This window comes from Bactrocera oleae, chromosome 2 (assembly GCF_042242935.1).
Source record: "Bactrocera oleae isolate idBacOlea1 chromosome 2, idBacOlea1, whole genome shotgun sequence".
NCBI classification, from domain to species: domain Eukaryota; kingdom Metazoa; phylum Arthropoda; class Insecta; order Diptera; family Tephritidae; genus Bactrocera; species Bactrocera oleae.
In genome coordinates this window covers 94,329,738-94,601,659 of record NC_091536.1, presented here as the reverse complement: position 1 = coordinate 94,601,659, position 271,922 = coordinate 94,329,738, and the positions used below count along the sequence as shown (strand labels likewise).

At 34.0% G+C, this 271,922-nt stretch overlaps 7 protein-coding genes and 1 long non-coding RNA gene across 15 annotated transcripts; 4 read left to right on the top strand and 4 right to left on the bottom strand.

The window, feature by feature from the left end:
• The first annotated feature begins 68,788 nt into the window (after window positions 1-68,788).
• wdn (wings down) lies at window positions 68,789-72,542 on the top strand. Its single transcript, XM_014237837.3, has 4 exons — window positions 68,789-70,221; window positions 70,292-70,456; window positions 70,523-71,694; window positions 71,759-72,542. Exons 1-4 carry the CDS (start codon window positions 69,047-69,049, stop codon window positions 72,343-72,345), a joined length of 3,099 nt encoding a protein of 1,032 aa, XP_014093312.2. The 5' UTR covers window positions 68,789-69,046; the 3' UTR covers window positions 72,346-72,542.
• IntS11 (integrator complex subunit 11) lies at window positions 72,527-75,166 on the bottom strand. Its single transcript, XM_070106047.1, has 3 exons — window positions 74,330-75,166; window positions 73,298-74,272; window positions 72,527-73,227 (listed from the first exon to the last, which is right to left on the bottom strand). The coding sequence occupies exons 1-3, from the start codon at window positions 74,541-74,543 to the stop codon at window positions 72,623-72,625; spliced, it is 1,794 nt and encodes a 597-aa protein (XP_069962148.1). The 5' UTR covers window positions 74,544-75,166; the 3' UTR covers window positions 72,527-72,622.
• Window positions 75,167-75,261: 95 nt separating this feature from the next.
• On the top strand, window positions 75,262-86,884 carry alph (protein phosphatase alphabet). 8 transcript variants are annotated; one of them, XM_014237831.3, is made up of 6 exons: window positions 75,262-75,377; window positions 77,568-78,586; window positions 78,676-78,793; window positions 83,121-83,223; window positions 83,291-83,345; window positions 83,646-83,968. In XM_014237831.3, exons 2-6 carry the CDS (start codon window positions 77,774-77,776, stop codon window positions 83,670-83,672), a joined length of 1,116 nt encoding a protein of 371 aa, XP_014093306.1. In that variant the 5' UTR covers window positions 75,262-75,377; window positions 77,568-77,773; the 3' UTR covers window positions 83,673-83,968. The 8 variants fall into 8 exon arrangements, with proteins under 8 accessions (XP_014093306.1, XP_014093305.1, XP_014093304.1 ...); XM_014237830.3 differs by having other exon boundaries at window positions 75,285-75,398; XM_014237829.3 differs by having other exon boundaries at window positions 75,307-75,444.
• A 1,864-nt stretch (window positions 86,885-88,748) lies between these two features.
• LOC106619633 (dynein assembly factor with WD repeat domains 1) lies at window positions 88,749-90,738 on the bottom strand. Its single transcript, XM_070109646.1, has 6 exons — window positions 90,547-90,738; window positions 90,417-90,492; window positions 89,861-90,358; window positions 89,509-89,826; window positions 89,138-89,438; window positions 88,749-89,066 (listed from the first exon to the last, which is right to left on the bottom strand). The coding sequence occupies exons 1-6, from the start codon at window positions 90,584-90,586 to the stop codon at window positions 88,869-88,871; spliced, it is 1,431 nt and encodes a 476-aa protein (XP_069965747.1). The 5' UTR covers window positions 90,587-90,738; the 3' UTR covers window positions 88,749-88,868.
• Window positions 90,739-116,730: 25,992 nt separating this feature from the next.
• LOC138855861 (uncharacterized) lies at window positions 116,731-246,199 on the top strand. Its single transcript, XR_011394986.1, has 3 exons — window positions 116,731-118,480; window positions 204,818-204,856; window positions 245,937-246,199. It is a non-coding gene; the product is annotated as an uncharacterized lncRNA (long non-coding RNA).
• Window positions 138,534-140,017, bottom strand: LOC106619641 (uncharacterized). The gene is made up of 2 exons (XM_070106043.1): window positions 139,924-140,017; window positions 138,534-139,840 (listed from the first exon to the last, which is right to left on the bottom strand). The coding sequence occupies exon 2, from the start codon at window positions 139,828-139,830 to the stop codon at window positions 138,805-138,807; it is 1,026 nt and encodes a 341-aa protein (XP_069962144.1). The 5' UTR covers window positions 139,831-139,840; window positions 139,924-140,017; the 3' UTR covers window positions 138,534-138,804.
• Window positions 142,416-144,385, top strand: LOC106619636 (mitochondrial 2-oxoglutarate/malate carrier protein). Its single transcript, XM_014237823.3, has one exon. It carries the CDS (start codon window positions 142,761-142,763, stop codon window positions 143,733-143,735), a length of 975 nt encoding a protein of 324 aa, XP_014093298.2. The 5' UTR covers window positions 142,416-142,760; the 3' UTR covers window positions 143,736-144,385.
• Window positions 177,879-270,836, bottom strand: Dop1R2 (dopamine receptor 2). The gene is made up of 4 exons (XM_036357073.2): window positions 269,881-270,836; window positions 199,191-201,153; window positions 196,919-197,000; window positions 177,879-182,415 (listed from the first exon to the last, which is right to left on the bottom strand). Exons 2-4 carry the CDS (start codon window positions 200,948-200,950, stop codon window positions 182,326-182,328), a joined length of 1,932 nt encoding a protein of 643 aa, XP_036212966.2. The 5' UTR covers window positions 200,951-201,153; window positions 269,881-270,836; the 3' UTR covers window positions 177,879-182,325.
• Window positions 270,837-271,922: the final 1,086 nt, after the last annotated feature.

Genomic DNA, 271,922 nt, shown 5'->3' with positions numbered 1-271,922 from the left:
AAATATATGTGCATCCGATATTTAAGCAAAAATATAGTATATAATATATTTTTAGAAATTTAGTGCTTTATACCACTGAACTGTGTGTGTTATGTTGTCAGTAACACTATGCGGATTTACGAATTTTTTACGAGAAATTAGGTCATAAGTGAAAAAGCGATTTCTCATTTTTCCGAAATTAGCTTCGAAGTTCGAAATTGAGCGCATTTCAAGCATAAATATTAATTATTGTATGTAATTTACTAAAAAATTAAAAATACGCAGATTATATGTTATACATAATTTTTCGATCAAGCTTATATAACAGACGCCATAAGGGGTCAAAATCGATTCTTTGCGAACTTCGAATACATTATTTCGAATTTGAAGGCTAATTTCGAAAAAAGGGTGTTGTAGCTTATGACATAATTTTTCAAAAAGCCGAGTGTTATACAATGTATTAATAGATTTTATTAGATAAACACATTTTTTATATTTTTTACTTCAGAGACCAACTTCAAGACAAAACACGATAAGAACTTCACTTCCGGTCAGCTTTTGCAGGATGTTGAGTGAAGTTCTTGCAACTCGTCCGATTGAAAACACTTCGTAACGGCAACTACATAAACCCACATCTTTTGTAATCACATTATCCATGTAAGTAATCAAGCTGGTGTTTGCTGGTTATAATTTCTGTGTTCACTACAAAACTGTCTTAAGTAATAAATTCAACGCGCAAACGATGACGGCGAGCATAATCAGGCAAAATGAAAGCAGCTATGGATGACACTAACAACATTTGGAAGTACGAGTTTCGGTTTCCGCAAAATAAGTTGTCCATATTACTGTGCAACAAATGTACAAATGTATATACATATATCTATGTATATATAATATGTGTGTATGCGCTCGTAGGAATCGGTGTACTGGTATGTCGTTAGACGTTTATTGGTTTGTAAAATATTCCAGATTGGTAATAAATAACGCAAAGTTACGTGGACAACTTCAAAATGTAACGAACCGATTGAGGCAATGGGTTGAGTGGATCAAAGTTTTCGGATTATTAAATGAGTAGGAACAAATCGTAGGTAGGTGCACCAGCGAGCGCTTATAGCTGAGGCTTATGGGCACATATTGTACACACACACATGCACACACGTATGCCACAAGGGAAGTGCAATGAGGCGGCACCGGCAACAGCAAATATTACAACAACAACAACAACAGCAAAAATGTTGGCATACACTTTAGCGTCCAACAATTGCAACAAAGTGCAGACGAGAACAACAAAAACAATACCAAACAGTGCAAACAATAAATGCAACAACGAAATCCATCGTTGCAAGCAGATGCCGCATCGTTCGTCCAGTTGCCGTTGCTGCAGCCGGTGCAACCCGTTCACCAACAAACAACAAGTTGTTGATGTCTCAATTTCTTTGAACAGCGCCAACTCGGCCGAGACGACGACGGCGACTATTTCACCAATTGTGGGTATTTTGTTAGTCAGAATGAGGATGTGGTCTTGTCTGCATGTATGTATATGTGTAAGTGTGTTGTGGAGCGATTGAGTGCACAGCAATGAATGAACAAAGAGATGAATGCTTTGTGTGGCGGCAGTTCTCAAGGATGGACGAGGTTATGTCAGCGCGGCGATGTGTGGGTACGTCAAACTCGTGTTAAATCTGTAAAATCGAAGCAATGAGACGTTTTAAGAAAAGTTGTACGATAAATTACGTACACAACAGCGCCAGCAGCAAGGATATTGCGATTTCCCAGTGGGAAAAGCTCGTCATGCCGCAATTTTTCTGCGAATTTCAACTGCTGATTTACTCGAATGGTTTATTGTCGTTTTTTTTGGAGTGATTAATTGCGACTGGAAATTGTCTAAAAAATTTATTGTAAATTTTTTAATGATTATAAAAGATTTCCCTTAGTAAAGCGTAGTTATGGTTAGATATTACATTTTTAAATCCCAAAAGGTCATAATATATATGTATACACCTCTTTGAAATAGCGGACATCAAAATTTATTATATTGGCACCTCTCCGAAAAGTTCCAAAAGCCTGAACAACTTCCTTAAAGTTTAAATTTGATATTTTTATCTTGCGTCTCCTCTCGGGGTATAGGACGATTGAGAAGTTGTACGAAGTTTCCTTGTTAGTATTGCGCTTACATTTAGCAAAAGTTAGGTTAGGAAATGAAAAAAAACTTTATACAGAAGAAAAACTATTTTATCAAATAATATCGTAACTCGACTTATCCAATATTGATCGAGCTAGTACAGTTCAAGTGGGGGATTGATTAAAATTGATTTTTATAAAAATTAAAACTGAACAGCCGTTTAAAATGCAATATAGATTTCGAAAATTCCCACATTTATAACTTTGACACCATTTTTTCTGTATCGCCGAAGAATATTGAGTTAACTTAAAGAAGATATCGTTAAGATAATATAAAATATCTGGGAAATAATAAATAACCTAATATCTTCATACATCTGAACATTATGCCCGTACTGACGAAAAAAACTAAGTTTTCACGTAGTTCAATTCAAATATACATTATCGCCTTCAAAATAGGCTCCTCAGCCAGACCATAACAATGTCCTCAGCTGGTATGGCCTTCAGTGCCTTCAGCGAATTTTGCTTTTTACGGTTCTGGCTTATTTTTGAGCGCCATTCGCTAGATTTTTGGATAGTTTTGACGTCATATTCATAAACCCACGTCTCGTCACCAGTAATGATGCAATTGTTGAACGAAGATTCCTAACTACGTTGTCACGCTGTCTACTCGACTCCGATCTCATTTGAGTCGATCCATATGATATGTTGAGATCCTCTGCTATCTCTCTGATGGCAACACGACGATTTTCAAGCACTATTTCTGCACCTCTTTTAATGACTTTTTTAACACTAAATTTTCGAAAGCAAAAAAAAAGAGAATTTCTTACACTCTGTGACTCAGTAATTATATAAATTATGATGAAAAAAATGATTTGCTGAATCCTCGCTGGATTAGCAACAATTTCACGTTTTCACAAATTATGCTCTCTATTTCCAACTGGCTGCCACAGACAACCCACTCCCCTACTAGGATTAGTATAGACTCATGTATTTGTCTATGCACACTGGTGGATGCATCATGAGAACCAACTATCAACTAGAGTGCTGCAAAAATAATTGTTGCAACAAATATTTGATGGCTGCAACATCATCAGCAATTCAATGCTAACAAAGCCGATATTATGAATAATTCAGCGGATAGCGAAATGAGATGAGAGCCACCACCAGCAAGTGCTGCAACTGGAGCTAAGTCGTAAAGTGATGCAACAAACTAAGCGCCAAGCCAGTAATGAGCAACATTCTAGCTGTTGTTTTAGTCATGATAGCAACAACAACAACAAATATGGAATAATATAAAATAAAACAAGTAAGGAAGTGCTAAGTTCGGATGTAACCGAACATTTTATACTCTCGCAAAGTCAAATAGTATACTCGTTTGAGATTTCTTTGTGGATTGACTGATATTTTCGGTAGAAGGTCAACTATAGGCACTGGGGTCCACATATTTAGTACTTAGGGGTTTGAACAGTTTTGGTTCGATTTAGACAATTTTTGGCCGCAAGGTGGCATACTTTAATTGCATTATTCACGCAAAGTTTTACCCCGATATAATCATTGTTACCTGATTTGCATAGTGGAAAGTGAAAGAATCAGATGGAATTGAAAATGGTGTTACATGGGAAGTAGGCGTGGTTGTGGTCCGATTTCGCCCATTTTCGCACTATAACATAGAAACATGAAAAGAACGTTATGCACAGAATTTGGTTGAAATCGGTTGAGCAGATCTCAAGATATGGGTTTTCACCTAAAAGTGGGCTGTGCCACGCCCACTGACTAATTTTGAACGCGGTTCCTAAAAAGCCAATTTATACCATCTCAGAGATAAAATTTAATGTCTCTGGCGTGTTTAGTGCTTGATTTATCGCGCTTTTAGTAGTTTTTAACAGTACCGTTATATGGGGAGTGGGCGGAGTTGCCACCCGATTTCAACTATTTTCACACCGTCAATAGAAGTGCTAAAAACATTTGCTTCTAGTGAAGTTTGTTATTATAGCATTAGCGGTTTAGGAGATATGTACATTAAACCTATTAGAGGCGGGACCACGCTCACTTTTTAAAAAAAAGTTTTAACTGCAGATGCCCCTCCCTAATGTGATCCTGTGTACCAAATAACAGTCTTGTATCTTATTGCGGAGCTTAGTTATGGCAAGTTATTTGTTTTTGATTAATGGCGTTTTGTGGGCGTGGCAGTGGTCCGATTACGCCCATCTGCAATACCAACCGTCTCACGGTACCAAGAAACATGTCTACCAAGTTTCATAAAGATATCTCAATTTTTACTCAAGTTAGAGCTTGCACGGACGGACGGACGGACGGACGGACAGACAGTCACCCGGATTTCAACTCGTCTCTTCATCCTGATCATTTATATATATATAACCCTATATCTAACTCGATTAGTTTTAGGTGATACAAACAACCGTTAGGTGAACAAAACTATTATACTCTGTAGCAACAGGTTGCGAGAGTATAAAAACTGTATTTGATAGTGGTGCTGCGCATGGCATTATAAATGCAAATATGCGCATATAAGTATATGTATCAGCTGTTGCATGCATAAATATAAGTGAGTTGGAATGTGTGTGCGCGTGTGTGTTTGTGATTGCGCTCATTGTAATCAAATGATATATGCAAAATGCTAACACAAATATTTCAATTTGAATAAACAAATTGTACTTGCGCACGATCCAACAACAAAAACAATAACAACAATATTAAAAAAACAAAACCACACATATATAGCTTTGCACAACAACAATGACATTCCATGCTCACACTGACGCAGGCGAATGCAATTAAATTGTGCTCATCCAACTACCACAATAAAACAGCGGTGGTGCAGCTGCTGCGACAGCGCGCGGCGCCTTGTCAATCTTATCAAAATACAATTAAATTTTAATTAATAAAATGCTGCAAATTGCATATTTCAAAGTAAGTGCATTCAATTGCGCTTGTAAACACAAATGCAAATTCGTCTGTGTGTGCGTGTACGTATGTGTTTCTTTTCTATTCACCATATTATTTAAATATATATGTATGTATGCAAATAATTGCTATGCGACTATAATGAGCTAGTCAACAATAAAATCATTCGAACGATTATCGCATGAATAAATAATTGTTCATTTTTCATTTTGCACAGTTTAATTGCACAAAAATCAATAATAACAGTAGTAAATAAATTAAATAAGCGATTAATGTGATTATTTCACTACAAGCTCCACCTGCCTCGCTTCTGCGTACATTCTAGAAAACTGTTGTCAAGCGTCATAAAGCAACTATATATTTATTTATATACATATATGATAGCTATGTATATATTTCGAAGATTCTTACGCTAATTTGGACAATAATCTGTGCTGAATCTCGCTAAGATATTTTGTCAAGTAAAAAAGTTTTTCACACAGGACTTGGTTTGGATCGTTCAGTTTGTATGACAGCTATATGCTAAAGTGTTTCGATATCGGCGGATTCGACAAATGAGCAGCTTCTTGGGGAGAAAAGAACATGTGCAATATTTAAGACACAAGATAGATATCTCAAAAACTGACAAACAGACAGACGAACATGGCTCGTCATTTTGATCATTTACAATATATTATAAATAAATTTAATAGTATCTCCTTCTTAGTGTTACAAACTGCGTGGTCAACTTAATATACCCTGTTTAGGGTATACAAATATATGAATACATACATACATATATATAACAATCATATATACACACATATAACTATTTGTCCAAGTAATACAATTCCGTTGAACGGATTACGTGATCAGGGACAGTTTATCAGCGAGAAATAGTGAAAAATAAAATTAAAATTTATTTATATAAAATATATTTAAATTTAAATTGAGTAACAAATGCAATAACAATCTACAACAACCGCTATGTTCATTTATAGCATATTTTTTTATTATTTATTTCTTATAATTTGAGCTATTTGTACAATGTCACTGGAGTTCAATAAGCAATCTTTATAATCACAATTGCCATTTTTTTAACACAAACAGAAAAGTCTGGCTGGCCATTCGTTTGTTCTATGCTGCGGCGTTGTTGCTCGGTGCTCGGCTCAAAATGCTCGTCTCGTTTATTCGTAATCCGCCCGTCAGTGATCTTTGGCTCGGCAAATGGGTAGCTAAATCAGAGTAGATCACTTGAAAGGCACTGTTGGTCTTATCAGTTGAATTAAATCACAATTAATTTAATTACTAATGGCAATCACGCTAACGGCGACTGTTGTAACACCATCACGATCGCGCTCTATCACCTAACACGCGCCGCAACTAATGTTGTATTATGATCTTTATTCAGATGGCATATGCTCAACTATGCTACACGCATACATATGGACTTATACTTAAGTATACTTTTGCCGACATTGGAAAATGAGAACTATTTGGTATACATTCATAATATACTCGTTTATGCATATGTGTATATGGTATATATTAGGAATTGTTCAAATTATTTTAGGAAAATCACAGAGTCAGAGAGACAAATTTTATATTAAAATCCCATTGATATCGCTAAACCTGATTCCTACAAGGGGTTAGGGGTAGTCAGAATTTTCATAAAATTAATTGTTTGTTGTTGCATTTTCGTTAAGTGTAAATATTCTGTGAGAATTTCAAGTTGATCCGATAATTACTTTGAGCTATTCGACAAATAACAAAAAGCGCTCGGGAGCAGATAGCTAGCGGCAGCTGCAATAAACTTTAAATGCGTTTTTTTAAAAATTTCGATTTTTTCCCAAAAATCTAGAAAAAAATGTCCTAAGGTCGCCATTTTGTTAATTTTTGAAAAAAAAAGTGTTTTAAATCTGACCCAGGATTATCTATTTATAAAATTAATTTTTTTTATCCGATTAATTTTAGATGAATCTCCAAGGACTTTTGATTGTCACCGCACGGACCTTTTTTTTGGAACTATGTCAACACGGACAGCTATAAATTTTTTTTTAAAATTTTCGTGACTTCACGTCAGAATATTGTATAATAATGCCATATTACTACTTTTGTAAAATAACATGATTTAGTAGCACAAAAAAAAAAAAAAAAAAAAAAAAAAAAAATACCGAAAATTCTCAGTTTTTCGTGCCTCTGACTACCCGTAACCCCATAAGGGAACTAAGAACGGAACTTGAAGGGCAGTGCGCTTTTTTAATGATCTTTAAAATCTTTGGTGTGTTATATGGAGCAATTGAAAGGCCACCATATTGAGAATGGCCTTGACTTCCATGAAAATTTACATAAACTAATTCCAAAGAAAAAACTCTCGTTACAAATTTTAGAACCTGTTATAATTTCTATAAAAATTTATTTAATTTTATCATTTTAATTAGCGATTTTATATTTAACCCAACTATAACTATTTAGATTATCTCTGCAGCCTGGATCCGTGGTCACTAGTAGGTGGTTATGATGAAGCGTTTAGAGAAGTGAATATCGTGATAGACCTAAAAGCATTAGTCGGAAAGTTAAGTATTCGCATTCAGATGAAGCAAAACGCTGGTAAAAGTAATTTATAGTTTAAAACGTTTATACTGGAAGCCTAATTCCAGGATTAAGTACAACTAGATTTTTTCATAAATGTATAAGAAAATTTTAAATAAAGTTCGCTAATTGACTCAATTTAGCACATTTTTAGAGCAAATAAGGAGCATTTAGAAATAATGAAAATAATTAATATTTTTGGAATTATGTTTAGTATGTAAATACATATTTATAATAAGCCCATAGTCAGTTTCTGCAGAAAAAATTGTTTCAGGCCGGTCAATTATATTAAAATCCGATTTCGTTACTCAAACCAGCAGAAGCGACTTATTGATAAGCACAATAAATCAATAATACGTTACTTATATATAACTGCATACATACATACATACATATATATAAATATATATAAAGATGTTTATTGCTGATTTAAAAAATTAATTTAATCTTATTGACTGTAAATCGGTTGAAGTAAACAAATTAACTGCGTCGATTGATATGCCACTTGTGTATATACAAGTGTCGGTGTGTATGTGGCACTCATGGATTTTGTAACGAATATGATTTTTATAGCCGTTGTCGAGGAATTAGCACTTTCAAGTATGTTCATTGCAGTGCTTTTGCATTATTGACGTGCAGATAACCGGCTAAATTTATAAATTAAAATTGAACTCATTACTCAATAAAACATATAAAATTTGCAATTAATTGCGTGCTGCTGATAAGAATGCGCCGGCGAGCTGCAAAACAATGAGCAATTACTCTTAGTTAAATCCTTTTGGTGATGCGTAGGTGGCCATGTCACTCTTCAAAGGGCAAATATGGAATTTTACACAATCAATTTACAAGCACATACATATCTACTTATATATATGCGTATATATATAAGCGGTTAACAATACTTAGAAGTTGGTCAATGAACGGATGACAATAAAATGTCGACGGTTATTTCTTTGAGGGGGATATTCTAGTTTGGTCGCTGCAATTTTTCATATTTTAGATAATTTGGATATTCAAAACTATCTCCCTAAAAGGATTTTACAAAATTCAAATTATTTTCAAATGATATTGTCGTTTTAGTGTCGTGACAACTAGACCGATTTGAACGGACGTAAGACTTTACAAGTACATAAATGTGTTTTGTTCGAAACAATTGTTTTCGATGCGGTTGTCAAGATATCCCTATTTCTAATTAGTCGATTTACTGAAACTAGAAATTAATATTCATTAAATAGCTCTAAATCGTGTACATTTATAAATTTTTAATTTGTAATATTTTTAAAATCCGAGAAAGTAAAAAAATTAGTGAAAACATCGAGCTTCATATGGTAACGACATTTGTCCTAATCAAGGATTCATCATTGTTTTATTTTTCAAATGACCAAAATGAGATAATCGTACCGACGGGTACATTCCCTTTTTGCCTATCAATTTCAAAATCGTATAACTTTATGAAAAAAATTAAATTAATTTTTTGAAAATTAATTTGTGTACTCTTGAAATATAATATAAAAAAATAACAAATTATATCAAAAATTAATTAACGAAATATCATTTGCTTTTATATCACTTTGCAAAGCACGCTCGAAATTCGAGACTGCAGACTAGAATACCTCCTTCAGCAACTGCATTCTACTTATACACACAACTTGCTAGGAGGCGCTATATCCAGATAATATCCTGTTTGTGCCATAGTTGTGCGATTAAATGAACTATCTGAAAGGCACAGTCTTTCAAAAGTTTCAACGTGAAGTTTATTCTGAGCGTGCAATTTTAAACTATTCTTTTGAATATTGAAACAATTTTGAAGTGAAAAAGAGAAGTGATATTCCAACAGAACACTCAACTGTCCAACATTCTGAATCTATCAAGAGGTTAGTGGGTAATCCTTCTTTGCTTAATAATTCTTCATACGTAGCTCATTCTGTTCCTGGTTATTGTTTTCGAATCGTAAACAAAGCTAGGTACTCGTGCTATCTGAAGCAAAATAAAGGTTAGTTTTTTATAAAATATAACGTATGCAAAATTTCATATTGATATTTCCAAAACTGAGGAGCTAGTTCGCGTATAAACAGACGAACATGGCTAGAACGACTTAGCTCGTCCCACTGATCTTTTATACATACACGTTATAGGATCTTCGTGGTTGGCCTTTCGTTCCGAGTGTTAGAAGCTTCGTGACAAATTTGATATATTCTATTCAGAGAGATTCTGGGATAGTCCTCGGGTACCATCGTCGTTCGACGCGTAAAATGTTCGTCACTTTGCTGGATTGGACCGGGGATTTTTTTTATTTTCATAATTATGGAACTCAATAGTGTTTCTCCGACCCTAAAGGGTACTTAAGCACAAACAAAATAAATAAATAAATAAATGTAGCTTTTTGGCATATAACTCTTAGTGCTGAATATGAACCCATGACCCACGATCTTTTTATAAAGAATAAAAACGAAGGATCTCATTTGCTCCCAAAACTAACCCATTTCACCGATTGTAACCTCATTAAGAAAATTTAATAAATTATTAATATAGATTCAGATAATTTATTAATATAGATTGTTCAGAAACCAGCTCCGTCCGTTATTAAATAGCGCTCCTCTGCCGAAAGCGCGACAGCCGAGCAGCAAGCACAGTTGTCAACTTGTCGCCATTGTCTTCAATGAAAATCATTGCTTCGTAAGCGAATTCAACAAGCTCAACGCATTTAAAACTTTGTAGTTGCTCTATGGCAATTGAAAATTAATAACAAAGTAGAAATTAATTGTGCGACATCAGTGGGCGCCTAAATCAACATGAGGCGTATAATCACCGGCAATTAGTTGATGATGCCCCCTGCGCCGCGTGCGCATTTACATTTCGATTTTATTTCCTTTGTTTTTATGTTTAATGAGTTGATTTTGAAATGCGTTCGGCGGACGACCGTCTTGTCGACTGCGTACGATTTCTCCAAATGTCACACTGATTGCTGGGCTTATTAATAATAAAAAGCGTAAAATTATGCAGTAACACAGACACGCACACACACACACACACGAGGTGGCCGAGTAGGTGACTTGCCTTCATTTGCCGAAGGCGGTGTGGGATGCTCGAAAAGCTACCGGCAAAGCTGTCGATTATTAATTGGATTGAATATTTTAGACAACAACACGAAGCCGAACGGCAGGTGGCGCATAGTGTTGCAGCGGCGTTGCAGTTGTTGTTGGTGCTTTTTTACTTTATTTCTGGGCTGCTGCTGGCTTAGCGCCAATGTGCGCAAGCCCACTGTCCACCTTACACGGCTGTCGGTGCTATTATGAAATAATATCCTGGCGCTAATAAACAATAAAAACAAAAACAACTCCATACTAAAAGTAACCAAGTTTTTTATTAATAAAAGCGAAAAACTCAAGCCTTACAACAAGCGCCAACAGCTGAAACCTCAAAATCGAACATGGCAAAAGCAAGTGGAACTCACACACACACATGCGTACAGGCGTACAAGCTCCCCGCCGAGCTTTCGGAAAGCAATTAAGCGTTTGTTCTTCTTAATGGACGCAGCGCCGCCTTTGCTGATTGAGCGCATTTGTTTTCACTCTTCCGCCGTGGGGCTGACGTTGAGTTCACCGCGTTGTGTAAATGTTTACATTCATGCCCTGATATCCGCGTGTACAACACACACACGCACACATGTGTAATATATGTATTTACGCTGCTCATTGAAAGGCCGTTAACTGCCCAATCAAATATAGAGTCATCTGAGGCGCGATGGGGCGTCAACGCCCCCAACTGTGAACGCGGTACATTTCATTTACAACAAACAACTTCGCATTGACGATATGCCAACTCGTGCGCGGTGAAGGCGGGCGGTTCGGTGACGGCGCGGTACGCGTTTGCTTTATGTAATGTGCGCCCTGTTCGGTTGGCGATTGGGCGCTGCAAGTGCATGACTGCGTGGTTTATGAGCCATGCTAGTTGAGCTGCGCAATAATCGGGTGCGCGCGTGTAGTGATGACGCGTTGACAGGCGAAATGGGGTAAAAGCAGAAAAGCAGATATACCATATATTTTAGTGTACGTTGCACCGCCACTTCCGTCAAAATAGCACAAATCTCAATGCAAACTCACCAACAAAGAGTTGTATTTAGTTACTGTGACTTCCTGCTAATAAACTCATGACATTATGACTCTACAGATATTTGACTTCTGCTTGCTCATATCAGCTGTTCGTCGTACAACAACCACGACGCTCAAGTGGCGTCTAGGAGACTTTCTCTGTCGATGGAAAACATTTTAGAGAACAATTAAAATGTACACAACCGATTCAAGTCGACAATAACAAGACGATCAGGGCTTTAAAATTAATGCGCGGGACGGAGGCAAGTCTTTTTGAACACCAATTGGAGGACAGACAATAAAAATTGTTAAAAAACTTAAATAATTTCTGAGGAACAATTACTCATTGCAACGTTGTTTACGAAGCTCAAAGGACGAACTTTATTAGCCAAATGAGAATTCACACTTTTTAAGAATTATAAACACTTTAAATTAGATATACTAATAATAAAATTTGTATATCGAATTTGATTACCATATATAAGGTGTAGTAAAAAGAAAACCCTATGTTTTCCAATAGATATCGTTATTTATCTTGTGTATCAAAATTGATTGCTATATATTATATATATACCCTGGCAACTTTTATCACAAAGCTAAAGCTTGTAAAGCTGCTAAAGTGACCGCTAACTTTGAGAAAAAAATAATTTCTGCCGACGATTGACGATAGCTGATAGTGCGGATCTCGAAATTATGGTTTTGTTGTTTCGAAAACAAAGTCACATGAAAAATTTCTCTAAGGGTATGTATATATCGCGAGACAAATCAAACGTTATGAACTTATTCAGGTCTTGTGAAGAGAGTCGATTGACACACTTCATACCTAAAACATTAACCAAAATGCTTGAGTCGATCCAAAAGAGATGTTGAGCTCCTTTGATATATCTCTGATGCCAATACGATGATTTACGATTTTCAATCACTGTTTCTTTAACTTTTTCGATGTTATCGTCATTATCAGAGGTGTATGGACGACTCACATGAGGTAAGTTTTCGATTAATTCACGATCTTCAAAACAGCTGCCAAACACACACTAATTGACATATGAATATCACACTACCATTTACCAATAGACCAGTACGGATCAAATTTGATCGCATGGTATATACTAATTACAAAGAAGTACCCTGATCGACATTCTGTATGCAAGATTTGAGGTTGTAAAAATCTCTCGTTTAAGTTGTGAAAATATCATGTAAATAACTTATTTTCGGCTGCACGTTATAGCCTAATATATTAACATAGTAGGTCTAACGGGTAGATTAACTAAGGTTTCTCCATGATAACCGCATATATAAATATATATAGTTTAACGGGTGGCTCAACTCTGACTTCCCGCTTTCCAATATCCCTAGTATCATTTCAATTATGTTTTTCCTTTTTTTTGTTGTTGCTACACCAGGGAGTTAATTTATTTCTGGATTATTTATTTCTATTACAAATTCATTATGTTACTTTTTGAAACAATTATGTATGCAATAATTTTTTTAAACAAAGCAAATTTTGGAAAAACACACAGTTTTCCATAGAAGTAAAATATTGTTGCGCCACATCGCTTGCATTCTAAGGAGAAAAGACCTTCGACATGTCCAGCCAACTTGGCTGCGAATGCATTAGCATTAATGAGCGCCACAAATACTTACATAAAATTCATATTTACATTTATAGACTAACGGTCTGCCATATTCGTATGTACTTAAATAAGCGCTGCTGCTACACAAGTGTCGTTTTATGCCACACTTGCCTGCATTTTTTCTTCGTTTCTTCTCTCGTTTCTCATATAATTATGACTTTTAATGTGTTTATTAATTTTTCCACGAATTTTCAAATGGAAATTGTTATAATGACAATGAATGAAATTAAGTAAAAATTTTTCCATTTAACTTTCAACTACTTTTTATGGCTTTTACGCATTAGTTGGCATACGTTTATATACATGTGTGTGTGTGTATGTGTGACTTCATTTGTTTGTGGTTTTAGCTGCATTTAATTGCCATATTTGCCACACTCACTACCAGCCATTTCCACCTTTCTCTCCAACTCATTAAAATGTCTAAATAGGACAATTACACAGAATATTTTTTTCATTTCAAATTTTTATCATATACCCTTAACGACATATACATAGCATGTATAAGTTTGTCACCAAGTTTGTAACACCCAGAAGGAAACGTCGGAGATACCATAAAAGGTGCATATGTACCATACTATATATTGTAAATGATCAGCGTAACGAACTGAGTCGACTCAGCCATGTCTCTCTGTCTGTATATACGCGAACTTGTAACTCAAGTTTTTTGATATCGATCTGAAATTTTGCACACATCCTCTCCTCCTCAAGAAGCAGCTTCGGTACTGCCGATATCGAACGGCTATAGCATACAGCTGCCGTACAAACTGAACGATCAATATCAAGGCCTTGTATGGAAAACTTTTTTATTTGCCAAGATATCTTCACGACAGTTTGCAAAGATTAGTCCTCAAGGCAATGCAACAATCTTGGAATATATTGTTATGATCGGTCTACTTTGGCGTATAGCTGCCTTACAAGTACAAATTGACTAATCGAAGTCAAGTTGTTTTATAAAAACTTTTTTTATTTGTGAAGGGTATTATAGCTTTTCTTGCTTTTACTAAATTTTCCTTCATTTTCGCTGATTATGGTGGCAATTATTACAATATATGTACATACTTATGCCACATATACTTACACACATACATTACGCACATTTATATTTCATTGCGATAATTTCGTTTAATCTCATTATGGGAAGATATGCCGATGGAAAATAAATGAAGCCATTATGTGAATTTATATATATACATAAGTACATATGCATACATTTTTATACATCTGCTTAGGTGTGTCTGCTATACACCATGGTGCGCCGCACGCTGAAAACTTCAAACGAAAAATGTAAATAATTTAATTGACTTGAAAATTCCATGGAAAATTAATCATTTGCATAAAGTTTTCGGGACTGATTGCGGTAACAGCTAATGCCGGCCATCAACCGCCAGTTTTTGTACGCCACTGCTGCCGCTACTCACCTGCACGGCGCTGCAAATATCTACATAAGTCATAATCATAATCACTCGACTACGACTGGCAAACCTGTGCCACGGAGTCTGTGGTGCGAGCTGCCCGGCTGTCTGGACGGGTAATATTTGCTACAATGCTCGCATATATATGTTTACATACATACACACACATATCTATGCAAGCGCGTTTTACGATTGGTCAGCCAAAAACCGTTTGCTCTGCTGTTAATGTGTAAACGCTCACACACATACACATAGTTCATGAATTACGAGGTGAAAATATTACACTATTTTTACAACCTAATTACCTCAATTTATTCTCGGTAATGCTCGTTGTTTGCATTTAATTAATAATTTCTAAACAGTGCTCGGCGGCAAGCAGATTAGTGGGCGAAAAATTCCATTGAAGTCCGCACACCAACACAAACACATACACAGCTCTATATTCAAGCACTTACATTCCCCTCGGAGCGTTTTTTTACGATTTCATGGCTTTTTGCGCTTTTAACCGTAAATCGGCAGTTTTTGTTTGTGAATGAAGTCACACACCAAAACCACCGTCCGAAAGCGTTGGAAAACTGTGCACCACCGGCGGCTAAGCGGCTGGGTTGAGCGATTGTTGCGTGAACGCACTGAAAATACAACAACAACGGGACTGGCAAGCATTACTCACCTGTGTTGCGCCAGCGAAAGTTGCCAATCGGCCGCTATGCCACCTGATCAATATTGCGAGCAAATATCGCGGAAATGTGTTGGCCTCCTTTTTCGTGCAAGTACAACGTACATTATTTGATCTGGAAAATGAATGAGTTCGATTTCGAATTACAGTGAAATCCACTGGTACATTGTGGCCTAATGGGAAATTTGAGGAAATTTGTTAAATTCCAAGTATTGATTGTACTCCATTTATACAACACTAGTGTGTAGATATGCATGTATGTATATAAGTACTATGTATGCAAGTATATAGCAGGACACCTGTTAGGAAATGAGCACAGAGAGTGGTTCTAAGAAGAGTTTGATGGATTTGAACTGGAAAAAATCCAAATTTGTAAAAGCTGTTTGAAAGCATATGCATTTGTGTCATAGTAAATATATCAAAACATTTATTGAATATACACTTTGATCATATACGAGTATAACCCGTGATCGCAAATTTCTTCACTAGAATCCCTGAAAGTTAGTTACGGTCATTTGTTTAAGTTTCAAAAATAGGTCTGCAGATTTTTACTAGAGAATCTCTAACAAAAACTCAAATATCTGCTTTGGCGTTTGCGACAAATTTCAATTGAGAGCATAGAAAGCAGTTCGCTGTGATAATTAAAAGCCATACCAGAAAAGCCCTATAACTCTTCCGACACAAAGAAGACTTCGAAGTTGGGAAGGGATAATAAATATTTGAATAAAAAATTGACAAATAATTGTTAAATTTCATAAAATGGTATTGAGCTAATCTACATACTAAAAATATATAGTTTTAGAATAATCATGGTAATGAAATGTATACCTTTGTTTGTTCTTTAGTTTTGAACAGTGAACCTTTAACTACTACGAAATATTTTATTTAAAACTTTTAAAGTTTAAAGAAAATCATAACAGTTATTTTTTGTACATAAGTGAAAAAATAACCAATTAAAAATAGTTTTAAGAAGAAGATCAATGTGAAAAAAGTTCTAGGGGGTATTTTAGTTTTGGTCAATACTAATATTATATATCTTATATTGGTAAAGATTTTTTAGTAAAGTGGTGCTATAGCGAATTAAAAATTCTCATGAATTCTATTCTCCTGACTTTGAGGTCACCGAGTGGCAAATTTCGTTGGTTAATTATTACTGTTTCCCAAAAAACCAGAAAGAAGAAAAATTTTATTGAAAATAATTATATCAAAAATTTAGAAATGCGAAAATTGTAAGGGCACTACGCTTATCACTTAATTTGAAGCAGTTGCTTTCATTTTCTTAAACACCCTTTTAAATATTAATCGAATTTCAAATACTTTTTTAAAACTGCTACAAAAAATATTACCATAGTATTTTTTCAATACAAAAATCAACTCAACTGAAAACTTTATTGGCAACATCACAAGCATTTGTACAGGTATTCTATATGCTAGGTAATGTTCCTTTTAGTTAAACTATATCACGTAAGTGTTTTTTCTATTAAACGAAGTGTTACCAAAATTCTAGCAAAATCACAACCGGAATTACGTCACTTAATCTAATATATTTTTTTTTACATATGACAACCATCTGGTGTATTCAGGTTAAGTTTGTTTTCGGCAGCAAAAAAAATATAATAGTTTCTTTTCACCAATCTTTATTCTAATCTGCTAAGGGATACTATCAGTTTCAGATCTACATACATGTAGTTTAGTTATTATTACAGTTCAAAGGGTATCTAAATACCGCTATACATTAACACAGACCAGCTTGGCCAATTATAAAAGATTTCGCTTTAGTATAAATATAAAGTTTGCCATTATGTTTTAAAAATGATTTCGGACAAGTGATCGTGCCATCTGGCTTGAATAAATTTCAGCTGAGAGCCCGAGTTTTCAATCACTTTTTGCATCAACAATTACGCACGGAAAATTCTCTTTCAAAGCGTTGATCGTCTCGGGCTTATCTACGTAGACAAGCGAGTTCTCATAACCACCCAAAACACAGTACAGCGTTGTTAATGCGCACGATCTTAGAGGCTACGCCACAGCGAGATATTGCGTTCACCAAAAGTTTCCCTCAATAAATTGATGGCTTCGTTGGTTGTAAGGCATGGTTATACTTGTAGTGCATGCAACATTACAGGAAATCGGTCACTTAAATGCTCCTCATTTAATTGAGGATAACTGAGGAATTATGGAGAAATAATGAAATAATTTTTTTCGTGGAATGACCGAAGCGAAAGCATCGAACTTTTCTAAAAAGTTTAGTCAACAGTTTCTTTTGGGTTAAGCGACCACTTGAGAGTATTGTACAATGCTATTGAGTTGCTTAAATAAGTACCTGAAAAGTTGCAATTGTTCAAAGAACAAAACATATTTCCCATATAAGTTAACCGATGTATTCTGCTTCAGCACATTCTCAATATTTTCTTATCAGTTATTCACTTTCTGGTTAGTGATTTAAAATTTGGTACAAATAGGAACAAAAAATATTTAGAAAATTGGTGCACCAATTCTTTTTACTAAATTGAAAACTTTATACCAATTAAGAAAAAATATGTTTTATCAAAATTCAAAACTAAAATAAGTGTTTTAAAAAATTCTAAAATTTCTATGAAATATTGTGAGTACATTTGGCAAACATTTTTAATTGTTAAAATAAACTAAACTTTGCTGCTAATACATTCAGATAGTCCACTTTGAACTTTCATATACGATATACGCGAAACTCAAACTGTAGTTATTGGTTATATGACCGAAATTTCCTTCAGGGCTGCTCTTGTCAAATATTCATTTTTTCTAACTTTGAATTTTCACAGCCGGGTTTACTTGAAGTATTTATGTTACAATAAAAATTCTAAATACCCGTATATATGTATGTATGTATATGTTTCTGTATGTCTGCTGCGGATATTTCTGAAATGGCTTACAGGGATTTCTTGGAATTCGCACAAACAGTGCTAAAATTAAACACTAAATTAAAATGTAATGAAAATGTCGCACGAACAGCTCGTGAGGCAAAATAGGCACACGCATACATGCTGACATACAAACCATATAGATATATGTATATGTAAGCATGTTTATGTATTTTTAAATGCTGATGTGCGTTTGGTTGCCGCTCTATAAAATGAAGTGAAAATTGATTGTAATGGAGTATGAAAGAACGTTTAAATGCGCTACATATGTATATGTGCGTAAATTTGTTATGAGCGCTGCACATATGTATACTTATACCGTTGCATGTAGAGTTTTGGTGTGAGTAAGTGGTGGTATAGTGTATATGGAAGCTGGCATAGAGGAGTTCTATGCCAGCAAGGTGGGCTACGATCATGGCAACAAAATTGCCGACGCACAACTTAAGCATTGCAAAAGCAACACCAACTGCTGAATGCCACCTGCCCGTCTGCCAAGCAACCCACCGCCGGCGCTCCACCGCTCACTGGCTGCGCTGAGCAATTTCAAGGAATTGAGCATATCAAGCGCGTCGGCACGCTCCGTTTCAATTCACAATTAATTTCGCCAGATGAGAACACCAGCGCAACAACAGCAACAAAGGCAACAGCTTTCTTAATGCCACAAATAAATTTGAGGAAAAATGTTTCAAAAGCAGCAAACGAAAGGGCTGCACGCTGTTTGTGGCATACAACGCGCAGAGCGAGCAAATAAGAAAAATCGCAAATATTTTATTCATGCAACGCAACGGTAGTGAAGAAGTGTTGCCGCAGCTGACAAGAACAAAAAAACGCCAACATATTTATCTCTGCTCTGATATCATTTGTGGCAGCGGCGCGACGCAGGGCCAGTCGACCTCATTCACAGACGCTTTACCGCTGTTTTGTGGCGGGCGCGATTGGCGCGGAGGCTGCGCGCGGCGACGGCGTTGGCGACGGCTGTCGCTCAATGACTGCAAGTGGTTACAAGACAATTCACTTTACTTTCTGTGCAGGCAAGCAAATTATTTGTGCTGTTGTTTTTTATTGTTTTTGGTAATATGACTGCGAACGCTTGCAAACGCGCGAAAATTAAGTGGCATCCACACGCATCCACAATGCAACGAATAACTAATTACATTCGCAATTATTTCATGTTTTGGCCAATTTAGTGGGACAAATTTATCTGAGCGGTGTCATCTATTTAGAATTGTTGTTGACGGTGGGTCGTCGTCGTCGCGCAGACGACGGACGTGCAGGCGCGACAAAACTGGCAAGCGAAGCACAGGGCCAAAATACATCAGACGAAACGTCACAATGAAAGACGGCGATTGTTGAGTAAAACAGTGAAATCATTTTAGTCAGCAACAACAACAAAATATAGCAACAGCAACAACAAAGACTGCAAGCAGCAATCACTTTGGATATATACGTATTTGCATGTATAGCAAATATACAAATATTATATATTTATGTACATATCTACATATGTATATATGTATGTATGTTGGGTGCCAGGCTGCCTGGGTCGGCCAGCAATCGGCCACCGGCCGCCAGCCGCCGCCATTCACTTCAGCGATTAAGATTTTCTAATTAGATGCGAGCGCAAAGGCGAACGCGCCAACAACGAAATTACATGAAAAATACACAAACTGCATCTGATATGCTAAGCTCAAAGGAAAATTATTAAAAATGCATTCAACAGCAAAATAAATTGCAAAATGGTTTGGACAATTTTTCGCTTGCAGCTAATAGTTACACAACTATATAACATAGGGGGTCATACTAGTGCATTTGCTAAAGTTATGTATTTAACAAAATAGATATATGTATAAAGGACAAAATAGATTATATAAAATAAAATATATAGATATTTGGTTTATATAAAATATTATTTCATCTGTATCAAAAAACACCTATTAGTTGAATTTTACTTTCATTCAGAATAAATAACAAGAAACACAAAAAAAAATATATATATATTGATTTTTTTGCACCTTCACAAGTAAAAAGGGTTGCATACAAGAACTTGCTTTTTTCGGTCAATTTTTATGGCAGCTATATCCTTTAATGGTCGGATATCGACGGTTCTGACCAATGAGTAGTTGCGCTTGGGAAGACATGTGCCACATTTCAGATCGATATCTCACAAACCGAGAAAACTAGTCTCCTATATACAGACGGACATCGACTCAGCTTGTCATGCTGATCATTTAAATGTATATTTTTAAGGGTCTCCGACTTTTATTTCTGGCTCCAGTCTATGGGTATATAACCGAAAGCGTTGATACGTGCACTATCCACTATATGAGCCGAAATATCCGTGAGCTAACTTTGATTTCAACGTCCAATCGATTCAATAACTTTTATTGATTAGTTTTCCATGTTCGAGGTAGTCGTGGAAAATAATTCCATATGAATTCCAAATATACTATCCATATCCACAAAAAAATTTCAGCGGGCAACAACCAAGCAGCGGTTTATCAGATGGACTCAGGTGTGTAATTATAAAATATATTTCAACCATTGCCTGAAATCATTACAGAAGTTCATGCTTCTTGCATTTGATGAGTATCAGATAATACTATAAAAATCGAACATTTTTGTTTTCGTATTCAATATTCGAAAAACGCGACAAACATGCCGCTTAAAGCATTTTCAGTTGTAAAAATTCGTGAATGATATGACCAACCCATTGGAGATGCTAATGATGTTAACTAACTCACTCAATTCTAGCGATGCGAATATCATAATTTTTGCTGCTAGTTTTACAAGTCGAAATTTAGAAAACCAGCACTTGACCGTAGACTATGATGGGGCAGATTGGGCGTATCACTTTTCAAGTCGCTGCTTTGCTTCAAAAATAGAAGAGGTAACGTCACTATGAGACGAATGACTTGAAACGGATTGGATGAAATGTCATAAAATTTTGACAGCCTCTCGTTCGAGCTAAAAGCGTTTCAGCTCATGTAGTCCATAACTGAAAGTATTCCATAAACTTTTAAACCAGTCGAATATTTGTAATTTATGCCGAAAAATCTCTTTATGTGTCCCAACATGTGGCGTGTAAGACATCCTTCTGGCAAGCACTCAAGAGTTTTTTAACTAATACACATTTTCTTATAGAGTTGATACCGATCTTCTTCGATTAAAATTTATTAAATATTTCAAAATTTGTCTGAATATAAAGAGTTTGTAAAAATTTCATCAGAGAGTTTTTTAATTTAGCCATAATTGGGAGTAAAGTTAGCATATGTTAAAAAATAAAAGGCGAAAAAAATGGCTCCAAATATAACAAAAAAGAATTCTAGAAAATCCATAAATACATAAAACAGAAAAATTGTGGTAAGTGTTCCCGCCCATCGGAAAAAAAATTGCAAAATATGAGCCAGGTATAACGAGTTTAAGAAAACACTCGAAAAGTACATATTTGAGCAGTCTTCAATTCAGATATGTTTTGACATTTATAATAATATTTATTATTTATTTATTTTCTTTGTGTGATTTGGTATATATTGCAATTTGTAGAATATAGGCTGAATATGATATTTTCGTTTTAATAAGGTATCCAACTAGCTGCATACTTAAGATTAATAACCTAAAATATTATTTTATTAGTTAATGCTCATAACTTTTTTTTAATCCGTTTTAATAAGTTAATAAAATTGAAATTAAAATTTTTAGCAAAATATTTTGAAAAAATGATTAAAATTTAAATTCGCACCCGATCTTAGTGGATCTAAAGTAATGTAAAAAACTTTCGGATGACCGCTGAATGTTTTTTTTTTTTTTTAAATCAGAGCACACTTAGTGGCTACTGATTTTGGGCTTTGGATAAATAAGGGGTTCAAAATGGTATCAAACTTTGTCAACCACTCACCTCACTCAATCAATTCATGTAGAACTTCGCCTACACCATAAAGTACACATTAAACTTATTATACTTTATCCATTTTATAAATTAATCGCTTCTTCTTCCTAATTACTTCTGCCTAACTAATTGACTGCTACCAATAGTTAGTACACTGGTAGTACAACAAATAGTTTTAAATCTGAATAATTTACATCCTTACAGCAATTGTATAATTTTTCAAAGCACTTAGGACGTACATTTAGTAGTTTTAATAAAACTCCGAACAATTTCAATGAATTATACTTCATCATTTACACACTGTTTTGCAAGCTTCTTCGCTATATTGAATAAATCATAAGTAATTTTCGAAGATCTATAAACTGTTAAAATTAAATTTCACACCTTTATAATTCAAGAAATATCTTTATGTATACGAAAAAATGCTTCCATTGTGCGCAAACTGAAAAATCAATAAATGACATTTCCCTCCACCCACAATCGTTTGCTTTTGCTCCATTTTCTCTATCCTTACACATTTGTATATGTATGTGTGTCGGCAGAGTTGGAGCAGCATCAGCGCCAGACGCCATCCTTAGCACCTTTTTCTTTTTCTTTCTTTTGAACCCTACAACCATAACGAACGAACGATGGAAGCTTCGAAGGTAAAAAAAAAACAACGACATTAGTTCACACTGACATACATATACCTAAATACATACATATATGTATATGTGTATACTTATGCACAAAAAGGATACAAATAAGTGCTTGACTGCACACATTCTAACATTTGAGTAAAGACTGGAACGGGACGCGCAGTTTCACAGACCAACAATTTGGTGCGGTAGTACACGCCTGCACGACGGCCCCTTTTAATCGGTTCAAGTACTTTTTAATTGGGCTACCTGTCCACCACTTTGGTCATAATGGCTGCCATTTTGAACTTCGAACAAAAATACACGCACACCTACACACACACAAGTATTCTGTGGGGAAGGCAATAATTTTTTTTAGAAAAACCTTATTCGAGCATAAAAAATTGCTTCGAAACGAATTTGTGGTTGCAGATGTGCAAATGTAGATAGATGTTGGCTGTACACTTTTTTTTAAGGATACTAGAATTTTTAGGAGTTGCCACCTTAATCAATAAAATATCGAGAGAAGGGAGAGATTCAATTACAGAAATTTTAATGTCAAGTACTATGTATTTTATGTATCGATTGCTCGCCGACTTTTTTTAAAATGCTCTTGTATCAGAAATAAATTGGCTTTAATAACAATTTATATAATAATATTCTAGTTATAATTGAAAAACAAAATGTAAGCCCTGTGTTAGACATTCGTAAGTATAGCTATAGTCTTAGATGAAGTAGTCATTATCAATTAATTTGTGAACAATTTAAAACAAATATAAAATTGTTGTTAAACACCGCTTTTAGGTCCATTACAACTTTCGGCTGGCTTTGGAGGACTTGAGGAAGTTATTTCAATTCAACCAAATTCTATTTGAACTCACCGCCAATAATAATATGGCTTTGTATATCATACAAATTACCAAGGTAACACCACCAGTAAAAATGCATGGTTTCAGAAAACTTAAAATACAGTGATAGCTGGGTTCTGATACATTTTTAACCATTTTCAAATGGATATGAATGGATTGAAAGTTTCTTTCAGAACGGTCCATTAGTTGGTGAGATATAAAGTTTCATAACATAACCTGACGCTTTAGCTGAATCAGATGATTAGGCTTACAGTAGTTTTGATTAATACTTTTATATGGGAAATGAAATTGGTCATAACCAAATTTTGTCAAAGAGCACCATGAGGTGGTGTGATGAAATATTGTATAAGTATTGTTACGATAGTTTGAGCAGTTGCTGATATATGCACCTCTAAATTAATCTCACTTTCCAAAATTTTCTTTATGACCACATATGCTACTCTGTGGGATTTTCTGTGCTGAAATATACTATTTTAGCTTATTTGGACACTGTCAGAGTACCAGTAAGAGTATTTTTTTTAATCATTCTATAGATTTTTTTAATTGAACTCCATTTGAGGGAGAGAAAATTATGAAAACGTACTCAAAGGTTCAAAACTGTCGTAATATTTATCTACTTCTAAAATGCTTGGAAATTCTACTTTACCCATTGGATGTGCAAATGCTAGGTTAAATTTTTTTAGGTTTTTTATTTTAAGTAAGGTTTTGGTCATACATAATACAAGTCAATATAGTACTTATGCCGGTATATTCGTAAATATTTTTGCTAGATTTTCTATCGACCTTCTCTCTTTTATTATTATGTCTTAATTTGCAAGGAGCTTTTTGGAGATTCTCTTGAATGGTAAGCCCGAGATGTGACCGACGTTATGAAATAAACCTTTTCACGATTTGAACACGGCGACCTGCGACTGTTGCTCACGCACTTAACCAACATGGCTATAATGATATAAATATAAGTACACATATAAATTTATTACTGCTGAAATGGCAACTCTTTATTTATTGCCCACTTTTGACCTCACTGCTAGCACATATATAACATACACACATGTGTCTACATAAATATTCCACAAGCAAGTGTGATATGGGTGATTTGTATAGCAAACGCCAGCAAAGCGACGAACAATTCACAGTTGAGGAAAAAAGTGTGCGCAAAGTGCAACAACAGCAAAAGCAATTACTACAACTGAAAATGGCACCGAAAGCGCCAACAATAACAACAACTATAACAGCTGTAGCTGCAGCACCAGCCAACAATAAGTCCGAAAGAAAAGTTACTGCTGACGTTAACGGCTATTTTAAGTGAGTGGAAATTTGCTACATTATAATTATTTTCCACAATTGGACATATTGGTATGGTTTGCAACGCTATTATGTGCCGCTAAGCGCGCACACACAAACACACATACACAGCCAAACAAATGAATGCGCCAACACACCGTCTAAGCGCCCCACTGGCACTCGGCGAGTAGCATTATTAATGGCGTCGCATTGAGACAGCGGCCAAGGCAGCAAGTGCAGCGACGACAACAGCGGTGGCGGCGGCGTAGGAAGTGAAGGTGGCGATGGCGACGCCATTTTTATTTACTTACTTGCCTTTCGTTTTCCCCAATGAGGGGTGCATGCACAAACGTGCTTGTGGGTTTGCAACGCTGCCTTTATCTTTGCCATTATTTTTGCGTTTTTTCGTGCTCTCTGCACTAAGTGTCCGGCCAACAGTTCTATGGTCCCAATCTACATATGTAGTATTGTTATCCTTTTTACACTAACGTGCAACAGGACATAATTGGCAAAATATATGTTTATCTTTATACGTGTATGTATGTATGTGCGGCGAACGCATGCGCTTGCGAGGCATCAGAAGGTAGAAGACTATATTTATATTTCCCCCTTTGACAGTTTGTCAGTAGATTGTCAATTACGTTGAGTAGACTGCCCCTCTTACTCATCTCTCTCCATATGCGTTGCTCCTCTGTGAGCTTCGACTCTTTAAGGGTAGTTTTATCGATCGCCCTCAGCTTTTCTTTCATTTTAGCCGATTACACTGGAATTCTTGGAAGTGTTTTGTTGTAGACACCTGCATGTGCGTGTCTATGTGTGTCTTGCTGTCGTGGTGAGAAACAAACTTTCAGTATTTTCCAGCTTAGGGACAGACACGACTGCTCTCACTGCGCATTCGAGCGCAACTTCAGAGCTATAACACATACTGTGTCGGCGTGTCTACAGGGTGTACTCGTACCCATTCTACGAAAAAGTAATATGTTCGCTAACCCCTCGCCTGCCCAACGCTACCTGTCTCGTTTGCTCTAAATGCGTACACACTTGTTATTTACTAAATTGGGGGAAAATTTGTGCGTCCATTCTACAGCATGGCGTAACGGGTATCTATATATAAATTACATTCTGTTATTTTTGTGGGTGTGTGTATTTGTGCTGCTTTTCGCTGTTGAATGGGCGAAGGAAATACTGCAATTAGAGCCATATTAACCGTAATTAAATTTAATTGTTTAATTAAGCGTAAGGAATAAGACAATATTACGACTGCGACGCAATGCGCCATCTCCATTGCCATAGCTACACACACACACATTCACATACAATCGCAGTTACCGAAGCGCTTTGTATCATTAGAAGTATTGCAGTGCGTAAATATATTTATGTTTATGTAAGAAATTATTATAGTACCTGCAAGTATATATGTTTATTGCTTTCAAAAGTTCATTCAAGTTATTTTTGGAGTTTAGTTACTTGTCTGCAAACGGAATTTAATGTTTGCAATAGAGAGTTTGAGGTGCAAAGACATTTTTCACCAAATTTGTTACCGACGGTAAATATGAAGTAGAAATATGTATGTATAAGTAGGTAGAGATATATAGTGCCGCTGATTCTTAGATGCATTGCAAAGAGTTCGAATAAGTTATGTTAAAGTAAAATCCAAGTATCAACTAGTTTGGACCATGTAGGGTCCGGTAAAATTTGCATGAGTAAGTTTAACCAGCTAAGATATTAAGAAGTCAATTATCCGAAAGTTGCGCAAGTTTCTCGATGTAATTCTGATACTTACTCTGCAATTGGTGGTGTTTGACCAGTTGTCGAATGTTCGAGTTGACTTTGTTCATACGGACATAGCTGTAAACAACCTGACTTAAAGTGTCTTATAAAGACGATGCCTGCCTTTACTGTTTCAGTTGCTGTATTAAACCCATTATTCAAGTCGAAATGACAGATTATCAAATACACATGGGCTTTTATATATTGTATATATACATATATGGCAATAAACACAGGATTCACTTATCATGCTGATGGCAGTAGAAAAGGAGATTGATTGTCTCAAGTACCCCTCATCTACTTAAAGAAATGAATAAAGATTTAATAGCGACTCCAGATGTAGTTCTGTCTTAAATAGATAAGACTAATGCAACAATGTTTAAGTTTAATAATTTGACTCCATAAAGACTGCAATTATACAAACTATTAATAAGCTTTGGATGTACTCCAAAGGTTATCTATCAAATCAAATATAACCTTACAAATGTTTGAACAAATTTAAAGTGTTATCTACTAGAGCTGTTACTTAAGCTTTGCTTCTTTAGGTGCTTTCAGATATCCTTGTCATTCGAAAACTTGATATTGTTTAACGAGAAGATATACCTACATACTTCTTTGTCTAAAATTTAGATTTTAGTTGGGTTCAAAACTCACTAACCAAATTCACACTACTCATCTATAGCGGTTGTCATCCAATCGCGAGCACACTTAGTGCCGCCATTTTCATTGGCTTTAAAATGCAGAATAATTTAGTGAAGAAGTTAAGTCGAAACCTTATAAAGTGCTATAACTAAGTTCCAAATTATGACACAACACTTCAATTTGGTGCTGGACATCGCAGTGGAGAGAGGCGTCTGTGGACTGAAAGTTAATAAAAATTAATTGCCTAAATGTACATACATATCTCGCATACTACTAAAAGTATGTCGAACAAATTTATTTAGAAAAATTATTTACGGCGCCTCCTTGGATAGTATGAAAACGTAGAATGGGTGAAGTCGGATAATAACTCCGCCCCACTCTCCATATACCGTTTATGTTGAAAACTAAAGTGCGATAACTCACTAAATAAATACGTTAGAAACGATCATTTTCAATTTGATATGATTTTATTTTATATGAACAAAAGTGCTTTATAAAACCGTTGTCAAAATTGGAGAATGGGCTTTACTCCCACCTTTAGGTGAAAGCCTATATATCGGTAGCTACTTTCCCCGACATTCTAATGTCATATTGTAGGCCACGAATACTTTCCAAATATCTCAATTTAAAATACAATATTATTCTTTTATTGTTCAGTATATTACATATCAATCAAGCACCAAATGCAGTCAACATATTTTTGCAAGCCCCCAGATATCGAATATTTAGACCTCAGTGCTTATGTCAGATTTTATAACAAAAATACCGACCAATCTTTGAGATATATTAATGAAATTCAGAGAGCAACTATTTCTGATAATAGTGAGTATTCGTGTCAAAACTGGTTGGAATCGGCGCAATAGTTTACCTCAATATTTCGAATTTATACAGGTCAATATGTGAGTTATCGTAATAAATTTAAAAATTGAGAGTCCTTCTTTTTACGAGAATTGTCGGTCCTTTTGAAATAAATTGTCATAATCAAGTAAGTACTGAGCTGGGGTACACAATATATCTAAAATAGTGCTTTTCGACCATCCAGTAAACTATAATTTATTTATTTTAGTCAATATCGGCGATATTTTGATGCAATTAGTTGCTTTTTTAACTACTAGCTCAATATGAATGAAATCGCTTTAAACACCAATCACTAATATAAAGATATCCGCGCCACCAATTATTTTTCACTCATAAACCCAAGATTTGAAATTTTTTCCCTTGGTTTGAGTTTATATCTCATATATCTCAATTGAACTTAGCGATAAAATATTGTAGGATAATATTAGCATTATGTAATTCGGTAAAAAAAATTATGAATATCGGTGTGTACCTTCCCCAGCACGAAAGTAATGAATAACGGACTAAGTGTGACTAAGTGAAAATTTCGAGATTAAAAAATCTTCCATTACACCCGAACTTAGCTTATCTTACTTGTTATATATGGCTTCAAAACGGCTTAATTTTTAATTCTCTCGTTGAGTGTGATAAGCAGAAGCATTTCAATACTAGCAGAGAAGCAAATAGCAAAAAATATGGTAAAATATTGTAATAACAACATACAATTTTTTTTTTTTTGTTTTCAATGGAAATGAAATTTCGAAAATTGGAAACTATCATTTATTCCAAAAAAAGCACTGCCTTGCTTCTAATTGCATCAAAATATCGCCGATAAATAATAAATTGTACAATGGTCGAAATATAGTTCCATCGCTATTAGCTGCACTTAGGAGTACCGGCTATAAAAACTTGTATTACAAGGTAAATTTTAATATGATCTTCTGTTCACTGTACAAATCGCGACCATACGCTAATTCAGATCACTCAATCCCATTGTTTTATTGCTGCGAATATCATGCGCGGTCGGCACAGACGGATCTGCAAGATACTTGTGTAGAGTGATTTCGAGGGATTTGTGTTTGTTAAAATTTCAGAAATTTTAATTTAAGATTCTTGACTTAATGCTAAATTGTCTGTTGTTTGTTTGTTATTGCTGATGGCTCATATGAATGTTGCTATTATTGCCATCGATCCATTGACTGTTGTCACTACATGAACAGGACGTTGCCACTGACGCGCTTATTGTTGTCATACAAAATGTTATTGCCAATACTTTTATGCCAGTCGGGCAACAACAACAACAACAATGGAAGGCTGCAGCACGCGGCAACAAAGCCAAACAAGCCAACCAAAGCGAATGTGAGAAGGGCAACAACAACAAGCACTAAGTGACTGCCTACGAGTTGAGCTGAGCCTGTGAGCCAATGTGAACTACCCAGCCAGTTGGACGATTGTCGATCGTGTCGCTCGTTTGTTTCTGTGGAAATTTTCAAAATTCGCGCAATTTCATGTTCGTTAAATTTTGATGTTGCATATAAATTGAATTGTTAAACGTGCAACTGCATAGAATGTCCATGCGGCGCGCGATTACCGACTGCCTCCTCACTGCCAGGCAGCCTCAACGGCTTGCCAGCCGACCATTTGACTTGTTGGTTCATTCTGTTTTGCTGCAGATTTGTTTGCCGTTGGTCTGACTGTTTGTGTATGTATGTGTTTGTTCATGCGCCTGTCCCTCTGGCGTCTGGCGGCAGCGGCAGCGGTATCGCATATTTAAACAAATGATCCGCGCCCAGACACACTTACACACAGATTATGCCGCGTTAAATCCACAATTGTGGCCAACTTGCCGCTCATAGTCGCAGCGCTGCGACCCACAGCCTCCAAAGCGCACATGGCTTTCGATTGTCTGCTGCGGCCCTGTGCGACGTCGCTGTTGCAAACAAAAGACAATGAATCTTTCGCGCTTTCATCGTGGCTCAAGTCTGTAGTCAATGAAGCCAGGCCGCGGCCTCAAGCGAGCGCCTCACTCCTTTGCCACGTACCTTACCTTAGGCGCGACCGTCCCTTTTTGGTTGTTGTTTCCCTACATTCGTTGCCACAGTCTCTATGTGCAAATCTTGCCTCATTTTGTGGCATGCTCATAAGTTCAACTGCTGCCGGATTTCAACTGTTGCCAATCAGATCAATTACCATAAACTAGACTCGGTTGCCTGTGCTGTGGCAAGCGTTAGGACTTATTAGGGCGACCAGTTAATTTTTTACACCTTAAATGACAAGATTAAATTGCCCCAACTAGTATGCAACTAACTACAAAATGTGCTCAGATAATTGGTAAAAAGAAAGAATTCATTTAACATTCAATTAGAGTGATTTGCACAATTTAGTAAAGCAAAAACAAAAGAAAAATTATAAAAAGAAATGAAAAAAAATGCAAACTGCAACAAATCGTTGCAAAGAATTGCTAGTATTTGTTGAACGTTTTTTGTTTATTTTTGTTTTTCTAATGCAAAGCAACGCAGATAGCCCATTATGTTCCCACAAGTATTTTAATGCCTTCAATTCCCTTCACTCAGAATAAATTGCCTGCCTCGCCTTCTCAGTGTCACCATTGCCATGTCAAAGTTGTCAGTCAAAATGCTCGATCAGTCAGTCAATCGGTCGGTCGGTCGGTCGGTCGTATGATTGGGTTAGTTTACATTGTTAGACAGTCAGCACTGAACGTTCGATTGGCTGTATATGCATATACTCTGACCGTGTACAGTATGTATCCATGAGTCGAATACAACAACAACGAAAATATGGTTTACTCATTGTAAATTTGATGGTTGTTCTTTCTAGCTACTCCTTTGATATTATTTATCCATTTAATTAGCAATATATTTTTTACATACATATACAAAATATATTTATGTATGTATATAGGGCGACCTCTAATAGAAATAATTAATTATAATTTTAAAATTATTACTATCATGATTTAAAGTCTCAACACGTCGAGTGATTTTCACTGAGCTCTCTCCTAATTCGGATTGATTTGAAATTTCAATCCGACAATTCAAAACGCTCTTCGAAAATGTTCAAAAAATGCCTAGAGCTTCAACATATTCATTTCATAACCAAATTGGTTATATTTGCTAAATATGTTACATACTTTTACAAATGTCAGCTTAAATTGCAATATAACTTCAGACACATAGCTGTTAAAAGCTCAACCAAAATCCCTTTAAAATTTACAAAACTGAAGAGCCATTCTTTTCTGGGACACAAAGTAGATAAAGCTTATATAAGTATTTATAATTGAGTCCTGCTACATCAATCGAGTTTGTGCAATCATTTTACCGGAAATACCCCGCTTGATGATAGAGTGACGGACGTTTGAGAGATTTCCAAAGGGATTTCCGCTATTGGACCAAGCAGTTTAAATTTAAATTATGAGATAAAAGTCAGTGAAGTTTTTGATGAAATGTGATACAAATTTTTTCTAGATTCGTATAGCCTTTTTTTTATTTTTGGAATGGATGGAATCATGGCTACGAAAACGTTGAAAATGGTGCAGAAATGTTTTGCAAGTCTATTATAGCACGAGCCTAAATACTTGAATGTCGCAAAGCGTTCAGTGAAGTCTTCGCTTCATGCGAGTTGTCCATTCCCCTTTGTTACTGACGACAACATCGAAAAAGGTAAAGAAACATTCCTTGTAAATCGTCGTCTTGCTATCAGGGAGATAGAAGAGGATCTTAAGATTTCTTATGGATCGACTTAACACATTTTGGTTAAAGTATTGGGTATGAAGCATGTCTGTACTAGACTCGTACCAAAAACCCTGCAACTTTTGCAAAAACGGCGTCGAGTAGAGGTCGCAAAAGGACCACTTGACGACGTAGCTAAGTACTCTTCATCCATTAAACGCATCATTACTGATAATGCGACGTGAATTAATGCATATGACGTCGAAACTGTCTAACAACCTAGCGAATAGCGAAAACTAAATAAAAGCCCGAGGTTTATAACAAGTGTTTGGAAAATTGGATTAAGCATTGGCATACTTGCATTGACTCACGAGTCCGGGTTAAACTTGATCAGATCTATACATATAGGATAATATGGAGAAAGTTTTTCGAAAGTAAACACAATCCAAAATCATCGTAATATACACACAATGGATATAAAAAGTCCATGTTAGTAAATTCGGGGACCTCGAAGTAACGAGTGTACGATATCTGTATTTTCATAAAATTAGCTCGATGTTTACGAGTGGGCTTTTCTAACTCGTTGTTCTTTGGAATAAACTCAAAACTTGTAGCGTGTGCAGCACAAAACACTTTACCTGAAAAAATATTGCGCAGACAGAGAACATAGATTTTTCAAAATATAAATTTTCCAACACCCTGAAAAATATAGAAAAAGATATAATTTCTAATATCAGTGCTGAAAACAGTTACTTTATACTTACACTTATCGTGGTTAACTAACAAAATTTATGTGCTCCTCGATTTATTATGATCTTTTTCTATCACAGATATGACACACAACTTCAGCGTATTTTACCAGCATCCGAAAAATACAGGTTGCTAACCGAAATAACCGCAATGTCAATGCGATGCGCCAGCACCAATCAATCTCCTACGCCTTCGCCAGCACCCTCCACAAAAAACCATAGTTCCCAAGCATTTAGTATACTCAAATGTGTATGTGTGAGTTCAATCCAACATGCTTCCCCATCCACACACTGTTTGCGTTCAACAAAATCCCTGTTTCACTGCTAATTGTGTCTTCTGGCTCCCTAGCTGCCCGTTTGCTGTCCGTCTGTTTGTCAGCATTCGTTTTGCTCTTGGTTTTTTTCGTCAATTTGGTTCCTCATCTGTGGCAGTGTCTCATTTTTGTTTTCTGATAAGTGTTTTCTATTATTTCAAGCATAATTCATCATTGTTATGTTGTCACCAGCATATTTGACATTAATTTCATGCATTCCAAACAGCTAACCAAGCAGCAGACCACTCACTCATTTAGCCAACCAATCATCCAGCAATCTGCTCGCTCTCCCAACAATATAATAAGCGAATATAAATACAGACATACATGTGTATTCGAGTTTATATAGTTTTAAATGACATTATTAAATTTTAATTGATTAGTATTTTAAGGGTTTGACAGCTGGCATACACCTGCCAGTGCACACATACTACATGCATATGTACCATATATGTGTATATATATACATACATACTCGTAAATTAGCGCGTATGCCTCGTGTGTTCTATGTATTGTTTTAATTGTTTTCACATTTTGAGAATTCACGAAAATCATGAACGATAATAAATATTAAATTGGCTTTTCTGAGAATTCAGCACGGTGAGAAACTATATTTGTATGTGTTATATGTGTATTTACATGCACATGTGCAATACATAGTATTTATACACACAATAGGTTTGTAGCATCAGTAAATTAGATCTTTTGCATTTAAAATTTATATGTGTTTATACGATGCATATACCCAAAATTTAATATCCCTCGAATTTCGTATAAAATAATCTTTATAACATAAAAAAAAAACATTCGTTTTTATTTCAGCAGTTTATTAAAATGAAAACTGCATCAAACGAATTCATTATTCTCGTCATGAAAATCTAAGAAAATATTATATGAGACCACATTTTATTACATTTTATACCAAAATTTTTAAGCCTATCATCACTTAGACCAGACCAGTCGCATTTTAAAGAACACCCTTCGTATTTATACCCTGAACAGGGTATATTAAGTTTGCCACGAAGTTTGTAACACCCAACTAGAAATGTCGAAGACCCTATAAAATATATACATATATGATCAGCATTATGAGCTGAGTTGATTTAGCCATGTCCGTCTGTCTGTCCGTCTGTCTGTATATTTGCAAACTAGTGCCTCAGTGTTAAAGCTATGGACCTGAAATTTTGCGCCTGTCCTTTTCTCACTAAGAACCTGCTTATTTGTCGGATCGGTCGATATTGGACTACTATAGCATATAGCTGCTATATAAACTGAAAAATCGGAATCAAGTGCTTGTATGGGAAACTTTTTTATTTGACGAGGTATCTTTACGAAATTTAGCACGGATTATTATTTAAGGCAATAATCTAATCGCCAAAGAAATTATTCAGATCAGATCACTATAGCATATAGTTGCCAAAGAACGATCGGAATCAAGTTCTTGTAACGAACCTTTCCATTTGTGAAGGGTATTATAGCTTCGGTGAAAACGAAGTTAACGTTTTTGTTGTTTTTTGAAAAGTTTTATTTTATTGTTCAACACAGTTGCCATCGAAGGCAATACCCCGCTTATAGCGAAATTGAACCTTTCGAAAACATTTTGCATGCGATTTTATTGCTTTTGCTTTTATTTTCACTGATTTTTTTAAGCTAGTATTCTCTTCGTGTCTGTCAGCTCATATTTTTTATAGTTGGATCCAACTACAAAACATATGGATAGAGTTTTAGTGGCGCTGTCTGATAAACACGATTCTGCCTGGTAACAACCTTCATCCCGCACCATCTAAAAGTACAACTTCTGGTATCCATTTATGAAAATTATAAATGAAAATAAATATAGCTGTCTTTGATTGGACATTTCTTTGCTCGTTATTTATGTGGGCTGTTCTCTTTCAAAAACATTTATGTGTAAAAGCACCGTTAAAGTTATCGAGTTCAATTGATACAAAAAGCATTAAATTGGTATAACTGCTATCTTCAATGCTACCAAATTTTGTTTCACACATTTTAGACCAGTTTTACCACTATGACTCATAGACAAAATTAGTCTTAACATTTCATATACAAAAAAAAATTTTTTTTTGCAAAACTTAAGAGTTTAAATAAATTCGGGTTCTTTATAGAAAGCTTAAAGTTTGCTAAAATGTTTTTTTGTCGCGGAAAAAAGAATTTCTGTAGGAATGAGAGGAGTGCAACACAATCGCGCAAAGGCCAAAGATCATGTTACTGCGAAGTTTACAAGGTAAGTACAGCCAGTTTGTTGAACAACTGGTTTAGTTTGTTCTATTCAAAGCTCTCCAACGCTTGGCGAATCGAACACAGCTTTATGCCCTTGAAGCAAAGCAGTGTTGCAAGCAAAGCAATGTTGGAATGTTCATGTTTTTAAACAGTTCTCGAAAACTTTAATTTCATTAAAAATTTTCAAAGGTCTTCCTCTTGAAGGCGATTCTTCGTATTTTTTCAACACCCATCTTCTGCTATAACCAGAATCACAATGCCCACTGTAGATATAATAAAATATTATTTTTGAAGTGCCTAATTTGCGCACTTTGTATAACTCCTCTTCTGTACTGTCTAGTCAGACAGTATCATATGTAGTAAGTGCAGCTGTTAGCTCTGATAGATATTGAGATTGGATTTGATATCGCCTGACTTCGGTCGGTACCAACGTACTCACTATATGCCCCTATGAAATTAGTAAATAAGTACATTGGGACTGGGAATGCTCCCAATAGATAGACTGTGTAGTCCCAAAGATGAATTGTAACTTTAGTCAACTGACGTTTAGAGATGCTGGTCTAATGATGGCACAGACCGGAATTTCACTTTAATTAGTAACTTCTTTATGAAAGCACTATACCTTCTGCAGCTAATTTCAGTCAATATTGAATTTTGTGGAATTTTGAAATATTTGGGGGGTGTGTTGTTCGTCGACAAAAGAAGAGGGAGATTATTACATTCACCCCAAGTTTCCGCAAAACATTCCTGGTTAATCAAACAATATTTCGAACATTTTCTACATTTAATCCATTTATCGAGTCCTAGTTTCTGAAGGTTCAAACGGGTTCTCAATTGCACCAGCATTTTCTTTACTAAATAGAAAGAGTAACGATACCGTTCATTTCGCTGTAAGATATATCCTCTTATATGCAACATGCGATCGGTACGAGAAAATTACATAAGTTGAGCCGCGTGCCGAACACAGGAAAAGTTCTCATAATTAATAAAATCTTTGTCTCGCAAACAAATAATAGCTACTTGCATGCCTTGCTACTTGCCCCATGGCCAAAAGTCTCACTAGTCACACACACTTCCCAGAAGGATCAAAAACAAGCAATTACAAAAAGTCCTTTTCCAAACAAACTATAATCCGCTTTTGACTCGTCGTTCCCAATACATATCGGTTGCTACCCACTTTACCCCGCCGCTTTCGGCGCATACCTTTAACTGTTAGAAGAAACATTTTCTAATCGGATTAGCTTTGTACAACTATTGACTTTTGCTTGTGAGCTGATTGCTAGCCGTGCTCACCGAACACACCGAGCTCACAGGCTCTATCGACATTACTTCGGCAGCGTGTGCTAGCGCGTTATCTTGCGTTAGGGGTTGCTCTTAAAAAACATTTATAGGTGAGTATATTTGCTTTTGTTGTTATTGTTGTTGCTGCTGTTTGTTTATCTGCATCATCATTGACATCAATGTCAGATCATATTTGAAAGAGAGAAACGCTCGACTATGATTTTCGGCCGTATATTGTGTTGTTGGTCTGTTTGTTTTTGTTATCCCATTGTTTTGTTTGATTTGATGATTTGACGTAGAAATTATGTTATTAGCGCATTATGCAGAAATTAGGTAGGACGGTTGCTTGGTTGGCTGCTGCTGATGATGACGGTGCAGAGGGCAAAGTCATTGTGCATGTAAAAAAAAAATAATTGCTGGATGCCGATTCGAAAACAGAAGCAGTGTTGCATGAGAAAGGTAAACAAAACACTCACACGCCCTCTGCACATATCTCTCGGCAATTGTATAACTGTGAGAACAGTGCTTAAGGGCGTATTTACAAGAGCCTAATAAATAATGCCCAATACAATAACTGTAATCAGTGGGCGATGATGATGATTAGTTTGCTCTGGTTTTTTATATATTAAATCGCTGTCGGCTTGGTGGGTTGGTCCAATGGCGTGTGTCTGTCGCATTATTAATTGTTGGTATACATTTCTCAAATCTTATTATATGCATACTGTCATATAATAGTTTTGACAGACTTAGTAAAATTCTTTAAGGTGTGAGAAATGCAGTATTAAGACTTTCGAAGCATTAGGTGATACCACCGCAAAATAAAGAGCATTTTTGTTAACCAAGTGAAGGAGACATTAGTTGCCTTTGAGCCGGTAATTCTTAAAAAGAAGATTAGACCACTTTGATCTAACTTAACTGGAAACGATATTACTTTGAATATAACACAATGGCCCCAAATAATAACGCAAATATCGATTGTTTTCTATATCGGACCACAAATTGATAAGCCACATATTTTCCCGTCATACATTTTTTTCAGTGGTAGTAATTACTATGGTAAACTGCCTCGGAATCTATATCTTCATGGTGCGTTTTCACCGTTCAGTACAGACCCAATTTAAAAGTTTGGCTATAGGGAAGGAGCTCATGGTAGATGATTTCATGCCATTTCAACCACACATACTGGTACATACAGTAAACAGTTCTCATAACCATCCGCTTCAGAAATGAATCGATTTTCTTGTGATTTGACAGCGATGCGCAAATGGAAATTCGATCCATGAGGTTTTTTTTTTTGCATTAACATGTAGCAAATGATTTTTTGTGTCATGATTGGCTCCTGAGCAACAGTCCTTACGTCATGGTTCTATTTAGTGGTTAGATCATAGCTTTGCAGAGCATGGTGCGTCTTTGACATCAAAGTTACCGAAAGAGAATCGACGAAATGAAAATTACGGCTGATTGACTGTTACAGTCTTTGTTTCCTCGCATCAAGGAAAAACTACAGGTTGAACGTTTTTCGATTTTAGAGGCATCGACTGTTAAATTTTTGTTTCACGGTTATATGAATGGAACTCGAATGAAAATGTGTATTAATCAATATGCGAAATGTTATTAAATGCAAAAAAAAACAATATTGCTAAATACTACTAAGGCAAAAAGTTATTCAACATCCGAAGGAACATCTCGTCTATATCTTGTCGATAAGTAGCCAATTTCAGACCATCACAAGCCTTTGTGTTGGCAATTATCTGAATTTGATTAGGTCGCCCCTAACCGCATTACGTACATTTTGGTATTTAACCCATGCTAATTAGTTGAAATTTGCACAAAAAGCAAGTCATTAAAACAATCACGTCACATATTTATCCCTCTGCCCTGCTCATTTTCCACAAGAACAAAATGCAAACAGGTTAATTGCCAGCGACTTAGTGAAAATTAATATTTTCTGCTTACAACTAAAAGCTCATTAGTGAACGAGTGAGCCCCCCAAGTGTTGCTGCTGGTGGTGCGTTGGTGGGAGTGCATAAATTATGCGTATCACAAACACACACACGGCCGCCCGTTACATGGGACACACACTCCTGCTTTTATGAATAATTGACAACGGCGGTTAGTGATGATGCCAACGGTCGACAGACAATTTGATTTAATTAAAAAAATCATAGGATTACATACTTGGACGCAATATATATGCAAATTAAAAGCCATAAAATCAACAGCATCAACATAACATATCACATACATACTTGCTTGCGCACTACCACACAGACATTGTACCGAACGCTGGCGAACGATTGCCACTGAATCCTTGTGTAAATAATAAGCGATAAAAACCCGACGTATCCCTCACTCACCAAACGACTGACACTTGCCGCTAAATGCTGCTAAGTTTGGGTTGAAGCGCTAGCCGACTGGTTGGCCGGTCCACTGAGCGAAGTGAGGGGAACAATGTGAAAGTGTGGCGAGTAAATAAATTTTGCCACTGTCACCGGGCTTAGCTGACTATAACAATCGACTACATACATACAGCAACAACACAAAGCTATGGTATTCCCACAACTAAGCTTGCCATCAAACAACCCCACGAGCTTCAACTGGTTGCGGCAGAGAGTATACGTACGAGTATATCACCGCAGGGACTCATCAAAAATTCATAACGTGCCTCATAATAAAAATTATTCAAATTTAAAAAGCGTAAAGGATCTCTCATATAACGCAAGTGAGTATATATATATATATATGTATTATATATATATATATATGTGTGTATGTAAGTGGCTGTAGATGTGTGTGTGGTGTCGCAGGATGTAAGCGCTTTTGCGGTGATGTCGAATAATATGTGCCACACAGGAAACTGCTGAGAATTGGCACAGAGTATGAAATCGGAAAAGTGTACAAATCACATCGCAAGCAACAAGGCAACCACCCCCACATATAGGCAGCCGCCCAAAAACCCAAACTTAGCGACCCAACAGCCCAACAACACATACAAGCAACCTTCCGTCGTTGACAGTGACGAAGGCAATTGTAGCGTCATTTTCGATATGGTTTGTTGGTTGTTATATGTAGTCGGTGCTCACTTACCGGAAATTGAATGATTTTGCGCAACAGCAACGGAAGTTGCTGCTTTATTGTCATTTAGTGGTTGGCTGGTTTACGGGCGCTGTGTCGGCTGCTTGATGTTGGGTGGATCGCTCTAGTTGCTAAGCCCAAATACGTATTTATATGGTATTATTTTTTGTTGTTGTTTGTTGGTATTATTATTATTATTATTAATATTTTGCTTTGTTGTTGTTTCTGTTGTTGTTGCAATGCATCATCGTTATCAAATAAATAAACGCCCGCAATATGTTTCAAATCTTCTTTTATTTATCCCCTTTGTTAAGCAATAAATGCCGACAAATACCACTTGCGCGCGTCGGCTGTGCGTTCGGGTGCCGAGTGAAATATGATATGGCATGCGAATGTGTTGGAGAACTTTTAACGCCTTTAGAAGTGGATTAGCTTATGGAAAATTACAGTTTTTATTGCTTTGTCGATGCAGCACTACACGTATTCGTATATACATAATGCATTAGGGTGATCTTTTAATTTAAGAATTAGCTGCTTTATATCTGAATCTCTGAAATTAAACACTTATATCGTTACAAGTAACACTCTAGAAGGGACATAAAGAAACACTTTTATTTGATTGCTTTAGGGACCAACTCAATGTACAAAATGAGGAGTCAAAACTGCTCGGAACATAAAAGTACCTAATAAGACATTCTTATATAACAACTTAAAGATAGAAAGCTATAGTTAAAAGTTAAAAAAATATGGAAGAAATATAGGTTTTTATTGCAACAATTTGTTCCACGATTATAGCGTGTCAAAGAAAAAAGTTATCCATTCAAGGACTTGATTTTGATCGATTAGCTTATATGACATCTGTAGTGGTGCTTAATCGGCGATTCCAGCAAATGAGCAACTTCTTGGTGAATAAATCGACTCAGCTCGCAAATGTGATCATTTGATCATTTTTGTATATAAAAGTTATTAAAATTCTGAAGTTAGTTTAAAATCTAAACTATCCACCATAAACCTCATGTCTTTCTACGACATTTTCGCACCCTTTCATCGCAACCCGTCAAAGCTTACAAATGTGACTTCCACAAAGCTTCCGCGCATATACACAATAGACCCCAGGTCGCGGATCATACCTCATTCCTATTCTCATATACACATGTTCAACTACTATTAAAACATTAAATATATGTGCATAAATGTAAAATACGAGTATGTATCCTGTTTGCCCACCAAAAGTACGAGTATAATGGGCGAACGTGTGCCGATAAGCGACACGAATTTGACGCGACAAAATCCGCAACCCTCGACGGCAGCCATTCACTTCCGTACCCTTTTTCGCTGCTACACTCTTATGATACTCATGCAACATTAACATCAACGTCAACAGCAGCCGCATCATCCGCGTTAGGGGCAAGTGTTGGCGGCGGGAAATCACCGGAAGTGTAATTCGATACTTGCACGTTTGTTCGTTCGTTAGATGGAATGGAAATGAAGTTATGTCGAAATTTTTAAAGTTTACAAACCAATTACAACAACAACAACAAGTACAACATCTGCTGTGGGTATGTACATTTGGCGAAAACCACAGTTTACTGGTGTTGCCAACGATGTTAATGCCAATTTTCATGCTGTCACGCTTGCTGCTGGTATTACGCTGCACTTATGCAGTTGTTGTTGTTGTGCGTAGATATGGCTATTGACACTGATGCCGATATTGATGCTGATCGCTGATGTGAATGATGAACCTCTTTTTTGGCTTTATTGCCGACTTGATGACAGCGAGCATGAAATGTGCTAACAGCGACGAAGTGGGAAAAAACATAAAACTTAAGGGAATTGAAAATGCCAATGGAAAATAAGAAGAACTCACGATTGATACCCTTTACCGTGGTAAACGTTTTTTGATAAAAAAAATATATATACAATAGATTTCCATATATTCGAATTTTGTACGAATAACTCTTATATAATATATTCTTTCAATAATTAAAAAAAATTAATTGAGGTTAGAATATTGGGCTGATCCTTGCGCCCATGATCACAAAGGAATCCACTTGGATAATTGAATAAAGTTTTCAAAGCTCGGGAGTAGGTTTATGATTTAATGTTACGATTTACATTGATTTTTCCATTTTAATATGGTCAATTTCTGTCCGGTCGCGAATTCGGGTTAATCTGCGTGTGCCGAGCTGTAGGCAACCGGACGAGTCACAGGTTGCGGATAATAAAAGGCCTTAAAATAAAAGGATTAGCTGCGAGAGACCAATAAGCAGTCCCGCGCAGCGTTCACGGAGGGAGAGCCTCAGAGAGGTTTTCGATTGTTTTGAATTCCTCATAAATGCTGAGTGCCTAAGTGTGATCTTGGTAGAGGGATGGCGGGTGCTTTTTTTTCAAAAAACACTCATCCTAACATTCTCTGCTTTGTTGCATAACCAACCCCCACATGAGTCGGTAGGGACATGTCGTTGGTACGCTAGCGGAGAAGTGCCTAAGGAGCTATGCATTTAATCATCCAAGGACGGTAGTTCCTAATTTGTGCTTATAACTATCGCGAAAAATCTACCGCTTCGAATATGAATTAATTTCAACAAGGATCAAAACATCAACATTAGTCTCAGAGGGCTAACCGCATATCGAGAAATTCTCCTACTTCGTTGCTAGCTACTAAATGGCCGGATACAAGTTCAAGTCCATTCCGGTTAGGTAGGCGGTGGAAACGGTCAGTCATTACATGGAATTCTTGAAATGGATACAGTTGAAGACTCGGTTCTGCAGTCTTCTAACATTAGCTCGAGAAAATAAGTTGTAAATATCTTTTACTGGAAGAAAAAGTAGGCTTAAATTCCAAGTTTCTCTTTGATTTTCCAGAAATTGATCAACATTTTTAAACATTCGTCCAGGTATAATTTCCATAAGTTTAAATCTATTGGTCTCCGAACTATTTTCACGATTTTCCCAAAGCTAAAGGGTATAGACACGCAATTAAGCATTTCGCAAAATCCACTTCAAACCCGCATCATAACACCATGTATATATTATATTATATATTGTGGACCCAGCGCTGTAGTAGTTGACAAAACTAACGAGTTCTTTATTCAATGCTCGAGACCAAAACTAAACTTGGTTGAAGTCGAAGCTGTCGCTTTTGAATTGCGAATTTAAATTCAATTTCCTGCGTTCGAACGCCGACATGCAACATTTGCTGCAACAATGCAAGACAACAACAGCAAACAACCGATTCAACCAAGCCAACAAGCGCATACGAACACATGGATGAGACGACGACGAGCGACAATTGTGCGAACTGTCACAAATGACGTGAGGCGTATAAATTTAACATTTAACGAAACGTAATCGAATTGGGCGCTGCGTCATGTCCGTATTTGGTGTCGAAACGGGCGCAGCGGCCGCATCACCAGCATTACCCACCATCAGCATCAGCAGCACCATCAGCAGTGGCGAAAGCGCCATCCAACCAGCCGTGCAATCAGCATAACCATCGTCGTTATAAAGACATCACGTTCTTGCAGACACCCCATCGCACCGCGGCCCGCTGCAGCCATCAACTACACACCACCACCAGCACCAACAACAACAACTACTGTTGGAGCATGGTAACCAATTGTTGGCGGGTTTCATGTGTGACATTTGCGTTTTGGGAAATGCAAAATGGCCAATGTGACCAACAAGCGAATCGGGTGCTGCTACCCCAGGCAGCAGCGCACTCCAACCAGATTCGAATGCAAATTCGCTGTCATTCGGCGATGTTGTTGATGACGCGCTCCGTTTTGCTGTCGCTGCTGCGTTCACTTATGCATTCCATGTGCGTGCAGCAACATTTTCAGGTAACCAAATGATTGGTAATTTACATACATTCGAGCACATAAATAGGCACACAAGTGCATATACTCATATACTTATGCTCTTGGAGTAAGCCATTCGGCTTATAATCGCACAAGCTGGCGTTGATAAGTTGGCGAGAGGGACGGCGGGCGGCCGGCTTTGGTGAAGTGTTCGTTTTCGATTGAACGCAAATGAGTTGACGGAGTGAAATGATTAATTCCCCATTCAATCAGGCGATGCAAATACAGGTATGTTACTGAAAATAACATTTTGATTGAAAATCTATTAACGGCGTTGAAGAGCTGGCGCCTCTGCGTGCTTGCGCAGATAGGACGAAATGTGACTATTTATGACCTCTACGGATATATGTACTTATGGATGAGTATGTTTTTGATTTAATATAATTAAATAACATATAATTCAATTAAATAAGAAAGTCCTATCTAAAAGCCGAGAACCAAATAAAATAAGGTTTTTTTTCACATACTTCCCGAAATAACTGCACCGATCATTTTCATAAAATTATAGATCCGTTTTATTTTGATCATGCTCTCAAAATAGCCAAATAGTCTTCTTGAAATACTTAGTACGACATCTCTTTTTTATTTGCAATATTAATATCAGACCCGGTTGATTTTCCTGAAGATACCTACAAGATTTAAGCCATATTTTTAAAACGGATTTACCCATAACCATATTTTATCGTCGAGATGATCGACTCCTGGTCCGTTCCGCAATAGAAATTGAGTTTTTTAATCTCACAAGCCAGTTATAAGTCATATAAATCTGGCGGAATAGTATTCATACCCGCAACATCAAGCAAACTGGATATCCGTTATAGGAATTTCGACTATTTGAGATACCTTTAATACTAACTGATATATTTATACTTTTGCAACATGTTGCTATGAAGTATAATAGTTTTGTTCACCTAACGGTTGTTTAAATCACCATGACGAGACGAGTTGAAAGCTGGGCATGGCACCGCCCCCTTAGGTGAAATCACATATTTCGGGACATGCTCGGCCGATTTCAACCAAATTTAGTACACCCAGTGCGATCAGTGCAAAAATTAAAGAAATTGGGTTACAACTACGCTTACTTCCCATGTAACAAAATTTTAAATTCCATTTGATTCTTTCACATTCCAGTCAACAAATAAAACACCAATTAATATATCGGGGTAAAACTTTGCACGAATAGTGCCTCAAATGTGTGCCACCTGATCTGATCAAATTTGATTAACCTATATAAATTGCGCGCGCAAACCGAATCGAAACATTTTGCTTCGAGTTTGCTTACGAGCGAAATGTTTGTCTGGCGAGTTTTACCATGGAAAAAAATTAACAACGAGTTTGCTTAAAATTGGGTGTTAACAATCGAAATCGTTAAAAATGTTGCAAATATGTTTTGGTTAGTCTACTTTAACACGATAACATCGAAAAAGTTAAATAAACAGCGTTTGAAATTCGTCGTGTTGACGTCAGAGAGATAGCAGAGGATATCAACATACAAGTAAAACGCGTCCATGCTGAACTCGTACCAAAAGACCCGATTCCTTTGCAAAAACGACATCGAGTAGAGTTCGCAAAAGCGATGCTTGAAAACGTAGCTTAGGACCCTACATTCATCAAACAATAAAGCAATATTACTGGTGACGATGGATGGGTTTATAAATACCCACATCAAAAATGTTCAACAATCGCTGAAGGCACTGAAGACCATCACAGCCAAGGCTTATAACAAGTATGTGTAAAATTGAATTAAGCGTTGGCATGCTTGTATTGGCTCAAAAAGGATAATATTGTATCGAAATACGTAAAAGTGTAGTTTCTTTTATCAGTCCCGATTAAATTCGATTACTTTTCAAAGTTGTATAAAATAATAGCGAACTTTCATTTACAAAACTATGGAATGTAGAGAATTTAACACATAACTATCAAAATCAAATACAGATTGAAAAAAGAAAGATTATAACACAAATTCAAAAGAAGTTTCGACTTACACTTTGATATTAAATTAAGCTGAGTAATTTTGTTCGTTATTTCTTTGACATATTATATATAGAAGTATGTTTGCCTCAAACATAGCAAGCAAAAAAGGGGTAAGCAACTAGTAGTTATTTCAACTTCTACACTAAATTACTCACTAATACTCATAGAACATTCAAACACCATATACAAGTATCAAAAATGAAACTTATGCAAATTTAATTTGGATCGAACGAGCAATTTAACGTTGTCACGTAAAACTAAAGTAAACAAAATTCAAAACTTTAACATCAAGTATTTACATTTTCACACCCAATCTCTGCATAAATAAAACACTCAAACAGAATTACCATACATTGAAAATCGTTTTCAAATCATCCCAAAGGACACATTCAGAAGAGCAAAGTTTTCAAATCTAAATTATCGTGAAGTGTGGTGGCAGCAACAATTACCCAGAGCGGGGTCGATGGGTTGAGGCGATAAAGGAACGCCATTTGAAAGACATAAAGTAAGCGCCGACTGCGCTATTCTCTCTCCTGTGCCAGGCATTCAGCTTGGCAATTTGAGAACGCATAAAAGAAAGTATTCATATTAGAAAACTGTCGAGCTTATTGCGAAAATCACGGCAGGCAATTGCAAATTTCATTTGCATGTGAATAAAAAATGTCATTGTATTTGTATATGCTACGAGTAAGTGGGGTTGCTGTGCTCAAAATGAAATTGATTTAACTTGATTGGATCTGTACGATGTCGTTTTATTTACTTAATGCACATGAAATTGACTGATATTAGATTGACTAATCAAATGTGAGAATAAAAGCGATAAAGAAGAGAAGAAAATTGTTTAATTTTAAAATGAGAAGTTTTCGTTATTAAAAAATCTGCTTTAGTTCTCCTTGTTCTCAGAGAAAGTGTATTTTTTTTCGAATAAATAAGGCTCAGGCAGTAGTGCGTGTATATCCAAGTCACGCTGATGATTTTTGGAGCCTCCGACGCTTTCTTCTTAGTCTTACAATCTTTGTGGCAAACTTAATATACTCTGTTCAGGGTATAAAATGTCATTATCAATTATTAAAATAAAATTTCCAACTGATTATTAATTACAAGGCGTATTGAACTGCTTTCTACACACGAACCTAATAAGAGACATAACTACATAAGCGCCGTCATTAAAAGGTGGCCTGTAACCGGAGATGCCATTAATTCGAAGTGAAAATAAATATTTCTAAACAAACAAATAAAGTCACAAATATTTACGTTTGCATTTAAATTGTTTTTTCTTCTTCTTCCTCCTCTTTAAATCCACTGCTTTGTTTGAATTGCCAGCATTTTCGAAAATTAATAGCAAATTAACAGCTGCCGCTGCTGCCCCCGCCAGATTTGTACTCGACTCCGTAAAAATCAGTAATCGTGATTATTCGGCGGCTGGCAAATATTTGCGTAGGTGCTTGCTTAATTAGTTAAATACCTTAAATGCTCATATTTTGTACACAAAGGTAACTCTCTTATGTTTCCGCCGACAATAATGCAAAGAACACACAAAAAACAAATAAAATCTGGTATTTGTTGTGCACTCGTATTAATAGCAGGATATGCCGCGATCACTTATTGTCATCGGAACAATCAAATATAATATTGATTATGTCCAATTGAATTTGTCGATTTATCTTCCTTAAATAGGACTTTCGGTATTCTCATCTTTATTAAATCCATAAACGGATTGGCGCTTTATAACGAGTCTAAAATGGGGTGTCAGTAATTTCTGTGTTTTTGTCGCTAATTCAAAATACGATATGTAATCGGCTTCAGTTTTTTCTGCGCTTAATATCTCTCTTTTTTAACTTCCTTTTAATTTTCCCAATTCTAAGTTTCCATGTTTTGCTATTAAAACTTATTTTACATATACCCCACCAAGTTTTCCAAGATTTTGCGGTACATGCTGCACGTGTTACCTCCAGACATCTCGAACACTAGATATTTTTTAAAAAATTTTCATACCAAGCTTTCACATCTCTTCCTCCAACTCATCAATCCATCGTGATCTTGATCTTCCCCTCGCTTTAGTGTTGAACACTTTTGCCTCAACAATTTTCTTCTGCGCTCTCTTAATGTTCGTTCTTTTTACATCGCCTAAACATCATAGTCGCTATGCTTTAATAGGAAAAAAGTGATCCCCGTTACCATCGAAGCTTCAAATTCCAACTAAAAAATCTTACGTCCATAAAAAGCCTGCTTCTAAAATTAATCAATCATTTTTCCGAACTAAACGTCTAACCCATCGATGATCGTTTTATAACTTATAAGCAAATAATTTGGAAAGCTTCTGAATCCCAAAGGTGTTATCACGTCGTAGTCTTTCAAAAAATCGTTGCTCTTTAGTAGCTGGCAATCGTCAGCTTTCATAGTTAAGTATCTCAAATACTTTTTAAAAGTCGTCTGTCCAAGGGAAGGAGCTCTGGGTATACGAGTATATTTATAACTCGAGTAAAACAATTATGCAAGGATTTCGTGACGAAATTTATATAAAATATTTTATCTAACGGCATTCCCATTTATGTGGAATTGGCTGGCTCTAGAATTTTATTTTAAAAAGTTCTTCTACAAAAAAATCATTATGAACTTAAAATTGTTAAAAAATAAAACAATTCACATTGCTGTACAATATTTTCATAACATCTGTGGGGCCACGGCAGCTACTCACGAACTTTCTCGAGTTTGAATATAAAAAGCTTATGGTATCTATCAAACTTTCGAATATGACTTTAAGACGCTTATATAGTCATAGTTTTTCGAAGATAATCTCATAATTATTCTTTTTTTTTCATAGGAAGCACCAATGAGAGAAAAGTCTCGCTCAAAAACAACCCTTCCGATTTTATGATCCACCCACTGAAGCGTTAATAAAGTTCTCAATTCATTTAGATAAGATTTTTAATCGGATTTGATTTTTGCACACCAAATTAACACCATCGCGATTACGATTAATCCCTTTCGACATACCAACACCGCATAACCATAACCACCCAATCATCGGATATTACATACATGCATATGTACATATGTTTGTAGTTAAAAAATAGTAAAATTTCGCCACAGTACGAGCATAACCCGTGTGATACGAATAAACGAGCAAACGCGAAATTCGTTAGCCTCTACAAAAGCCTAGTAATCGGATGTGGCAATCACGGGCGTCATGTCGGGCGTTCGTCATTTGTGTGTGCCACGTGGCGCTATCACAGACCCGGTCGCGTTGTTGGGACGTTTTGTATTAGCTCGATCATTCATCAAGATAAATGTCAGTGCGACATTGTAACCGATGCTGACGATGTTGCCAGCGCCTTACGTTTGCTCTGTTCGTATGCGTGTGAGAATTCTCTGTTTTGCGAAGAAGGTGCGTGCGCTTAAATTTCCTCTTTGCTCTTTTTTGTCGTTGCTAAACATATCAATGTCACTCAAATGAACGAATTCTCAAATTGAATGCAAAGAATTAAATACTGATTACCAAAATGAAAAGGATATTTACTCACTTGACATTGTTGCCGCTGCTGATGTTGGTTGTTGGAAGAAAGAGAGCAATGGAGGAGAATGATATCATATTTGATTTATTCGAAATTTCATTGTGATTCGTCTGGTAGGGGTGTTAAACACGTGCAGGTTTTGATTTTTACACGTGAGAATTATTTGTAGACGGAATGAAAGTATCGCGAAATGATGATGTGAGTTCTTAAAGAAATAAACTAATCAAAAATTAGTGCATTAATTTGTCTAACGCTTCTATATTTGCAGGTATTTAGGTTTTGCTTTGAGGACGGAACTTTTCCTGCCATCAGTTTCTTAAAGATTGGAAATTCTTCTGGAATTTGTGTAAACAGCCCTCTGGAGTCCTCTATGACTACATCCATACTTTTTGCAGTTAATATACCTCATTTACGTATTCATCTTTCATTCATCACCAATTAAGAGCGAAGCTTGAGAATTAAGTTATGTATAAAGGATACCGTTCAAAATCTTTGTGGTGGAGATAGAAAAGTTAAAAGTTGTTCTGTAACCAGTATACCTTATATTCCATAGAATTCAAGTAATCACAACTGCTTTTTCGATATCATCATTCATTCACTAAGCGAACAACTTTTTGAACTTTACTCAACTGTAGTTTCATCTAAAATTCTATGTGAAAAAAGTTAAATTATTATAGAGCAATATGCCATTAGATCAAATTTGATCCGAACTCGTCCATTTTCGATAAATCGATAAATATTTTTCCCTCTTGTTATGTTTTTGTGAAGTTTCATCTTCATATATCAAGTAGTATATGTTTGACAGCTGTTTGTTTACGACGCGAAAAGTTTTGCGGTTTTTACCATGGAAAAAAATTTAAAAACGAGTTTGCTTGAAATTTTGTATATTTCCAATGGAATCACGAATACGAAATCGTTGAAAATGTTGCGACAATGTTTTGAGGAGTCTACTTTACCGCGACCACAAGTATTTGAGTGGCACCGAGCCATCAATGAAGGTCGTTAAGTCATAGAAAAGTTTCCTCCTGCAAGCCATCCATCTACCTCTGTTATTGACGATTACATTGAAAAAGTTAAAGAAACAGTGCTTAAAAATTATCGTGTTGGCATCAGAGAAATAGCAGAGAATCGCAACATCTTGTGGATCGACACAACAAATTTGAGTAGACCAAAACTGGTGATGAGACGTGGGTTTATGATTATGATTCGAAACTATCCAACAATCTAGCGAAAGACACAAAATTCACCACCCCAGCCGAGGCTTATAACAAATATCGAAAATTGGATTAAGCGTTGACATGATAGTATCAGGCGCCTGTTTGGAATGCTATAATACAGATTTGTATTAAAATACGCGAAAATGTATTTATTTACCAGTTCGGGTCATCTTTAATCAAATGATATTCTATTCAAAATCCTCTATGCAATCAAATGCTAGGTATTTTTCTGCTCGGATCTTTATTCTAAAACAAAAGAAAACTGTTCTTGAACTTGCTAGACTAAAGTAAATAAGCATACGAGTACATCATGAATATAATTTTAAAGCGAAAATTTAATTTTACGAATCACTTTGATATGATCACTATATTTGCATATACACATTTGGAGTACAAACTTCCACCGATAATCGACATTTAGTTGACAAGACGAAAAACTTTTATCGCTACAAATTATTGTGCAATAACTTTGCGCAGCTTCATATTTACATATACCGTACCTGGCATTTGTGTTTGTATTTATTGTCCAGACATTTGTTGTTGCTGTCGCCTGTTATTGTTGCATTATTTGTTTATTGACGTGTCTTCTGCATGTTCAATACTCATGGGATATGAATAGAGGCAGAGCAGCAAAGCGGAAATGTCGACATTTTACCTGCAAGAAAAGTTTTCAACAACTTTGTCAATAAATGCATAAATATTTTAGTTGTACAACAAAATATGCAGTTCATAAAAGACATATATCTGTATGTATTATTTTATATATGATATGTAAATTAGTGAGTATTACATGGCCATAATTTTTGTAATAGAGTATGAAATCACGAGTTTACAATTTATGACAATAAAATCGTTTCAAATAACAGATAACTTTTCCAGTTTTCAAAAATAAATTGACTTTTTCTTTCTGATTACTAAATTTTGATTACCTGTTGTCGGCTTTTGGAATTGATCTATATGAGACTTGATATTTCCAAGTTTGCTCTTCCGTGAGACCACTTTACAGCAGTGTTTGACGCTGTTTAAGCGAAATTCGAAGGAGTTTCTGTGTCGCTTCATGACTGTCGACCGACGAAATATCTAATAGATTCATATTAGGCACACCAGAGATCAAGAAACAGTCCAAATACTGGATTTCACCCGACGAACCAGCCTTGCAGAAATTGAGAACTTTCCATTCGGGCAGAAAGGTGATGGACCCGCCGTCTCTCCAGAGTTGGTCTCGAACGACTTCTTTTCAAAACTCACAAAGTCACGTAGGCCTACTCTGTAGACCGACTTCGAGAAAACATATTTTTTAAACGATTTGAATTAGTTGAAGTATCGCTAGACCAATTCCATCAAGCCGAATGTATGCTAGTTGAGTTTATGAGAATTGTCGCTATTTTTCCAAAATTTTCGTTTTTCTTGTGTAGCGCAAATATTTATTTCACATACGAGTACGGGAAGACGCCTCTAATTTTATTGTAGTTCAATACGAGAATTCGTTTTTTTACATACATACATATTTATAATTAAATATAATTCATTAGAATATTGGCATTTTAAAATTAACACCATTTGAATTTTTTTTTTCTCAATGCCCCCCTTAATATTGTGCTCGAATGAAAAGCCTTGAAAAAATATTCAAATAAATTTATATTGATGACTTAATTATGTTATAATAATGTTACTCAAAGTTAACCAAGTCCATATTGTATGCATATAAACAAGCGTATATCCTGTGAGTTTTCCCTTTCAGGTTCTTGTTGTACACGCTTTTTCGTGGCTTGTAAAAAACGTCAGCGCAGCATATGCTATCACTCCTGCTCTAGTCCTTACGTGTCACTTTGCAACCACTTTGGCAGCGTTGCCACCCGGGCTGCATGGTGGTGGGCGTGTGCGTCGTGTGGCGCGTCATGCGGTGATTTACATTAATTTGCAATTATTCATGCTGAGTTTTATTGGTGGAAAAGAATTTACTTTTGAGATTTATGTAACGTTTTTTTTGCTGTTCTTTTAGCGGCGCGTCAAGTTGCCGCTAAGTAATAATAAAAAGCGAGAAATTTTATTTTATGCAAATTATTATGGCAAGGATTTAGATATTGCCTTAAGAAAATAAAAAATTATGATGGATATAAATGTGGTTGAAAGCAAATAAATATGTAAATGCAATATATGAAAGTCTGTAAAGACTAGCTGTGTCTTTTGGGTAAGCAATATATTTTTTTAAATATTTTTGACGAAGGCATTCGAGATTATAAATTGAGACATCGTAATTCGCCACACTTCAAAGTGACTTAAAAGTATTAGAATATATTTATTTTCTTTAAATAATGTACTCTCACAGCGCGTAAGCCGAAATTTGCATTTTGCACACACACCCACACCTTCGAATAAATTTTTCTTGGGCTTTTTCTAATGTTTTCATAACTGTCACAAAAAGATTTGGGTATTTCCAACTGAACTATGAATTATTTTTTTCGAAAAAAACTCAAATTATGCAAGACAACAAAATCCTCAAATAAAGCATTCGAAATGCAATAAGAAAATGAAGAATTAAGTGAAGAATTGTGGCTAAAATATCACAGCATCACATCGCACCACGAATTTTCTGCTCTTTGTTATTGTTATTGTTTTTGCGAAGTGATTTGCATTGGAAGATGATGATGGGTACAGTACAGTACTAAAATATTCAAACATGCTGAAATATAAATATTTGAAAGCTACACATACATATGTATATACGTTTATGTGCATGTACATACCATGTATATATATAAATATATTTGTTTGTATATATTTACTTGTATATATGCAAATACATTTCGATTCCATCGATTCACCACTTTTTGGCTACAAAAATGTCAATTTGACCAAAAACTGCATTCAATGCAAAGTAGCATATGAACAACAGCAACAACAAGAAGAAGCCCACAGGCAAGACAACACGTTTGCACACACTTTTCTCACTACACTTGCCCATATATGCACCTATGTATGTATGTATGCTTGTAGGGAAGGTCTCACATTGACATTTCAATTTGATCATCCGCTGCGACAGCTGAGCATGCAAATGTGAAGGATTTCAACGCCAAAGGCGATATTTGTATTTGCTCTTCGGCTGTTCGATTTCTTGCAGCTGCTTTGTCTTTTTAATAACAGCCAACTTTGCATCCGCTGTTTTTAGCTGCTCTTTATATTTTTTGAAGTAGAGTCTAATTCACCAAAGAGATTTTGAATCGAGGTGTTATATAGAATTTATCTCCATCGATAATGTAGAATTCTTGGTGAAAAACGCACGTATGTTTCAAATCAAAAAAAACTGAGGAACTAGTTCGCGTATATACAGACAGGCACAGGAAGAGACGGGTATGGCTAAATCGACTCGACTCGTCACGCTGCTCATTTATGTATACATGTCAATAGTCAGTTCGCGGTGCAGGAAGAAATAGTAAAAGATTATGATCTGTGATATAATTGGCTTGGTTATCTCTTGTTGAATATATAAACATTTTATTTAGGTTGTTTTTTGTAGTCTATCTAAATAGTTGCAAAAATTGTTTAGCACTGGTAAATACCATATATAACCAAAATCATATGCTTATTTCTCTTACCTCTTTATTCATTCATCCTCGCCGAGTGAAATCAATTCCAAGCGATTAAGTGATTATGTGCGCTCGGAGCGTGCGCGCATCATAATTGGATTACCCTAATGCCAATATGAGACGTATACCAGCCATAATATAGTACTATGTACACATATAATCGTAAATACATATATATGTACAGAATTTGACAAGTAGAAAGCTAACTGCCTATCAAACTATTAACTATTCCCCCACTAACTTGCTAACTTCGTTTTTCACCACTGTCAGTGCAGCCAAAATTATTACTAATCGCATTTAATTTTCATCACACATACTTTACCCGCACGCACACACAGCCAACCACCCACATTGCAAACGAAAACAAAATGAAAACAAAAACAAAAATAACTTAATCATATCAAAAAGTTAAACATTTTCGTCTCGCTTATCAACGCCACTAAAACTTAATCACGCGTTGCCTTATGAATGATTAAGAAGCAAAAACATCGCAATTGCAGACCCACACCAACACACAGTCACACACACATACACAGCGCAGCCATAAGGAGTGAGGGTGGTTAGGGTGTCCAAAGCAGTCAGGACGTGGGTTAATCGCTTTGACTGTTGCTCTGGTCATTCGCCTTTTATTCTGTCGAACTGGTCGCTCGTTTGCCAATGTGTTTGTATGTATGTGTATTTGTTTGTTTGTGTGTGTCGAGAAGGTGTTCGCCTGTCATAAGCCAATTAAGCAACAAAAGCCATATTCTTGTCAAATTTCCTTGGCACATTTTGGCACTTTGCAACAGTTTGGCATTAGTAGTATTTGCTTTTGCCACCATTGTTGTTGTTGTTTTAGCATGATAGGGGTGTTGCCCATAACGACTATGTGGTGGATGTAGCAATTTTCATGGTGATCATGGCTTCACTTAGTGTGTGTGTATGTGTGTAAGCTTGTGCTTTGTGGAACACGCAATGATTTTTTGATGATTGCAACCCAGTGGTAAGTAAGGGATCGTCCATTAGTTTTTAGTATCAGAATGTGTGTTTCAATTGCACTGTGATCATAATAAAGACATAATAGATTTTCAAAGGATAAAAAAATATTAAGTCATGTCAAGTTAATCGAACTTAGTGTAATCTGCGCCCAAAATTATAAACGCGTTTTTCTTGAAACGCTGCTTCCAGCGTCGTTAAGCAAAATATCTCCAAAACAACTGGCCGGATCGACTTGAAATTATCACGCGACTTATTTTGAATATTTGTCAGGTAATTATCGTAGGAATAAGAATTTGACAATAATTAAGATTTTTTAAGCCATTCTGAAGTGTGACTGTTTTCTTTTTTGCACTTTTTTGGGAAGCCGTCATTTTGTCAAAAATCAAAACTTTGCTAGTATTCCTTCGATCATTATCTGAATTTATCTATAATAATAAGACTTTTTTGAATCCTGGATTTGTAATAATTTTAAGCAAAAACATTTTTCCCACCGCCAGACCCCTTTTTTCGGAGGTCCTCCTGAAGATTGACTACGCGAACAAAAGAATCCAAAGTTATTTAAGATTAATCACCCATTATTAAAGTAAATGAAATTCTATAAAAACACATATTTATTTATTAAATACAATGCCTTTTTAAAAATAAATTCACAAAAATCATTTTTTCCTATCTGCTTATCTCCTTTATCTTTAAGCGCTGCTTTCTCGCAGCTTGAAATCTCTCTCTGTGAAATCAACAATTAACTTATCATTCGATATGGAAAAGTATAAGGAAACCCAATCCAAATGATGAAATGGTTTTCTTCATTGCCGCTAAATTTTATTTCACTGATTTCAAACAAGTCTTACCAGGGTGAAGGGTTCAAAAACAACAGAGACGCACTTTTCTCTCGCAAATCTTCCAGTAAAAGCAAATTTATTAGAATAATCTAGAAATAACTTTAAAGTGAACCTAAGTTGATCTTTTAGGAACTATTATTTATTTCATCATCGAGTGTCCATTATACAAAATTCACAAGATAAATAGAAAATAAATTGAAAGTAATAACGACAATATATGTATTACAGAATTCATCAATAGGCTATTGAATAGATCAACCGCGTTTCCAAGCTAAAAAAAATTTGGAATCAAAGTTTAACGAAATATTCTCTATTTATCTAAACATCTACAATTCAAGTTTATACAGTATACTGAACCCGAGGTTTTATAACAGAAATATTTAAAGTTTCAGTTGAAATACTTTTAATGCTAATAGTAACAAAACTAAGCAACCCCGAATATAGACTGTCTAACCACTGGGTTTATATAGTCTGAACACTACGAATACTAAAAGGCAAGGGTTGATTTTGTGTGCGTAATTAGGCAATAAATGTTTTGCAGTATTTGTGTATATGTATGTACATACTATACCTACATCGATTCTTTATAACTGTAAAAAGTTCATGAATTTCTGATGCGTGAGTAAGCACTGCATTTTACCGTCTCTAATAGGGCAGTTCACACGTTAAACGACAGCTGAATATTATTTCTCGATTTATTACGACGCGAACGTATGTAGCTGCCACGAGCTATTACGAAAATTTGAGGTTGGTAGTGTTAAATGACACAATGAGATTATAATGTAAAGCTATTAATAAAAAAAAAAGTTTTTAAAGCTTCAAAAAGGTCTTTGTTAATCTCTTTGTATGGCAGCTTTATTCTATAGTAGTCCCATATCGGCGGTACCGACAAAGGAGCAGCTTCTTGGACAGAATAGGACGCTTGCAATATTTCATATTGATATCTCAAAAGCTGAAAGGCTAGTTCGCGTATTAAGAAACGGACATGGCTAAATCGACTCAGATCATCATTCTGGTCATTCATATATGTACAAATCTACTTTAAAGAGTCCTTTCTGCAGAAAGACGCATTTACAGTTTTATGCGCTGAAGCTAACTGGTCCGTAAACTTGAACTCTTCAGCGGATTGAACAAGGAAGACCCTAAAGTATACTTTAAGTCAAAATATACGATTTTTTTAAAATGTTGGTCTGGCCAATAGCTTAATTAGTCAAGCATGAATGGTTGTTGTTGTTTTTGTATTTATATACACTTTTTTCACACACTTCCTTTCTATTTGGCTCAAACCGCCAATTTTAATCTGCAATTTGCGTCACTTTATTTATTTATATAATTGCATATATGTATATATGTAACTATGTATATATGAATATATACATATGTATATTAGGGCAGGTCGAAAAAAATTTTATATTTTTTTATTCGCTTGGTACTCGGAAAAATTGGTTGATAGAAGAAAGGCTCTCCAAGTATGAGCTTTTAATTGTAACGGGACTAGCGGTTTTCTATTTCTTTTTTTCTTATTATCAGACAGAAAAATTCATATCTCGCTTCCAACTACTTAAAAAAATATCTCATTTCATAGATTTTGTAGGAAATTGAATGCTCTACAAAATGGTCTCTTACGGTTTTTCGTAAACCTAAACGTTTAAAGGATATTAACGGTGGAAATATGTATAACTATTTTAAGGCAAATTTGTTTTTTTTTTCTTTTGAATTTTATAGCTCAATGAAAAAGAATAATTTTAATTTGAAAAGATCATAAATTTTGTACGAAATTTGTTGCTTAACGAAAATGGTCTATATAAAGTTTCGATTAAGCGTTTACGATATTGATCGTCAACACCCTGTCATCAAAGGAAAACCCAAAAAACAATAAAAAAAAAAAACAAAAAAGGAAAGAAAAAGATACCATTTGTGGTATAGCAGTAAATTGCGTACAAACAAAAAACATTCCTTTTTTTTGACCCACCCTAATGTATTTATATATACATACTTATATATAGGTACATATATATATCTGTCTGTCAGTGTGATAACTCGTTCGCAACGGCCACCAAACGGCAGCCGTATTTTATTGTTCAAATCAATTATTAACCAACTTAAAGTCAACAGCGTCGTGTTGGCTTAGCTTTGCCGAACAACTCCTTCCACCGACTATAGGATTTACCTAGTGTGTTGGAGAACATCTAAACGCACTTAAAAACGTTCAGGTATGTGATTTTGACTCCCAATTAAAGAAAGCAAACAAATCGTCCGACTGACTGCGCCAATACAAATAGGCCGCGGCTGCCGGGTTGACGTCTTCACTTCGTCAGCGCGCAGACCGAGTAGACTTAAGACGGCGAGTTAGCGATAAGCGCCGTCCAAGCCGCTTGGGTCACACCACATACATAACATTCATAAATACATACATATGCGCATGTGTGTAGCGTACACTATCACACAAATTTGTCAGTTGAGTTCGACGCGCAAATAAATGTTGCCAAGTGCCGCCAAGCGTTGCTGCGCTGCATTGACCATTCATAAGTGTACGAATATGTGCAGCGTGGCATATGTATGCTGGCGGCGCGCTTGAAAGTGTTGCTGTGACGCGGCCATTAGGTAACAATCAGCACTTCGGCGCATTTGGCAGTGCAAAATTTACAAAAATAACATTCTCGCCGTTGGCTACAATAAAAGATATGCCGCGCGTATCGATCAAGCAGCCAATTGAGCTGTGTGTACCTTAAGTGTTCACTTATTTACTTGTATTGCGGCTGTTGTGTTTGTCTGTTTGCTCAACTGTTTGTTCGCGCCAGCGGTATGATTGTTCCGCCAACTACACGCAGCCGTGCGGCAGCCGCTTTACTTGGTGGCCGAGTGTACAACAGAAGCTGCAGCAACTTGTCCACTTGCCTGCCTATCCGTGTTGTCCGGTCGAAACGCTCGAGCTCGAGCACACACACTGAACCAGCTAGTGCGGTGGCGGCATTGTACCAACTAGGCTCGGAGGTTCGGTGCGGTGCTTCTACTATTAGTGCACAGCGACTTATTTGCACTTGTCGGCGTGTTCAAAGTTAGCCAAAAATAAACTTACACATACATATGTATGTGTATGCGCTATGTGTTGCTTAGCGTATTTGAAGATGTCTTCAGTTGTGGAGTTTATGCAGCGTTCGCCGCCTATGCTAACAGATTTATGATTTGTTTGATTTCCACCTGAGATGTTTTTAGTTAATTTTAAATTGACACGAATGAGCGAGCCAAAAACACATTTAAATGCATTTAAGACCACCGGTATTGGCGCACAGAAAGCGGGTTTTTATCTGCCTACAGGCTTGTGCCTCTTTGTACATACGATATAGACATACATACGAGTATATATTGATCAATTGCGTAAATATCTATAAATGCATACATACATACACCTCAATAATGTCACGCAGATTTGTTGCATATTTCACCATTTTTGTTCAAAGACCGATCTACATCATGGAAATCATAATAAACGCCGTATGTACCTCGGATAACAATATGCAGCTCCCAAGCCAGAACAACGTCTCAACTGACATACAAACTTTATTAAAAAAAAAAATAATTATTTTTTTCTGTTAAGGCACTAATCTAGAAAGATTAATATCACCGATTTTAAAACCATTGACACAGCGAAATCAAAAATCAAAGTTGTGGAGCGTAAGTTAGCTATCATAGGAACTACTAAATCCACAGAAGCCTTATTTATCGCTTCAACGATAAACAACTTAATGGGGTGCAAATCATCTCACAATTATGCATAATCTTATCTGATTGATCGTTGGTTTAAACTCTTTGTATACAGATTTGAGTTTAGGGACATTCTGCTTAATTATGCGAAACTAGAATAAAAACCAGAAGATTAGATTTAGTTAGATTTATTAGATTTAGATTTTCAACTGAAATTGCAACCAATGGTATTGGTTTTCATTTCCACATTTTAGCTAAAAAGTTACAGTGTGCTCAGTTGGTAGTAATTGTAATAACAATTTTTAGCATAAAAAACGGTTTATATCGATTTTTGGCAAAGCTTCGTGTCCTATGGAAGAAACGTTATATGGCAAAGTTATAGGTAATGAACAAGTCTACAGCTTTTACAATTACACCTTCTCAGAATAACCTCAAAATTTATGTGAAAAATTCAAAAAACTAAGTTTTTGGTTTTTTATTTTTATATATAACAAAAAATCTTTATCTTCTAGGAAATTGAAGGTAAACGAACATTTTTATGTTCCAAACATGCTGGAATTTTTTTGATTAAAAGTATTTATATTATCTCCTTATTTTGACTTAATACCAAAAAACCCGAATTTTTCTTCCAAAATTCTCACGTGAAGATAAGAGTTTTTTTTTATTTTTAAATACTACAAATTAAAACAATAAAAAACGTTAGCAAGAATATTCATGTCAAATTTCAGTAAATCGTCTGATTAGAACTTGACGAACGCATTGAAAAAATTATATTCGAGAAAAATGCGTTTAAATTTTTACGTCCGTTCATACTGGTCGTGTTGCCACGTCAATAAAATGGCTATAACTTTGAAAATAATTTCCCTTTTGAAAAGTCCTTTAGTAAAATAATATAAAAATATCTAACCATCGAAATTTAAAACAATTTTTTTTAAATTTTTTTTAGACTAAATTACCTCTTTAATCAGCTTTAATAACGCCTAACCATTTATGTTGTATTGAAGATATGAGTCCCTCCACCACGCTCTTCTTCCTTTATATGTAGATATATTGTCATGATCGTAAAAACAGAAATATTCAAAAAAATCTAAATCAAATCTAATCAACAACAGTTAACTACATAACTCAACAACTCATCTTTTTCGGCAACAAGTCTCTCATCTTAACTCTGCTCATCAGCATTTCAATCAGCCGTTGCCAAATTTGTTAACACCTTCTATGTGATATTGCCGACCAATCGCGGTGCCTTCTTTTTGAAGTGACCATAAGCATATGTTTAAATACATACATACATTCATACATACATATATATGTATGTGTATGTGCACAGGTACTTTCTGGCTACTTGTTTCCACATTCACACAGCGCTAACAATATCGCATAACTACAAATTAAACAATCATTACCACTTGGGCGGGAAGTACGCGCTCGTTACGCTCATTTAAACATTGCTCACCCTTTGTCTAATTGCCGGCGTCACTTTGATGTCCGCCTACTGCTTACCGGGCTTTTAACAACAAATCACACATACACACACACACACTTGTACTCGCATTTAATTTAATTGTTGTTGTTGGCATGGAAAAGTTTCCAGTGAAACTGTTTTGAAAGTGAGACATTATTTGTGTCAGTTTTGTGTGAAAATTTGGAAAGCTGTGCACTTTTTCCCATGCAAAATAGAAAGTCATGTGTTAATTAGCTGATTATTAATTAAATTATCCTTGAAAAGTTAGAGGAAGCGGTGACTTGAATTTTCTATATGCACATGTATACGTACATACATATACCACATATATGTACTCGTACATTAGTGAAAAGTAACAAGAATTATTTGTGTATGTAGATATGTATGTACATAGTTATATTCATATTTTTCGTTAACGATAACTGTAGCATAACTGTTTCAAAATTAAATTAAAGAAAATTAAAATTAAAGACAAAGCGTTAACTTCGCCTGCACCGAAGCTATAATACCCTTCACAAATACAAAAAGTTCCTTCGAAAAACTTGATTCCAATCGATCAGCTTGTATGACAGCAATATGCTATAAGAGTCTGATCTGAACAATTTCTTTGCAGATTACATTATTGTCTTAGGAAATAACTCATGCTAAATTTCGTGAAGATACCTCGTCAAATGAAAATGTTTTCCATACAAGAACTTGATTCCGATTGCTCAGTTTGTATGGCAGCTATACCATCACTATAGCAGTCCGATATCGGCCATACCGACAAACGCTTGTCAGTCATATCCTAAATTTATGATCGATATCTCAAAAACTGAGAGACTAGTTCGCGTATATACAGACAGACAGACGGACAGCCGGACATGACTAAATCAACTCAGCTCATCATGCTGTTCATTTATGCATATATTTTATAAGGTCTTCGACGTTTCCTGCTGGGTGTTACAAACTGTGTGTCGTGTGGCTCCGGAATTAAATTTTTTGGTCATCCCTGCACTAGGCTACGAACTGCTGACTTATTTTGGTTTGAAAAACTACCAGATCTTCAAAAACATTTATTTTTTAGACAGGTCAAAAAAGTTGGAACATTGCTAGACTGTAATGAAGCTTACTTGACTATATGAGCGGAAAACCGAATTTCTGTGAACAAAATTGGTTATCTAAACTAACTTAAGCAAAAAATATGCTACTTCATGCAGACGCTTCCGATTAAGTTATTATTTAATTTATATTAAATTCAATTTATTGGGAATAAATATCTAATCTCAATATAATTTTATTAATAAAAAGAACTAAATATAATTTGAAGAATCGCTAAACCATTGGCGCCACACTAAAATAAATGCCATTTCTTAAAACCACTCGCTAAAACCAGTTTGAGGTTGTACGATTGTTGGATCAACTTCGCCTCCACCCATTTACAATATTTAATATAGGCCGCATGATTGCGTAAACGTAAACGTTATGCTACTTTATGTCAATTTAATTAAAACGTCACAAAAGGGAGCAGACGACAAGCAACGCCCTTACAAACCGTATAGCTCGAGGGTTTTTAAATTAAAATTAATTACATTTATTAAATATATTTTCGAAGCTAAAAGGTTAAGGTCATTTTTTACCGCACAAGTGTACGCTAAGAGCCCGCTGGACCCACCGATAAGCCATCGTAATACAATTTCGTATAAGCAAAACTAATGTTGGAAACATGGCAAGTAGGAATTCCTGGAATAAAGGACAAATTATTGCTAACACATACGAAAGATCGCTGCGTGTGTGTGTGTGTGTGTGTGTATGACTAGAAAAGATCAAAGTATTTGCCTGATGAGATGTACACAAACGATAAACATGACATCCACCCATAAGACGCGTAAAGAAAACGCATAAAGTAATGAGGAATGCGGCGCTGATCGGTGCAACAAACGCCGGCCAGTAGCCAGACGTCGCAACGCCCCGCACAACATTCCAGGCGAGCGTTTCGAGCTCCTGTATTAAATTAATTAGTGTTGTGGCACGGCATGCCGCAGACGGAGGGAGGGAAAATTTTCCAACAATTTTCCGTAAGAAGCATTTGCTGTGAGTTTAAATATGTATGTATTTGTGTGTGTGTGTGTGTGTGTATGCAAGTGGCTATGTATACAGGTAGTTGCAACATTATCAAATCAATAAAAATGTCATCAGTTAGGCGCATGAAATCGAATCGGGGGCAGTGAAGTGTTGTTGTTATCCTGCAAATACCTTTTATACGTATGTATGTATATACTCAACATATACATATGTATGTATGTAGTGTAGTAAACATGATTCTTCTTTATGTCACATAAATGTGAAATGACAAGAATTATTTGTGTCTACATGTATGGTATATGGGTATATATACATATATATGCATGTGTGTACTTATATATGTGTGCGTTTTTCAGTTGCCTGCATTTAAGTGTCTTGTAGACAGGTCCTTGTTTTTGCTACAAGTCTTTTTTATGCCGAATGAAGACATTTGCTCATTTGTTTAACAGAAATGTACAAATACACACTTACATATGTATGTATGTATGTTTGAGTTAAGAGTATGTGTGCATGTGTTTGTCACTTGTTTGTGCTCAACCAACTCGGACACGTAAAATTGACATTTAACTAATGACAAACATCTTTTCACTTGACTGCATAAATTCTTTGTTTGTGGCATCAATCATGTTGCAACACTTCGGCTGTTAGATCCTTAATAATAAAGCTGTTTAACAAAATGTTTCGCGTACAAGCTGATAAATATCTAATTACACACACTTTATGTACAATATAACTCATTTAACATACTTACACATACACACATGCGTATAATTGGAATTTTATATGCATTAATATGTATGTATATGCATTAATATGTATATTGTGTCGTATTTGTTGGGAGATCAGTGAGATGGATTTCTTAAAAATTTCCAACAAATATACCACAAGTATTAGGGTTAGTTATGTAACCTGTAAATTGTTTGATAAAATTTTCAAAAAAAAAAAAAAGAAAACAACAAGAAAAAACGTTAACTTCGACTACAACGAATCCATAATACCCTTGACAGCTACATTTCCGCTAGCATAACAGGGTATAAAAGCACTTTGTCTTGATTTTGATCGTTCAGTTTGTATGGCAGCTATATCCCTTAGTAGTCCGACATCGGCGGTTCCGACAAATGAGTAGTTCTTTGGGTAGCAAAGTACGTGTGCAAAATTTCAGCTCAGTATCTCAAAAACTGAAAGTTTTGTGCGCGTATATAAAGGCGGACAGACAGATGGGACATGGACATGGCTATATATATACAATATAATATCATAAGGTCACCGACGTTTTTTTTCTTCTTGTTAAAAACTTTGTGTCGAACTCAATATACCCTGTTCAGGTTATAATTATCAACGAAACTTTACAGAAAAGGTATACAGCTTCGGGTCATCATAGACAAAATCGGCAGGATGCCAAACGCCAAGACTTGGAAGGTTATTCGCAAGCAGTAGAAACTCATATCAAGGTTTCTGTATAAACGAAACCCTTAACAAAATTATTATTAGTGAGAAAGGTCTTCTGTCTGTCAGCTGTCTCCTTTGAAATCAGAAAAAACGATTCACACAAAGCTTCAAACTTCCACTTTGGTTAGCTAACAATCGTAAATACTCCGAAATTCAGAGTAAGCTAAATATTATAGAAATAAGTAAAGTTAGGCTGAAACATATGAAAACGAAGACGCAACGAATTTTGTTACTGATGGTTCCAAAGGAGATGATGATGTCGCGGGAGTGGTATACGACATAGAGCATGGAGAGCCACTGCACATCTGATCGTTAGCAGTGAGGGTATTTGAGTCGAGGTCGAGGAAAATGCAAATATAATGCCACCTCTACCTACAAAGAGATTCGCTGAGATACGTTGACACTTAGCGCTATATTTCGTAAGCTCACCAAAAACAATCTCAGAATTTGATGAATTCAAAATTAAATAGCTCTCAGTGGTTATTATAAATAGTCTAAATTTTTGAATAATACAATGTTCGAAGAAACGAGAACGTTGACGTTTTTTCTTTGAGAGACCAATGCTCTAACTTTTCCTTTGTAACTGATACTTTGTAATGGAAAACCTTGCCGAAACTTGTTACGAGTACTTTTGAAAAACCTTCTGGAATCAAATATTTTCTCTAAGCGCTTAACATTAACTCACAGAAGGTTAATATGTATGTATGTATGTATGGAGATCACTTTCTCATATAAAAATTTTGGGCAATATTTACGAGTTAGTCTATTTTGAAGCATATCAAACAGCGCTTGTTGGCCAGTCACGAACAAAGCAAGAAGATCTGCACTGATAAGCCGAGATAAATTACGATATTTCACTTATGCAAACAAACATATGTACATACATATGCACATACATAATATAAACATATACATACATATGTATATCAATTGTTTATTATTTAAGGCAGCGATGCGAAATTTCGCCGCAAAAGTAGCGAAAACTTATATAATCTAAAGTGCCGACGTGGAGAAGGCATGCAAGCACTAAACGCTTGCAAATTTATGATCTCAATAATTTTGAATATCGCACGATATTTTTTTGTTTTTATTCTTTACTTTTTGCCCGATGCTGTATTAAAGCCAACAAAAAGCCACTTTAATATATTTAAAAATGCCGAACTGCCGCTGCAACACCGCTGATGAAGATCCTTTTTGGCGAACGGTGCGCCCTTCAACCTTTTAGACTCACACACACACACACACACAAATACCACTGAACAAATATTGATCTCAGATTTGGGGTCTTTTGTAGCCATTTGGCTTTGTAGCTTTGGCGCACAAAGTACGTATTTGTTATATTTTGACAGCTTCTGCCTAAGCGATGCTTATCTAAGACGTCGGGCACGCCATGCTTTTGATCGTGGAGTTGCTGCAATTTTTTGCTTTTTGTGTGCTTCCTTTGTTATTGCTGTTGTTGGCTTAGAGGCGCATACAAATGTTCACAACAAATTGTTCGCTCGATAAAAATGTATTTATGAACACACATACATACAAACATTTCTTTGCAAATATAACGTAATATATTCGTCGTAGCAGCTTCCCCCACTGTGTGTGCTGCCTAACGAGCCTCGTTGACATCGTTTTGTTTCGGTGTAGGAATGAACATCATTTCACTATTGTCTTCAGTTGCCAAAATTAATCACTTTGCATAATTTTTTAAACCCTTTTTGACCGTTTCTTTACAGTTATTTTAATTGCAAATATTTAAATTGCCGACGTAAACAAAATTATGCGCGGAAATTGGTGCGCCTTAATTCCAAGGAATCGTAAAAAGCTAACAATGTAGTAATGGAGTGATAGTTAAAACTCTGCAAAACCCCGTTCTGCTCTATAATTGGGACGCAAAGAATAGCCACAGTAAATATCCAGCTGCCATAAATAACAACCCAAAGTTGCCTCTTTCTCTTAGATATCTCAGAAGCAGAAAACTTAGCTACCGTCTCTTTCCATGCTACTAAACCATTCAGTAATCGTGTTCGATTCGCCACTACGCTATTCGCTTTGCTACAATACTTGGAAAATTTTCAAATGTGAATACAACAAGAAAGTCAACAAGTTGAAAGCAATAACAGAGATTATTTAGAAACCACATCAATATAACCGTATCGTGTATTTATATCAGGTGATTACTAGATTCGGCACTCTCCAATAACTCGCTCAAATAACAATAGATATTTTTGTTCAGAAATAAGGCATTAAAATTCATAATCTAAAGAACAACATACTTTTTAATTATTTATTGTATTCTGTGGCTCCGCGTGCAGCAAGTGGCCACTATGAGACTCTTACACTTATTACGATCGTCTGCTAGCCTCTTGATTCGACTCCAACTTTTTTAGACCTTAGATATTTCGATATTCAAATTTCTTCTCCAGTTTGACGGTTTGGCTATTCCGTCGGCTGCTTTGCGGATTGCAGTCGATAGCATTCCGAGTGATTGTGTCTGCATCTCGTCTAAGAACATGTGGCACGGACAGCAGCATTATCTTTTGAGAGTTTCGATCCACAGACGTGTTTGGTTTGGCTTCTTAATTATCATTCCTTAACCTTACCTTCATTTTTAAACTAACGGTTATATTAACTTCGGGGAGCTTAACGAGTTGACGACAAAAAATACTCCCAAGTGCCGGTGTATCAGTTTAGAGTAAACAGTTTACAGTTCAATATAAACAATAGGTGTTGCACCGCAGACGAATATTGTTCACAATAAGCATAAATAATATGAAGGACCGCTAGTCTAAGGGGTTTTCTTGTATGACTATTTAATACGGCCCACGATGTTTTGGAGGTCATCGAAATAAGAAACCTCAGGCGCTCAACGATAAATCCATTATGGAGATCGCATTTAACAACCATTGAACAAACCTATATTCCTGATTTCTTTCTAAACCGAGTAGCTTGTGTGGTAAAGACTTCATCGCGTGGTCTCGCAACGTAAACTATTGGAAACTTCGATTTGATGGACAATCCAATAAGACGTTCATCGTACGATTGGAACATATACATACACATACACATACATATAAAGTCACCTTTCACTGACATTTTCATTATAGAATATTTAGGAACACGCCTCTCGGGTTACCCATGAACTCTCTTGTACTCCCCCTTATATGTTCTTTACAACCAAATCGGTGTGCAATGGCGTCAACCTTTGATGTTGATTCACCGCACATTGCCAAAACGGACGGACGTGTGTTTTGTATGTACATTTGGACGGACAGACAGCAAATGGTCAAAGCGGTGTGCAATGAAGGAAAAATCTCAGTTAAACGAGATGAACAAACAAGGCCGGAGCAACCCACGCATAAGCGGCAACAACAATAAACACGCACACATATGCATTTATACAAATGCAAGCACTTGCGCGCATACGACTACATATGTATATATATAGGCAAACTGAGTTCTTAATTTTCAAATACCCAGTAGGAAAAATAATATTTACAAGCAATAAAACCCGAAGATAAACTTGAGAATTTTCACATGTTGAGATCGTGTTCGATCATCTTAATACTAATTTCGGCTTTTGGCTACACACACATCATAATTGGTTGTACACTGCACTATTGACTTAACTTCTTACAGCATTTCCTACAGGGCATGCAAGTATAATGTATGGGCACATAATGACTGCATGCTTGCTCATATGCATATCCAATGGGTCAATTGTTGTTAAGGTGCATTGCATTGAACTGTGTTTGTAGCCAAACAAGTTGTTTGTTGTTTAATCTGATTTTACATTATTGTTGTTGACGTATTATGCTGTTATTGTGCCATTCACGTTGTACTCGTATGTAAGGCTTGTAAATTTTATTTGCAATTTGAACAACTTCATTAATATCGCTGGCTAAATAGTGTGCGCAAAAATCACGTACATACATACATACATACAAACAGACATTATTATTCACATACAATATATATTATATTTTATATATATTTATGTACATTTGTATGTAGTATTTGTAGAAGTACAAATATGCGATTTAGGCAATTATACCTTAAAGTAGATATGTATTAAAGATAATATGAGTAAAATATTCATTTAAACAAAAAAACAATTAATTTATAGAAATTGGTGATATACAGGAATATTATATTTGAAGGATATTTTCTGCTGCTACAACAATAATAACAACAAATGTGACAATGGCTAATGCAAAAAATTTAATTTCTTTTTCAATAAATACTTAAAATATTGCAATGTATGTGCACGAATGCAGCATATGAAGTAACCATATAGCTCAGCACAACATACTTTCAGGCATAAGTAGTCTTAATTTCCTAATCCATTAATTTAACTGCGGTTATAAAATTTAATAATAATAATGAACACGGTTAATTAATATATAATATGATTTCCTTTATTAAAGCCATGATTTTTATTGTTAATTACATCAAATGAATAGTTTTATTAGGCACTTTTATTTCTAATCACGCTATACTATTACGTCCAATTGCCGAACGCATTGCTGTGCCACAACCAACATAACTTGGCAGCACTCGTCAAAATGGCGTTTGCATGCAAACACTTTCCAAACATTTCCATATGTGTGCAAAATAAACAAGGCGTCATTCTGTAATTTATCTTAATTTTTGTGAAATTCTTTTATAAACGACGCTTAATTGTTGTGATTATATAGGCAACGCCTTGTGCTATGAACGTACTGCTTAAGTGAATTGTGTGTGTTTTATGTTTGTTAACTAATTAGTACACGGCGAGGTGTAAAAAACCGCATAACCTCTTGACCAACAACAACAGAGGAGCGCACCGTCTAAACGAGAATGACAGAAGAAGCGCCAAGCAGCAAAAAAATGCCGCGAAAACCACGATCAGTGCCAACAAATCTAGCACCGAACACACCTACCAAATTGGGAGCTAACGATGAAATATTTAGTTCACTTTTACGTCTAAATAATTTCGATTCAAATATTAAGGATGAATCGTTGGACATCGATTTATCCGCCTGCGTCACCATTAGCGGCGACTCGGCCGCTATGCTAGCTACCACTAATAGTCTATCAAGTACGGATTTTTGGCGAGTATTAGATGAAAGCGCGCAAAATGCACACCTTGAATTGACAAATACTAGTGATGATGTTCAACACCAATTGGTATGTGCCAGTTTAAGTGATGATGGGCTCGATGACAGTTCCATTGCTGAAGATTTGCCAAATGCTAGTTACGAGTGCAAAACAAAAAATTTGGAAAAAAATTATATGTATAGCGGTGGTGTAGATGCCAAAATTGTGGGCGGTGTAATAATAAAAGAGGAGCGACCGCAGCATAGTTTCAGCGGCACATTTTTACGACCAGAAGCACCGCCACCGACACCCTCACCATTAAAACGATTATTGATAAAACCACATCAGGCGGATTCCCAACGACAAGCTGAAAGGTGCTCGTCAAAAGGAAAAATTAAACGCGATTTAAAAAATGAAATGCTCACAATTGATCAAGCATACCAATTGAATGCAACACATATAGATGACGCGGCCGTGGATAATATCCAAACTATTGAAAATAAAACAAACGACATCAAAAATGCACCCACCAATCATGTTGTAGTCAGTAGCAACCAATCGATCTCATCATCTAGTTTCAATATTTTTACAATCTCAGAAGACAATACACCAAGTGGTAGTAGTAATAGTAATAATTTAGCACCAACATCAAAGGTTGAAACTGTTGGTATAGGTAAAAAAGAGCCTAGTACCCAGGAAACTGGTACAAATACTGCCGAACCGGTATTTAAGTGCCTGGACTGCGATGGTCTCATACTTCAGGGACGAGGCGAATTTGCCACGCACGAGGCTGTTGGACATCGCGTGCACTACCGATGTTCGGTGTGTGATAGCGATTTCGAACAGGAAGCGGCTTTAAAGAAACATGTTAAAACGCATCGCTCAACAGATCCACGAAAAGATGCTTGGAAAAAATGCCCCGAATGTGGAAAATGGTAAGTATCTCTATACACGCTTAATATGCTTCTAGTAATTTACAAATATCTTCCTTCGTCTTCATATTAGCCTTAAATTGGGCAGCATGTGGATGCATCGAAAAATCCATAGTGATAACAAGAAGTACGGCTGTGATATATGTGGCCAAAAATTTGTACAAAAGATCAATTTGACTCATCACTCTCGTATCCATACTGCTGAAAAGCCTTACGAATGTCCGGAATGTCAAAAGAGGTAAATATCAATTTAAAATTGATTTGAAGAAAACCCCTTCGAATTACGATACAATTTCCTTTTAAGGTTCCAAGAACGTTCACATCTACAAAGACACCAAAAATATCATGCACAAACACGCTCGTACCGTTGTGAGAAATGTGGCAAAATGTACAAAACAGAACGTTGTCTTAAGGTGCATAACCTGGTTCATCTTGAGCAAAGACCTTTCGCTTGCAACGTCTGCGATAAGTCTTTTATAAGTAATTCGAAGCTGAAACAACACTCGAATATACATACTGGCGAAAGACCATTCAAATGCAACTATTGCCCAAGAGACTTCACCAACTTTCCGAACTGGTTGAAACACACACGTCGCCGTCACAAAGTGGACCATAAAACCGGTGAGCATTTGGAAAACATTCCCTCCTATTGTTCCAAAAAGTCCACCAAAGCGACTAAAGCAAAGGCCGCCGAGGCTAACACAGAACCAGGGTCAGCTACGCAGACAACGAAACCTATTACAAACGATACCAACAAAGTATCATCTGCGCAAAATCTAAAGCCAAGTGATTCCAACGCGGCAACGCCAAAATCTCAAGCATCTAAACGCAAGAAAAAATCAGAGCAAACAACAACAGCGCAGGCTGCACCCGCGCCGCAACCGCCGCCACTAGTAGCGATTAGAGATGATCATCCTTTGCCAACAATTGCGGTATCTACATTAACGGCGAACATCAAAACCGAAGTGACGCGCGCGAGTAATATTATGACTTCGATACCGATGTCAATGTCACAACACCTAAAACCAACAACAGCAGTTGGCGCATTAAACAACACATTAAGTAAAATTGGCACAAGCAAAACGGCGAAACCAAAGCGTGAGCGAAAGCAACTTTCACCTAAACAAGTGCAAAAAGCTATTCCTACAACATCGGCTTTGTTGTCTTCAATAAAACGTGAAAAGACCGAAGCTGATGCGATCTTCAATTCACAAGCGAGCATCTCGTTACTAACAGATACCCGATGTGCAATCAGCGGTTTCCCCGACCTGAGTATCACTTCGGCCGAAGAGCTCATTATGGAGCAAGCGCTTGAAATGGAAGAATGTGGCTTGTATGTGGGGCAGCCGTCCGTTACAATAGATACCGATAATGCGATTTCCTCATCGGAGGCTACAGCGGCGCTACATTTTAAAATAAAAAGTGAATTCGATCCCGTGGATTTGTCGTCGACACGCATTAAAGAAGAGGATCATGGTAGGATTTTTTTTTGCGATTTCTATTTTTGCAAGTTTTACTTCAATTTGTATTTCTCTTTCAGGTACATTGAAAGACATGAATCAGCGGCTATTATGTTCATCTTTAGAATCTTCGCCATATTCTTCACCAGCATCGATTGAACTGTCCACAACGCCGTCTGTCTTGCCTATGATGCAGTCAGTGCACATAAATAATATTAACAATATGCAACCGACATCGGATGGAGCAAATAGCTTTGGTCTAGATACATTTACGCTAAACAGTCAATGTCCAAAAGTAGTAACTAGTCTGAATAATTCATTAACACACCAAACTGCCGCCGATTTACAACGCATGTTGCCTCAATCCACAACGCAAATAGTGGCGGCGAATACGAATACCTTGCCAACAACTACGCAAGCGATTATCAACCATTTCTATTTACATCCGATGACCACAATGCCGTTGCTGGCGCAGTCTACAACAAACCAAAAATTACCCTCCGTGAACACTTTGCTATTTTCAACAGCTGGAAATTCAGCAATTGTTAGTTCCACCGCCGCCAACACCGCTCTAAACGACACACGATATTTCCATGGCAAGAGCATAACGGCGCACGTAGTTGCTTCACCGTCAGCAGCACCAGTGGGGCGATCGAAACTCACTTAAACCGACAACAATATAAATATATATTGTCTACTTGACTAGTCAACGGTTTTACTTTTCGTAGAAAATTCACAGATGAGTTTTCCAGTGCGACTTGACTTTTTTTTAAACAAACTTTAATATATTACTACAAATTAACTAGTTTTTTCTACAATTTTCGTACAACAATAAAAATACCTACATATATATTTTATTATAAATTTTGTATTTTCTCCAAAATACCTAGGTGCGTATATAAAGACAAATTAATAGCTATAGAAATTCACAAATTTATTTTGAATCAACACATATTTTGTAGCAAATTCAATATATAAGCGCCGATATCTTCATCTTGATTAGTCCATGTTATAAGTATGGTTTTATGTTTCGGGTCCTTTTCATCTTCCTCAATCTTTATCTCAACTGTTTCCACACATATCGTGCAACTTTCCTGCATGCTAACAGTCCAGCCGACCAGTTTTTCTTGTAGCAGCGCGAAAAGTTTCTCACCCGTACGCAAACGTGGGCCGGGATCGTCCATTTTAACCTTGGATGTAAAGCGCATTACATGGCGATTAATACCGAATTCTTTCAGTGTGTCAGTTAGATTCTGCAACATAATACGATTATCCTTCATGACAAGTACACCGTGTATGAGACGTCGTCGTTTTGGATCAGGCGGTTGAGCATTGTATACGCGGGCTTCTGCTTTGAGCAAAGATACCGATGCATCGACAGAAATTTTTACAGGTGTTGAAATAACTGAAGTCTCGCCATTTGCAGGCATATAGGTTTCAATGTTAAACTCCTCCATTATTTTGGTGCGTAAAAATTGCATTTTTTCAGCCTCACCATGCACCAACATGACATTTTTTGGTTCACAATTTTGTATTAGTTGCATAATACCTGAAATTAATGATGTTATTTACTATATTTTAAGAATTATACCGTAAAATAAATATTAAATATGCATCACCTTTTGCGTCAGCATGTGCGGAGAAACTTAAATATTCCACAGACATTTTCACTTCAACCACCTGTCTATTTTCGAATTCGACTTTTTTTGCACCTCCAAGAATTTTATTACCTACTGTGCCCTGAACACAATATCCAGGCATGATAACCATATTATTTTCATTTGGTGCCCATTTTTTAAAAATCTGCAATGACAAACCAGCATGCAACATACCTGGCGTAGCAAATACGACCATAGCTCCAGGATTATCAATATAAGCCTTATCAAATGGTTTAATATGCTTAAAGTCAAACATATTTCGTTGCACAAACGTTTTACGTATCTTCTGGTTGGTCCAGGTGATAAACATTTTATAATAGGTATTCGCTTTCTCTGTCAAACCCACCGCAAAATATATGGGGAATTTCAAATTCATACGTTCCCAATATGTTTCCAATAAAATACAAAGCTCTTGTGCGCGACCCAACGCAAACACAGGTATTAAAACTTTTCCTCCCTTAGCTACACATTCATGCACTTTCTTAAGGAAGTCACGCTCGCGACAACGTTTTGAATCACGTGTAGTTGTTGCATATGTGCTCTCAGAAATTAATAAGTCCGGCCTGCATTTGTCTATCCATGCAGCGCCTAAATGACGATCAGGTGTCATATTGTAATCGCCCGTATACACAACCGATTGTGAGCCGACGCGTAACCAAAACATTGCAGCGCCCAACACGTGGCCGGCATAGTATGCTTTAATCTCCAACTCGTTGTCCACCATAACGCTTTGATGCAATGTGACAGCGGTAACCTTTTTCATACAATCTTTTATCATTTGTGTAGTGAAGAAATTTGACTCGCCTTTTCGCTCTACAGCCACCTTTCGCATATCCTCTAATAATATGGGGGCAATAGCTTTGGTTGGATGCGTCATGTAAATAGGACCCGAATAGCCTACCATCTCGGACATATATGGCAAAGCTCCGCAGTGATCTGCAAACCGTAAAGTTTACAGAGGTTTTGCTTCATCTTATATTTCTTTTTACTTACCCAAATGAAAATGAGAAATTATCACACAATCAATGTGACTTGTTATTGGACCTTCTGGGACGATATATGAAAAATCAGGGAAACGACGTTCATCATTGTACCCCATGTGCATACCACAGTCAAGCATGATGTTTTTGCCACCCATTGATAATAGTAGGCAACTGCGTCCAACATCCTGACCAGCACCTAATGGTGTTACTTTAATAGTTGGCATTATTCCCACTCAAAACAATTCTTTTGAAATTATTCGTTGAACTGACAAATGTAATTAATGTATCCTTGCTGGTAGAAATTGACATACATATGCATTTAAAACACTTAAATACAAAACACCTGATAAAGTTGTAGTTTTAAGGCCAATGGAAATAATAAAAACAATGCAATGAAATAAAAACTTTCCGCTATTAAGTTCACGCATATGTACTCGTATATTTTAGCCGTAATTTAAACAAAACAAAATTAAGGGTGCTTACACACTATGCTTACAAAAGAAATGATTCATATTGTGAAATACAGTATCTATTATATCTCTCCATAATAAGCAAAAATTTCAACGTTCTGATGACCAAGGGAAAGGTCCACACTTTTAAAATATAGCAAAACCAGAGAATGTAGATTATTTACATTCTCTGGCAAAACTATCAGAAATGAGATACAAAGAATGTCAAATCAATGCTAAAATTTGAGTAAGTTTTTACTTAGAAATGGTTAACCGACAAGCAAAATAAATTGCTCAATATTTCCAAGATTCCTCAGAAGTATTAATCAGGTTACCTCCTTAGGACCGATTATCGAAAAGTTGTTTTAGTTAAGGTTCTATTGTGGTGATAATCCATTATATGATGCATAACAATTGTCATTTAAATGTTGTAAACTCATTTCCTATTGACTTCCAAACTTTGTTTTCAGCAGTGGCAACTATGCCGCCATCACCGTTTTTCGCATTCGCTATTTATTCTTATTCACTCGTTCGTCAAATCTTCGCTGTCTTTGCCGTGGTCGTGTTTTTGCGTGCAGTTTATGTTTCATAAAAAATTGTTGGCAAAAGGTCACTAAAAACAGCAAATAAGTAATGAAATAAAATAATACGATTTAAGTGTTTAAATGTAATTATTGTAAGTGCATTATGTATTGAAAACATTTAACAATAGAAATACGTTCTCGTTGATCGTTAACGAATTCATATTGGTGCGGTTTGCTGGCAAGGTGAGCGTTTTGGAGGCGTCATAGAAGTTATAGAATGAATCCCATTTTCCCCTTATAAAAATTAGAATTTCTTTTGTATATAGCATGTGTTGGCAAATAATTTACAAATGTTAATATGACTAAAAAAGCGCATGGCATTGGTAAGGGAAATGGCCGAAAACTCGACAGCCATAACCAAAGATTTTTTTCGCTTTCTGCACTCATGTTAAATATAACATTTTAAAGTGTACTTAATATAAGATGAAAATAACGTGTTTATTGAGTGTTTAGATTAGAAGTAAATAATATAAATTTGAAAAAAAAATAGTATATTATAAAATAGTTTTGGTTGAAACCACATTATTCGCGCAAAAAAAAATGCCACAGTTTGATTCGCCGTAACACTCGTTTACTATTGGTCGGTGATGTTGTCATATTGTTTTCTAATTTTAGAAGAGGAGCATTCGAGAGAACTTTTACGTGTGTCTAAAAAGAGTGTTTGGGTCCCAAAGTGTGGGAGCGTGTGTGTATATAATGAGAAGGGGCCGTTTGTGCATCATTATGGCTATTTCCCACCTCCTTTTCCCGAAGATAGCTATCAACTGAAACCAACCAACATTGCCTTCGATATGAAGTGTGTTGACAACAAACTGATTGTGTTGAGTTTAAATTCAAAAAAGCTCTATCAAGTGGTTGTTATTTGTGTTGTTTCCAAATAAAATTGTTAATTCTTTAAGGCAGCAGGACAACGTTATTCTAACGGTATTATTACTAATTTAGATGAGTGGATTCAGTTTTTTACCAAGCAAACCGTTGTTATAATAGGCTCCTTGCCAAAAATTTTTTTCATCATTAAAAACGCACACCTTTAATATAAAAATGTTATCAAATATAGATGGGGAAATTTAAAAATTTATTGCCGGTAGCTGGTAACCGGCAAAGTCTGCTAAAGAATATTTTTCGATTTGTACAATTTTTGAATGTGAATATATGTTTAAATTGCGTTGTTAAAAAGAAACTTCCTTGAATTATCAGGAAAAAATATGCACAATGTCTTTAAATTTTTAAATATATTCATGTTCATTTTCTTTTGCTCTCTATTTCCCATCTCACTAAGTCATTTGTGAACGTTTACTAACAAATGAAGGTGCCTCTTTGGCACCTTTAAACAAATTTTTGCTTCGCTTCTTACTAAATCACAATGTGCAAAGAGAAGCACGACAATCGGGTTTTCTATTCACATTCGAACACTAACGCGCTCGCTATGTTTTCTTTTTTATACACAAAAATTTTCTTTTATTTTGCTAAACCGTAAAAGAAAATTATTTGAACATTCAAAAAACCAATATAAACACAACAAAAAAAAAAACAGGTAGAGTGTGGAAATAAAAAACTTGAAATGTGCGTGTAGTTTCTTACTTACTTTTGTCTATTCTTAATTAGATATATTTATATAAGTGATATAATTTGGATGAGTAGCGGTACCAATTTGTAAAGTAGAAAATAAGCACTTTTCTGAAGATAACTATTTACAGAACATCTGCGCCAGTGATTATTTATACTTATGTATGTATGTAGACATATATAAGTACAATGTAAATACTAAGCGAGCGCAAGTCTGCAAGTTTCCCTGATGACAAGTGTATGTTCAGTTTGTTTGCGATTCCAATGATCACGCTACATGAACGTTTGTACATCAATTTACTGTACAAATAGGGCTTTTATTATTGGGAATATATCGCCTGAGTTTTATGCAAAATGCGCTCGTCTTTGCAAATTGTGTAATCATTGATTTTTCAAAGTGACGTTTCATCTCAGCTGCACCAGTTAATATACATATATGTGTTTATGGCTCAGAGCAAGTGGATTTCTAGTGAAAATATATCAAAATAAGTATGTATGTAAATGCGTGTGCATATAAGTACATAATACTTAGTGTGAATGAATTTGACATTATTTTCTCATTTCTGCACTTACTAAAACATGCTTTGTCAATTGCTTTGAGTATATCTTGCACACGTGTGTTGATAGTTTCCTTTCGTACACATTTCAGGCAGTTGCGAAACAAACGATTCCGTAAGCAGTGACTCTAAAGCGACTGTAAACAATTAACTCAACAGCAACAAATATAATTTGAAATTAAAAGAGAACATATAAGCGTAATCAAAATTATCACACCATCAACCGAGCGATCGAACCACCGAACGCCTCAGTAACTTTGCTACCCGCGTACAATTAAACACAGCATGCACAAAAGCAATGGGCGGTTTCCTGGATAAGCCGAAAACTACAAAACATAACGACTATGGGGAAGGAAATAAACTTCTATTCGGCGTCAGCTCCATGCAGGGATGGCGTTCTGAAATGGAGGACGCTTACTATGCATGCGCCGGTCTTGGCAGCGGACTGGAAGATTGGAGTTATTTTGCCGTTTTCGACGGACACGCTGGTTGCAAAGTATCGAAACATTGCGCCTCACATTTGCTTGGCTATATCATTAACACAGATGAATTTATGAATGGTGACCACGTGAAGGGCATACGTACTGGTTTCCTGCGCATCGATGAAGTAATGCGAATGTTGCCCGAATTAACTCAAAACGCAGCAAAATGTGGTGGCACAACTGCGGTGTGTGCGTTTATATCGCCCACACAAGTTTACATTGCGAATTGCGGTGATTCGCGTGCCGTTCTCTGCCGTCAGGGTGTACCGGTATTTGCAACACAAGATCACAAACCGATTTTGCCTGAAGAAAAAGAGCGTATACACAATGCGGGCGGCAGTGTTATGATAAAACGTGTTAACGGTACGCTGGCTGTGTCGCGAGCGCTGGGCGATTATGATTTCAAAAACGTTAAGGAAAAGGGTCAATGCGAACAATTAGTGTCGCCAGAACCGGAGATATTTTGCCAAAGTCGCCAGGATACAGATGAATTTTTAGTTTTAGCTTGTGATGGTATATGGGATGTTATGACCAATGAGGATCTATGCAGTTTTGTCCACTCGAGGCTGAGGGTAACGAACGATTTAGTAAATATAGCAAACCAAGTCGTCGATACCTGCTTGCACAAGGTGCGCAAAATCTCTACAAAACTAATAAATTATCATATTTTATACATATATTTAATTTACAATAACATTTTTGCCATTTTCAATTGCAGGGCAGCCGAGATAACATGAGCATAATAATAATCGCTTTCCCGGGTGCACCACAACCAACTGAAGAAGCCATAGAAGCGGACAAACGGTTGGAGAAGCAAATCGAGAAACTAACAAGAGGTTGTCTTAGTCGACTTTTTTGTTTTTAATTATAATAATAAGTGTACTAGTCGAATTGTCAGTTCATGTACTTAGTACAGAATTTATGTGGCGTGTGCGTACGACGCGCATAAGGCATATATAGGCAATAACTGAATTGATATATATATATAGTTCGATGTGTGGTATGTGCTAGCGTAAATGCACATACATATGACGTCATTTATCGTTTTACCTGAATTACGAAAAATCCCGAAAGTGTTTATAACTACACCCCTTGTAACTAATATGTGGCATAAAAGCCAAATCGATCAACTAGTCATAAGCCTGTATAACGAACTATCTGTAATTATTTCTTTTCTTCGTTAATATTTGTTCCTTATCCGTGTAACATCGGCAAAAAGTAGTTTTTTCTAGTCAAATAATGCATATACTAAAAATTCTAGTCATTTCCTCTAATTTGGGTTACTAAACTCAATGTACTCTGTTTGCTACAGTGACTGCCAAGGATTACTCCTATAATTATAATGTTTATTTTATTACCATTCATTCTACATAGTACCTACATATATGTACGTGTATTGTTCATTGTCCTACGAAAAAACTGGTGTATATCCGGGTTGCGAATTTTTTAATTCCGATTTTGGGATTAAAACATCTTGGATTAAAAATTTATATTTAAGATTAAAAATTAAAAATTTAGATTTAAATTTTAAAATTTTAATTCTGATTTTGTAATGCTTTAACACCAATATTTAAAATTTTGTTTTTAGTTTAATTGTAAAAATTAAAATTTTAATTTTTGAATGTGTAAGTTTGCTGACCACTGTTCTAGAGTTTTGAAGATGAGGGCTCTGTGCCAGCTCTAGTTCAAAATGGTAAAACACGAAGTACGCAAATTTAATTTTAATCAATTATTTCGGGATTACAAAATATTTTTTTTCTTATTCAAATGTTAATTCGATTATTATATTAATGCATTATTTGCAACCTTAGAGTTCATACAACCAGAATATATGGTAAATTTAGTTGTAACTAACGGTGTTTAAAGAAGATTATTTTGAGATTTGCATGACGCTTTTAAAGCAAACATAGAATGCCAAAGAATTTAACAATAACGATAATTAATATTAGATAAATCGAATGTGTCAAGTTGTCGTAGTACAATTGAGAGCAAAGGCGGGCCGATGGTGCCGAGGTAATATAATATAAAAAAAAAAACTAATGTAAATACTAATATAAAAATTTGCAGAAAATGTATAGAACTCAACAATAATTTTAAAATTTAATGAATATTGGAAAAATTGAGAAAAAACGTGATTATTAAGCCACCGAATTGAAGTGAATTGAAATTATGTTTTGTTATATACATACGTTTGAGAGTTTAAATGCACTAACTGTGTTTACCAAATAACAGTATTACACTTAAAGCTCATTACAGTAAATAATAATACAAAATGCTGTAAATGCATAATTTACGGAAAAGTGAATTCAAATTCAGTACAATTTCTTTATATACCATATGTACCTCTGCAATACCTTTGCTTTACAAAAATATAATAAAAACAAAAACCATTGTAGAAATAGCGAATAACAGTAATTTGAGAGATTAATCTAATTTTTAAGCATTTGATGCGTGTCATACTTCCATTCATACACAATCTCGCTTACCTATACTAACAACTACAACATTGTTTTGTCAACCGCTAGCTAAGATTAGCGTCCTTATGCTCACGTAAACATTGCAATATTTGCTTAGTACTTTTTAAAAATTAATTTACGTATTGTAGTACACATAAATAAGGCAAACGCAACAATCAAAGCGAAATCATTTTGGTGCGTTCTGTGAATTCGTATGGAATTTATACAACTCTGTATTACATATATTTCTAAGTCATAGCAAATAGTGGAGGAGCGAAACCTCTAAGTATCTGTACAGTCTTAGCAGTTATTTAGGTGTATTGTAATGTACGATTATATAAACGGAATTTAGTATTAATTGCAAACTAGTATTATATAATAAACCAAATAGCAAAAACAACAAAAAACATAAAACATAAAACGTAAATATATCATATGCCAAATACTTACGAATAGTAATGGTGTTTTGAAAAATGTAAAAATGAATTTTGATGCGTGTCCAGACTCATATTTGCAAGTTGAGAGATAATAAATTCCTATTTTAAACTCAAAAGAAATTTAACTGAGCCGAGTTGTACTTTTGTCTACTTACACTCATACATATATAAACGCGTAATCCCTTTTGTAAGGGCAACACAATCTCAAACATTTAACCCACATTGCTTTCGAGTTATAAAGTTCATGACTTTTGCTTTGCGCGAGTTTAACTATCATTTAGTTTTATGTTACAAATTCACACATACTTTTTTGTTTCTGTTTAATTTCTTTTGCTTGCTTTTGATTTGCAAATCTCGCATACTATCATTCGTAAAGAAATTTGTCGAAACACTCGTTAAGTGTTCTGATGATGAAAGCAAATTGTTTAAATAAGAATTAATGAACGTTTCAACCTATCGTAGACTTGCGTGTTTTTTGATAGAAACAACGCGTTTAGAAAGAGCGTGAGCATAAGGTACGTTAAATCAAAATTCGTTTTTATTTTGTTTGCTAAACTAAGATTATTATTGTTATACTCACTCAATTAACCTTATTCATTAGATAAAAAACAATAGTTAACTAATGCAAGTATTAAAATAATTGTTATTTTTTCTAAACGTTCATAATTAAAGTAAAATGCATGCCAGAATGCTAAGTATTTAGTGACTTCAAATATTTGTTTAGTCGAAAAAAAAAATTAGTTAATAACAATTAAAATGACAAAAATCAAAATGATTAAATTTCAGTTTTTACAGTTGCAATTATATAACTTAAATTAATTTTTCGAATTTTTTTGTTTCCTAAAATTGGAATTAAATGCAGAACAACTTAAAAAACTTAAAATATTTCATATTCTTTATTTTTTATCTAATAATTTTGTTTGATTCTGTTATTTCTATTTAATTTAAATTTTCCTTTTTGTTTATATACATATATGTATATTGGTTTTATTAACTGTTTTTACTTAATCCTTCGTTTTGCTTTTCGTTTTTATTAACCTTTTTTTTTGTTCCTTTTTAATATTTTTGTTAATTTTGTTTGGTTGTTTTGTTATATTTTTAGTTTTTTGTTTATTTTTTTTTTTAATCTTTGTTAATTTTTTAAATTTATTGTTTAATTTTTTTTAATCTCTGTTAATTTTTTTTAAATTTATTGTTTAATTTTTTTCAAATTTATTGTTTAATTTTTATGTTTTAATTTTTTGTTAATTTTTTTTTTTAAATATTTTATTTTTTTCTTTAATTATTTTCTATTTTTTGTTTAGTTTTTTTTTATTTTGTTAAATTTTTGTTTAGTTTTTTTTTATTTTGTTTAGTTTTTTATTTTATTTTGTTTAGTTTTTTATTTTATTTTGTTTAATTTTTTTATTTTTTGTTGAAGTTTTTTTAAATTTATTGTTTAATATTTCTTTAAATGTTTTTTTTAATCTTTCCTTTTTTTGTTTAATTTATTTAATAGTAGTAGTAAATAGTTTTGACTTGTTATTATTTCTAATATACATATTTAAATTTATTATTTTTAGTTTTTTTTTATTGGGATCTTATTCAGTTTTTTTTGTTTATTAAATATTAACAAAAATAAATTAAATTTTAGTTTTTATAATTGAAATTAAACAAAGAAAATTATAATTTTCGAAAATAGGCATATTGAACATTTATTGATAAATATTATTGCGCATCTTGCAAATATTGTATTAAAAGGGAGAGAGAAAAGAGGTTCAAGTATAAATATTTTACTACAAAAACATATATTTATAAAAATGTTTGCATGTAGCTGTTTTTGAATTTTTTGAGTACAAAAATTATTATATTATTTATTGTTGAAAAATTTGAAGTTATCAGTTACATAGTAACTAATGATATTATTAATAATTATTATGTTTCATATGTTTTTTTCATGTACATAAATGTTTTTTTAAACAAATATACAGAGTCGGGAAGTCAGACTGTATATTCAAAAAATTTTCTAGGAATAGGAATACAACCAACAATTGCATTACAAAAACAAAAAAAAAAAACAATTTATGAACGTTTTTTGAAATAGCTAGTATTTGGCACATCACCTAATAGTTATTTTAACACCAAATAGAATTTTTTCTTAAGTAAATTTATATTTTTATCCAATTTACTAGTAACACCTAGCTTTAATATAAATGCAATTTTTAAAAACTCAACATATGAAAAAATTTTTGCAATATTTTTTAACCACTTTTTCTTTATTTTGTTTTCAGAAGAGATAGAATGTAATGAAATCACACAGTACTTTGATTTATTGCAAGCACTGCAGAATAAGGATATTGAAGATCTTCCTCCTGGTGGCGGCTTACAGTCAAAGTAAGTATTGCTTTGCTCTTGTACTTATACCGTTATAATCAATTATGTATTTTCCTCCTTGAAACAGATATGCAGTCATCGAGCGAACGTTCAAAGAGTTGTATCCGGATCAGGACTGCGAAGTACGAAACTTACTCAATTTCTAATACATTTTGCTTTGCTTCATATTGCTATTCACTTTTAATTCTTTATCTTTATCTATTTATTCACATATAGTTCATTAATTTAATTAATATTTAATGCTCCGCTTAAATGCTCTATTTCAGTTATAACGCATTTATATTAAGTTTACTAATATTTACATACAAACCACTAACGCTATTGTATTCTATATAAGCATAGCACATTTTTCATATATTTTATCTGCTCACTTGCTTTGCACTCACTTTTAACATGAACATATATTTCCTTTTTTCTTCTAGTGTAATGAATATTATCAACCGGTTTAAATTATGCCATAAAAACTTGTTTTAAAAAATATTGCGCAAATTTTCAATTTCAACCAAAATAAAAAAAATAAGTTGCAGTTTTCATTTATGTATGATGCGTTGTTATGTATGAGGCAAATGAAATTCTTTCTTACAACAATACGCATGCGAAAAGCAAACCTGAATGAGTGCATGTCCATATGAATGAGCCAATAAAATGTTTTGTTTTACACGTATTTCTATTTTTATTTCAATGTACTACAAAGATATTTGCAAAATATACGTATGATTAAATGTTTATAATCCTTCTACGGCAATTCATAATTTTGTTTGGTTGATAAACTTATATTTTATTTTATTAAAATTAGCCGAGATCCTGCCTTCTTTGAGTATATATGAGACCAATTAAATATTTATTACTTTAATTTTGTTATTTCTTTTTAATTTCTATTAATTTTCTTGTTTTTTTTCCCTAATTTTTGTAATTTTTTAATTTTTAATTTTTTTTTTAATGTATAATTTTTTTTTAATATATAATTTTATTTATATTTCTTTAATTTTTATGTTAAAATTTGGCTTTTTGGCTAACTTTTGAACTTGTTTTTTTTTTTAAATTAAATTAAATTGTGCATTTGTTTTTGGTTTCATTAAACATTTCTTTTGATTTTCTTAATTTTTCTATTACATATTTTTTTTTATTAAATCTGGGTTTTTTTTAATTTAAACATTACTTGTGACTTTTCTTATTTAAATTTTTTCTACTTTATATTAAAATTTTAATATTTTAAGCCTTCCTTTTTTATTTTTTAGTTGTCCTTGCTTTTTTATGTTATTTTTTATTTTTTTTATCTGTAAAATTTATTGTTTTTAATTTTTTTTTGATGTTTGTTTTTAAATTATTTTTGACTTTTTTTGTTTCATTAAAACTTGTTTTGACTTTATTATTTTTTTTAATCTCTTCTTTTAATTAAAAATTTGTTTTGAGTTTTATAGTGTTGTTATTCCATTTTTATACCCTGAACAGGGTAAATTAAGTTTGCCACGCAGTTGTAACACCCAAAAGGAAATGTCGGAGACGACCATGACAAGCTTCCATTCAAACTAAACGATCAAAATCATGTCTTTGTATGGAAGGCATTTTTATTTGACATGATGTCTTCACGGAATTCGTCTCGAATAATTGTTTAAGGCAACAATACAATTTCTGAAGAAATTATTCAGATCAGACTAATATAGCATATAAATACTCGGTATGTAGCTCTCATTAGGGTTGCGCAGTTTTGAAATAAAAAAAATTAGGATACAAAATTAAATTTTGGGTATTAGATTTTTAGTTTCTAATATAAGACGGTTGGGATTAAAAATTTAAAATTGAAAAGTACGCAAACGCAAAAAAGTGCTAATTCCCAAAAAAAAAAAATATTCTATTGCGCTTGGAATAAATTTTTTTTTAAACCAGTATCTGGGATCAACATTTTTGTATTTATTTTTGTGTTTTTATTCTTTTTTAATTTAATTCTATTTTTTTTTGCTAATCTTTGCGTTTTGAGTTTTTATTCACCATTTTTTATTCACCTTTATTTTAACTTTTTATTTAAATTTTTCGTTTTTTCATATATATATATTTATTATTTGTTTTATAAAACCTTTTTTCTAATTAGTTAGTAAGTTTTTGTTATTTATTTTTAAATATTCAATATAAAAAAAAAATTTTTTTACAATTTTTTTAAATATTTTTTGTTTAAAATTTTATATTTCAAGGTTTTTTTTTAAATTTCCTGTGACTGTTTTATTTTTTGTTTTTAATTTTTATATGATATATATATATATTCTTTAAATATTTTATGTTTCTTTTATTCTATTTTTTAATTTTGTGCACATTATTTTTTTTATTACAATAATATCTTCATCATCATCCTTTTATTTATCCGGCTTATATTCTTGCAAGCCTCATCAATCAATTGCTTCAATATTTTAAAATTCCAATATGTGTTCTTTCTATTATCTTCTCTTCTCAATATGTGTACTTACAGAGCCCTTCTCATTGAACCACCTCAAAAGCAAAGTAATAACAAAAACAAAATAATTAAAACACAAAAACAAATCGGTTATAACTTTGATAAAGTGCAAATTTAACTGAAGTAACCAAATAGAAGAAATAATTTAAATACAAAAAACAGGAATACAACAAATAACAAATAGAAAGAAAAAATGGAAAATTACTGAAGCAAAAAGCTAGCAACACACGTAAACATAAGAAAAGAAAAACCAAGCTTAGGGTTAAGAAGTTATACACACATATTCACAAGCTTGTTGTGATGCTAAAACGTCTGGGCTGGCTTGGTGAGAGTGGCCTAAACTTGTGAGACCTATAGGCTCTCATACAGGTACCACGCACACAGACACAAACATTTTGCGGCGATTCACAAAAGCAAACGCAGTCAAATGGCACCACGCAACAAAACTAAGTTTTTCCGATGCATTGGAGATAAAGCTGGAACATAGCAACAACCATACAGACGAACGGTAACAATAGTGCGCATACCAAATACACATATACACACACTTATGGTGAACCAATTCTACTGAAGCGTTTTTCTGATTGTTTATGTGCGATAGAGTGTGTAGCCAAATTCAACTATAAAACGTAACACATTGCCACTTCCGTCTAAACACCTGCCTACAACACCAACGTTGTGTCTACACACATACGCATACGAATCTACTCAAATGTTATGTCCTACAAATATAAGAAGTCATTCGATGAACACCTAAGTTCTAGTGACATTTTGTGTACAAAAACCTATACCGTAAATAAGTAACTGTTGTATGTTTGTTTGTATGTTAACATGAAATAAGTAAATCAGCTTTGGAGGGGTGCTTATAGTTTCTTGCAGTAGCTGGCTGTATGTGCAGATACTTGGCAGAAAATTTGTAAAAAAGGTGTTTTAGTTTTGTTATTACACGCCCGTACAACGCACAACTACACAACTCCACCGACAACGCCGCACCGAGCGGAGCGCTGCAGACTGGTAAGAGAGCTTGACCGTGCTTGTGCGTCTATACTTATTTTCAACAGCAAACCGAGGGAGCCAACTATTTTCATATAATTGTATTGGCCGATCTTTTTTCTTTCGGTTGCCGTGAGCTGGCCACCATTTTGTAACGAATGCAAAATTTCCAAACTGTTTTAAAAGCACATTTACATTACTTTTACTTTTTAATTCATTTTATTTTTATACTGTATACGACCTAAACAAGAAAATAACGGTTTACAAGTAACTGAATTTTTGGCGATAAAACACAAATCCTACAAAAAAATGCAACAAACTAAGTTAAAGAAAGAAGAAGAAAAAAACACAAATAAGATTTTACAATTTTCCACATACTGTCAACAACTACTTACATACATACACACTCATATTTTGTGTACGTATTTGTAATCTGAGTATAAAAAGTATAAAATTAGTTGAGAAGCTTAATTAAAGAAAGTATAATAAAAAAAAAGTAAAAACATGGTAATAAGTTGTAAGTGAGTAAAACAAAAACAAAAACAAAAAAAAAAAAAAAATAAACAAAAACAACAAAAGAAATGGTAATAAGAAGATATACACACGTGTTTGTAGTGAATGTTAATAAATGAATGATAACTAAAATACAAAGATTATATGTAAAACAAAAAAACTTTGCTATTTAATTCCACCTTAGCAACGTGTGGGGTAAAACACTGAGTAATAGCTGTCATTGCAAAATATAACTTTTGCTGTTTTCACATGTATTTATTTCTTTTACAAGAGCGCTGGCTGAAACTGAGCGAGCAGAGGTGCGGCGAATTGAAGATATATTTCTTCTAGAATGTCTAGTAGACTTATTGTGAGTATACTACAAACTCAGATCTCTATGTGCTTTACGCCGCCTGCAAATATCTGATCGCAGATATCGATTTCATGTTAGAACCTTATTAGTAGGTATGATACTCGTTTGTGCTTAAGAAAAAACAGCATTTCTTGGACATTGATAAACAATAGGCAACGCTTTTTTCCAAGTATAGTGTAGCATCGAGTTACTTTGTTATCCTACTTGTTTACGTGCGGGAGCACAGCGGACTCGCTGGAAACTGCAAAGCTTATGAGCTTGCTATGGAGTGGACCCTTACTCAAATTTCATCAGATAGGCAAAGTGTCGGTCAGCAGTCTCTTGCGCTCTGGCGTTGAATCTATTGACCTAACGTTAGCTAAACTTAGACTAAAACTTACCGATCCAAGCGGGGTTAGATCGCCGAAATAACAGCCTTTGGCCAGATAAAATCCGGGTCAATTCCGGTAACGTAAAACCGGCTGTTGTGGGAATTGAGTCTCTGCATGACACTAACCACCTCTTTGCGTGCCCTACAAACCCCACTCATCCCTATAGTCCCACCCCGTGGTCCTGGGCTTCCCGTTAGATGACCTTGACAACAACTAAACTGAAACTTACCACCCAAGCGGGGATTATATAACCGTTACAACAACAACAAAGACAACCACCCGTTAGCTTAGTGGACTAAGGTGAAGCACAAGAAGTCCTCTGAACTACTTGTTCTTAGCATGATTAATCTCGCCGTCATGGTAGATGTTCTGACTGAGCAATGTCCAACAGGCTCACAAGTGATGAAGTTACATATCTTGTCGAACGCAAATTGCCAAAGCTGTATGAAAGAAGGCGAGAAAGAATCATCTAGATACTTTCTTCTCAACTGACCATATTTGGCCATATTGAGTTTTTAATATCTCAGTAGTCACACTCTCGGCGAACCTGGCGAAGTAATTAAAATTGATATCAGCCACCTTAACAAATTTGTGGTGAGCTCAAAGCATGTCCTCGATCTATAAGTGTCTGTGGACTCATACCTTGGATTTTTGCGAATCACAAAGGACCAGCGTTTATAGCTGTCCTAGTAGCAACTTGCATTACCTTCCATAAGAAGCTTTATAGGTATACTATTTTACGATCAATATAGTCTCAAAGCTCTTGTAGACACGATCAAAATATATTATACAAGTAGCTATTAATATTATTTCTTTTGTTTTATCTATTATTTAACGATCTAAATTCGTGGTGCAAAGAAACCTTATCTATATTGCATATTTAGTTTCTTCGAGTTACTATGATTTTTTGTTAATAATAAATTACAACGCTTCAATCCACATCTTTAAACGCCACCGTATACCAGTCGTATCATCTCCACAAGCGACAGGTGTTGTCTTTCGAAGCCGTGACTATGATATCACCTGCATAGCTAAATGCGCACGAAAACACTTCCGAATCGTGGCCGCTCAAAACCTGTGAACACTGACCGGACTCCGTAAACCACAAGCGCGCAGTGTTATCGGCAGAGGCAGTCATGAGTAGAGCACCTGGTGGACTGAAGCAAACCTGCAAGCAAACAGCTTGCGTGTAAAAAAACAAAAACAACTACAAAAAAAAAACAAGAAATAATGTGGTACCTTTGACACCTCATCTTTATGACCCTCCATAACGGATAGCTGCAACAAATCGCCACGTATATCCCATACTCGTGCCGTGCAGTCACTGCTGCATGTGGCCAACTGACAACCGGTTGAGTTAAAACAAACGTCTAGCACCTCCTCGCGATGCCCAGTTATATTGTGGAAGGGCACATCCAGGCGACGCACATCCCACAGCTGGGCGGTGCTGTCCAGCGAAGCCGTGGCAATACGATCACAGGAGAAATTCCACACACAGTTGCTCAGTTCGGCAGTGTGGCCGCGCAGTTGTGCGATGAGGCTGCATGGTAAATATTTAAACAGACATAAATGGGAACTTTGTGAAATGCACCATGAAATTTATAAACTACCAGCCGCTACGTATGTCCCAAATGGCAGCGGTGCTGTCAAAGGATGCCGTTAGCAGCATATTGCCACAGCAACTGAAGCGACTCGCAATTACTTCGGCGCCGTGCTGGCGTAACTGCTGTAGCTCGAAGGCCGTTTCGATATCAAACAAACGTGCGCTGCCATCCATGGAAGCGGTGGCCAGAACATTTGATTGTATGGGATCGAATTCGGCCATCACCAGCTCGGCTTTATGGCCGTAGAGCGTGCACAACGATTGGCCATTCGAAGCTTGCCACACACGCGCGGTGCCATCGAACGAACCGGTGACCACTTTGTCGCTGTCGAGATGCAAGTAACGTTAAGTTAATTAACCAAAGGACACACATAACTTGTAAGTAATACCATTTTGGCTGATTAAAGGCAACGGAGAAGACAACATTATCATGTCCCTTCAGTAGCTGCTGTTCTACGGCGTCGTGCGTATTGATAATGCGACAAATGCGGTCATAACTGCCGGTCAAACAGCGCGTACCGCTTCTATCGAAACAGATGTTGGTCAGTGGCAACAGGTGTGCCACACGACGTTGCAAATAGAATTTCTTCTGTGTGGGCTCCAACAGCTTGCGTTGCAATTTCGCAATGGCCTGTCGTAGTGGATCCGTGTAGTTGTCGATGATTTGTTGTAGAAAGAGCGTATCAATTTTGGTGTTTTTCTTGTCAGCTTGTAGTGAGTTCAATGTTTTTTTTTGTTGCTTATCACTAACGTCAGCCGCACAGTCGGCTGCTATAGTGCTACAAATACGCTCACCTTCTTCTTCTAAGTTTTGTAAATCGCTTGTAATGGTTTTGATTACTCTCTCTACACGTGTGCTGTGCATTAAAAGATTTTGGCTATATTTATATATTTTTAATTATTTAAGTCACACACTTCGCTTTTAGGTCCAACAGATCTATGTGATGCAGCATTTCCTTGCCATCGGCGGTGCGACAATTGAGTGCCAAGCCTACAAATCGAAGATTTCTTTTAATGAAATTAAGCCGTTCGGTTCTAAACTCACCTGGTGGGTAATAACGGAGGTAGATTTTAGTTAAGCTCATTTCTGCTGTTGTAATTTGCACGGTTCAAACAGAAGTTTTTAAAATACTTTTTTACTGAGAATTAGTGATCAAAGAAATAAAAAGTAGACCAGCAACAAACCCGTCATCTATTGTACTAAAATGCCGACTTTCATTTGTGTTTTCCCGCTGGATCAATATAATTCGTAGGACACCTTATGTGTAGGAGCGTTGCTAAGTACATTTTTAGCAGCATTTGTGTTTTCGTGAAGCCATGGCGTATGAGTAACAAACAAGCAGCCCATAGTAATGTGCTGCAAAAATTGTTGATTTGAATATTAGCTTCTAGTTTATTTGTATATTTTTTTCTAATTACGTCTTGTATTGCATGTTTACAGTTAATTTACATTCTTACAACCATTTTAGCGCACACTGCGCATCATAACTCTTCGGTTTAATTGCAATAATCTCAAAAGAATCAGAGTAAAAGTTATTCTTTAATTGAACGCATATTCACCTAGAGTTAAGGTTTTATTAGATTTTCGAACTTATTGCTTGCGATATGTACCTTAAAAAGAATCGAAACGACGCTAATTAGAAAAATAATACAACAAATAAATATAGGATCGTTTTAAGCTTTCTTGAAATAAAATTGATGTGATTCAAATCGCATTTTTAGTGCGCTATATAAGTATATAAAATAAATAATATTTATCTCTTATGTTACAAGAATGGACTTAAGCTTAGTTATAAGAAAATAGATTTATCTTGTGAATATGATAATTTCAATAATTATGATTCAGTATTTGCACAAAGGCTTTCGAAAGGCTTTTTTCAGGTTGATGCTCATATTTTTTGTCGATTCATATCGAACTTGTAAAATATTTATTAACCAAACCAGCAATTTAAAATTACGCTCCGAAAATTTCAGTTTTTATAGAATAAGTAAAAAGTCATTTCGAACAAACTTAAAATGGAGAAAAGAAAATTTGCATACAACGGAGAACAGAGGGTATTGTCCGCTCTCAATAACGGTGACAATTGTATTGGTTTGTGTTTAAGGGGCACATCTAGTGTCACAGCTTAAAAAAGGCGTCTTTTGGGAATTTAAAAAATTGCTGTTGTAAAATTTTAAAGTAAATTATTTGAAGTGAAATAGTAAACACGCCGGCGGTAAAATGAAAAATTGACAATTGACAATTGGCGGTTTTAAAAAGCCTATTTAAATGTAAACCAAAATTTTGGTAATTTTTCATTGAAGAACTGTTATTGTATGGAGAACTACTTGTGTATACAGACGATGCAAAAAAAAATTAATAGTTATATTGGATAACCAAAGAGTGGAATATATGTGTTGGCATAATTTATAAAATACTTACGCGAATGAATCAATTTATTAAAGAACACGACGTGCTTTTACTTTAATGGTTTAGTCAAGAGTAACTCGAATTCATATTTAATTCTATATGTACATAAATATATATTTTATTCATATGATATAGTTGTCTTATTCATAATATCTACATTTCGAAGAAAGCCCGTCTAGGAAATATTTTTACTTGTACTTTTACTTTATAATGTCAACAATAAGAAAAACAAATAACGTTTGAATGAGACAAAACAATGTATTAAAAAATAATAATGTAAGTTTTAGTATTTATTCCTTGCTTAAATGGTTGGTTTTATTTTGTTTCCAATTTTTCATAACATTTACATTTTTGAAAAAATTGCGCTGCCAGGCAGCTAACCACGTTATGTGAAGAAAACTTATATGCTCTTGTGCAACATGTTGCCAACATAAATACATACATATTCGGTATAGACAAGTGTATCAATATTTTTAAAATTTCTCGCAATTCTGCATCTCTGCCTGTCGCAAAGAACTAACTGTGTCATAAAAATAAAATAAAACCAAACATAAAATAATCTATATAAATAAAAATTTCCTTTCATTTCAACATCATTTTTGACATTCCTAAACCACTGTATTTTAGGGAGCTTTTAGTACAAAAAGCTTTCAATTGCAAATAGGGGGAAATTTTTGTAGTTTATTCTGTTGGAAGTGAATTGAAAATTGTAAATATTTATTGCTTAAATAACGGCGTAAGAATTATGAATTTGCTTACTACCATTGAAGTGATTGAGTGAGGAAACAATATAGACAAAGAAGTTATTAACTATTGACTAAGCAACTAAGAACAACTATTTTAACTAAGATTGTAACAACATATGCTTGATATAACTTTTATTGAAAATAATTTTTTAACGAATTTTTTTGAATTAGAAAAATAATAAATAAATTTCAAAAGCATTCTTCTAAGCTTTTATACCTATAACAAATTAGTAAGGTTCGTTAAACAAAAATAACTGAAATATCTTAAAATTGAAGCAGATCTAATGTTAAACGAGAACGAGTTTTAAGAATGCAATGAAACAAAAATTAAAAATTTTGAAATATTTTTCCTGATTTTACTATCTTTTTACCTAGTTATCTCTTTCTTTTGCAACATCGGCTCTGGAACAAAACAAAGAAAATACCTTGCGATTTTTTATATCACTTCTTGCAAAAATTGTTGACATTTAAATAGGGCTTTCTGACTAAAAATTTGCAAAATTCGCTATCTTTGAACAAGAGTGTCTGGCACTTCCACTTTTTTAAGGTTAAAGGTATAAACCGAAGTTCTAAATAAAATACGTTATTTCTTTTAAATAAATTAAAATTAAACTCCTCAATTTCTTATATATGATCCGTACTAGTTACAAACTAGTCCGATTGATGTAAATAGTTCTTAAATTTTTATAATAAATCATTTTTTTTTTTATTATTACATACAATCACAATTCAGCTTTGCATCAGAAGCAATAACATGAACGAAAGGCCACAATATTCATGTAAAACTATTAAAGTAGATATGTATGTATTTGTTCACTTTCATATAAATACTTACATTTGTTTATATAAACTTACTTTGACAACATTTGTTGATTCATCAAAATAGTGCCAATCTAACATGTATATTTTATCAAGATATATACATATGCTTACACGCATATTTGATTCACATGAACTGCAGCGCATTATGCTCGATCAACGGGGCGTATAAGTGATTATTTTCAATGGCCAGCAGACTGACCACTAAGCCCACCTGCATTATTGTACACAGAAATTAGTTTAGTCTGTAGGTTATTGCAAGCTTAAAAATATATATCCCTACATACTATACTATACACGCAAATATAAATAAAAATGAACTTTTCGTCTGCGGCCAGAGAAAAAGTGCCGTTATTATGTCGTTAACAAAGTGTCTGTGGCAACATGCCGAAATACTTAGAGGAATATAAATACATACATACATATGTACATACACCGGTAGTTATCGAACACAAACAACGCTAAGTCTATTGAAGCGCTTGTGTACGCACCAAAGGGCCATAGTGGCAGCCACGAAAAACAAGAAGAAAAATGAACAGTTTTAATAAACGCAGAAAGGCGACCTTGCACACCTCATACTGACATACAGACAAGGACGCATACACACAAACTCGTGCGGGAAGCTAGAAAGCTTACGAACAATATAATGTGCTTACAAACGCTCCTACAATGCCATCAACACTGATAGCTATAGTCTACAAGCAGTTTGAAAAGTGGTGCCACAACGGCTCTTGTGGCGCAACACCAAAGATAAAGGCAGTAGCATAAAGCGATAGTTGAAGCATAAATGAAGAAACTGGTGGAGGATATAGCTTTAAAGTAGCTGCTGTCTGAATGACTATCGCCTAAATGAAGAGAGCGTGTTGTATGAACTATCAGCAGTTGATGGCGATATTACGGTGCAGAAAGGATAGATTTGAATGAATGGACTTTGTTTGGCGGCTTGGTGGCTTGGTGGCTTGCTTGGTCGCACTGTCATTGGCTGTGGCAGACGTTGACGTTGAAAAGACGAATGCGGTGGGAAGCCAGAGTTGAAGAACATTAGCACAAAAATGGCAAAGTGGCTTTGTTGTATTACCGCAACTAATACTTGCCATTCAACTATTGTATATTGATATTGTTGCCTTTGTTGTTGTTGTTGTTGTTGCCTGGCTTTTTATGGCAACTTTTTTGCTGTTACTTTGTGCAGCTGTAATCATTTGCACTTACATTTCAGCTTTCTTCGCCTTTGTTATCGACGCCTTATTTATGACAATGTCGGAAATCTCAGAAATTTTCGAGCAACCTTACCCACAAGCAGGCGAAAGTGTGCACCAGACACCTGCATATACTTGGTTATACAATATATACATACTCACATATATGTATACAAGTACATACGAGAACTGTACGGGCAACTTGAGAACCTGTCTAACTGCAAAACTCTATATTTCTTCCTCTGCTTGCGACAATATTCCTTTCACAGCGGACGCAAACAACTACTCGCGTATAGTTGTTGTTGTTTTGTTATTAATATCGTTGTTGTTAGTGAATTTTGTCACTGGCAGGGATTACATTATAGTAGTTTTGGTAAATCTATAACCAACTTGGCTCGCAGCATCGTGTTTTTATGGCTGCTATTGTGCTCTTTGTCTGCCCCTCCGACTTCGCCTTCGCCTCCATCTCCATCTACCATATTCGCCTGCAACTTCGCCTTTGTTGCTTTTATTGCTTTCATTATTCCTTGTCAGGTTTTTAAGCTTTTCGTGTGATTTTTTTCCTGTCAGCGAAGTTTCTTTTATTTGCGTCCAAACAGCTGTCTGCAATGTGTATCTCCTGTTGGCCTTGTAGCCGGGAAGGGTGGCACACTATCTCAATACTATAGTGGTGAAATTAATTTGGTTTGTAATCATTGTTGCTGGTGACTTTGTTAAAGAATTGAAACAAAGTGTTGATAGGTTAAGAACTTTGCGAAATAGTAAATTGTATATCTTTTGTAATGATTCTTCAGGTTTGTAAAAGTAGCGAGAGATTGACTTATAGATCTGAGAAGCCATGGAATTTCCTCAACCATGATAAAGTTAGGTTAATCATTATATCAGCTGCAATAAATGTGGAACCATCAATGGAATAAGCTTGAGCATTTTGACCAATACCAGAATGCTTTAAGGTGTCATTAATATATCTTCTTGTTGTCTTCGTAGACCCTAAATGGTTATTGCCTTCATAACGTTTAAGAGGTAGTACTTGTGCGAAAAAACTGGGCTCAAGTAGCGCACATAGCTCCATTTCTGTATCTTTCCGTTACGTATTTTTGAAGAACCGTTGTTCACAAATACCGGCTGGAAGTATGACTTGCCCACCATACTATGGGTTTTGGTTTATCATACTAAAGGTGGACTTTGTGATCTTAAAATTTTGAAATTATCTCACCATTATTGAATGGCTTACATGGGTTTCGTTGAGTAAGAAACAGCTTATTTTGAATAATTTGTTTTTCATATAACAAATGAAATATTTTATTTAAACTTATTATTATTTTCAAGATACATATTTTACAAAGATTTTATGAAATTTTCAATGTAAAACTACTCAACCAATACTCAACCAATACGACGTCATTTCCGACAGTCGCTCGTAAAAAAGATGTCTCCGGGTTGACAGCAGAACTTCATACAGTACATTAAAAGCTAGGTATTGAACGAAGAAAAATCAAAATCAAAATGAAAATTTTATTGTTGGCAGATGTTTTTACAAAAAAAAAAAAATTTGGTGAAAATTTCTCGACGTATTTTTGTTTTATTTGAAATAGTTGTAATTGAACACAAAAAATGCTTTGTTCAAGACAATTATATCTAGAAGACGTGTGTAAAATTTCATTAAGATCGATTGAGTACAAAACTATTACTCGGATCAACTTGAGAATTTGGGACAATATTCTAGAGGTTAGTTCGACTTTTAGCTGCGTCGTATGCTATTAATCAAGATTATTTCAAAGATAGTTATCGAAAATACGAATGTTGTGTGTGTTGGTTTTCATTTTTCGCTACACGTTCAGTCTTGCAAAGATTGCCTGATTAAAGATAGTCAGCCTCTAATGTTAGGTATTGATACATATTCAGCTTAATTGTATTTTTAAGTAATGATCCGATATTTTAGGAGTGCTATTTATGTTCAATGCTCACTATTACGAGTTTACCTTTGCGCTTATTAATCAAATCAGGTCAACATTTCACTTCTAAATTTTCTTTTATATTTATATCCAATTATTTTTAATTTCCGCTTTAGTACCCATATATTACCTATTCAAACTGTTAATGCCTAATTAAGTGCTTTTCTAGAATTTTATATCTCTGCTTACAAACATATTTATGACGTCCATTAAACGAACTGCCGAAAATATACAAGTAATGTGTTCCGTAGCTATGAGCAAGAGCATGTGGGGTAGTTAGTGCAATGGACGAGTTTGGCGTTTTATAGCGCTGAATAGATGATTTTAAAAATGTGAAATGTGATACTACTGCAGCCACACACACACATACATAACATTGAATATGCTTGCAGGATGAACGATTCCCTCTAGAGTTGCGAGCTCGCCGCCATGGCGTGATAATGATTCAATTTAGAAGCACATAAAATGCTTTCGTAAACAATAAAAATCTTTCAAGTGGATTTAAATTTACGCCCAATAAATTTGGATACGTTTGTAAGCAAACATGAATACCTACGAAGCGCCATATACATATATACGAGCTTATGGAGCTGAGCGCATACTAGCTTTGTCCTAAAAAAGTTTGAAAGCGGAGATTTACAAACATTTGTGTTCCTTATAATAGTAGCGCTTTTACAAAAGGCTTTTATGCAATCGCCAAAGAATGTGAGCTGAAAACCACAGTAATTTTTTTTAAAAAAGGTTTTACAACGAGCTATTTTGGACAATGGAATGCAAAAAACAGCCGTCATTTCCGGCACATGAGATTTGCCCAATTTATTTTTTATTTCACTAATTAATTTTTAATTAAAGCAAAAAAATATAAAAAAAAAATAAGTTGTTTCAAAACTCTGCTCTGCACCAGTCCTTGTATGCTCCACTCCGAGGTTCGACGTAGTCGCTTTCTTGGCAAGAGATTTTTGCTTCATAATCGTGAAATCAAAAATGTTGGTTTTTCCTAATATTTTATTCAGACACATGCTTTTCTGAATATTTAAATATCTGACAAAATGGCTGCTTTTTAAAAAAAGTGGATTTTATGGTATACCATGTTTTTCCAAAAAATCGAAATTTTTTTTCGAAAAAGCATAGCGACATATTTTGCAAATCAGTAACACTTTACAGATTGATTTCGAATATATTTTACAGTTTGGCCGGAAGTGCTAAGACCTAAAAGAAACACGGAGAAAACGCGTCTAGAGCTAACTGAGCGACGTGAATAGCGAGAGCGGTGCCAGATCAAATCTTTGAAAAGGCATATTTCTAGTTATGTATTACAATTGAAACATGCAAAAAAATCGACTTTTCCTAAACGCAAAATCTATTTTCGTCCTTACCCCCTTAAGTTGTCCGACGTTGACAAAAATGTAAAATCGCGTAATATATTTATGACGTATAAAGCTTTTCAGCCTACGGCTACGACTCAAATATCATATACTACCAACGACGAAGAAGGAGAGAAGAATAACTCTCCATTTACTGAAAGTAGCCAAAAGATTCATCTCGACTTTGCAAGAACATATCTCAATCAACGTATTGAATTCTGGAATGAAGCTAACGGGTGAGTTTCGATTACTACTTTATCTTTTTCATATCAGTTTGATAACTCTAGTACGATTTGTCTCTTGATTCATATTTGACCTCATTCTCTAATATTACTTTTTTACTATCGCTAAATTTGTTCCAGCGAACACTTTCTTACCGTTTGAGAAAATAAAAAGACAGTGTGGTTCAATCCAGGGACTACTGTGTATACGGAAGCAATTCGAAGCCAAATTAATGCAATTTTGCCATCGTCGCTATCATGAACTAAACCTCTGTAAATCGGTAAATTGTGAACAATTAAATTTTTTGTAACATCCTCTTTTGGACGCCCTCTGAATTCATCGTCTTTGATTTTAGCGTACCACTGGCGAATGGTTGCATCAAGCATCTTATCAATATAACGTTTTCATCGAAAATAATGTTTTATTAAAACGCGAAACTTTATTCTCTTTACTCTTTATTCACTTTAAAAAAATATCGAAACTTGCACTACTCAAACTGCTTTATCTCACGAATTAATTGTCTGAAAGCTGTGAAATTTATATAATTATCTTTTGTTGCTTAGGTCTGGTAGAAACTATAAGAACTTTTCAGAAAGTCTGATATTTGGGGTAAATTTTAGTTTTACCAATTAATAAAGTTCCCGACTTAATTCCAAAATGGCGCTTGTTTACTATCGGCATTGACTTTCCACATTTAAAATGAAGAAGGGAAAGTTTTCATTGGTTGTAGTTTCACTCAACACACTACTATTATCTTGCACACTACCGTAACTGATGCTGATGCTCATTGAAGCGGGTCGTGTGCCGCACGACACCTGTATGAGCGCCTGGGCGGCAATTGTGGCAACATGACAATCATAAAGGCTGCGACGTGTACGCCATGCCGGCATTAATTTATAAATTATTCAAAAAATTAACCGTTATGAAATTATTATTACTTTTTATGTTTATTTTGGGATCAACGCGGTAGCTTGTGTAAACGGATTTGGCCTGCGAAGGTGTGAGTAAGTGTGTGTGTGTGTGTATATATGGAAGCACATATGTAAATGCAGCTCGTTATAAGGGTCAGCAACGTCAGCCTACGCTTATATGTAAATGTCTATATATGGATATGTAAGTTTGTATGCGTGTGTGTATTTCAATCAAGCGGTGTGTAAATTGATAATGCGACGCCCGAAACGAATCTGGCAACTTCATCAACACATTTATTTATCTCATAAAATAATGTAAGTGACACGTTTCATAACCGTAAGGACGGACATAACGCTCCGGTTGACGTAAGTTCGTGATATGCAAACAGGTTTATTTTTAAATTGCACACAAAGTCCAGTAAAACATGAATTAACGAAGCTTTAAATTATTATCTCCTTCTTTTACGACTATAGTACTTGTGGTAGTTGTTACGCGCTCGCTCTTTTGAAGATCTCGTAAATTTTCATTGCAATGGAAAATTGCCATCAACGCGTTGCGGATTTTCAGAACGGCTAATCCGAATTACCACAAGGATATCCATGCCAACATTTGGCACTGACAGTTCAGTCTACACACTGTGTTTGGAACTTACGAGCAAGGAATTCAACTAGTTATAAACTATATAACAACTAGTGCGAATAATAAGCAAAACTAGTCAGCCGACTGTATTCATACAAACAATGAGATGTCAAAAAATTTCAAAATATGTCAGATTTCGGTCAAAATTATTCCAGCTTCACGCTGGTTCAAAATAGATGCATACTTGTGTAGTTAAAGTATTGGCTTTCTGAACCAAATTACCTAAAATAAGTACAGGATTGATAACATTTGAATTAGTTTGATTTTAGTCCCAATATTTGAGCTGTAAATCAGTGATTTTCGTGACGAGTTTGATGCTTCACTGTTGGGTTTTTGTCACTAAGTTTATGTACTTGTATTGTGCTAGTGTTTGTACATACAAGTATCATATGCAGTATACATTTTAAGTAGCGTAAAACTTTTGGAAATAACTCAAAGCATTATTCGCACATTCGCACATTTTGGAGCTCGATTTACGATTTGGCACATTTGCGCCAATGCAAATAGTCTCATCACTTAGTGTGTCAGTTTTAGCTCACTTTGGTATAAGTTGAGTGCTTTAGGATTAACACACGATTTAAGCATGTTGAAAAGACACCGAAGGCCAATGAAAGCATTGATTACTTAAGTAAGTTTGGAATTCATAAAAAGTTATACTCTACATTAATATATAATATACATATTTATGTTATAAACAGTTGAGAAATATAGAGAGTTTATGAAATTTTTCTGAACAAATTGAGATGCCTTCTAAATAAAAATAAAAAAGAGTAATAAAACATTAAATAGTATTCTCAATGGACTGCATATACACCCGGTTTAATATTTAACAAAAAAACAAAAATATGTATATCCTGTAAAAGTCAAAAACACAGCTTTGTATTTATTATTACTTCACCATATAATTCATAAATAATTGCTTTAAAATTATCACGTTTCGTTTCCCACAAAGTGGAAAGGAAAATAAATACTCCAATGTCCTTGAAATATGCTCGTTGAAAATCCTTCACGAATAGTATCAAACGTGAGCCAATAGTTAAGCTAAAGCTATTGTTTGTAAACAGACACAAACTTCCTTCGTAGTCAATCTTTTCACTACAAAATGACACAATCTGAAAGCGACATTTGAGCCACTACGACAAATTCAAAGTGGGCAAAGTAACCAGTGGCCACATTTAATATAAATAAGACAAGGCACACAGTGCAGCAGTGATCGAATCAGCAAATAAGCACAGCCTAAAAAAAGGCGAGTTTTGCGAATTAAAAAACAAAAAATTTATCAATTATTTCAAAATTTTAAGGGTACACATATTTTATGAATACGCAGTAAATTTTTTGACCAAAAATTGATATTTTTTTGGGCGCAAAAAATAAACAAATTAACTGATAGGTTTTTGTTTGGAGGAGAACTATATGTATATAGAACATTTGATAGGGACCGGATTTTTTGTCTTCGAATAATCACGGCAGCGAATAGATAGGGTTGATTGAACTGAGAAGTCTGTAGCTCAAAAAATATTTGAAATATTCACTAAAGCTTTAGTATGATATTTTTACAGACATAGACTAACGAAGTATGCAAAAATATAATTATAATTGTTCAGAATTTTCACAAAAGTTGAAATTTATCCATTCGTATACACATGTTATGTTTGATTTTTCCGATTTTCTCTAAACTCGCAACGTTACTCGGTTCCCCGCTGCAATATGTGTTTAGCCTTACGAGTCAATAACCCGTGGAGAACTCTTTTTCACACATGCTCAATGGCAGACTATTTCAAAAATTGAACGCTTAACCTTTTTTCATTCATTTGTTGTTTTATCGGCAGTGACATAAAGAATTATTGTACAGTACAGAAAATATATAAAAAACAGAACACAAACAACAAAAACTTGAGCATGTGTATAAAAAAACTAGTAAAGAAGCGCTTAATTCGGGTGTGACCGAACATTTTATACTCTCGCAATTTGAAGAGATCAAAGCCAGGGAAGTACTTTCAGGTGTTTCTAAAACTTTAAAACTAAAGTTGGGCGATGCCACGCTCATTGGCAATTTTTAAGCCTTCAGTAGTTTTCAACATTACCGTTATAAGATGAGTGGGCGTGGACTTCCTCTCAGCAAATTTGTTTAATTTGTCTTAAGCGGTTGCGAGAGTATAAAAATGACATGTTCACTTTTTTAGCACACTGTTCGGAAGTAGCAACGAAACAGCAATCAACGTATCGTTCAACGAACTAGGCGCAACGATTGATATGAGAATGGAAGTGTCAACATTGGCAGTGACACAATAATAAAATCAAGCCATGACGCCAAAAGAACAGTTACAGCAAACAATATGCACTCAAGTGTATAAATAAACAAACAAGTATGAGTATTCTGCCGCTATGGATAAATGAATTGAGATCCACATATAAACACTCGAGTAAATATGAAGGGTTAAGCACATTCCATTTGTGTGTACCTAAATACTACCCACATGTTGTTTTGTGAGTAATATCATTGCAGTCAATTTGACGCCAACAGATTTTGATATAATATGCTCTTGTTAACTGAATACTAAAAGTAAACACAGAGAATAGTTGAAAAGATAATATTTTATTATAAATATACATATGTATATTTACATGGGAACAGTTTCAAAAGCTATCCAGAACTCCAGAATAATGGGCTGAAAGAGAGAGCGATAGGAATGAATTACTGTGCTCGTACCCCAAGGTGTGAGCTCAGGGGAAGATTTTCTTGCTTAACATTATCTCAAATCGAAGCACAAAAAAAAATTATTACAATACATGAATACAAGTAATGATCGAATTTGGTAAAAATTTTGATATTTCACAAAATGGCGGCTTTTCGAAATAAGTCGTGTTTTGAAAAAAAAAAGAATGGATTTGCAAAAAGCATCTTCGCGCATCTAGGGATTTTCGAACAAGTTGTAAAAGTTCGATCCTTACAGCAGTAATATAACCCAAACCATCGAAGTGTGCTATAATACTACTCGAATATTCCAGAAGGCGTCATGTCTCCCAATCTCATCCAATAGTGTTTGTTTGTGAACTACTTACTTTTTATACGTCAAATTTGACAATTCGAACTTACTTGACGTTTCACAAGTTCAACAATGTCGAGTGAAATATGTGAGGGGATTTAGTGGAGAGGGATTTAAGGAGAGAGGGGGCAACATCAGGTACAATTCACCCCTGGCTCGGAGTTCACAGGTAGGCTCAGTGCTATACAACATTGATTTGCAGATTTTTGTCTCCAAAAATTCATTACAATCATCTACCGGCACCGGTTTTCTCTAGACAGCACTGAGTATCATCATAATATTACTGAGTGGGTTAAAGCGTAGTTACGCCTACAGCGGCTCCACTAAGTTTCCTCATATCCAAACTACCTTAAAAGACAAAGAGAAATAACAACCGTTATTATGTACTTATTTGCCGCATATTTACTCGAAAGTGATATTTAATATTGAGCGGAGATACAAAATTATGCGAGCTTAAAAACTTCAGCGTTATGCGAGGAATTCATTAATTAAAATAAAGTTAATGGTGCTCTGGTAGACAGTCTAGCTAATTTTCAAAAGGACAAACTATTTCCATTGCATTTCGTGTTAAATGGTGGTAATTGTTGTTGTTGTGCAATTAAATGATAACCGACGCGTATTCGAAAACTTTCAGATTGCTGCCAATTAGCGCACATAACGGGAATGCCTGAATGCTTGACGCTATTCTACTTATATACATATATTTATCTGCGTAAGGGTGTATGTTTGTGTGTGCATCACAAATTTCTGATGCAAATCTCTCCTTAACAATTTCATAATTGTTAGATCTACAGCATTTTATTTAATATAATAGGCCACTGAGTCTGGGATCGCATCAATTGTGAATGGCACAACAAGCAGCCAGCTGAACAGCGATGCAGGAAACCCAACGAGCATATCGAATGAAGCCCGGGTGTTGTTGGCTGTTAGGCGGGTGGTGGCAGCGGCTGCTGGTTGGCCAACAATTGCATGAATGAATTGGCGATGAATGAGCGAGTTTATGCGGTAACGCTGCCACATATACACATACACACATACTTGCAAACATAATCGTTTGCTAAAACGCTTTAAATGCAGTAAAATGAACATAATTGTGCTGTGGCTTTGCTAGAGAACGCACGAACGGGCCGACGGAGAGGAGGGTAGCCTACATAGAAAGAGGTTTTCGACTGCTGAGTGGGCGTGGTAATTTGTGTATATCTCAATTGAATGTGAAACTGTGGAGAGCATTTGATTGTGTCATTCAGATTGTTGCTGCGACTGTGTGTGTTTTTGTTGGAGCGCTTGGTTGTGCGGTTTGAGCTTGTTTCGTATGAAACAATACTAACTGTTATCCGCTTGCAGCTTGTTGGGGCATGCAAGTTAATATATTTTGGCAATTTGCATGGAGTTTTTAGTTAAGTTTAGCCATTGGTGATGAGAATTTATAATTTATGTAGATTTTGCTTTTAATTAATCAGTGACGGATATTTTAAACTTTTGATTTGCGGTTTGTAGTTGTGAATCGAAATTATTACCTTATAGTATATCTTTTATGAAGGCGAAAATGTCGCCTGAAAATATAAATAATTATTATGATACCAACAATGTAACAACCTATCAAGCGCAATTTTAGTTTTGTCGATTCCGTTCCGGTAATTTTTATATCAAAGATACACCATATTCTGGAAAGCCACTTGTCAAAAATATCGATAAAATTATGGCAATCGTTGAGTCCGACTATCATGTAAGCATAAAAAACCGTTTTGAACCATTTAATTAGAGCTGGAGACAGAAAGTAGCTCAACCTATGGATTTCACACGAGTTAACGTAGAAAAACTTCATGGATGGTTCCTAGTGATGAAAAGTTACGTCATTTACGAAAATTAAGCGAAAATTGTCGTGTTCGAATCGACAGGAGCCGGAGCAAACAGTGGTCAAGCCAGGATTTCCGTTCAGGAAGGTTTTGCTATGTGTTTAGTTGGATAGGCAGGGAATCTTATAGTCATTCGGACCTGTACTGTCAACATGACTGTCCGTTGTTAGCAATTTTCGAAAAGTGGACCCTTTTGGCCAATAGGAGAGAAATAGTATGCAATCAGGGCAACGCCAGGCCACACACATCAACAGTGGCTCGCGAGAAGCTCTGGAAGATTGGTTGTGACGTTCCTATTTATCCACCTTATAGTCCGGGCCTGGACCAAGTAATTACTATATGCTCCTGTCTATGGCGAATAATTCAGCTAGTTAAGAATTCGCCTTGTGAGAATGAGCAAATTTACCATAGTATAATAGTAATGTATATATTTTTTATATCATCAGAAATTGGAGACATCAACAAAGATAAAACCTTTAGACTTCTTAAAAAAATCTTAAATTTTGACTTGACAATTTTTGATAAAAGTCGAAGTAAGGTAAAAAGTAACAGTATGTTTGGGACATAAGAAGGTAACAAATTTTTTGTATTGTACAAGATAAAAATAAAAAAACTCAAAAACTTGGTTATTTGAATTTTTCACATCAATTTTGAGGTTATGTAAAAAAGTTTTTAAACAAAAGTTATAGATCTTTTCATTACCTACAACATTGCCGTATAACATTTTTCTATAGATTCGTAGTTTTTCCAAAAATCGATACAACCCGTTTTTAGCCCTTAATTCAACCACGCCCTCCCCTCTCTTTTTTTCCAGATCACCCGTAAATTATATTTGCTTTAATGCTTGTAAATTTATCTTTTGTTTCCAATGGGTTTCATCCTACTATGATTTTTTTGTTTACAAAAACTATTTACCCTGGTCTATTATGCGACAACATCCCAAACAAATTTTAAAAACTTCAGATCATTTAAATGAATAAAACAGTATCACAAATATATAATATATAAAAATATATTTATAGCTAAAATATTTGTGCATCATCATTCTCATTTTGAATGCAACGCATTGGCATGTAATTTGGCTTCCCTTTAATTATATCAGAAATTGAAATGAATGACAGCAAACAAAGTATTGACGGAAAGCTTTCAAAGCTTTTCCTTTTTTAATCGATTAGTCCTTATTAAAATGCTTGTGGGCTGTATCGTGTAAGAGTGTATAAATAAACTGAAGTATTTGCCATTCAATAACTTTCATCGCCTCTCATTTCCACCTTTGCGCAGATAAAGTACACATACATCAACACACTCACACTATTTTATATGTATATATGTATATTTTCTGGGAATTTCACTTTTGCTAGTGCGGTGGAATAAAGCATTTCAAGTGACGCAGATACTTGCCACAACTCCCAAAGCTCATTTTCTCTAAACATACGGCATACGCTCTTGCTAATATATATATATATATATATGTCTATATGTATGCGTGTGCTTGCAGTTAGAATTCTCAATTTTCCGTTTGCGGCTGAGTCATGTCATCAGGTGGTAAGCACGCACCTTTGATCGATTAAATGATATGTAACGCCAGTTAAATTGCAAGGGATGCAGAAGCTCAATCGATTTACGAGTTACGTGTCGGCATTTATATTTAACTTAACTGCAGCGATCGAAATGCAGAGAGATGGACTCAAGTATTTGCTGTTGTCATGCGATGAGTTGGTCATAAATATTTGGTAAACTTGAAGAGATGCGATGAAAAAACGTGATGAGAGTGAAGTTTCTTTTGATATGCAATATTTCTACAAGATATTTATAAGAAGGATATATAAAAATGGTTTGTTCTGATTTACTGAGGTGTGAATTCTTCACACAATGTACTGCTGTTGTATAATGCTAAATATGTATACAATATTTCTAAAAAGTTTTTTTTTTTTAAGGGATATGTTATACCTATTTATATTTCCAAACATTGAAACTATATTTTTCAAATCGCGTGACAATGATACTCGAAGACTCGAAGCTTGTGAAAATTTAAAAATTGCATTATTATCGGGTAAACTACTAACGATTAGTTGGTATTAATTGCAATTTTGTATGTAAAGCCAGCAACGTATGTACTTCACTAGCTAGTCTCTCAGTCGCGAATTTAACTTTGTTTCAAATAGCACAAGATCAGAGGGGATTCGGACAGATTTTGCATCAAAAGATTAAGGCGACACCTTTTCTATATTTCGATAGGGTACAGTTTTAAAAATAATACTTTTGATTTCGATATCTGAAATAGTTTTTGAATTACAGCCTTTTAAAATGTAGTCGCCAATAGTCAATGTGGGCAATTAGTTTATCTTTTAAAGTTACTTATTCAGGCAAATGATCTGATCACTGTCTAGTTCTTTCAGCATGGTTCTCCGTATAATGACATATCCGCTTTTAGATCTAATCAAAAATTTAATTTTGGTATTTCAAAAACCATACAAATCTCGGGTAAAATCAACCCTTTTAAATTTTATATTTTGTCAACTTTTGAATTTTTTTCGCAAACAGTAATTTTTTTGTTGAATCTCAAAAATCACTCTAGGCCTTAATTTAAACATTTATACCCTGAAGTTTTATACCCTATTAAGTTTGCCACCAAGTTTGTAACACCCATAAATGATCAACATAATGAGCTGAGTTGATTTAGCATTGTCCGTCTGACTGCCCGTCTGCCCGTCTGTTTGTATATATACAAACTAGTCCCTCAGTTTTTTTTAAGAAATCGGTCTGAAATTTTGCACCTGCCCTTTTTCACTAAGAAGTTGCTCATTTGTCGGAGTGGCCGATATCGGTCCCTTAACGCATATTGCTGCGAAGCAAGTCTTTGTTTGCAACCTTTTTTTTTGATGTAATATCCTCACGAAATTTGGGATGAGTTATTTTCTAAGGCAATAGTGCAATCTTCGAAGAAATCGTATTAATCGGATAACTATAGCATATAGCTGTCATATTAACTGAACAATCGGAATAAAGTGCTTCCATGGAAAACATTTTTAATTGAAGAGGTATCTTCAAGAAACTAAATCGGAATCAAGTTATTGTATTTGTGAAGGGTATTATAGCTTCGGTGCAACCGAAGTTAACGTTTTTTCTTGTTGATACTATTTTCAAAAACGTGTTAAATAAAGCCTTAAAATAAAGGTTATTTTATTTTTTCTTTCTTTGAGAGTATTTAGTCAAAGTTGTAGCAGATTTTATTTTATTTAAACTCACAATTTTCAATTTGGAATTTCACATCTAACCAAAGTACTTCACATTACTTTCAGAGCATATTTAGAACAATTGTATTTGAAATTAATTTCGTTTACACATTCACACGTATACATAAGTATGCCCGTTTGAAAATAGGAATTAATTTGCCACATTTTTCGTGTCGCTTCTGTGGCATGAGATATGAGCGCAATTAATGTTAATTGCCGAGCATGAATTTCACCTGTGTCCACCGAAAATTGGCGAACTTATGCAATTAATTGGCCATTTTCACCATTAATTGCAAGCAATAAACAAAAACTAAAAGAAATAACACCAAATATTTGCTAACGTTTAGGCTAATCGTGCGCATACATTTGCAGTATATGTGAATTTCTACACACATACATATGTATATATTAAATTTCTATATACTTGTATTATATATGTATGTATTAATTACAGTCATAACCCTGACCATATACATATTTTATTTTAATATTCTTGAAACAAAATTAAAAGTATTATCGTATCGTAAAGTTGAAACTCGGACAGCATTTTAGCAGATATAATTACAATTTGATTGCTTTCATTGCATCATATTCAATACGCATATTTAGATAGTTAAAGCTACTCTCTGTGAATCCTAAACAATATTTAGATTTGTAATTAAGGCTCAACTGAAATGAGCATCAACATACATACATATATCGTTTACTTACTGCAAGACTATCATAACTCAAAATTTGCCATCTCGAAAGAAAACGCTTTTGAGTTTCAAGTTTCGCTCACTTTCTACTGAATAATAACGGCATATACATTCGTCGTTTAGAAACTATTAGGCATAAAAACATAAAACTTTGACACCGTACAAAGCTCTAGTTAATGTTCATTCCTGTTTAATTAATTGAAAAATCGCATTTTCAAGTTATGACGTTCTTGCAGTAAGCAAGTGATATATAGCTCATATAATTATTTGCTTCATATTAAGTTTGGCCAAACTTCTGCAGGTATTCAGTACACGTTCGAAATTGTTTATTCAATGACCATAAAATAAAATAATATCACATGAGTTTATCGTAATCTAAGTTTGATTATGTTGGTACAGTTATTTAATTACATAGTTGATTACCTACGTGAGACAGATTTGTTTAATTCATTAAAGCTACATATGAGTTTGAAAATATGGGTGAGGATAGATGGTGTGACAATGGTAATTAAAATGTTGGTAATTAGTATAAGTTGTATTCAAAATATAACGGGAATTTTCGTTTTTTTGAAAAGAAGTATTTCTTCATTTGTCTACATTAACGTTGTCGCCTTCAAAATAGTCCACATTCGATATTATGCACTCATGCCAGCGCTTCTTCTAATCGTCGAAACACGTCCATCTTAGAAGGTCTAGCGAGACCTTTAGGAGGTTATATCCATTTGTGAATTAAAACAAATCGCATTTTTGCATATACTATACCGTATGCACATAAATTTGGGAATATACCCCGAAAATTTGAAGTTGATTCGGTTTTACAGAATATAGTTTTACAGATAGGAGTGTGTTTGTAAGAATTTTTTAACTAAGTGTAAACAGCTTTAAACGGTGTTTTCGTCGGTATCCTCCGAAACGGCTGAACCGATGGGTTTGAAATTTTTACACGACCTTCTTAAAAACTTTTGTCAGGTTGATTGAAGAAATACTTTTAACAATAACTGAGATTTTTTAAGTCACTCTGAAGTTTACATTTTTTCACAATAAACAACTTTTTGAGAAGCCGTCATTTTGTGAAAAATCAAAATTTTTAACAGTGCTTCGAGCATTACCCGCATTCATCTATAATAAAAATAAGTTTTGGCTTATGGATACGAAAATTTTAAGCAGAAAAATGCTCATCCCCCGTCAGACACCTTATTATTTGGAGGTACTCCTAGAGATCGGCGACGGGAAAAATGGAACTAAAAATGTTTCAGATTGAATTGCCGATTATTAAAGTACATCAAATTGTGTAATTGTAAATTTTTTTATTTACTTATTTAAAAAAATTGCCTCTTCGAAAAAAATTCTCAAAAAGCGTGGTTTTTACCTTAAACAAATGCAGCTGGCCTGATAATTAAAAAATAAAATGTGTAAGTATTTAAATTTTATTTTCATAAAAATTAATCTTGCAAGTTGGAAACCTGTGGGGGGACCTATAGCAAACACCTGGCTATCCCAAAAATTGCTATGAGAACACCGCACATTATCTTGTCGAGATTCGCTCGGCTGCAAGTGAAAAATGATGTAGTACATGGAGCTGATAAACTCAAAGCTAAACATATATATCACCCCTCATACATAAATACATGCATCTGTTTTCTCAGCTCTCTGCATAAGAATAACTTTCAACGCTTCTGTAAAAAAAATTAGGTTTGCTACCCTCGTGAGTGATTTATTCACACAAGGAGGGATGAATGTTAAGAAATGCTGTTAACCTGTTGATATTTTTCGATATCCTGTCGAAAAAGATGCCTTTTTCATGAAACCAGATAGTTGTTGGTATATAATTATTTATTTCCTCGACTTACAAAACGTCTTTTTGGAAACAATTCTTTTAAGTGCAAGTAAAGTTAGCGTAAAAACTTACAATGCTTACAATAACAATTTACAAGCACTACATCTTGCGCTTAATAATTAATTTCCGCGGTCACGATCAGCTGATAATTCTATCCACACAACTTTCAAGTAATAATTTAGCTCGCCAACAACTTTAAACGTTCGCAAATTAGTGATAATAGCCAGTTGGGCGAGCGGAATGTACCAACAAGTGCATACCTGAGCGCTTTACAAACTGCATTAAAACCGTTACGTGCGAAAACTTTGCGTCGTGTTAGAGCACAAGTCATGCTTATCACGTTGACTCTTGGGAGCTATTTAAGCGTGATGGCTTTGTGTAGGAGGAAGTGGTTTTGCATTTTTTTTATTTTTGCTTTTTCCTGCAAACAACGCGGTGATTTGAAAGCAAATTTTTATTTTTATCCATATTCTACTTGGTCCATAAGTGGCTTAGTGTATGTGGGTGGGTGTGTTTCTGCAATAATATTTATAAAGAGGCACTTACGCTGTGGTTTTTGGTTACAGCGTTGGTTGGCGACTACAACAATAGACTGGTGCTTGGGGCGCACACTAATACTCACATATTTTCATACCTCTGCTTTACTTTCTACATACACACAAACATACATACGTAATTACTACAGTTTGATAAGTGTTTTATGCTGTGTTATGCCCCAACCCCAGCAAAAAGGTGTTTGTGCGCTTGCCACGGCAATTTACACCATGTTATCCTTATTTAAATTGTTACAGTTTTAAACATTACCTTCGCTACTTGATATCTGTACTAGCTTGCAAGAAAATATAATATGTCGATTTTTTTTTTGTCTAGTGAACATTTACAATTTAAGCTACTCAAAATTGCTTATAGACCATACTTACTTATCCTTCTCTGCTAAGTGCTATGCTCTTGAATTCGGCGTTTAAGCAGCAACCAGCGACGATTCGCATAAATTTACATAATCACAACGTAAAGTTGTCTGCCATGTTTGTATGTATGTATGTATTGCGAGACTTCAAGTTGTTCACCTCAACTGATTTGCATGACGGGGTTCTTCTCTCGGTGGTTCATTTACCTTAGGTACACATATCAGTTTCAAAGAGCATGTAAGGGATATTTTTCGTCATTTGCGCCTCAACCCAGCATATGTATTTATATTCGAATGTGTATAAACACATGCAAATTTTTCATTTAATGTGTGTGGTAATATGTGCAAATATAAATTAGTAAGCGATAATAACAGAAATAATGTAAATATGCTTGTACATTTATAAGTAACTGTCGCTGTCACAAGTCTGAACAGTCTATTGAGGTTTAATTTTAATTTTAGAAAAATATGCTATATGAGTCGTTTTAAGACTTATAGTCATAGCCTAGTCCCTCAGTTTTTTTGAGATATCGATATAAAGTTTTAGACATCCTTTTCCTTCCATGAAACTGCGCTTTAGTCGGCACCGTCGATATCGGTCGGAACGCATCTTTTTGTATTTGTGAAGCGTATTATAGCTGCAGTGCAATCAAAGTTAATGTTTTTTCTTGTTTTACTTTAATTTTTTTCGAACTTTTTTGTTATACATTTTTCATATTCGAAAGAAATAAATGTACCACTTTAAAAATAATATTCCAATATAAAATATTGCGCTCTAAAAAAATGTTTCAATAATTTTTTCCATAGAAACATTGCTTTAAAAGTTAAACGCAGTTAAAAATATGCATCAAATGTACTGAGCATTCAAAGAAGTGTCATATAAAAATTCTACGTAGCTCATACGTCGTGGTGTGCTGTATAAATGCTCAGTACATTTCATGTAACAAAAACATAATGAACTTGGGAAATAACGCTAATGTTCATATACAGCTTACTCTAATAATAGTAATCAATATCACATTTTCAATGGAAATAATCGTAAGTATATAACCTACTCAGCATATTCCAGTATACGTAATTCCCGAAAAGTTACAGCTGGAAATTAAACCTACTATTCCTGTCTAGAAATTAAAATAAAAAATTATTTTTTTTCATATTTCGTTAGTTTGGAAATTAAAATATATTTAAGGAAAATTCTAATTATTTTCAAATTATAACCGTTTTAGTGTCGTGGCAACTAGACACTTTTTAGCGGATGACTTAAACTTTTACCGATGAGGTCATAACGATCAATTTCCTTGAAACTTCGGGTAAATATTATTTAAATATCTCTATCGTATGAAACTTTCTTAAAAAAATTAATAAAGTTAAAAATTAATGAAAAACCGTCGTACAAACACAAAAAGCTGTATTCAAAATTTTTTCTTGCTTTTCCTTTCTGCTATGCAAGTCAAGCGCAATCTATTAACACGATTTCCATTCTCAACAATGAACTCAATTAAAAAGTTGTATGAAAATACTCTTAAATAAATCTGTATTCATTCTTGCCTGAATGAATTCACTTGCACTTACTTTTTGAGTTGAATTTTCCCAAGTGACAGCTGCACACAAATTGAGTTTATAGCGTATCAAGTTAGAAAATTAAATAAATTAAATTGAGAACATGATAGAGAGATGACAAGAATAACAAATACGAAATTGTGTGCACTTTCTATGACCTGCTTGAATGTGGGTGTGTGTGTCTGTGAATGTTATTGTCTGTGATGGTATTTGGATTGTGCATTCAACTGCAATATACCGCTATTGATGCGTGACTTCGAGCGCGTGGAGTATGAGTATGTGTAGATGCTCGTGTGTGTTCACACATACTGACTGCTGACAATTCAAACTGTTGCCCTGCCACATAGTCCTTGGCTGTGCGCCGCTTGCGAACCACGCTGGCTGCCATGTCTGTGCCATTAATGTCTTTTGTTGTTGCATTGCCGTTGTTGTTGCGGTGTTTATTTCAGCCAAAGCTGTTGCTCATGCAGGCGCTCAAAGGTTTGCCGGTTGCATAGCTGGTGAGCGCGAATTAAGCGCCAATTAAAATGTCACTACAGATTTGAAATCAATCCTGATACGAGGCAGCGGCAGTGGCAACAGCAACGACGACGATGGCGGTGGCGGTGGCGATGACAACAAGTGCGCATATACGAAGCAAGCAAGCAGCAATAAAAAGGCAGACAACTAGCTCGATAACTTTCCGTCTGAACAGCGCTGGCAGCAGCGAGTGGTAGTCGTGCCTCCAGTTCCATTTTATTTGCTGTCAAGAGCACTCAATCAGCCATATACTTGTGTGAGCTAGCATGCAATATGCATGAAATTACTTACACACCCACACACACATGCGAGTAGTCAATGGTGTGCCTTTATTTGTTTCAAGCTGCAAACAAAAATAACAACGACAGCGATGCATTCACTAAATTGACTCAAATACAAGCACTTATAAGCATATGCCAATACAAACACCTCTGTAAGTGAGTATGCATGCGTGAGCATTACAACACAAAACTGCAAAATTCGATGAAGAATTTGGTTTGAAAATTTAGCAGAAAATGCGCAGTCAATCTGTTTATCGAGTACTGTTAAACTTGATTGTTTTTGTTGTTTTTGACTGGTTTCCTTGAAATGTTGCTGAGTATGAACAGCAATTTCTCTAAAATCTGCTAATGTGAGAAGTGGATGAAATCAACAGGTTACTATTTTTAGATCGTTTTTCAATGAATAACTGTTTGCGGAGGCGAATTTAAAAGTTTGCGCATGCAAATTCATGCAAAAGTGTAAAGTATTATATATTTTTATTGGGAAATAGACTTGCAAAACATTGTACTATAATCTAAGAATACACCTAACAATATTTAAATACTTAAATCTGTAATATTAGCTGAGAAATTTTTGAAATTATATACGAGTTTATTACTATCATTTGGATAGCTGAGTTAGCACTATCAACTTTTAAGAAATTTTTAATTTTACTTTACTGAACAAGAATTTATAAAACTTTAAACAATAAATTTTTAAACAAACTTTTGGAAACAAATAATCAAAATATAAATTTTAAATATGTTTTCATAACATTAGATATTCTTTAAAAAATAAATAATTTATATAAAAAAAATTTATATTCAAAAAATAAATTTTAAAAAGTTTTCATAAGATATTTCCTTAAAAAAATTACCAAACGTGATATATTGGTTAATATTGACCGAATAAGACTCACGACCACAAGTTATAGGTTTTTGAATTTCTATTTTCAACCAATAGAGTCTAGTGCTAAATTCAGTTTCATAATAAATAAACTCAATTTGAGAGTTTTCGAGTTGCTAGCCACTGAAAATTGTTAGTAGAGTTAACACATCCAATTAAAAATATTTAAAAAGTGAGTTAGACAGATTATTTACTCCATTAAAAAATCTTTCACGTTTTTTAGAATTTTTTAAAAAGGTATTTTATTTGAAACGTAAATAAAAAAATTTGTATTTATAGAATTTTATTTACTATAATAATCGGCGTTTAATTTTGCCATATATTTCAAAGAAGATCGTGTAAAAATTTCAAGTCGATCGGTCTAGCTGTTTCGGAAAAATTTTCCGCACCGACTCTCGATTACACTAAGAATACTTACAAATACGCTCTTATCTCTGAAACTATTTGCCAAAAAAAATGTTGTGTCATATCATATTTTTATCTAAAATTGGCACTCTCCACATAATCACTTAAAATTCATATAAATGTAAAAATCTGCACTTACCTACTGTACAAATACATAAATATTTCTCTAATCACGGTTTTTACATGTGAAGTTCTAAAAATCACTGACAGTAACTACTAATGTGCATACATACATATGCATCTATGTACATGTGCGAGTATGTATATACACAAGACAGATCTAGCGTCCATTTGCATTTGTATGCGCATCGCGCTTTTTTCAAGTTCTTGGTGACCATTGAATTGAAATTCGGCATTGAAATTGATTTACAAAAAATCAAACTTTTCACATTAACCACGCAAGCGACATGCAATCAACCCAGCCAAGTAGGCAGCACACCAAACCGCCACCCTACCTACATACATACAACCAACTATGAAAACCAGGTCTGACCGAATTTTCAATCTTTCTTTCATCAAGCAGCGTTGTGCCTGTGTGTGTGTGTGTGAAATGCGGTAAGGGCATTTGCATTCAATTTTCACCACATTGCTTTTGTGCAATTTTTTGTCGTTGGAACTTTTGCTATTGTTGTTGCTATGCTCGCAGTATTGAAGTGGCATATTCGTGGCATACTTTTTCGGGCGTTCGCACTTGACGCTACTTCAATTAAATTGAAATCGCTATAAGAGTTATTCGACTACCATTGGCGAAGTTGGTGACATTTTCGATGTGGGTATGTTTGTAGGTATGTTTGTAGATGTCAGCGTATATTTGACGCTAGTGCAGATTTGCAGATTTGGTCATTTGAGCGTTCGCTTATACATTCAAACATCTGCATGCAGTTACAAATGCACGGTTATAAAAATGGCTGGCATTATGCCAATTTTCAAATTGATTTCGTAATGACTTTCGTTGATTTACGATAGTTGGCGCTTAAATCGTTAGTAATTGAATTTGGTGTTTTGCTTCTAAATTTTTAATACAGAATCTTAAATTTATGCCGTTAAACGACACATTTAGTGAGAGTTGGCTAATTCAAAATTCCATGGCAGTAATTCTTGTCGACAATTATTAAAGGCTATTAAGTCTTACTACGGAAATTTAAAGTCAGCGATTCGCCATCTACTCGCTAAAAGCAAAACTAGGTGAGTTTTTGAAGTAAAATAAAAATTTCGTTTAAATCTGTTATTCGTTCTTCTTGTTTTTATTTTTAGTAAAGTAAAATGCTTTCAATTTGTTTAAGGGAAACACCTAGATACATTTAAAATAATATATTCAAAAACAATATACGAAAATTTTAAATTGATATCTCAAATAGCTTTTGAGTTACAGCCTTCTAAAATGTAGCCGCTCAGTTTTATTTTTTGATTATTATCAGTATTATCGGCAGTATTTTGGCAGAAAAGGACGCGTTGGAAATTTCAGTTCGATATTTCCTTAAAAACTGACGTACTTGTTCGCGTATATACAGACAGATGGACGACTGTGATCGTCACGCTGCCCATTTATGTACGTTGTATACAATTTATATGATCTCCGACGTTTCCTTCTGAAGATAAATATCCGCTTTATGATGCATACCGATCAAAAGGAGTGTAACTTACAGAGCGCCATCTGTTGATCACACTTTAGCGTTCTTCGAAATGAGTCAGCTGTTATCAATACCGCCAAACGGTTATTTGCTTTCAGTAAATTCGCGACAAGTTGTAAATAGTATCACAAATAGTTGTCGAGAGTAATTTAAACGCTAAAAATGTATTTATGTAATGAAATTAAGTGAATATTATAAAAATACTTTTTATATAGTGCCTTATTTGTTTATTATGCTTGAGGCTAATATTTTTTGAGTATTATGTCAAATGTGTTAAAAACATCGGAAAAGTGCGTTGCGCTGCAATGGACTGCACAATTTCATGGCATATTTCTAGAACTCGTGTGTTGGGAGTAAAAAGTATTTAAACAGAAGAGTTTTATGAAAGTTTCTTAAGCATATATTCTTAGATGCGTTAAGTGTTTCATTTGCCAACTCGACGCAGACATCAGCAAGTGGAACTTTATACAAGGTTAATCTCCGTTGTTATCTTTGTAATGTATTTAAAATATCTTACATGAGAATAAACGTATGTGATGAGTTTGATGTCGTGATAAGCTATCATATTAAATTTGCATAAACGATTTACAAAGTGCATGCAAGTATCATCAAGATTGTACGAGAGCTTACATGCGGCTATAATTTCAATGAATTTGCATATTTGTGGCACGACAAGTGTAGAATAAAAATTCAATTAAAAAATATTATAATAAATTGTGTTTAAAAATGTTTTGCAGTAAAGTTATTCGAAATGAAATATTGAACTTAACAGATTTTTAAAACTACTAATTATATACTGATATCACCAAAAGCGATGTTATTGTATTGATAAACTGTGCTATATTTGTTTAAAAATTTTCAAAATTAAAAAAAAAAATAGTTAAAAAAATCATAAAATAAGAAAAAACGTTAACTTCGGTTGCACCGAAGCTATAATAACCTTCACAAATGCAAAGGTTACTTACAAGAACTTGATTCCGATCGTTCAATTTGTATGGCAGCTACATATATGACATAGTGATCTGATCTGAACAATTTCTTCAAAGATTACATTGTCTCAGACGGACATGGCTAAATCACTCAGCTTATTATGCTTCGTTTCCTTTTAGGTGTTACAAAGTTCGTGACAAAATTAATATATCCAGTTTAGGGCATATATAGCGTACATATCTACATAACTTCATATAAGTTCATAGCGATCACAACAAGTCCTACTTGATATTGTGCCACCTAGTGGTGATACTTACACTTCGTTGTAGTTCGAATCAGCTGTCGTACAGCGTGCTTAGTAATTTCACGATAATTTGCATAGAATTGCAAGAGCGGAAGTCGGTTAAAGTTTTGTAATAATCAAATAGTTTAAAAATGTAAAAGTGCGATATAAATGTCGTTAAAGCATTGGGCTTGGTGTTTATTATGTTTGTGGTGTGCAATTTTGTCGTGTGAAAAGTGAATTCGAGCGAATTGGCTAATAAGCAATCTTGGTCCTTTGCGGTGGAACTTTGTATGAGCATTTTCAGTTAAAAGTGGTAAATTTAATTTATTGAATAGTAGTAAAATGCATAGTGAGAGGGTTTTAATCCATTAAGGGCTTCAGTGGCTTGTTTAATCGTTGCAGAGGCACAGCAGTTTGGTTCATGTTTAATAACTTTTTTTGTGTCTGTCATATTTGTGTATATGAAATGTTCATGTAATAAAAAAGCTGTATTGTATTAAAAATTTGTGAAAAAAAGTGTAGTGAAAGTGTATCGCGAGAAGTTATCTCAGTTAAGTCAAAGTTGTGGAGTTCGTCAGTACATACGAGATGCTGTATCATGTGCTGTGGAATCGTTGGAGTATCTGTTTTTGGATGGGTAAGCAATGATTACAGATTACTTACATAAAGAATTAACGAAGCAACTAATTTTCTTAAATTTATATATAAATATAACCTAGATTTATTTTCTAAGCATTTCAAAATGAAAGAGTACAAAAGTCACATAAACGCGTCTTATAGCAAATTTCTTTCTTAAGGGGGTCGTCTACGCGTTTAAATATCGAGCCAATATTTGACGATGGATTGCAAACAAATTTCACATATTTGCACGATATTTTTTGTTTCAATAATTATCTATTAAAGTTAGATATAGAAAAAAGAACATTTGTTTCAAAAATCTGCCCTCAATGTTCTTGAATGTACCACAAATGATTTCAGCTTTACAAACATGCCAATACTTGAAAAAACTCTACTTTTGGGCGCGTAGCAAAATAGCAATTTTGTAATTCTTTTTTTAAATCTTCTCATAGATTATTCGTAGCTATGAGGGTATTAAAGGTTTGGTAATGCAATGAAAAAAATGTGTGAATTATTTGTCGGTAATTTGTGAAATCAACGTACTTTATTTTTTGGTGCATTACTCATAAATCGCTTGGGGCAAAAACGACATTTAATAGCGGGTCAGACTTGTGACAGAAACGAAGGGTCTAGCCAAAAAAAATATCTAAAAGCCATTTGTCAATAACGATAAGAAGCCAAGTACATATAAATAAAAAAACAAGGAATTTGCTAAGTTTTCTTATTCACACAAAGCGGCGTTAAAATAGCAATTCATTTGCTTGAAAAAGAATATTGACAAAATTTTAATGGCCCAACTGGATATTTTCCGGTTTTCTTTTATCTGTTTGTTTTACATTTCGCATTATATGGTGAATTCTGGATATGCTAATCTTTAGAGTATGCTCAAGTCATCTTTTAGGAACTCATTTTACACTGTATATTTCTACATATTTCTAAAAGCGTAGCTAGCGTATAAGATATTCGCACTTTCCTGAGCCTTCAGCCTTCAGGCTACTACAAGTGGTACGTAATCTAGGCAAATGCGATTAAGAGCGAATAAGCATTTGCATTAGTGTTTATGGCGAATAATATAAATTGAAATGATTTCGAAGGATTACACAGCGCAAGCTCAATTTAAACGCGAACTCAAGCAACAAACAAACAAATCGTTGCGACCAAGAAAACAGCAAAGCACTCCAGAATCCAAACAGATTGCAATCAAAATTATCCCCCCTTTTGCCTAACCCCACAATAAAATTCTTAACTTTCACTTTATCCACGCCAAGCATTCGTAATTTGCAGCGAAACAAGAAAGTTGCAGCTCGGAGCATTACAATCGCGTCGCACGAAGTGTTTTTGAGAAATAAATGACTCAAAGCATGTATTCAAATGGCGCGCAGACCGTGCACGTTGCGTTGGAAAGATAAAAATCCGTTATTTTATAATATTGTTGCTCATTCTATTTTCGCATGCTTTAACTTTACGCATTGCTGATTTGGAATTGGCATTATCATTACGGACGGTAGGACTTTCGGGGCGCTAACTTCTTTACCTTCATCTCCAAATCATTTTGCGTTTAATCTTTACCCTAATCATGTTATTTTGGATTTCTTCGCTTATCATTTTTCTTGTTGCTTCGTTAACGTGAATTTTCTTTGTTTTCATTTTTTGTTTCCAAATATATTTGACGCCTTTAGTAAGACTAGTGTAAATACCAGCACTTATACTGCACTCAATTTGTTGTGGGCGTATAAACTTACATTATATGTATGTATGGGTGTTGTTGATGTTGGTGTGTATTTTTAAGAACTACCTAATACGCCGTTTTGCACAATTTCACAGTTCATTAGGCAGCTAGGCGTGTAACCAGAGTGTTGAGTGTGCGTGTGTTCACCTGCTCAGAATCGGCTCCATCCACGCATTATTAGCGACATAGACCTTGGCTTTGATGTTGTGCTTAAAATAAGCCCTATCGGTCAATAACTATGCTTATTCAGATGCTTGTTTATTACTTATGAACCATTAAAGTAAATATGGATTGCAAATGCAGCCATACTTTGGCTTGCTAAAGTATGTACTTCAATTTAAAGGCTTCGTAAGGCCAAACTGCTATTAACCATGCAAACATGAGATTTTCAAGCATCGAAAGAACTGCATTCAAGAACAAGAAAAAACGATAAATTTGATTGCACCGAAGCTATAAGAACCTTCACAGGTGCATTTTTATAGCAGATTTTTATCTTGATTTTGTCCGATCAGTTTTAAAGACAACTATATGCAATTTGTTCGGAGATTGTAGCGCTGCCTTGGATGGAAAACTGAGCCGTGTTTCATGAATATATCTTGTCAAGGGTATGAAAAAAAGATCAGTTTGTATATATATATTGTTCCCATATCGACGGTTTCGAGAAATGAGTAGCTACTTGAAGGAAAAGGACGTTTGCAAAATTATCAAGTTAGTCTTCAAAATTATTTAAGGAAACACAGCGCCAATCAACAATTTGAAAATACTTAAAGCGCAACCTTTGTACAAACTCGCAATGCTCTTAAATAAATGCGAGTAAATCTGTTGATTTAACAGTAAAAACATTTTCTATTCCACATTTACCAAACTTTCTCAAAGTTCCTACGCACATATGTATTTACAAAGTGGAGATAAGAAAATATTATCAGAAGGCAAAAGCAAACGAAATAATTTCATGAAATTCTCAAGTTTCCAGACTTTCAAGCGTTGTCGGTTGTTGAAGTGCAACGATTCAGTGAACAGTAAAATCTTGAGCAACTTATTGCTTTATTTTCTATTGCAATTGAAATATGAATAATCAGTGTTTGCTGGTTGATGCCACATTGCCGCAGTGCTTTAGGATATTTGCTTGGTAATTTTAATTCGTGCTGCTTCAATTTCTCGTGAAATTGCAAGAAAGCATCTCGTTATGCAACTGTTTTGGTTGAAATGCATGCAATTCATTCAAAGAATTTAGTAATATCAGTTAAGAAAACATATAATTCACAGTAATTATGTAGTAATCGAGTATGTTGTTAATAAAATCTAAACAACTTGAATGATAACTATGTTGAATTGCTGGAAAAAATATTAAATAAACTACAAGTAGGAGTTTAGCAAAATTGGTTTGTGTAACCACCTTAATGATGCCAGGGTTAATTACAGTTGAGAAATGCAACGCTTAAATTTAAAATTTAGAAATTTTTAATTTTTCTAACTGAGTTTTATAAATGAAAGCGGGTGCCTAGCATACCTATTTTTCTAATTTTCTATCAACTACGATTTTTCTAAGAAATATTTGCCATATTGTGCCACTCTCCCTCAGTCTATCGTATATAGCCACGGAAATCTTGAAAGTTGTGAAACTGGAAAACATGAGAGATTTTGTAACAGATAAGTCTTGTATGCTGCTCTGTCATTATTCCCGGGCTTTATATAAAAACATTTTGTTGTATGTCAGTAACGGGGTTTTTTTTCATAATGTCGCTCATTTATGGCAGCATACAAACAAAAAAAAAAAAAGTAACTCGGAAGTAGTCAAGCAACAGCACTGATACGGATTTTACAATTACTATATTTGGACCAGAAAACGTCGTTTGTAGTAAGGGCTCTAAGGCATGACGTAGGTAATCTGAGTCCTTATTCTCAATTTTTTATCACAAAAACTCGTTGATCATATATCTTCTATAGCTCTTAATTGGCTTCTATAGTTATTACCTTGACCAAAATGCCATTTATAGTAACATATACGAAGAAATACGTATGACGGGTCTCCCTACTCCGAACTTGCAACGCACTTAGACATTGATTTTCCTATTCTAGATTGTGTTGTAACCCAAGGTGTAAAAAAAATGTTGCAAATAATTCTTATATCGTGTGCGCCGCCAATACTATTGAATATATAACAAAATAATGTATTGTACTACGACTCTCAAGACTAGTTCAATACATTTATTTTGAGCTTTTCGGTTTGGAAAAATGTCACGAGTTTTAAAATGTATTAGTTAATTAGTATTAGAACAAAGTTGCGTGAACCCACTCAGTTAGGTTGTAACATAATATGCGATGTAGTCATCATTGAGGCACGGGAGGGGAGTCAATGTCAAGAGATAAAGTGCAGCGCGGCTCACCCGCGTAATTTTTTGTCTTTTAACAAATTCATTAGTGATAACATTTCTACAATTAACTCTGACAACGGTCGTTCAGACGCTCATTGTATATTAAAACCAGTTAGCGGATTTCATTTCTATACAGTTAATAAGAAACAATTCATTTAGCTGTCAGTCAGGATGCAGCTGGCGCTTCAACAACACCAGCACAGATATAAACAGCAGCTTAGCTGCAACAGCGCCCATTCGCAGCTTTTAATTACAATACTACATAGTTAAATAAGTTACCCGCCATGCAACACTCGTTCACAGCGTTGGTGAAAACATTTATCACTCATACGCACTGGTGCTTGCTCGACGCGAACTTTTAATTGCTAGCAAAAATAAGCACATTATTAAAAGTCATAATTCCATACTTGCGAATTCGTTGGTTTCATAAACTCCCCTCGGTGGGTTCTTCGGCTTTTTTTTGGTACTGAAGGTGAATGTGCGTTAATTTGTTTGTTTTCAGAATCTAATTTATTGTTTTTAAGTTGGGAAATTCGATATCGCATGCATTTGTAAGCGAAGCTGAATTATTTTCTAAGTGGAAAAGTTGACTATATTCATTCTTATTTACAACTTGTTTTTCTTGCGTTAACTTCAACATGGAGCATATCAATTACTAATGCCTGTGCCTGTGAAGTGGATTTGGATAATATACAATAATAAGTGAGGATTTTTTAAGTACCAACATCTTAATATTAGCGGAGAATTTTGCTTTATGTTTAATTCTCAGGAATTTGGTAGTTGGGTTAGGATTTAAGAATACTTCATATTTTTTCGTTAAAATCCCTACCAATCATCTTATACCAATAATAACTATTTTATATAAATAAAAATTATACTTCAAAAACTTGCAAATTTTCCACTCCTCTCTAAATCTTTGTAAATAAATGTACAAATATTAAGGTTGCCAGTTTTCTCTCATGACTTGTTGTAACAGTTTTCAGTGTTCTCACTTTTATTTTGTATTCTTAAATTTAGCGGAAGAATTTGCTTTTAAGCACTAGTCAAATTTACATTTTATTACAACTTTGAAATATTGTATGCACTCACCGAAATAATACTAGAAAATCGCTAGGCATAAGTGTGTTTGTATGTCTGAACAGATATGAATTGCCGTTATTATTGCTTGCCTACAAAGCATCAGCGCTTTTGTAAAGCTCAGCATGCTCCTTTCCGTTTAACTGGAATAACATTGATTAAAAGTTTTCTCAATCTCTTTCAATTTGGCGCTTAGCACGCTTTCACTTACTTAAACGCTTGCACGTAACTGCGAAGCGTCTTCATGCATTTTGCTTCAATGCTGTTTTTATTGATTTACAGGCATAAAGTTCGACTTTTTTAGTACTCTACCTCAGACTACCTCGAAGGATGCTTTTGAAAGCATATAGGAGATTAGTAGTTGGTATGGACCGAAAAACGATCGCCCCGGTTTCAAAGTTAAGTAACTATAAACTTTTTGACAGAAACTTATGGGAAAAGTCACACATATAAACATACACAAATTAAAGGTAGCCTATGTTACGGCTCTTATCTATAGGGGTCAAACATAATGCTTGAAAAATTATATGAGAGATATTATGAGCAAACATTTCAACAGTGGGCAAACTTGTTGGTCAAAATTTAAGTGCTTTCGGAACAAAAACAACACTACTAAGGTCGACTTTTTGTTCAAGTGCATGAATAACACATTTTTAATACTTTGCTTGTAGTAGAAGGACCAAAGACACACAATATAAACAGGCTTCAGCAATAACAAATGCAATTAAATTAACAAATACAATCACATAAAACAGTCAAATGTCGTAACAGTTGCAAATAATAAAAACTATTGAAAAAGTTGTGGTTAGAATTACCGCAATTGCAGTGTTGATTTGACATATACCACAAACAGGTGAATAACCACGAATCATTATGGTTGCAAAAATTTTACATTGCTGTAAATGAGACCAAAAATATATGAACTTAAGCGAAATCCAAAATTTGTATGTTGATATATGCATATTAAATAAACGTAACGAGTTGAGTTACAGTGATCGCTGATAAAACTAAAATTAGCGACAGCTGTAGTTCACAAGCTAAAGCATACGCACAGGCGCACGATTAAATGTACATATTATATATACGAGTAAACGATACCTCATGCAAGAACAACTACTAAGGAAATAATAGTTGTTACAAGCAAATAATAACCGTAACAATAACCACAACTACAATGTAATCGACCAACACATAAACATACAACATACCAATACATATACATACTCACTGTGCACCACAAACTTCTATAGCAAATCATGTGAACATGTACTATACCTTCCACAACTTGTTTTTGTAGTAGCAACAACTACTAAAAACATTACAGCTACAGTACACACAAGAAGAGCAGCAAAAACAAGCATAACCGGAAGGCATCAAAATAGAAGGATAATTAGAAAAAAAAGGAACTATAGTATATTGAAGAAATCGGTAAATGAACAAGATGCAACAAAATGAAATTTAAAACAAAAAAGAAAATAGAATAAAATAATGAACACCAGTAGTGTAGCGGATGCGTTTAGAGCGGTTTCATAAATGGTGAGGGAGAAAGATAGAAATTCAATGCTTAAAAGAAAGAAGGAGGAGAGCTGTAAGGCACACATGATATAATTTAAAAAAATTTTTCTCTTATGCTTTTCCAAAAATAATATTCTATATATTATAGTCAAATTCTCCGTTTAATAAACAACTTTAATTACGTTTTTCGTTTTTCTAAAATATTTTTTGTTTTTATTTAACAAAAACTTCTATTATATAAATTAATATTGTTTTGAAACCAGCTACAATATTACCAATTAAAATGATTTACACAGTAAAATATTAAATATTACTCAAAATGTTCGTTATTGGAAAATACTCAGATTTGTATACACAGCATCGTTTACATAATTATTTGTTATTAGGAATTTAATTGTTGCAAGTACAACTACTGTAATTAAAATTATTCCCAAAATGGTCTATATGTTATTGTCTTTTTCTAAATATTCTTCGAATTAGGTTTATGCATGGTTACTATTTAGATAATTTATTTGAATCACCCGCAAACCATTTTGTTAATATTTCTATTTAAATTTAAATAATTTTTTTTATTACATTGCTGTTTGTGCTTTAAATTGTATTATTTGGTGTGTGAATTTCAGTATTTCGCAAAAATTTAGGCAGTGTTTTTTTCTCAAAATTCCAAATGAATAATTGTTTTGAATTTGTTCCCAGCTTTTCTGCTATTAGCAATCTAGCAATATATTTCTGTTACTGTAGACCTATATATAGGCCCAATACTCAGCTAAGTGGAGGATTACTCTTTTTTCTAATTTTAAATGAAGAACGATCCATCGCAGAACTTCATTATAAAACGGGTTATCTCAGCAAATGCTCCAAGGTTGTTCTTCAAATACAATAGATTCTTATAAATATCATTTAAATCATCATACAATGTTGTGCTTAGATAGATCGGCTGAGATATAAGACACGTTTTACATACGATATAATATAAAAAGTAATGAATATGAGTTATGAACAATAGTAGACCACAAACCGATTTTTTTTTGTATAAACTCGACTCTGACGCCCCCTAGTGTTCTTAAACTTTAAGTTTAAATAAAACTAGTTCCTATATTTTGAAGTATATAAGACCCACGCAAATATGGTCATACGATACTACTATTTATAAGTATATACAATACTTATTCCTTATATCAAACTGTCCGCTGTATTCTACCTTATTTCCGACTATGAACTATAAAAATTTCATTTATTAATATAATATAATAAACTGTACAAAACATACTTCTTTATCACCTTGTTATCTCACCAGTATCCTTCTAATATCCGCTTCATTGTGCTGCTGTTCACAGGATGGCTTCAATGTCATTTGCGGTTACTTGTGCAACAGTAAATTGTGTCACCCAGAGTTTTCTGGTCACGGTGCATTTCCTTCACGCACACATTTATATATATACACACATATATACGTATAGGTATATATGTTATTATATGATTTTGGTTTTTTTTTTATCACCTATTGCTTTATCACTATAACCAACACTCCGCTCACTTTTATCACTGATTGGATGGAATTTGTGGTCAACATCAATTGCAGACGCACAAACCACTGACGTAATGCGATATTGCTAGTTTGCTTTATATATGAACATATATATAAATTGTATCTGCATTTTTTTATATTGGTAGACATATTTATATTATATATCAATAGATATTTGTATACGAATATATACATACTTCTATGCAGACTTGTATACAAAATTGTTGGTTTCCGCAACCGGTTTAACGCATTTGCTTATGTGCTTGTGTTTGTATTTATTTAGTGCAGCAAAGCTTATAAATGGTACACGACTGAAACTGCAGGGAAATTTGTAATTTTCTTAATACGGAAATTTAAAATCGTATTTATGAGCAGTAAGAGTATTTTGTATTTTTGACCAAACTGTCGACAAAAAAATTCATAAACTTGTATTTACTTTGAGAAATATGATTTTCTATTCTCAAAATTATAATATATGATTTTACCTTAATTAAAATGGATTTTAACAAGTGTATTGATTGAATTTGGAATAATTTAAATTTCTAAGAACAATAAACAGCCGAAAATTGTCTTCATTTTCATAAAAGTATAGAATTATATTTCTTTAAATCCAATTTATTACATGAGAAATGTAGTCTACAAGTACATTTAGGGAGGCTTTAAGTCGATGAACATTAAAAGTTGGTAAAAGAAAATCGCCTCTAATGATCATACCCCTGGTATTTTTCAAGCATAAAAACGCATATTGTTATATATATATATTATTTATACACATATTTAACGATCATCTCTTATTATTTATTTATATGAGCTTTCAAGATGAGCCATAACTCTACTGCATAACTTAGCTGCTAAGCTTCACTATACTACTGATTGGATCATTACTTTCCAACGCATATAGTTTTTATGTGCAGTTTACGAACCACTAAATTCTGAGATTTGTTAGGTGGCATTAAACAAATCGATGCTTATGTGTTTACATAACATATAGTACATATGTATTTGAGATACTTATGGCAGTTGATAAACGAGCTGAAGTGCTCGTTTATGCACATTGTTCGAATACTCGAATCTTTTCAAGCACATTGATTGTCTTTTTATGTTCGCTCTTAATGTCAATAATTTTAAAGAATTTTATGGCTAATACTCTGCGGTTAATAACAATGCCGAACCATTGAAAGAGCATTTCTATTAAATCCACTAAATAAGCATTGGTTTTGAGAAGTTATAAGACGTTCATAAAGTCAATTGCAGTAAACACTGTACATATGTAAATGTTAAAAAAATAATAATAGAGACGAAACAAATTACTTAAATATTACCAATATAAAAGCCGTTAATCTCAGAAGAAATATTATTTCTATCTACAAGTACTCGTATAACACTCGATTGCAGTGAAATATTTAAATTTACTAAAATATAAAAATGATATAAACAATATAATAAAAATAAACGAGTAAGGTGGGGTTAAATTCGAGTGTAACCAACCATATTATACTCTCGCAATTTGCAAAGCTCAAAGGAAAAGGGAAATACCTTCAGGTGGTGCAAAACTTTATTGTATAATAAACAAGAGAAAACGCTAACTTTGGTTGCACCGAAGCTATAATACCCTTTACAAATGCAAAAGATTCCTTACAAGAACTTGATTCCGATCGTTCATTTTTTTTGTCGAACTTGATGAAGATCGTTCATAGTGGTCCAATATCGGTTACGATAAATGAGCAGCTTTTTGGGGAGAAATAAACGTCTGCAAAATTTTATATCGATATCTCAAAAACTGAAGGACTAGTTCGCGTATATACAGACGAACGGATGGACAGACGGGCATCGCTAAATCGACTCAGCTGGTCAAGCTGATCATTTATGGTAGATATATATTTAATAGGACCTTCGACGTTTCCTTCTGGGTGTTACAAACATCATGGTAATCTTAATATATTCTGTTCAGAGTATAAAAAGGGTTGCGTTAAAATTCAACAGGCATTATCCGAAGAAATCGAATGGATTACGTGGAGGACCAAAGGGCCACTTCGAGACTTTTACCTTTGTTTTGATCTTGTGTTAGTTTCTTGATTTCACTTGAATTTTTTTAGACTTAAGATATTATATTATAGAAAGCTGGCCTTAACATTGGAGTTAAATACTTTTATTTTGGTACGCGAAGAGCTCCTGTCCGCATTGAGGTCGTCGAAAGCTTGCTTGACCTTCTTTATGCGGTTGGAGTTGTCTTCCTTTGATCCTCTGTTTGCAGATTTAATACTGCCAAAGTAACAAAAGTATTTCACATTTTAGGATAAACCATCGATTTGGAAGTTCTGCGTATATCTAGGTTGTGTTAACAAATAAATGAAATTAAAACAAAAAAAATTAAGAAAAATATGTTTGGAAGGGAAGTTAAAAGCTAAATTTAGTTAATTAAAAAGAAAATTATTTATCTATTCACAGTCTTCCTTCGTTACAAAAATCATTAACAAAACTTATCAGATCTTGTAAACAACTTCAATTGTTTCACTTCTTAACTGCATTAATCACCACTAACCGATTCAACTGCTAGTATCAACTGCGTTGCGATATTCTAGATATATTAGTGAAATTGCATATTTACTCATACATATTCAAATAAATTCAACTAAAATTGTTTGTATGTGCATTCATATATTCAATTGCATTCATAAACGCTGCGTTAACAGTAAATGACAACATCACCTTGGTCACAAATATATGATATAATTGTGATGTCCATCGTAGGACATACATATGTACATACATAGGACGAGTATATATGTATTTAAATATAAATATATGCCCTCTTTTTTACTTGCTCTTCTTCTTGTCTCTTCAATTTCTTTTATACAAGATATTTTATTCATTTCTTATTTCCTTTATTTCGCTTTTATTTCCTTTCGCGATGCTGAAAACTGTAAAACTCATACTCCGACTTGGATTCGGAATCATTACAGTTATTGCATTGTCGACTTGCGGAGATCCGCTCAGTGCGTTAGTCCCTTTTCAGCTTGTTTTGTGTGCTTGCTACAATTTCAAACGTCAAGTTGTTGCGTTTGCCACACGCCTCTAATGAGTTTCTGCATTTGATTGCATATTATTTGTGGCACCGGCAGGAAGACAGGCGGAAAGAAAATCGCATTTCTCTACATTTTTATTGCAGCCACTTGGAAGGTTATTGGTGACTGTGTGTTTGTGCATGTAATACAATAAGAAGTCATAGAGATAAGCATATTTACGACATTTATATCCATTTATTTATTATAACCACTTAGAAGCAGTGATGCTTAATAAAAATTCTAAATTGTTTCTAATTTATTTAAATGTTGAAAATTTAAACTTAATTTATTTCATAATTATTGTTTAGAAAAATCATATAATTTTAAAAATTTAAAAAAGTCCAACTATATATATAATTAATTTAGTTGAAGAATACAGTTATTTTTAACAAGAGTTATAACTTATAATACTTATTTGAAATAGTAGATATATATTATCGCCACTATGTTACACAATCCCACATACTATTTCATAATATTTTAAAGCATCACACCTAGCATACAAGACTTTTCACTCAACATCACTCATCGCTTCATTGCATTACTTATAAATTGTTGCTGTGCTTATTATAATCTGATACATATTCTGTGGCCATCAATATTTTCACATCCGACCAAATACTGTGCGTGCTTACTTTTCACAAAATACTTTTATTTTTATATAGGTACGCTTTTGTCGCTTTTGCGTTCTCGTTTTCGCTCATTGTCTTCATATCCTTTGATACTCATCATAACTTTTTCCGCTCTCGACATTCCAGACGACCTTTGTGTGATGCACAGTGTGCACAAAGTGTTAAAATGTTACATATACATTTTTTATAATTTTTTTTACTAATCGAAGTGTACCAAATATGTAAAGCATATATTTTGAATAGGTTTTTTGTTAATATATGATAAATTCATCCTTTGGACTTAGAAGTTCTCATATGCGTCTCTGTTTCTCTACAGTTTTTGGAAAGCAGCACTCACATCAAAATATGTACTGTATTGACTAAATGAAAAGTTGTTAGCGAAACCTCTACTATCTCCTTTCTTTGATAGAGATCACATGCTTAGCCAAGTCGCACAGAGGCCAGCGATGTCTGGTATTTTCTAATTGAACAAATTGAACTGTTAATCAGAGTCAGTTTTTTTTCTAACTAAACTGCGATCTACTAGCAACGTCGTTAACAAGTTTGCTTTTCAGAATAATAATAAATAATAATTATACTTCCTCAGACAAATTCACTTAATATTGATACATACAATGAATACGCAAATACATTTGACTAAACGATTTTGACCCAAAATATAACTATATATAAATAGGTTCCGAAAGGCTTAAGAAGTTGCCGGATTTCTCCACATAATCTATCTGGGTACTAAACTAAACTTTGAGATATAGCTGAGTTGCGGTTCGAAGGTTCCGGAAGGTTCCTTTTCGTTTCAAACGGTAAAGGAAGAGTTGAAACTAATATAAGTGCGTTTGGAATATGGCAGGCCTAGCCGTTTGTTAAGTACATCAAGATGCACACCACAAACGGCAGGATTTTGTTCAAAGAGGTGAAAGCCCGAATTATATGTCGTCAAACAAACAGCTTTCGGCCACGAACAATGCATGGCATTTTCAAACTGGCTCTCAGCGAATAAGAGTCATCAGAACTACTTTGACTAGTATTCTTTAAAACGATGGGAGAGCGTGGATGAAAGCTTTAACTTTCGTTTTACGATAAAAAACTATGTTGCAAACAGATTTTAAGGTTAAAGAAATTTTCAAAATTATCTACTTCTTTCAACCTAGTTCACACATAAAACTAATTTGATAAGCTTACTTTCTTTACTTGGCCAATAAATTGTCCCCGAAACACTATGCGACTTTGTGCGACACTTTGACACGAAGTTTGTAACACCCGAAATGAAACGTCGGAGAACCTATAAAATATATACATATATGATCAGCATGATGAGCTGAGTTGATTTAGCCATGTCCGTCTTTCATTTGACGAGGTATCTTCACAAAATGAGGCATGAATTATTGTCGAAGGCAACAATGTAATCTTTAAAGAGATTGTTCAGATCAGATCGATATACTAGCTGCCATACAAACTGAACGATCGGAATTAGTGCTTGTAAGTAATCTTTATATTTGTGAAGGGTATTATAGCTTCGGCGCAACGAGTTAACGTTTTTTCTTGTTCCACTGTACTTTATTATATCATGGAATATATAAACATATTACATAAAACTATGCGCGACTGTGTGTGAAATGGTAAGTATTAAGTGTGACAAATGTGCAGCTGCTGCCGGAGAAGAGCTCAGAGCTTTGCTTCCTTTATGCAACTACACACATACATACATAGTACATAGTGTGGCATCTGTATGCAAGCGAAGAGTGCACACCGAATAAAACTATTGGAAAAATGTCGGTGAACGAACGAGCCACAGCAACATCTGGTACGGTGTGTGGAGACATACTCTGGTTGGGCATGCCACTGCAAGCAGGAAGACGGGCACACAATCAACCAAAGCCGGTGCGTGTGAAAGAAAACAATTTTAATTTAATAAATATTTTAAAAAGTAAAATAATAAAACTATGGATTTATGTATTTACAAGGGTGGAGCGTAAAAAAAATTTTTTTTGCTAGCCTGAGGGTAAAATTTGTTGATTATAAAAAAAAAATTTTTGGGGATTTTTTTTTTTATAATCAACAAATCTAGATCCCCACTCACTTTTAAAGTAAATTTCGAGTTCCTTTTTCGCTCCACCCTATTATGTACGTGGGCAGTTGCGTAAAACAACAAAAGGATGAAAATAACGGCGTGATGTGAAATCAATGTATTAATACTAAGTGCGTATGTAACTACTGGTAGTGGTATAGAAATATTATTTACTAAAAATTGTGTATTAAAAGACTCACATTTTAATTTGGGAACGTTGAACGCACACGTAACGTTCAAATGTTAGAAGTGGGTTGCTGAAATTTGCAAAAAATTGCAAATTAAATTTGTATACCCTGTACTGGGTATATTAACTTTGTAACAACTGAAGGAAATATCGGAGACCCTATAAAGTGTATATATAAATGATTAGCTGCTGAGTAGATTAGGCATGTCCGTTTGTCTGTCTGTCTGTCCATCTGCCTTTATCTACGCGAACTTTTTATTTAACAGGATATCTTCACGATATTCGGCATAGATAATTTTCTAGTATTTCGCTATAGCATATATCTTCTGTTCAAACTGAACGAACAAAATCAAGATAAAAGATCTTTTTTCCTTATTAAATAACCTTAATTCGACGTAAAAATTGTTTTTATCCAACAACGTGGCTATAAAGAAGTATCAATAGGCTTTGCGTTGGATACAAACTGTCGGCCGGTTACGTGTTCCGATTTAGTTTTACATATAGTTGCTATAAGAAATGAATCTGTAAAGGGTATTATAACTTCGAGCAACCGAAATTAGCATTTTTTTGTTTTAGATTTACAAAATACCCAACTTTTGTAAAAAAACTTTTTCCTTTCTATTTATTGGAAACATTAAAGTTTTTCTTTAATATATATGTAGTTTTTATGTTAAGGTCTTGGTCAGACCGCCCTTCATATGGGATGATATGTTGGATAATTGAAGACTCCCGATTTTCCAACATCACAGACAATATTCCCTGGTCAACTTTATGACTAATGTTCGCAACATCCAAGTTTTAATACGAAACTAACTAAAAAATGTGTTTTCTAGGAAGAAACTTTATGATAAGCGCGTTTGTTTGCCATTAATAATCCTGACATCTTGTAAACGCTTTTTTGTAAACTCTCCGAAAAATTCAAATACATGTTTTAAAATGATCCTGGTAAATAAATACTATAACTTGATGATGCGTTAAACAAGCATTGTTTACAAAGAACAACCAAAATATCACAAACCCATGATTAATTAATTTCTACACTATACCAATTTTTCAGAAATATTAAGTATCGCTTTCAATAAGAAAAACAATTGTAATGTCCCATTTTTTTTTTAATATATAGTAAGAGAACTCTTTTGTTGCATCTTGAACCTTCGTACGATTAAAAGAAGATCTTAAGTGTACAAAGCAATAATACCCTTTTGCTGTAAATTACTTTCGGGTACAATTGTTCTTTATGTCAGTGATCACTTGAAAACACTATCTGTTCATTACTCTTTGGACCCGTAATCAAGTGTACGCTGATACAGTTGCTCAGTCCTTTGTTTTTTAAGAAAGTAGAATTTGCTTGTGCTAAAACTCAGCGAGATGAGGGTACGGTTAAAAGTAATATACACCCTGTCTTCATTGTGACTTCTGTTTTCTCATGTAGCAGTTTTTTGAATTGAGTAAAAAGTAATCTCAATAACGTTCTTCGAAACATAAAGATACCTGTGTGCTGAACAGGTCGGTAAAATGAAGAGAATTACTTAAAATCTTTGGTTGGACCATATGAAGATTTTTCCTCAGGAGAAAAAACAATGTTTCGCAAAAAAAAGAGGTTATCTATTTCACAGCACTATCAGCTAGGGTTTTAGTTGTACATTGATAGGTTTTGGAATTCACTAGACACAACTAACGACTGTACATCCGCAAGGACAGTGAATAAAATGAGATCAGTTTTGGTTGTATTTTAGCCCCAGTTGAAACCGAATACCGTTGAAAAAATATGCTTGCACTCTTGAAATTATTCTATAAATCACAAAATTTTGGTATTTTCAAAAAAATTCAATTATGGATCACAATTAAGCACGCATCCTATGATCAAATCGAGTGCGTCTTCAACTGATGTTGCTGATTGAAATAGCATTGTCATTTTGATTTTATTGCATTTTGTCAAAGTAAAAAACAAAAGAAAAAGCAACCAACCTCATTTGTTTGTATATTATTTCATATGCTTGTACATTCATTTCGTCTGTTGAAGGTTAGTCGGGGTCGATACGTTTAACGCTTATCAATATTGTGCCGATGGCGCGTGGCGCCACTCGCAACACCCTCGACAACACTTGAGTTAGCTTCGGATGCTCCAGCAATAAATTATTATGCAATACTCAATTTCAGCTTGATCTCGTTTTATTTTTGTAATAAATAATAACGTAACTGGGTGTGTTTGCATGTATTGCGATAGGAAATGAATTCGCATATTCAAAATTAACATTTTATATGCTATCATCTAATAGCGTGCTTGACACACCTCTGTTTTTTATGTGGTTCATTTGTTAGAACTGTTATTTAAAAACCAAATTATTTTGATTTCGTTATCTTGGTGGCGTGAGTTGGGTTTGCGATAGTTAAATATAGCAGTATATTGCTTTGAAAAAATTGTTTTGAAGATTATTGTTTTTGTGTTGATGAACAGATTAGTTAAAAATTTTCAAAATAATTGGAAGATAGTAAATAGACGCTACTAAAATACTAATTTTGCATCTATGTACGTGATACAAAGGAAACAAAAACTGAGGGACTAGTTTTCGCATATACAGACAGACGAAATGGCTAACACGATTCAGCTCGTCGTGCTGATCATTTGTGTATATATTTTATAGAGTCTCCGATGCTACCTACTGGGTGTTACAAACTTCATAGCAAACTTAATATACCCCGTTTAGGGTATAAATATAGTGTCTCATTAGCATACGAAATTTTATTATCCAGTTTTTTGTTAATACCAAAACTCCAAATGCTTTATCTCTGAAGTCTGTAGTTGTAGAATTTATATATGTACGTCTTGTTTAAAGGTTAGATTAGGTAACACTGGCTGACTTTTACGCCATACATAGACCTACAGATCCTTTATAACGCCAGAAAGCATTAAGTTCCACTACAAAATATATATATGCTTTCAATACTAATTTAAAAGCCTGCCGGGTATGCGAATGTATGGATCGATTCGTGAAAAATCTCGAAAAATAAAGAATTATTCCATTGTAAAGAAAGCCACTTTGTAAATAGTTTCATGGAAACTTATTTGGATCTCTAAAATGGAATTAAGTTTATTTAATGTTCTATCAATTAGTATCGCAGTTAATAATATTCAGTTAAAAATTCATTTAGGATTTATTATAATATCTCTAACCTTATTTTTGTATGAACTCCCTAAACTCTTTATACTCTCTAAATTAATTGGTTTTTATGGTTCAGAAAATAATATTTTTAGCATAATTCTTTTATGGAAGTAGGGTTTCCTAGACATTTCTAATGACTTACTTTGCAACCTATAGCCAATTTGAGAACTAAAAGCAGTACGGTTATTATTTGCGACATTTGTAGAGGGATTTGTTTTAAACTAGTATCATAAAAATATCAACTTCTGGGGAAGTATTTTTTCTGTTATCATTAATATGGTCAAATTGCTTAAATTCGTATTGGAATGCCTGGCTGCACTGTAAAAATGTCACTTAACATTTTTATCACTTCGCTAGTATGACGTCACATACTTATATACAAACATTCGTGAGGTATCCGTAGTTAAAGTTATCTGATATGAGAGGAAAGTAAAGCCGCGCTGAATTTATTTACGTGCATTCTTAAATTTAATTTCACGGCTCTTTTGGCTAAACTAAAAATAGAAATTCATTACGACATGTGTCAAATTTTGTTTAAAATCCTTAAATGCAAATCCATAAGCAACACGAAAGTTATTGAAGTTAACAGAAATCTTCTACCTCTCTAGTTATGCTCTAACCCTACCGATTGCTTAATTCCTGAAATAGCTTTCCAACGTATCGTGAGCGCATTAAGCAAACGCATTGAAGACAGGTGATTTGTGGGCCCTGCGGTTGAAGGCTTGTGTGCGTGCAGCGCGCAACCTTCAAGTGTCAACTACTCTCTTATATACATTTATTATTAGCCAGCTTTGAAAATCCTAAGCATATGTACAGGTGAATGTGTCGTCCGTCCATGTAAAGGACACGCGATGAGTGCACAAAGGTAACAACAACAAGTACCTAAGAATAATATATATACACAAAATTGTGTGCACCTATACTCACTCGCACATCCTTCAAAGCTGTCGAATCTGAGGAAGCAAGCGGACATACTACATGTGTAGCCATGGCTCAGGCGATTCATTCAACTTTACACTAATGCCAAAATGCTTTTGATTAGCACAGCGTGAAAATCTATTGATTACCAATACTATGGGTTGGATGATGGATATTCTTAGATAAAGATAGCAGCTCACATTTAAATATGTCTGAGGGTCGATGTAAATGTAAAGGGTGACCAAAACGAATTTGTTTTTTGAAAATATAAAAAATTAGAAGAAACGTTAACTTAAACTGTGGGATCAGTTCGCTTAAATACAGACGGTCATGGACACTTTAAATATGTATATAAGTATGTACTTTATATGGTCTCCGACGTTTCTTTCTGACTTTTACAAATATCGTGGCAAACTTTATATACCCCGTTCAGGGTAAAAAATAATTGCTTCGTTTAGGAAATTCAAAAAATAATTATAATTGAAAAAAATTGTGTACCAATTGTAACTTTTGAGAAATCCAATGATTTCCATATTAATTCTGTTTTGATTTTGTTAACAAAAGTGTTTAAGGAATCTTCTAACCACCCTGTATATATTTTTACTTATCGTGTGGGTTAGAGAGATAATGTGAATATGGGTAGAATCAGTAGTAACATTGATTGATGGCAACACATATATTGTAAAAATATGGAATAGCACAAGCGCTGCCTTGATGATATGTCTATGTGTAATATGGTTTGGTGACCTTAGTATAAAAGGAGGAGCGCTATCTGGGGAAATGAATGGCCTAAAGTCTGAGCATGCAACATCATGTCACAAACATGTACATCTTTGTATATTTAAGACCTTGGATAAGAAAAAGAGTTATGTTATGTTATTTACCATTTTTTTGGAGGGTCTTGGTATAAATTAAAGATACCAATCAATCAAGACAATATTAGTATATGAAGATGTGAGTATCAGTTCATGTTATTTTATATTTGAAATACTACAATAAAAAGTACCAAGAAATACCAATAGAAATATCTGAGGGTAATGCGAAAAACAGGTTTATTAACAGTTAAATCGAGCACCGTAATATCAAATTGATAAGCTATCAGATTGTATTGTACATAACTTACACTAACTTTGTTCTTAGATAAACTCTGATTACCAGTTTATAAATTCAGAATTGTTATTGTTTATTGTGACCCAAATGGTGAAAGTTGTAGCAAAATTATTTATTTTGTAATCTAAAATTATTACCACTCTAGAATCAGTTAAGGCAGAGGCAACCAGCAAGATTTCGGGTACATAATTTTGTATTTCTTTGTGTTTAAAATTTGTACTCCTAAAGAAATAAAAAAAGCTGCGTAGTTCCATTTTCAGTATATCAATAGAGGGACGACATCGATATATCAAAGATATATAGAGCAACATATCGTCCATCAGAAGTTTCTTATATATAATATTCTAAATATCTTTATACTTCTGCACAAATTTGATATTGTTAGCACGTTTGAGAGGTTTTATACGTGTACCACTTATACTTACTACATATATAACCCTAGAATCTTAGTCTTTAAAAGCTTTAAAAATTTGGTTTTGCGTTGCTTAAAAAATACTCAACCTCTTTCAGTTAGTCTTTTTGACGATATTTTCAGGTCTCTAAGCGGAATATTATTTACGCTAAATTGTTTTTTAAATCACGTTGGCCGAGGATCGTGAAGGTGTAATCAATATAACCTCTCTTCAGAGAATAAATTACATTAATAAGAATTGGTAATTAAAAACCGCTTTTGAGCTCTTCTTTTGAAATAATTTTCATCGAATAACTTATATTTTTGAAGATTTTTTTTTTATTAAAAGCTTTACTAGGGATTATATACCGGGATTTACATAGAATTTTAACACACACTCACATACAATAAAATTTTGGCTACGCTTAAAACAATTTAAAACTCATTCCAAAAAAAAATAAAAAAATACTAAACTTCAGTTTAACCTACCGCCCTTGAATGAAACGCCTAAGCAGAATTTATAGAGAGAAATTATTAGAAGATTCCTTATACGGGGAACAACTCTTCTTTTACTATGCGGATATCCTTTATGGATTTATACCCATCGCCGTTGCAATAACTCTTTTCATCGGTTTGCCATGCTTTGTGCCGTTACTCTCCAGCAAATAAAGACCACGCTTACCTCTTATCAAAACACCGAAAGGCACACGATCCTTCATCTCTACTGAGAGCGGTCTAAAACTCAGAGAAAAACTTAAAATACCCTTACGCAATGTTGCAATATGCTTCAGGGAGAATGATAATATACCAGATCCGATGTTCTGTTTCAACGCACGTCTATCATATTCGATGTGCGATTCTGTAGTCAAGTCCATGTCTTTCGGATCTAGTTTAAGTTCAAATTCGGCCCAAAGATTGGGAAAGGCGCGTATTAATTTAAGCCTATGTAATTTTTGTTGCTGACACGTACGCACCATCGCTAGTACTGCCTGTGGGAATGCTTCCGTGTAAAGCTGTACGATGAAACGGCCGATAGAGTAGAGATCGACAACTTCCAAGTCGAAGTAAACAATTGGACGCAGCAGTAAACGTTGCTCAGAGCGCCTGGGCAGTAAGATTATTTCGGATTTGTATTTACTTAAGATCTCTTTGGGCGTGCGAAAATCAACATAACTCGCTGAGAGTGGCCTTAAATTTGTATTGACCATTTTTTGCGCGCTCAACACACGTCTCGCTATGAAGTGATTCTCTTTCTCAATAGCTTCCAATGATCTAAGCATAGGGGCTATACGTGAATAGCGCCATTGTGCATCGAAGGAATCATTCCATGAGCTCTTGCGTCCCAAAATTTGCATTCGTCCAAAAAATTCCAAAATTTCGGTATTCGTGCGCATAATTTCCGAAATGGCCGACATGTCGAGATAATTATTTTTCATATTCATTATATTCGTTAAGTGCAAAATCGGTGGTGAATCGTCGACGTATTTTTTGGCATTCTTGACGCGACAGCGATGTTTGTAGTAATTATATAGAAACATGGGCGTCATATTGTAGAGCTTTTTCTTCCGCTTGTAACGGATGATCTGTTCAAGGGTGGTGATTTGGGCAGGCATACCGAAGACGCTACTACAAGTATTTCAAAAATATACACACAAATAATTTATATATACTGTTTTTCGTTTCTTTGTTAATTTTTAGACAATTACATTACAAATAAGTTTACAAATTTTGATAACAAAATGACAGCAAATTTACATATCTTGTGTGCTAACGGAATACTCAATGACGGTTCGTTGAAAGTGAAAAAAAAAAATGCAGCAATGATTCGACTCGGTTTAAAATACTTGTATTATTATTTACAAAATACTGACAATTTCTGTCGTAACTTCCAGTCAATTGAATTCGGAATCCTAAATACGGCTTAGTTCTTGGTGAAGGGTTTTATACTCTTACAATTTGTAAGGATCTAAGCAGGCGAAATACTTTCAGGTGTTGGCAAAACTTTATACTAAACAAGTAAGGAAGTTCTAAGTTCGGGTGTAACCGAACGATTTATACTCTTGCAACTTGTAAGGATCCAGTTTTGACACAAAAGTATGCTATTATCGAAAGTTTCATTTATTTATTTTATTATATGAATTTCAATTATATATAATATCTTACACATTGACCGATATTTTCGGTAAAAGGTCAACTATAGGCACTGGGGTCCACATATTCAGTACCTAGGGGCTTGAACAGTTTTAATTCGATTTAGACAATTTTTGGTCACAAGGGGGCACACTTTAAACGCATTATTCACACTAAGTTTAACCCCGATACAGTGCTTGATTTGCATAGTGGAAAGGGAAAGAATCAGATGGAATTTAAAATGGTGTTATATGGTAAATAGGCGTGGTTGAAATCCGATTTCGCCCATTTTCGCACTATAAGATAGAAATATGAGAAGAATGTTATGTACCGAAGTTGGTTGAATTTTGTTAAGCAGATCCAAAGTTAGGGGTTTTTACCTAAAAGTTGGCGGTGCCACGCCCACTGTCTTATTCTGAGCATGGTTTCTATAAAGTCATCTCATACCATTCCAGATATAAAATTTAATGTCTCTGGCAGGTTTAGTGCTTGATTTATCGCGCTTTTAGTAGTTTTTAACAGTACCGTTATATGGGGAGAGGGCGGGGTTGTAACCTGGTTTCACTCATTTTCACACTGTCGATAGGGGTACTAAAAACGCTTGCTCTCAACCGGAAGTTCGGTTTTACTCATTTTTGACACATAAACACATTATTATCAGGAAAGTGTTGTCTTTGTATTTCAGTAATATAAAATTGCGATATATGCGAAGTAGGCATGGTTGTAGCGTAATTTCACACCGAAATATACGACCAGTTCCTGATATAGGATTACACGTAGAGGTATGATGAATGTTGTTATTTTTAGCAAGTTTAGTTTATATGTATACATAGATTTAGTGGTTTTTGAGATATGAACTTTAAATCTTTAGAACCCACATCCTTTTTTATAAGTTTTTAGCTCACGGTTATCCCCACTACCGAATTAAAGCGTCATATTTTAGTTTGGGATTTAGTTATAGCAGTTTACGAGCTTTCGTTCAATGGGAGTTTGGAATCTTTAAAATAAGTAGTTCTTAAGTAATCACTACCGCCTTAATACATTTGCATGGCAATGTGTTCAACTTTTTAATAAATTACTTTCTGAAACAACCCATTGTACTCATTCATGCTATTCACTCGGTCGCCCACACGTTCGCACACCGTATGCCTGTAAACATTCAAACAAACACACACATTCGTATATACATAGCATAGGAAAATCTTTGCGTCGTTCCCAAAATAGTTTGAAGGTGACTACGTAGAGTAGAATGGACAGCGGGGACTTAAGTATATATGTATGTACATACATATGAATCTGCGTCGTTGTGCTGAGACTGTGCCAAGTGCAAGGTAATTTCCTTATACAAATACGTTGAGATCTCTGAATTGCATTTTTTTGGCGATAAAAGTTTTTCTTCGTAGAAAATTTACAAATGCATGCGTGATAAAAGCAAACATATAAGCAAAAGCAACAAAAGTTTCATATGAATGCAACACTGTGCACGAGTGATTTTGAGGAATCGAAGAGAACATGTACTTTATGCAGAGCGTATACTCAGCTCTCTTTGAATTTATACTCTTCTTAGATTTTTTTCCAATCAGTGCGAACAGCTGATTTCATATTGACGTCGTAACAGCTGTCAGCGGCAAATGGCTTCGGTAAGAGGGAGTCGTTTATACTCTACGATTGAATTCATAAATCTTGTTGCGATAAATGTTTAAGAAATTATGAGTATGCATAGAAATTAAGTAGAATGCCTATATATGTTTGTTCGCTTGTAAAATAGTTGAAAGGATGTATGAAACCTTATACAAATTATTATTACTTAAAATGGTTCAATTGGATGCTGCCGTAGGGTGTGTAAGTATCTCTTCGGCTGTACTCTGTCACTCGCTGCAGGTACAAAGAAACAGTGTTGCCAACATTTCATTTACATTTACTGAATAGTGTTAGGTTTCTGTAGTTTTGCTTGTTATTCAGCATTTACATTATCATTTCGTTTTGTGCCAACGAAATTTGTAGCGTTGGCAACACATTTGTATATTATTTGCAAGTGTATTCGTTAGCAGAAAGCAAACACAGGGTTTTTTAAAGTCGTTTTTTCATTGATAGTCGGGTGCGTTTTCGGTTTTCTCTGTTGGCTTTTGCTCCGTTATTGCTTTTATAAAAAAATTGGAATGCTTGCAATATAGTTCAAAATTCGCTTAATAAATTAAATATATATTGACAATTTCAAAATTGAAGTATCTTCGCTACTCAAGCACTTTTGCGTTTAGTGCTCCAAATTCCATACAGAAACTACAAGGGTGGTGCTGTTTGTTTGTGAAGTTCAGTTGGTGTATTGAGGCGGTCGTGGAAAGGTGTTAATACATCCATCCATCTAGTTCGTTGAGCTCCAAAGTGGTCGCGAGGTTTGTTTCAAAAGTGCGAAATGTCAAATCAAAGTGAAAAGAAGGTTGCCGTGGCGCCTACAGCAGCAGCTCCCATTCCCAATGGTTTGAAATTTATGTTTGGTGGCTTAGCTGGCATGGGCGCCACTTGCATTGTGCAACCACTGGATTTGGTTAAGACAAGAATGCAAATTTCTGGTGCTGGTGGCGGCAAAAAGGAATATCGCAGCTCATGGCACTGTATACAGACGGTGATAAAACAGGAGGGTCCATTCGGTTTGTATCAAGGTATCGGTGCAGCTTTGCTACGTCAAGCCACCTATACGACAGGTCGACTTGGTGTCTACACTTATTTAGTGGATGCATTCCAAGTGCAATTTAAACGTACACCTGGTGTATTGGACAGCATGGCAATGGGTGTAGTAGCCGGTGCATGTGGTGCATTTATTGGCACACCGGCTGAGGTAGCGCTTATTCGTATGGCCAGTGATGGTCGTCTACCGCCAGCTGAACGACGCAACTACACCAATGTTGTAAATGCATTGACACGCATAGTACGCGAAGAAGGTGTTACTGCGCTGTGGCGTGGTAGTATACCTACCGTGGGACGTGCCATGGTGGTGAACATGACTCAATTGGCTTCCTATTCACAATTTAAGACCTACTTCAAGAATGGCCCACTTAAGATGGAAGAGGGTATCGGTCTGCATTTAGTTTCAAGTATGTTAAGTGGCTTCCTTACAACCATCACCTCCATGCCGCTGGACATTGCCAAGACACGTATACAAAACATGAAAACCGCTCCAGGTGCCAAGCCGGAATATCGCGGCACCGTCGATGTTCTTCTCAAGGTGGCACGTCACGAAGGTGTATTTGCTCTCTGGAAGGGTTTCACACCATATTTCTGTCGTCTCGGACCACATACTGTTTTGACTTTCATCTTCTTAGAGCAAATGAACAAATTATATCGAGATTATGTTAACCGCAGCAGTGGCGAAAAATCAACCGGATTGTGATGTAACCATGTCGACAGCTAGTAGTGCGTGTGCGCTTATTGTTGCTTTTGTTCTGTTTGTTTTGACGCATAAAGTACGGTTGCCTATATTCCAGTAGCCAAGTGCAAATACTTATAACTACAAATTGTCTTCGAACATTAGATAACTAGAACTATTTTTAGTTTTGAAAGCAATTGTAAATCTGCTCTTCAATTATATATGAGCAAAGGTCTTAGTAAAATTATGTTCATAAGCGTCGCAATGTCAAATCACAGTATGCTTTAGTGTACATAAATTTAAGTGCATATTGTTTGTAGTTGTCAATGTACACATAATTAGCACAAAAATGAAAAAACAAAAATTAATAAGCATAAGTATAAAAAATAGTAAATTTTTTTTTTATTGTTGTTTTTGTCACAATACAGCTAACAGTTGTTAAAAATATTGATTAATGCATAAATTACATAAATCTTAAGTGATTTTATTTTGTATTAATTTTTACATTAGTGGCAAGTAAAAAACGAATAACTTGTTAATAAAAACCATTTTTTTTATGTGCAATTATAAAATTTAAAATATATTTTGATTTGCAACAATTGTATACAAATATGTAAGCTGGAACGAAAGAAAACTGAAATCGACAATAAATTATAAATTGATAGAATGTCAAATGTGTGTTTGGTTACAATTCATGGAATTCATTTTATGAAGATATGGAATTCGTCTACGTTGTTAGTGTTGTAGCGGTCTGGGCACTTGAGCACGGAGTTAAATCCTTCGGTTTGAAGATGTTTTTTTATCAATTTCTTTTAATATAATTCTTTTATCTGGCGTGTGCAAGTGATATGTTATATCACTTTTTATTATTGCAGCCAGAGTTAATAGACAGTAGACATTTTACAGTTATTATGTGTACATATTAATCGTTATCAGTTCTCATAGTAATGCCAATTAAATGCATTCCACTCAATAGCTTAAATTAAATATAGGGTCTTCAATAACCTGACTATTCTCTAAGCAAGAACACAAATTTAAGCAACTGGAAAATTATTTTGTGATTTTGTTTTTAAAACTAATAAATAATTATAAATATAATTATATATATTCTTGATCTGGAGAATCTTCTCTATCCAACCATACCCCTCATATCCCTGAAATCGTGGGATGGTATTAGAGGCCTATATTTTCCAAATACATATTCCGTAGTTTAAACAGACGTGCTTTATTGATCTCCCTGTATTTCCAAATTTATAATGTACTGCAGATACGAAGAAGAGAGAGAGTAGAAATACAAACATGTGTAAACATTATAAATTCATTCATATTCATATTTATAGCATAAACAGGTTAATACCAAATTAAATTGGTGGAAAAAATTCATACATATGTACACATAAACATTTGTATACAAGTGTATATGTATCTATATGCATATATGATTTTTATATAGTTTTTTTATACTTTGGCAATATGTAGCTATAGACTATAATACTTTACTCGAGATAGATATGGAGTTATATATACATACATATACTTATATATATATTTACATAAATGATCAGGATGGCGAGACGAGATGAAATCTGAGTGACTGTTTGTTCGTCTGCGCAAGCTGTAACTTGAATAAAAATAAAGATATCTTGATGAAGCTTGGTACATATGTTTCTTGGCACTGTGAGAAGTTTGGTATTATACAAGTATATGAGCGAAATCGCACCTTTGCCGCGCAACTGTGGTTTGAATATCTTAAAAAAAAACTCTGCCGAGTATACTGTACATATATATATGTATCTTCCAAACTATTAATACAATATCAACCAAATTTGCACAGCACAAATTTTTTCAATCCTTCTTACGAAAGTGTAAAAATAGGTGAATTCGGATAATAACCCCGTCCCCTCCCCATACAAAGATTGTGTTAAAAACTACTACAAGTGCGATAAATCAATAACAAAATGCATACATAAAATTGTACACTAGAACTAGTAAAAAAGGCTTTATGGGTGCCGGTTTCAAATTTGGATGATGGGTGTGCTACCGCCCACATTTAGGTGAAAATCCCTATCTGGGGACCTACTCGACCGATTTCAACCAAATTTGGTGTATAATATTATCCTGATATTCTTATGTCGCACTGCGAAAATCGGCGAAAATACAACCACGCACACAATTTTAAATTCCATCTGATTCCAGTATACTAAGAAAGCACCAATTACTTTAATGGGATAAAACTTTACTTTATGACAAAAAATTGTCAAAAACTAAGCAGAACTATTCAAGCCCCTAGGTACCGAATATGTCGTTCAATGTGTGGGATACATTTTTGAAATCCGGAGAGAATCATTTCCTGATAATAGTATGTCTGTATGTCAAAAATGGGTGAATCGGGTCAATACTTTCATTAGCTCCCGTATACCTCATATAAAGCTTTTCGAACTTCTGGCTGACTTTAGGTATACCGCATATATCGGCCAATGTGTTAGTTATCTCAATGAAAATGAGAGAGCGTGATTTAATAATAACAGTGTATTGTTATGCCTAAAATGGATAAAATCAGGTGAAAACTTGATCTAGCCCCTATATAACTAATGTCAGTATTTTCGAACATGCGGCTGACTTTACTCCATATAGATTGATGATAGTGCCTAAGGTACCTTAATGAAATCAATGGAGCATTTTATTAGTATTGGCATGTTAATAGTATGGTAGGTAGGTATATACCTATATTAAAAATGAAATCAAGTGTCCACTTCTGTGTGTTCATATCCATATATCCATATAAATGTGTAAATATACTACAAGTATGTACATATATGCAAATTAAAAGTTCAATTTTGCTGTCTACAGCTGGCGGTCAGTCGAAACTCCGCTTATTCATATGTACACATGAACACACATCATACATATGCATGAGTGCATCAACTCGACTGCAACGCTAATGAACTATATTGGAAGCCTTGGTGGTAACCCAGAATAGAAATATACACACAATTTTTTACAATCGAAATCAAATCGTTATGTAAACTCATTTCATTTTTTTAAGAAATGCGAAAACCGATAATGAACAAGTAAGGAAGGCCTAAGTTCGGATGCAACCGAACAATTTTTACGCTTGCAACATACGAGAATCAAAGACCCTTCAGTTCCTGGCAAAACTTTATATTAAAAGTTGCGATAAGATTTCAACATTAATTATTCGACGAACTTGTGAATAAATTCCAATGAATTTTGGTATCTTCTTGACCTATGTTGAAGGCCATAAACTTAGACTTATTTTTGTTGCTGTATATTTGCGTCAGCTAAATTATATTAAAAACACCTTCAAATGAGATATATGTATGTGATATTAACTCGACCGAAGCGGCTAAATTTAATAAATATATTGGTTCCGACAAATGGGCTTCTTGAAGAATAAAGAATGTGTGAAAAATTTTTGATCGATATCTCAAAAACTGAGGAAATAGTTCGCGTATATACATACGTTTTCTTTTGCGTGTTCGAATTTCGTGGCAAGGTTAATATACCACAGGGTATATCTGGTCATAAAAAATAAAAATTAATGAAAATATATGAATTTAAATAAAATCGACAAATTGATAAAAAAAAAAGAAAATTAATTAGTTAATAATGAAATAAAATGAAGCGAAAAATAATTAGTTGAAATGATAAAGTTGAATTATCACAATTGCTATAAAAAGAAATATAAATATAAAAACCTTAGTTATAAAGCGAATAAAAATTAAATATGTAAAATAAATAATGAACCCTGCATAGTGTGCACAGATAATAGAGTTTTCACTATCATTTATTGTATCTGAGTAGCTGTATATACATATATACAAATATAATATCTATGAAAAAAGTTATATTAATGATCATAACATCTTTCCCTTGATCTCTATTTCTAATATTAAATTTAAAGAAGCGTAAATGCATATGATCATATGGATATTCATTAATAAACCTGTATTAAATAAAATGTAACTGAATAAAAGTATAAATTTAAGCACATATATATTATATATTCAAGTGAAATTCATAAACATACATACGTATGTACATATCTGTATGAGCTGCATTCAGATGTATTTATAGTTGTTGGCAATTAAATTGCTACATATGGCAATCGTGCACATAACCCGAAGGTGTATGATCACGAAAGTTGCTCTCAGGCTCAGAGAAGCTGGGTAACTCGAAAACTTTAACTTCGTTTTAAATTACTCGAATTATCAGGTCACCGAGCCTGGCAGTATCATATTTTCTTTGTTCACATACTTCGAGGGAGTACTGTCGGGAATTATCTATCAACTCCAGTTTAAGGCTTCCTGACCATTCCAGCTCGGCAAGCGCTGCTTAGCTACCGGCAACTGTGTAGTCACAAGAGCTTTCTGACCCAGTTTAAATCTTAAGAGGTCTAGTGAGCTCTTCGCCCTCAGCGAAGTTCATCTTCTAATAGTTGAAGAAGTTTTAATGGGAGATTGAAAAGTTGAACGCGTGCCAGTTGCATAAGCTCCTTGGAAGAAGGTGAGATAGAATCATCTCAACACTTCCTACACTAATGTCCCGCTTTTGCCAGATCAAGGTTAAAATACCTCGCTTTTCATACTTTCAAACATCCAAGGCATTTTGGGGAAAGTTAATATACAGCTACAGAAATTCTTATCTGGCTTCACAAATGACTGTACTCGTACATAGCAGTCCAAGTGTGATCCCCGTCATCTTGGGGAATCACCCATCTAACTTATCCTGACCTAACCTGAAAATAATATTTATGTAAGTATATTCATGTACGAGTATATTTTCTATTTTCATATACTCTCCAGGCATTTTTTGCTGTCACAAAGTCTGTGTTTTGGCATTTTCTTGCAATATTTGTTAAGTGTGTAGCTTATGCAATTTGTAAAACATCAAAAAATCCGATTAAAATACATCTGCTAATTTCACTGCTTACAAATAACGAACAAACATGTTTTCAATTTCATTTAGATAATTCTAATGTACTTGTTATTATTAGTGAATTCGCTTGGTTTGTTCATAATATTGATTTTCATCATTAATACTTTTCTTCATGTACTCATATATACGCAGATACAAATACTTACATATACTTATCTATGAATGTAGCGAGTGATAAGATTTATTTTTATTTGCTGCGCGTATTAGACGTTTTAAATATGAATTATCAGCAAGTGATTAGAAAGCTTTTGTTGGTTTTTTTTGGCGTTCAATAATATAATGGTGTGTTTACATGCATTTAGCGGATGAATTTAAAAATGAATTACTGTTGTGTTTATTCACTTTTTAACAATAAATTATTTAGATTTTCTACTTGATCAAAATTCTAACGATCAAGAGATAACGTAACTTGATTATTTTTCCATTGTTGCAATATTTGGAAAGCTTTTGTCCTTGTCCTTTTACAATGAAATGTTAAATGAATGACATATTCATTTAAAGCGTAAGCAACAGTAATGTTTGTCACTCAAATATGTCGAATGATATGAAGAAACCCTTAGCCGAGAGTCAACGTATTTTGTTGGAGGTTATGGTGAACATGCCAATGTAAAATGAAATAAAAATGAAATAAAATAAAATAAAATAATATAACATAAAATAAAAAAAAAAACAATAAAATGAAAAAAATTAAATTATATTAAATAAATAAAATAATATTAAATAATATAAAATATAAATAAAATAAAATAAAATAAAGTAATATTAAATAATATAAAATATAATAAAATAAAATAAAGTAATATTAAATAATACTTGATAAAAATTTTCAAGAGATAACGTAACTTGATTGTTATTCCATTGTTGAAAAAATGAATAAAAATAAATAAATAATAAAGTATAGAAAAACCATAAAAAAAAGAATAAAATAAAATAAATAAAGTAATATGAAAAAAATAAAATAAATATAATAAACAAAAATTAAATAAAAATAAAATAAAATAAAAAAAAGAATATCATAAAATAAAATTAAATAAAATAATATAAAATATAATAAACATAAATTAAATTAAAATAAAATAAAACAAAAATAAAATAAAATAAAATAAATAAAATAATATTAAATAATATAAAATATAATGAAAATAAAGTAATATTAAATAAGAAAAAATGTAATAAAAAAAAATATAAATTAAAATAAAACAAAATTCTAAATTTAAAAGGAATATAATAGAAAATAAAATATAATAATTTCAGATAAAAGAAATTGAGGTAATATACTGTCTTTTTAGCTCATGTAATATGATTCTTGCTTAATGACAGTTTAATATTTTTTACTTCCATTTGCCTTACATATTCCGCGATTTTATACGCCTCCCTGTATACTTCGAATTTGTATCGCTTGAATCATTGCACAGTTGTAAACAGTTAATTAACTGTATATAAATAAATAGCTACATTTAAATGCGGTTAACACCAATAAAAAGCGATTTTTTTATTTAACGCATTTTAAGTTACACTTACACACACACTAACCGATACAAGCCTAGAATTCGCTGATCAATAATACATATGCATTCATAATAGCAAGTGACTTTGGTTAAAAACAATTCATTGATTTCACAATTTCCATGGTGTTAACCAGCAATTTAAGTGCGGTCTGTTGATAATTATTGCTTTATCAAGTGAGAAATCAATTATTTCCATGAGCGCTGATGACTGACCTGCTGGACATACTCGTACATATGTAAAATACTTTTTTTCATGAGCATATTTTTTATGCGAATTTTTAATTTTAATTTTTATTGGTTGAGTTATTAAGCAGAATTAAATATCGTATGCTCCATACTTTTGTATCCGCAATAACGGCTTATATGGCCTTGATCATTGATATGGATATAAAGCCGCCCAGTTCTATATATGTATGGACCGTTAGTCAGCACTAATACAAGTACGTTGTTCAGACAGTGCCATAGCCATCTCAAGTGGATATTTTGGTCGCTTTCGGTCAGTAAAAAGTACAGAAAGGAAGTATTATTTAGTGGTTTTCTTTCGATTGGAACAGGCTTGTAAAAATTTACGACAGAGCCCAGTTCCTTAAGATTGACTATTATATAAGAAATGCATATCAAAATATCTCATTGCAAGGGCAAATAATGCTTAAACAAAATTTTATTAATATTTATATTGAATTTTTTTCAATATTGTACTTTCGAAAACCTTAATTAAAAACAAAATAAAATCTAATACCAAATACCGAATTGAAAAAAAACAGTTTAATCCAAAATAATTATGATTTTGGCATTAATATAATAATTAAATTTAAAATTTTTAATTACAACATTTTTTAATATAAAAATCGCAACCCTGCTAATAGCTTACTATCGCATATACCCTTACTAAATGCCATAGTTAGTGCTAATTAAACAGGAAATGCTTCAATTTCCCTTCCTTATACCCGAGAGCAGCTCTGTTACATAAAAGTGTTTTTGTTTTGCTTGGCTCTTCTCCTCTGCGCGGTGCTGGGAATTTTTCTAAATTTGTGCTACTGTAAATAACTCCACTATACAACACAGATTAATAACACTCTGCCTGGGGACTGAGTGTACGTGCCGCGTGACCGGTTAACCTGATAATAATCGCAAATCATAACTCCACTGCAATAAAAGCAGCCAATTTCCATTCACCGGACAGTCATCGTGAAGTCCCACTGCCGCTCGTATCATAATGCCGAAAGCGATACTCGCCGGCTACTTCCTGCAGACTAACACACGCTACCTTGGTTGTATTGTTACATATATATACACACTCTAAATTCTCTTTATATGTATGAATATAATATATAAAGGAAACATGCGAAAAAAATGAATACGAAGAGTAAACAAATCCATTACGTGATGTTTCCGGTTTCCCGTCTGACCATTGTCATTAGCAACCTTGTTGTTATTGTAGTTTTTTTTGTTGGTATTGTGTATCCTCCCTCAACACCGCTTGTCATTTTATTGCATTATGCAACCCGGTTGTTGTTTATTGTTATTGCTGAGCTAAGATATTTTATATTTTAGTTATTTGTTGAGTGGATCATCATTTCCCACCCCCGCTGGTTATAAAAGTGCTTGCTCTATTTGTTGTGTCCATTGTAGAACATATTCTAGCTACCAATAGCCCTCGTTTTTTGCAAAGTAAGGACAATCGGCGGATGATGCTCATAACCGCAAATATCCTTTGGAGAAAGTGTGCTTGATTGTCGGAATTGTTGTCTGTGCTATGCGTCAATCAACAGCAGACGTCGTGATGCTCAAGTAATTCGTATGCAGAAATCGACACAAATCAGCGCGTGTTGCTCTACACGTAATACATAGGTCTATGTAGGTATGTATATATATACATAGCTATAATGTATTTGCTTTTGCTTGTATACATGTGCATATATATATATATAATCCTTAACGGAAATTGTTTGGAGCTCGTATTCGATTGCCTTTGCAAATTGCATCCTTCACACACCGACATGTTCACGCACATTCTTACACCCGTACATCCATGCAAATAATTACAAATTCTCGTGCTGTTCAATATTCTGCTAAGTCATCAATCGAATCATTCGTATTTAAGTGTATGTACTTCAACAGCAATTCCGACCAAATAGACCATTTTGCAAAGCACTCATCATATTTACAACTACATATGTATCTATTTGGTTGCTCTTTTATGCACTCGTTCAGGCCTCATTCATCAATATTGGTAATGTTTATTGAATACATTTACTATGCTCTAGTGCTCTTTTTATTATACATAGGTAATTTTTGCGAAATACCGTACATCGTTTGGAGGAGAATTACTTGGAATAAATATCTTTATCTCTAGTTATACATTGTAAGCGTGGCTATATTTCGGCTGATAGCTTGATCTAATAATTAAATCGTTGTTTCAAATTATTCGGCTTCACTTTCTAAAAAGAACTAGTTACAAATATTATATCTAAACCTAGCTCTGGTGGGGATTCGGCGATCAAATTGATCTTCCAACTCTTTGTTATAATTTTTGTAGTACGATTGTTTTAAAATACCAGCTGATCAAATTTGACACGGACTAGTCCTTATAAACTGCACGCGCAAACCGAATCGATAAAAGCTATTTCTCCTGGATAGGTACAACCTTTTTTTTGTGCTTGTAAAGTTTGATCTCCATATGTGAATTAGTGTGTGTTTGGCAGCTGTTTGTTTACGAAGCGAACCGTTTGTCTGGGAATTTACCAAAAGAAAAATTGAATAACGAATTTGCTTGAAAATTTTTGTTCAATAGAATCACAGCTACGGAATCGTTGAAAATGTTGCTTTAATTGCAGTAACATCTTTTATGAATCGACTCAACATATTTTAGTTAATGTTTTGAGTATGAAACGTGTCAATGCTAGACTCCTACAAAAAAGCTAGAATCTTATGCAAAAACGACGTCGAGTGGAGATTGCTGAAGAGATGTCTGACAACGTAGCTGAAGAGCCTACATTTATCAAACGAATTTTAGGTAGTTTTTAAAGTGTCGTAAGAAAAAGGCAATCAATATTTTCACTATCGATTTTTTATCAGTTATTTATTAAAGTTACAAGAGCACAGAAAAAAATTTTAAAAAAAGTTAAAAATTAAGAAACTGGCAGTTGATGAAGTGGGGCGTCTCAAAATGAAATGACACATGAGCATACTCATGTTTTTAACCCTCCTTGTCACCTGAAATGAAAACAAAAAAATAATTATTAATCTGCAATGATGTCGCAATTGTATTAACTAGCGATAAGTAAAAAAAAAATTTTAACAAAATGGCGACTGTTTGAAAAAAAAAAACTATTATTATACCATTTTTTTTATTTTATCGTATTTTTTAAAAATAGTGAAATGGAAATTTGGGAATACTCGGGAGATGTTTATAAAGAAGATTCTCTGAAAATTTCAAGTAAATTTGTCTATGAGAACTTTAGAAATCGTGGGTATCGTATTGAAAAAGTCTGGTCTTAGAAAAACGCATTTAAAGTTTCGCGTAAAGTCTTTCGATTAGAATAAATCTCCGAAAATAATTTAAATTATCAAAAATCGTAAACATATTCTTAAATAGTTAAACTTTGAAAATATAAAAAAAAAATCGTTTTTCTTTTAATTCTACACTAGAATACCCCCTTAAATTGAATCAGTAACTTGATTTGATTTCATGAAAAGTTGGCTGAAGATCATTTTCACGTGTGAATATCAAACAGACCATTCAAAGTTGAGGACAAAACCATAATGAGTAACATTTGTTTGAAACAGCTCACCTTCATCCCACCAAACAACTGTATTTCGCCCTCAATTCAGGTTCATTTCACATGTTGCTGGGTATTTATATTAAATTGCGGATCGTAAATTCAAAATCGCTTGGCCACAGCACTAAAAATAACATACATTGAGAAATTGCTTTGCTCCACACCTACAAATACATACAGTCACACACAAACATACATTCCTTGTCATCTACAATCTGAATTTGTGTTTAGAAAAATTTAATATATTGGAAAGTTGAAAAATGTTCATGCTGCCAGATCACGTGGACGAACAAGCGCAGATTTTCCGACCAAAAGCAATCTTGCGGCTGTGCGTCTCCCCGTGTGTATATGTGTGTGTGAGTAAAACGAAAATATGCTTTCCAATATGTGCATGTTTCCCCACATAATCATGTGCGTTCCTGTGCACACCCACGCATTTCCATATGAATGGACAGGCGGCGCCGCGTCACCCACCACGCATAACTCTGCATAGAATCGTTTTCGTATTTATGCATAAATGTCAAGTCAGATGACTTATGCGGTTCCACAATATGACTTACTGTTGCTGCCATAACTGCTACTGGTTTCTTACCCTGCTTGTTGGTTACTATTATTTGTTGTTGCCGTTTATTGTAAAAAACTAAAAAATGAAAATGAAAAAAAGAAAAAACCTTAACTTTGGTTATACTACCCTATATAATACCCTTCACAAATACAAAAGATTCCTTACAAGAATTTTGATCGTTCAGTTTGTATGGCAGCTATATGCTGTAGTGATCCGATCTGAACAATTTTTTCGGGGATTGCATCGTTATTTTAGGTAATAATCCATGCCAAATTTCTTGATGATATCTCCTAAAATGAAAAATATTTTCATAAAAGCAGGTGCTTTCGATCGTTCAGTTTTATGGTAGCTTTATGCCAAAGTGGTCCGAAATCGACTATTCCAACACATGTACAGCTTCTAGGTAAGAAAAGGAGGGGACTAAAACTGAGGAACTAATTCGTATGAATTCGTTTGTATACAGACAGACGAACCGACAGGGCTAAAGTGGTAGTATGGTAGGGGCTCCGACGTTTCCTTCTAGATGTTACAAACATCGTGGCAAACTTTATTTACCTTGTTCAGGGTATAAAAACGGCAAAATAAGCTGCACGCTTTGTTGTTTGACTTTTCTGTATCTCAGCAAAATATTTTGCGTACAGGTGCGTCGTTGGCCGTGGTTGCCATTCAATATGTTATGTATGCAGATTTATTTGCCATATATGCATATTAGGGCAATTTTGTTTTGTGCAAAGCAGAAACAGTTATTATATAATACTTATTTGATAAGCCTATTAGGTGATATATTCTATACATTTTTATTTACGAGGTACAAAAGTTTAAAATTGAATTTGAATGGGAACCAGAAAACGTCAACTTCGGCAGCACTGAAGCTATAATACCATTTACAGATGCATTTTTTTTATAGCATTTAAGTGTATAAAAATATCTTTCTCCTGATTTTGATTAGTAAGTTTTAATGGCAGCTATTGGCTATAGTCATTCGATCTGAACAATTTTTTTTGGAGATTACAGCGCGGTCTACGACTATAATTTATATTAAATGTTGTGAAGTAATCCTGGCAAATTAACAAGTCCTTAAAAATGCTCAAATTTGATCATTTGCCAGTTTGTATGGCAGTTACACCTTATAGGAATTCCGACAAATGAGCAGCTTCTTGAAGAGAAAAGGACGAATGTAAAATTTCAGATCGATATATCATAAACTGAGGAACTTGCGTATATATAGGCTAACAGATAGACAGACGGACAGATAGATGAACATGGCTAAATTGACTCAGCTCATCACGCTGATTACACATTATTTCATAGGGTCTCCGATCTTTCTTGCTGGGTGTTGCAAATTTCGTGACAAACTTAATATACCCTGTTCAGAATGTAATAATTCTCAAGTTTACATATTTAAAGTAAAAATCATACCTTTAGGACATTCAATATAAATATATTTAGTACCCAACTTATATAGCGAAACAAATTAATAAAATAAAACAAAGTGTAATATTATTTGCCGTTTTATTACTTTAAATTACTCACCAATCTCCCTAATGAATAATTCGTGAATTTCTCAAACGATAAAAAACGCTAATATGACGTCACATTAGCGAAAGTTAACAAAACAGATCTGATTCTCTGATACTTTCTTGATTACTCTCAGTCCAGTAAAACAATTTTTCAGAGTATCATTAAGCATTAGTATTATACTAAATTGTAAAAATTTGCCCTGCCCTAATGCTTCCCTTGCGGCCTTTCAAAGATTCTGTGCTTGTATTGCATTCTACGCCAGCATCTGGATTGCTCAACTTCGTATTCATGTTATTGCATGGTTTGGATTTTTCCCCCTTTATTGCTCTAACTAGATTGTTGTTGCTCATTTCTTTACTTATTGTTGCATTTTGTCAAATGGCGAACTGCTGTTTCTTCTTTTGCTTGTGGGCGGAAATACAATTTTAATAGGAAACCCTACGGTTGCCTTTGAACTTGTAAAACATTTAATACTATCTACCCACGCTACATGTGACGTCTGCTGTTATGAGAAAGGTCAGAAAGTAGTTTCAAGTTTACTGCGGAGGTTGCGTGGGATGTTATCCTGAAGTTAAATTTAATTAGTTGAACTTGAAAAGTGAATCATGGCCAGAATTCTTGAGCGTCACTATCCGCTCAGCATTCTTCCAGGAATTATTCTAACTCAGTATTTAAAGACATAGTTCTTCGAATACTTTTTATTAACAGAAGATTGTATGAATTGTTTTATGAATGATTCTTAAAATCAAACAAATCAGAAATGGGGCTTCATTTCATAAGATGCTATTACTTTTCTATCAAGTTTTGAACGTCTTTGCTTTGTGTGGTCTACATGGCCAAAACTGGACTGTAATAAAAAGGAAGATATATAGTTTGAAGTCTGTGTAGAGAAGGTATATTTCTATACACCATATAATAATTTAGCTTTGACTGTGTTAAATCACTAACTGCGTAGATCTTAGCGAACTTGATAGCAATTTGGAGAAGCTTAAAAATCATTGCAAAATTAAAACTTGCCGCTACTATGACGTCATAATCTTTTTATGAAATTTTCTCAAACTCAATGTGACCATTCGTAATATCTGATTAACTATAATATTTTGAAAAATTTATTAACAGCTATATGAATTTCGCTAATCTGAAACCTGCTATAACAGCTAAAAATAGAGCTGTAGAACTCTCGCCATGGTTTTCTGTCATTTCGGTAATCAGTGCAAGACTGGTATGGAAAAAAATGTACTCTCCATAATGGTTATCGTTTCTACTCAACATATCGTGCGTATGCGCATGCCCACCAGTTAAGTTTACTCAGCTTACCGCTAAGGACTTGTCGATGTGTTAATGCGCAGTTTTGCATTTCCACTCCAGGGAATATTTCACTTGCACTGTCAAGTCTTTATGCCACAGAAATATTCACGCTGCCACACATAAGTACAAGCAACATCTTGCATGACATTTCCTACTTTATTCAACAACGAAAAAAATCAAAAAACGAAAACAACAAATATATTTACTTAGCGGTCTTCTGCCTTGGCTCCATTCCATGCCGTGAGCACAAGTTGTTTGCGTGTGTGCAACTGTCTGCGGCATGTCACGAAAAATGTACGTTTCGGTTGCGAATCTTCTTTGGCAAAATGAAAAGTTATTTAAGTTATTTTTTTTTTCAGACGACATGCATAAGGACGCACTTGTATGTATGTTTGCATATGTGTGTGCTCTTGTAATATAATGTTTATATGCCAGACTATTTGACTGCTTAGTTGGTATCTCCTATGCATTACCGTTGCCTCAGTTGCGTTGGTGCGGTAATTGAAAAATGTGACACCGCCGAGTTCCCCCTTGACGCCCATAAAGCCGAGAAAACGCATTTCCTCTTGACTGGAAATTGAACTGTCGTGTGTGGATGTAGGCAATGTCGACAAGTTAGTGAAATGAAAATTTCATTCGATCGCCCTAAAAATTGTGAGTGCTAATTTTTTCCACTTTAAAGGAAACCCCGAAAATTATTCAACGGTAAAGTAGACAAAAAAGGGATACCTTTTCGATTATCGATATGTGACATTACATATAGTCATATAAAAGTGTTTATATTTCGGCACTTTATAAATTTGTGTAGTATCAGCAGGGTTAGTTTTACCACAGAGGGTTTGCTAGTTAACCCTATTATTTCCATAAAACGCACGTTTATTAGATAAATATAAATATTTGCAATACATGAGCGCGTATGCGTGTGTGTTTGTGAATGTACTTGCTGTGTGTGTGTTAGTGTAGTAGCTCGTGTGTAAAGGCCCTTCACACTTTATCTGTGGTTTTTGTTCATTCACATATCAGTGTGGCGCTCATTTAATCGGGTTGCCGCAAAGGGTACACCGGGTCGTATACGTGACTATTTGTAACAGTTGAAAGCATTTATCAATAACTGAAATCTTTCTTTCCCATTGATTGAATTTGTTTTGAATTTTAAGTTAATAGTTGATTTTATTTATTGAGCAAACAAAAACTATGCTGTTGGGGATTTACTTCCTAACATTTATTATTCATATCACTAATAAAGGTTGCGTGGGTGTAGTGGAATATATCAAGGGTGTGCGTTCTGAAGCTTATACAAAAGCTTTAAGCGTTTTAATGCAAATAGAAATTCATAAAAAGTAAGTGATATCGATAATAAAATTTAATGTTTTTCAATATCTTCCGCGGATAATTAATAATTGTATGTCTCTTTGTGACTTTTTGTTTTGAAGAGTAAAAAAATTTAAATTTCGTGAAAATGTTAATTAGTAAAGCAAAGACAAAAAGTTTCCTAGAAAACCTTGTAGGAAAATGGGAATCCTAGCACCATATTTCTAATTAATAATATTAATAATAATTAATTTTAGAAAGCCGTTAAGCGTTAAAATTATAAAAAAATCTTTAGTTTGACAAGCAATTACGAACCATATCCGGGACAGTTGAGTTTAAGAAATCAAAACAGATCACTACTTGCGTCTTCAAAGCCTCAAAATATAATTCGTAGAAAACGAAAACTAGTTATCCGTTGCCTACGACATTAGTTAAGGATGTAAACCGCTGCAGTGAACGTTTCTTCACCAAAATTTATTGTTTGATTACAGAAGCATCTGTGATTAAAAGTCAGACGCAATAAGAACTTAACCTTAAAGTTTTTTTTGGAAAAAGAGCGATTTATTTGTCAACTAATTCCCACTTATCTGAGTACACTTGCCCTAGCGAAGCTGCAACATCTTTAACCCGTCTGAAAAATACATTTTCTGGAGGTTTACAAAGTAGTCTTCTATAGAGCGGCGAGTAGCTTTTTCAAGATTTGAAACAAAATTAAGAAGCACCGGCTTAAATGTGGATAAACGGTGGATGGGGCAGGAAGATAAAGTTGTGTAAAGGTGGAAAACGTCTATGAAGCAATTTGGAGGAAACTGCGAGTTGACAGTTCTTGTTGGAATCAAATCGGAGTTTCAGAGTTAACAGGTTCGGGCTAAGTTCGGCTGTAACCGAACATTTTATACTCTTGCAATTTGAAAAGATCAAGGCGCGGAAACACTTTCAGGTTTTGCAAAAGTTTAAATTAGAAATGTTGTATAATAATTCAATATGCTGTGTATTTATTATCTAATTTTACTCATTTTCACTATGTAAGAAACCACCGGTATTGTTTTATACCTTACCCAGATAACTTTTTAAGTTTTGAAATTCAAATAATAACTGCACTTAAATTTGTATGAATAATATCTACACATTTATATTTTATATTTTAACATTCATTATCAATATCGTTTTGACCTTCAAATGGGAGTGAATACTTGTATAATACTGAAACCAATATAAGCGCATATATACATATGTTTGTATATTTCAATGCTGCGAGCAACATTTGCAAGGACGGCGCCATCATTCCATTAACAACTCTCGCATTTATTACCCTTAAAACAAATTTGTTCTCACACGGAAATGAATTATTGTGCATATATTTTTTATTAAAACATAACAGAGATTCATGTTGCCATCTATGGTTGTGGTCGCCTGGTTGACAACGCGCCAATAAAGTTGTATGTGAGTTGGTGGTGCAGCCGAAAGATGCAACCGCGTCCTTGGGTGTTGAATTTGTGCGCATATTTTTGTTGTTTGCTTATTTTTATACGCGTGGCAAATAATTTCGTTATGGCAGCTTAATAAAATTATTGCTGTCTTTTCTCGTTGTTATTGTTGTTGCTAAGTTATGTCTGCTGATGCGTCCAGCTTGTTTTTGTTACAGCTGGACAAATTGAATAATGAGTAAAATTTCTTACGCGACTATCGCTCTAATGCGCCAGCTTGTTTGACTTTGGCTTATTTCCTCGCCAACATTGACACTTCACCTTGTACTCATGGAAGGTTACCGCGCACACACATACATACATACACACCCGTTTTTTCAATGTACGAATAATGAAGCGTAAATAATAATAAACGAATGACTTAATCAGATTTCATTGAAGGTAAAAAAATAACAACACCTATAAATACGCTCGGGCGAGTATGAATGCTCACCGATGTGTATTTAATTTGCACCCATAAGACCCGCACTTATCCAAGGCAGGACTCCTCCTACCGCCTTATAAAAGCTAGGTTTCTCACGCCTACAAATTTCAAAATTACAAATGTTCATTGAATCCCTTCACTCTCTTCAACTGAAATGCAAACAATTCGACAAAAAAGAACTACTAAAAATTATTCATTATTTGCCATTCCGCTTTCGACTTGAATTGAGTTTAGCAACTTATGACGAAAATTACAATAAAATTACAACTAGAACAAATAATGAACGTTTTCTCTAAACTCTCCTTTTTTCGTATTTTTCTTAGTAAGTCATTCGCTTGCTCACTCACTCACTCACTTGTCACATTACAGTTCATTTAAATGCAAATTTCGTACCTCGACGCCATATGCATGAAATTTGCATGTTGATATCGCACAGTAGAAATTTATGATAGGTCTCATTTGACATTCGGTTTTTAGTACGTAAATAAATGGGTAACATAACCTTTGAAGGTTTTGAATTTTATTCAACAACTATTAAATAATAATTACAATTTAATTACAATTTGTTAGCACCAGTACCCTTATATTCTTATAAACTTTTGTGTATAATATCATTATGGTGACAGATATGAAAAGAACTTGCAAATATAATAATTGCCAAATATTTAAAAGAGAGTTGACAAATAGTTGAAACAGATATCTTAGAACGATTATCACGTAAAAATACGTGACTAAAGAGATGAGTAAAATTTAGAGTGATTGTCATTACTATCATGTGACCGTAGATATCCTCTAAGGATTATTATTTTATTTAATAATTATTCAAACTTACTTATATAATATATTCATATATACTTTTTTAAAGAGCAAACCGAGTACGAAATTTTGAAAAAAAAAAAATATTGATATTTTGCATATTTCGATAGTCTATAATTTTAAAATAGTCAGACCAAAATCTTAAAATAATATTTCAAATATTTTTTGAGTTAGGGGCTTTCAAAGTTTAGCCGCTCATTTCCATCAGCTCCATCAGATTATGTTTAAATGCCTTAATCTCGGAACAGCATTTTGCGATTTTGCTGCAGTGATTATAAATATTTCGATCACTTTGAAATATTTTCTGTATATTCTGTGTATTGCGGGGCCAAAAACTACAAAATGTTGGGTAAAATTCATAGTTTGTTTTTAAACGCCGCCAATGTGTTATTTTTCTTTCGACCGGAGGTCACTTCACGGACAATATCTTGTAGAGAAATTTTTTTACTTTTCATCCACTGATAATGCCGGAATCACTGCAATAATGGAGGATCTTTCTTCTAGTGCCGTTGAATAAGGCGTAAAATTTTTTTCTTTAAAAGTTTATTCTTAAAAATATGTAAAAATATACCCTACAAATTTTAAAATAATTGATACAGTAATTTATTTTAAATTCCAAAAATCGACGTTTTAAGGCTGTCACACTAGGTGTGCACCTTAAGGTCGCAAGATATTATAACATAAGCATCTTTACTATCCTCAAAAGAAATGTCTTGAATCTATGCAAAAAAAATTAAAAATATTTCATAATTTCAAAAAATGCCTATATTTTTGGTTACCAGATTGAATAAAATTGGAAGAACAAGAAAATGAAATGTCGTAAACTAGGATTAGTTTAGTTTAGGTCTTTTTTTCGTATTCACGATTATCATAACCTAGACGAAAATTACAGAGCATTTGCATTCGACAAACATACCTATTAAATGTATTTCTAAAGCCTAACCGAATCTCGAAAAATAAATTTTTGGGCAACAAGTGGCCAAAATATGCATGGTGTGCAGTGGCTTCTCATACATCACAGGTCTTAATATATACTATTTATATATATATGCAGTCTTCTCAATCCAAAGCCTAGGTCAAATAATTTATTTGGTGGGATAAACGAATATAGCAGAAAAATCAGTTGGTCCATATTGATAAATATGTTATTTGGTATAGGATACTGAACTTTTGTTGCACAGCTACCGACGACTAATGGTTTTTCGGAGAAGTTAGGAAGCACTGATCCGTAGGGAGGATAAGAACAAAATATATTATAACTAAAAGTTACAATACTTTGAGGTTATGAAATATTTTACTTGTTTAAGTATGGAACCGTGATACTCCATGCAAGGCAAAGAAAAGAAGTCTTCGAATTAGTTTTAATGAATTAAATGTTTGATTCTAATGAAGAATAATTTTCCAGTAAAGGAAGTCTTGTTCAAGACTTAAGTCTGACTCTTTCCCTCTCATTCTAACGTATGCGTTTGATAGTGGTTAATCGAACAAACAACTATTTTTTTGTTAAGTATGTTAAGTTTTCCACGAAGTTTGTAACACCTAAAATGAAACGTCGGAGACCCTACAAAAGGTATATATAAATAATTAGCGGAACGAGCTGTATTGATATAGCAATGTCCGTCTGTCTGTATATACATGCGAATAATACCCTATGTTTTTGAGATATCGCTCAGAAACCTTTTCACATCACCTTTTTTCTCCAAGAAGCTGCCCATTGGTCGAAGTCGCTGTCATATTAAAACTAAGTTCTTGCATGGAAACCTTTTTTTATTAAACAAGATATCTTCACGAAATTGCGCATTATATATATATTCAAACAACTTTTTCAGACCAGACCACTATAGCATATAGCTTCTATATATAGATTATTTTCGGGGGGTTTAATACCCAAAACGCTCCCCCTTAGATCCGCTACTGAGTACTTAAATTCTGTTGCAGTTTAAAAATACGTAAGGGTTTCTCCGGAATTCAAATGCACAGTTTATAATTTATTTATAATTTTGATGAATCGTAATAATTATTACATCTATAGATATTTCTTGCAATTTCTTATTTATGTAAAGTGTATTCGGTGCAAAATATTTTTTTATAAGAAATTTCCGCTCACTTTTGTTGGAGCCAACATGCACTGCCCTTATCATATACATAGTAATTTTCATTGTTGTTGTTGCTCTTCGTTCGTGCCAGCATATTAAGTGCGCTCGTTCACTTTCAATAAAACTTGTTGAAGATAACGTCAGCAGTGAAGTACTTACATTGCCCCAAAGTTGTGCATTTTATCATCAGCAACAACCAAAGCATGCAAACAGCAAAGTGCAACATGCAACATGCCACAAGTTCTTTGAAATGCAATGAGCATGCTGTCGGCGATATATGTATGCAAATAAAAGTGCAAGTATTTACACACAAACCCTCTTGCACTTGTGAATGCTTCGGCGAGCAGCTGGTAGTTGGTGGCTAGTAAGCTGGCAGCAAGTAGCAAGTGGCAAGTAGTAAAATGCCAAATGTGCGCGTATACAACAAAATAGAAAATGTAATTTCTTATCTCTCATACGAATCGCATATATTCAACTAACAATTTCGCTGCTGGCGCTACGTGCTGCTGGAAAACATAACATATTTGTATTTGTACTCTGATATTTAGATTTCTAGGTGCAAAGAGCTAGAATGATTTCGGAAAATTCATAACGGCGGTGGGGGGGCGCTTACAATGTTTGGTCGGTTCGCACTAGTAGTAAATATATTAACATGAAAAACAGTTAACTTCAGCTGTGCGAAAGCTATAATACCCTTCACATTTGCATTTCTTATAGCAAAAAAAATTTTTTCATGTCCGATTGTGTGGTAGCAATATGATATATTAGTCCGATGTAAATAATTTGTTCGGAGATTGTAGCGCTGTTTTCGAAAATTTCGAAATTGATAATTTAATGTATGCCAAATTTCGTAAAGATATGTTGCCAAACAAAAAAGTTTTCAATACAAGGGCCTGATTCTGGTCGTTCAGTTTGTATGGAAGATATAATATATCCGATGTTGGTGATTCCTATAAATGAGCAGGTTCTTGGAGAGAGGACGCGGCAAAATCTCAGAAACTGTAAGACTAGTTCGCATATATACAGACGGGCAGATATGGGGACATGACTAAATCGACACGGCTTGTCACGCTGGCTATTTATACATGCGTATGTATATATGTATTTTATAGGGTCACCGACGCTTACTTCTGGGTATAAAAAGTATCTCCAAAGAATATAAATATATTCACTAGTGTAGCTCTTATGTAAATACATAAACACCACATACATATGTGACATATATTATATTAATGCCTTCCAGCTATTTACCGTCCACTCTTCGCTCTGCTTTGAACAAAAGTAAGGTAATTGCAAGACGATTTGGTAAGTGACATCATTTGCACGCACACACACACATATAGCTACATATATGTATATACGCATCTGTTTTTGCTCTACGTATCTCTAAGTACCATATGTGTGTGTGTATGAGAAATTCTGCACAAACAGTTAACTAAAAACATTGTAAATGATATTCCACGAAGCGGAGAGCTACCATTTTTATTATCTGCACGAAATGCGAACATATGCAACTAGTTTGCTATTTTTATCGCAAATTCTGTGTGAAACTGACTGCTTGGCAAATTGATACGAACACTTTGCGATTAAATTTTTTATATATTTTTTTTTGTTTTTGTAACTTATCTAAAGTATGTTTGCGAGTTTCTGGTTTAATGCTTATTGTGCACTGTACAATTGCACTTGCTGTGACGCTTTAGGGTGTGCATTTACGGTTGGTTTTTATGGCCAACAAATTTATGAACACTGTGTTATATGTCGGTTCATAAGCAATATGCATTACAGCAGTAGTGTTCGAGTTAAAGATACTCAAATGGATGCTCATTTGTTAGTTGAAAATCAGCGAGAAGTAAGGTGTTCGTCCTAAAGCGAATGAATTTTTTAAAAAGTTATATTTATAGATAAAATTTTAAATACTTGAAAATTCAATTAATCAATACTTGAAGATTCCTATTTAACGCGAATAAATCCGTTCATTGCAACAAGTACTAACTTTAATATCTTGAGATATTGTCTGATATTTATTACTGAGAGCAATATCTCTTGACAGAGTGCATTGCACTGTGGTTTAGTAAAAGATGTAACCGGATACGACTATTGAATCTTATAACAGGTAAAAAACTAAGGGGCCCACCTAGTATGAAAGAAATATATATTGTATATTTTTTTGATTTCGCATACCTTTAAAAATAACATACTAAAATTTTAAATTGATACGAGTATTTGAGATAGTTTTTGATTTACACTTTTCTAAAATGTAGTCACTCAGTACAATCAGCTCTATCAATTTATTTTAAACGCGATTTTCAAAAACTAAATTTTTCAAATTGTCTGCAGTTGTAACACAAAGACAAATCATCCGATTGCTTGACTTGACATTTTTTTTCAAAGTCTGCCATTTTGTTTATTTAATTACATCCTGAACATAATATATTCAGTATTCTCTCGAAGTTCGTAATACCCAGAAGGAAACGTTGGAGATCCTATAAATTGTATTAATGATCAGCGTGACGGGGTGTTCGTTTGTAGAAAAAAACCCCGATATCGGACCTCTATAGCAGACACTGCTGCTTGTTCATGATGAAGTTCTTGCTACTTTGAGTTTACCTGGGTCAAAAAGCTTTCAATATAACAAAAAAAAAAAACAATGAGTATAGCTCTAGGGCTGCAGTTTTGGGCTGCGTTTTACTTCAGTAATAATAACTTTTTTTTCTGGTTTGAGAGCAGATTATACTAAATAAAGGCTTATGTCATATCCACGCTTTCATTTAATGCTTTTAGCTAAAACCCTGAACACTTTTCACCTTCATTTAACATTCATAGCCGAAATATATGTCCAAATCTCTTTTCCCCACAAATGCTCAAGCGCTTATTTTGTTTAGATTGCTATAACGGTTCAAATTGAACGGAAATGCATTAGCGTAGATTGCTGTTTGCAAAATCAAAAATCGAAAAAATATATGTGCATAAATGAGTTTCAATTAATGCCCCCATTCATATACGAGTACAGTTACCGAGTGCCAAAGCTTAAGTGCCGTTACAATAACTTTGTAGTTAAAATTATTTTTTTGTTTGCGGCACGTTATTGCGCTTATTGATTTCCATGTCAATGACTTACAGACAAACAATAACAACAAATATTGAAACACTTCAAGGTGCTTTCCGCCGCCAAAGTAATAAATGCATTTTAATTTGCGAATTGGCGTGATGCCAGCAGAGCAATTGTTTCGCTTTCGGACGAATCTACACGCATATATATATATATATATATATATATATAGTATATGTAAAGGGTATACATATATGCGTTTATTCATTTCACTTAAAATGGGTGGAAAATCAAATGCCAATTGAGCTGGTTTACCGCACGCATCAATGCCAAACTTGTACATATGTATGAACCTTTGAAAATATACCAATGAACGTGTAATTCCAACAAATTTTGGAAAATGTTGCATGTAGGCGGTTTCCATGACCTTTGAAGGGCTTTCTGTTTTATATATAATGCACTTTCTACTAATTATTCAATACAACCTACTTAAATACTAATTACAAAGCTGTTATCAACCTTAAAATTATATATAAACAAACTCGATTTATAAGTCTTTTAATTCTTTTTGCTTTATTCCTCTCGTATATTGTAAATTTAGCAAATAAACCGATTCGAAAAAAAATTCTTATATGTGCAAAATAATATAGCGACCATGGGTTTTGTTTTGTTATAAAAAATTGCCGCATAACTTTTATTTCTAATAACATTTAATTTTACTGTGAAGCAGTTTTGATTATTTACTATTTTTCTATATATTCGCTATGTCAAGTTATTATAAATATGACCAAATTCTAATATTAATTATTAGTTACATTTAGAAAAATTGGTTATTAATACGCAATGTTGCAAATAATGCAAAATGTAAGAAATAATTGAATTAACATTTAAATAATTTTTTATTTATTTTGTAATCCCAAAAAAAAAAAAAATACAATTCCCGATAAGTGATACAAAATAACTATAATTCCAAAAAAAAAAAAATTCTTTATCCGAAATAAAATTTTTAGACCCAAGCTTGTAATTAAATATTTGAAAAAAAATTATTTTAGAATTACCATTTTTTTGCGTTTGCGTACTTCGTCTTCTACTATTTTAAATTAGAGCTCACACAGAGCCATCATATTCAATACTCTAGAGCACTGGTTGACAAAATTGCATATTGAAATATTTTTGTTTTATTTTAGCAATTTTTAGTTTTAAAATTTAAAATTTTTATTATTAAATTAAAAAAAAACTATTTTATTTTTAATGGCAACTAACAACTCTTGATACAACTTTTGATATAATCGATTTAAGCTAAGAAAACACATTTCTTCAAAGCGAGATATTTGAGCTGTGCATATATACAAGTATGTATGTACACATATGTACATATGCTGACCCCTATATCAATATTTTGTCAGTTACGACGTGATCAATTCGACACACTATAACAATTTGAATTAGTACCAGAGGACTTGTAAAGAAAGCACCCCAAAAGAAAACGATAAAAAATAAATTCAAGCGTTTTTGCTTCGTTCATATTGCGAGGAGTATAAACAAGTTGAAGTAGTAAAGAACTCGAACAACTTGCGCGGAATTGCTTGTACACTACGAATAGCTGACGATATTAATGTGAATAAAAAGTGCAACTACATGCTCCTATGAGTAAATTTCGCATTTGTTAAGTTAACGAGGTTGGCAAGTTTTATGCGCGCGCTAAGTGCCGTTGATTGAGGCAAGCGCGGAGACGGGGCGTGTGGCATGCAGCACCAATGCCAAGTCGCTGAACTTCTCCACTTTTAATGCGACATTACATATAAGCTCTATATGCGAGTGGTGGCTAGTTAACCCGCTAGCGCCAGCAACGACACTTCACGGCACATAACATTTGAAATCTCAAAGACAAAAGAGAAAGGAAATAAAAATAAAAAATACATATTATATGTATGTGGAAAATATTTAGTTCTTTGATGGGAACTACCACAATTGCTTATCTTTTATAGTCACTTTTATTCGTGCGCTGCGAATTGTAGCGCGAATTACTGTAACTCCAACGCCAACAACAACAATGACTAACTGCAATCGCAGCAAGTGCACAAAAGTAGCTAAAATGACGACAAACTAGTAAATGCGCTGCAAGTGCAACAAAGCGCAAAAAAGCTGCCAGCGACCAGCGACAAGCGTGAAGTGGATTGCGGATAACGAAAGGTGCAGGGCGACGAACGGGAGGCGAAGCAGCAGGCGACATTGTAATGATGTAAGAAGCTTCGTTGCAGACTTTGGCTGACTGGTTGACTTACGATGGCTAGCCTGGAGTTAAAAATTAATTGCAAATTGTTGTGATACTCGAAAATAAACCAGAGAAAATTAGCAAGAGCAAAATAAGAAACAACAGTAACAACAAGATGCATATAGTTACATAAATATTGAGCGCGAACCTGTTTTAAGCAAACACAGACAGCTTTAAGGGATCTATGGGTGTGTGTAACAACTGCCATAAAGCACAGCACTCACGCCTTGCCACCGCAGTGTTGAAAAAGCAGCGACAATGCTTTAAGCAGCGATCTTGCACAGCTCAGCGGTTGATGGCTATTGTGTCATCGTGATGCGTTTAACGAACCTGAAATAATGTGACTTTTCTCATTGCTCAAGAAATTGCGTTTGGAAGGAGTGTGTGATGCGAAGATTTTCTCTCAGAAGGTATACTTGTTTTCTTATACTCTCACAACGTGTTGTTGATGGTATAACAGCTTTCTTCACCTAATGATTGTTTGTAACACCGTGAAATAATCGATACAAATATAGAGTTAACTGTTCGCTTCGTTCAGCGATAAGCTATTTCAATATAAGCATTTCTTAAAGTCTATTATACACTCAAAATCAAACATGACCCGGAAGCTTCTTATAAAATAATCGCGCAAACGGAAAGGCCTGTCTGGCGATTTTTACCATAAAAAAAAATTAACATGTGCTTGAAATTTGGTGTTTCTAATGCAATAATAGCTACGGAATCGTTGAAAATGTTGCAGAAGTGTTTTCGGGAGTTCACTTTATCACGAACACAAATATTTGAGTAGCAAAAATCATTCAGTGAATATCGTAAAGTCATCGAAAACTTGCCACATGCGAGCCGTTCATGCACCTCTGAAGATAAAATCAAACAAGTGAAAGAAACTTCAAGTACTGAAAATCGTCGTGTTGACATCAGAAAAATAGTAGAGAATCTTAACGTCTTTTATAAATTAATCAACACATTTAGGTTAATGTTTTGGGTATGAAAGGTGTCAATGCTACACACATACCAAACGACCTGAATCTTTTGCAAAAACGACGTCCAGTAGAGGTCACAAAAGAGTTACTTGACAACGTAGCGTTCATCAAAAGCAGTTCTTCCGGTGATGAGGCTGGTATTTATGAATATGACACTGAAGCTGTCCATCAATCGAGCGTTATCTTCCGAATGTCGCTATAAAAATGAGTTGACCCGAAAGACTAAAAATTCGCTAAAGGCACTAAAAGTCATCCCAGCCGAGGTCTATAACTAATGTATGAAAATTTAGATAAAATGTTGGCATGCTCGTATTTGTTCAGCTGCCTATTTTGGCGGCGATAATAAAGACTTGTATTAAATAAGTCAAAATGTAGTTTTTTTTGTCAGTACGGGTCAAATGTGAGCAGCTGGTATAATGCCATTTTGAATAACATTAGCAATAAAAATACCCCAAAATAGTACAGCAAACCTTCCTGGCTAAAAGGCTAGAATTGGAAATAGAAAACATGCAACCAAAAAAGGGATGGCTGTCCTTGGCCGAATAAATATTCAACTCGCTCCAGCGACATAGACCCGCCCTTAAACGAATGAGATTAAAATTGGTCATACCATATACTGAATATAAGAGTATCTATACTAACTGGTTGAGATTATATTAAATAAATCATTCTGTCTATATCACTCACGTTAATAAAAATAGGTAAGAAAGATAAGAAATATATGAAAAGTTTTAGTACTAAAAATATATAAATTAGGTCTATATTTAACTCTAGCTTTTATTACCGAATATAATGTTTTCATAATAAATTATACGAATATTTGCTTAAAACTATGTTATATCGTCATTTTACATAAATGAAATACCTATAAAAATGTCAATATATAAAATTCGAAGATATTATTATTTTAAGAATTTTTCAGGTCTGTTTAACTACAAATTTTGTATTAATGACTTAAATATAATATAAATTCAACCAACATTTGTATCATTGAAAATTCTTAAAACTTCTCTAAATTTCTACATTATTATTATGTTTGTATTTAATTCTGTTCTCTCTAGAAACATTAAATTACCGAGATAACTGATAGTGAGAGTAGTTCGACCAAAATTATTCCGTTTAAGGGTATACGGTTAACTCTCTGTCTTCGTGTATCGACATTAAGAACTGCGACTTAAATTCGACCTTCTGCTTATTCGCGCAAAACAATACGATTATTGCTGTTGCTGTTGAACTGAACTGCGCAAACAACTTTTGCAAATGTTTTTACAGTTGTAAATAAATTTTGACGACAACAATTTCAACTAGCAAACTTAGTTTTCCATTTTGCTCGCACAACTTATCCCTTTCATTTTTCCCCTACTTTGCCATATTGTTGCTTTTATTTTATTGTGTTTTTTTTAGTGCCTGAAACTTGTGTAGTATATAATTTAATACGTATACTTTTGTTTTACTATATTCTCAATGCTTTCGCATAGGCAGACAAAGTTTCTCCGGACTGTTTAGCAGAATTGCATAAAATATAAATTAAGTAGGTAAAGAATGTATTTCGCAATTGTTTCTCGACTACTCGTAGAAAATTCTAGGAAGTATGGAAACTTGGAAAAATACTGTTACTAAAAATTGCTTGTTAGGGTAACATAGGTACGAGATACTTAAATGATTCAATTGGGTATAATATGAGAACACATTTTAATTAGGCAATTAATATTTCTTATGTATAGGTATATGTTCATATATTTTGCTAATTGACTAACGTGAAGACTGAAATATGCATCACTGTCACTAAATAAGTTAATTATACTATGGGCAGGGTATATTTAGTATGCCACGAAGTTCGTAGCACCCAGAAGGAAACGCCCGAGACCCTATAAAATATACAAGTATATACAAAAGATCTGCATGACGAGCTGAGTCAATTTAGTCATGTTCGTCTGTCTGTATATACGCAAACTAGTACCTCAGTCTTTGAAGCATCGTTCTGAAATTTTGCACACGTCCTTTTCTTTCCAAACCGATGCTTATTTGTCGGCTGCCGAGCACGGACCACTAATGCATATAGCCGCCATACAAACTGAACGATCGGAATCGAGTGCTTGTATGAAAACTTTTTCATTTAACGAGAAATCTTCACGAAATTTTGCATATATTATTAATTAAGGGAATGGTTAAATCTTCGCAGAAATTGCTTAGATCGGACAACCGAAGTTAACATCTTTTCTTGATTTTTTTAAGACATAATTCATAAAACATTCAGGTAGTCCGTTAATTTAGTCAATCCACAATTTTTTCTTATTCGCATGTGTGTATCCCATTATTAATTGCTACTGATGGCTAATAAGTAATTGATTATATGGCCTACTTTGCTTCTTATAATATAATTTGATTTATGACATAATACGCTGTTCAGATAGTCACTTATTTGAGTAAATAAGATATTTCATCTTATACGTATACAATTTGCAAATTTATACAATTATGTAAGTTGCTGTGTGTTAATTACTGACGGTTAATACCATAATTTGATTAGGTGTCACAATTTGCTTTTCAAATATCTCCCTAATTTAGTAAATTTACAATTCTTTTCTATACATATTGGATTAGACAATTTGGTAATTAAGTCACTATTTGAATCATTTATAATAACGGCCAATAAATTAATTTAATTAAATCGGGTAATACTTTTGATTAGTGCATTAATCTTGTCAATTCGAAAATCTTTAAAATTTTGCTACTAGGCTAAATCAAAGTACTGGGAAAAACTAGTATGGCAGAAAGATACTAATTTAATATTTTTATTATATTCTGAATTCAGGCAATTAACAATACTTTCCTATACATAATTAAGTTGACATTTTGCTAATTGACTTATTTGAGTTGCGTGAATAATAATAATATATTTTTTTCATCGTATAAAATACCAGCAAGAGTGCGTGGAAGGCTTATGTCTAATTTCCCTTAGATACTATCAGGAGAGAAAATTAAATGCTTTTGAAATGATTACTTTATAAATGCATGTTGGTACAGTCCTTACCTCGTTACTTAGCATATCCTAATCTCAATAGATTTCACCGTTACCACAAAATACGTCCTTCAGCTATTTATTTAAAAAAATATTTGTGTAATTTATCGTTTAACCTTTTATCTTAAAACCATTAAATCTGCGTCTAAATAATTTGTACTTTCACACGTACCAATGCAATTAAATTTCCAATGCCATCCTCAGCCAGCTAAGCCGCCTTTATATATGGTCAACTGTTGGGACTTTACCTGCGGCATTCAAAGCATTAAGCGCTCTTACAAACTTTTACGCTTATTTTTGGCATGACTTATTCTTCCTCAGAAAATAGAGGTAACAAATAGTAAAGAATGAAAAAGGTCTCATGTGCCAGCAGCTGAGACAAAAGCAATTAAGGTCTCACTAATTACCAGCTGAATTAGTTGAGGTTAAGCAGTAAATTAGCGTCGCATAAAATCTTTGCTTATAAGTACTATGGCGCGTTCGTTTGCCAATAAATTTTTGAAAATACTAATTTGCTTAAATGATATTTGCCTCGATAACTGAATATTCCCAGACAAATATTTTGGTGTGGAACTTCGCAGAAATTGGCATGCAGATATGACGATACGTTGTTGAAAATATCTGTTTGAAATTGCGATTAGAGCTCGCAAATATTTAAAAATTAAAAATCTTTAATTATCATGTATTTCTGTTGTTTTAAGTTGAAGTGAAGTTCTTATCTCTCCTTTTCAATAATCCAAAGAAACTAATATTAATGAAATATATTGTTTGGAGAATGCTTTATATCGCCATATCAACAACAACGGCCTTAAGTGTTTGCAATAGCCCGCATACAATAAATATTGGGGGACATATAACGCGCAAGACTCCTTCAATTTAAAAACTACTGGCACGCTTTTCAATTATCTGCCGTTGTAATTTGGTCTATCGGCAGTGACAGAACACTATATAGTTAACTGTCATATCAACATTCATATGGGTAGTAACGCTGAAGGTCATCTTATGGAACTCAAAAATTAAGAAGAGTTTTTTGGATCCTTGATGTGATCGGCTTTGTTAAACAGACTTAAAAATCAAAAAATCCATTTATTACACAAGCGATTTTTGAACAATCGTTTTGGACAGACATTCTTTTGTCATTTAAAAATAAGCAGTTCGTTGATATCCGCATATGGGAAATCTCAGACGAGGTCAACTGTTATATACATATGTACATAAAATACAAGACAAGCTCTTACTAATGACTAACAAGTCAGCCTTAATTATAATTAAAATTATAGTATTAGGTAACACCCTCAATTAAAAGGCATTATTGAACAGAAGGCTGAGACAGTATAAATACTTATAAAAGAAATATTCGTGGAAATTATTTTAAAAGATTAAACCGAAAATTTTAAAACTGGAAGTTTTAAATTCTTATATAACTATTATAAATTTTCTTATACAAGGTATATGGGGGTTACCATTTTGGTATTACGACATATCACTAGCAGAAATAAAGGCTCCCTGAATTTTACATTAAGAAACCTCACAGATTGACCAATATATACGGATATTTGAAAATTCGTTTATTAGCTATGTGGGGACAAGGGGAAGTATTTCCCTGATATCATCGATTTTAGGCACGAAGATACACTGTTATTAGAAAGAGATTTTTTCTGAATTCCTTATCATCATTTTTTCTGAATTCCGAAATCAACCGTATGCACTGAGGTTTACATATTTGGTGTCTGGGTCCTTGATGAGTTATAGTCTGATTTCGACAATTTTTGGATGTGAGATGAAATAGCTTGAGGACACTATTTGTGCAACGTGTTACACTGATAACTTCATTGATCTTTGATTTGTACACTGTAAAATTAAAGAATCAGATAAAATTTAAAAGTTTGTTACATGGGAAGTAGGTGTGATTGTCATCCGATTTGCATTTTCACAGTGTATGAAAGGAATGTTTGAATAACCTCACACACCAATTTGGTTGAAATTGGTCAAGTAGTTACAGAGTTATAGGCAGTGCCACGTCCACGATCCAATTTTTACACCGGCTCCATTGTTTAAAGCTCTTTCATACCATGTTGGTTGTGAAATATAATATTTATGGCACATTTATTCAATGAGTTATCGCAAAAACCACTAAAAGTTTTTATTGTATAATAATCGTATTGTATAATAATCGTTATATGAAGAGTGGGTGTGTTTCTCATCTGATTTCACTCATTTTTACAGTGTACTAAAGGTGTACTGCGACATATGACATGCATCCAGAAAACCTTAGCAGTTATAGAGAAAATTTCACTTTAAACATGTTGAAACTTTACCACAGCGCATATGAGTTTATATAGTTTGCTTTGCTCTAACTTACCCTCGTTAAACTACCTGCTTATATGTACATACATATATGTCCAAATGAAAGACCATTTGTGTTTTTTTTACAAATATAAATTCAGTTTATTTGCACTGGAGAGAGTATTTGTTTTTTCATTAACGCAGTTGAGTCAGTTAGTCAGTGAGTCTATAAGATTACAGTGTTTGTTTTTGTTGCTTTCACCAATTTCACAATTTCACATTTGACTTTATTTACACTTAAGGAGCAAGTGTGGTCATATATTTTTATTACATAAATACATACATACATTTGGTATAGTGTTTTTTTTTTTTGTTATCATGATGCACTTAGTAAGTTCACAAGTACAGTTACATCTATACTTATACACTTAAGTAGTTGCTTATGAGGATGCTTAAATACTTAAGCATGAGCTTAGTAGACTAGAATTGTATTGATATATAGCTGAACTTGCTACACATTTATGCGGGTCTTTATATACATTTTATTTTATTTATATGTGTCGGTACATAAGTATGTACCGACTTTGTAGGTGTGTACATACAAATACATATAATTGATAAAGTAGCGCATCTCAAGCACAGCAGAAAGAGAAATAAGCGCATAGTGTAGCCCAAGCAGCAGTTAAAATGAGTCTCTAAGTGAGTATTATTTGCATGTATGTGTGTGTGGTGGTCTGTGGCTTATTAAGGCAGGCAAAGACTTATGTCTATTAATATGCATGTGTACATGGGAGTAAATGTCCCGGCTTCTATGCTTGCTTTGCTCCTCACAGCTTGCGCGCCTGTTCGTATACTACACTTTGCATATTTCCTGCTGTGACGACGCCTTAACTTAGATTTATTAGACTTTACACGCTTAAAGTTGCTGAGTATTAATGCCAACAACAGTGCAAGCGCCAACACACACATACATTATTGCGTTTGATAACTGTACATGGGCGTATTTGGCGTGCAAGTGTGTGTTTGCGCAAATCTGTTTTGGACATGTCCTTACTCGACTCGTAATTTTCACTGATTCTTAAGCGCACACATATGTACATATTTTTTTTCTGCCTCTGTAGTTAAATTTCAACTTTTTTCATGTGTATACTTGTAGATGTCACTTTCAGCTGTTTGTCTGTGTGTTGGTAAATTTCTTATTTACTCTTGTCTACTTAGTGTCTACATTGTGTGCTTGCTGAGTTGCTAATATCTAGATGTGTGTGGCTATTTATATTTGCATTTTGTTATATTTCATAGCCTTTCTGTACATTTTGATTTATGTGTATGTGTGAGTTTTAGCGTTACTATGTCTTAGCAATTAAGGGCATAACTTCTTCCCCTTTCTAACGATAATTTATTAGCTAAATGTCTATACATATGCAACATTTTATGTGACTTCTTCGAAATGCTTTGCTGCTTATGTTATTATTTGGTTTTTATATTTATTATATTCACAGTTAGAAGTATTTAACAGTGTTATATATTTATTTACTAACGGACTTATTTCTGATTACATTAATTTAATTAGAAAAATATTTAAATTTATTTATATTTATGCAATAAGTTTGATTCCGGTAAGGAAAAGTCGTTTTAAGTATATTTTTGATACTGGAGCCAACTTGCCTCGCTGGAGCCAAACTGTGCATTGAGTTTATTTGTTAAATGTGCCAAAGCGTTGTTCCAATGAGCCGCTGGAAGTACGCTTTAGTTCAAATTATTATCAAATATATAATTATATTGAATTCATTTTTTTGTTATTGAATTTTAAAATTTTTTAATTTTAATTATTAAAATATTTTAATTCTTAAATTATTGCAAATATTTTTGTTTTATTTATTTAACAAAGAAAAAAAATATTTTAAAATAAATTGTTTTAATTCTCTAATATTAAATTAATTTAAAATAATTATAATTTTTTATGTAGAACTGTTAAATAAAAGTTATAAATAAATAAGCAAAAATTCATATCTCTTAATTCAAGAAAATTAAAAAACAGATGAAATTTTATATATTATTATTTTTATTATAAAGATTCCTTTTTTATTTTTTTGTATTAAATTGAAGTACATATTTTAGTTTTGGGTTTTAAAAAATAATTAAGGAAAAAGTTTATTTTAATTATTTTTAGAAAAATACTGTAAAAAAGTTACTATTAATTAAAATAAACTGCAATTAAAAAAATTCTACCTATTAAATTTTATAAAAAAATATTATAAAAATCGTGATTTATAATTTTTTGTTACAAATTTTGGTTAGTAAGAAATTAAATACATTTAATTATATTAGCACTTTCGCATAAAAAAAAATTAAGTTTTGATTGTATATATATTTTTTTTTGTATTAAATTAGAAATTAGGTATAAAATTATAATAATTTTTTTTTTGTTTTAATTGTTTAATAAAATAAAATAAAATTTTAATTTATTAAGTTGGTTATATTTTTTGTGAATTTAATTGAACAAAAATCGCAGCTTAAATTTTTTTTTATATTTTTGTTAAAAAAAAATTCAGCAAATTTTTCATATTATCTAAGTAAGCTTTGTATTTAGTTATAAGTGAATTTTTGAATTTTTTCATTTTAAATGAGTTAAATACATAAATTAATTACATATTTAAATCAATTTAGTTATAATTATTTAATAAAGTAATAAAAAAATAATAATTTAATAACTTTTCTTATATTTTCTATAAAATTAACAAAACTATAATTTATAAGCTTTTTTTTTAAATTGTGGTTAATAAAAAGATAAATACATTAATTGTATTAATAATTTTGTATAATAAAAACTAGAGTAGAATAAATTAAACAAAAATTTGTAAAATTTGGAATTAAAAAAGAAAAAACAAAAAACTTATAAAAATTTTAATTTAAATTTAGAAAAATTAACTACGTTTCGAATACAATTTTGATTTTGTCATGCATATTGTTAACCAAACAATTTCCATCGTATATATAATTTATTTGCTACATTACAAATTGACAGCAGAAATACCGTATAATTTATTTTCTTACTTAAATTTATATCTTACTTAAGCGCATTTCTTTCCATTTTTCCGCTTGTCACACTTAAACTAACCGCAATTAATCGTATTTAATGCAGCGCATTAAGTGAAATCGCATTATTGTGGCCTAAATTGAATTAGTACACATGTATATCTCTATGTACTAAAGCAACTTAATTAAATGCGCACACACGCACATGCAAACGTATTTGTATATTCTTCTTTACACAAATATTTTATCTATAGATACATATGTACATGCTTATATATAAGTGTTTGCATACATAGAAATGAAATTTTAAAACAAATAATTCTCTATAGCGCAATTTACTTGTAATTAGAGTTGAATTAATTTTTAACCCGTTATTTATGCTACAAGTACACTACAACAGCAAGGAATTGCTTTACTCTATTACACATTTGTACATTGTATATATATATATATTTATATATATAGTGTATATTATGTATGTATGTATACAGTAACGTTATATATAGTAGTTTAGTAGATGTTATTGTTGTTGTTGCTTTCGTAAATATTTAAATACAATACAAAAGTTGAGTTATTTAATAGTTTGTACGACTTAATTGAAACTAATTGCCCACACATGTTACGTATACGCCACCGGGCCATGTATGCAAATCTACCATATAAGTAATTGCATATACTATGTATGCATATGTGTGTGATTACACAGCATAAAATAAACATTACCACACAAATGTATGCAGCTATGAAAGGGTTGGTGTTGCTGTTAGCGCAAATGTTTGTACATTTTGATTTTGTTGTATCTGTGTGTGTGTGTTTGTGTTGGTGTGCGTATGCGTAGCAATTTGTAGTTGTGTGTTCTGCTTGCGGTATAGCTGTGTGGTTGCCTACACATTTTTAGTGGTGTCATAAATGTTTGATTCATTGCCCCCAAATGTCGGAACATGACTAAAATAACAGTTGCTAATTTCTGGCTGGATCATTCTATCAGTAATAAAATGTTTGTTGTACAACAAGAACAACAGATTGCGTGTGTATTAGCTTATCGAGGAGTGTAATTAATATGTATGGCCATTTTATAATAATAATTTGTGTAGAGCGAGTTTTATTGAAGATATATATGAAGTGTTATATATTTCGGAGTTTCGAGTTTTCCATGTGGTATTTGTAAATAAAATAGCATATTTGAGGTTATTTTCCGAGGTGCTGAGTTTGAGTACACATTGTAGAAATTTCGCAAAAATTTAAGAAAAGATCATTAATGCCAGGCACAATTTAAACTAAAAAGTGAACCCAATTTCGCGCAAGCTGCATATTAAAACGAAAGCTTAGGTGAAAGCTTCTAAGGCGAATAAGCCGAATGAAAAAAGCAAACTATTCGATTTGCTTCAATGTATAATAATTTTCTTTTCTTTCAAATTTCCGTGATAATATTTTTGCAGCAGTGTGTGAATATTTCATTAAAATGAATTATTGAAAAGCAATCAAATTACAATATGTCAAAGTAATTACGTTATAATAGTAATTGCAGTACAAGCTGACAGTTCTGACAAGCGAATCAATTAATTTAATAATATTTTGACATTTATTTGAGTACAAACCACAAATGCTTTGAGGCGGAAAATTACCTACACGCTTTCAAAATTTAAAAAATGTATGTACATATACCATAAGTATTTATTTGTTATATACTTGACAGCATTAATTAATGGTTTTTGTCGAAATTCGGTTTCTAAATTATCGTCACTTTTTGTTGATTACGGAAAATCATATGTTTCATATGCCATATATAATTGTATGTATATTATTATATATAAATGGAGTTTAAAGGGCTGAATTTTCCCACCCTAAAACAGTGAAATGTGTTACATCAGGTGACATTCCAAATGAATTTTTGAAAATTCGATACGTTCCTTTTTTTAGCTTGGATTAAACTTTTTATAGTTGAAGCACGATTATGTAAATTTCTCTAGAAAGGTTGTCGGACTGCAAGGACTTCGCTAAAGGTCCTGTGTACACACGACAGCTGATTTTCGGCATCTTTAGAAAGCACTTGTTACCGAAGCTCTCAGAAGGAATGTATTCTGATGCAATCGATCGCACGCTGTTGAGTTATTATTATTAAACCAATAATGTGAGAAAGTTTACTGTATCAGCACAGTTCTCAAAGAGCCTTTTGTAGGAATATCATTTTCGTTTCTAAGATTAGGTTTGAGCTTTACTTCCAAGTATTACCCTCACCCTGGTCTGATAGCTGGTCCGTCTCGTCAGATCCATCCAGACCAATCTTATAGGTAATTATTTAAAAAATTATCGCAGAAAAGAAAATGTGTAGGTGAATATCAAATAAAGTGGTTCGCTCTTTTTGGAGTTTAAGCAGATAGAATATTTTCCTTAAATTTCGGTACGCGGTCGTGAGAACTCTTTATTTTTATCAAACTGCTTAAATAAACAACTTTTCTCTGGGTTCGTGGTGGTATAACTTCATTCTTATAATTCAATGCATTGACGGAGATAATTGCTACAGTTTTAACCTCACATAACCTCAAATAATCTATGCCATTGCGAAATGGGTTTTTAATTGTCTGTTGTCGTTGATCTTGAGAGTTTTGAAATTTAGTAAATATGGTTTTGTTTCCGTCGTATAAACTTTCTAACATTCCTATTATCTACCTGTTTAAGTAAAATTGTCTAAGCAATATAGTTAAGAATAAAGTTAGATAGCAATAAATTTTATATTATACTCGTATTTATGATGTGTTTTTGTTTACTTTTGTTTTGTATTGTTTTGTAGGGTGACAGGTACATGTGCAATGGAAATGTTTGCAGTTGATGGGACGCAGTAATTGATGTCTGACACGTGTATCATATACTATATGCTTGTGAATGTCTTATTTATAATATGTTTATAACATTTAATACGCATTTAATTAACTAACCATATTAAAAATATATTGTACAACTTACAAATAGTATGAATACAGATAAATAGAGCTTAACTATAATAAGAAAGTAAAGTCCAAATATTTTTACAAAAGTAGTTTCAAAAACTCGAATTTCACTTGAATTGAGCGACGATTGATATTTATCTTAGTAATTGAGTGCGTGAGAAGTGTGCATGAACGGTGCACAGGATTGCATTTGTGGTATCTTGTGCCTCTCTCTCTGCCACTCCTTTTATATCTAATTCTCATTTACCTTTTTACATTTACCGCTCATTCACACACCTCTCATTTGCTGCTCATGCCAGCTTCCGCATCATATCACTTGGCGTTTCGTCCACAACAATCGCATCCAAGTCTTCTAAAGTAGTGAATTGACTGACCGCGCTCTGACGCGCCTCCAGCGTCGCATGCTTGCCGTGTATATGCTGAGCGTGTAAACCGGGTGTAAGCGGTGTGAGCGGCGTGAGTGGCGTGAGTGGCGTCGCCGACCAATTACCCGCCGTTTCGATGAGTGCCGGCGCTGAGACCGTTGTTGACGGCATGCGTCGCGTATTGGCAGAAACCGTTGACGTCATTGAGGTTGTCGTTGTTGCCGACGCCGTCGGGCCGCGTTGTGCATTTGCATGGAAGCGCGCCGTTGTGAGGAACGATAATTGCCTGGGCGGTGGCGGCGGTGGTATTAGCGGGGTGAGCGCAAAACTGCAGTGCTTTGCATTGCCCGGACTGATATTTGTCGTATTTGCCAGCGGTGTAGTGGCGGCACTTAACGAATGTCTGTCCGCTGGCGCTGTCCCCGCGCCCAACATTAGTGTTGTCGGCACCGATGAGATGGTTAACATTGAACCGGACAACGAAGATGGCACATTCAAAGAATCTGGCGCCACAGATGGCGAAAACGTCACAATCGCCTTGGTGATGTGTATGTTTCTGGCGTTACCATTACCGTTACCACCGTTAGCATTGCCACCGCTTAGTTCCAAATGGTCGGCGCCATAGTCTTTAGCGCCAGTGTGGCACGACCCTGGCAAACTGGTGAAATCCTGACGCAGCATTGAGCTGCGTCGCCGCTGGCGATGGTGATGCCGGTGAAAGCTTTGACAGCGCGTGCAGCTGCGTTGCAGCTGTTGTTGTTGCTGCTGTTGCAATTGGTGGTGCGCATGCGAATGCGGGTGTAGATGATGATGATGTATGGCATTGCGGCCGCAGCTGCTGCTACCGCTACAGGAGCTGCAGCTGCTGAGCTGTCGTCACATGATCGAACGATTGCCGTTGAATTGTTGCACTGAAGTGTAGCTGAATGGCGTTGAGGCAGCTACCATGGCGGCAGCAACTTTGCACTGCAGCGTGACGTGAAGGGAGAGGGAGAAGAATAGTTAAATTTAGAATTAATTATTTGTATTATAACATATGAAAACATTTGTTTTCTTTCGGGCGGGGCGAACAATACAAAAGACATGATAATGCAAATGTGTGCGTGTGTGTGTGCATGTGGCGGTGTCTATGATTTAACTACTGGGTTAATGCTATTAAGTTTAGTTATACGAGTATTGTTTGTATGTAGCGAAATTACAAGTGTGATGGTGCGTTGTGTGGTTGTGTGCAACAGTTTTATATTTAGAACAGCGAATACTTGTGTGTGTGCTTCTACTTATTGGCGTGTTTGTATATTTACAGTATTAATTATTTATTAGTAAGCATGATATGCAGCGCTTGTGGTTTTCACGTGTGGTTTGTTCGTACATATAGATCTCCTTAGAGTGCCGATTGGGTGTACATATGTGTGTAAATATAGAATATGTTTTTAGAACTGGTGTTATTAGTTACCTTTAACAACAAGAACAAATAGCAATTTTATAAACGCCAGTGGTAGGACGATGAAAATTGCATTGATATCGGATGAAATTGAAAAAAATCACGAAAATTGTTCAACTTCGGTTTCACCGAAACTATAATACCCTTCATAAATACGCAAGATTCCATGCAAGAACTTGATTTTGATCGTTCAGTTTGTAGGTCAGCTATATGCTTTAATAGTTCGCTCTAAAAAAAAATGTTCGAGTATTGTAACCTTGCCTTAGATAGTAGCTCTATGCTATGGCGGTCCAATACCGTCGGTTCCGACAAATGAGTAGCTCCTTGCGGAGAAGGAGACGTCTGCAAAGTCTCAAAACGATGTCTTAAAAAGTGGTAGACTAGTTCGTATATATACAGGCAGAAAAACGGATATGGCTAAATGGACTCAGCTCGTCACGCTGATCATTTATATACTACAAGTATATACTACGACGTTTCCATCCTGTTGTATAAAAACAACTTTATTGAAGCCAACCAGGTATACTTGTAGGTAGTAATCACTTGTTGCCAGGTTTCGATGATAAGATGCATGCATATGAGCCAAACCCAAATCCCGACTAAACTCCCGGAGCTCTACCGGATCACTAGCGATGTGTGTGGTCTGGTGTTGTCCTTATGAAACACAATTCATCTCCTATTGACCAATATATACAAGTATATTTATATAGATCAGGTATGACAATATTTCTAACTTCGTCATCTTGTTTAAATTGACTTGAAATTTTGACACAATATTCTTGAGGTACTATTACCTTAATTTAATAATAAAAACCCGTTATACCGTAAAATAGGGTTTCTCTAAACTGATTTAATTAACCCCTGTCTATATCTGTAACTATCGGTTTAAGTTGTTGTTGTAAGTTGTTTGTGGTTTTGCGGTGTGTATTGCGGTTAGCTCGCGTTTTGGTGCTACTGGATTTGCCACATTTGCATGTGTTAATGCATAGAGTGTTGACTGATATGTGGGTTATGTATGTAGATCACACAAAACCCCTAGTTTAAAATAAACTTACTTGCATTTTATAATTTTAACTGCGTATAACTTTTAAAGGAGTGGTTTTATTAAAAAACATTATTATTTGTAGAGCGAAAAATTTTGTGCTAGAATATAATAACTGTTATATTCAAGGGAAAAGAAAAATTATTTAGACACAGTTTAAATTGTAAATAAAGAGAATGCTTATGTTGCATAATTTTTTGAGGGCAAAAACTGGGACTTTAGGGGGCGGTAGCAAAGGAAAAATATCAATTTAGGAACTAACGGCCATCCTTACCTATATATCGTAAAATTATTACACGAAGTGAAAATTATGAATTATTATGAGAGAATTACTAATTCAGTTATGCAATAATTAAAAACAAAAAATTATTTACAAATGAAGCTATCTCTTCTCTCTCTTTGACAAATATTGCACACTTATACGATATTTCGGTTAAAAAAAATATTATATTGTACATTACACAGTCTATGACCACATTTAATGACAATGGCAGACAAATTTGTTTTTCCTCCAGATTATAGCATATAAAAAAATTAGAAGGTAAATAAGAAATATTCTTTAATTTTTATGATTTTCATATGATATAGTCCTTATGGTATGAATTATGGAAATATGCCAGACACCGTTATAAGCATATGCACACATGCACATGTATACACAGTTAGACACAGATAATAAATCAAATTAAAATGTTGGCCTTAAAACTTGCCTTGTGCGACGCTAGTCAGTGCAGTGTTTGAAGATCCATGTCCCCAAAGGACAAGAGGTCACTTGTGGTACAGACACGTCGCTGTAATATGCGCTGAAATCATTTCGTGGCTATTAAACAAATTTTTTTTGTATTTTTTCTTACATTTTCAAAACAAAATCCAATTCAACAAACATTGCCTGAGCGCATAAACACATGCCAGTTAACGATATAAGCTAAGCTATTTTCAAAAGAAGCATATGAAGAGCTTTGAACGCCATCTGTTAAGCATATATGTACTCATATATACATTTTAGCAATTTCTTACAAATATCTGCGACTGAAGCAAACTAGTAAAACAAGCAGTTATTGAAAAAATCACAACACAGAATATTTGGGTTTCACCAGTCAATGTGATCCTTTCGAACTCAACTGGAAGCAATAAATCACTCAAAGGGTGTTGAAAATAGGATAAGGAAAAATACAAATGAACAAGAAATATACAAGATTAAGGGGATTTTGGATATTCGAGTATTGCAATCATTAAAATAAAATAAATAAACAAAAAAAACTTCAGCTGCAAAAGCTCAAAATTAGTTTTCGATAAAACCACATCGTTTGGTATTGTAAAATAAATGAACTTGTCCAATTGTCAATAGCTGAGTGGTCAAGTTGCTCATCTGATTATTATAAAGAGGAGCACACATGCAATATTTCATTGCAAACGAAGCTAAATTTCTACGACAGATCCTTACCACGAATGTCAGCTCAGTTGAATAATAAAAAAAAAAAAATTCAGCAAGTGAAGCTGTTGGGAATTTATTTCTATTTTTATTGACTACATATCAACAACATATCAACAACTTTATACTTATATTATTAGACATATATTTATTTCCCGAAATGACCAAATTTTGTTAGTAGAAATAATGAGGTTTGTTGATTTTCAAGTTCAACTGTTATATAAAAATTTCTCTCATGATAAATGTTTTAATAAGCATTGCTCAATTTTTAAACGAGTTACTTTTATGAAATATTTCCAGAACAGGTCCTAAAAAAGTCGAGCCTATTATTAATAAATAAAATATCGTTTTTTATTTGGTTTTTTGTTTTCGGCGGGAACTGAAATTTATAACTTATGTATAGTAAGATTTTCTCATGAAAGTAGTAATGCACTGGGTATTGCTACGCTTACAGCACACCAAAATTATTACTCTTCAAACTCTCATTCACCTGACTGATATAGAGACAAAGAGAAAGAGAGAGAGTAGCTACGGTGTTTCTCTCATTTTGTATTGCTAGAGTGACGTCATGTAGCAAAAGCATCTTATTTTTCTCACTCAAGCAAATTGAATTACTAAAAGTGAGATTAAGAAATAGTATGGAAGAAAATTCCGCGGGGAAATTTTACTTGAGTGAAACATAATAATCAGTATACAAGTATATGACCAGTTATTTAAAAAGTTTCTAATCTGATTTAAAACTAGCGAAAAATTCTTTACTAAGCTATTTATAAAAAATAAATTTTTTTCAAATTTCGTTTTCGTTTCAGCTCTCTAAAATAGACAATAGCTTATAACTAACATTTTCTAATAAAAGTACTGGTGGGAAAAAACAATATGTTCGTTAGTTAATTTTCCTCCTGGGTGGCAACTAACAAGCAATCGTTTCAATCACTTGAAAAGCCTTTATTTGGTAACAATTTGACATGGTACTACAATACTACAATTGTATGTATTGAGCGATAACGTCATTGTAATATGAAACAACACTATTTTCTTTACAAATGGTTGACTTTAATGATAACTTTTTGCAAAATGTCATTGTAGAAAAAACTGTATACAAGAAAATTACCATATATAAATACGTTTCGACAAGTTTTTTTTGTGTACGCATCACATGCAGTAGTAAGTTATATACTATAAGTATGTATAAGGTTTGCCTGGCATTTAAGTTGTAAAGGATACCATAAATTTTCTTTTATAGGTTTTTGCGGCTGAGTTGTATTTTATGTGCATTCATTCAATTGCAATAAAAATTTACATCAAAAAATATTAAAGAATATATTTACATTTTCCATTTCCAATGGAATCGGTTTTTTATTTTATGCTTAACAGGTATTCAAATTTATTGCAATTTTTTTAAATACTTATTTTTGAAAAACTGATTTATTCTTTTTCCATATTTATTTTAAAGTACGTTATTTTAATGGTAGTTTTTAATCGTTCAAATGTCATTATTCTTACGGGGGACTTCGGTTTTCATATAAGGTCTAATTATCCTGTCTGCTATAAAAATAAATATCTTTTAAGATGGAACAATAAATTGTTGATATAGCTTCGATAGTTGTGCTCCAGTTTCCATAGTCGTAACAGCCGTAGCTGGCAATATTGTAAGAATGGCTTCTTTGCATTGGGGATACTAAGCATGTTGGTTTACTGGGATGTAATGCACTCGTCTAAAAACACTTAAGAAGTATGGGAGTAGTGTATAAATATTCATATAAATAAAATTTTAATATATGTAGCTTTAGCTAGAATTTCCAAGTAAAAGCATTTTTTGGAAAAGTGTAGAAGCGTTAATGCACACTAATAACTTTCCGCTGAAAGTTTAAATATAGCTTTAGCATTAATTAAACGCATTTGAATTCATTTAGTGTTCTAATCGGTAAGACTATTTTTTTTTTTAAAGTTAATAATTGTATGCAAAAGCAAAAATTTGAGCGTGCGATTATAAATAGACTCATTGCACCAAATACTTTGCACTCATTCTGCGCCGCTAGATATAACCTCAAAATTTTACTAAATATGATATCTCTGATTAATGCGCACAGCATTTGTTAGTAATAAATCAAATTCTGTTGTCAAACTTTTCCCACACAGTGTAATGTAAATACTTTAACTGCAAAAAAGTTCTTACGCCTATGGATACACCACAAAAACAACTCAGTAATGAAATCTTGCAGAGCTATCCACTGAAATATAGCGCAACCGCTTCTCAGCGTGGCCTAGAGTAGTTTGTAACAAATCGGGGAGGTAGTAAATAGTGCTTGCAAAAGTTTTGCATAATCCACTAAAAGTTTTGTATGGACAGGCAGCGACAAATAATTGTATTGTAGTGCTTTAACGAACACTACTCACGAGGGGAAAATCACAAAGGGCAGCACACAGCATAGCTATACAGCTAAGTCCACCGTAATTGTAGTCTGAGCGTCATTAGGCTTTGCCCGGCCGTTGCAACCTTGCGGTTGGTGGCAACCGTTGACGTGTTTTGCATTTACTAATGCATTCCATTAAAAAAAAAAGACTGGCAGTACAACAATAATTAGAGAGTAAAGTGCGAGTGCAGGTTTGGTGAAAACAAGTATGCTCGGTGAATTCGCTGTGGAAAAGTTGCCGGCCAAAACTTTATGTATTCGAATGTGGAAGTAACGATCTGCTGAGCTTTAAGCTGTATTTCAGAGCATAAAATGTTAGGGCACAATGCTGGCAGAGGTGGCCACAATGTATGGATAGGTACATATGTATGATCTATATACATATGTATATGTTTGCCACATATTGTTGTCGCAGCTGTTGCAGTGCTTAGTAAATTGCTGAAAGTTGAACAACATCTGGCAAGAACCGGAAAGTGTTTGCACCAAAGAGAATAAACTATTTTCAAACAAAATTTTACAGCACTGCGAAGGATTTCTAGAAGCTATACTGATCGCTTTTTTGTGAAATAATCTATTTTTATAGTGAGTATAATCTTAAACAGAATGTGAGAGCTGATCTCACTTTGAAAACACCTAATATGATTTAACTCTGTGACTTCGTGCGCTATTAGAGCTTCCATAGGTCGCATTATTGAAATCATGAGACTTTACCTTCGAACTTAAGCTTCAGCTTTCGCTTGTTCTATGTTGTGACTCAAGCGTAAAACGAAGCCTTCTATGTAGAACAAGGATGTTAGGTCTTGTAGACACAGGGTACGAACATTTTTCAACTGGGTTTAGTAGATGGAAAGCGAGGACTGTTGGAACGAATATAAGGATGGAGCTTCAGGGAATACAAAAAGTTGGTACGCAGGACCAAATAACGGTCTTGGAAGAGCTTTGGTAGCGGTTTGATCGAATCGATAACATTTTTTTCCTAGATTGGTTTATCTCCCTTACGCGAACAGTTTGTCAGACGATTTTTAACATGAAAAAAAATAACAACGAGTTTGTTTGCAATTTTGTGTCACGGCTACGTAATCGTTGAAAATGTTGTAGAAGTGTTTTAGGGAGTCTACTTTATCACACAAGTATTTGAGTGGCTTCATTCAGTGTAGGTCCTGAAGTCATCGAAAACATTCCACATGATGATGAAATCAAAAAAGTGAAAGAAATAGTTCTTGAAAATGTCGTGTTAGCCACAAAAAAATTACAGAGGACTTCAACATATCTTATGGATTAGTCAACATATTTTAGTTAACGGTTTGGGTATGAAGCATGCCAGGGCTCTTATCAAACGACTTGAGCCTTTTGTAAAAACGACGTCGAGTAGAGGTTGTAAACGAGATACTTGACAACATAGCTTAGAACTCTAAAATTATTAAACGCATCATTCCTGGCTCTCCCAGCCAAGGCTTTAGCAAATGTATGAAAAATAGGATAAAGCGTTGGCATGCTTGTATTAACTTATGAACCTAATTAGAAGGCGAAAATAACGATTTATATTTAAATACGCGAAAATGTACTTTTTTTTGTAAGTCCGTGTCAAACTTAATGAGGTATAAGTTTTAGTTCAAATACAAGTTTTTCGAAAGAGGAAAACATTTAAATTTTAGAAGAAAATTGGTTTAGAATTTTTTCATTGAGCCGACTACTTAAATATATATAAATATAAAACTTGAGATTTGGGGTCCAAAATCAAAATACTATTTGTCAAGCTTGAATGATTTTTAGCTAAATGTAAAACTCTACTTTTTTTAAGGTATTCCAGATGTTCCGCTTATCCCACAATTAAGGTTTAAGTTTAACTTTGATTTCCAAAGATATTTCCTTAAGATATTGATTTCCAAACTAATATTTGTTACAAAATAATAGTTGACTGCGGCTATTAATATTATATTATATATATATTTTTCAATATTATACATACTTATTGTGGTACATCTTATAAAATTCGATCGTGCAATTACATTCTAGCTTCAAAACTATATAATAAATACAATTTTTTTTTAAATAAATACTTTTATTTTTTTAATTTCTAACATCAATCTGTCCGATAATTTATCTTTTCTTAGCTTAAGCCAATTTTAAACTTCGAAAATTATTTAAAAGAAAACTATGGTAAAAACACATTCACTTAGCTTATAAAGTGTGCGCGGCCAAGTGGTGAATAAAACCAACGTCGACAAACTACAAAGGATTAAGGATTATGCAGAAGATTAACAAATGTTCTCTGTTATGACCGAATATGCTTCTGAACTATTTTTGTACATATGTAAATATATATAGTACAAGCGTAAATTAGTAGAAGGAGCACAGTGTGCAGATTAATGGGTTGTGCGAATAAGTTTGGTGCGGTCGAATAAAGTTAGAAATATGGTCACATCACATACACAGCATATATTATATACATACACTTGTATGTACATTACCAAAATGCTTGTGTGCGGTGGTGTGGAAGAAGAAGAATACTATTTTTGTGCACACTTGCCTTGTGGCGCTGACAAAAAAGTCTTTTTTATCGAATTAATTAAACTTCCTCGACTGCATGGTCAACAATAAAAAGCACAAGCATACGCACAGACACACATGAACATTCGTTTGCATACATTAGTACTCGTGTGTAAATTCGGGCACCAGTGGCCATATTTTTGAATGCAAATATTATCTTTTGTTTGGTTATGTTCGAAAGTGATAAAGTGACATAGAACATGGAATTCGAAAGTTTTGCCGCAAACCCAAATACAAATACAAATACTAATGAAAAAGTGCCGAACAAATATGCAAACGAGTTAACAAGCAACAACAATAATGTTCAGATATGAGTTTTAATACGCATATGCAGTTATTTATTTAATGACAAACACACACAGCGGCATTTGCACAATTTCGAAGTGAATGACTAAATGGCTTGTTAACATTTGCTTGCAGGCATGTTGTTGTTGTTAAATGCTAGGCGAAATATTAATTTTTGCACAATGACATTTCGATGAACTTTTGTGATTGCGATCAAACTGGGGATTTATGTTTTTGTTGTGTGCAAATGTAGAGGAAGCTATGGTTTGTCTTAGGATGAGTTTGAAATTGTTTTGTGCTGTTTGGCTTTCATTGTAGATTTCTTCAGTGGCATTTGACAGCATAAATACTTGCGAAAATCCAAAGATAACACTTTCTTTTCAAAATATTGAAAAGTATTTGTGGAAAGTAAAGAAAAAGTTATGAGTCATTTAAACTGAAAACGAAATTTTTTTAGCTATTTAAACCCAAGGCTTATATTCATAAAACCAAAGTTTTCATACAGTAAATTAATTTTGCTCGATCAGTTAATATGACAGCTATATGCAATGGTGGTCCGATGTGAAGAATTCATTCGGAGATTATACCGTTGCTTTGGACAATAGTCCATGTAAAATCTCATGAAGATATCTTCTTAAACAAAAAACGTTTTTATATATAACCTTTATTTTGAGCGGTGAGTTTGTATGACCGCTATATGCTATAGTGGTCCGAAATACACGGTTACGATACATGAGCTGTTTCTTGGGGAGAAAAGGATGTGTGCAGAATTTAATCGATATCTCACAAACTGAGGGAGTAGTTTGCTATTGTACAGACGTACAGATGGCTATATCGACTATGCTCGACATGCTGATCTTGTATATGCATATGTAAAATTTGTGGAATCTTACAGTAATATATCCTGTTCAGGGTATAAACATTCGCCTTTTATATATAATATTTTTATTTTTCAATGCGCCCAATTGTAGGCAATATTAATTTTCAATAAAATAGATTTTTGCCCTAATCCTTAATTTTGGTTTAGTTGCTGTTTCTGAAGATATATCGACTCGTTGTTGTCTTTTTCATCATATAGTTTCTTGTGATACAACAATTTTGACATATGGCCTCAACAAACTCTAACACATTTATTAGTTTTTACCGTTTTTAACCTTCTTGATGACTAAGGTACCTTAAATGGTAAAATGAAGCTGTGAACTCATTCTTGAATCTCATGAATTATACGACTTAGGAAGTCCACTTTGTTTGTTTTATTCGGGTTTTGTGTGAAGTGAGTTAGCTACTTATTTGGTTTCTGGTTGGAATGTAACTGTTGTTACCTTGCTTCAAATATTTATTTTTTACTTTTTGATTTACAGATTCAAATAACTGAAGGAATATTTAGAAATAACTTTGATAATGAAAGTATTATATTAGTTGATGCGTAGTTAAATAAAGGTATTGACGAATAATATATGGTAGTTAGAAACTATCAAAGGAAAAATTACAACAACAGAGTAGTCATAAGCAGAAATCTCTAATTTTCAAAATCGATTATACACACACATATATAATCGTATATATGATAGTTTTCGTCAAATATGAGTATTCACTTTTTTGAATGCTGGTTTGGCGCGGCTGAGGCTCAGGCTAGTTTTGAGTTACAACTTATGTAGTATACTTTTCGTATGAGTATTTCTTCTATATGATTATGATTCTTTATCTCATTGCGGATCTCAGCGATGTTATCGGGTATTGAAAAAAAATTGTCAGTTTTTGCATTCAAATAAAGAAAATTTGTAAAAAGTTACGAGCGAAAATGTACTTGTTTTCCAATATTAAAACTTTATCTGATATATTGGTTTTAAAATTAATTATGTACATATTGAATTATAAATAAATACACGCATACATCTATTGGTTGGTTCACCTTTCTTTTAGCACAACAATTTGAACTCCCCCTCTATAAATTGCTTGCTGTGCCACTGCCTGATTTCACGCTCAAAGAATCTAATTTTCTATTAATAAAAACAGTTACAGTGAAAAACAAGAAAAGTTTAAAGTGAAATAACAAATACAACTACAAAAACAACGCAATAATAACTCATACATATATATACAATAATTATTTACAACAGTTAACATTGATATGATTAAAATATTATATGTAATAGGCGAACAATAAAATAAGTAACGCTTTCGGCGTGAACTGCACAAATTGCTAGTATTATGTATTCATTTCATAATATGCTATACTCGTAACGGTAAAATTTTCAACTGATTATATACATATGTGTATATACAACAAACATATTTACAACAAATGGTCAGTTGATAGTGATTGAGGCAATTTGCGTGATTTCGGTACAATTGTGGAACGGTGAATTTGTGGACGATTACTTATGAGATCAGGTGTGAGACAAACGCATACATATACATATGTATATTTTTGCGGGATTTTAATAATTTTTGCAATAACGGCACTTCCGTGAAATCGTACATACCTTGTTGTAGTAACAAATTTGTTTGTTGTAATTGCAACATTTTACTGTGAGTGATCTCTTTTTCAAACATTATGAATAATTTTTTTTTTTATGCTTTTGTTTACTCGAGCGGCAGTTGCGAAGCACCAATCGCTTATGCAATTCAACTATGTTACATTTGTAGTGATGCTTGCTTTGTTTGCCGCCATTTCGCACCGCTAATTTATTTGCATTTTATGCCTCGTCGCTCTGTTTTTGTTTCTGTTTCTGTTTCTGTTTTATGATTTTTTCATTTTGTCTGATTTGTTTGAGTTTGTATTTGTATTTGAGCATTCGCATGCCTCTAATGACGGCCCCTTGGCGTTTGTCGCACCAGAACCCATTCAACTAACACTAGATATATGTCTGTTCGCAGGAGTTGTGTCGCACATGTTGAATGCCATGCAGTGAGCATGTCGAATAGCAACGGCGCGTCGCAAATCTCTGCAAAAATAATAGATAATTTTCGAAATTTCGCTTTGTAACTGCACTACATATTTCCATATAGGTGTGATTGTAGAGGCTTTTATGTGTATGTGTGTGTGTGTGTTAATGTAATTTGTTTGCAACTTTGTTTTGTGGCTTGAGGATTTATGGTTGTATTGTTTTTGGTTTTACAAAATTTTTATGTTTTTGTTGCTGTTGACATGCAGTCGGCACTCGAGTGTGTGTGTGTGCGCTGCGGTGGGGTGCGGGGCAAAGTTGCTGTGCTTATCGTGGGTTAAGTATTTAAAGTGGCAAGTAGATTTAAGTGATGGTAAATGTTTTCGTGTATTTTTGTTGCAATTTGTTGCTGCTGTTTATAGAGGTTTTTGTGGAGTTGTTCTTCTAGTTTGGCGGCTGCTTGTAGGAGTCTAGTGTTTGGCTGTAGCTATATTTAATAAAGTTTTAAATAGTTTTTGTTGCCGGAGCATGCTTAGCAGCATTTAATGGCTTGTACTAAAAGTTATTATTTATGTTTTGTTACATTATTATTAGCTTCACGCAAAAAAAATTTAATAACTGAGTGGAGATTAGGATGGTAAATTCCCTGTGCTCACAATAGGATAATTAACACGAATTATTAATATGTATATTTTGAGTTGAATTAATATTAAAAACAAGCAAAAACTTTGGCTACAGCGAAGCTATTAATATCCTTTTGACAGGTGAATTTTTATAACATAAAAATGCAAAAAAATAATATTTATCTTGATTGTTTTACGGCAGCCATATGCAATAGATGTACAATCTGAACAACTTATTCGGAGATTGTGGCGATGCTTTAAATAATAATCGCTGCCGAATTTCGTGAAGAAATCTTGTAAAACAAAAAAATTTTCCATACAAGAACTTGAGTGTGATCGGTCAGTTTGTATCGCAGCTATATGCTACAATTGTCCGATATCGGCGGTTTCGACAAATAAGCAGCTCCTTGATGATAAAAGGACGCGTGCAAAATTTTAGATCGATATCTCAAAAACTGATCATACAAGGTGTAGGTAACTGAGTAATCATTGGCCATTTTTGGTGTATTATTTATTACCACCATCCCTTGTTATCGTTTACAGATATACCAGATTCAAGCAACTGATCGAGACCAGAGCTGTAAAATATCAGTTTAGTTAGCTAGTTAGTTAGTTAGTAGCTTATACTAATATATAATGAGAAGTAGAAGTAAAACGAGAGATATCTACAATTAAAGGCCCTGCAAAGATTAATGTTTTCAAGCAACATTTTTAAGCTGAATCCAGATATTTCCTGAATAGTCAAAGTGTCACCTGACACACAGCACGACTTCTGAAAATGTAATAAAATTGAAAGGAAGAACTCTGCTATGATTAGTTGAGCCTGTTAGGTATCTTGCAAAGTTTCAGTATTAGATGTTGGAAGTTATCGAAGTCGAGTCTTCTTCAAAAGCGTATAAATCACCAATACTCTGATAATGGTAAGGGCGATAGCTACTGATTTTTGATAAGAGATTATAATCGATGATCGATAAAAGGTGCTCATTCTCCTCTGTAATTTAGCTTAGTAGTCACATTTCAAATGTGTGTGTTATACGTAAATATATTATAAATTCTTCTAACATTTTCTTTAACTACCAAAATTTAAAAATTTGTTTGGGTAATAATTATACCTCAAGATATCAGTCCATTTATGGAGAGTCTGAAAAACTCTACCCTTTCTTAAAAGATTTCTATCTGTATGAAGTTGCCTTCGTTGAAATTTTACTTTTTGATAAAATATTTTGTTTTCATAACCCCAGATTGTGAATGGTGTTAAATACTCGTCAAGTTGTAAAGAAATTGGACAAAAAATACTTTCTTGTGTCCGGTTTTACCTTTATGATGTTTTGAGGTACGGAAGCTTGTGAAATGCTCGAGAGAAAAAAAAATTGGATCCCGTCTAGCAGCTAAATTATTATTAAAAGTTTAAATATATGTTCGAAGCATAAATTTTTCAATTTTGGAAGGTTGTAGCGACTGCTTAGATTACTCAAATTACGCAAGTAATTACAGCAGGAATTTAAAATTCTTTTAAGGTAAAAATGGTAGAAAAATTTTATTTTCTTATAGGTACTTGAAAAAAAAGCATGATAGCACATTTTGAAGCACATTCCGTCGCACAAATTTCTTAATTAAATAATTAAGAATGGAATTTTGGCACTCAGGTGTATACTGTTTGTTTTGCAAAGTTGTTAACGCAGATTTTGTTTTCATTGGTTTTGTGTACTCACTTTCATAATACTTTTGTGGTGGCACACCATTATACACAGTTATGCCGGAAACCCGGCTTGGTTTAAATAATTAGTTGGTTTTTGTGCGTTTTCTTTCATTTATTTTTTTTTTTGGCTTTTTGCAAATAACTTGGTAATGAATTATAAATTCTTCGAAAGTTGGTTCAATTTACTCCTACATAGTATCGCTGACCCGTAGCCAAAATGCCGCGGTGAGCACAAAATTGCAGAAAAAAGCGAACAGGAAAAAAAACAACCAAAAATAAAAAATAAATATTATATAAAGTAAATTGAACTGAATTGTATGGTGCAGCAGCAGAGTCGTAGGAGGGGATGATTCAAAAGTTCTTGGGTGAGGAGACGACGTTAGAGGTGCGCTAAGCATTTATTGTTATTTATTTATTCAATTTGTTGTTGTTTATTATTGTTGTTGGTGTGCGAAATCGCTTTCTTCCTTGCTGTATTTGATTTGATAGCGAAACAGCTCGTTGGCATTGGTCGGTGTGGCGAAAGTGATTGAGCAACGCTGGAATTTTGTTGATTCCTTACTTATTTATTTCTTATGTATGTATGTGTGTTTGTGTACTGTATTGTTTTATAGTGCAATTTCAGTGAGATTGTCGTGGATTTTATGGATTCGATAATTCATTTTGATTGTGTTGTAAATCATTTTCGCTTGGTTGAGTAGGTGGTTTTATTGAAGCGAATTTATTTTGTGTTTCCTTCTCTTTACTACATAGGTGTATACACGCATATGCATTTGTTAGTGTTATGTTTTAATTACTTTTATTAGTTGCAATAAACACATGTTGTTTGCGTGAATTATTATTGGTTTGTCTGTTTTGGTTTAATTTTTATTTTTACAAAAATAACTGTTAAATTTCAAAAACATAAATAGTAGATACACGTTTATAGCGGCTTAAAAGCAAATAACTGTAACAGCAGTAAAAAAAACAACAACAATAACTTATAAATTTGTACAAACAAATTTGAGAAGAAAATTAAAGGAAAAACCAAAGAAAGGCAAAGGACCAAAAAGCGACCGCGGCGACGCGCCACATTTCGGCACACCACCAACTTACCTGCGATTTGGAACGCATTGTCGGTTGGTATTTGCGGCGTACTCCTCGCGGGCAGCAAACGCACAACAGACGCACGAATGCTCTGAAAAAAAGTAGGAATAAAAGAATATTAAATGCGCTCAGATTTGTAAATCAGCATAATTTCTTAATAATATGGTTGAATCCGGTTTAATAAAGTCGAACCGAAATCCGCTTAACACGATTGTGAGAGCATTTAGCGGTTTTAAAAAAGGTCTATACTGAATGCTCAACTCTTTTCATGCTCGCAGTATGCAAAATTGTAAATTTTAATCAAATAATCTTCTCAATTAAATTAAGTTTAATCGGAGTATTGGCGGCTAATCAACAAACGTCTTGTAGTCTTTTCGAGACTGTATAAGTAAAAGCATTCGTGTTTTTCATCGGGGTTCTTAAGGCATTCCATCTCACCTTTATCCGTCTGTCATCCCTTTTGGAAATTTCATTTCTAACCGCAAAGACTAAACTTATAGATAAGATTCAAAAGTTCTAACGCTGAAGACCTAATACAGAGTACAAAAGTAAAATCTCCTTGAAAAAAGTCGACTACTTATAGATCTTCCAACATTGACATTTGTTAACCAGTGGCTAGAGTTTACATATTCAAAAAAGCATCCTCTCGATTGTCTACCCTTTGTGCAGTGAATTCTACATTCGTCTTTAACAGAATTAAGCATTTAAATAATTGATAAGCCAATCAGTAAATCCTTTCAACGTCGATGAAGAAGACCAATACTTCATGACCGAGAAATGACAAGATATCTACAACCTGCGAACCATCAGCCCACGCAAACATGCTGAGGTGCCGCATTATCATTTTCTCCTTTCGCAAACAAATCGAAAGGAAAATAAACAAATCTGTCTGTGTGTAAGAAAACTCCAACAATTTGGCTGCCAAAGTGTGGCTTCAGAGTGAAGAGCTTTTCCCAAGGGCATATTAAGGCTATTGTTAAAGAAAATTGCTTTGTAAGTGTTCGATAATTTTGTTGGCTTAATATTCCCAAGCAAACAGATATATTATGAGCGTGTGTGTGTATACAAGTATATGTTATGCATATAAATATTATATTGGATTGTGTTACAAGCAAAGAAATTTATGTAATCATTTTATCATCATCATTTGCTGTAGTAATGATTCGACGTTAAAATGTGGCAATTACCGAAACTGGGGAGAAATGCGAGAGTGTGTATATGAACCATACGAGTATATGTATGTATTTGGTGTAGGCGTGATTGCTTGACGTTTGGATGCTCTTTTAGATAAGGAATAATCACATTTAATTTGTGGTGCTTAGCAAAATGTATATCAGATTAAATATAGAAGCACCAAAAATTTGTCAAGCCATTAAATTTTAAAGCGTATTTGACCATTAAAAGTAACGGTATTACTTAACGGTTGACTTTAAGGTTGGAGTTAAATTCATATTAAGTTTTTAACCATATTCGAAAATTGTAGCAAAGATTAAAACTAAATTTACAGCAAAATGCTTAAGTTAAGGTTGAGGTTAAGGCGGTTAAGTTTAATGTTATGATTGAGGTTAACAAGAAAAAACGTGGTATTAACTTCGAGCACCCCGAAAGTGGAAAACCCTTTACAAATAAAAAAGTTTCCATACAAAACTTGGCTTTGATCGATCGGTTTGTGAGCCAGCTATATGCTATAGCGGTCCGATCTGAAAAAATGTATTCGAATATAGTATCATTGTTTTGAACAATCAGCCATGGAAATTTTGTGTAGATATCTTGTCGAATAAATAAGTTTTCCACACAAAAACTTCAGTTTGACCGTCCAATATCGACGTTTCCGAAAAACGAGAGACAAGCCGTGTGCAAAATTTCAGATCGCTATCTCAAAAAATGTGGGACTAGATCGCGTATATACAGACAGACGCACATGGCTAAAGCAAATCAGCTCGTCACATTTATATATATATTTACTTTTCTTCGGAGGCTACAAACTTTGGGGCCAAACTTAATATACCCTTTTAAGAGTGTACAAATCACAGCTAAGTTGATAGTTACGTTCAAATTAAATCTAAGTCTGGCCGTTAAAGCTCGGACTAAGTTAAAAACTAAGGCTAAGGTTTATGTTCAGGTTAAGGTAATTGTTTAAGTTAAGGTTAAGGTTAATTCTTAAGTATATGGTAAAGTTGGTGTTGAGGTGAAGGCTTAATTTAGGGTTAAAGAAACTTAGCCATTACTCCATTGATTTTAAACAAATTTAGTATACAGAAAACGTGCAGTTATTACCCACCTCCTGAAGTCTCTACTCCAACAAGCATATATCACCGGATTCATGCATGAATTGATCCAGCCCAACCATGTGACCACAGCCGACACTATCTCTTCATGTTCGATGCACTCCACACATAAACCAGATAGCAGATTAACCACGAAAAACGGCAGCCAGCATACGATGAACACACCCATCACAATACCTAACGTTTTCGCGGCTTTCTTCTCTTTAGCGAATTTCGCCAACTTACGTGACAAAGAGAAATTTTTACCCATATGTCTGTGACGCGCCAGACCATTATTGTGCAGCGCCGATAGTGGCTCGTCGTCGGGCTCTTCAGGTGTTGAAGTCGTCGTACCCGATGCGCTGTGATTGTGCAGAGTCGTATGCTGATGTGAATGATGGCGATGATGTTGCAAGCCATCGCCGCTAGGAGCGCCACCCAACGAGCCATGAATTGTCGGATGTTGTGACGCGCTCGTCGAAGGTTCGCGTGTCGTACCACCACGGTGTATGCGTAGGGTTAATTGCAGTTCACCCGACGCCATCAGCACTTGCTTGGTGCCGATCTTTAGTGAACGTGTCTGTATGACCGCAGCACGATAGATGCGACAATAGGTGAAGACCATAACTAGTAGTGGAAGGTAAAATGAGATCGTCGATGAAAAGACCAAATAGCCGAGATGCTCCGTAAATGTACACTTATAAGCGGGCATCTCGCCATCGCGCGCCGCACGCCACCACACAATCGCTGGAAAACTAATTGTACTCGAACACACCCACACCGCGCAGATAAGAAAGGCGGCGCGCTTTCCGGTCATACGCATCGGATAGGAGAAAGGGTCCGTTATGGCCCAGTAACGATCCAATGATATCACACATAAATTCAAAATCGAAGCGGTGCTGAAGAGCACATCCAATGAGCGCCAGATATCACAAAAGTCGGTGCCGAAAAACCACGTATTCTCGAGTACTTCGTATAGCGCCGATAAGGGCATCACAACCAAGCCCACCAGACAATCGGCTACCGCCAAACTTGTGATGAAGTAATTCGTAGCCGTGTGCAGATAGCGCTCACGTACAACGGCCAATATCACCAGTGCATTGCCGAACACGGTGGCGAAAGAGAAGAGAAACAGAAATGAAAGCAACGAAATGCGCTCATTAGGTAGTAGACAGAGAAATTCACCCAATGCCGGATCTCGTGAGCCATTACTAACAGTCTGTACGTATGTCGTAAGCGTCAAATTCGCTGCGGCCACGCTATTGCTGATCGCGTTATTTACGCTCTCTGTGGTGCTGATGGTCAACAATGGTTGTTGTTGCTGCTGCTCGGTGCTTTCGAGAAACCCATTAAAATAATCGAAGATATCATCGGATATATTGAAACTCGTATAGAAGGAAGGCGGTGGTTCGCCTTGAACCTCCGACGTGTGATTGTCCGCGCGGGCATTCGTTTCCTGATATGAGTACGAGGAGGATGACGCGGGTTCTTGTGCTGTAGCGAGTTGTTGTATGGAAGGTTCTAACTCTGGCGCGACCAGTGAAAACTCAGGCAATTCCTCCGCTGCAAACTCCCAGTAGTAGAGGGAGTTGTTGGCGTTGACGGCTGGTTCAGCGGGTGCGGCCACTCTACTATTGCTATTCCGTGCATACGGTAGGTAGCTGCTGTTATTGCTGTCATTGTTGTTGTTGTTGGTGGTAGTAATGGTGGTGGTGTTCGTACTGCCGATGCTGCTTGCGACATCTTGAGTAGGCGCATATCTTATTATCGCCATTGACGCATGCGCAATTTGCTCGGGTTCCAAAATATTTTAGCCTAAGTGTGTGTGTGAATATGTGTTGCGAGTGCGAGCGGCACTAACTGCATATTATAGTTCTTAGCATGCAGCCATATTACAGTTGTTTGCTGAACATTGCATTAATCTTAAGATTTTTCATTTTGTTTATGTCGGTCTCAGTTGTTGTGCGATGAATAAGCCTGAAAAGAGAAGATAAGAGAGAGTTGTGAAAATAAATAAGAGCAAATGCAAAGACGCCGTTTAACAAAACTCAGTGCTTAATTGCTTAATATAATTTAATTGTGTGATATTTTGATTTGTAATCTTCTATGTCACTACCTGCTTTCCGCTCGCCAAGGGTTTTATTTAGCCTGACAGCCGTCAGGTAATTAATTAGACCGTTGAAAGGAGGAAAACACTTGATAAATAACGGCCGCAATGCTTCTTGTTCCCTTTTCTGTAAGTGCTTACACTAGGGTGGTTCTTAAATTTAGTGACCGCAAATTACTGTACTTTGGTTTGAGGTACTTGCAAATTTTGTTGCCCCCTGAAGAGAATTACCGCGTGTTCCACAAGTTCATAATGATTCTAAAAGTTAAGTTTTTGAACGTGCATTATCTTAATTTGTATGTGATATCTTTCTCTATGTTGTTATCATTTGAGGGTGTAATACTGAAATAATAATATGAACCACCCTATTATAGTTATAAATAAAGAAATAAGAGCGAAAAAGCGAATTAAATCACGGTAAACACCGTATTTTGTGACTTTTCTTCGGTCGTCTTATCCCTCCTCATCCATATTACTAATATGTCACTCAAATGCACCTCACATCTTCATCATTCAGCCCTCAAACATCTTCTGTCATTAACAGTGGCTCAGTGGAATTTTCTTCCACTCTTCAGTCTGGCTGTAACTCAGTTTGAGTTGACACGACATTGAGCGGTACTGCCGTCATTAACATTGCAATTCATTGTAAGCATATATTCGGTTAATGTCTACGTTGAAAAATGCGCAAATTAATATGCGCTGTCGAAATTATAAGAGCCACTGGGTTACTTGAATGTTGAAAACGACAACAACGGTAATGTCAGGCGTAATTTGCAACATCCTTGCCTGCTGTGCTTTATGTTTTTATTTTATAAATTGAGTTCATATTTCAGGCAGTCAGGTGTAATTTGTCGTCGAAAATTACATGTAACATAAATCTTGAGTATTCATAAAAGTGAATCTTCTTTATTATCCTCAAATTTCTGCTATTATCTGGCAGTTTGAAAAACTGGTGCACTAAAAAGCTAAATAAATATTACAATAATTATATTTTTTTAGTTTGGGATAATCTATGGCTTAATTGAATCATTTCACTCAAGCCAGATGCATTAACTTTTTTCTCTAAATATGAAAAGAGCATATAGCAAGATTATTACTGACGACTCTACATGGGTTCTAAATTAGGACGGAACGATTGAGTCAGTCACCGAATGATATCAAATGTCTGACATTTCATTATTAGACAATAATTATCTTATATTTCATTATTATAATTTTTTTTTTAAATAAATTTTTGTAAGCCTTTTAAACAAACAACATCAAATCAAATATCGAACTATAATTAATCAGAATTTCCCACAAAGAATAACTTTTTAAACATCATAATTTCCCCACAATAGACACATGAAAACTAGTCTAGGAAACTCTTAATAAAAGCGCACACATATTCTTTTGAGTTGGATTTTGCACCATCAAATTTAAAAAAATATTAATATACAGTTTAAAAATTATTATTATTTGGGTAGAACAAAATATCACGTGGTTGTGAGAAAGTTTCTGAAAAAATATCTAGTACTAAAAATTTCGAAAAGCTCCTCAAAATCGAAGAACATATTTTAGAAAACTGTTGCATATGTACTTACTTTTTTTCATTTGATATATAATACTATTTTTAACGAATGCAAAATATTACTCATACTCATAACGTGTCGCAGAATTTTTTGCTCTCAACGGGATATTTTAGATTAGAAACTTGAAAAAATCTAAATTTTTTTTTAATATTTCGAAAGAATTTTCGATTATTTCTTTTTATTTATCAAACCTAAAATTAAACGCAAAGATTTAGCTGTTGCAATGTTGTGGCAAATTGGCCGGTTTAGCTTTGACCTAAAACTTTAAGCGTGTTTTTCTTGAAACTATTTTTTTTGATGCGCTGTTAACGATATCTTAAGTTTTAATCAAATGTTTTACTTATAAATTGACATCAGATGTTTTTAAATATCTCTCTATCGTCTGAACATAAAAAACTGAAAATTTCTTATATGAAAAAAAGAAAAGTGAAAAATTGACATACTCGTATATTTTTGAGTAGCCGCCATTTGTTTTTATACCCTGTCTTAGACAATAAGCCGTGCCATATTTCTTGAAGATATCTCGTCAAATGAAAAAGTTTACCATACGAGCACTTTATTCCGATCATTCAGTTTGTATGGCAGCTATAAGCTATAGTGGTCAATATCGTCTATACAGGTAAAATTTTAAGTAAAAAAGACGTTTAAAGTCTTACCTTCTAAAGCTAACTAAGCCAAAACCCGACTGGCAAGAGAAAATGATTTTTACAGTGTTTTACTAATTGAACAATGTTGAAGTGTATTTTATGGCAAGAAAAAGATTAGTTGTTCGAAAACCTAAAGCTGGTCTAACCCTTTATTATTTTGTGCTATTAACTTATTGATTATAGCTAGTAGATGCTTCACAAAAATAATTGAAATACCAAAATAAGCACTTCCTTATACCTGGTTCACAAGTGACTAATTTGTTTGACAATTTACCGAATTGCCATGACGATTTTAATTCACTCGTTTGCGCTATTATTTCCCTTTTAGCAATGTGTAAATACGCTTTAATTGTTCAGCCATGCCAGCGAAGTCAATTGACGGTTGTGTGGTGACATTCACGCACACACACACACAAACGCACACATATTAATACATATGTACATTTAGTGCATTCGCTTAATTAGCAAAACGTGCTAGGAACATTATACACTGTGAGTATGCCACACCGCAGCCAACTTTAGCAGCCGCAATTTGCAACGCCATTCCGATGCAAAGCTAATAAATATATTTACATAGGTATGTTATAATTACAGTATCATTGCGCAGCCATATAGCATTGTGCAATATAATACCTAAAAGCGCTTACTTACAAACCGCCCACATTAACGGTGTTGCATGGCACATGCAATGCGCTGAATGTTAATGTACTTACACTGCGGCTTCATATGAGACTGCTTTTAAATATAGGTTTTACTACATACATATGTGCCTACACATATGCTTGTTACTACCCATATGTTTATATAACATTGCGGTAAAATTAACGAGACAGGCGAAGTGTTGCATTCCACAGATTAGTTCTAAGCAATTCCTGCTTTGTGCTTCGCAAGCTTTAATTAAAATGGGAATTTGTGGGATATGGCTTGTTTTGTACGAGACGTATGTATATTTTCTTCGTTAACATGTTCAGCACGGCTGCGCATTGTGCAAACAACCCACAGGCTGTGGAGTTGCAAAATCCAATGCTTACCGGGTGGTATTAACTATAAGCCTACTGCGATTAGTTGGCGAGGAAAATTGCTTTGTCAATTAATATACTTTTTTGAAATAAAGAAAACTGCGATTTTGTTAGATAAATATAGGATTTTCGAGACTTTTAGCAGCCTCAAAAATTAGTTACTAAGCAATAAAATTACATTCGATTCTCTTAAAGTTACTATCTCTGAAGTAATCGCAATATTAAAAAAACCTAAATTGGGTTTAATTTTCTCTAATATTATTTTAAGCCAACTATATATTTTTCTATTTCTTACAGGTACTTACTCATCTAGGCACCAATTCTTACACATATAAGGTAATTTTGCTATTTCTTTTAAGTACAAGAATATCGGCTCGTTAGCCTTTCAATTTCCAAACATTTTTACATTACATTCTATCGTCAATAGACTTAAATTAAATTGAGTTATTCTTAAATATCACTAAGTCACGAAAAAAGCACTTGTAATCAATTTAACTTACATATATAATTTAATCAGATTTTACACGGACTGGTCCATTTAAATGCGTATGCAAACCGAATTGGTAAAAACCGTTTTTTTCTGTTCGTGTAAAGTTTGATATTCATGTTTCAACTAGTGGGTGTTTGGCTGATGCTTGTTTTGCAACCCGAATAGTTTGTCTGGCGATTTTACCAAGGCGAAAAAATTGACAACGAGTTTTCTTGTAATTTTGTGTGAAATCAAGCCTACGAAATCCTTAAAAATATTTCAGAAGTGTTAACGGGCGTCTAATTTTTCACGAACACAAGTATTTGAGTGAATGTCGTAAAATCATCGCAAACATGCACAACTCTGTTAATGACGATACCATCGAAAAAGTTATAGCAACAGTGCTAGAACAGTCATATTGGCATCAAAGTAATAGCAGAGGATTTAAACGTCTCCTGTCAAAATGTGTGATATTTTATTGAAACTAAGTGGATAAGTTTTTCTTAAACTTACGTGGTTTAGCGTTGAATATGTAAGGAGTTGGTGTAGACCTTGGTCTAAATCTCATATCCTTAAAATATTTAATTCCGTTGCGCACGTTGACGTTTTCGACATCAACTCAATATATACTAAATTTAGCATCTTTGATGGAGTTTATATTGCATATAATTCATTTGAAGATGATTCTAATATATCTAAATAATTTTAGCTGACTCGAAGTAAAATATAGCAATTAAACTAAGCAAGTCTAGGACCTTTAAAATAAGCTGATATAATACCAAACTTGATTGTTATTCGTTTAGAATTTCGTCTAATAATGAATGCTGAATTCTTTCGGAACATTTTTTTAAATAAAGTTTTGCCAGCACTGCAGATATTTTCTCTGCTTTGATCCTTGCAAGTTGCAAGAGTATAAAATGTTCGGCTACACCCGAACATATCGCTTTCTTACTCGTCTTATATAATTTACTGCTGTACATAAATATATGATTAACCAACCAGAAACACAATAGTGTGACCACTAAGCACATGTAAACAATCTGCACAGTCACTTATGCAACCAACAAGCCAAATCGTCTGCGCTCAACAACTACATAATTTGTTTAAAGATGCACCTGACACCTAGAAAAACACTGTAAGCAAAAAAAAAAGAGCATTTGCCATCTCTGACAGTCGAAAACTTGATGAAATCCTTGGAATGTTTGTGTTTTTTCGCCTTAAAAAGTTCAAAAGCTTTTATATCCTTGTGCGTGCTCAAATGCCAAATGGCTGAAGTGTAAATAACGGAAAATGACATATCAAGCAAAACATTGCGGATAACAACAATATTTCGTATGCTCAGTTAGCTGCTGGAGACAAGGATACGCTGTCGCACTCAGCGTTAAGCCAGCTAAAGCAGCATATGTGGCAGTTCTCAAAACAAAGATTAATGTTTATGTGAAGATAAAAAGGGGGCAATATTTTTTAACATTTCTGGAAACTAAGCAAGGGCTTAGAGTGTGTCGGTTTTTCTAAATGCAATTGTGACATTCAAATAAAAAAAAGTAAATTTTAACTTCTCCATATTAGACAGACGTTCGCTTAGTATAACTTAGTTCTAGTTTAATAGCAACCGCTTATAAGTCGATGCCGAGCAGCTGAACATCTCGATTACACATTGATTATTGAGTCCGATTTTTTTTTAAAGAAAGTAAAAAGTAAAGGATGTAGTTTTGCTGAACTCCTCACTTGACACAATTCACAATTGCTATTTTAAGGTTCTGGGTTTGAGATTATAAATATAAATTTAAGTGTCACTTGTAGTGTGACAGCCTAAAACAGGTGACTTTTGAGAATTACGTAGGTTGCATTATATATTTCGAAATTTGGCAACACTAGTGTTGCAATCTGGCAACTCATAAATTTATCGTAAGGTTTGACATTTTTGATGTTGTGCGTACTCAGAGCGTTTTGACATACGAGTGCTATTTGTGTTGTTTACAGTAATTTAAAATATTCTTCTCGATCAAAAAATCGAACTAAATCTCAAAACATGCGATTATTTTTTACAACTTTCTCCATCGAGATCGGAGATCACTCCAAGACGAATTTTGTAAAGGTCAGTTGTTGTTCCGGAAACTATTAATGCTGTGCGCAAATTGATATTGCAAGATCATCATGTGATCTATCGTGATAGTGAGGAAACTATAGGCATTAGTAGGACCAGCAAACATTTAATATTGCATGAACATTTCATTGTAAAAATTTGTTCACTTTGGGTCTCCTACAATTTGTCAATTGCTAAAAATAATACGATAGCGTTGCGTCTATGACATCGTGACAGGTTATCAATCATGTATTTACGCGCATGAGACCGGAAGTAAACAACAGTCGCCTGTATGGGTGTCCAGATGAGCCAAATCCAACAAAATTTGTTTGCGCACGAAGCAGAAGCTTTGATAAGATATTTTTGATGACTAAACTTCGTTTTTGGTCTCTAATATCGAAGTATAAAAGACAGTCTTTGTAAAAAAAAAAAATGTATCAATTGTTTTACAATTTTAAAGGTATACATATTTTAAAAATAAAAGCAAAATTTTTGAGAAAAAAATTTATGTTTATTTTTGGTTAGGTACCGATGGCACTAAAATAAGGATTTAAAAAAAAGCTGAAACTTTTCCAAATTTTGGTGGTTTTCCTCCTGCCAAATTGCATTTTTGATTAGTTAAAAAAACTCGGAGGTCATTGTATGTAGCAGTATAAAAAAAATTTCATAGTAATCCGATCATTTGCCTCTGAGTAATCACTAAGGAAATTCGAAAAATGCTGTTTAAAAATAAACTGATTAAGCTGAATGAACTGAGCGGTTACATTTTAAGAGGTGTCAACTCAAAAATTATTTGAAGTCTTCATTAAAAATTTTAGTGTTATTTTAGAAGGTATAGATTATCGAATTATGCAAAAAATAAATATATAATTTTTAAAACTTTCACACCAAGTAAGCTTGCTTAAGGTTTTTTAATGCAATTCCAAGATACAATTATTTTAATAACAAAAATAAAATCCAAATCTAAATTATTCGGAATGAAAATTCAAAATTTTTAACTTTTGCTTTTCTTGCCTATTAATCCCATTCAAGCTACATCCAATTACACTTTTTGTAGACATGGATACTTTTTATTGTAATTTAGCTTCGTTCTAATCTTTTCTTTATGGCTATCTTAAATGGCTCTTACTGTAGGCAGCGTTCAAATTTTGGCTTACGACACAACTAAAACCTAGAAAATCTAAAATATTAAATATTGCCAACTATTAAGCACATCATTATTTATTATCTCTTCTCCATAAGTTTGCTTCTTTGGACTGAAAATGTAGTGTTATCCGTTATATAAAAATAAGTAAATAAAAGATACTCAACTCCTACGAAATCGCTTTGAGGAACTGGAAGAAAAAGTAATTTCATAGAACACTGTGAGAATTTCAAATTGTCCATTTGACTTCGCTTTAACATATCAAGTTTGTGTGTTTGTGCTTTTAGATTTCCTTTTTTGTTTGTTCTTCAGTCGCAATTGAACTTAACATTTTTTGCATTTTATTATACTTACTAACACATACTCGTATATGTATACTTTCATTTCAAATCGCATTCATTTATTTTTATTGCTCTGTTTTATTTCACTTTCTCATTGCAGCGCCATTTTTGCTTTAACTAGTTGAGCTTTCACTTTTTTGCTGTGAACTCCTTGAACATAGTTCGCCTTCGGCCTACATCAATTCTATCTATACTTTTTGCGCTTTAATTTGGCTTCTAAGTATTACGGTACATTTTTTTTAGCATTTCTTTTCGGCTTTTTCTAATATTTTGTTGCTTTGTGTTTGATTTCTTAGTTTTTTGCGATGTTTTTGTGTTGTTTGTGGCGTCAATGTCTGCCCACTTCAGTTCGTAGCACTAAAAATAAATTAATTTCGTGTTTCTTCTACGCACTTGTTCAATTTGATTGCTTTGGAGGCGTATCAGTGTCAAATTGTTGGGCAAGTGAGATTGTGGTTGTAATTGTGGGCGGATAATATTCTGTTGAGATAAACGCTCTTTAAGCAAAGGAATAAAAAGAGGGCTGGGATGTGCACAAAAGAAGAAAAAAGTCCTCTTATACATGCAACATACGCATTGGGAAATATAAATACAGGCATGTAAAAAAAGCAACGAACTCGTTTTGGCATTTTACAACAAAAAAATACTCTAAGATTTGGTTGTTATTGGCAACTTTGAATTATATCATAAAACGCAGTCTTCATCTATATCAAAAGCATTCGATTATCTCTGTTGTTATGATATATGAAATTATACTTGAAAGCTAACTGATCATTTTTTATTTAGATATCAGACTTAATTAACAGTTATAGATGGCATAAAATCACATGATTGTGCTAAAGTAATACACAGATAAACCAATATATGCTGCGTAAATCTGACTGTAGGGATATATACTCTGACATTTAGTACATGTAATTAGAGTAAGAAGGAAATCTTAAGGAAATCAATGAAAAAGTATACATGTTTTTGGTAAAATTATATTACAAACTATATTAAAAGTGGCATAAAAGAAATATACCAAATTACAATACATTAAGTATTAACATTTTGAAATTTTGTTATTTGGATAAATTAAAAAAAAAGAAAAACCGCGTTTTTTGACTTGCAAGTGACTATAATCCTTTAATAGTAACCGATGTAGCTATCCTTAAGCATTGCTTTTATCTCCATACAGCAATTTTCTTATATACACATATGTTAATAAAAATTAAACTGCCCTTCGGCAAGAATATTTTCATTTATATTTTTTTACACTAATTTTGTTCCCACCACCCACCACAATATAAACAAGCTGCTTGCATAGCTCGTTATAGGTAAAAATGATTACAAAATATTTTTTGGGTAAACGAGCGGTTTGCCAAAAACAAAAAAACAATAAACTACCAGCTTATCAACACGATACTCCCTGCTGCATATATAGTAGTAATTGAATTCTGTTGCAACAAGGTGAACGCTGCAAAGACTTATCACTATTCAGCAAGTTACGGTAAACTCTTGCAGGCTTAACAGATATTAGTTAAGCGAATAAGCACCGCCTGAAGTGCTACATGCCGTTAGATTAGCACCTACCAAACGGATCAACCAACCACTGGCAACTTGCTGTACATGTATGTATGGCTGTGTGTGTATTGTTGTTATTATTATTTCGTTTATATCTCAGATTAAGCTTATAAAAATATTGTTTTAATAGATATTTTGCCTTTTGGCGTTGCAACGCTTCTCTTCTTTTGTTGCATCACTTGCAAGCAAGCAGCATTACTCGCAGTTAACGCCAACACTCATACGCCCTGTAGAGACTACCCACTGTGTGCAAGTGTGCGTGTGGCTATGTGTTGTAACAAGGTTTCACAAGCAAAATTGTGCAGGGAAGTAACATTAAGCTTTACTAAAATAAATGTGTGCTATTTATTATTGTTGTTGTAGTTGTTGTCAGTGCTGTTTTTGCCACCGCCTGCTGCTTTTGCAAACAACCAGCTGCCATTTCAACGCCCTTTGCTTGTCTTGCTGCCTGCCGCCTGCCGTCGGTGCTGCATTTACTCTGCTTGCTCGTGGTTCATTTTCTTATTTTCGTTCGGTGTTGTTGTTGTTTGTAATTTCTTTACACTGCAGCATGTAGTAAAATGCAATTTTATGGGCACACATACAAATACACTCACATTTATACTTATATACATATATATATATACTTGTATATATATGGTATACTATATGTAAGTAAAAGTGCTTGATTCCAACGAGTTCTATAGACTTCTCTCATATACATATATATTTGCCTGTGTGTGTATGTGTAAACAGTTATGTGCAAGTAGGCATTCACTGACCTATTAATAATAATCTAGGCACATGTCCTCGGTAGTCTGGTCGAGGCAGCAGCGTAAAATACCAATAAACACGCAACGGAAGCTGTGTAAAACAAAAATTGCTAAAATAAAGAGACAGAAGAATGTAATCACCACACACACACTCACTCAAAAACACTCATATATATATATGTATATATGAAGAGTCTTCACATTTTTATTTACGTTGTAGACTATAGTCCAGCACATATTTACCACGGTATACGTTAGCTTTTTTTATTTATTTAAGTGAAAAAACTCCTCGGGCTTGAATGGATGAGCGCTTAAATGTTTAATATTAAATTAAAGTATTTAAATTAGATACTATATTTGGTAGAGATTCGGGTTAATTCATTTAGGCATGTAACACTCAAGTTGTGAGGCTGATAAGGCCACAGACAATGTAAGGATTTTCTTCTTTTAAGTGTAGGAATTGGAGTATTCACCCATTTTTTCAGTATGGATGATGTAATAAGCTGAAGGTGATTTCACCATTTATTCAAGTAAGTGCATCAAAGAATCGACGGTGATTTCTTCTTCTTGGTAGCAGTTTCGTTTTGACACGAGTTTCCGAAGACTTCACGACCTTCTCTGAGAGAAAAGTAAACACCCCAAAATACTTCTGCAACATTTTCAATGATTCCGTAGCCGTGATTCCATTGAAAATACAAAATTTCAAGCAAACTCGTTGTTCAATGTACTTTCCATGGTAAAAATATGCGGACAAACTTTTCGATTTAGATACAAACAGCTGACAAATATATGTAAGACTTCACTTATGTTAGTGTGAAATTTTACATATACTTGTATATTGCAGGTTGTACCAAACATCAAAAAAAAAAATATATATATATATATATATATATATCTATATATATCAGTTTGGTCTGTGCGCACGATTTTAATAGACCAGTTTGGCTCAAATTTGATCAGATGCTATTGCCATTTCTATGTCAAAGAACATGTATCATAATTCCTGGTAATTCTGTTTGGACTGTCACCCATATAAGAGATATATTCGCCAGATTTAGTAATAGCTTTCGGTGGAGAACTGCTTTGGAAGTAGTCTAATTATATTTAATATTACTTTGTATATTAATTTAGCAAGTTTCTGTTTAAGTGTTCTGTGCAAACTTTCTCGTGGTGATGTGAGTCCACTACTCCATAGCGCTGAATCTCTCCTTCTTCATTGCTGCTTTCGGCTAGTTTCTGCTTTGTAATATTGTTGCAAGTATAAAAACAGTTTGACTAAACACTATTTAAAGAGCTTTTAAGTAATAAGGTACATAGTTGTGGTTTCTTAGCCTGTTGTTGTTAATAGCTTTTCTAGTCGGTAGTTTACTATAACGTTGATATTAAATAAATAAGTATTCATTTTCATTGATCTAAATCTTAAGTGCCCGAGCTGAACGTTATTAAATGCTGTAATAGGAAATTTATATCCCCTGTCTTATCTTATACTTTAAGCCCAGAGGTAGTTGAATATTTCTTTTATTATATATTTACAGTATAATTTTCTTAAAATAAATAAATAATAAATCATCTAAATACCTAGCCATAAACTTATGAATAATAGCAAATCTGTTAGTCACTATTGGGTCACTGTACTTTTCACAGAGCACACTTTGCTTTTTATTATTCTTCTTATCTTTATCTTATCTTACTTTTTTCACTTACATAATATTGTAATATTGTCTATACTTAATTAAATTAGAATTAGCAATTTATGCATATCATGTGGAATTTGTGAATCTCTTTTCATATAATTATGAGAAAAAAACAACTTATTTTACATTTTACCTGCATCAGATTGAGTTGTGAAATAATAACCTTGTCATGTTGACTTTCATGCTTCATGTGAATGCCACATGTTTATGGGTAATAGTGTGAATGGAAGCCTTTTTCTTTTGGGTACGTTATAGATACACCATGGCGTATGAGTAAAGCGTGTAAATAGTTGAGGTGCAAGAAAGTAGCCGGTAGGCATGTAATGTTTAAAGTAAATCTGGCACATTAATGAGTTTGCGAAAATTTCAAATAAATAAAAGGTTATCGGAGATCAGCAGAACGCTTGGTGTCATGATTTTTTATGATTATTTGGTTTAGAAAGGTATATCGAAATATATGTTAGCTAAATAACCGCATATAGGCATTCGATGATCTTTATAAGTAAGATTAGTTATAAATACAATACGATAAGATAGGAATTAAAGTTATCTGTAAAATATGAACAGTTAATAATAATTTTCTTCGGTTTAAACTCAAACTAAATTTCTAGATTGGCCAATACAGATGAATAAAAAATTCAGACATTCAATTCTGTCCTAGAAAATAGTCGAGTTGGTCAAAGAAGTTTTAATAGGGCGAAGAGATAAAATTTTAAAATTGCATAGACATCTTAAAAATCTGTACGAGTTATGTTAAATATTATCACAACTCTGAACATAAACTGGCAACGGACATACCTAGTGTGACGGCCAGAAAAGGCGAGTTTTCGGAATTCAAAAAAAAAATACGCTACTAAAGTTTCGAAAAAAAAAAGTTTAAATACTTTTCGAGTTACGCGCGATCTCTGACGTGCTTTAAGAAGGTACTGCACTGCTGTTGAAATCATTTCTCCATGGATGGAACATGAAAAAAAGGCAAAAAAATCTCTCTATTAAATATTGTCCGCACAATCAGTTAAGGTCGACATAAAAAAAATCAAAAATGAAAAATTTTCAAAATTGCTGAAATTTTCAAAAATTTTAATTTACCCAAAAAATTGGGTGTTTTTCGTTGACAAAATTTGATCGAAACTGATACGTCATAGAGTACTATATACAAAACATGGCGACACAATTTGTAGTGTTCGAAGCATTTGTCGCTAACTAATTAGTGTAGCAAGTTCGAATGCTGTTTCGTGCAAAACGCGTATAAAATTAAACTGATTCAACTGAGTGGGTACATTTTAGAAGATCATGATATGATATTTTAGCAGCATGTGAGGAGTATCAAACATCACTGTACTTGCATATTCTTTTGTAAGAAGAGCCATCTTTAATACAGGATGCTTAAATTATAATGGTGCACATTAATTCCTCAAACAATATGAAGTGTAAAACAATTGAACATCAAGTGAAAATAACAATGTGCTTGATTGCTGTATTAATTGAAGGCGACGACGACGAAAGACAGCTATTAATATGCTACGTGCCGTCTAATTGATAACCACAACACACTCAGCTGGCAGTGAGACTAATACTGTAGAAAACAATATGCGAGCAGTATACCAAAGGTTGCTGGAAATTGTGGCAACCAATAAATTGCTGCAAAATCACTTACTTACCAACAAGACTTACAGCTTACACGACAACTGCGCGGGCGACAAACAACACGGCGAGCGGTGCGAGGGCAGCACACGCGGCAGTCGTTGAATGAAATATGCAAATCAGGTGTCATCCATGGGCAGAGACCAAAACGAGGCGCTATGGAAAATCGAACGATCGCCAAAGGAGAACCAAAAATAACAACAACAAATAGTCCATTGGGAAAATAAATAAACAAATTTAATTCAATTACACCATAAATAATCAACAAACGGATAGGATGGAAAACTAACGGTGCTGTTGCTTTTGAAAATAGATGAGAGCTTTGAATGAAGCGGTTTTTGGGTTAATAGTGGAAATAGTGTGCTGTCGGAAGTTTGCGAAGGTGTATGCATATATAATTTTTATGTAGTATAGGCATGTTTGTATACTATTTGTATATTAGGGTGGGACCAAAAATACTTTTACCTTTTTTTCCTTAGATACTGTGTAAATATTGAGCTCTTAATAGTAATAATAACAGTTGGAGCATAGGGATTTTTGGTTTCCTATATAAATAACACCTAAATATTTTTTTATATATGTACTTCTACATATACATATGTTAAATATACACATATTTGTTATCTAAAGTCCTCATTGTGCTTTTAACTTACAAAGTGGCTGTGTATGTGTGACTAATCGTTAATAATATCGATATTAAAGCATATAGTTAGGCGCCATAAGCCCAATGACCCAGTTGAAGGCAGAAACGTTGATATACAACATATAACTGTATAATATGGAAACTGATACAAAAACAAACAACCAAATCTGTTTTCTTTCATGCCACACAGGTATGACCCTTACAACTAGAACAACATTGACAGTAATTTATTCCCTGATGACATGTTGCACATAACCTCATGGTCTACAAACTATCACCATTCACTAGCGCCTATGCGCTGCTCGGCATGCCCATGTATCGGTGTTTGTTCTTTTATCCGCTGAATCGTTTGGCGCTTCGTTAATTCAGTCATTCATACATTTATATGCTCGCTCGCTATTAAACGTGTTTGCCGCCAGAGCTGGCTATGCTCATTTCTTTATTTGTTTGTTTGTGTTGGTGAATGCTAGTACAAGTAAATACTGTTGAATGCTCGTATTTTCGTAATTTGAATGGAGTTGTGCTGAGCTGTTAGCGTGCAGTTTATGTTGTTGTTTGCAGCGCCAGCATGAACCAGTGGTTAAAGTCCGGTGTGATAGTACACACAGCCCTACAAGCACGCTAACACACACTTGCAAAGAAATAAAGCCAGTTTCCGTGCCATTATCCGCTATGGTCTGCTACAACAGATGTCCGAACGTCGCGCTGGCACACAAACATCTGCTAAATGCAGGCTTGTATGCCTTTGTAAGTATTGCCTAGTAAGTTGTTTGTACAGCAAACCCGCTTATTGAGGTGTAAACCAATCGTAGTCACGTGCAAATTCGATAGGAAGACCAGTCACAACAGACAAATAAAAACAAAGTTGAAATGGGTGTCACAAAAATGAAAGCGACAGCTATAATAGTATTATGAGAGCTCAGTTACAGACTGATAGCAGAGATACAAATTATTGCTCTTTAGAACTCGTTTACCATTCGTGAAAAGATATATAGTTTGTTAAAAAATCACTTAACTTTTCAAGAGATGGAATTACTTTCAAGTCGAAATTCGAGATGATTTTATTAAACTCCTCTAAATTTGTAAAAGTACGCAATAGATATAAAAGAAAAGGTAGCTATTCCATAAAGTAAGTTTCCCCAAAACAAATAACTCGCGAAACCGAAACCACGTGTACTTCCCATATGACATCCCTTTTTTCCACCGAATTCCTGCACCTTATAATAGAAATTAATAAGGATATTGAAAAAAAAAAAAATACTTGTAGTATCTTTAATGTTTGCCATTTAAAAAAATGTGGAAAATAGACTGCAGCTGTTAAAAACGTCAGGTAACAGATAGGGACCTAGTAGGCGACGCTTTACAAAACATATCCAAAACACAAGGGAACGCAATACCTTTAATAATTAAAATCGTACCAACTTATTATTAAGTAAATGTAACTCCTCCCTGTTGAAATTTTTATTTCTGTAGCTGAGCAATTTTAGTTCTCGAGCTGTGCAAATTTAATTCCGCACGTATACGCATTGCGCTCTTCACGTCGGTATTGCTCAATTTTCTAAATATTTAATTGAAATAAAGTGGAAACTTTCTAATAAGAGCAGGAGAATAGGAACAAGACGACGGAGAAGAAGAGGAACCAACAGACGTTAAGCTATCATCATCATCGAAGCTTGAACGCTACTAAGTTATTAGATACCTATTATAGAAGCCGATCCAATAATATGGCAAGATATAAATAAAATATAGAAAGAGTTAAGCTATAATATTGGCAAAATAAAAAACGCCAAAGTAAGTTAAGTAAGTAAGTGATAACTACTTTTAATAATAAATAATTGGAAGGCACTTTGTATATTATTATGTGCTCATGTGAATTGTATGTAGCAGTTTTCGATTTGGCATTTTTCTGCTAAAATGTCAAATTATAGCTACTAAAACTTCAAATCAACTAAAATTGTTTTGATCCGAACCTAAAAATTTCTTTATCAAAGATGATCAAAGATGGGTTCGTAACACAATTGCGAATGCGCCAGAGGCATGTTAGAGCAGGGTTGCATTGCAAGTGCTGAAATAAAATCAGTCAGAAATATTTTCTGAAACAGTCTTTACTTAAATGTCAAAAGTGAAGGGGCTAAAGAAAATTATTAAACCCCCCTTGCTTTCGTCACAACCTAAAAGCACGATTTAAGATAAAATTTCCGAGAAGAAAGAAATTTTGGTATTTCGAATCTTTGGACTAAGAATAAAAAAGAAATTAAATAAGAGTTCGTCTAAATGTGTTGTTTTTATTTATATACTGTGTTAAGTATAAGGCGCCATAGGTCCACCAATTTTCACCAATATCACATTTTATTTTTATGTTTCTAACAATCCTAAAATTGTCACCAAAGCTATTACTGTTTTATTTTCATACATCACTTTTATAGCTATCGTGCTTTTGATACTAAATAAATTCAAATGAAATTGGAATACTTCTAACATAGTAGAAATGGGTCAACTATTTCATTCACAATAAAATGGACAATATATTCAAAATGCTCAGTGGAATTCACGATTTTTCCCTACTTTTATGAGTTTTATTTAAATATTGCGAAAAGACGACAAAAAACATATAAACAAGTAAGGTTGGGCTAAATTTGGATGTAACCGAACATTTCATACAAATGCTACTTGCCAAGATCAAAACCGTGGAAATACCTTCAGGTGCATAATATTTGTTATATGAGGTCTAAGGGAAATTTTTACCCGATTTTATTCATTATAAGCTCAAAAATATTAGAATAACACATCTTTATCAATTTTATTAAGATAACTCACAAATTTGCCGGTATATGTGGTATAAAGCCAACCGGAAGTTCGAAAATCTCTCTATTATGTATACAGAGTATATAGAGGCATACTATTGCTAAAAAAATGATTATCCATTTCTATAATATATCTCACAGATTAACCGATATTTGCGATAAAAATAGAATCGCAATTAAAACTGCGATCCACATATTTGGAGGCTTGAATAGTTTTGATCTGATTTGGACAATTTTTGGTTACAAGCTGGTATAACTTAAAGGCAATATTCGTGCAAAGTTTAATTTCGATTTTCTCGATTAGTACTATACTGCAGTGTAAAGGAATCTAATGGAATTTCGTTCGATATAGTCCGATTTCGCCCATTTTAGCATCGCAACATGGAAATTTTAAAATAATGGGACATACCGAATTAGGTTAAAATTGGTCGGATAGATCTGAAGATATATTATTTCACCTAAATGTGGTGGCCCATCGTCAACTTTGGACACCGGCTCCTACAAAGCTTCACTTGTACCATCCCAGCTGTAAAATTTAATATCTCTGACGCATGTATTTATTGATTTATCACACTTTTAGCAGTCCTTAAAAAACTTTTTAATAAGTTTTTGAACCACAGATGCACCCACTCACGCAGTTCGGTGTACTAAATAACAGCCGTTTATCTTATTGTGAAGCTTAGTTATGGCACTTTATAGGTTTTCGATTAACAGTGTTTTGTGGGCGTGGTAGTTATCCGAATACGTTCATCTGCAATAACAACCCTTCGTGGCTGCAAGGGAACATGTGTACCGAATTTCATCTTGATATCTCAGTTTTTACTAAAGGTATCGTTTGAACGGACGGACAGACGAACAAACAATCACTCGGACTTCCACTCGCTTCGTCATCCCGATCATTTATATATAATATATAGAACTCTATATCTAATTCGATTAGTTTTAGTAGATGCAAATAACCGTTAGATGAACATAGCTATTATACTCTGTAGCAACATGTTGCAAGAGTATAAAAAGCTATAATATTAAAAATACCTCAAAGCGAGAAACACTCTTTATTTGTTCTAAGCATATCGCAAACATACAAGGGTGTCTAAAATTAAAGTAGCGGTATTATCAGCTGGAGCTTAGGCAGCACTCCTTGTCACCCATCAAAATGAATTCCAGTCACATCGCGATTACTGGTATATATTTGTCGCGCGGCGTCTGGATAAGAGCAAACACTGTCAAATTGTTGGAAAATGTACATATGATCATAACGGTGTCTGTGTGTTTGTATGTGTGGACCATTAAATATGCTCAGTGCACATAATGTCGTCAGCCTTCAGGCATTCCCCAAGGCTGACGAGCTGCGAAGCATAACTAAATGCCACATTGACACGCTTCTACGCGCTCTCTAACATCGGTGACAGCGACGTCGCCGGCGGGGTCGAGGGTGCTCTCGGGGCGGATGTAGATGAATAGCGTGAATTGACAGCCAATATAGTGATGGCAAATGTGTGCGTCTATGTGTGTGTTTAGGCAAATATACTGCTGCACACACCTTCCCCATCACCACACTTTCCATTTTGTTGATAATTTCGAAATAATAACAGCAGCCACAAACGCAAACATAGGAAAAGTCTGCTGTCAAATATCTGAAAGCTGTCGTCGCTCGGCGTAGTTCGTGCTGGGAGGTTCGTGGCTCACTACTTTTTATGGTTAGATCCTTTGTTATGTGACCTATTGCATTCTTACAGCACACGCACGCCCACACATACATAGTTTTTTTTTACTCACTCTATCCGTTAGAGATATTGTGGCATGTTGATTTTGTATTTTTTGCACAACTCGTCGCTGTGTTTTAGTGTGTCATTTGTTATGCGCAATGTCTGGGGGCCAGCTCCGGTGACGGCATTGACATTGACAGTAGTCATACTCGTTTAACGGTAGTATAGGCGTCATCTAACGTATGCTGCGTCAAGCGTGTCCGAAAGGCTGATGGGGGGTGAGTTGCTTTGCCCAGCACGTTTTGCAAATAGCAGCAAACGCATAAATAATTGCGTCGCTCGCCATCAACAACAGTCAACAGCAACAACTGCGGTATTCGCCCGAGTGCTCTAAGTTAATGTGTTGTTGCAAATTCACCAGTTTGAGTGGAGTGTAGCCGAATGTAACTGTTGTATGTGTGGATAGCTGCTTTTTGTGTGTTTTAACATGTCGAAGTTTTTAACACTCTGAAGGAAATATCGGAGGCTCTATAAAATAAATATATATATATACAAATAATTAGTGTGATGAGCTGAGTCGATTAAGAAATGTCCGTCTGTAGCTGCTCATTTATCGTAAGCATCGATATCGGACAAGCACATAGCTGCCATATAAACTGACCGATCAAAATATTGTCCTTGTTTGGAAGAAAGAAGACAAACTGAAAACATCTACAATAGGTTCTTTCACCTCTATTGCCCAGTTTTTGTGAGAATGAGATTGAAACATTTGTCCAGCCGTCTTAACAAGCTTTTGTAGCCTCAAAGTGCTGCATCTGTAAAAGATCGTATTCTGATCTAGATCTGGAAGTTCTTGGCATCATATATGACCGGCGTTCACAACTGTCTAACTGGGATACTTCGTGATCCTTAGCACGATGACATAACATAAAAAAGTTTACATACAAATAATTTATTAAAAAATAACGATCATCTATTTAGGCTTCATTCTTGCAAGCGACATTTTAAAATAGACTCCAATTGTCTAAAAATAAACAGTTTTACTTTTCCTGCCATGTTCCGTAGAAGTTTCTTTTATTAACCCTCAAATAAAGTATCACATCACACCGTCGGTATACTGACCATAGTATTATCTTTAAATTTATCTTAATGAGACTGTAACATGTGCATCTTTAGAGACATTGTACATCCGATAATGGAGAAATCCGTAATTATGTCAGTCATCAGCTCGTCGTAATTGTCAGCCCTATATCATGTATCCAAGTAAATCATGTACTATTGCCTTAAAACCGTTTCAAGTTTTTTTTCTCTTAATTGCTAAGTAGCCTCGGAAAATTTTTTTTAATCGCCTACAAAGATTCCAGCTTTTATTTTCGCATGAAAAAATTCTTCAATTATTGAAAGTTTCGGACCCATATTAATATTGCATTGTCCCACTTAGTAATCGGTACGTACCGGCCAATGTTTTTGGCGGTAATAAGCAGCATCATTGCTACTATCCCTTGAGCAAAGATAAATGAAGGAGTATTTAGTATACCCACCTTGCATCAGAGTCAAAAACCACACAATCTTGATGTCTCCAATACATTCCCACATTTTTTCCATATATTTAATTGCCGTTAATAACATGTTAATACTCTCGTAGTTTTCTTTGAGATATATGGAATGCGTCAATGGCGTATATGGAAATTTATTCCCATTGTGTAGTAAAACAACTTTTAGACTTTTTGTTGCATTATCAATAAATAGGCGCCACTCAATTGTATGACAAGGAATAGCTTTCACGTCATAACATAAAGAGAATCTATCTTTCCTACCGAAGAATCATGAAAATGTTTTATACAATTTTTTAATGAGTCTCTTTTTAAACCAATGAAATCTGCTGAGTTACTGAGACGTGGTATTTTTGGTTCACATTCCAGAAAAAGCGGGAAGACCGGCATTATATGGGCGCGAAAATCAAAAAAGATTAAATCACTATAATTGCTTGAAAAGCAAATATTTTCGATTTGTAATCGTCCTTTCCCAAATATATTTTATTATTATATAACTGGAATATATTAAGTAAAACCGGTTATTTTTTGTTGAGTGGTGTAATAATTCTCTAGCTCTTTCTACAGCGATTCAAAAATATAACTAAATAAAAAAATGTTTAAATATTATATTTCGTTAGCCGAAAGGGAGCTTTTCTTAGTAAGTATAACATTGTGTGGTTTTAAGTAAACCTATATATATATGAGAGGTTGGCGGATGCTCTCCGAATTTCGTCATACTCATATGGTAATACCAGACAAGCTAACAAGTGAGAGAACGCTACTATAATTGGATGGCATGATTTGATCGTTCAGTTTGTATGGCAGCCCACATAGCGGTCCGATATCAAATAATGAAATCGAATTCTGTATAAAAAATTTTTTTTTTATATTTTTCTCTAAATTGATATAGACTTTCAAGCCCGATAGAAGCTTGCTTTATATTCGCTATAATTTAAAAATCGAATGCAAGAATTAAATTCCTTTTAAAAGCAATAATCTTTATACTCGCAAAAAATAACCTAAAGGATTAATTTTGAAGTTAGTTAAAAATGCAATAATAGAGGCTGAAAGAATCATCAACTCGCCTAGTTAAAACTAATATTGCACTAAAGTATTATTAGTGTCACCACAAGCTAACACTACTACAAGTGAAATGACTCGCAAATATATATATCCAAAAGTATAATACAGCAACATCATCTCCCTATAATTTATAAACGGAAAATACACCCATAACGCCACCAGAGGTGTTGGCACGTACGAGATTGCAGCCCTCGGCAACTCGTGCGCTTTGCATTGTATGTTAGCGCCTTGCACATATGTATGTACAATACATATGTCAGTATGTGGCTTCACACGTCCACACATTGGCACGCATTAGCATCTTGTGCACTCGTAAGTCTATTTACTGACATTTACAAGGCAAACACCAGCTGCTGATGCACTGCAACCGAAGCAAGCGAATGCCAATTTAAGTCAGTGGCGATGCATAATTTGCGCCTTAGTTCGCTTCGAGTGTGTAAGATAGCGTTCAATTTTTCATGCCTGCACGCAACTCCCTCGGCTGCCCTCGGCTGCTTACAATTGTGGGTATATCTGTCACTCCGCTGCTGCACATGCGTATAGGCACTTGCATGTGCGTGTGTGCGTGTAAAATCGCATATAATCAGACAATAGTGACAAGGCATCAACGTTGAGATGCAATTATACGCCCCGTTGCGCAGTTGCAGTGTGTATATGCATGTATAAATATTTGCATACATATGTACTGCGATAAGGACCTGAAGAAAATGGGGCAATTTTTTTACCAGTAGTAGAGATTTTCTGTTGTAGACCAGGGTCGATAATTTTTGAAACAAGAAAACAAAAAAAAAACACAAACAATACAATAACATAATCTCGAAAAGTGGAAGGTTTTTCTCGATTTGCGGAAAAACTACAAGTCCTATGGAAATAATTGTAGGTAATAAAAAGATCTATAACTTTTGTATTAACACTTTTTTCACATAAATTAAAAATTTTTGTGAAAAATTCAACGAACCAAGTTTTTTTTTTTTTTAACTTTATAAAAAATTTGTTTCTTTCACTAATATTTTTGAGTCTCATACCATAATTTTTTCATGTAAAATATTTATTTTTTTTTCTTTATTTCGACGTAATATCGGAAAAGGAACCTAATATTCAAACGAAAATTCTCACGTCAAATTATCTGCTTTAAAAAAGGGCTTTTTTTCTCTAAAATCTCTAATTTTTGATGTTGTGAAAAAAGATATAAATTGCCGTGGTTAGTTTCACCAGAAAATGTGAAAAGCGACCCCACTAAACGATCGATTCAAAAGCTGCTTTTTACATCTGCTTCTCCGAAATAACAGGTGAATGAAATAAAAAAGCGGCTCTAGTGTATCTATCTAGGTGCACATCTTAAGAAGTAGGAAAAGCTAAGCTGCGTTGAGTAAATAATATGTGCGTCAATTATTGATGTATTGTGCCACGATTCATTCATTTTATCGATATAAAAAGTATAATTCTGTATACTGTTCCTGCAGTGAAGTTTGGCCACTCGAATATAATATTTACACGCCATAAAATTCATTTTCATCATTTTTCATTAGAAACAGAACTTCGTGAATGGTAGTCGCTTCAGAAGACTTCAGTTCTTAGATTGTATTTTGAATTATTGATTTACGTTCTCTCATGCTTAATTAATATAATATTATAGCTGAAATGGCGTTTCATATTAATTTCAGAGAAATTAAATTTTGTGTTCTAAGTTTTCATATTTAATTTATTTTTTTCATTCCTTAAACTACCTCTCTGTTCTGTTTCTGTTTTAGTAACGAAAATTGTATGAACATACAATAAAAAATTGTTATTGATTTTCCTACTGGGTATTTAAAAACATTTCGAAAGTTATGCTCTACACCGTTACCAAGTTTCCTGCAGTGGATTTGTGCACTTGCATGTTTGTGCAAACAAATACGACTTGGCAGGTGTTTGCATAGCATTTGCATGCATTATTTTTCCGCTACACCTCAAGCAGTGCACTAACTATCGAGAGGTTATAAGTGAGGAAGGTGAAGATGGAAGATAGGGAGGAGCAGGGCGGTATGTTAAAACTTCTCCCCACCAATCGTGTGTTTATTAACGTCAAATTGAGTGAATTTTAAACATCCCTCACCTCGTCAAGCTTACACGCTTTTGCGCTGCTAAATTCCGCCGCGTTAGCAGGTGTTGCTTCAGCGCACAAATTACTCATTCGCACAGGTGTACCAAACAAATAGGAAATTTATTTCATTTTTTTACGCGCACATATCAGCATAAATCATTCGCCAAGCTATACATATATTTATTTGTGTACTTCTACACCAACGGTAACACCTTTCTTACCTGCAGTTGTGTGTGTGTGTGTGGTTGCGTGCGCTACTGCTGCTGCTGCTGGTGCTAATGTACACGTTCCGCCATTCACCGTCAGCCGCATTTCATTGGCAATAAAGTCGTATTAAAGTAATTAAAACGATATACACAAACACTTCTTTAGCACATACTTTCAAGCATTTATATGCACACGCACACACATATATATATAAACTGTAGACCTCGAGCATTTTTTGTAGTTGCGTTGATTTGTTAATAACCGTAATGCGAAGTGCGCCTAACAAATAGGTGTGTAAAAGTCGAAAAGGCGAAAGAAGTGGCAAACGAAACGGAATACGCATTCTCAGCACTTTAATTAACTGCCATTTAATTGACGCAAGCGGTGCAAGTGGCGCAATTGACCAAATGGGACATGTGCGTATAGAGGTTGGGACTCGCCTTACGTTTCAAGTCATGCAAACAATTCATGTGGCGGCATGAATTTATATGTCTCTTATTTATGTATTTATAATGGCTGATGGTGGTGTATTGTGTAAGATTAAAATGTCAAGAGTATACATTGCTACAAATTTATGTGGACACCGCTGTTGGCAGTAAATTAAGAGCACCTGAAACTCCAATTTATAATTCAATTAATGTCGAAATAATTTAGTTTTATAAGAAATTATATTCGTAAAAAAAAATTAGCAAGCTGTAATGTAAAGAAGTAAAACGCTACGCTCTTCTTTAAACTTGATGTTTCTAGAGTACCATCTGACAAAAATTGACCCGAACAAGTTCATACACTCATGAACTACGCGCGCGAACCGAATCGATAAAAAATGTTGAAGAATTATGCCAAGGACAGTGAACGCGGTCCCCAAACTTATTTGGTGAGATTTTTCTGCCGCTAAACCAACAACAGCATACTAATATGTGCAACTCATTGTAGTATTATAAAAATGATAATTTAAGAGTTCTATTTGTGGATTTGCTTTTGTTTTCATTTTATGTTTATAAGATCATTTTTATTATAATAAAGTGTTTAAGCTCTCATTTTATTAATTAATTTCATTAATTAATTTCTCTTAAAAAATTGTTGTATAGAGCTTTTCGCTATCAAGGGTCTAGCTCTCGAATGATGCAAGTATTTTTTGTTTTTAAACAAGAAACAGGGGTGACAAGCTACAAGGACATGATTGCTGATCTCATACATGCGATGATGACTTAGCAATTAAGTCAGCTATTAACGGGAATTTTCTATTTTCAATTGATATTGTTCTCCTCCCCTTTTTTTAATCATTTGTGCAGGTGGTGCAGTGGTCATTTTAAAAATAAAAATGAACCAAAAAATTTATATAAATAGCTTTTTCATAAAATGATGGGTACACAAAGTGTATGTCGAGTTTTCAAAAATGTTTGAACTTAATCGATTATCATTATTTTTAAATATTACAAATAAATATTGTTTGGTTCCTATGATAGATAAATATTTAAATATGGAAAAAATTTCGAATATTTTTTTTAATTATTAGACTAGAATACATATGAGGTACGATTAGAAATTAATTTGTTTTATGATTGAGGAAACGCTTCAGATGTGCGATTAAATAACTTCTAGTTACCTTATCGTTATTTTGTCTCTTAATACTGGATAGATGAGATAGATAACAATCAAAGATATCTTGCTGGGTCGGCGACAATATCTAAAATGTGTTTTGTGGTTTGAAGATCTGCATGTAAAGTCGTGTGAAAGAAATATCTAGTTGATTGATAATTGAGCATACATTTTGATCAAAATTGATGTGTAAACTAAATTCCGAACTGAGAATATGAAATTATTAAGAATTATGCGAGAATATGTATAGACTTGTACGATAGCAGCAACTGATAAAAGTAAAAGAAATTTATTCACTTTTTAGTATGATAAAGTTTATAAGTATTGTATACACGGTTGCAAATAATGCATTAAAAATAATTTAATTAAAACTAGAACTTAAATTTTTGGTTTTTTAATTTTGAAATTCCAAATACGGGATTGACAAAAAAAAAGTTAACCCCAAGCATATCATTATACCTTTTTCGCATTTGCGTACTTCGTGTTCAACTATTTAGAACTAAAACTCGCACAGGGCCATCACATACATTACTTAAGAGCACTGGTTGGCAAACTTACACATTCAAAGTAAAAAATAACATTTTCAAATTGCAATCTTTAATCATAAACACAGATTTTTAATTTTTAATGACAACATCAAGATTAAAAATCTAAAAATCTATTCTGAAATCTGAAAATCTATTTTTTATTCCATAATTTTTGAATTAAAAAACTCCATATAATCCATTGTCTCTGCCACCGAAGTTACCGTTATATTTTTTATGCTATAAGAAATGCACCTGTGAAAGCTATGATAGTTTCGATGTAGATGAAATTAACTCATTTATTACCTTGAAGCAAGAATTAAATATATATACATATATATGTATACTTTCTATATCTATTTCTTTGAAATAAGTTAACATACCGGTTTGCATTTAGTTATTGTTAACAATACACCATTAGTTCTGATTTGCCGCAAAAAACAGTGGAAGGAAAAGTTTGTTATTTCTAAAAGCGTGAAGTGAACATACAGACATACAGCAACACATTTACATAGCAAATATAGTATATATGTATATAAGATGCGCCTTCAACGCTTTGACTGAAACTTAAGTCACACGAGCACTCTCGGCGGGAACATTAATTCATTAAATAAACTTTGTTTAGTCAAGAATTGCTTGAGTCAATATGAGATAAAAATAAACACAATGACACAAACACACATTTGAGCAGATTTGTGCTTGAAAGCAGCTAATAGATAGTATATAAATCTCCTCAACTTTAATTAGTATCAGTTTCACAAATTCGACACACATACAAAAACACCTAAAACAAGTTCGATTAATCAATTAACTGTATTAACGCGTACACCGAATTCCCTAGTCCCTGGCCGCTTGACACTCTTCGAAGGCGTGAAATGAATACTTTAAAAGCTATTTATGCCGCCGAAAGTGCCAGCTTATTTATTAGCGTTAATCTGCTGAAGCCAGATTGCTTTTGTAATATACTCGTATACACGCATATCAAAATAACAGCGCCGAAGGAATTGCTATGGCATTAGGCATTTGACATTCAAAGCCTATTAAAATGCATCAAATGTCTTTATGGCCATATTTTATTCATCGCTCGTTGGTATTATTTTCGCTAATAAAGTAATTTTCCACAGCAATGAAAACATATACACATATATACATGCATATACAGTTACATTGTTTGTTATGTAAACAGTGATTTTGATTGCGGAACTACTCGCTCCACAAATCGCACTCAATCAAAGTAAAGTGAAAATTCTTCAAAAGTCTCCAGGCTGATATTAAAACCCCGTTCCTTACCCAGCTTTCGACTTTTGCAGAACAACCGTGTAGAGCTGATTTCTGTCGAAATTACTTCCACTTCGTCGCACAGCCGAACTGCGTCAACGGGAATTCGACTGTTTTGGGTAATATGTATAATTTTAATTTATGAGCCGTAATTTTGCCACAAAAATAATTATGTTTCTCACCGAAATGAATCCCTTGAGGCAACTCATAAAGCCGTTACGTTGAACGTCTTTTAAATGTGAAACGCTAACGCGGCGCTTGGCGAGCAGCAGTCAGCAAGATACGCAAGCGAAAAGCGCAAATCGCGCACAAAGCACAAAGTGTTACAAAGTAACTGTAATAGCAGTGTGAAAGAGGAATATACAGTGTATTGGTAAAGTTTACGTGTAATTGTTTATAAATTATCTTACCGGATGTTAGTTATAGTAGCTGTTTCGAAGAGCACGTGGTAGAAGTGTTGATATTAATTTTGATTTTCTCGCCTTTTTGAGATCAAGTATCTCGGAACGCAGGTTTATAATCCGAAATAATTTTCCACTACAGATATCACTGCTATTATGACTAAAGACCAACGAAGCAACAGATACCTAAAATCACAAAAGTAGAACTCTAGTAGTAATCACCACTAAAGACTCCCGGAACAACATGAGAAACCATATGAAATATATTGAAGACACACCATTTTATTTTTTATCAACACCTTCCTTGACTCTCTTCTAAAAGTTGGATCTTTTCTCTTGAGGATATAGAACTCGCAATCGTCAGAAAGTTGTTTCCATATTTTGTTATAAATTCAATAAATTTGTTTCAGAATTAACATTTTTTCTAGTTCATTCATATTAAAAAGTAATATTTTCAATTTTTAATCCTAAAAATCTTGGATAAAAAAATGAAAATTAAAATTTTACTCCCAACATTGGGGATTAAAAATAAATGTTTTTTCAGTTAGAAAATTCGTAATCCTGTCTATAACCTAGTTCAGAACAATCCAATGACAAAAATTAATATTTTGGATACAAAATTGCCTTTACTCGATTTTGGGTGTGACACTTCTTTAAATAATTTTGGAGGATCGAACTGAAGGATTTTACTCTATGTAAAGTATTAAACTAAATCAGTAATACTTATCTAACCATTGGGCAATCGAATTATGAATGTTTTTTTAGTGGAATATAAGTGAACTCAGGTAAGTCAGGTAAGCCAGTTAAGTGTTTGTCTTTGCTAAAAGCTGGTTGTTTTCATGTAAGATATTAGAATTATAAAAAACCATTCTAGTGTGAAATTTTGAAAAAAAAAATCTTTTTATTTTTTGCATATTGCATTGGTTGTTCGTAACTTAAAAAATACCACACGAAGATTTTGAATCAATATTACAAATTTTTTTTTGGAGTTACAGGTTTTAAAGTCCAGCCGGTCCTTTTATATATAAATACACATTTAAAAATTCAAAGCAATTGATTCAGTAGTTGTTTTTTTTTAATTCACAAAAATTCCTTATTTTACAAAATAATAGACAGTAGAACAAAAATTGATTTCGTTAGTGAATTTTTAAAAAAAATCTAAGAGTAAGTAAAAAAATGCATAAAAAATATTTTATTTATAATATGATATTTCCAAATTTCCATCAATTTTTACGGTAACTGTACAAAGTCAAAGTAATAATACGCAACCACACAAACACACAAGTTTGTGGACGAGAATGTATACATATAGACATATATGTATGCATATAATGCAAATCACGTAAGCACACTGATTCACATGTTGACATATTCGCAATAAAAATACCACACACACCAGCCAAGCTTCAGCACAAGTAGCGCTCATCTTTTATGTAGGCACGTATGTGTGCGCTTTTATATGCCACCACATATCGGCATAGCCATTTATCTTAAAGCCGCCCTTGAGGGAATTGTCAGCAACAGCGACAGCATTTAAGGCTAAATACCCATTTAAGCGATTTTAAAGACATTACAATAAATGTCCTCCCGCCTACTCCCCTACTGCCTGGATACAGGATAGTATAGAATACGCAAAAAAAACATAAGCACACATACATTTATAAAAAATAATATCCATGCCTTTGTGGGCTAAGCAGTCAGCCACGAAGCAAATGAGATTTTTTTCTTTCAGTTCAAATTCCATTTTCTTGTAATTTAGTTTTAACTGTCGACACGCAAAGGCGCTGAAACAAAGGCGATATCTTGGTAAGGCAATATACATAAGTAAATATGTGTATATCAGCGTATATATATTTTCAAAAAAAAAAAACAAGAAAAAAGAGGATTAAAGAAAAGTTGTAGCTGTGTGAAAGTTGTATGTGTGTTTATATGCATGTGCGCAGTGACAATAGCAAAACAATACAAATGATAACAAAAAAAAACATAAGCACACCATCGCCTGCGCAGAACACAATGCATTGATTGCTCTGCTTTAGCAATAATTGCTGCATAAATATTCATGCAACTATTCCCAGAAGAAATCAATGAATTCCTAACCGAAATCAGATACTGCGATAATACAATAATCTCACAAAGGAATGCTGATAAAATACATTCATAAATAAGCAATAAAAATGCCTACAATAAGAGATGTTCTGAGGACTGTTTGTGCTATATCAGCCAGAAGAAAAATAAACTGATATTTCTATGATGATATATATATCAAAATATTTGATAATAATACGAGTAGATTGGCCAAGCGAGATAGTATAGACAAAAAGCTTTAGTGCGGTGGCAAGAAAAATAATAAAAAAAAACTGTATTTGCCTTTTAATATTCTGTGATTTTATCTCTTTTGAATATACTAAATAATATACTCTTATGTGACCATCATATTTTGAGGTAGGCAGTAAAATATGTGAGCTTTGGCATTGTGATACATCGATTAATAAGTAATGTCGCATGAATCTGAATTTTTTTAATTTTTGAAATGTTCTAGTAGAACATAGACGGATATCATCTCATTTAATTATGAGCCAAAACTATGTACGAATGTCCTTAAATCATAAAGAATTTTCTAAATCGCAGTGTCCAACACCTTCTATCGAAGATATACTTACATATTATACATATATGTACATATTAGATATTATATATATATATACTATATTATATTACATATTAGATATGTTTTAGGCAGCAAGAAAATCAAATAAACCATACTGAGTAGCTAATAAATAAAATACTAAACTTTTTCGAATATTTTATCATCAAACTCAAACCCTCTTTCACTTGCCTCTGGCTAATTCTTTGTTTTTTTAGCTTAAAAATATATAACTACTCTCATTTTTGTACTCATCTATATGCAAATTAGAGAAAGACAAATAGACAATAGACGTTCAACCGGGCGTATGAGTAATGTGCCAGCAAGTGGTTACACTGAAATTTAAATTTTATACACCCTTTTTATAGCCACTGTTTGTATGTGTGTCTGTATACGTATATTATAAATCAACGTCAACTCATTTGCTTTAAATGTTTATTCACTCAAGTGTATAATCATATTTGAATGGCTTTCATTGCACCCTGAGGTTGCTATGTGGAATACATACTTGCATGCTTATATACATAATATTTCATTGATTTTATTCATACATACATACATGTATTGTATTTTTAGAAAGCTTGATTTGAGCGAAGCATCTTATCGATTGTTTTGCCATATACATTGCTCTATGGTATTGGAAAAGTTTGAAACTTTCAATTGGTTATAAATTTGGAACGACCACTTACTTAATAATTTGATGCTTTCATTTGCTTATATCTTTTTCTTAATTTAGGGCAATACGGTTTGATGCAAATACCTGAAAAGATAAAAAAATAAGTTCAACTTTTTGAACATTTTAAAATTATATTAAATTATATTATATATTTTTATACTCTCGCAACCTGTTGCTACAGAGTATAATAGTTTTGTTCACCTAACGGTTGTTTGTATCACCTAAAATTAATCGAGTTAGATATAGGGTTATATATATATAAATGATCAGGATGAAGAGACGAGTTGAAATCCGGGTGACTGTCTGTCCGTCCGTCCGTCTGTCCGTCCGTCCGTGCAAGCTCTAACTTGAGTAAAAATTGAGATATCTTTATGAAACTTGGTAGACATGTTTCATGGTACCGTGAGACGGTTGGTATTGCAGATGGGCGTAATCGGACCACTGCCACGCCCACAAAACGCCATTAATCAAAAACAAATAACTTGCCATAACTAAGCTCCGCAATAAGATACAAGACTGTTATTTGGTACACAGGATCACATTAGGGAGGGGCATCTGCAGTTAAAATTTTTTTTTAAAAAGTGGGCGTGGTCCCGCCTCTAATAGGTTTAATGTGCCTAAACCGCTAATGCTATAATAACAAAATTCACTGGAAGCAAATGTTTTTAGCACTTCTATTGACGGTGTGAAAATAGTTGAAATCGGGTGGCAACTCCGCCCACTCCCCATATAACGGTACTGTTAAAAACTACTAAAAGCGCGATAAATCAAGCACTAAACACGCCAGAGACATTAAATTTTATCTCTGAGATGGTATAAGATGACTTTATAGGAACCGCGTTCAAAATTAGACAGTGGGCGTGGCACAGCCCACTTTTAGGTGAAAACCCATATCTTGAGATCTGCTTCTCCGATTTCAACCAAATTCGGTGCGTAACGTTCTATTCATGTTTCTATGTCATAGTGCGAAAATGGGCGAAATCGGATTACAACCACGCTTACTTCCCATGTAACACCATTTTTAATTCCATCTGATTCTTTCACTTTCCACTATGCAAATCAGGTAACAATGATTATATCGGGGTAAAACTTTGCGTGAATAATGCAATTAAAGTATGCCACCTTGCGGCCAAAAATTGTCTAAATCGAACCAAAACTGTTCAAACCCCTAAGTACTAAATATGTGGACCCCAGTGCCTATAGTTGACCTTCTACCGAAAATATCAGTCAATCCACAAAGAAATCTCAAACGAGTATACCATTTGACTTTGCGAGAGTATAAAATGTTCGGTTACATCCGAACTTAGCCCTTCCTTACTTGTTATAAATTGTTTATATAACCAAATCAACCCAAGTAAGAAAGGGTAAATGGTCCGATCTGAACATTTTGTTTAGAGATTGTAGCGATACTTCGATTAATAATCAATGCCAAATAAAAAAGTTGTTCAAACAAGAACTTCATTTTGAGCGATCAGTTTGTATGACAGCTGCTTGGGAAGGAAAGGATGTGTGAAATCCGGGAAAATTGTTCAAAAAGTGGGAGATTAGTATGCGTATATTTAGACAGACTGACAGACAAATGGACATGGCTAAATCGACTTAGCACGCCACGCTGACCATTTATATATAAACTTTATAGGATCTTTGATGTTTCCTTCCAGCTGTTGCAAATTTAATATAATTTAAATGCTAGAAGAATGTTTTAAAATTAGCACGGCAATGGTGTACTTGTCCCACGGTCATTTACAAAAACTAAAAGTAACTCAACTCCGCTTATATCAAAGCAACGCTGCCATAAACCAAAGACGTACACATCGCATTAATCAATGTTACCACTTCGGTAGTGATTTTTTTGAATTATAGTATACATGTTGTTGTTACAAATATTGTTACATGAAGTCGCATGCACGTGCACATTAGCATTAGAATTAGAAATTATGATGGTAGTGGTGCGCTGCTTAAAATGCACGTCCAGTCTATTAGGTGGCGCATAACCTCAATTCAACTCAATTCGGAACGACACCAACATAACCAACCGCTACCGGCGTTGCCGCGGCTGCTTGTGTTGGCACCACCAACGGATGCTACACCGCATGACAACAACCACAGGCTGACATAGAAAACATTTCAGCGGCGAAGTGCGAGTATTTATGCGCTGCGTCATATGCCAATTTCAATGCAATTTCAACATTTTAGCCATTTCGCCGCTGTTGTTAAACGCGCTGTTATCCTGTCCGAAGCGGCAACAAATTGATGCGGACAATTTGCTGGCATCATGCCATGTCTCATTTAATGTGCGCCAGCAACGCCATGCCACGTGCGTGTGTGTTTGTGGTATGTGTAAGTGTCCACCAATTTGATTGCTCGTGCAAATTGCATTTTGCATTCACGAGCTGGCAATAAACAGGCGTACGTGTCGCCTTTCATATCGATTAGCAGAAATTTAACAGTAAATATTCTTTTCTCTTTTTTGTAACGTTTATTTTTGGAAAAAATTGCTGGAAAGCTTTTAAACTTTCAGATTCCGTATACCATATTACCGAGAATTTCAGTTTTCAATTGGTACTAATTGTCACAACAATGGGAGAGCATTACCAACAACATAATAATACAACAATAATGAAGGGCATATGGCAAATGTAAACTGGAAAGTATAGTAAATATATTCTCTGATAAGTTTTCAGAAAGTTGTATGCTCCGCTGAAGGAAACTTAAATTAATTTAAGGGACATTATTTTGCCGGAAATTTAATTTCTGATTTTCTTGTAAAAATATGCAACTTTTGAATTCATAAAATCCTTTTGTGGTGTTTGTGTCTTATAAAAATTTCTCAAGATGAATTTAAATGAAATTTAAGGAATAATATATAATAATAAGTGGATTTTTGAGCTCATGGAAAATTAACTAACTTTAACAAAGTGCCGTCAAAGTTAGGTTGAATAGTTAGTTTAAAGGGTTTTTCTTTAGAATATTTTACTATTATAAATTGGCTTTAATCGATACTAATCGAAGAATCTGCGGATTTATTGTAATCTAACAACATTGACGTAAGTATTACTTAAACTGAAATTAGAAGGCTATAAGAAATGCTACATATTAATAATTTCTGTCAAAATTTTGTCATTATTGTTGTCAAATTTTGTATACATTTTCATACTTTTAAAAGTTTCTTATAGTACCGAAATAATACCACACTCGAAACTCCTAAATTTGTCAAATATGTTTGTCCATGTAAGCTATTTCCATTTATATTTCCGTTTCACTAATGTCAAATTCAATGACAGTCATGTTCAAAGCTGTCAAACACTTTCCCAAATTCAAAATTTTTAAAACAGTTCGATATAAAATGACCATATACATTTTTTGTGTTTTTTTGCCACAAACGACACAAGAACAAATGCTATTGCGACTTTACGACACATTTTAGCAGAAGTTGGATTCAAATTTGGCTCGCGAACAATTCGGCGTCGATTAGTGAACGGTTATCTACTATGGCGTAAAGAGAGAAATTATCTGCTTCTATGAAAGGTCCACATACAGAAGAGATAAGCTTTTACCGCTGAACAAATTGGTGCGGTCCCACTGGAGAAAAAAAATGGCGAAATATTTTATTCAATGATGAAGTTAAGATTAAACTGTTTGGAAATTATTTTAAAATAATTATTTTATGAAAATACACCAAATGGCGTGAGTGTGTTTCTTTTGAGAAGCGGTTTGCCCACTGATTTGGATAAAGGACACAATAACCGTCGTTGAGTATGGGGACATTTTGCAAAGCGATATGCTGAAGAAAAAATGCCCCCGAGATTATGTTATCAACAATTTAAAGAACCGAAACACATATCGAGGTTGGTATCTGAGTGGTTCAGGAATGCAAATATGATCTGTATACAATGGTCTGATCAATCTACTGCTTTCAACCCAATTGAGAGCTTGTGGAGTGACTTTAAGGGGTGATTGGTAGCCTTTTAATTTCAAAATAAGTAGCAATTGTGGCAGAACTAAAAGAAGCCGCATTGGAAACCTGCCAAAAGTTAATGCACTCTATGCCAGCGCCAATTATTGGGTATAAAAGTCCATTCTGCCATTCCCATATTTTCATTAAAAGTTAAATCAAGGCTTTTATTAAATCTATTTATTAGCTATCAATCACCTCCTAATCGATAATGACCGAAAGTAGCAAAGTTTATTTCTTAGTTGACCACCTGCGGAGACACAATATAGTTGATGGCCTCAGGAAATTGAAGAAAAATGTAACTTTGGTATAACTTTATTTTCTGAAATTGCCTGCGAAGTTGCTTATTTTGACAACACCGTATTGCGGTGCAACGCAGTGTGTTGTTGTTTATGTGTTATTATTTGTAGGTTTCTCAGTACAAGTTTTGCAAACAACAAAAAGGCCAAAAGACTTACCGAATTCTCACTTTGTCAACAAAACGCTTCGGTTACCTTTGGCCAAATAAGTTTGCTACAGACAAATAGGCTGACGTACTTACTCGTGAAACAAATACGTGGAGAGCGTGATTTCACATACTCAGATTTATACAGTGTTGAACGTAATAATGGAAACGTGTTCCTTTTTTAAACGAAATTTATATATTAAGATTCATTGAAGTAAAAAATGAAACCAAATATTTGTCACAAACTGGATGGTTATGTAGAGAGACGTTATTTGTCCTTGTAGGTGTCTTTTAGGTAAGGTAAAGAGTTTCATAAGTAAGCAAGTAAAGAAGCGCTAAGTGCGGGTGTAACCAAACATATCTATCATATTCTTGCAATTGGCTAGGATCAAAACCTCCAGGTGTTGGAATGGATTGTAATCAAATGTGTATCTTATTAACTTATTTTATATAGACTCAATTAGTTTTATAAATATATTTTACTTCCCGTTAGCGAAAATTATATTAAAATCATCCTTAGTAGAGACATATCTGATATGAGCTCAATCCAAGAGGCTGAATTTAATATATTAAAGATGTGAGATTTGTACCAAGATCCAGATCAATTGCATTCATATTCAGCGCTAAACTACTTAATTTCATAAAAATATCACACATTTTGACCAACCTAAGTAAACGGCTTAAAGTCTTGTGGGAAATTAGAGATCACTATATAGAGTATACTGGGGGCTAATATATTTTCAAGCTATTTATAAATATATATCTCTCACACTTGCCTACCTATTAGTCATATGGTTTATTAGAATATCGAAAATAATGATTGGTAATAAGAGTCGGAGTAATTCGTTGATCAATTTCATATACTTTCGGCATTAAACCAAAGTATGTCGAAAGTGGGACTAAGGACACACTATTTGTGCAAATTTTTATCCCGATGGTGGTTGATTTGCGTACTGTAAGTGAAAGAATCAGATAGAATTAAAATTTTACTTTTACAAAGTTTTTAGCCCATTTGTGTCCCTGACTAGTGCGAGCTTAAGTACCGAATAACCATTTTGTATCTTAATTTTTATGTGTCAGATTCCGCAATTGCGTACATCACAATATCTAAATTTTTACTCAACTTATTGCTTGCTCGAACGGACGGAAACACGGAAGGACAGATCGCTTTTCTTTATATATTATATATATACTCGTATATAACTCGATATGTATCTCGATTAGATTTAAGTGATACAATCAACCGTTAGGTGAACAAAGAGTATAAAAATAGCTTCATAATTTCCTATAGTAACAGACTGTTATAGACATATCAATGATTGAGTAATTTAAAATTTTTCTCTGTTTCTATTAGTCCAAATCATTACCCAATTGAGGGATTACATTTGAAGAGCCTACATAACACATCCTTCTTAAGCAAAAACGAAAGAACATAGAGACAGTTAAGAGCACTAGATTAGAGAAAAACACAAAAATGTCTCAAAAAACAATGATGAGAATGGAAGTGTTATTCAATATAAAGACTAGCTATGCAAAATGAAGAATAATACAATACTTTTGAAGTTTGTGAAACAAGGATGAATTTTCTGAATAAGTTTAAAATCCCTGATAATTTGAGAGGAGCGCTTCAAATTATTCAGCTTTGAGTTTGCGGTTGATGACCTGTATGATCTAGACTATATTTTTAAAACGCACAATTAATTTGAAGCACTAACGCAGAAACGCTTTTGCTGTAAGCTTTTACAAACCTCAAACTTTCACGTCTAAAAGCTTCGTAAAAGCTGTGCAAGTCACTTCTATTCTGCATACCGACACTGTAGATATAATATTTAAAATAGTTTCCAACTGAAACTGAAAACTTTTGCGATTTGAAACCCCGGAATATAGACACGTATGGTAACAACTTCCTCCTATCATAACCTATGTACGATGACATATGTGTACAAAAATGGCGACAATAACAGCAAACAAGTTGAAACGTTTCTGACCCTGTTAGTGATGGTGTGACCTGCTGTGCTTGCCAGTGGCGATGATTGGCACATTCGGTTACCACAAAAACGACAAGCTAAGTCCACAGGAGGTGGACTGTCAAGTGTGTAGCAGCGCAATGGTGCATGTGTGAGTATAGTTAACGTTAGGTGACGCCTAATTGGAAAACTGGCACAATTAACTTAACTGAACTGGCACGTAAAATATCACACAATTTATTTTGGTGGCAATACAAATTTCATGTTTGTTGTTGTTTTCATTGTTAACGTTGTCATCTGAAAAATGATGAAATAATTGCTCGGAAATTGTGCTTGTTGGCTATGAGTTATGCCTAGGTTTTCATGGTAATATTAGATGATAAGGTAGAGAGTGTTTGCAAGATCTAAAAAATAGCTCTCAAACTGCGACGAGTCATTAAAATACGTTAATGCCCCAATAAACGATTTGTCATATTTAGCCAGTGTGCATAATTGTCGTCATTTTATAAGGGTATATTTGCTATACTCTTTGTTCGCTGATCTCTCTCATTTTGTTCTGAACTTAATTCCAGATCCAGATTAATTTTTTTATTTTTTCTTTTAGTTTTCCTTATTTTTTACAACAAGTTGTTAAATATTGACTGAAAGTTTATATGATTTGTTTAATTTTTTCGGAAAGATTTTACAAAGATTATGAGTGACTTGGTTCCTGGACCAACAAACAAATCTAAAAAATTTCAAAGGGGAATACACCTTACGAAAAATTTAAATTTCTTTGATTAATTTAATTTTATTATTAAAAAAATTTTTTATCGAGGTTGCCACTTAGGGTTTCAATATTAAATCTTTGTCAAATAACAAATTGATTTTGATTGATCTGTTTGTATGACAGCTATATACCATAGTGCTACGATATCGATGGTTCCGACAAATGAGCAGCTTATGTATGAATATTTAATTCTGTAGAAACCATAAGTCACAACCAAATGAAATTTTTGGCTCCATCTTCGTGTACTCGGACTAGTATTACCCTTAATTATATATTATATACCATAAACATAAGCATGTGCACACTAGAATAATTTATGCATCCCAGCTTGCACTTGTCCGCCATAGTGACAACATTCATGTCAGCTGACAAAAACATTACAGAAATTCGAAAATGCAGCAACAAAAAATGCGTAGAAAAAGTATAAAATTTATTACCACTATTATTTCAGCAGTTGTCTGCAATTGTGGTTCATTGAAATTTTGGTTTGTCTGAAAACGCAATTAAACATGCAGTGGAGTGATCACAGCAATTACAACTTCGGGCAGCAAAAAACGAAAATCGAAGCAAAAACAAAGCAAGCTAAGAGCAATAAAATTTTAATATGACACAGTTGCATATGCTGGCGAACTACATACATAAGAACATATGTGTATAAGAATGTGTGTTTGTGTCCCTGCATACATTGTAGAAAGCAGTAGCAACAATAACAATAACAGCAATGAAATGCAGCTGACTTGTAAATTGTATGCGAAAATATTTGAATTACATCGAAAGTTACATTGGCGCTTCAAGCTTCAAGGGAACACCGCAGTTTTTGTCGTTTGCATACATTTGCATGTGTGTATACATATGTGTGTGTGACAGTATGAAAATGAGGGCACCATGTAAGCGCATAGCTCGAGTGAAGGGGACATTTGTAATTTGACTCAAAAGTGAAGCAGTTGGCAGCAATAATTTTTTATTGGCTTACATTTGGCTTTGAGGGTGCAGCTTTTACATTAGTGAGTGGAGTAAAGTTGCGCAAAAAGACGTGAATCAGTGTAAGTGTGTGTGTGTGCAGTTAGGATTACAGTTCTGCAACTCTGCATACAAATTTAATTAAAACACTTTACCGCTTTTGCAACGATTTTAATCTAATAAATAAATATTCAATTTTTTCGAATATAATATTATATGTACGATATATGCTTACTGTAAAATCATAGGTTCTGTAATATTTAAATATTGTTAAATTATAATTAATACGTTTAACTTTTTCGTGACTTCAGAACTTATGTATCTCTCGTTAGGATAATTTTTCACCAAAATCTTTCTGTAAGCATTTGTAGAATAAATATTTTGTGTCATTGTAGGCAACGTTTTTTGTCTACATAATCTATTTTCACGTTTTGCTTTTAAAAGTTTACATTTTTAACAGATTTTTATTATCGGATACTAATATAAAAATCTGCAACCAATCTACCTAGTCTCCTTTTTTGGGCGCTAAAAGTTATTTTCTTAGAATTTGTTAATTTAGAAAGAACAATCTTAAAATACACATAGCGTTTTATAATTTTCTCATATTGAGTTTCTCATTACTTATCTGTTTTAAAGCCAAAAGACCTTATCTCAATCTTTAGACGACGTTTTTGGAAGTCTATCTCTAATACTCTGTGCACGATTTCGAAATTCTGTGTTCACCAAAACATTGTGCTTATCGTGCTCCCCATGGACACACTTTTAGTACTTACTAAAATTTTAGTTTTTCGTAAATTGAAATATAAGGAAAATTTTATCAAATTATATAATACTAAGTTATCATATTCACTTATGATTTTCAAAGAAAATTTTTTTTTTGCATATACGTATATGAAATGTGCATGTATTGGAAAATATTCTCCAAAAATTTTAATTTGATCCAACAAATAACTTCGGCGATATGACTTAAAATTTTCACACAACCTTTTTAGGTACATTTGTCATGTAATGTTCGAAGAAATAAAAATTTTAATAATAATTTCGATTTTTAAGCCTTTCTGATGTGTAAAGTCTAAAGTCAAAATTTTGACTATTCTTCGATCGTTTCCTGTATTCATCTATTTGAGATAATTTTAAGCGGAAACAGCTTTTTACCGCCAGACACCTGGTTTCACAGACCCTCCTGGAGATTGACCACGGGCACAAATTTTTTTTAAGCTTCCAACGTTGTAAAAATAGATTTTACACAATCCGTGCAATGTTCAATTTGCAAATAACTGAAAATGTTTGAGTCAGACAATTTGGCTTGAAATACAGTTTGCAGGAATCATGCTTGATGCATACCCAATAATATTTTCTAATACAAAATCATCAGATGTGATATTTTTCATTTAAACGTTTAAAAGTCATAATAAGTCGGTTTTTAATCGAGTTTCGTTTTAAAGTTAATTTAACTTATTTTTCAAGTAATTTGATTGCAACCAAACAACTTTCACCATAAATATCCATTTAAAGCTAAATTTAGTATTGTTGCACAAATTCAGCAAAGTCTAGTCACTTTGAATGTGCTGCAAGCATTTGCTTTATTAAATTTCTGCGAAAAAATTTAATTTTTGTACCAAACGGGCATGCAAAACAGTTCTGATTAAAAATAAGTTCATTCGAAAATTTCTTTGAGCAAAACGTTTGTATGTATGCATGTATGTGTTTGCATGCTAAAACGGTCTGGTAAAAATGAATGCGTTGAGTTTCAAAGTACACGCCGTTGGTTTTTACACACACTCATACCCACATGGTTATATTTGTTTGTTTACCCACATTTATAAAAATATGCATTTGTATGTGCAAACAACATACATGTGTACATATGTGTTACACATATACTTACAAATTTGCTGCAGGATGTTTGCTATTTCAAAGCGAGAAATCATTTTCCATACATACACACACACACACAAGCCGATTGGCTTTGCATTTCACTTTTTCACTCTTTGTTTAGTTTTCAGAAAACAAGAAAAAATAGAACGAATATGAAATGAAATCATCATGATTGCAATTGTTTTCGCACAAAACTAGAAACAACAAGGGGAGGCATGCAGAAAAAAGATGAAGCCAACTGATACTTAGATCAACAGTTGAAGCATAAAATCCGCAGCTCCTGGCTGCAACCACGCACTCCGAAGGGCTTAACGCTGGCATCGTGCAGCCTACCCTTGAGCGTGCCAATCGCGCGACTTTTTCTATGTAGACAAGAATTTCGCACGCACAACGCTGCAAACTGGCTTAAATGTAAATAAAAATACACACACACATATACATGCACAAACTTAGCTATCTACATAGGCCCTTTTTTGTGTGGTTCGGCCGCGTCCACCAGCTGGCAAGCGCGCTAATCTGTCACCCTCTCCGCGTGCCTCACATAGTTATCAGCGACATTCCCTGAATTACTTCTTCTTCTGAGTCCTTCTATTTTATTTTGCGATTTTTTATTTATTTTTTTTTTGTGGCATGCAAACAGTTTGCGTAGACAGAATGCGTTAAATAATGGAATTGCACCGGCCATTTAAGATTATTAGTTTTTTTTTTTTTTTATTATTCTTCTATTTTTTTGCATTCATTGAAGCCTTTTTTTCTGCTTATCCTCTAGCGTAAGCGTATTTCTCTTACTCCCTAGTCATTATTGAATTTCACTCAGATATGCAGACATATTTGTGTTGTGGCTTGTGTGGAACTTAGGTTTAGACCATGCGTTGATGTGAAAATAAATAGTAAAATTAAAGTGAAAGCAATGACTTTAAAGAAAAAAATTGGTTATATTCTTCATTTCATATATTTTTACGCTCTTTCAATTGTATAAATTGCTTAATGTGTGTGTAAAAAGTTTGAAAAAGCACAAAATAGATTAAGTGCATGTGGGTTTTATGTGTCAAATACGGGATCAGAGCATTGTTAAGTCCACAAATTGTTATTTTAGAAAAATATTTTAAGGGATGTACAATAGATTAAAATTCAATTCAAATTCATTCAATTCAAATTGTAAAGCAAATTTGACCAAAAGACATTTTATGTATGTGATATTAAAATGTTTGGAAATGTTTATAGTTATATATAGAAACTTTCTACAAACTGCAATCATAACTTTGATAATTTAGATTGCAAAACATCGTGATACAATTTTAACAAAATGGGTTATTAACACGTTTACCTTCTATGTAGCATTAACTTGCTAAATAATAACATCAGGATTGTATAATTTGGTCATAAGGATGTTATGGTAGATAAGCATTCACATATACTGAAATTGATTGGATTATAGGCGTAGCTTTGCTCAATAAAAATTTTCGTGTCTAACATTTGCAATGCCCGATCTTGGTTGGTTGGCTAGTTGGTTGATTGAAAAGGAAAGAAAAGGAGCACCTGGCCGGACCCGAGCAATAATAAGGCCCAATTGTTCTCCCGAGTTGTAACCTGTTATTAATTCTGTGGATTTGACAATATGTCTGGTTTTTCCCCACCCTAATTGCCAAATATCTGAAGGCTGGGCATTCACAGCGGTTCCGTTGCTGCTTCGCTCCATCTTACTTAAAAGTTGGAGTTGTGTGGTTATTCCACCAACAACACTACCCCAAAATACTTTTGCGATAAACCCTGTATTTCTAGTGTTCCAAGACCTAAGGTGTTTCTCTAGCGTCCATTTGTTCAAGCTACTCCTTCTTACCACTGTCAGAAAACCAGTCGAGTTAAGCCACAACGTTGCCTTATTTCATGACGTGCCTTTTTTATTCCGTCCAGAGAACTTTTCGATCATCTTGAATGATAAAGAGATGGATGGATGCTACGAGGTTGTTAGTAATCCGATGATTACGGGTGAGAACTTCGCTTTTTAGATAATCTGACCAAAACTGAAGTAGCTAGAGTCAAATTTAAGAACCTGGATGGCTAGGGCGTAAACCTGCCGATCGATCTTGGTGAGTAAAGGTCTTGGTGTACAAAACCAGTGAGTAAAATCACTATTCATCAATGTTCCCTTCTGAAAGTATGACCCTATAATGAACTCACCGTGTTGTAGATTTCTACAAAAATGGGGTTAGGTCAAACTAATACTTATAACTGAGAATGGCGCCAAAATTTAAAAGAGGTTTCGAAAGAATAATCGTAAACTAATAGCATAATTGAGTGCATTGACACTTCTGTTACTACCAGAACCTGCAACGAAGTTTTTTGCCTTTTAAAATTAATATTCTTTAAAAGAGGGTGTACAGGGCCATTAAAACATATGTATTATTTTCACTTGATGCTTAAAAGCTCACCACCTAGTACGTAATTTTGAAAAACTATTTTTTGTTGTATATTTAAAAATAACTAACTAAGATTTTTAATCTATATTTCAAAAAGTTTTCAGTGGCAGAGTTTTAACAGTCGTAGGTTATTGTATAAGCAATAACTTACAGATTTAAAATCTTTTTATTTTTATTTTTTTTGTTTTCAATCACGGTGAAGGGCTAAATTATTGCAGCAGTGGATGACTTTGTGACTATCAAATCGGACAATGGCGACTAACTCGTTAAAATTAATTAATTTTTCTCTTAAATTTTCGTATATTAAAACTCTGCGATTATGTATAAACACATATATTCCCAAAATTTTAAAACATTATGGTTTTTTCTTTAAAAAATTTCTAAAAATAACCTTCTTTTTAAAAGGTCACAACAGGTGTACTCATTAAAATTTGTGAGTGCTGTTGTTAAAAGCTCATTAGAAATACATGATCAACAGCTGCTATGTTCCCAAAAACTTTTCAAAAGCTTAGTTAAGCCTTTTATGAAGAAAGCGAGTTCAAAATGTAATTCGTGCATAAAAAATTCATCACCTTCGATATTTGACTAGAAAACCTGACAATATACGCATTTGAATAAAGTGCTCCGTTCGATTAATGCATAATTAGCACTACACGCTTATTAAAAGCTGCCAAAAACTTTGTAATTAAATGCAAAACAGAAAATTGTTAATAACAAAAGTTGCCGAACACATGCTCAAGCTTCCTCAACACCCATCATTTATTCATGACATAAGCGAGTGGACTGCATTTGCGATTGTTCATAAATACAAAAATGTGTGTAGCACAAAATATGAGGCTTTCAATTGAAAAAAAAAAAAATTAAAATATATATCAAATGAAATGAAGCGAAGAAAAGAAAATAAATTGAAGAAAAAATCAAATAAATCGGATAACAAATCGATGACAATGAAATGCTTTTAAACAAACACACGTACTCCAGAGGCAGCGGCAAATTCGTCATGCGACTGCGGCGAAAGACACAAGGCGCACAAACACAATTTCTACACATTAAACACATACACAAATATATAAATGAACATTTACGTGCGTGCAACACTCAGTCCTCGGTGTCTACATTTGTATGGCGGCAGTTGTGATTCAAGTGTTCGGTGTCGATATTGAAAGGCGTCGATAATGAGGTTGCTCATACGCCCCGGTGCTGCAACAAGCACTGCAAATGCACAGTTGTGCATTCTCTATGGCACAAGTGCACGTGCGCCCAGTTGCATATGTTATATATATACATACTTTTTATATACATATTATATATGCTTTATATACATACTTTTTATAGACACATATGTTTATACATATAAATCGTATATCTTTAATACCTGCTGCAGTCAGTGTTGTTGTTGTCGCATTGAGCGCTTGAATGTATTGCCATTGAAAGTGTGCTGCTCTGCTCAACTTGACTTGACTGGGTTTGGCTTGTGCAGAACGTCAAAGAGTAGCCGTAACTGATGTTCCGGCTGCAATCACTCTCCACCACACACATTACTTTACACTTACATACATTGCTACAAACACGTTAAGATTTTTTATTTATATATCTATATGGGCGTTTGTGTATTGTCACAGCTCAGTTGCCATTATCCACGAAGTACACTTCAATTCTCTGTAGAATACTTATCTGCTCGCATTTATACGCCTACATACGCATACAAACGCTTTCAATGTCGTTTGCCATTTGAGTGATCTCACTTGTGCTGTGGCAGTTGCAGCTTCCACGTCTTTATGTTATTGTTGTAGTAGTGCATATCTATCAAATAATTTGTTTGTATTTCTTTTAAAATCTACACACGTGTGACTGCACAAATATGATGTTTCTTTAGCGAAGGATAAAGATTTATAAATTTCAGTTGGGCTTATGAAAAATTTATCCGATTGTGAGTATCATATAATATTATATACTTAGTATATAATTTTTAGACACTATGCTAAAGTTCAGGGACATACGTTTCTCTTAAGACAATAAAAAAATGGAATTTGTTCAGTTCCCCAGTAAAGTCCTTACAATCTAACAATCTTCTTCTAATACTAAAAAATTAAAGTTTTAATATAATATAATCACTCTATAAACTCGCAAATTTTTCTTTCAGATTTGTTGAGCAGTGGAATTAGCATTTATACAGAGAGATGGAATAATTAAAAAAAAAACTATGCGAAGCAGAAATACACCTATTATAAACTGGGCTTTTCGGTTTATGCAAAAAAAAAGTGGGAAAGAGAGAGATGCAACTCATAAAAATAATTTTAAAACCGTTTTTCTTAAGACGATGTTTCCAGATTCGGCAAACTTCTTAAATACATTTGTCAGGTAGTGATCTAAGGAAGATTTTTGCTAATAAATTTCGAATTTTGAGCCACTCTGTACTGTAAACTTTCAGAAAAAAAAAATCTTGCTTTGTTAGGAGCCGCCAGGCCACTTTTTTGTTGGTCAATCAACTACGGAATCTAGAAAGTCCAAAATTTTTCAGAATGAATCACCAATTAATAAAGTACACTAAGTTCTGTAAATGTACGGGTTTTTATCAATTTATTAAATAAAATATCGCCTCAATTTCGTTGAGCACAAAAATGAGATGGATATAACCACCTAAGTTGGACAATTAAACTGTCGGTGCTAGTAAGCTACGCATAACTGCTGAAAGAAATATTTGTAGTGTCTTTTTATTTAACATAAATTTTTATTGCTAAGAAAAGTAAATTATTGCTGATAAAAAGAAAAAAATATGAAATAAGCAATTTGTTGTTTGAACAGAGTTTTTGAAACATGCAAATCATGACTGGCTCTAATTTAAGCAACTATTTTGAACCACTTTTTTCTTTTTGTCCGACTTCCTACCACTTATGACTCGCCAAAGATAGGTTTATAAGGTCATTTGAAAAGAATTTAGCGGAACGGAGAATTGACTTGATGTACCCTCTTAAAAAGTAGTCTAAAGAAATTACAGTAAGTGACATACTTAAGTGATCAATAGAAATGCTGAACTTTCGAAGTGGTTCAACCAACAAAGAATTAGAAGTTTTTGAAAAATACTTTCATAATTCTAACTCCAATTATTTTACTTTGACAGCTGTCGATATACAAGTATATTATTCTTCAGGGATGATAGTTTTGAATAATTCTAAAAATAAGTTTAAATGCTGTCACAGAATGGCATGACAAAGTAAAAAAAAAAATATTTAAGAATCAAATTTTAAAAAATAAGTGTAAATATTGAAGAAATTCAAGTCATTAATTTCAATTAATTTAAAGCCACAAATAAAGTATACAAATTAATATCATGCCAAATCATTTCACCCACATTTTCCCATCACAAAAAAGTTGATCCACACTTCAAAAGTTGACAGCTGCCAGACATTCGCTCATAATTTGTCAATTAACACCACAAAGTGACTGCGGATTGCCGACGCCATGTTTTTTAACCGCCACGTTGCCCATATAACAGTAAACGTAAAATATCATGGTACATGGAACAATTGCCAACTTTAATTTACTTTGCAAATATTGTCGGTGGCTAAACGTTTTTATTGCATTTGTTTGAAATCTTTTGCCTTGGTATTTGGCTTTTAGTTTATTTTTTAAATTTTTGCTCTGGTTTTTGGTTTCCGTTTTTTCTTTTTTTGATTTATCTTCATTTTGTTGTATTTTTTACCTTGGCATTTCCATCAAAGTTTTCATTGGGTCCAACATACTTTGTGTCACTTGCTTTGCAGATAGAAACAGTTGGTGTTGTTGCTTTTAGATTTGTTGGCAATCTCAGCACGTGCTTGATTTTTATTTGAAAAGTTTGAACTCCGTGCCACCCACGCCGCATTGCCCCACAGTATTTTAGCTCGCGAATATTTCTCCCCTCGAAGCTATTTTGCTTTGTGATTTGTCACAGTGGCATTTCGGTGGTTGTCTTTCTTTAATTTATCAGAGTTGTTTGCATTTGCATTTGTTGAGAATATATAGAGTTCCGTTTATTTGCTGTGTATGCAAAGTTGTTGTCTTGGGGGTTTTTTTGTTAGAATTCATTTGAATTCAAATAGAATTAATTTGACTAATTTAATTTTTTGGAGGGATATTCATTTGTTTATGATAGTAAGTAGGGAGTTGTTATGTGTTATTTTTGTCAGTTGATCACTAGAAAGACCTCCGAAAATAGGAATTAAGCGGTGAAAAATATTTTTCTGCCTAAAATTATCTTAACTTTTAAAACTAAAAAAAAAAAATTTGTAACCACATATGAATATGGTTCTGATAGAGGCACTAGACAAACCATTGATTTTTGATAAAATGGTTTACCCAAAAAAGTCGTTCGGAAAAATTATAATCAAATATCTCATTCCTTCGATCATTACTTGATAAGTAAGTAAGTTTATCGCTACAGGTGTTTAAAAACAATTTCTTACCGACTCTGAAAACAGCTTAGGAGCCTCATACACTAAGTTAAAAAATTCCTAAAAATACATTCAAATCCCTTAAACTATTCGGCGAATCAACTTAAATTTTTGGGTTAATATGCTTAAATATATTTATATATGCATGTAAGCAAAAAAATTAATTTTTTGAAGTTAACAAGTGGATATAACCCCTTATAGGAAGAGATATACTTAGAGAGTTATAACAAAGCAGGCTGAGATAAGGATAAGATGAGCTTGCGATCAGGAACTTGTTTGCAATAGTACAGCAGAATCCGTTCGGTTACGCCAACCTAGTAGGATTTATTACCATTCAACCTTACTATATCTAACCAAGTTTTTTTAAGGTATCTATTATAACTTAACTTTTTCAAGAGAGTTCTCAAATAACCTCAAACTTAAGAGCGACTTATTGAACACAGATCAAACTTGCGTTGAAACATTATCCACAGATTAGGAGGATTTTTCTTTATTTAAATAAATTTAGAGGACTCTTATTGATATTAGCAGTTATTTATGCTATCTTTAAAACCATTACATTTGTAAAACTGACTAATACCCTCAAATAGGGGAAAAAATCGCATGTGAGAAAAAAGTGGAATTATCTACAGCAAGTACAAAATACTCTAGTTAGAAAGTGTTTGTCCCAGTTCTCTGTAGAAGTTTATTTCCTTAAGCCAAAAAATATTTTGTTAATACCTCTCTTCCGCAAAAGTATATCCATAGCTATAATATTTTTACGATGCACTAAAGTTTGGTCTTTATGAATAATGTGCTGCAGTATATTTAAGAAACTCAAAATTAACCATTTTAACAGCAAAAAGTAGGGCTTAAGGTGAGTTCTAGGAAATTGGTTTATATACGCTAAACTACGATCATGTGCTTTTTATTATATTGCTAAACACAGAAATTGGCAATAAACTCGAGTTTACGAAAAGTGCTAGTGCATTATTTATAAACAAAAAAAAAAAAACCAAGGGACGTGGTCAGAGCAGGTATTCTCTCAGAAGTTGCAAAGAAAAATTTTTTTTATTAAATTTTTTTCACTGTCACACTCACTTCTCACCTCCCACCCACAAGCAATTGTACGTTAAATCACAATTTAAGTTACAATTTTGCTAGCAAGACAATTCTTCACAATTCTTTTTTCCACTACATTTGTCTCACCCACATTATGCTCTGTTATATTCATTTTCATTTTTTTTTGCAGTCTTTTAACTCTCTTTCCACTTCAGTTCAAATGGTGGGGTTTACCTTGCATGACTGCTATCCAACATACATATTTATATACACAAGGACAATGGCCGAGGTCGTTTACTCCTTACGCGCTAAGACAATTAAAATTGCGGTTAAACAAGTAAGCTTGTAGGGTTTAAAAACACAAATAATTAAATATGATTCATATACTCGCACACGGTCAACGGATCAAGCGACCAAACAACCGACCGACCGTCTGCCGTACAAATCTCTCTGCCTGCGACCGTCGTTTGCCGTGCGACTTTCATTTTCCCATGGCATTATGAGATAAGTTTTTAAATCGCAACGCAACACTTGGTATTTGTGAAAGAGATATACCTATGTATGTATCTTTTATATGTTTTTTAAATTTTTTTGTTTTATTTCGCATTCATTCGGCACGCTCGACACACTCCTTCGGCGACACTGGCATTTTATCGCGAAAATAAAATTAATTTACGTCTCCACCCTTGCCTGGGTAATCTGCATTGCCATTTTTCTGCTCCAACTACGAAGTGACATGAATGAAGAGAAGAATCACGTCAGCGCGTAGAATGGACAACTTCGCAGCAAAATGAAACGAACGGATTTATACGCCTTAATTGCGAAGTTGTTTAATTTTGCATGAATGTTCAGTAAAGTAAGTTTTATATTTCATATTTTTTTCCTTCGCTTTACATTGAATAAATCAACTCAAACTTCAGTTTTATAAAGTAATTTGCCTTAGCGAAGAGTGATGACGCAGCAGCGAGTTTGAAAATAGATACTGGAATGCGTGAAAACAAAAGTGTAACTCGACATGCTCTTCGCATGTAAATTTTTTTCTGTAATTACTTTCTTCACAAGCTTTCATTTTACTGTTATATTCTGTTCCATTTGTGTATTTATGAATGCTCCAAAGTTACTATGAAATGAAGTCTTGCTGTTGGTTAATTGCTAGTACTTATTTTGCACATATTTTCCCTACAGCTATTGCCTTATTCACCAAATATGTTCGTTCCTACTTGAGGTTTCTTAATAACCACAAAACCTGTCTACATTGGCCTCATCTTCATCCAAGTTGTAATTGCTATGCTCAGACAAAATTCCCAAACGGGTTAAGTGTTCGTTATTAGCTTACAAATATCAGCTATGAGTTGCGAGGGAGCCGTGTCAGTTGATATTACATACATTTCATGCAGGATTCCCTGTCATTTCCGTCCTCTGGTCTGTATCGAAGAAATCAGGTAATTTCTTAAGTTTTCATAAAAACCATGATGGTTCAACATTATTAAACTTAATAAACGAGAGCACAGGTAGTTTTAATAACAATCTCAGTAAGTTTTCGTCCAATTTTTATACTGACTAGGGTATTATCGCGGGCTTTGAGCGCGGCGACTGAATCAAGAAATTCCGTAACGGAAATGAACCTAACACGATCAAAAGGCTTGCATACTTTTAGGCGTATTGTCGCATATCTCAAGTGGAACAAATCAATTGAAGAGCAGGGTGATTCAAAAATAATATACAATTACAATTTTTTTAGTGGCAAATAAAAAAATGGAATTTAATAAGAATTTAATTAATAACAAATAAATTATTCAATATTCGGAGTCATAGTATTAGTACCATTATTTATATTTTGGTAAATAGCTACCCCACCTTTTAGAACAGTATCTAGTTTGAATTGAACAATACAATTGAAATTAGGTAATTCAATAGGATTATTAATGGTAATGAATTACGACTTATCTTGGTTGGCGATTTCAGCATCAACTTCGCTGATAAAATATCAGAGCGGTTTTCAACTCGGAAAAATTTTATTTGAAAATGAATACTGATCCACACGAATATGGGACCACCATTGACGCGGTATTTTTCACATATTTAGAGGATATCAAGTTTCTAACTTATGTTTCTTATTTCAGTCACCATAAACCTATAGTTTCAGTTTCAGATAAAGAGATGCACAACTAATCTCTCACTGCATGTGAGAGCGCAATCGCTAGACGTCAAAACTTTGACAGTTGCCTGAGTTCAGAAGGTCTGACGCTTAGCAATTGGAAAAAGAGGATCGGCCAGATTGAAATCCTACAGAAAAATATGTGAACAGAAAGATTTGTTGCTGCTGTTGAAGAACCTAACAAAAATTGGAAAACAATGAAAACTAAAAGAATAGCGAAATGGAAATGTATGTGATGCTTTGTGATGACAATTGAAAATTATAAAACACATTTATTAATTGAGAGCTTATACATTTATTCTTTTGATTAAGTATAGAAAGTTCAAAAATGAATTTTTTTGATATATTACAAAATTACAAAGGAGGATTTAAATAGTTTCTGTATATACAAGTATTTAACGGATACATGTATAATAATATTTAATCCTAATAAATGTTGGGTATTTAAATTTTCAGAAAAAATTATTATTTTGTCCAAACTGGCTACAATGGAAAATGTTATAAATAACGCTAATTTTGCGGCGCTCTCACACTGGAATAAGTTGGGCATCCCTTTATCCATGGTTTCAATGATAAAAACCTGAATAACCTACATGTATTGTAAGATAATAAAAATATTTTTAGCAATATTAACTTCTCATTTATTCAATAATAGAAAATAATTTTTATACTTTAATTATAAGTAATGAGTTGATAAAAAAATATGCAATAGCAATAGCTTTACCGTGGCAGTCCCCGATGATTAATCATTTTTATTTTGATTTCACCACATTTATTTTTGTACATAATTTACGTGGTAACGCCTAAAAGTTATTTAAAATTTGTGTATTATTTTTATTTTACTATACCAAATTAGCCGTTTTTTTGGGTTTAACCTTTAAAAGTATTCCAAAAAATTAGAAATTCAAATTTGGACAAAATACTCGCGATGTGAACTATTGAAAACTATTTTTCAACGAATGAAACTTGCTCTAGCACCAAGTTATAACGAGCATTGCAATCCTATCAGACATTTTCGAATAATTGCCGTATTTGCAATAGCTTTTCGTGAAGATTTTATACAACGTCCTTTGAAAGTCATAATTTATGTACTTTTCCTTCCAAAGAAATAACAGAGAGAATAAAATAGTTTATGTCGTTTTTATATATATTTTCTATTGCTATAGTCAAGGACACAACTCAACTTATTTTCATACTATTTGTAATTGAAAGTTGAGTGTAATAATTTAATATTTTCGAAATGATATTGTATTAGTAGCTTAAATGGTCATGCTGGGGAGAAAACTTAAATTCTCTGAACAGAACGTAAATTTTACTTTCAAATTTATTTTATTAACGTCAAAATGTCCAATTAATTATTCGCTTTTGCACATAAGTATACCCACGTGAACAAATATTTAATCAACATGTTTTAATTTCCTATTACCATTGTAATTAAATTTTCTAATCATGCAACTTTTTGCACTGTTCGAAACTGGCCACGAATGATTTTAATATTTACAGTTATAATAACCAAACTCAACTTAAAACTAATGCAAATAAAATTTTGTCTATACCATACATAAACATGCACACGAGTTTGAACTTTGTGATGGAATTTAACTATGTGAAGGGTGTTTCAGAGGTGTAGAAATCTTAACTCCAATAACAAAATTTTACTCTCTCAAATATTTTGGTTTTATTAATACTCAATTTTTATTATACAGATTCTTTGATTCGACTCGACTGCGTCTGGTGAAGATCATCATTTCGGACAACTTTTTCTCCAATGTTCGACAGTCGCAGTGGTTTATCCGCATTGTTCATTTACGGGCATACTTAATCATCATCATTCCATCAGTATCACAAGACAAAACGTTAACTTTAGTAGCACCGAAGCTATAATACCCTTCACAAATACAAACGTTCCTTACAAGAACTTGATTCCGTTTGTTCAGTCTGTTTGTCACCTATATGCTATAGTGATCGGATATCCGCCGTTTCGCCAAATGAGCAGTTTCTTAATGAGGAAAGGACAGGTGCAAAATTTCAGATCGATAGCCTCAAAGCTGAGCGACTATTTTTCGCATAGAAAGACAGACGATAATAACGGCTAATTCGATTCAGCTCGTCATGCTGATCATTTGTGTATGAATTTTATAGAGTCTCCGACGCTGCCTACTCGGTGTTACAAACGTCGTAGCAAACTTAGTATACCCTGTTCAGAGTATAAAAATATGTGTCTGATATGATTTGGTGGTAGCCTATAGCCCACCCTAGTGTTGCTAGAAAACAGAATATAATATTTTTCATATATGCATTTTGCTGTTGTTTATTGAAGTTATTATGTTTTTTATATAAATATGTTTTGAGCCACACACACACATGTTCGAACAGGCAAACGCATGTAAACATGTATGTGTTTATTAAAATAGAAGCGCTGATGTGATAATTACCAATTATTGTTTGCTCTCCATTATTTTGATTCCTAATTTTTTCAGAGCTGTTTAAATATAGCGTGATAACAGTGCATATATAATACTATAAATATATAGTATTTTCATATGAATATGTTTTAATTAAACAGCGTGTGAAAGCAGTGAGTCCACTTGTTAAGTATACTAGTATTATTGTTAATATTATATTATATAAATTTAAAATATAAGTATATTTTATACACAAACAATTCAAAAAAAGTTATGCTATAGTGTTGTTATGCAATCGAGTTAGGACAGATATGCTCTCTATAACTTTCAAACTTTAATTATTAAACTATTATTTAACTCTCTAAATAATGTAGCATTTCACCTGCCAAAAGTTTCTCTGTGAATGAAAATCTGATCGTGCATCCAGAGACGGAATTTTTCTGATGTATTGTCGTATTTCTCTGCGACAATTTATCTTTTTCTCTCTATCTTTTTATTTTAAGCGTAACACTTTCTGATTTTCAAGTTAACATTAAAGAAGTATTGTTTTAGAATTATCGATAGATATGTATTGAATGATGCAAAAAAGGCACAGAAATCTGAACATTGTTCTATCTCCTCTATAAAGGATAGTCAAAAATGTTGTTCGTTTCCGCAACATTATTAGTTAAATTTCTGCATTCAATACTGATTGTTGAAACATTTCACTGATTTCTGAACCTGAATAGTTACAGCTTACTATGAGCACAATTATAAGTTCGCACGTTCTTTGCAGCATAGGTCCCTTGGTCAAAAAGCTAAAATGCAAGAATATCATACAATCTTGAAATCACATATTGGTTTTCAAATGGTTATGCTTAGAGTTAGTCCCCATCTCTAAATATCTAATATTTTATCATATCTATACACCATACGTTACGAAGTAAAAATAGTATAAATTCAGTAACCGACCCCGGACACAGAAAACGTTGTCTTTCAAGTGCCAATTTTCCTCCATCTACGAAACTCTTATAAGACTTTTTACAAAAATGGATATAGAGCTGTAACTGTCGAAGTGTTTAATGTTCAGTTCTGCTCAAACTAAGATTTCCTCTCTTTCATTTAAATTTAAATTTCATAGATTCTTAGAAAATCCACACTAACAATTTATAAGAAATATTACCAATAACTTTTTATTTCTTATGAGTATATTATGAAATTACGCGTTTCAACTCAAGAGGATTAGAGACAATTTTCTCTCCGAACATGCACACATTTCTTATGCCGTAAAGCAGACAACTTTAGTGCAATCTTAGTATGCACTTTAATTTGCGAATATGACAGTCCAAGTAGCACTTTTGCAAATGGCAATTCCATTTTCTGCATTTAGCTTAATGCGGTAATAAACTCGAGAATTAAGTGATGCGCACTGCCGAGCGCAACCGAGAAAAATTTCGAAAGCGAAGTTAAGCTGACAGAGTCGCATAGCTTTGAGTAGTCACATCGGGTGAAAATTTCTATTTCTAATGCTATTTATTGTTGAAATTTTTCCATTACAACCAGTGAAACAGCGCCGTGCCAAAAATGCATGCAAATTCTACAAATTACGAGGCACAAAGTGTACAACTTGCGATCATCGACGGAATTTAAATAAATAAATCGTTAGCTAAGCAATGCGCAAAAGTTCCTAAAAACACATCAAATTCCAAAGCTAAATGGAAATTCAAATATTTCTTTCTCGAAATAAATGTTAGTGGAATAAATTCAGTTGGTTGCACATGCAGACACAAAGGAACGAAAGTTTGCCAAAAAATCCGATATAGCGCCTTCAATGTGCTTTAACGAGCTTTAACCGTTTGCCGCTTCCTCAAAGCAATTTTCCAGCGAGTATTTGCGTGATTTTACGCTTTTGGCTGCCGCTGCTCTCACTGTATTGTCACTGTGTGTTGTGCTTTTGTTGTTGCTTCACACACTGTCATTTTGGCCGACGCAGCGCCCTTTTGACGCCCTGGCGACACCGACTGCGGTCAGGTCAGGTCCGGTGGCTGTTTGCCAAGAGCGCTGAGCAAATGCCTGGCGAGGTGTCGTCAAGTTCAAGGCAAATAACTGTAAATGCCATCACATCGGAGTGGAAAAACATTTTTATAAAGCAGAATTTTTCGTGGCAGATATCTGAATCACTCGTGCCCGTCTACGCATGTTATTTGTGTTGTTATATTGCTTTCGTTGTACTTTATTTTGACTGCCTTTTTCTAACTTTTATATTGTAGTATTTGTGCATGAAAAGCATTTCTCTCTTTAGTTGTAAAATGTATTTTATGCGATATTTTATATATGATTTTAATATATATAAAAGGAAGTAGTGCCGTACACATAACTTTTCACTAATCCCCCCTTTCTCCGCATGTAGCAAGTGTTTCGTATTAATTGATTTGAATCATGAATATGTCTACCTTTTTCTTAAAACTCTTCGTCGATAAGAATATTTAAATAGGCAAGTCCAAAAACTTTCTAGCGTACAGCCTACCCAGGATTATTATCGACAATGAAATACCCAAAATTATGTGGGGTAGTGTGGATAAGTATGCAGCCTAAATATCGTCGCAAAGCATTTATCTCAGATCTAAGAACTAGAAACTAGGTGGAGTAGAATAGAAAGATTAAAGCGAAAGAGGGAAATGAAAACGATGCTAAGAGCAATGAAATCTTAAAGCCTTTGCAAATGCCTCGAATTAAATTGATTGTTCAAAAATATCTTGAACGGAAATATTTTCCAATCTAGCAGACTTTCAATTAATTTTTCTATGGTGTCTATTTAGTCGGGATCTACCAGGGACTAGTAGACTAATGACTTAAGTGCTGCTGCGGTCAATTATTTTTTCGAATTCCTCTTTGCTACCAACCGGGGAATCTACCACATCGATAGATCAATCTTTGAATAGGTACTTTATAGGTATACTAATTGTTTAGTGTTATATATATTACAATATAATAATTACTGCAGACTCTCTACTTCTTTAGCATGTTTTGGAATAAATCTTTATACAGCACGACCTTTTTGTATATAATAATATATATTTTGTATATATTTTGGGCACATTTTAAGTAAATTTTGTATTACTTTAATGTCACTTATTTTTAGCTACTTAATCGTCAAAGAGCTTCGGAGATATGAAGAACCCATTTTTTGTGAGACGCTGTTTTCAGAGTCGGGAATGAAAATTTCTACGCGGCAACTGAAAAGACCGATTTGAACTGTTCACACAACTCTCTTAGATATATTTGTCATATAATGATCGAGTGATACTCGGATATTTGATAATAACTTCCCTGAATTGTAAACTTTTTCACCGAAAACGCGTTTTTTACGAAGCCGCCATTTTTTCAAAAATCAAAATTTTGATTAGCCCTTCGATCTGTATTCACCTATATTAAAAATGTTTTTCTTTTGCGTTTTGGGTTTGAGATAAGTCTAAGCAGCAAACGCCGATTACATCAGAATTTTTAATTCAAAGTTTTAAATTTTTTTAACAAATCTACAAAAATGCAAGAACACTTAATTACGTTTAATTGACAAAATATTGACTTGAAACTAATTTTATTTTCAAAGGAATTAAGCGCATTTGAACCTTTGGACCTATGGATGTATACATACACTTACTCGTATATATTTAATTGCAGGAAAAAAACGAACATAAATATATTTGTATAAATGTTTTTTTGCTTGTATCTCATTTTGCAAAATTAATTGACTGTGAAATTTTTTGTGCTAACAATTTTTGCCCATCTACGAAATTCAAAAATTCGCACGCATGACCATAAAAATTCCAACACAGATAGAAATAAAAAGTAAAATGAAATTCAATACACAAAGCATCAAAAGGTCGTCCAGCTCATGAGTCTTTATAAAATTCGCTATTTTTAAAAATGTTTGCTTTGACAGGTTTTTCTCTGGTATGCTTTCCAACAGCTGACTGTTTTCTTCTTTTTTTACAGCTCCTTTCGGTCTCTTTTCGTTTCATATTTGTTTTTTCGCTTTCAAGCTCATTCAACCGCGCACATTTTAGCCATGTAGGTATGAAATCAAGAATTACGGCGTTTTGTAGCAATTCTGCGCGCTGCCTGATGACAAATTATTCCTTTTCATTATTAATGAAATTGTAACAGCACGGTCTGCCAGCTGGACTGTGATGAAGACACCAACAACTACAATAAAAGCGTACACTTGTTAAAGTTGCCACAAAATAAAACCACATCATTTAGCGGGGAAAAACCAACAGACATATGAATTGGATGCTTGCGCGTTGCAAAGGCCAAAAATGAAGAAAAATTTAAATGAAATACGAAAATATGTTAAAACGCCACGCTCACCAGCTTATCAGCTCACCAGCTCACCACCTCACCAAAACGTAATTTAGCATTTGTGTTGACAGCTGCCAACGCTGAGATAATGCGTTAACAATATACCGCCGGCAGCCTTCACCACAATTTTCGCCACCAACAGCAAACAGAGGGCTATTTAGTGCGAAAATACGAGGATCACCTGATAAGTTTAGATAGATTTTTATTAATGAGATTTTATAAGTAGCAGAAAGGATATTTATTTCTGATTAATATCTAATTCTTGTAATGTGAAATGGCCACCTATTTTTTAGTACCCTTTGGTATATTAAGTTTGTCACAAAGTTTGTAACATCTATGTATTGTAGAAGGAATTGTCGGAGACCCTATAAAAAATATATATAAGTAATCAGCATGACGAGCTGAGTCGAATTAGGCATGTACATCTGTTTGTATAGACTGAAATTTTACACAAAACATTTCTTGCTTTTTTATAAAAAAAAATGTGTTTCTTGACCAGTTATACGATTTTAATTATACTCTCGCAATATGTGGCTACAGAGTATAATAGTTTTGTTAACCTAACGGTTGTTTGTATCACCTAAAACTAATCGAGATATATATTAGATTATATACCATATATATAAATGATCAGGATGACGAGACGAGTTGAAATCCGGATGTCGGTCTACTTGAGTAAAAATTAAGATATCTTGTTGAAACTTGGTACACATGCTTTTTGGCAAAAATGTGAGGACGATGTCACGCCCTTAAAACGCCATATTACCCCAACTCCCAAATACTACATATTTTGGTTTTCGTTATTTTATCAAAGCTTGGCATGTCGTTTAATGTGTGAGTTATATATGTATTTATAAAACTGCTTGAAAAGATGATTTCAAGTATACCTCAGCAATGTCAAAATTAACTCAACTAGCCCATTCAATTCTCTATTCCCAATATAGCCTATATAATAATTTTCGACTTTCCACCTGACAAAATGTGCGATACTTTAATAAAATTAAATGAACAAGTTTTCTTAGAAATTGTGTGAGAATATAAATAAAATTGGTCTAGACATTGTTTCAAACCTTATATCCTTAAAATAATGAATTGCGATCCTCTGGTTTAAATACCAAATTTGATTGTAATCCATTAAAATTTCATCTAATCCTAAATTGTTTCATAACATTTTTTAATATAAGTTATCCTAACACCTGAAGGCATTTTTACTAGTTTGATCCTTGCAAGCTGCAAGAGTATAAAATGTTCGGTTGCAGCCGAACTAAGATCTTTCTTACTTGTTTTCTGTAGGCTTTAGGTGGTTTTTTCGAAATATTTTTGCTGTTACGTTTCGTCATCCTATGTATTGTTATATAGTACATGAAAAACAGTAAGCAAGTAACATACATTTTTGAAAAATATTGTATCAGCATTAGAAAACTAGCATAACATCGAAAGCGAACCAACGATCCCATGTTACCTTGAAAAATTCGGAAATAAAATTCTGTTCGATAAAATTTAAAAAAAATTATTTTTAAAGGTTTTGGAATAATGTTACAATTTAAGTTGATTTTTTGCTAAAATGTTAGACCTTATTTAATCCTCCTGCGCTGTTCCAAACGAAACTCAGTTAACACCTAATTTTTCAAACTAACCAATTACTGTATCCGACATATAAGCATACATAACGTATTTAGACACTGCTCTTTAATACAATGGTACATATATATATACACTATATGTATTTACTTGTATGGTGCATATTTGTTGCTTTCCTTTTGAGCCCTCTGGTTGCTGTTTGCCGAAGGTCGGCGTGCCTACCCTCATGACTGCCAGCATCAGTGTGGTGTTGTGGCATGCGGCGTCTCTTTATAAATTAAAATTAACCACAGATGGACAAAATGGACAAAAGAAACTGCTGGCATACCCCCCGTGCAATACCGCGGCAAGCGCCACAGGCAGCGCTATCACTTCAGAATTATTTATTTAGGTTTCTGTTATTTTTTCGGGGTATTGTTGAAGACCACAACCAGAAATAGGCCCCCCGCTTCGTGCCCTCGACAACTTGCCATAGTGCGGCGCTGCTCAAATTGGTAATTGAGTTTGTGGTAAGGCATCAGTGCTTGCAACAAAAGCGAAAACGAAAACAAAAAATTCGCCAAAAATCAACAGGCAATTGTTTGGAGGCGGAAGTGACTCTCGTGACAGTCTGCCTCTATAGCGGAAGTGAGTTTCGGATAACGAAGGACAGTTATAAAATGTAACGGAAAATTGTTAACAAGGTTATGGTCGGATCTTAAGGGACATGTTGCATACAGGATATGCCGGCGCGGACATACCTATGGTAAGTTTTATATGTAAGCTATAACGGTACATTGCATTTGATAGCGGAATTTCGGATATTGTTTAACAATTTTGTAAATACACTGATACAAACAGGAATTTGCAACATGTGGTTGTATGTACACACCCATACATATGCACGAGTATATATGTGTGCTGCCACATATTCTATTAATAGTAAATGTAAATTTAAGCCGGAAGCATATTAGTAGCTTAAAATAAAACTAATATGACAAAGTTCCGAAATTAATTTCAAATTATTCCCACATAAAAAGTTTTTCTACTTTATGCAGCTTATTTGTTCGGCAATTTTGTTGTACTGCAGCATACAGAAAAATAATTATTTAATTAAAAACTAGACGGTTACAAATTTCAAAGTAAATTGATCTGACATTTATGAGAGTAAAGTTTTTATGACTGTCTGTTTTAGATATAGCGCAGAAATGTAATTAAAGTATAAATTACAATTAGAAAATACGAAAATATGTTATTAAAAAGTTTTAAGTTTGTAAGCTCTTTGCATATTGCGTAGCCTGTAAAATATTTTGTTAGAATGTAGAGTTTGGTCCGGGTATATATGTATATATAATTGAAAAACTATTGAGATTTTCTTTCAGATCAAATATACAAGAAAACATTTTTCGGCCACGTACATATGCAAGGTGCAATTCAAAAGTTTTAGGACTTTTGTTATAAAACGAATATTATTTGTTTTTTTTTTTTTTAATTTATTGGCCGCCTTCAAAATAATCTTCTTCCGCCTGAATACAACGTTTTGCACGTTCAAGAAGGTTATCGAATGACTTTTTTAGGTCATTTGTCGGTATAGCGTTTAGGATGGCGGTCGTTGCCTTTTGGATGGCATCAACGTCAGCATAGCGGTTTCCTTTCATGGCCAAATGTAGTTTTCCGAACAAATAAAAATCGCAGGGTGCCATATCAGGCGAACAAAAAGTTTGGATCCTTTTTGGCCTCTTTAATGATGTCTCTTGAATGTTGAATTCTGACGTCTTTTTCGTGTTGTATCAAAGTGTGCGGGACAAATCGAGCACAAACCTTTCTGAGGCCCAAAATTTCTGTCAAAATTCGATAAATCGACGCTGCGGATATTGATAATTCCGATTCCATATATTTAAGCGATGATTTCGGCTATTTTTTAATGAATTGTGAATAAATGTTTTTTTCGTTCACAACATCTTTTGGCCGGCCCGAACTTTCGTCGTCTTCCAAGTCCTCCCGTCCCACTTGAAAACGTTTAAACCACTCGTGAATACGGCTACGGGATAGACAATCATCGCCGTAAACTTGTTTCATCATTTGATGAGTTTTGGTAAAAGTTTTACCAAGTTTAAAACAAAACTTAATGTTGGCTCTTTGCTCGATGCTCATTTTCCGACCGACACTGTAATGTCACATGTAGCGCGATATCTCAGCTGTTATACAAGTCAGCTGTTATATAAATTTTATACGACAACACTGAAGAATACAGAATTGAGGGATAATAATTTCATACAGATGGCGCCACTAGAAGCCGCGTTGTTTAAAAAGTCCTGAAACTTTTGAATTGCACCTTGTCGATGTACAATGGGTGTAGGCATACAGGTTACTAGCTATACAGCCACCGCTTTATATTAATCTCAAAAAATATATACATTTTATTATAAAGATAGTTATAGCTCATTAAAACATTCTTTCTATGCATTTTTTTCAGTTTAAAAAATCTTGAAATAGGCTGAGTTTTCAATGGTTAGGGTTATATTATTTACTAAAAATTTGAAAAAATTTGGGTCATCGGCAATATTCACAGAACGAAATTATTATGCTTTCTTTCATACTTACGTTATACTATAAATTCGAAGCCAAATGAGATCTTTCACGAGCTTTCGTTTGTTAGTAAAAGTTTTGACCTTTCTAAAATTTCTTTGCTTATAAATCTTACACGTAGAAAGTTTTAAAACTCCACTAACTAACTCTTCTAACTTTCAAATACATTTTTATGAAACTTAATTAATTAATTGTAATAATATATTATTGTAAGATAATGTGTTTTGAAATAAATATAACAAAGGTAAGTATTTTATATAGAATAAAAAATTTGCAATTTATATTTTATATATTATATGATTATATGCAATATTATTAAATAAAATTTTTTTTAAGTTTATTTTTAACTTGCGCTTAACGCACCACCAGTCTAGACCATCAAACTGAGTGCTAATGCTCTCTTAATTAAACTAAGAAGCAAGCGCATTTCAAAAATATTTTAACCACCTAATTGTTCAATGTAGATTACGACTCCAATTCATTGGTTCAGTTATCAAAAACTGTTTTTGTACTAAACTCTTGTCTACATTTCTGCGCATTTCGAATTACGTACTAGTGCAGCAGTTAGGAAAACAATATATTGTATAATATCTACAATAACATAAGCCGGGAATCATCAATTCCAGCCAAAGTAGTTTTAAATTATTATTTTTTCTCAGCACACTTAAAACGTTGAAATATGCAATTTTACAGAAATGAGTAGATTATAAAAGTATAGGAGTAATAAGAACTTTAGAAGCTTTATGTGAAACGCTTGCAAATATAACATAAATATTGAATTGAAATTGAATATCCAATATTATTATTTATAATCATACCTTTAGTACTTTTTGTTTATTATAAATTTATTAGTTTTAATATATCGTTATTTATACAGATATCACTTTCTTCTAACAACTCCTGTTGCTACAGATTTCCAAAAAACCTCTGCTTTAGCACACACTGTCTATATGAACTGCACATTGTTTTTAAACGAAAATATTATTGCCACCATATGTTTTGTCTCGCTTTTACTAAACACATATTGTTTACTTAGTTTCTAAAATAATTATCGGTATCATTTATTTATTTATTTGACCCGCTTTGAGCGCTCTCCACCTTTCGTCTACTATAAAAATACATGCATGTATACTTACATACATATACACTTACATACACCCGTATACATATATAGCATAGTGTTTCCGGTAGTTGAGAATGGTTTATTATGTGGCTAGTCTACACCATCAGTTCATTTAACCCACTTTTTTCTAATTTCCAAGCGGAAACTACGCTATACCATTTGCAATAACTCTCAGCTTTGCATCCTTCCATCAACGGTAATTGTTACAAACATACACAAACAAACATACTCTATTATGGTTAAACATATACGAGTTTGCATATGTAAATAAGTACATAGTGTACATAGACACCACTTAAGTTATTCCAGTTAACCTTCAACTGACATATACATATATGCACACACACCCATACAACCAAACCGATAACTATAACGGAACTCCTTTTTTTGCTGTAATTATGCATTCGGTTGTGCTGTTCTCATGTTTATGAGCCAAACTGCTTCATACTTTAATATACATACGAGTATGCAGGATTGTAAGTGTGAGCATATGTGAATCCTTCCATGTTAAAAGTACGCTAGTTTCTGGGTTGTCGGTGTTTTTGTTTTTCTGTATACTTTTTTCTGGCACATTCAAAAGGTAATTTAGAAAAATGACTTAAATTATGGCTGTGCGGTAAGTCTGCCATTTAGTTAGCACATCAACGCCTTGACAACTGGCATAGCATTTCATGCAATTATCCTTGAATTCCGAGAAGAAACAGTAAATATGGATACTGTGGTTTACATATCTCTGTGCTGATATTTGTTTTGGTTTTTGTTTAATTTTTTTACGCGAAAGGTGTGTGTCTGAGCCTGCTGGGAGATGATTAAGAGGAAAAATATTGTCATTAAGGTGGTACATAAGTGTCTGTATGGAAATCTATGAACGCTTTTATAATGTTATATTACTACAAATAAGAAAAAAAGTTGAAGTTTGAAGCAATTGAAAGCTTGTTGCATTCACACAGGTGATGGTAAAATTTTATCATAACCTCACAGCCTACAGAAGTGTAGCCGCCCAGTTAAATCAGTATTGTTAGTTTATCCTAAAACGCGTTTTTTTTCGAACCAGAATTTTCAGAATTTGGTTAAATGGATACTCGGCGACAAATGATTCCATCACTATCCAATTTTTTCAGCAACCAGTTGTTTGATCGAATTTTGTCAAGTCAAAAACTATAAAAATTTCGGGTAATAATCAACTTTTTTTTAATGCTGTCATTTCGAACGTAGATCATAGTATGAACAATATCTTTAAGTAGAGAATTTTTTTTAGATTTCATCTACTGTAACAGTGGAGGTTTTTTTTTAATCCATCGGTGATGCCGTGAAACTCGAAAAAACTCTATTTTATTCTACAAAATTTTACTTCGTATTCTTAATATATGTATAAATAACCCCTTCAATTTTTAAAACAATTAGTACAGCAAATATATATTTTGTTGTGTGTTTTTTTTTGGTTCCCCCTAATATACAAATTTTGAATTGCTGCAGATAATTTACTGAAATTAGTCATAGGAAAATAGTGTTGAAAATAAAATGTCCGTTATAAGAACATGCACAAAACATGTAAATATGTATTCACATAATTGTTACTTGGAATAGACAACAGTTAGTCAGTTCTGGCTTACTTAGTTGGTTCAACCTTGAAACATGGTTGTATTCTCATATGGCCATTGGCTTTACATGTGCACTCAAAATATTATCATAATGAAAAAGATCAGCATTTCGCTGACGAATAATGTTAAATTGGTTGCCATAGAGGAAAGTGATGGGTGCAGAGTTATCGCCCGGAGGGTAAGAGGCTCAAACTCTAATGCAAGTAAACTTAATTTCATGAAAATTATTTACTTACCGCTTGAGAACCCTTGGTGGCATGTCCAGCATGCGAATATATTTTTGGCGTGAAATTTAATCTATTTAGGCTTAGGAGAAGGCCTAAGGGGATCGTCTATATTCGCGGTTTGAAAAAAAGAATTGATTTTTTTGCTTTTTTTTATAATATAGAAAAGTAGTGTTTTTTTTGTAAGTTTTAACACGATTATGACAAATCTAAAATATATTCAAGGGTTTTAAATTGTTACTGATTCATAAAACCTCTTGTTATGTTTAGACAGGCGTTGTTTGGAAAGAAAAACTTTCGATTTCTTGTACACTTTTTCTGTGCTGAAAAAACAGGGTAAAAATGCTTCTTTTTAACGTGCTGCTATATTGTCAGACTTTCAAATATTGAAAAAAGCTTGTGTCTGAAGATAAATGGGATTATAAACATAAAGAAAAAAATGTTGGATTTCACGTTTCTGAAGCTTAAGTCTATTGCCGAAAAGTCGACTACGTCGCACCGGCAGTGGTGCATACAAGTTTCAAATTATTAACTTTATTCTATATCCCAGTTTAATATATAATTAAAAAATTTTCAGTTTTTTACAATTCATCAATTACATAGATATATGTATATGATAGATGTATATAAGTGCTCTTAGATAGTTTCAACGGACCGAAGAAATATCGCCTTAAGGGGAATGAGACCTAGAACTTTAGCTAAGTGGAATATATCTAGGAGTGCTCTTATGAACAATAGTTTGTTGCAATTAAAAATCGAGAAAATTGCTGCTCATCATTCTCCATACACCTTAGCTCGATAGTGTTGAAAACATTTATCTCAATCCAAGAATATAAGAAGCAACCACTTGTGCCAAGTTTTTCATAAAATATGTTTCACCAAAGAATTTAAAAAGCGATCGAATTTGTTTCAAATAATAATATCTAAAATTAGTGAAAACCGAACTCGAAATTATTGATCTCAGAAAGTTATTTCTTTTTACTGCTTTATTCAAATATCTCTGTAAATATATGGATATATTTTTGTACAAGACGGGAAATGATTTAAAAAGTTAGCCGAAAAGACGTTTTACACTTTTGTCCAGTCAAAATAGTTCAACGAGTCGACATCCATCGTTTAAGCTTGGTAGGTCATCTCATTTGGAAAGAGAAAAGGCGTTGGCAAATAAAGATGAAGTGTAATAAGTCGGTTAAGTTGAACGGTCAGCCATACATGCTACTTCTCATTTTCCCTTGCAATAACAATTACACGTTTCAACATGCAAAAGGGAATCCACAGTAAATAATTGGGCGGAAGAGGCATAATGAAATGCTTTTGTTTCGAGCATTTAACACTTTATATGGGCCCAGGATGGACATGATTAAAATTTGGAAAACTCATGTGAAGAGCTCGTGAGTGCGTGAGTGTGCATACATTGGACAGACTGCCGCACGAACTGACTGAGCATGTGAGAGTGAGCAAGCTGCTAGAGTCTGGTACTCTTGAATGATTTTGCGGCTTTGGTTGAAGATCTTTGCTGTGGCAGAATCAGCATTTCTCGAACCAGCGAAAGGTAGAGGGAGCAAGAAGTGCTGGGAGTTCAAGAACTGCGATAAAAAACTATGAACTGTAAGGTATAGAACTTTAAACAGAGCAACGCAGCAGCTTGCCAGAAACTTAAGCATCCATCAAACAGCAAACAATGCTGGTTACAACAAAATTACAGCAAACTGCAACTTGGCAACTTTGCAACATAGTTGCTTAGTAAACTGAACACACATAGTATAAATTATAGCGTGATTACGCGCGCGGGTGTGTGTGTGTGTGCCTACTGTTGCCTTGAAAACCGGCAATGTCAGCAAGAAAGTGAAGGCGTTGCAAACGCAATCTGAGCGCAATGTTGCAAGTTGGTGATGATGTTCATTATGAAAATGATGCTGACCGCTGCACCCACCAAACCGCCAGCAAAAATACATATACTGCCAAGGGAAGCCTTAATAACGGAAAGAAAGAAAAGGTTTTGTGTTCTTCTTTTGTGGCTGCCACCAGCAACGGTCACCGCGTGCAACTGTTATATTACTTCAGTCGCACATGGTTATGGATCCGGTTATGTGTTGCGTTGGCCGCAGTCAGCTGGCTTGTGTTGATTGTTTCGCCGTGGTTGAGGCGGTTGGCCATTTTTATGGCTGTTGACTTCCTCGAGGAGCAAATAAATTTTCCACGTCCACGCACACTAAAGAACAATTACACAAATTTTAATGTCACCATCAGCGTGTAGTTTGACGTGGTGCCGAGCGAATTCGTAAATGTGGTGCATTGTATGGCAAAGAACAGGTTATAGTAAAAAGTACCTACCTTTGAACACTGATTTTAAGATCGTTTCATTTTTTAAATTTCCTAGTTTTATCTGATTTTATCTCACCCAAACAATAGCAAGACCTTATAGATTTCAAACTTAAAACATTTTTTTTTTTAAACTTACAAAAATCTTCTATTATATAAAAATGAGTGCAACATCCACTGAATAGAAAATTTTAGTTTATATCACAGTTTCATGCGCCCAAAGGGCACAATTTAACTGAGGAAGCTCATATATGAATCAAACTTTAACCTTTTTTTCACTTTAAATACACCTTTTTTACATTACATCACTTTATTGTTTTATTTATTTTCGACCCAAATTATTGTACTTAAGCCCAAACATCGGAAAGTATCAACAAATATTCAATCTTCACACTCACTTAAACATCGCAATGAGGAATTATATTGTATTTGCACTGAACAAATAAATTTATTATTATTTATTTAAATAAATTTATATTAAAGAAATAAACAATCACTGGTCATATCATACCAAATAAATTTCAAGCGATCGCTGAGCAGCTTCAGTAGCTTTTATAACTATCCCAGAAGAAAAAGATTGATTCTCTGGGTTGAATCTTTCTAATACTGCTTATATAAAATCTAGTAAAAATAAATCCGTTAGTTTTCCGATAGATGGCATTAAATTAAGTATCTCACATTGTGTAAGTCCGATGGACAGTGTTGTGATTACTTGACTCAGTATTATTTGTGCTCGTGTCAAATATGGGGACTGATAACCCACGCATTTTTGATTTCATCGATTCTGTTCTGGCAACTTTTATGTCAAAGAAGCACCACACTCTGGAAAACCACACGTCGAAAATACTGACAAAGTAATGAGAGATCGTCAGCATTATTTAAATTGGAGCCATTTAAGTAAGGCCCGATATATGGGTACCAAACGAGTTATCACCAAAAATCTCATTAACCGAATTTTCAACTGCAAGTCACAGCAGAAGCGATCCATTTCTTAAGCGAAAACTTGTACAGCCAACAATTCCGCCTTAAAGAAACAATCGCCCAATAACAGACAACTTCGGCCAAGAGGAGAGAAGCTATTTTTCATCAGGATAACGCCTGGCCATATGTACCGATAATGCCGCCCCAGAAATCTGGCAGCTTGGTTGGTTATCGTCCCAGGCTTCAGGTGATTACTCTTTGTGCCTATCTATGGCAAATGATTTTGGTAGCAATAAATTCGTCTTAAGAGGAGTTTACTAAAATCGAATGTAGCAATTGTTTTGCCAATAGGTACGGAATTTTCTAAGAGAGTGGCCATATGTTTATTACCTGCAAACTGGCAACATATATTGCTAACTATGCTAAATAAAATTATAAATTTAACATAAAATAATATCTTTATAGTAGCCCTCAAGTAAAAAAAATATATATACTTATAATTGAATTATAAACATTTGTTCAAGTATTTATATAAGCATCCAAAGGCAGTCCGTTTGGTCGTTGTTTTTTCATCTGACTAGGGATACTAAAACCTGGTTTTCACTCTTAACTGTTTGTTGTAAAAGTAGTGTTTAATCCACACTGTTATCTTGAAGAACTTGCTGTTACTATTTATCAATGATGTGTTCCAATATGTAAGCAAAATTTTCAGGCCAAACTTTGTTCTATAACCTTAATTAAAGAATATAAAAATTATAGAAAAATATTTGCGAATTTTTCTAACTCAGCGTAGTTACACATAAACCAAATAAATGGATATTATTTGAATATTTATATTTATAATATTTTTGTCATTACATTATATATAGTCTAAGGGAAATATTTAATATAATTTTTTTCTTTACTACGTTTTAATAGAGAGTGTGTCAAATCTCGGCAAAAGAAAACTGTTTTTTATGAAATGAAAATTAAAAAAAATATATGTTTGATATCCATCGAATTTATATTTCTAAAGCAATCACTCTGCCAAAATGGAAGCAACATTTTCAGACAAAACTTTATTCTATAACTTTAATTATAGAATAGGAAAATAAGTTTAATGAATAAGTGTATGAGAAAAAAAACCCAATTTTTAACAAATAAAAATTTGAAATAATAGTATTTTTGATATCCATAAAATTTATATTACAATTTTAAAGCATTTAAAAAAAGTAAAACATTATTAGCTAAATTGTTTGGAGCTAAATATATTTTGGCAATACAAATTTTGTCCAATATTAATTTTATAAAGTCAATATATCACATGAAACAAATTTCATTTGCTTAATGCTTATAACGGTTTGCTATAAATATTTCATTGCTAATATACCTTTAGTTATTAAATTGATGCACATACTCCCATTGACAATAGCGCTGCATATTTTTAGGCGCACAAAACGATTCACTCAATTATTTAACACTTTCAATGCAAAACACTGCATGCAAAAACATTATTTCAATCAAATGCCGTAAACGAAATGTAAATAATTAATGCACTGCATTTTGTACAACACATTTAAACATTTTTAAATGGCCGCGTTTATTGGCTTCGGGGTGTTTTTCGCAGGTATGTGTATGTATGTGCTAACAAAGGTAGAATATTAGTTTCTCTGCGGCAATTTTTAATTGAATATCAGTTTACCTTTACCTTTTTTTATTTATTAATTTTTTGGTTTTCTTTTTAATTATTTTTTTTTAATCAGCACTTTTACCCGCAACAACTTGCAGCAACACTTCCAAGCAAAATCATTTTCATAAAATACCAAAATCCTTTTTATCACAAGCAAAGGATTGACGTTTACGTGTGTTTTATGGCAAAAAAAAAAAACTTGGCGCACAGTCAGATAATTTGAGGAACGCACGCCTGCACAAACAAGCTGTAATGGTTGCCTTTTGTTATTTTACCATTTCATTGCCAATTAAATCCGGCACTAACACAATAACACGTACACAATAGCCACATTCGTTTATTTTGGTTTTGTTCTTGCTTTTGCCTTTAAGCCACTGGCGTTGGCCGCGCAATTTTATTTTTCTTAGGTTCTTTTCCCTCCTCTATTTTATGCTGCTTTGTTTTTTCTAACACTATTCGATGATGTTTTCATTTTATTACGTATACGCCACGTCCTACCGGTCTATTGTGCCACAACACACATATATACAATATATACTACATAGGTGTGTATGTGTGCGTTGAGAAATTTCATGTGGCCACCAAGTATTTATTTTGAACCAAGTAAAATCGAATTGAATGCCGAGACTACGCTTCCTAAGCGAACCAAAGTCTTACGCGGCTTGAACAACACTGAAACGCGGCACCTCAAACGCTTAGGAGCTGTGCTGCAACGCTATGCGAAGCACCACACTCTGATGGGGCATGTGAGAATCCCCTTACACGCACGAAGCAAACCCGTTGGCCGACGACAGTTATAGCATTGAAAACGACGGTCATAACGACGAGGATGATGATGGCCTGCAAGAAGCCAAGTGTCAAAGGCAATTTAACGGGGGCAGCAACAGTAAATGTGAGACAGAGCTGCAACGCTGACTAAAGCAGCGAAATAACGGTATTTACAGCTTCCGATTTGGACGCCTTGAGAGCGCACTCGAACTGCAAACTGCATTGGTGAAAAGGTATTTATGCGACCAAGTTGAAATGGAGAGCTGCGAATCACCAAAGTGAGAGAGAGGGAGATTTTGTCATCCTTTAGTGTAAGCAAGGAGCTCGTGCGTGAAAACAGCTGATTTGGAACCAAAGGCAATGAAAACAAACCAAAAATGGCGCCAAAAATTCGAATTGCAATGCGCATGCGCAAAACTTTTTAGTACCAAAGCAAAACCCAGTATTTTCTATACAACGCTCTTTTGTGCTCTCGTAAATATCGCAACTTATAAATACACTGCAACGAGAAGTTTCAGTTCTAACCGACTACCTTAGTCAACTACATATTCAATTTACATATAATATAAGGCATTGGGGCAGTCGGTCGTGATGATAAGACCAACAGGATAATGAAATACATACACACACTCATACATATACAAACTACCATAGAACGATTGGTTGCACACCAGTTGTTGCAAATACACATTTATATCTCTAAATGGGCGTACATGTGTATTAGTGTGTCTGCCGATTGGCTTTAACAGTTAACAATTATATACTCGTGTATAAACATTAATATATTTATATATGTGTACTTATGTATTAAATATTTAATATAAAATATCAAATAAAATATTTTGTGAAAAGGAATTGCGTAGTTGTAAAATCAGCGCATGATTTATTTCAAAATAAAGTTGTAAATTTAATGAAATATTTGGTTCGAATATGAAAACAACTATTAAAAAATTTAATAAATTTTTGAGGGTAGC

Excerpts from the sequence above, each read along its gene's own strand:
- LOC106619636 (XM_014237823.3), top strand. The coding sequence starts at position 142,761 with ATGTCAAATCAAAGTGAAAAGAAGGTTGCCGTGGCGCCTACAGCAGCA.
- LOC106619641 (XM_070106043.1), bottom strand. The coding sequence starts at position 139,830 with ATGCCTGCCCAAATCACCACCCTTGAACAGATCATCCGTTACAAGCGG.
- IntS11 (XM_070106047.1), bottom strand. The coding sequence starts at position 74,543 with ATGCCAACTATTAAAGTAACACCATTAGGTGCTGGTCAGGATGTTGGA. Across the intron at positions 74,273-74,329 it reads AATTTCTCATTTTCATTTGG|ATCACTGCGGAGCTTTGCCA; the intron begins GTAAGTAAAAAG and ends TACGGTTTGCAG. Across the intron at positions 73,228-73,297 it reads CGCACATGCTGACGCAAAAG|GTATTATGCAACTAATACAA; the intron begins GTGATGCATATT and ends CATTAATTTCAG.
- LOC106619633 (XM_070109646.1), bottom strand. The coding sequence starts at position 90,586 with ATGAGCTTAACTAAAATCTACCTCCGTTATTACCCACCAG. Across the intron at positions 90,359-90,416 it reads CTGTTGGACCTAAAAGCGAA|CACACGTGTAGAGAGAGTAA; the intron begins GTGTGTGACTTA and ends TTTAATGCACAG. Across the intron at positions 89,827-89,860 it reads CAAGTTATGTGTGTCCTTTG|CGACAAAGTGGTCACCGGTT; the intron begins GTTAATTAACTT and ends GCATCTCGACAG.
- alph (XM_014237831.3), top strand. The coding sequence starts at position 77,774 with ATGGGCGGTTTCCTGGATAAGCCGAAAACTACAAAACATAACGACTAT. Across the intron at positions 83,224-83,290 it reads GGTGGCGGCTTACAGTCAAA|ATATGCAGTCATCGAGCGAA; the intron begins GTAAGTATTGCT and ends TCCTTGAAACAG. Across the intron at positions 83,346-83,645 it reads ATCCGGATCAGGACTGCGAA|TGTAATGAATATTATCAACC; the intron begins GTACGAAACTTA and ends TTTTTCTTCTAG.
- wdn (XM_014237837.3), top strand. The coding sequence starts at position 69,047 with ATGACAGAAGAAGCGCCAAGCAGCAAAAAAATGCCGCGAAAACCACGA. Across the intron at positions 70,222-70,291 it reads TGCCCCGAATGTGGAAAATG|CCTTAAATTGGGCAGCATGT; the intron begins GTAAGTATCTCT and ends TCTTCATATTAG. Across the intron at positions 70,457-70,522 it reads TGTCCGGAATGTCAAAAGAG|GTTCCAAGAACGTTCACATC; the intron begins GTAAATATCAAT and ends TTTCCTTTTAAG.
- Dop1R2 (XM_036357073.2), bottom strand. The coding sequence starts at position 200,950 with ATGGCGATAATAAGATATGCGCCTACTCAAGATGTCGCAAGCAGCATC. Across the intron at positions 197,001-199,190 it reads TGGAGTAGAGACTTCAGGAG|AGCATTCGTGCGTCTGTTGT; the intron begins GTGGGTAATAAC and ends ACTTTTTTTCAG. Across the intron at positions 182,416-196,918 it reads CAATGCGTTCCAAATCGCAG|TGCAAAGTTGCTGCCGCCAT; the intron begins GTAAGTTGGTGG and ends GTCACGCTGCAG.